Genomic DNA, 288,358 nt, shown 5'->3' with positions numbered 1-288,358 from the left:
CACAGTGTGCCCGTGGAGAAAACAAAAGTTATGTTCTTTAATACTTTTGCACTTTGGGACTCAAATAATGTTTGATTACGCAAAGTTTAATTACTCTCACACATGGTTAATCTCTGCAGAATAGCCATAGCCTATAGTTAATTGCCTGTCTCAAGCCATTTTATAACTTGACTCTGCCAGATTGCGGCACTTTAGTTTATGGTGTCGTCCACATGCAGTTAACAGTTTTGTATTGAGTTGTGCTTCATGAAATGTACTAATTCTCCAATCTGTTAATAAATTAATCAATCAATCAATCAACAATTCCCTGCCTGCTGCTCAACCAAGTTTACCTTAGTTTAGCATAGCACGCGTTTTTTAAACTTGCTCTTGAATTCTGCATGTCTGTTATAGTCTGCCTGTTTTTGGACCTCTGCCATACCTAAGTTATTCTCTGCCTAACGCCTTCTGTACTTCTGTATGTTTGGACAGAACCTTAACGAACATGGACCGGACCCACCGACACACGGCTTTGGACTCGACAATTTACCGACTGCCTCCCCGGAACCCTGACCCACGCTATCCTCTTCGACGACGTCTCTGCCTGGTCCCTTTGCTTGGGGGGAGGGGGGGGGGGGGGGGGTGAGGCCCCCCCCCCCTCCCCCCAAGCTTGTTAATAAACACTGTCAAAACCAGTTACCTGTCTGCCTGCTTTTGAGTCCAATCTGTAAATTAATTTGGTGTCTGACAAACTGTATTTCTTGAAGTTGTTCTGAAGGTATATCTAGGTTAAGGTTAATGGTGTCCGCTATCATCAATGTGTACTGCACTGTACAGTCCATATATTTGATCTTTATTAACCTATACTGAATGTCAGTCTCCAGGTTTTCTTCAGATTGTGTACACTGATTTACTAATTATTATGACACATGTAGGCCTATACTGCACATTATGAAATCCACTTATGTTGAGATTCCTCTCTGAGCAGCTTTAAGCTGCATGGCTGTTGGTTTGTTCGTTCCTACTAAGTAACGAATTTTGCTTATTCATACAGTACCCTCTACAAGCCAGCACATTTCAATGTTTTAAGTTAACATGCTGGAAAAAATAACAGATTTACAAGCTATCGACACATAGGCCTATATATGTACAGATTTGAATGTTAGCTTTTTTTTTTAGTATGCGCCGCCGCGCAAAGTTATGCCGTATAATGCATTGCAGAATGCAGCTACATTCACGTCTTGTGGTCTGCACCATGGGTGGATATATAAGCGTTGTTCAAAAACGTTTGTATGGTTGTCGACAAGTCCTGCAAAGGAGCGATGCACTTCACTATTCTACCACAGTGGGCTATGCAATAAGTCTCTCTCTAGTCATGGGCTTTAAAGCGAGCTGGGCAGTGCGTGTCTGTGATCTGTTAGAGTGAGAGAGAGTTCAACAAATCGTGTCCTCCTTTTTTCCATTAGAATCAGTCCTAAAAGAGAGACCGGGTTCGCACTCTGTGTGTGTGTGTGTGTGTGTGTGTGTGTGTGTGTGTGCATGTGTGTGTGTTTGGCAAAGTAATTTTCCATAGAAATAGCATATTCTGTCAGTATCGATCAATTTGTTCACATATATTTGGTTCAAAGTCCTGTGTGAACTAAACGGACCAAAATGCAACATATTTAAACATTTTGGTCTCTGTTCCGGACCTTCTAAGCAAACTTTTGGGTGTGGAAGATAGGCTTAAGGCTGCGCATTAGATACTACTCACAAGTAAGATAACATGAAAATATTATTGGATTAGTAGCCTATTCACAAGGAAGATTGAAAATAACAACAATAACAAGAATCATAGCCTAGGCCTATAGCCCTATATAACAACAACAACAACAACTAATAATACAAATAATAATAAGATGATGACAACAATGATGATGATGATGATGACAATGTTTAATGTTTATAATACAATATATGTGACAAGCATTATATTATTGCAATATTCCCACTGCAGGGCAACACGTAGGCCTACGTGACTGCTTTGAGGTTACGCAGCATGCAGGCTATATAATATCTTATCGATCATTGAAGAAGACTCGCTGTCCGGCAATCATACTCTGTCATCAGTATAATAATAATAATAATAATAATAACAATAATATAATAATAATAATAGAGATAGAGTCTGTCCGTCAGACAAACATCTCGACCGTACGGAAAAAAGGCCGCCTCCCCACGCACATGCACGGAGTGGGGTGGTGGGGGGGCTGGATTGATGTACGTATCGGAGGCGGGGGGGGTGGTCGGAGTGGCGGGGTCTTTCCCAAAGTGGAGAAACCCCGCCATTCCGATCAATAGGGTTCGGAATAGCGATGTGTTTAATCGTCGGAGTGGCGGGGTCTTAACCAAAGGGGAGAAACCCCGCCATTCCGATCAATAGAAGTCAATGATCGGAATGGCGATGCGTCGGAATGCCGGTGTGTAACCGGTTAGGATTTGGTGCTCTCACCGCCGCGGCCCGTGTTCGAATCCCGGTCAGGGAACACTGTTTTATGATGAATTCATGTTCTGTTCTTTAACTATTATAGAAGTGTCTATTTGTACGTCTCTAAATGTTTTGATGAATTGCACATTGTGGACCCTGTTGTAAACAAGTGTAATGCTTAATGGGGTCGTCCACTCACAGTTAACAGTCTTTGTATTGAGTTTGTGCTTGAAATGTACTGACTTGAGAGAAATGTACTGTTAAGGGCAGTACAGTCTTAAGAGTATGGACTGCCCTTTATTCTGAAAACTGTTAATAAATATTTCAATCAATCAATCAAAAAACTCCTTCTCCTTCTCACTGCCACTAGTGTGGCCTCGGCCGGGCGAACCCGGGTTCTCAATTCCAAAGGCACGTAGGTTAACCAGTCGACTAATGAGTCAAGACTCGATAGCTAAGTAGCAACGCAGCACCTTATAGCCTACAATAGAATGCGCCTTTCCCTTTGTGTCAACATCTTGTCACTCACGTGTCACTCTCACGCCTACTTTGCCAACCAAGAAATAGAGGACTACAGGCCTTTAAATACGCTTCCGTGTGCGTCCCCTCTTGGGACCGCCCAACGCCCCGGAAGGCATTAAACTGAGACCTGACGCGACGTCCAACTGACGCCTTCGCGCCTGCTAGTGTGCCCGCGGGGACAGACAGAAAAAAGGAGGGGACACGAGTTGAAAGAGAAACTCTCGCATGAAGTCTCATGCATCGCATGCTTTGTCATAACTTTGCGTGGCGGCGGCGCATGCTTAAAATAAACAGATCTACAAGCTTACATCGTGTACCATACCGTACACCATTCCGTGTTGATAATTATACATCTGTTATTTTTGCGCATGTGAACCTCGTACGCTGCCATTACATTTGCGCTGCGCCTCGACATGCGTCTACTATTAAAATAAAATCAGACTGTCAGCTGTCATATGATGATCCCCGTAAAAAATACATGCTTTTATAACTAATTATTAATGCAGCCTCACAACTGCCGAAGCCCGACAGCTATTTTGGCTATCGTACTGTATTTGGTCCTCTATAAAGTCTGAATGCATTCACACCAGTAACGAACCGCACCGTGGTTCGTTTGGAAGCGAACCGAGTCCGGCCTTTTATAGCGGACCACATGGTTCGTTTCTTTGATCCGCACCAGAGTTCGGATGCATGTTCACACCAACCGAACCAAAGGGGTAAGCGGACCATGGTTCGTTTTAAACGAACCAAACATGGAGAGGAGAGACCTCAGGTGGAGGGGAGGAGAGGGGCGGGGAAGAGAGGAGAGGGGCGGGTAGTAGAATTGGTAGGTAGGGAGCAGAGGAGAGGGGGCGGAGGTTTAGCGGTACATTACGTAGGCCTCCGTCGTCCAACCCACGAGTCATATTTGCATAATTATTCACAAAAGTCCAGACAGCAGAGAATACACTGAATGTTCAAATTTCGTTTTTTTGGTGAAATTGATGTCAAGAAAAGCCAAAAAACACAAAATATCTACAAAAATGTGTTTTAAATGTCACAATCCCTTTAAAACCGATACATAATTTGCCTCTTACTGTACTTTACTTTCTATTTTGACCCACAGATAATGGAGAGGTGCGCATGGTTTATTATAGCTCTAACATCAACAGTCTTTAAGGGAGGGTAATCAACTTCTCCTTTATCCCAGATAATAGATTTGTATCTCTGACTAGATGTAGTTTAATAATAGAAAACAGACTATTACTAACAAGGTTATCAGCTATATATACATAATATATATATATATTGCTGATAACCTTGTTAGTAATAGCCTAGTCTCAAGACAGACTGTTGCCTCGCGTCAACTTTCGAGGAACAACAGGGGAGGCGCTGTTTTCCCGAATATTTGACGATGGGATTCTCAGATTGGTAATAGTCTGACACGCCAAAAAAATGTGTTTTTTAAAAACCTTTAAATAACAGGATTAAAAATTATTTACTTTTGTTCCACACACTCATCTTTGTGGAAACATATTTTGTTTTTATATATTTTATTGGAATCAGAATGTATTCAGCATTTTGTTGTGCTATGGTGTGACATGACAATAATTGTTTATAAAATGAAAATGGAGTACACCTTTCTTAAGTTGCTCACTTTATCAAAGTGCTTTATCATAACTAAATTGTGAAAATTGTGAAAAAGTTTCCTGTAATATCATCTGTATTCCATGCTTTTTGCGTGTTGTGTGAGTCTGTGAGAGCTCCGTAGATTTCGAGTTATTCAGCTTTTTAGTCAGCCTGTATACAGGGAGGTGAACGGCAGCGAGGATGTGCGATCCGGTCTAGGATCACTAAAGAAGGAAAGGCCAAGCAATATATAATAATCAGCGATCCGGTTTGGTATCAATAATAAAGCTTATCAGACGGAACGTTACGCCAATAGCAGTTGCCGGTTCGATTCCAACTGGCGGAACGTTCCGTCACGAGCAGTTAATTGGTTAAAAATGTCTGCTTCTACATCTTGGTGGCACCTCGAGCCATGATGGACTTCTTAGTGTTTCTCTCAGGTTTCAAAATGATTATATAACACTTTGGTCCAAACAGCGCCAGCAAAATGCCCAAACTAGATGCTAAAATAGCAAACACCTCCACTACATCGGCATATTTGCCTGGAGAACTGATATATGCTGGTATGAAGGCTATCCACACGGCACAGAAGATCAACATGCTGAAAGTAATTAACTTGGCTTCATTGAAGTTGTCTGGAAGATTCCTTACCATGAATGCTAGGAGGAAACTGAGGAGTGCTAGTAAGCCAATATAACCTAGTAACACCGCAAAACCAACTGTTGATCCAACATTGCACTCATAGACTATCTTTTCAGAATAGTATTGTGTGTTTTTATGAGGAGTTGGTGAGGCAGACACAAGCCAGGCTGTGCAGATTATTGCCTGGATTGAAGTAAGAATCAGAACTGTTCCTCTCTGCTGCATAGGACCAAACCACTTCATGATGTCTGCACCACCAGGCTTGGAGGCCTTGAACACAGCCAGCACCACCATAGTCTTTACCAGGATGCAGGAGACACACAGCACAAAGCTGATCCCAAATGCTGCATGCCTCAGCTGACAAGTCCAGAGTCTGGGACGGCCAATGAACAGGAGTGTGCACAAGAAACATAGTTTGAGTGAAAGCAAGAGTTGGAAGCTGAGTTCTGAGTTGTTGGCGCGGACCATGGGCGTCTCTTTATGATAAACAAAGATCCCCAGGACAATAGCACAGACAAAAGTTCCTAGCAATGAGATGGTTGTTAAGGAGATTCCCAGGGCCTCATGGTAGGACAGGAACTCAATGCTCTTAGGGACACAGTGGTCACGCCGGGGACTGGACCAGAAGTCCTCTGGACAACTCGTGCACTCTGTAGAGTCTAACAAATAGGACAAGATTAAAGGGACAGACGCGTATCTTCTTATAACCTTCTGTACATATACTGTAGCTACATGATGTAACCCTACCTGTCTCATTGCTGAACTCTCCCTCAGAACAAGCAATGCAGTCAAAGCAGCAGACAGGTTCATCTTTCCTTCTGGCCACACGGGTTCCAGGAGAACAGCTCTCACTGCACACCGACCGAGGAGGCTACAGAGGAAAGTAAAAATGATCAGTTTAAGTATACATTTCATTCAAAAATTTTGAAAGCTGAAATTACTTTTGCGGATTGAAAGTTCCAGAAGATTCTGTCTTCATCGAGGGTGAATTCTTCATCTCCGGAGGCTGTGATCTTGAACACACCTACGTTGTGAATCTTTGTGCTTCCATCAGGGAGCCACGCCCAGTTCAATATATCGAAGATTGGTAAAGCATCACCATTCTCATCAAAGTATACAGGATCACCACCAGATGTGGTGAAGTTGACCTTTTCCAGGTAATAGAGAAGCTAGAAATGGTGAAGAGCAAGAGACTTTAAAAACATACTTGAGGATCGTATTATGTGCCCAAGTCACGCTACACACTATTTGGGGATTTAAGCATTGTGCAAGGGGTGTTCCTGTTGCTGAGTTGCTATCTTCCACCACCAGCCTCATTACTAAATCATGTGCTCTACCCCTTACATTATGCATTGCCTTTGAACAAAACCATATTCATAATGTCACCCACAAATTAGGAGTGAGGAAGACTTCTGCATCTTGTGTGATTATTGCATAATAAAGAGAGGCATGACCGCATTTCTAGACAAGAAGACACAGCGGTAAACGTGTATTTTATTTAAAATACCACCAGACAGAGAAGCGGAACGGATCTGTCATAATCCATCCACCTACTCCGGCAGCTGCCTGTCACGGCCCCTGCCAGTGTCCTGTGTGTGTCTATTTGTGATAGTGTGTCTATGTGTGAGCATGTGTGGGCGTAGGCTTGGTTCCTGGCTTTCCAGATTGGCACACCTGGCTCTGATCATCCAATCTCACTCACCTGCCTGCCATCTTCTCATCACCACCACTCCATAAAAGCCCTGGTTTCCTCGCCACACGCTGCCAGATCGTCCCACAGTTCTCCGTGCGGTAACGCTCTACTATTGCTTTGTTCCAGTGTTTTTTGGTTTTTCCTTCTGCCTCACTTGCCTGCCTGTTTGCCTGCCAGCCTACCTGCTAGGCAGCCCCTGCTAGCTTTCTGAAAAGTAGCCAATGTACAAGCTCATTCTGGACAGTTGCCTATCTACAAGCTCATCATTTTGTTTGAATAAACACCCTTGGACTTTGCCCTCCTTGTCGTGTCTGCATTTGGGTCTGCCAGTTTGGTTAAATGTGACACTGCCGGTCTAACTTTATAAACCCCACAGGGTTTTCTAAGTCTCACCTGCACAACCCAATAATAATGTTTTTTCAAATGTGTTTTTAAATGTGCAAATAAACTATAAATAAAAATAATCCTACAGGTTAACTGAATTAATATCCCACCTGCCATGGCTGTATTGTCTGCAAACTGGCACAGCTGTGCCCAGGGAAAGGCCCTCTTCCTGGCACACACTGCAACATGTCATGGAGGGCGTGGGCCAGAGCATACACAGCCTTGTACGCATTGTACTCTGCCCTGAGGTCAGACATATCCAACAGGGCAGTTTCTGCCATTACCAGGTCCTCTTGTCCAGTACACACCCTTCCACCAGCGTCCACCCACTCTGGTGGAAGGGGTGAAAATTTACACTGAAATGAGTGTTCCCAAAACTCCCTCACCTGAAAGAACACAATTAATTCATAAGAATACCTGTAAATACAATGAATTGATTAATGTATTGATTATTCACAGTTTGCAGATACTACAGTGGTACAATTATACAATGGTGCAAAAAGTACAACACAACATGTCCTAAGGGCGTGTGTCTGTTGTGGTCCTGTGTCCAAGAATACTTACTATGTTATCCTCATGGTCATTGTCAGGACGTATTTTTAACAAAAAGTCCTTGAGACCTGGTATCTCTCCACGACGGATGGCAAAACCCAGGGTGCCTCTGAGGTATGGTAGGTAGTGAGGAGACTGGAGATAACCGTCAGCCCACCAACCTGAAGTGGCAGGTAAGATCCATAGCAGACCTGTCACATTCTGCTTAACCACCTGTTCATCGTTTCGAAAGAAATGAAAGGCATGTCTTTCTTTCAATACATTCTCATTTTAGATTCTTCTAATTATGAATGCCTAAATTTACATCCTCCACAGATGTATCGTAACACAAACCTCATCCAAGACATTATGCATATAGGCCCCGTATCCAAACATAATGACCACACGAGCTGTGGACGTCTTCATCACAGAGACGATCCTCTGGAGTTTATCCAGGTCATTGTGGAAGGGCAGAGCCTCTGAATAAGCCACACAACCCAGACCAGACTGGTCCAGGCCAGACTGGAATAATCGGGCGACGTCATGGCCAGCATCATCATCACTGAACAACAGTCCTACCCAGGTCCACTCCAACCACCTCATAGTCTGGAGCATAGCTCGCACCTGAGTGGACGAACAATGGACGGAAATGTACTTAGGTTAGATCATAAAGTCCAGGGGCCACATGTGGTCCCCGTGTTCACTTATGTGGCCTGCAGGTTAATATTGGAATACTGTTATATTATTGATTTCAGCTGTTACAATTCCAAACATGCAAACATGACCTGCTTTAATTGTATCTATAATGGTCAATATTAGTAGCATAATTACAATTGTATTCCCCTGGAGTTAGTGTGGAAATACAGTGGCCCTCTGGAGTGAGTGTGGAAATATGGTGGCCCTCTGGACTGAGTGTAGAAATACAGTGGCCCTCTGTAGTGAGTGTAGAAATATAGTGGCCCTCTGGAGTGATTGTGGAAATAATAGTGGTTCTCTGTAGTGAGTGTAGAAATATAGTGACTGTTGTATTATAGTGTTCTGATACTTGGTGCTGTGTTCGGATACTCGGTACTGATACGTGCAATGTACTTATATGTATGGTGTACTGCCTGCCTGAATGGTAACACACTGTGGAGCTGTGTTAGAGCACGCTGAAGGCCGCTGCTGGCAGGCAGGGATTGTGATGTCTAGTCTGTGACGTCATTAGGACATGAAGTATCCAAGCTATATATGCTGCTGTAAGTGTAATAAACCTTGTGAACGATTTAATGTGACCATGTCTCCGTGTCATGTTAATCTCTTCTCCCGGGCCGGCCTGTCTGTCTGTCCGCCGCCGAACCATGGAAATGCCAACCGGGTCGTCACACACCAGAACCAGACGAGGGTCCAATACGTAGAATACAGTTAATCATAACAGTGACCTTCTGGAGTGAGTGTAGAAATACAGTGGCCCTCTGGAGTGAGTGTAGAAATATAGTGACCTTCTGGAGTGAGTGTAGAAATATAGTGACCTTCTGGAGTGAGTGTAGAAATATAGTGACCTTCTGGAGTGATTGTGGAAATAATTGTGGCCCTCTGGAATGAGTGTGGAAATAATTGTGGCCCTCTGGAGTGAGTGTGGAAATATAGTGGCCGTCTGGACTCTGGAGTGCGTGTAGAAATATAGTGGACCTCTGGAGTGACTGTAAAAATACAGTGGCCCTCTGGAGTGAGTGTAGAAATATAGTGGCCCTCTGGAGTGAGTGTAGAAATATAGTGGCCCTCTCCTACATCAAAGTTGCCCACCCCATGGGTTCGAGTATTCCAGTTTGTGAAACATGAACTATTAAATACCAACACATCTATTGTTATAGAAGTTCACCTGGAAGACAAAACTTGGCATTGTTCTGAAGAAGGATGGGAACTGAGTCCGGTCGCTCAGACAGGAACAACCTGCATAGTAACTTATCTGGAAAAACAGAATAAAAACAAATACAAAATATCTATTCTGTAATGTACTAGATCATAGGTATTCAACCTAGTCTGGTGCCCTCAGGGCAGTGCTAATCAACTCACGGCCCCTGCTTTATGTATCTGCGGCCAACAATGAAAATATAATATTATATATGTTATTTTCACAAGTTTTGAACAAGATTTTAGTTATTGTATTGTAAAAGGTTGTATGGCCTGATGTCAACTTAATATTAACCACTTACTTTATCACCTGTGATAATCTGTTCATTATTATAGTAGCTTCACTAAAAACGCAGAGGAAAACGCTCCACACGTCCCAAACTCTTCTGGCTCCAAAACTATGTAATGCACGTCCCATTACAATCAGAACTGCAGCCTCACTCACAATCTTACGCCGTGGTCTGAAAGCCCACCTCTTCAGACTCCATCATGACACTTAGCACTTTCCGTAGCATTTTTTACTATAGATAGCATTTTATTTATAGCATTTTTATGTAGACATAGCACTATAAAGCATACATGCATTGTTCCATTATATAGATATTCCACTGTTACGTTCTCAGCTTACGTATGATTCATGATAACTACTTTAATGTACGTAGGCCTAATGTTTTTTGTTCTTGCTTAATTTATCGCTCTGGATTAAGAGTGTCTGCTAAATGCCTAAATTGTAAATTGTTGTAACTTCATCACAATGCTTTTGTTCATTGAGGATTGGCTGGAAGTAGATGGAAATGTGGCTTTTTACTCTGTGTTTCCTTCATCTTTAGACTAGTCGTGACTTGTGTAGTATGTTCCAAAATACATTTGTAAATATTTCAAAATAATACTGACATTTTTAGCTTGCGGTCCTTGGACTTTTGGAGTGGCCCCTGAGCCATCTTAAGTTGAGTAGCCCTGCCCTAGGGGATCCTCAGGTTTAGGGTTTAGGGTTTAGCAGGTTTGTATACAGCAGCACGCTGATACAGCAGCAGCAAGAAACGAAGCAGGCAATGCAAACCTCCGGTTCAAGTAGCCGGTATGAAGATGGAGTGAGTGTGTGATTGGCTGAGGGAATCATGTGAATGAGAGCGTGATGCTGAGGCGGCACAATTAATGGCCGGCAGCAACTGCACTGAGGTTCCCTGACTGAACTTGCTCTGCGCAATTGCGCATGTCTACAACAGTCACAAATGCTCATTATATTTTACCCAATGTAAAATATTCCATAAAAAGATATCTCTCATCAAAATATATTGAAGTACAGCAATTCATGCATGGCAACTTGAGCTACTCTTCTTCAATATTTCATCATGACTTTTCACAAAATTAAAAAAAAAATGATTTCATGGGGCCTATCACTGAAAAATGATGTCATGATCATGGCCATAATTTGACGACACTTTCTATAGCTGCTTTTAACCCTCCACTGTGTGGATTCATGATGACCAGGTCATAAGCGTACATAAGGTGATTAATGATAGTTACCTACTGTATAAGACAGCCTGTATTGCACTTATTTAATTCACTAGATAGATCATCCATGTATATGCACAATGTGCTTAGATATGCCACAAGCAGCTTCTGAAACCGTACGAAGGTAGTGGAAATACTGTAGCTGCCTGGCAATCATTTAGAGAAGGAACCACTCGAAAACGCGTGATGTAATTCATTTCTGTGCGATGCGAACTACGCAAATTGGCGTGGTTCTGTTTTTTATTAATATGTTTAGATTAATTCGGTCCGGAGCTCTGTCTAAATGTTCCTGGGCTTAAATTTGGACTACAATACCCAGAAATCCTGTGTCTCGTGACACACGTGTATGTTTTGCTATGGAAGCTGCAGCATGACCTCACCCCCCAGTAAACAGTGGGAGCAGAGGGAGAGTCTTCATAGTTTTCTGTTTAGCCGGTTTGCCGTCCCTCCCGAGCGATTTGCTAGCAGTAACAAAACAAAATAAAATTGAAAGCAGTAATATTTATTTGGACAGGTTCTAATTGTACAGAGGTGATTGACTCTGTACCATGAACCAACAGACCTGTAAAACACAGGCCAAGGGCAGTTACTTACCACTTTCACTTAAAACAAAGGGGGGAAAAAGACAGAATAAGAAAGAAAAATAGCAGCCTACAAGCTCAGATCATGTCACACTGTGACCTTGTTGATCGGCTGTGTTTGATACTTTTGTCTAACACTAGCATAATTTAGAAATAGGGCATTAAAAAGCATTACAAGTTGAAATATCGAGACACAAGGTTTCTTCTCGACAGCAACGATTATGTTCTATGTCTTTCAAACGGCAAAAAGACCACATTTTATATTTATCATATTATAGATTTGCAAATAGCCAAGTAAGCAATATTAAATAAAATAGGCTATGGTGAAAGGGGATAGGAAACTTACCATGGGCACTCTGTATACACCTAATATTCTAGAGAGGGTAATAGAACTTTTTGAGCTACTAGGACCCACAATTCCAAGTACTGGAGGAGACCCAACACAGCTCTGATCCAGTGTAAACTGCTCCTCTCTCCCACTGATCAGTGACAACGCTGCAGGGACTGCAACTCCAACCGTTAAACAGGTGTCATAGATACTGTATCCCAGAGTCACATTGGGGAGCAGGCTGGGGTCTCTGTTGATCTCAGTGATGGCAAAAGCCATGATCTGTGCCCCAGTGAACACTGAAATGGAAAAACTAACACACACAATTACACTGTAGCCTTGAATATCATTGCTGTCGGGTAGAAACCTTGTATCTCAATATTTAAACGTTCTGTTTAATAACTTACTTACTTTGTCATACTACAGTGTGACAAAAAAATATTTAAGTGTAAGTGCTTGTGACTAAATAATAACTGCCCTAGATCCATCCAAACAACCTGAGAAGGTTTCCACCCGACAGAAACATACACATCAACTAATCATGTTTCTATACATCAAAACAAGGTTGGTGTTGTCTTGCTGGCTATTTGTGATACTCACCGAATGCAGGAGGGCTTCTGTTCCTTGGACTGTGTGAAAGTCAGCTCAGGGAACACAGAGAAGACGTGGAATGGAAACAAACCACCCAGAATCACATCTCCATCCTTGTACATTAATCTTCCAGGATTATACGGTGCCTGTAACTCACAAGAAGAGGACGAGGATGAAGACAAAGGAGAGAAGCAAGAGAACATCATCAAGTATGAAAACAGTTGTATGTCTAAAGAAGCCCTCATGACTGTCCTCCTCTGTCTAACAACCCCCCCACCATTGTCCAGTTGTTAGGTTTTATACACAGTGCAGTGCCGTCCCCTGTGCCAGATGATCTGGGCCTTTAGCCACACACAGAGGCAGGGCTTAACATACATCAGTGATGGAAATTTAAGTAACAAAGTAGATTTACTGAAGTACTGTTCAATTTTGAGGTATTTGTATTTTTACTTGAGCATTTGTTATTTCCAATGCTTTTACCTGTACTTCTACATCTCGAATCCCCAATATTGTACTTTTACTCCTCTCATTTGGAAACTTTTAGTTACTTTGTAGATTTTGATTATTATTACAAAACATACATTATAACCACTTCAGCCTTATATACATTTCGGCCATTTGAAAATAGCCGATTGCGACGCATTGTGAGCTTGTAGATCAGCTATTTAAAAAAATATTTTTTAGACATTTGAAATGGGCCATATTCTATATAATGAGTAGGCTACTTTTACTTTTGGTACATTAAGTACATTTTGATGCCATTACTTTTGTACGTTACGAGAGACAATGAGATCTGCAATAAACTTGCAAATCGGTTCGCAACATGCCGCCTTAGTCAGTGTCAGGTTGGTGGTCAGTGTTAGGTTGGTGGTCAGTGTCAGGTTGGTGGTCAGTGTTAGGTTGGTGGTCAGTGTCAGGTTGGTGGTCAGTGTTAGGTTGGTGGTCAGTGTCAGGTTGGTGGTCAGTGTTAGGTTGGTGGTCAGTGTCAGGTTGGTGGTCAGTGTTAGGTTGGTGGTCAGTGGCAGGTTGGTGGTCAGTGGCAGGTTGGTGGTCAGTGTTAGGTTGGTGGTCAGTGTCAGGTTGGTGGTCAGTGTTAGGTTGGTGGTCAGTGTCAGGTTGGTGGTCAGTGTTAGGTTGGTGGTCAGTGGCAGGTTGGTGGTCAGTGGTGGTCAGTGGTGGTCAGTGGCAGGTTGGTGGTCAGTGGCAGGTTGGTGGTCAGTGTCAAACCAAACTCAGCTTCTTCTACGCAACGGTAGAGTCTGTTCTCCTATACGGCAGTGAGTGCTGGACCCTGAAGCCAACTCTGCAGAAGTCTCTAGACTGGTGCTATACCAGAATACTGTGTGCAGTACAGTAAGAGCACACATGTTACCAACAAGAATCTGTATGATGGAATGCAAGGGTGAGCCAGAAAATAGCAGCCAGGAGAATGAGACTATAGCAGGACACTGCCAAAGGCATCAAGAGCTGCCAGCCAGTAAACTAGTGCTGTGAGAACCAACACACGGGCACCGGTCATGGCGACGTCCCACATTAACATGTGGATGTACTCAAGAACGACGCAGGAGCGCAAAGCACCAACGAGCTGGCCAGATGTGTGGAGAACCGGGATTACTGGAAGCGACGATGGAGGGCTCGTCTGAGAACGACCTAGAGAGAGAGGCAGGTTGCCGGTCATTGGCAGGTTGCCGGTCAGTGGCAGGTTGCCGGTCAGTGGCAGGTTGCCGGTCAGTGGCACCTGGAGAATTCGAGCACCATAAAACTGTTCAGCTCTGAAGTTGTTAATCAGAGCAGTGGTCAGTCCTCCCCACTTCTCAGGTGGCCACTCCTGATTACCACTGAAGTGTGAGGGGAAAACAAGAGCAAAGCCCAAGGCCTCTTCAACTCACCAGTTGTGTCCCAAATGACAGTCCCTTAGTTGAGTGATGTCATGCATGCAGGCACGCACGCAGGCAGGCACGCACGCACAAGGTTGAAACATTTCAATAACACCAATTAAATATCACATGGTTCAATGCCTTGGCAAGTTAGCTGATCTTATCGTTTATTGTTTATTTGACAAGACTGTCAATAGCGTAAGTTTAATGCCTTTTATCCTGATGTCCAGTTTCCCTGTCTACAATGATGTGACATGAAGAGTGTTTGTGTGGGTAGAGTGTGTTTGTGCAGTAACTAGGCTAGGTTTTGTGACCTGCATTGTGTGTGTGTGTGTGTGTGTGTGTGTGTGTGTGTGTGTGTGTGTGTGTGTGCGTGTGTGCGTGTGTGTGTGTGTGTGTGTGTGTGTGTGTGTGCGTGCGTGCGTGCATGCGTGCGTGTGTGCATTACATAAAATACACAGATGCATTGAAATATAAAATGCATTCACATAAACACAGCAACAGTGATCATCAACAGTGGGGAAAAGGTGAACTACCGGTATTTAAACATTTTCTTATTAAAAATGTCCACAGCAGTCTGCACAAACGAAGTTTTGTAACCTTTCTTTTTAGCAAATGTTGCCCTAAGCCCGATGGCAACAACTCAAATTCAGAGCGAAAAGGTTGGGTAGAATCATTGTAAATCTGAATAGCTTTTTTGGTCATGGTATGGAGCAGTTGTATATGTCCTGAAGTTGCAATGATTTGTCTCATATGATCTTACTTGCCTGGTTGACTACCTGGGTGGGTTTGTTTTTATCTCTAACTGAGAGATTCCCAAACCAGGACACGATGTTAAAAGTGAGAACACTCTCAGTAAGTAATCTATAGACCTATAGGTCAGGGTGTGTTTACTAGCATTAAAACTTCCCAGTTTCCTGAGAGGATTAAGCCGCTGCGTTGCCTTTTTGTAGATGTTATCTGCAGTCTGAAAGGTGAGTTGGCAACCAAGGCCATGTCATCAGCGTACTTTATGACGGAGAAGTCTTTGTTGTGGAAAATAACAGAGGGGATAAAACGCACTCCTGTGGAACGCCAGTATTTAGGACAAGGCAGTCAGACAGAGTGTTATTAATACAGACTCGTTGGGGTCTCTCTCTCTCTCTCTCTCCTTAATCCACAGAATGACATTACTACTGACGTTCAGGTCACACAGGGGTCAGTGACGTGACACGCCAAAAAAAGTGTTTTTTAAAAACCTTTAAATAACAGGAATAAAAATGAATTACTTTTGCTCCACTCACTCTCATCTTTTTTGTACTATGTACTACCAATGAAAATGGAGTACACCTTTCTTAAGTTGCTCACTTTATCAAAGTCCTTTATCATAACTAACATGTGATCCACTATAGTTTTGTGAAAACGTATTAAATCTGTATATTCTTTTAATAATCAACCCTCAATGTGAGGCCCATGTTGTCGGTCTTTCAATATATTTTGTATTTATTATGACAAAACTTTCTCTAAAATTACACAAATATTTGTGACTCTTCCTGATAATATTTGCTATATGTAATCCATAAACATTAATGGTTTCATCATTAATAAAGGTATGATTTTTTCACTATTTGGAACGTCACACGAAATGATTTAGTGTCACACCGTATGATCATATCTTCATTTTCCAAAGCAAACTGTGTTTTAACCTACCTATCAGGCACGTGCAGAGAGGGGGGGGGGGGGGGCTAGGGGGGCTTGAGCACCTGCCCTTTTGCAGAAATTGCCCTTTCTAAAAGAAAAAAAAATAGTTTTTTTTAGGGAAAGGGCAAAAAAGGGGGTGGTGTGGGGGACCAATACGAGCTTATGTGGGGGCCAAAAAGGGCTTGTGTGGGGGGCCAATAAGTGCCATTGGCCCTTCAAGACGGACATTTGAAAAGTAATGATAAATTCCACAATCATAATAAATTTTAATCTTTTAATCTGCCATCAGTCAGTTTTAGTTTCAGCCTAATGAGAACATATTGCTTATTGTACTGTCCAATGACATGAAATGGCACAAGGGAAGGACTCCACAAAAAGACCACCCCCAAAAATCGGTGCGCACGCAGACACATGTGCCCTTTTCTGGAGTTTGAGCCCCTGCCCCCCCAGTGCTCTCTGCACGGGCCTGCTACTTATTAGTGAGTACTGAACTTTACAGATAGATTAAACAATTACTCAGGAAAAACAGCAACAGGAAAATTGCTTTAACATTGAATAACATGGCAATGACTGAATAAAACAAAATGAAACACAATTTATTGTGGATAGTTGCATCTTTTAGGTGAAAATGTTTAAAACAAATGTTTAAATGGACAAAAGAAACATGGGACTTGTTATTTATTGTTATATCTGTAGGAAAATACAGTTTGTATCATATGGTGTGACAAAAAAGTCATATGGCGTGACAGGCAGACAGTCACACCATTATGATAAAGTGTCACACCATATTATGTTTTCTGCACTTCACATAACCTTGAGGCTACTAGCTACACATTAGCATGCTAACAACATGCTAGCTATAACAAAGCAACATAGATTTACATGTAATTATGACCAAAAAATCTAATACCTTTAAGTTTTATTCAAGTTCCTACTTTGAGAAACAAGACCGGGGCAGTCGCACCATAAGAGTTTTGCTGTGTTTGGTTGAAAATTCTGAAGAAATGAGGAAAGAAAGTATGTTAACTTCACATGAAGCATAATGTCCTGCACAATATTCCCACCCATATATCCAATACACATATTGGAATAAAATACACATAATGTGAATTTAACCCATCTACTTCCACCTGGTGGACGCAGAGGCAACCGCAAACTGCCAAATCGTTTGTAGTGTGACACACACTGGATTCACATCCTGTTTGGGCGGCCATCTTAGATGCTAAATAAATAGCGCCAATGCTAGCGAGCTAAAATGAAGCCATCCTTGCTATAGAAAGTGCCAATGTTCCCATCCAGATCACCGGGTAATCAGCAAAGACCTCCGAACATTGCGTGTTTTATCCAAACCATGGCAGTTTCCTGTAATATAATCTGTATTCCATGCTTTATGCGTGTTGTGTGAGAGCTCCGTAGATTTCGAGTTATTCAGCTTTTTAGTCAGCCTGTATAAAGGGAGGTGAACGGCAGCGAGGATGTGTGATCCGGTCTAGGATCAATAAAGAAGGAAAGGCCAAGCAAAACAAATAATAATAATCAGCGATCCGGTTTGGTATCAATAATAAAGCTTATCAGACGGAACGTTACGCCAATAGCAGTTGCCGGTTCGATTCCAACTGGCGGAACGTTCCGTCACGAGCAGTTAATTGGTTAAAAATGTCTGCTTCTACGTCTTGGTGGCACCTCGACCCATGATGGACTTCTTAGTGTTTCTCTCAGGTTTCAAAATTATTATATAACACTTTGGTCCAAACAGCGCCAGCAAAATGCCCAAACTAGATGCTAAAATAGCAAACACCTCCACTACATCGGCATATTTGCCTGGAGAACTGATATATGCTGGTATGAAGGCTATCCACACGGCACAGAAGATCAACATGCTGAAAGTAATTAACTTGGCTTCATTGAAGTTGTCTGGAAGATTCCTTACCATGAATGCTAGGAGGAAACTGAGGAGTGCTAGTAAGCCAATATAACCTAGTAACACCGCAAAACCAACTGTTGATCCAACATTGCACTCATGGACTATCTTTTCAGAATAGTATTGTGTGTTTTTATGAGGAGTTGGTGAGGCAGACACAAGCCAGGCTGTACAGATTATTGCCTGGATTGCAGTAAGAAAAAGAACTGTTCCTCTCTGCTGTATAGCACCAAAAAACTTCATAATGTCTGCACCACCAGGCTTGGAGGCCTTGAACACAGCCAGCACCACCATAGTCTTTACCAGGATGCAGGAGACACACAGCACAAAGCTGATCCCAAATGCTGCATGCCTCAGCTGACAAGTCCAGAGTCTGGGACGGCCAATGAACAGGAGTGAGCACAAGAAACATAGTTTGAGTGAAAGCAAGAGTTGGAAGCTGAGTTCAGAGTTGTTGGCGCGCACCATGGGCGTCTCTTTATGATAAACAAAGATCCCCAGGACAATAGCACAGAAAAATGTTCCTAGCAATGAGATGGTTGTTAAGGAGATTCCCAGGGCCTCATGGTAGGACAGGAACTCAATGCTCTTAGGGACACAGTGGTCATGCCGGGGACTGGACCAGAAGTCCTCTGGACACACGGTGCACTCTGTAGAGTCTAACAAATAGGACAAGATTCAAGGGACATCAATCAAGCAATCAATCAATCAATCAATTTATATAGCACATTTCAGACGAGTGCAGTTCAAAGTGCTTCACAGAAACATAACAAAGCAAAAACATAACGAGAGAGCATCAACTACAAGTTACTACATAGTAATAGTAATAGAAAAAACAAAAAAAGCAACTAAAACAGGAAACGGACTTGCAATGATCTAACTAAAAGCAATGCTAAAGAGCTGTGTCTATAAGAGTTTAAAGTTTAAAAGTAAAAACATGTCCACAGATTCAGAGAACCGTAGATCCCTTGGCAGGCTGTTCCACAGCACAGGGGCATAGTCGCTAAAGGCGGCTCCATATTTTTTATGTTAGGGGTCTCTGGAATCTCTAGGAGACCAGCACTATATATATATAAACACTCATTGGGCTAAAAACGGCCAATGCCGTCATCACAAATTGATGATGTCACATTTGGGCAAGTGGGCATGGCCGTTTTTTTTGCAAAACTAATGCTCGGAATGGATTCAGCATCATGAAAACCCCCTAGTTTGACATGTCACATGCTAGATAAATCATGATGAAATTTTGCCTTCTATAGGTTGATAATGGTATGGTCACATATTATGCCAATTCTGAAAATTGCTCAACATATGCAAGTTAGCATCCGGCAGTTTCTACATGCTGGGGATCCATACTCAACATTTCTAACATAAAACGTTGGTGTACTCAACATGTCCGGGTTAACTTTTTGGCTACTAGGCTACTAGAGGATCTAAGGGGTCTGCCGGGCACATATATAGGAAGCATTTCGTTTTTATTAAGCAATTTTTCATTTTCATTACAGATCCCCCATGCTTAGGAAGCATTTCTGAGAAATAGGCAGGTGCATTTCCATTCAATGTTTTAAAAACAAGTAAAATAATTCATATCGATATGGTAGTTAATATCCCCACTGATGATTGTCATGTCATAGTTTGTGTTAATGATAGAGCTCTGCAAATTCTGTTGGAAAAAGAGGGACATTTTTCTTTGGTGGTCTATAGAGCGTCGCAGTCCCGCCCCCTTTCATGACGACACCAGGCCCAGGAAATGAATCCCAATGCATTTCCCCCATAGACAAGCGTCGTACGAAGCCAACTCGAGTCGTGACAAATCATGACAACAAAAACAATATTTTGGACCAAACAAATCATACTATAATTAAGCCAATGTCTGTCTAAATGAATGTGTGTCTGTCTGTGTGTCAGAAACACTTCCGTAGCTTCTCACTGCCGGCACCAATCGCTCCCACTTTTCACACAGGCATTGTCTTAACGAAGCCCTTTTTCCAATTTAACAAATTATAAATTCATAATGAATTTATTAGTGAATTAAAAATGCGAAAACGCACCCAGGGCGCAGTACCCCCTGCGGCCACAAGACGGCAAGTATTTCACAATGGGTAAAGGCTAGTCATTACAAAGAAGAAAAACAAACAAAAAAAGTATTTTTCTCATTCTTTGTTTGGCCCAAAACATTGTGTTTATTGTCATGATTTGTCACGACAAGACTTGGCTTTGTCTGCGGCGTAAACGTCTTTAAATAAATACTTTCTGAAAAGCCTATGAGGAAAATTAACAGGGATTTATTTTCCGGGTCTCTCGAGGGGGCGGGACTGAGACACTCTATACGTAGGCTATAAAGTTAAGGTTGGTCCAAGCCCAATGGAAATGAGGCGGAACTATTGGAGCTGGGAACGTGTTGGGACTGGACAGTGTTGTTGTGGTCAAGTAGGGTGAGTTGTGATGGCGAAGGCTAACAGCTATGTTTGTAGCCAGTGCTTGACTTCTCCGTCTGCTCGGGTGTAAACCGTCTTTGTAGAAAAAAGGACGGTCCAAGAAAGGTTGACATTGTTAATGTAGTCGATATCATACGGGACAGACACGTATTATAACCTTCTGTACATATACCGTAGCTACATGATGTAACCCTACCTGTCTCATTGCTGAACTCTCCCTCAGAACAAGCAATGCAGTCAAAGCAGCAGACAGGTTCTCCTTTCCTTCTGGCCACACGGGTTCCAGGAGAACAGCTCTCACTGCACACCGACCGAGGAGGCTACAGAGGAAAGTAAAAATGATCAGTTTAAGTATAAATTTCATTCACATCATGAGCTCAATTAAAAAAAATTGAAAGCTGAAATGACTTTTGCGGATTGAAAGTTCCAGAAGATTCTGTCTTCATCGAGGGTGAGTTCTTCATCTCCGGAGGCTGTAATCTTGAACACACCTACGTTGTGAATCTTCGTGCTTCCATCAGGGAGCCATGCCCAGTTCAATATATCGAAGATTGGTAAAGCATCACCATTCTCATCAAAGTATACAGGATCACCACCAGATGTGGTGAAGTTGACCTTTTCCAGGTAATAGAGAAGCTAGAAATGGTGATAAGCAGAATCATGTAGAGCAAGAGACTTTAAAAACATAAGGGTCCTATTTTGTGCACAAGTCACACTACACACTATTTGGGGATTTAAGCATTGTTCAAGGGGTGTTCCTGCTGAGTTGCTATCTTCCGCCACCAGCCTCATTACTAAAACATGTGCTAAACCCCTTACATTATGCATTGCCTTTCAACAAAACCATATTCATACTGTCACCCACATTTGTTGAGAATTAGGAGTGAGGAAGACTTCTGCATTTTGTGTGACTATAGCATAATGAAGAGAGGCATGACCGCAAGAAGACACAGCGGTAAACGTGTATTTTATTTAAAATACCACATTCAGAAGAACATGTAATTACCACCTGCCCCCTATACTTCAGAAACGTCGCCTCTCAAGGCCTGCAGCACCTCCGGCGTCGCTTCCTAGGTCCTCGTCTCGTCTCGGCCTCCTGGCCGTCCATTAGACGGCATGCCTGTTCGTCTCGGACTCCAGGCCGTCCACTGAGGTCACCAGCTCTGCTTCAGTCCATCGTCCAGGCCGCCCTCCTGAGGGTCACCCCCGCCTCTGTCAATCATCCAAGCCGGCCCCCTGAAGTCGCCTGTTCTTCCCCCACCCAGCCTCCAGGCCGCCCACCTGAAGGCACCTGCACTGCCCCTGTCCAGTCTTCTGTCTCCCCATGTGGGGTCCGAGTTCCCCTTTGCTCTGGTCCATTGACTCGGTGTGTCCCCCACCGCCCACCCTGCTCGATGTTCTGGACTTTGTTCTGGGGATGTCTGGAAGCCATCCTTGAGGGGGAGGCACTATCTCGTTCCGTGACACTTTCTGTATTTAGTTAGTGCTTTACCTTACTATTTTCCTATGATTTTGTTATATTGTTTTCCTTGTATCTTAGTTCCAGACAGTTGGAGTTTCCTTTGCACTTGTGTACTCTTATTTTGTAGTACGTTTTGTCTCTTGGTTTCCTCTGTTACTTTTGTTGCCTGTACGTGTTGTCTCACCATGATTAGCCTAGTTTTTCCACCTTGTCCTGTTAGTTCCCCAGCCTATCCCAGTGTTGATTATTAGTTATGTTCACCTGTGCCCTGTTTTCCCTGTGTATTTATACTCTGTTTTTTCAGTTCTTTGTCAGATCATTTGGTCGGAGTAGAATGTGGTTCATTGATGTGCATTAGGATTCGAATGATGCTTCACACCTGCCAAACGAAGCGCACTTTCTGACAATGTGCAGCAGGATTTGTTTTATCGCAGTAAAGCTTTCTGGTGTGAATGTCACCTAAGTCTCACCTGTACAACCCAATAATATGTCGTTGTTTCAAATGTGGTGTTTTTAAAAGTGCAAATAAACAATAAATAAAAATAATCCTACAGGTTAACTGAATTAATATCCCACCTGCCATGGCTGTATTGTCTGCAAACTGGCACAGCTGTGCCCAGGGAAAGGCCCTCTTCCTGGCACACACTGCAACATGTCATGGAGGGCGTGGGCCAGAGCATACACAGCCTTGTACACATTGTACTCTGCCCTGAGGTCAGACATATCCAACAGGGCAGTTTCTGCCATTACCAGGTCCTCTTGTCCAGTACACACCCTTCCACCAGCGTCCACCCACTCTGGTGGAAGGGGTGAAAATTTACACTGAAACGAGTGTTCCCAAAACTGCCTCACCTGAAAGAACACAATTAATTCATAAGAATACCTGTAAATACAATGAATTGATTAATGTATTGATTATTCACAGTTTGCAGATACTACAGTGGTACAATTATACAATGGTTCAAAAAGTACAACACAACATGTCCTAAGGGCGTGTGTCTGTTGTGGTCCTGTGTCCAAGAATACTTACTATGTTATCCTCATGGTCATTGTCAGGACGTATTTTTAACAAAAAGTCCTTGAGACCTGGTATCTCTCCACGACGGATGGCAAAACCCAGGGTGCCTCTGAGGTATGGTAGGTAGTGAGGAGACTGGAGATAACCGTCAGCCCACCAACCTGAAGTGGCAGGTAAGATCCATAGCAGACCTGTCACATTCTGCTTAACCACCTGTTCATCGTTTCGAAAGAAATGAAAGGCATGTCTTTCTTTCAATACATTCTCATTTTAGATTCTTCTAATTATGAATGCCTAAATTTACATCCTCCACAGATGTATCGTAACACAAACCTCATCCAAGACATTATACATATAGGCCCCGTATCCAAACATAATGACCACACGAGCTGTGGAAGTCTTCATCACAGAGACGATCCTCTGGAGTTTATCCAGGTCATTGTGGAAGGGCAGAGCCTCTGAATAAGCCACACAACCCAGACCAGACTGGTCCAGGCCAGACTGGAATAATCGGGCGACGTCATGGCCAGCATCATCATCACTGAACAACAGTCCTACCCAGGTCCACTCCAACCACCTCATAGTCTGGAGCATAGCTCGCACCTGAGTGGACCAACAATGGACGGAAATGTACTTAGGTTAGATCATAAAGTCCAGGGGCCACATGTGGTCCCCGTGTTCACTTATGTGGCCTGCAGGTTAATATTGGAATACTGTTATATTATTGATTTCAGCTGTTACAATTCCAAACATGCAAACATGACCTGCTTTAATTGTATCTATAATGGTCAATATTAGTAGCATAATTATAATTGTATTCCCCTGGAGTTAGTGTGGAAATACAGTGGCCCTCTGGAGTGAGTGTGGAAATATGGTGGCCCTCTGGACTGAGTGTAGAAATACAGTGGCCCTCTGTAGTGAGTGTGGAAATATGGTGGCCCTCTGGACTGAGTGTAGAAATACAGTGGCCCTCTGTAGTGAGTGTAGAAATACAGTGGCCCTCTGTAGTGAGTGTAGAAATACAGTGGCCCTCTGTAGTGAGTGTAGAAATATAGTGGCCCTCTGGAGTGATTGTGGAAATAATAGTGGTTCTCTGTAGTGAGTGTAGAAATATAGTGACCTTCTGGAGTGAGTGTAGAAATACAGTGGCCCTCTGGAGTGAGTGTAGAAATATAGTGACCTTCTGGAGTGATTGTGGAAATAATTGTGGCCCTCTGGAGTGAGTGTGGAAATAATTGTGGCCCTCTGGAGTGAGTGTGGAAATATAGTGGCCGTCTGGACTCTGGAGTGCGTGTAGAAATATAGTGGACCTCTGGAGTGACTGTAAAAATATAGTGGCCCTCTGGAGTGAGTGTAGAAATATAGTGGCCCTCTCCTACATCAAAGTTGCCCACCCCATGGGTTCGAGTATTCCAGTTTGTGAAACATGAACTATTAAATACCAACACATCTATTGTTATAGAAGTTCACCTGGAAGACAAAACTTGGCATTGTTCTGAAGAAGGATGGGAACTGAGTCCGGTCGCTCAGACAGGAACAACCTGCATAGTAACTTATCTGGAAAAACAGAATAAAAACAAATACAAAATATCTATTCTGTAATGTACTAGATCATAGGTATTCAACAGTGCATCTGGTACCCTCAGGGCAGTGCTACTCAACCCGCGGCCCCTGCTTAATGTATCTGCGGCCAACAATGAAAATATAATATAATATATGTTATTTTCACAAGTTTTGAACAAGATTTTAGTTATTGTATTGTAAAAGGTTGTATGGCCTGATGTCAACTTAATATTAACCACTTACTTTATCACCTGTGATAATCTGTTATAGTAGCTTCACTAAAAACGCAGAGGAAAACGCTCCACACGTCCCAAACTCTTCTGGCTCCAAAACTATGTAATGCACGTCCCATTACAATCAGAACTGCAGCCTCACTCCCAATCTTACGCCGTGGTCTGAAAGCCCACCTCTTCAGACTCATCATGGCACTTAGCACTTTCCGTAGCCGCGACATTTTTTATGTAGACTATAGATAGCATTTTATTTATAGCATTTTTATGTAGACATAGCACTATAGAGCATATACATGCATTGTTCCATTATATAGATATTCCACTGTTACGTTCTCAGCTTACGTATGATTCATGATAACTACTTTAATGTATGTAGGGCTAATGTTTTTTGTTCTTGCTTAATTTATCGCTCTGGATTAAGAGTGTCTGCTAAATGCCTAAATTGTAAATTGTTGTAACTTCATCACAATGTCTTTGTTCATTGAGGATTGGCTGGAAGTAGATGGAAATGTAGATGAAAATGATTTCATGGGGCCTATCACTGAAAAATGATGTCATGATCATGGCCATAATTTGACGACACTTTCTATAGCTGCTTTTAACCCTCCACTGTGTGGATTCATGATGACCAGGTCATAAGCGTACATAAGGTGATTAATGATAGTTACCTACTGTATAAGACAGCCTGTATTGCACTTATTTAATTCACTAGATAGATCATCCATGTATATGCACAATGTGCTTAGATATGCCACAAGCAGCTTCTGAAACCGTACGAAGGTAGTGGAAATACTGTAGCTGCCTGGCAATCATTTCCTTAACCCTTAGAGAAGGAACCACTCGAAAACGCGTGATGTAATTCATTTCTGTGCGATGCGAACTACGCAAATTGGCGTGGTTCTGTTTTTTATTAATATGTTTAGATTAATTCGGTCCGGAGCTCTGTCTAAATGTTCCTGGGCTTAAATTTGGACTACAATACCCAGAAATCCCGTGTCTCGTGACACACGTGTATGTTTTGCTATGGAAGCTGCAGCATGACCTCACCCCCCAGTAAACAGTGGGAGCAGAGGGAGAGTCTTCATAGTTTTCTGTTTAGCCGGTTTGCCGTCCCTCCCGAGCGATTTGCTAGCAGTAACAAAACAAAATAAAATTGAAAGCAGTAATATTTATTTGGACAGGTTCTAATTGTACAGAGGTGATTGACTCTGTACCATGAACCAACAGACCTGTAAAACACAGGCCAAGGGCAGTTACTTACCACTTTCACTTAAAACAAAGGGGGGAAAAAGACAGAATAAGAAAGAAAAATAGCAGCCTACAAGCTCAGATCATGTCACACTGTGACCTTGTTGATCGGCTGTGTTTGATACTTTTGTCTAACACTAGCATAATTTAGAAATAGGGCATTAAAAAGCATTACAAGTTGAAATATCGAGACACAAGGTTTCTTCTCGACAGCAACGATTATGTTCTATGTCTTTCAAACGGCAAAAAGACCACATTTTATATTTATCATATTATAGATTTGCAAATAGCCAAGTAAGCAATATTAAATAAAATAGGCTATGGTGAAAGGGGATAGGAAACTTACCATGGGCACTCTGTATACACCTAATATTCTAGAGAGGGTAATAGAACTTTTTGAGGTACTAGGACCCACAATTCCAAGAACTGAAGGAGACCCAACACAGCTCTGATCCAGTGTAAACTGCTCCTCTCTCCCACTGATCAGTGACAACGCTGCAGGGACTGCAACTCCAACCGTTAAACAGGTGTCATAGATACTGTATCCCAGAGTCACATTGGGGAGCAGGCTGGGGTCTCTGTTGATCTCAGTGATGGCAAAAGCCATGATCTGTGCCCCAGTGAACACTGAAATGGAAAAACTAACACACACAATTACACTGTAGCCTTGAATATCATTGCTGTCGGGTAGAAACCTTGTATCTCAATATTTAAACGTTCTGTTTAATAACTTACTTACTTTGTCATACTACAGTGACAAAAAAAATATTTAAGTGTAAGTGCTTGTGACTAAATAATAACTGCCCTAGATCCATCCAAACAACCTGAGAAGGTTTCCACCCGACAGAAACATACACATCAACTAATCATGTTTCTATACATCAAAACAAGGTTGGTGTTGTCTTGCTGGCTATTTGTGATACTCACCGACTGCAGGTGGGACTGTGTTCCTTGGACTGTGTGAAAGTCAGCTCAGGGAACACAGAGGAGACGTGGAATGGAAACAAACCACCCAGAAGCACATCTCCACCCTTGTACATTCTGCCAGGATGATACGGTGCCTGTAACTCACAAGAAGAGGACGAGGATGAAGACAAAGGAGAGAAGCAAGAGAACATCATCAAGTATGAAAACAGTTGTATGTCTAAAGAAGCCCTCATGACTGTCCTCCTCTGTCTAACACAACCCCCCCACCATTGTCCAGTTGTTAGGTTTTATACACAGTGCAGTGCCGTCCCCTGTGCCAGATGATCTGGGCCTTTAGCCACACACAGAGGCAGGGCTTAACATACATCAGTGATGGAAATTTAAGTAACAAAGTAGATTTACTGAAGTACTGTTCAATTTTGAGGTATTTGTATTTTTACTTGAGCATTTGTTATTTCCAATGCTTTTACCTGTACTTCTACATCTCGAATCCCCAATATTGTACTTTTACTCCTCTCATTTGGAAACTTTTAGTTACTTTGTAGATTTTGATTATTATTACAAAACATACATTATAACCACTTCAGCCTTATATACATTTCGGCCATTTGAAAATAGCCGATTGCGACGCATTGTGAGCTTGTAGATCAGCTATTTAAAAGAATATTTTTTTTGAATGGGCCATATTCTATATAATGAGTAGGCTACTTTTACTTTTGGTACATTAAGTACATTTTGATGCCATTACTTTTGTACGTTACGAGAGACAATGAGATCTGCAATAAACTTGCAAATCGGTTCGCAACATGTCGCCTTAGTCAGTGTCAGGTTGGTGGTCAGTGTTAGGTTGGTGGTCAGTTTTAGGTTGGTGGTCAGTGTCAGGTTGGTGGTCAGTGTCAGGTTGGTGGTCAGTGTTAGGTTGGTGGTCAGTGGCAGGTTGGTGGTCAGTGTTAGGTTGGTGGTCAGTGGCAGGTTGGTGGTCAGTGGTGGTCAGTGGCAGGTTGGTGGTCAGTGGCAGGTTGGTGGTCAGTGTCAAACCAAACTCAGCTTCTTCTACGCAACGGTAGAGTCTGTTCTCCTATACGGCAGTGAGTGCTGGACCCTGAAGCCAACTCTGCAGAAGTCTCTAGACTGGTGCTATACCAGAATACTGTGTGCAGTACAGTAAGAGCACACATGTTACCAACAAGAATCTGTATGGCCAAGGGTGAGCCAGAAAATAGCAGCCAGGAGAATGAGACTATAGCAGGACACTGCCAAAGGCATCAAGAGCTGCCAGCCAGTAAACTAGTGCTGTGAGAACCAACACACGGGCACCGGTCATGGCGACGTCCCACATTAACATGTGGATGTACTCAAGAACGACGCAGGAGCGCAAAGCACCAACGAGCTGGCCAGATGTGTGGAGAACCGGGATTACTGGAAGCGACGGTGGAGGGCTCGTCTGAGGACTGTTATATTGGAGAATAACGTACTACTATAACCATGAACTGAAAAGGTACAACTTTACTGTAAGCTTGGGTGTGGACCGGCAACCACATTACAAACCGGTGTTCTGTGTGAGGAGCAGCATCAGGCAACAGAAACATAACAACACAGCCTTACGGCATCAGCCCTTTACGTTACTGTCGTAACCACATGGCGTGAAGTGCCATACATAACATTCCCCTCCCATAGTAAACCAGAAAACACAACCCCATCACCCAGCTATATACTAACACACTAATGCCTGTAACATAAATCTGTAACATAGTCCTTGAGGTAATCTGGCCGAGCTCGGTTTCGAGCTGGCCGTGCCCCGGGCACCACCGGGTGGACAGCTGGCCGTGCTCCGGGCACCACCGGGTGGACATCAGGTGCCGGAGGATGCCCCGGGGGAAAGTCCATATCTCCTGCCACAAAGTCAACGTCAGTGTTAGCCCACATACCTGCGGCCGCAAGCGGCATCATGGGTGCGGGAGCCTCTGGCTCCATAGCAGCAGGTGACGGCACTCGCCGAAGGCGACTGGCATGCTAGCGCGAGCAGTCGGACAGGCGGAAGGTGGCAGGCCCCAGCTGGTCGGTGACTTGCATAGGCGCGGACCAGAAGGACTGCAGCTTGTGGCCCCGGTGGGCGCGGCGGATGCGGACCCAGTCCAAGGCCGCGAAGGACGGGGCCTTCACTCTCCGTGTCTTGTCGAAGCGCTCCTTCATCCGACGTTGCTGTCTGCGGACTCTGTTGCGTCCTCGAGCCGGAGGAGACACCGGCCCAGAAGCCCTCAGTCGATGCAAAGGCAGCTGCAGCTCCCGTCCCAACATGAGGAATGCTGGGGAGCAACCGGTAGTGGAATGCTGCGATGCTCTGTAGTGCAGGAGTGTGCGGCGAAGAGCTGTAGAGAAGGGGAAGCCATCAGCCAGGTGTGCTCTGATGCCATTCTTCAGAGTCTGGTTGAGTCTCTCCAACCCCCCGTTCGCCTCGGGGTGGTAGAATGCTGTACGGATGTGCTTAATGCCCCTGTCCCCCAGGAAGGCAGCAAACTCTGCAGAGATGAACTGGGGCCCATTGTCCGTTGTAATGGCCGTAGGATGGCCCCACTGAGAGAAGAGCGAGTCCAGGAACTCGGTCACCACGCGGGTGGTCACCGTCCCAGTAGAGAACACCTCAGGCCACTTGGAATGAAGGTCGTACACCACCACCATAAAACGTTGGTGGTGGGGGACCGCATGGAGCTCCCCGCAGATGTCGAGCTGGAGGTGCTCCCAAGGCTTGGCTGGCCAGCGCAGCGGCGGCGGGGCGGGCGGGCCGGTCTTGCCACTCAGAAGACAAGCTGTACAGTCCCTCACTAAAACCTCGATGTCCCTGTCAATGCCAGGCCACCATACCAGGTCACGACAACGCTGCTTCACACGTACGATGCCCAGATGACCCTCGTGGGCCATGGCCAGGACACATGCTCGCAGGCCGTCCGGTATTACAGTGCAGAGCCCACGGGATACGCAGACGTCGTTCCAGCAGGATAACTCGTCCTTGACCCGGTGGAAGGGAACCAGCTCGTCCGACAGCTTCGCGGGCCACCCCGAGCGAATAAAGGTGCGGAGCTGGGAGAGCACCGGGTCCTGTTCAGAGGCTGTCTGGAGCTCTTGAAGCGACACCGTGGACTGGAGCGGAGAGTGGAGCATCTGGATGAGGCCCTGCTCAGCGGAGTCCGGACTAGGATCGGGCGAAGGGCCAGGGGTGGCCCGTGACAGCAGGTCTGCCACGACATTTTCTCGACCTGGAGTGAACTGCAGGGAGAAATTATATTGCTGGAGCCGCTCCGCCCAGCGATGGATCCTGAGTGGCCTATGTCCTGTGCCAGAAGTTGCGAGCAGAGCTGTGAGAGCCTGGTGATCCGTGCGCAATGTGAAGTGTCGGCCATACACATACATGTGCCAACGCTCGCTCGCCCAGATGCAAGCTAAGGCCTCCCATTCCCCCACCGAGTACTTCTGCTCCGCCGAGCTGAGAGCCCGAGAGGCAAAGGCGATGGGCCGCTCAACGCCGTCGTGGATCTGGGATAGCACAGCCCCCAGCGCCGTGTTGGAAGCGTCACAGGTGAGCAGCGTGGGGCTTGCGAGGTCAAAGTGGGCGAGCACTGGGGGAGAGGTCAGCTGGACTTTGAGCCGCCGGACGGCGTCCGAGCAGGCGGGGGTCCAAACCCATTCCGCGTCCTTTTTTAACCGCTCACGCAGGCTGAATACTGAGGCAGAAAACGCAAATAGTAGGCCGTCATTCCCAGGAACGAGGCTACTTGAGCTGGACAGGCAGGCTCAGGGAGGCGTAGCACAGCCTCCACATTAGACTGAAGTAGACGGAGGCCCTTGGCATTCAGGCGGAACCCCACAAATTCTATCTCAGGTACGGCGAAGACACATTTGTCGCCGTTCAGAGTGAGGTGATGGCTGGTGAGGACACGGAGGACTTGGCGAAGGCGCTCATCGTGGACTGCAGGCGTCGGGCCATGGATGACGAAATCATCCAAGTAAATGACTACTCCAGGAATGCGTGCTAGAATGGTGGCCATGATCTTCTGAAAACAGCTGGGGGCGGAGCTGAGTCCGAAAGGCATCCTTGTGAACTGAAACACCCCCATGTGTGTGACGAACGCAGTGAGGTTACGGCTATTGGGGTGTAGCGGAACCTGCATATAGCCCTGCCGGAGATCCAGCTTCGTGAAAATGGTGTTCAGAAGGGGCTGGTGGTTGAAGGCAGTTAGGCAGCCCAGTCCCGTGAACAGTCCAGGCCATTGTTGAGGCCACAGAGAATCGACGTGGTGGATAGTAAGCCCGCTGTAATCCATGAGCACAAACCGTAGGTCAGTGAACAGGTCCAGGCCCATGAGATTGGCGCCGTGGCTTGCGACCTGGAATGTGAATGAGTCCACAGTCTTAGTGCCATAACGCACCGTGGGGCTGAAGGTGCCCACGATATCAATCCTGGAATTACCGTAACCTTTTAGGGGTACCTTGAATGGTGCAGCCAGCTTGTGGTGTGGGAAAAACTGTGTGACTGTGGCTGCATTCAAGAGGGAGGCGTTCGCCCCGGTGTCGAGCAATAACGGCAGGCACACGCCATCCAGCTCCACCGTACACACTTTAAATGGCCGGCGAGCAGTACTCACAGAGTGTATGGTGGTTGTAGGTGAAGGGTCAGCAGCTGAGAAAGTCTGCCGTGAGGTGGCGGCTGGAGTAGAACGGCAAACTTTAGAAAAGTGGTTTTGTTTCCCACAACGTTGACAACGCTGCCCCCTGGCGGGACAATTCTTGGCTCTTGAATCATGCGATGACGAGCCGCAGTTACCGCAGCGCTGACCTGAGGGACGCTGTCGTCCCGCATAGTTTATGTGGGAAGCATCCAGGAGAGGGTCAGGGCTAGAAGAACGTGATGAAGACTCGACCTGCTGTGCTGTAAGTCCAGGCAGTGGAGATGAGGCACTAGCCAATTGTGTGGCAAAACCTGCAGCTGTCTCGATTTGAAAAGCTATTTCCACAGCCCTATTGAGCGTCAGATCATCTGGGGACATTATCAATTTCTCACGAACCTTTGGGTTATTTGTGTGCTCCGCCAGCTGGTCCCGGATCTGTTCGTCTTGTAATGCACCAAACTTGCATAGGCTGGCCAAGCCCCTCAGATCAGCCACATATTGGTGAGCCGTCTCACCCACACGTTGTCGGCGCTGGCGAAATGGTCGGACAGGAGTCATTATATCTCGCGGTAGTCCCGAGGGTGGCGAGGATCCGTTGTCCCTCTGCGCCGAGACAGTGAACCAGAATGGCTTTTAGCCGCGCGTCGCTCACGTCTGTTAGTCCCAAAGCCGCGATGTAGTTTTCAAACGAATCATGCCAGCGAGTCCAAGGTATAGGAGGCTCGGCTGGGAACGGCAAGAAGGCGGGAGGCGGTGAGAGCGTCAGCTCCATCCTCGTCGTCAATGTTATATTGGAGAATAACGTACTACTATAACCATGAACTGAAAAGGTACAACTTTACTGTAAGCTTGGGTGTGGACCGGCAACCACATTACAAACCGGTGTTCTGTGTGAAGAGCAGCATCAGGCAACAGAAACATAACAACACAGCCTTACGGCAGCAGCCCTTTACGTTACTGTCGTAACCACATGACGTGAAGTGCCATACATAACACTCCCCACTTCTCAGGTGGCCACTCCTGATTACCACTGAAGTGTGAGGGAAAACAAGAGCAAAGCCCAAGGCCTCTTCAACTCACCAGTTGTGTCCCAAATGACAGTCCCTTAGTTGAGTGATGTCATGCATGCAGGCACGCAAGCAGGCAGGCAGGCAGGCACGCACGCACGCACGCACGCACAAGGTTGAAACATTTCAATAACACCAATTAAATATCACATGGTTCAATGCCTTGGCAAGTTAGCTGATCTTATCGTTTATTGTTTATTTGACAAGACTGTCAATAGCGTAAGTTTAATGCCTTTTATCCTGATGTCCAGTTTCCCTGTCTACAATGATGTGACATGAAGAGTGTTTGTGTGGGTAGAGTGTGTTTGTGCAGTAACTAGGCTAGGTTTTGTGACCTGCATTGTGTGTGTGTGTGTGTGTGTGTGTGTGTGTGTGTGTGTGTGTGTGTGTGCGTGCGTGCGTGCGTGTGTGCATAACATAAAATACACAGATGCATTGAAATATAAAATTCATTCACATAAACACAGCAACAGTGATCATCAACAGTGGGGAAAAGGTGAACTACCGGTATTTAAACATTTTCTTATTAAAAATGTCCACAGCAGTCTGCACAAACGAAGTTTTGTAACATTTCTTTTTAGCAAATGTTGCCCTAAGCCCGATGGCAACAAGTCAAATTCAGAGCGAAGAGGTTGGGTAGAATCATTGTAAATCTGAATAGCTTTTTTGGTCATGGTATGGAGCAGTTGTATATGTCCTGAAGTTGCAATGGTTTGTCTCCAATGATCTTACTTGCCTGGTTGACTACCTGGGTGGGTTTGTTTTTATCTCTAACTGAGAGATTCCCAAACCAGGACACGATGTTAAAAGTGAGAACACTCTCAGTAAGTGATCTATAGACCTATAGGTCAGGGTGTGTTTACTAGCATTAAAACTTCCCAGTTTCCTGAGAGGATTAAGGCGCTGCGTTGCCTTTTTGTAGATGTTATCTGCAGTCTGAAAGGTGAGTTGGCAACCAAGGTCATGTCATCAGCGTACTTTATGACGGAGAAGTCTTTGTTGTGGAAAATAACAGAGGGGATAAAACGCACTCCTATGGAATGCCAGTATTTAGGACAAGCAGTCAGACAGAGTGTTATTAATACACACTCGTTGGGGTCTCTCTCTCTCTCTCCTTAATCCACAGAATGACATTACTACTGACGTTCAGGTCACACAGGGGTCAGTGACGTGACATGCCAAAAAAAGTGTTTTTTAAAAACCTTTAAATAACAGGAATAAAAATGATTTAATTTTGCTCCACTCACTCTCATCTTTATGGAAACATATTTAGTTTTTAGATATTTTATTGGAATCAGAATTTATTCAGCATTTTTTTGTACTTGTGCCTAAAATCGTCATATGGTGTGACATGACAATAATTGTTTATAAAATGAAAATGGAGTACACCTTTCTTAAGTTGCTCACTTTATCAAAAGTCCTTTATCATAACTAACATGTGATCCACTATAGTTTTGTGAAAATGTATTAAAACTGTATATTCTTTTAATAATCAACACTCAATGTGAGGCCCATGTTGTCGGTCTTTCAATATATTTTGTATTTATTATGACAAAACTTTCTCTAAAATTACACAAATATTTGTGACTCTTCCTGATAATATTTGCTATATGTAATCCATAAACGTTAATGGTTTCATCATTAATAAAGGTATGATTTTTTCACTATTTGGAACGTCACACGAAATGATTTAGTGTCACACCGTATGATCATATCATACCATGTGAGAGGACGCTGGCGCTTGTTGGACGCCGCTTCTCCATCTGAGTTTTTAGATTCGTTTTAGATCTAGTTTTCTACGTTATTTAGCAACTCTTTTTTGCTCTGTTTTAATCGTTCTCTTGTCTGCTATTTTTAAAACTTTTCAACTTGACTCATCCCCTTCTGGCTTCAGTCGGATTGTTTACTCACCTGCTGGCTTCAACGATTTGCTTTACGAACGTAGCTGCCTCACTGGGACTCTTTTGGGGCTCTCTCCTGGAACTACTCCTGGAAATTACCCGGACTTCTTCTATCGGTCCCGGTGCGGTTCTAGCCCTTGTTGGCTGGGACCAGTTTTCCCCGAGTCGACTGCATCGCTGGCGGCTTTAGGGCTGGCCGGCGTCAGTAACCAGTGCAGCTACAGTGTCAGTGGGCCAAGCATTCCGGATCATCCTCCTGGCTCCCCTGAGGCCTGAGCTCAATCCACCACAGCTACTGTCTGTGAGGTACTGCCCGGACTCTCCTTCAACGGTCCCGGCGCGATTAGTCTTTGGTTGACTGGATCGCAACGATTCCTCCAGTTAGCTCCGTGAGCTAACTTACCCTGTAGCTGCTCAGTGCTCAGGAAGCGGCTAGCCTTAGCCTAGCAACACACTGTCTGTCACACTCCGCTGTTTTATTTTATTTTTTGCCATGCTGTTGATCCTCCTGCTGTTTCTGTCGCCTCTCCACCACTGCCTTTGGTCAACAACTGTGCGATCATCGGCTAGCGACCGCAGGCTAAAATCCACCCCAGCTGGCATGTCACGAAAATATTCCGCATCACAACTTCTCCAACTCAACAACAACAACAACACAACTCCGCCTTGCATCACAGCGATTAAAAAGCTTAGATTAGACGGCCACGATACATCCACCGAAGTACCTGCAGAAAGTTCAATTACTCCCGATCTGACCACCACTCCATCGCTTCACTCTGGACACCCCAACGCACTGCCCCTGTGGACGTACTACGTCATCACCATCACAATAACAAACCACACGTGCGCTCTGCCTGTCTACAGCCACTGACCAAAGCGCCCCAACCCCCCCAATCTCAATCACGCCTCAAATTCTCTCTGTTTAACACCCGGTCATTTAACTTAAAATAACTCATTCTCTGTGAACATATAAAGGGAAATAACATTGACTTTATCTGTTTAACTGAAACTTGGCAAAAGCCCCTGGATTATTTCTCACTCAATAAAAACCACACCCCCTGGATACGCATACATGGACAAACCACGCCCTGAGGGATGGCGTGGTGGTGGAATAGCCTTAATACACAAACAACAAATCAAAATCAGTCCAATTAATATTCCTGTTCCCTCCTCATTTGAGCATCTCACCTTCAAACTGTCTGGTCCCAAACCCCTGGTCACAGCAGTCATATACCGCCCGCCCAAACCCAACCCTGCATTCCCCTCCCAATTCTCTGAATACCTCACACAGCTTACTGCCATCTCTCCATCCATTCTGCTGACTGGACATTTTCACGTGGACTCACCTGAATGCCAACGTGCCATTGAATTCCTGGACATTTTAAAAATGTTCAATTTCACCCAACATGTACATTTTCCCACCCACAAAAATGGACACACTTTGGATCTGATCTGCACCACTGGAATAACCACCAATAACCTCATCAGCACAGACCTTGGCTCCACCATCTCTGACCATCTGGCTCTTACTATGGACATTGATACCCCCACCCCCCTCATTAAGCAAAAACGCTCCATATCATTCCGGAACCTCAAATCAATTGATCCCTCCTCTCTCTCCTCCTTACTGTCTGACACCATATCAGACTCCACCTCCAACACCCCCCCAACTGAACTTGTCAACAACTACAACAATGCACTCTCCTCCTGCCTCAATGAACTTTCCCCCACAAAAACCAAACCTATTTCCTACACCCACTCTGCCCCCTGGTATAATGATCATCTCCACCAACTCAAAAAACAGGGCCGCCAACTGGAACGGCTCGTGAAGAAAACAGGTCTCACTGTTCACTCCCAGGCTTACATACTGCATCAGGAACAATACAAAAACGCCCTAAATAGTGCACGTACCTCCCACTATACTCATCCGTCATTCAATCGGCAGCAATAATCCAAAGTCACTATTCTCCACCATCAACAAACTCCTCAAGCCTATGGACACCACCACCACCTCATTCACTGCCACTAAATGTGAAACATTCCTGTCATATTTTCAGTCAAAGGTTGACGCCATACACACAGACCTGGCCGCCTCTCCCACCTCCACACCTGATTTTGAACCTGCCTCCCCTCTTTTCCCCAGCCACTCACTCACTTCCTTTACTGAAATAACTGCAGCCAACCTCTCCTCCATAACCTCCGGCATGAAAACCTCCACCTGCATTCTCGATCCTATCCCCTCCACCTTAGTTATTGCCTGTCTCCCTGTTCTCTCGCCACTCATCACCACCATAATAAACACCTCCCTGTCCACTGGTCACGTTCCCCCTGCTCTCAAACTTGCTGCCATCACCCCAATACTAAAAAAGCCTGGACTTGACCCCGACTCCCCCAGCAACTACCGGCCCATTTCTAACCTCCCCTTCCTCTCCAAAATCCTGGAACGCACTGTTGCAGCTCAGCTCAAATCACACATGGACTCCAATAACCTTTACGAATCATTTCAATCCGGTTTCCGTTCACTTCACAGTACTGAAACTGCACTCACAAAAGTCACCAACGACATCCTCCTGTCTGCCGACTCTGGTCACCTCTCCATCCTCATCCTCCTCGACCTCAGCGCTGCCTTTGACACCATCAGCCACTCCATCCTCATCACCCGTCTCCAGTTTTCCCTCGGTTTAACCGGCACTGCCCTTTCCTGGTTGGCATCCTACCTCTCCGATCGATAACAATTCATCTCCATCAATAACTGCAACTCTTCCACTGCCCCAGTTACCCACGGTGTCCCCCAGGGCTCAGTACTTGGTCCCCTCCTCTTCATCATATACATCCTCCCTCTAGGTCAGATCCTCCGTCACCATGGACTTCAGTTCCACTCCTACGCCGATGACACACAGCTGTACCTTTCCACCAAAGCCATCACCCCAACCACCCACTCCACTCTCACTGCCTGCCTCACAGATATTAAAACGTGGATGCAAAATAACATTCTCAAACTAAACTGCAATAAATCGGAAATCATCATCATCGGTCCCAACTCCCTCACCAATTCCACCCAAGGTTTTTCACTGAACATTGATGGATCCACTGTTACACCCTCCACCCGCATCCGCAACCTTGGTATAATTTTTGACCCCACCCTTTCATTCCTCCCCCATGTTAACCAAGTCACCAAAACCGCCTTCTTTCACCTAAAGAACATTGCCCGTCTCCGACCCTCTCTGTCATTTTCCGCAGCCGAAACACTCATCCATGCCTTCATCTCATCCCGCCTTGATTATTGCAACAGTATCCTCTACGGCACCACCTCCAAAGTCCTCAATAAACTGCAATATGTCCAGAATTCAGCTGCCCGCCTGCTCACCAGTACCCGTTCCAGAGACCATATTACACCTGTCCTCCGTGACCTTCACTGGCTACCGGTACAAAGAATCCACTTCAAAACACTCCTGACCACCTACAAAGCACTAAATAACCTGGCTCCCCCATACCTCTGTGACCTGCTCAAACGCCATGCCCCCTCTCGCTCCCTCAGGTCTGGTGATGCAAACCTCCTCGATGTCCCCAAAACCAAATGCCGTACGTGGGGTGACAGAGCTTTCGCCTTTGCTGCCCCAACCCTGTGGAATGCCCTCCCTAAGGCACTCAGAGATGCCCCCACCCTTCAAACCTTCAAATCCACCCTCAAAACCCACCTCTTCAAAATTGCCTTCCCTAGCTAACCCTTTTCACTGTCTTTTAATGTTCTTTAGCTTTTAGTGTTATTTTTCCTTTTTTTCTATTAAAGTTGTTTTTAATTTGTTGTTACCTCTGTAAAGCCCCCCCATGTAAAGCGTCTTTGGGTACTCAGAAAAGCGCTATATAAGTTTGAGATATTATTATTATTATTATATCTTCATTTTCCAAAGCAAACTGTGTTTTACCTATCAGGCACGTGCAGAGAGGGGGGGGGGGGGGGGCTAGGGGGGCTTGAGCACCTGCCCTTTTGCAGAAATTGCCCTTTCTAAAAGAAAAAAGGGAAAGGGAAAGGGCAAAAAAGGGGGTGGTGTGGGGGACCAATACGAGCTTATGTGGGGGCCAAAAAGGGCTTGTGTGGGGGGCCAATAAGTGCCATTGGCCCTTCAAGACGAACATTTGAAAAGTAATGATAAATTCCACTATCATAATGAATTATCTTTTAATCTGCCATCAGTCAGTTTTAGTTTCAGCCTAATGAGAACATATTGCTTATTTTACTGTCCAATGACATGAAATGGCACAAGGGAAGGACTCCACAAAAAGACCACCCCCAAAAATCGGTGCGCACGCAGACACATGTGCCCTTTTCTGGAGTTTGAGCCCCTGCCCCCCCAGTGCTCTCTGCACGGGCCTGCTACTTATTAGTGAGTACTGAACTTTACAGATAGATTAAACAATTACTCAGGAAAAACAGCAACAGGAAAATTGTTTAACATTGAATAACATGGCAATGACTGAATAAAACGAAATTAAACACAATTTATTGTGGATAGTTGCAGCTTTTAGGTGAAAATGTTTAAAACAAATGTTTAAATGGACAAAAGAAACATGGGACTTTGTTATTTATTGGGAAAATACAGTTTGTATCATATGGTGTGACAAAAAAGTCATATGGCGTGACAGGCAGACAGTCACACCATTATGATAAAGTGTCACACCATATTATGTTTTCTGCACTTAACATAACCTTGAGGCTACTAGCTACACATTAGCATGCTAACAACATGCTAGCTATAACAAAGCAACATAGATTTACATGTAATTATGACCAAAAAATCTAATACCTTTAAGTTTTATTCAAGTTCCTACTTTGAGAAACAAGACCGGGGCAGTCGCACCATATGAGTTTTGCTGTGTTTGGTTGACAATTCTGAAGAAATGAGGAAAGAAAGTATGTTAACTTCACATGAAGCATAATGTCCTGCACAATATTCCCACCCATATATCCAATACACATATTGGAATAAAATACACATAATGTGAATTTAACCCATCTACTTCCACCTGGTGGACGCAGAGGCAACCGCAAACTGCCGAATCGTTTGTAGTGTGACACACACTGGATTCACATCCTGTTTGGGCGGCCATCTTAGATGCTAAATAAATAGCGTCAATGCTAGCGAGCTAAAATGAAGCCATCCTTGCTATAGAAAGTGCCAATGTTCCCATCTAGATCACCGGGTAATCAGCAAAGACCTCCGAACATTGCGTGTTTTATCCAAACCATGGCAGTTTCCTGTAATATCATCTGTATTCCATGCTTTTTGCGTGTTGTGTGAGAGCTCCGTAGATTTTGAGTTATTCAGCTTTTTAGTCAGCCTGTATAAAGGGAGGTGAACGGCAGCGAGGATGTGTGATCCGGTCTAGGATCAATAAAGAAGGAAAGGCCAAGCAAAACAAATAATAATAATCAGCGATCCGGTTTGGTATCGGTTTGGTAAGCTTATCAGACGGAACGTTACGCCAATATCAGTTGCTGGTTCGATTCCAACTGGCGGAACGTTCCGTCACGAGCAGTTAATTGGTTAAAAATGTCTGCTTCTACGTCTTGGTGGCACCTCGACCCATGATGGACTTCTTAGTGTTTCTCTCAGGTTTCAAAATGATTATATAACACTTTGGTCCAAACAGCGTCACCAAAATGCCCAAACTAGATGCTAAAATAGCAAACACCTCCACTACATCGGCATATTTGCCTGGAGAACTGATATATGCTGGTATGAAGGCTATCCACACGGCACAGAAGATCAACATGCTGAAAGTAATTAACTTAGCTTCATTGAAGTTGTCTGGAAGATTCCTTACCATGAATGCTAGGAGGAAACTGAGGAGTGCTAGTAAGCCAATATAACCTAGTAACACCGCAAAACCAACTGTTGATCCAACATTGCACTCATAGACTATCTTTTCAGAATAGTATTGTGTGTTTTTATGAGGAGTTGGTGAGGCAGACACAAGCCAGGCTGTGCAGATTATTGCCTGGATTGAAGTAAGAATCAGAACTGTTCCTCTCTGCTGTATAGCACCAAAAAACTTCATAATGTCTGCACCACCAGGCTTGGAGGCCTTGAACACAGCCAGCACCACCATAGTCTTTACCAGGATGCAGGAGACACACAGCACAAAGCTGATCCCAAATGCTGCATGCCTCAGCTGACAAGTCCAGAGTCTGGGACGGCCAATGAACAGGAGTGTGCACAAGAAACATAGTTTGAGTGAAAGCAAGAGTTGGAAGCTGAGTTCAGAGTTGTTGGCGCGCACCATGGGCGTCTCTTTATAATAAACAAAGATCCCCAGGACAATAGCACAGAAAGATGTTCCTAGCAATGAGATGGTTGTTAAGGAGATTCCTCTGGACACACGGTGCACTCTGTAGAGTCTAATAAATAGGACAAGATTCAAGGGACATCAATGAAGCAATCAATCAATCAATCAATTTATATAGCACATTTCAGACGAGTGCAGTTCAAAGTGCTTCACAGAAACATAACAAAGAGCAAAAACATAACGAGAGAGCATCAACTACAAGTTACTACATAGTAATAGTAATAGCAAAAACAAAAGAAGCAACTAAAACAGGAAACGGACTTGCAATGATCTAACTAAAAGCAATGCTAAAGAGGTGTGTCTATAAGAGTTTAAAATTTAAAAATGTCCACAGATTCAGAGAACCGTATAGATCCCTTGGCAGGCTGTTCCACAGCACAGGGGCATAGTAGCTAAAGGCGGCTTCTCCATATGTTTTATGTTAGGGGTCTCTGGAATCTCTAGGAGACCAGCACAGCACTAAACACTCATTGGGCTAAAAACGGCCAATGCCGTCATCACAAATTGATGATGTCACATTTGGCAAGTGCAGGCATTTTAAGCCCAATGAGTGTGTTTTTTTGCAAAACTAATGCTTGGAATGGATTCAGCATCATGAAAACACATCACATGCTAGATAAATAATGATGAAATTTTGCCTTCTATAGGTTAATGGTATGGTCACATATTATTCTGAAAATTGCTCAACATATGCAAGTTAGCATCTGGCAGTTTCTACATGCTGGGGACCCATACTCAACATTTCTAACATAAAACGTTGGTGTACTCAACATGTCCGGGTTCACTTTTTGGCTACTAGGCTACTAGAGGATCTAATTCTAAGGGGTCTGCCGGGCACATATATAGGAAGCATTTCGTTTTTATTAAGCATTTTTTCATTTTCATTACAGATCCCCCATGCTTATAAGCATTTATGATAAATAGGCAGGTGCATTTCCATTCAATGTTTTAAAAACAAGTAAAATAATTCATATCGATATGGTAGTTAAAAACCCCACTGATGATTGTCATGTCATAGTTTGTGTTAATGATTCTGTTGGAAAAAGAGGGACATTTTTCTTTGGTGGTCTATAGAGCGTCGCAGTCCCGCCCCCTTTCATGACGACACCAGGCCCAGGAAATGAATCCCAATGCATTTCCCCCATAGACAAGCGTCGTACGAAGCCAACTCGAGTCGTGACAAATCATGACAACAAAAACAATATTTTGGACCAAACAAATCATACTATAATTAAGCCAATGTCTGTCTGAATTAATGTGTGTCTGTCTGTGTGTCAGAAACACTTCCGTAGCTTCTCACTGCCGGCACCAATCGCTCCCACTTTTCACACAGGCATTGTCTTAACGAAGCCCTTTTTCCAATTTAACAAATTATAAATTCACAATGAATTTATTAGTGAATTAAAAATGCGAAAACGCACCCAGGGCGCAGTACCCCCTGCGGCCACAAGACGGCAAGTATTTCACAATGGGTAAAGGCTAGTAATTACAAAGAAGAAAAACAAACGTATTGTAGTACGTAACCTGCCGTTTTCTTCTACTTTCTCATTCTTTGTTTGGCCCAAAACATTGTGTTTATTGTCATGATTTGTCACGACAAGACTTGGCTTTGTCCGCGGCGTAAACGTCTTTAAATAAATACTTTCTGAAAAGTCTACGAGGGAAATGAACGGGGATTTATTTTCCGGGTCTCTCAAGGGGGCGGGACTGAGACTCTATAGGCTATAAAGTTAAGGTTGGTCCAAGCCCAATGGAAATGAGGCGGAACTATTGGAGCTGGGAACGTGTTGGGACTGGACAGTGTTGTTGTGGTCAAGTAGGGTGAGTTGTGATGGCGAAGGCTAACAGCTATGTTTGTAGCCAGTGCTTGACTTCCCCGTCTGCACGGGTGTAAACCGTCTTTGTAGAAAAAAGGACGGTCCAAGAAAGGTTGAAATTGTCAATGTAGTCGATATCATACGGGACAGACACGTATTATAACCTTCTGTACATATACTGTAGCTACATGATGTAACCCTACCTGTCTCATTGCTGAACTCTCCCTCAGAACAAGCAATGCAGTCAAAGCAGCAGACAGGTTCTCCTTTCCTTCTGGCCACACGGGTTCCAGGAGAACAGTTCTCACTGCACACCGACCGAGGAGGCTACAGAGGAAAGTAAAAATGATCAGTTTAAGTATAAATTTCATTCACATCATGAGCTCAATTAAAACATTTAGAAAGCTGAAATTACTTTTGCGGATTGAAAGTTCCAGAAGATTCTGTCTTCATCGAGGGTGAGTTCTTCATCTCCGGAGGCTGTAATCTTGAACACACCTACGTTGTGAATCTGTGTGCTTCCATCAGGGAGCCATGCCCAGTTCAATATATCGAAGATTGGTAAAGCATCACCATTCTCATCAAAGTATACAGGATCACCACCAGATGTGGTGAAGTTGACCTTTTCCAGGTAATAGAGAAGCTAGAAAAGGTGATGAGCAGAATCATGAAGAGCAAGAGACTTTAAAAACATAAGGGTCCTATTTTGTGCACAAGTCACACTACACACTATTTGGGGATTTAAGCATTGTTCAAGGGGTGTTCCTGTTGCTGAGTTGCTATCTTCCGCCACCAGCCTCATTACTAAAACATGTGCTCTACCCCTTAAATTATGCATTGCCTTTCAACAAAACCATATTCATACTGTCACCCACATTTGTTGAGAATTAGGAGTGAGGAAGACTTCTGCATTTTGTGTGACTATAGCATAATGAAGAGAGGCATGACCGCAAGAAGACACAGCGGTAAACGTGTATTTTATTTAAAATTCCACATTCAGAAGAACATGTAATTACCACCTGCCCCCTATACTTCAGAAACGTCGCCTCTCAAGGCCTGCAGCACCTCCGGCGTCGCCTCCAGACTGACAGTAGCTCTGACCAATTGCGTCAAAGAGAAAATGTTTCAACCCGCCGCCCTGGAAATGAAATCCAAGCTGAGCCTCCCCAGACTAATATCCCGCGGTCCGTGCGATATTAGTCTGGTTTATTAACCAGTCTACCCCCACCCAGCCTCCAGGCCGCCCACCTGAAGGCACCTGCACTGCCCCTGTCCAGTGTTCTGGCTCCCCATGTGGGGTCCGGGTTCCCCTTTGCTCTGGTCCATTGACTCTGTGTCCCTCCTTCCAGACCCCCACCGCCCACTCTGCTCGATGTTCTGGACTTTGTTCTGGGGATGTCTGGAAGCCATCCTTGAGGGGGAGGCACTATCACGTTCCGTGACACTTTCTGTATTTAGTTAGTGCTTTACCTTACTATTTTCCTATGATTTTGTTATATTGTTTTCCTTGTATCTTAGTTCCAGACAGTTGGAGTTTCCTTTGCACTTGTGTACTCTTATTTTGTAGTACGTTTTGTCTATTGGTTTCCTCTGTTGCTTTTGTTGCCTGTACGTGTTGTCTCACCATGATTAGCCTAGTTTTTCCACCTTGTCCTGTTAGTTCCCCAGCCTATCCCAGTGTTGATTATTAGTTATGTTCACCTGTGCCCTGTTTTCCCTGTGTATTTATACTCCCCTGTTTTTTCAGTTCTTTGTCAGATCATTTGGTCGGAGTAGAATGTGGTTCATTGATGTGCATTAGGATTCGAATGATGCTTCACACCTGCCAAACGAAGCGCACTTTCTGACAATGTGCAGCAGGATTTGTTTTATCGCAGTAAAGCTTTCTGGTGTGAATGTCACCTAAGTCTCACCTGCACAACCCAATAATATGTTGTTGTTTCAAATGTGGTGTTTTTAAATGTGCAAATAAACAATAAATAAAAATAATCCTACAGGTTAACTGAATTAATATCCCACCTGCCATGGCTGTATTGTCTGCAAACTGGCACAGCTGTGCCCAGGGAAAGGCCCTCTTCCTGGCACACACTGCAACATGTCATGGAGGGCGTGGGCCAGAGCATACACAGCCTTGTACACATTGTACTCTGACCTGAGGTCAGACATATCCAACAGGGTAGTTTCTGCCGTTACCAGGTCCTCTTGTCCAGTACACACCCTTCCACCAGTGTCCACCCACTCTGGTGGAAGGGGTGAAAATTTACACTGAAATGTGTGTTCCCAAAACTGCCTCACCTGAAAGAACGTTAATTCATAAAAAATACCTGTAAGTACAATTAATTGATTAATGTATTGATTATTCACTTCATTCAGTTTGCAGATACTATAGTGCGGTACAATTATACAATGGTGCAAAAAGTACAACACATGCCCTAAGGGTGTGTTTCTGTTGTGGTCCTGTGTATTCAATTCATTGAGACATTTAAAGACATACAAATAAATAAATATACAATCAAATTAAACAAAAATACATACTATGTTATCCTCATGGTCATTGTCAGTACGTATTTTTAACAAAAAGTCCTTGAGACCTGGTATCTCTCCACGACGGATGGCAAAACCCAGGGTGCCTCTGAGGTATGGTAGGTAGTGAGGAGACTGGAGATAACCGTCACCCCACCAACCTGAAGTGGCAGGTAAGATCCATAGCAGACCTGTCACATTCTGCTTAACCACCTGTTCATCGTTTCGAAAGAAATGAAAGGCATGTCTTTCTTTCAATACATTCTCATTTTAGATTATTCTAATTATGAATGCCTAAATTAACATCCTCCACAGATGTATCGTTACAAACCTCATCCAAGACATTAAAGATATAGGGCCCGTATCCAAACATAATGACCACACGAGCTGTGGAAGTCTTCATCACAGAGACGATCCTCTGGAGTTTATCCAGGTCATTGTGGAAGGGCAGAGCCTCTGAATAAGCCACACAACCCAGACCAGACTGGTCCAAGCCAGACTGGAACAATCGGGCTGCGTCACGGCCAGCATCATCATCACTGAACAACAGTCCTACCCAGGTCCACTCCAACCACCTCATAGTCTGCAGCATAGCTCGCACCTGAGTGGACGAACAATGGACGGAAATGTACTTAGGTTAGATCATAAAGTCCAGGGGCCACATGTGTGTTCACTTATGTGGCCTGCAGGTTAATATTGGAATACTGTTATATTATTGATTTCAGCTGTTACAATTCCAAACATGCAAACATGACCCGCTTTAATTATATCTATAATGGTCAATATTAGTAGCATAATTACAATTGTATTCCCCTGGTGTTAGTCTGGAAATACAGTGGCCTTCTGGAGTGAGTGTGGATATATAGTGGCCCTTTGGAGTGAGTGTGGAAATATGGTGGCCCTCTGGAGTGAGTGTGGAAATACAGTGGCCCTCTGGAGTGAGTGTGGATATATAGTGGCCCTCTGGAGTGAGTGTAGAAATATAGTGGCCTTCTGGAGTGAGTGTGGATATATAGTGGCCCTCTGGAGTGAGTGTAGAAATATGGTGGCCCTCTGGAGTGAGTGTGGATATATAGTGGTTCTCTGTAGTGAGTGTAGAAATATAGTGGCCCTCTCCTACATCAAAGTTGCCCACCCCATGGGTTTGAGTATTCCAGTTTGTGAAACATGAACTATTAGATACCAACACATCTATTGTTATAGAAGTTCACCTGGAAGACAAAACTTGGCATTGTTCTGAAGAAGGATGGGAACTGAGTCCGGTCGCTCAGACAAGAACAACCTGCATAGTAACTTATCTGGAAAAACAGAATAAAAACAAATACAACATATCTATTCTGTAATGTACTAGATCATAGGTATTCAACAGTGCGTCTGGTACCCTCAGGGGAGTGCTACTCAACCCGCGGCCCCTGCTTTATGTATCTGCGGCCAAAAATGAAAATATAATATTAGTTATTTTCACAAGATTTTAGTTATTGTATTGTAAAAGGTTGTATGGCCTTATGTCAACTTAGTATAAATCACTTACTTTATCACCTGTGATAAACTGTTCATTATTATAGTAGCTTCACTAAAAACGCAGAGGAAAACGCTCCACACGTCCCAAACTCTTCTGGCTCCAAAACTATGTAATGCACGTCCCATTACAATCAGAACTGCAGCCTCACTCCCAATCTTACGCCGTGGTCTGAAAGCCCACCTCTTCAGACTCCATCATGGCACTTTCCGTAGCCGCAACATTTTTTATGTAGACTTATAGCATTTTTATGTAGACATAGCACTATAAAGCATACATGCATAGTTCCATTATATAGATATTCCACTGTTACGTTCTCAGCTTACGTATGTTTCATGATAACTACGTTTAATGTATGTGATGTATTGCGATGCTTTTTGTTCTTGCTTAATTTATCGCTCTGGATTAAGAGTGTCTGCTAAATGCCTAAATTGTAAATTGTTGTAACTTCATCACAATGTTTTTGTTCATTGAGGTTTGGCTGGAAGTAGATGGAAATGTGGCTTTTTACTCTGTGTTTCCTTCATCTTTAGACTAGTCGTGACTTGTGTAGTATGTTCCAAGGTCCTTGGACTTTTGGAGTGGCCCCTGAGCCATCTTAAGTTGAGTAGCCCTGCCCTAGGCGGGGATCCTCAGGTTTAATTTAGGGGGGCAAAAGTATTTTGGGGAGAAGCAAGCAGAGCCTGTGCTGTTTCTACCCTGCCATATGATCACAGTGCAGATTGAATACACCTATATGTCCTTAAGCACCATGGACATCAACACTGTCACGAAACATACATTTTAACTCCTAATGAACTACTAGGCTACACATGATTTTACTAGATACATGCGGATATTGGCTTTTTCATAGGACGGGCAATAACAACAAGCCATTCTAGGCAATCACCTGGTAGGCCTACTGCACCAGAAGAACTCTGTATAGATGGGAGTGCAGAATGCTTTAACCCTAGAACACTAAACATAAATTTGTTGTTACACCATCACTAAACACAGGTTCAGTCAGGACAACTCAAGGATGGATGTAATATATATTTATTGAATATAAGATGAGCAATACAGTATATTTATTATGGTTTGGCGATGTATTGGATCTGCTTTTTAGGTACTCAGATCAAGCGCATCAGTCCCGACCATAGGGCCTCCAAATCTCCTGTTACCTAAACCATAGATCCAAAATGACAGGTGGTAGCTGGGGGGGAGGTGGGTGAGCAGCAGGTTTGTATACAGCAGCACGCTGATGAGGCGGCCCAATTAATGGCCGGCAGCAACTGCACTGAGGTTCCCTGACTGAACTTGCTCTGCGCATGTCTACGACAGTCACAAATGTTCATTATATTTTACCCAATGTAAAATATTCCATAAAAAGATATCTCTCATCAAAATATATTGAAGTACAGCAATTCATGCATGGCAACTTGAGCTACTCTTCTTCAATATTTCATCATGACTTTTCAAAAAAAAATAAAAAAAAAAGATTTCATGGGGCCTATCACTGAAAAATGATGTCATGATCATGGCCAAGGGCAGTTACTTACCACTTTCACTTAAAACAAAGGGGGGAAAAGACAGAATAAGAAAGAGAAATAGCAGCCTACAAGCATAATTAAGAAATAGGGCATTAAAAAGCATTACAAGTTGAAATATGGAGACACAAGGTTTCTTCTCGACAGCAACGATTATGTTCTATGTCTTTCAAACGGCAAAAAGACCACATTTAATATTTATCATATTATAGATTTGCAAATAGCCAAGTAAGCAATATTAAAAAAAATAGGCTATGGTGAAAGGGGATAGGAAACTTACCATGGGCACTCTGTATACACCTAATATTCTAGAGAGGGTAATAGAACTTTTTGAGGTACTAGGACCCACAATTCCAAGTACTGGAGGAGACCCAACACAGCTCTGATCCAGTGTAAACTGCTCCTCTCTCCCACTGATCAGTGACAACGCTGCAGGGACTGCAACTCCAACCGTTAAACAGGTGTCATAGATACTGTATCCCAGAGTCACATTGGGGAGCAGGCTGGGGTCTCTGTTGATCTCAGTGATGGCAAAAGCCATGATCTGTGCCCATCTGAACGCTGCAATGAGAAAACTAACACACACAATTACACTGTAGCCTTGAATATCATTGCTGTCTGGCAGAAACCTTGTATCTCAATATTTAAACGTTCTGTTTAATAAATGACTTACTTTGTCATACTACAGTGTGACAAAAAAAATATTTAAGTGAAAGTGCTTGTGACTAAATAATAACTGCCCTAGATCCATCCAAACAACCTGAGAAGGTTTCTACCCGACAGAAACATACACATCAACTAATCATGTTTCTATACATCAAAACAAGGTTGGTGTTGTCTTGCTGGCTATTTGTGATACTCACCGACTGCAGGAGGGCTTCTGTTCCTTGGACTGTGTGAAAGTCAGCTCAGGGAACACAGAGGAGACGTGGAATGGAAACAAACCACCCAGAAGCACATCTCCACCCTTGTACATTCTGCCAGGATTATACGGTACCTGTAACTCACAAGAAGAGGACGAGGATGAAGACAAAGGAGCGAAGGAAGAGAACATCATCAAGTATGAAAACAGTTGTATGTCTAAAGAAGCCCTCATGACTGTCCTCCTCCTGTCTAACAACCCCCCCACCATTGTCCAGTTGTTAGGTTTTATACACAGTGCAGTGCCGTCCCCTGTGCCAGATGATCTGGGCCTTTAGGCACACACAGAGGCAGGGCTTAACATACATCAGTGGTGGAAATTTAAGTAACAAAGTAGATTTACTGAAGTACTGTACTGAAGTTCAATTTTGAGGTATTTGTATTTTTACTTGAGCATTTGTCATTTCCAATGCTTTTACCTGTACTTCTACATCTCAAATCCCCAATATTGTACTTTTACTCCTCATTTGAAAACTTTTAGTTACTTTGTAGATTTTGATTATTATTACAAAACATACATTATAACCACTTCAGCCTTATATACATTTCGGCCATTTTAAAATAGCCGGTTGCAACGCATTGTGAGCTTGTAGATCAGCTATTTAAAAAAATATTTTTTTGACATTTGAAATGGGCCATATTCTATATAATGAGTAGGCTACTTTTACTTTTGGTACATTAAGTACATTTTGATGCCATTACTTTTGTACGTTACGAGAGACAATGAGATCTGCAATAAACTTGCAAATCGGTTCGCAACATGCCCCCTTAGTCAGTGTCAGGTTGGTGGTCAGTGTTATGTTGGTGGTCAGTGTCAGGTTGGTGGTCAGTGTTAGGTTGGTGGTCAGTGGCAGGTTGGTGGTCAGTGGTGGTCAGTGGTGGTCAGTGGCAGGTTGGTGGTCAGTGGCAGGTATAGGGTTAGTGGCAGGTTGGTGGTCAGTGGCAGGTTGGTGGTCAGTGTCAAACCAAACTCAGCTTCTTCTACGCAACGGTAGAGTCTGTTCTCCTATACGGCAGTGAGTGCTGGACCCTGAAGCCAACTCTGCAGAAGTCTCTAGACTGGTGCTATACCAGAATACTGTGTGCAGTACAGTAAGAGCACACATGTTACCAACAAGAATCTGTATGATGGAAAACCAAGGGTGAGCCAGAAAATAGCAGCCAGGAGAATGAGACTATAGCAGGACACTGCCAAAGGCATCAAGAGCTGCCAGCCGGTAAACTAGTGCTGTGAGAACCAACACACGAGCACCGGTCATGGCGACGTCCCACATTAACATGCGGATGTACTCAAGAACGACGCAGGAGCGCAAAGCACCAACGAGCTGGCCAGATGTGTGGAGAACCGGGATTACTGGAAGCGACGATGGAGGGCTCGTCTGAGGACGACCTAGAGAGAGAGGCAGGTTGCCGGTCATTGGCAGGTTGCCGGTCAGTGGCAGGTTGCCGGTCAGTGGCACCTGGAGAATTCGAGCACCATAAAACTGTTCAGCTCTGAAGTTGTTAATCAGAGCAATGGTCAGTCCTCCCCACTTCTCAGGTGGCCACTCCTGATTACCACTGAAGTGTGAGGGAAAACAAGAGCAAAGCCCAAGGCCTCTTCAACTCACCAGTTGTGTCCCAAATGACAGTCCCTTAGTTGAGTGATGTCATGCATGCAGGCACGCACGCAGGCAGGCACGCACGCACAAGGTTGAAACATTTCAATAACACCAATTAAATATCACATGGTTCAATGCCTTGGCAAGTTAGCTGATCTTATCGTTTATTGTTTATTTGACAAGACTGTCAATTGCGTAAGTTTAATGCCTTTTATCCTGATGTCCAGTTTCCCTGTCTACAATGATGTGACATGAAGAGTGTTTGTGTGGGTAGAGTGTGTTTGTGCAGTAACTAGGCTAGGTTTTGTGACCTGCATTGTGTGTGTGTGTGTGTGTGTGTGTGTGTGTGTGTGCGTGCGTGCGTGTGTGCATTACATAAAATACACAGTTGCATTGAAATATAAAATGCATTCACATAAACACAGCAACAGTGATCATCAACAGTGGGGAAAAGGTGAACTACCGGTATTTAAACATTTTCTTATTAAAAATGTCCACAGCAGTCTGCACAAACGAAGTTTTGTAACCTTTCTTTTTAGCAAATGTTGCCCTAAGCCCGATGGCAACAAGTCAAATTCAGAGCGAAGAGGTTGGGTAGAATCATTGTAGAATCATTGTTTTTCTACTGTTTGTGTTTTTATCTGTGTGTTTTTATTGTCCTTTTTGCTGCTATGTTTTTTTTCACTGTTGACCCTGTGGAAATGGCTGCCTGCTGTTTTTATAGTTTTAATTTTGTACTATTGTAAAGCAGTCTTTGAGGCACCTAATATTAATATGGGAGTGGGGCTGTTGAGAAGTGTTAATCTACGTTTGGTGGATTTTTGAGGGTTTCAAGTTGGATGTTTAGTCCCTGTATTTTTTGGGAAAGGCCCCCCACTCGTGTTTTTTTGTCTGTCTTTTTTATTTTTTATTTGTCTTATAGCTCAGGACACACATGTTTGTTATTGGATATGAGTAAGGATAGAGTGCCTATAGGCCCTTCTAGGTCTATTCTGCCTAAGTATCATTTGATGTTCGATGACCATGGTTAATTCCGACAATTTCAAGCTTTGCTCTTGGAACATTCGGGGCCTTCAAAAGGCGGCCAAGAGGAAGGCAGTTTTGTCATTTTTGAAGAAGGAGAATGTTTCTGTTGCTTTTTTACAAGAGACCCATATGGAGGCTAAGGACAATGTTAGACTTCAAACCAATTGGGTAGGGCAGGTTTTTGCTACAGCTTACTCCTCATTTAGTAGGGGTGTGGCCATTTTGGTCAATAAGAATATTGCATTTAGGCCTCTTAAGTCTATTATAGACAACCAGGGCCGATATGTAATTGTTAAGGGGGTTCTTAAAGGTAAAGATGTGACATTCATGAATGTTTATTGTCCTCCTGGCTACTCCGCTGATTTTTTATGTAAGATTTTTGCTGACTTTTCTGAGCTAGCTTCTGAGGATGCCTTTGTGGGCGGAGATTTCAACTGTCACCTTACCCCGTCTTTAGACAAACACCCACCTAGTTTGGCCCCCCCCTCGAGGCAAGCCAGGATGCTCTCCTCTCTATGTTCAGATATTGGATTCTCTGATGTCTGGAGAGCCCTATGCCCCTCTGATTTAAAGTTTACTTTTTTCAGTGCCCCCCATAAATGTTACACTAGACTCGATTATTTCTTTATTCCTTCCTCTAAGTTATTTTTGGTCTCATCTTGTACCATGGGAAGTATTGTTTTGTCAGATCATGCCCCTGTATATCTGGTTTATTCACTTTCTGAGGAGAGGGCGCGATCAAGACGCTGGAGACTTAATTCATCCCTTCTCAAAGATGATAGATTTGTTTCGTACTTCACTTCAGAATTCAAAATGTTTTACTCAATTAACTCATCATCTACAGATGATCCTTCTCTCCTTTGGGAGACATGCAAAGCCTACTCCCGTGGACTGATTATGTCTTATGTTGCCTCCAAAAGGCGTAAAAAGGAAGAACAACGCAAACTCCTTGAATCCAAACTGGCTGACCTTGAAAGCAAACACATCCTGACCCCAGGCTCAGATCTGCTTAAGGAATTGACGGCTACTCGTGCTGCCTTGAATACTCTGTTGCTTCAAGACTCAGAGTACTCCCTTAAATTTGCTAGACAGAGAATGTATGAGTTTGGGGATAAGCCCGGCAGATGTCTAGCTAATCTGGCTAAGAAAAGAGCTAACTCTCAAGTTATAGCCTCAATTGTCGATTCCAATAATGTCAGATCTTTTGATACTAAAACTATTAACAAGGAGTTTGCCTCATTTTATTCTAATCTCTATAAAACAGAACAGCTGGATAGTAGTGCTCTCTCCGATATGTATTCTTTTCTTGAAGATTTGCATCTTCCTATGGTCACGGATGCTCAGAATGTACTACTAAATGCCCCAATCACAAAGGAGGAGGCATTTGAAGCCTTGAAATGTATGCCATCTGGGAAAGCTCCGGGGCCGGACGGGTTTGGTTGTGAATTTTATAAGGAGTTCAGTAGTATTCTATTAGATCCCTTTCTGGCAATGTTGAATCACGCTTCTGAGACCTGGATCTTGCCTCAGTCCTTGCGGGAGGCTAATATTTCACTTCTCCTCAAAAAAGGAAAATGTCCTGAAAAGTGCGCCTCCTACAGGCCTATAGCCTTACTTAATTCTGACCAAAAATTGCTTTCCAAAATTTTGGCCATGCGTCTGGAAAAGGTGCTCCCTTTCATCATTAAAGAAGAACAGACAGGTTTCATCAAAGGGCGAAACTCCTGTGACAATATGAGAAGGCTTCTAAATGTTATCCAATTGTCCCAGGGCGTCGACCACCCCGTTATGGTGCTGTCTCTCGACGCGGAGAAAGCATTCGACCGCGTGGAAAAGCCCTATCTGTTTGAAACGTTTGAGGAATTCGGCCTGGGTTGTAGATTTACCAAGTGGGTCAAAATTCTTTACGAATCCCGAACGGCAGCAGTCTTGACTAATGGACTTAGGTCCGACAATTTCCCTATTCAACGGGGTAATCCTCAAGGAGATCCGCTCAGCCCGTTGCTCTTCGCAATCGCTATTGAACCGCTTGCCGAGGCAATCAGACAATCTGCTCTGATCTCTGGTGTTCGAATTGGTGAAAGGGAGCACAAAATCACTCTTTATGCAGATGACGTGTTAATTTTTATTTCCAGACCTCATTCCTCTATTCCCTGTCTAACTCAAATGATCTCTAGGTTTGGCGCCTTTTCGGGTTACAAAATTAATTTCACTAAGTCTGAAGCCATGCCACTTGGTTCTCTCACATCCATACCAGACCTGTCCGAACCCTTCCCTTTTAAATGGTCACCTGCTGGTTTCGTTTATTTGGGAGTGACTATAACACCTGCTTATGATACACTGTTCAAGGCCAACTTCCCTCCTCTTTTAGATATTATAATGGCAGACTTAGATCGTTGGGCCCCCTTACCCCTCTCTTGGCTAGGTAGGATAGCTCTTATCAAAATGAATATTCTCCCCAGGATACTTTATCCATTGCAAATGATTCCTGTATTGTTGACAAACAAGGTTATCAAGGTACTAGAAGGATGGTTAAGTACTTTCATTTGGAATGGGAAGAAGCCCCGGCTAAAATTGGCCAAACTTCAAATGGATGGCGCAGATGGTGGCTTAGACCTGCCCAATATAAGGCATTACCAACTGGCCGCGCACCTTAGGGTGCTTACGAATTGGCTTAAATCGGATCCTAACTCGATTTGGCTTGATATTGAATCTTCACAGTCCAAATGCCCTCTTTGGAATCTATTATTCATAAAGGACCTTATATTAGGAAATTCTGTTCTAACCCCATCACTCTATGTTCAGTCAAAGCCTGGAGGTTTGTGCGTAATATTGAAGGCCGTGCTAAATTGACATCTCCCCTCACTCCAGTGGTAGGCAACCCTGACTTTAGGCCGGGACACTCAGGTGCAGGCTTTAGGACCTGGCATGAGAAGGGCATTACCAAACTTGGAGACCTTTTTGATGGCCAGACCTTGAGGCCTTTCACACAATTGCAGCAGCGTCATGGGTTGCCAAATTCTGAATTCTTCAGATATTTACAAATTAGACATTTTATTCCTGAGGATACTTCACTTTTAGCCAATAGTTCCGCTTCACAGGTAGAAATAGCCCTCTCTTTGAAATTATCTAAGAAACAAATTTCAATTTTCTGTGACGTATTGAATTCCCACTCATCTATATCCTCTCAAACCACTAAGCAGTCCTGGGGAAAAGATCTGGATGTCTCTATTCATGATGAGGGCTGGGCAAATATGTGGGCCTATGCGAAACAGATTTCAGTTTGTAACCGAACTAAATCCATCCAGTTCAGAATATTACATCGTATACATATAACTCCTGCTCTCAAGAACAAAATGGATGTCAGTGCGTCCCCATTTTGCTTTAAGTGCAAGACAGAGATTGGTAATTATGTTCACTGTCTTTGGTCCTGTGTGAAGCTTCAGAACTATTGGTATGACATTGTGTCAGAACTCTCTGTTATTTTTGGTGTCTCGATCGATTTAGATCCGTTGTGTCTTTTACTTGGTCTTCCGGATGATCATGTCATTGATGACAAACATAAGAGGTTGTTCAACTTATTAACGTTCGCTGCTAGAAAAAATATTCTTTTGTTTTGGATCAAGGATGTTGCTCCATCAAAGAAATCATGGCATAACATTATAATGGACTGTATTCCTTGTGAATACATTACTTGCATGCTGCATTCTAAATTGGACACTTTCTACAAAATTTGGGACCCTTATTTGAATCATATTGGAACCACACTGTCTGCCACGATACTTGGAGGTTTTCCGTACCAACCTTAGTTACTTTGTGCCTATGATAACTGTTGTCTGCCTTTTTAATATTTGTACTGTATTTCCTGAATTCAAAAGCCACTTGTCATTATGGTTCATTGTCCTTGTCATGTCTTTGTATATTCAATCTTTTTATTTATAATACTGTTGTGCCTGAGCTGTTTTTGTTTTTGTCTTTATTTTCTTTTATTTGTTATGTTCTTGTTGTATAATGTCTGTTTGTCTTAAAAAAAAAAAAAAACCCAATAAATATACTTTATAAAAAAAAATAAAAAAAAACAGTGGGGAAAAGGTGAACTACCGGTATTTAAACATTTTCTTATTAAAAATGTCCACAGCAGTCTGCACAAACGAAGTTTTGTAACCTTTCTTTTTAGCAAATGTTGCCCTAAGCCCGATGGCAACAAGTCAAATTCAGAGCGAAAAGGTTGGGTAGAATCATTGTAAATCTGAATAGCTTTTTTGGTCATGGTATGGAGCAGTTGTATATGTCCTGAAGTTGCAATGGTTTGTCTCATATGATCTTACTTGCCTGGTTGACTACCTGGGTGGGTTTGTTTTTATCTCTAACTGAGAGATTCCCAAACCAGGACACGATGTTAAAAGTGAGAACACTCTCAGTAAGTGATCTATAGACCTATAGGTCAGGGTGTGTTTACTAGCATTAAAACTTCCCAGTTTCCTGAGAGGATTAAGCCGCTGTGTTGCCTTTTTGTAGATGTTATCTGCAGTCTGAAAGGTGAGTTGGCAACTAAGGCCATGTCATCAGCGTACTTTATGACGGAGAAGTCTTTGTTGTGGAAAATAACAGAGGGGATAAAACGCACTCCTGTGGAACGCCAATATTTAGGACAAGGCAGTCAGACAGAGTGTTATTAATACAGACTCGTTGGGGTCTCTCTCTCTCTCTCCTTAATCCACAGAATGACATTACTACTGACGTTCAGGTCACACAGGGGTCAGTGACGTGACACGCCAAAAAAAGTGTTTTTTTAAAACCTTTAAATAACAGGAATAAAAATGATTTACTTTTGCTCCACTCACTCTCATCTTTATGGAAACATATTTAGTTTTTAGATATTTTATTGGAATCAGAATTTATTCAGCATTTTTTTGTACTTGTGCCTAAAATCGTCATATGGTGTGACATGACAATAATTGTTTATAAAATGAAAATGGAGTACACCTTTCTTAAGTTGCTCACTTTATCAAAGTCCTTTATCATAACTAACATGTGATCCACTATAGTTTTGTGAAAACGTATTAAATCTGTATATTCTTTTAATAATCAACACTCAATGTGAGGCCCATGTTGTCGGTCTTTCAATATATTTTGTATTTATTATGACAAAACTTTCTCTAAAATTACACAAATATTTGTGACTCTTCCTGATAATATTTGCTATATGTAATCCATAAACATTAATGGTTTCATCATTAATAAAGGTATGATTTTTTCACTATTTGGAACGTCACACGAAATGATTTAGTGTCACACCGTATGATCATATCTTCATTTTCCAAAGCAAACTGTGTTTTAACCTACCTATCAGGCACGTGCAGAGAGGGGGGGGGGGGGGCTAGGGGGGCTTGAGCACCTGCCCTTTTGCAGAAATTGCCCTTTCTAAAAGAAAAAAAAATAGTTTTTTTTTAGGGAAAGGGCAAAAAAGGGGGTGGTGTGGGGGACCAATACGAGCTTTTGTGGGGGCCAAAAAGGGCTTGTGTGGGGGGCCAATAAGTGCCATTGGCCCTTCAAGACGGACATTTGAAAAGTAATGATAAATTCCACTATCATAATAAATTATCTTTTAATCTGCCATCAGTCAGTTTTAGTTTCAGCCTAATGAGAACATATTGCTTATTTTACTGTCCAATGACATGAAATGGCACAAGGGAAGGACTCCACAAAAAGACCACCCCCAAAAATCGGTGCGCACGCAGACACATGTGCCCTTTTCTGGAGTTTGAGCCCCTGCCCCCCCAGTGCTCTCTGCACGGGCCTGCTACTTATTAGTGAGTACTGAACTTTACAGATAGATTAAACAATTACTCAGGAAAAACAGCAACAGGAAAATTGCTTTAACATTGAATAACATGGCAATGACTGAATAAAACTAAATGAAACACAATTTATTGTGGATAGTTGCATCTTTTAGGTGAAAATGTTTAAAACAAATGTTTAAATGGACAAAAGAAACATGGGACTTTGTTATTTATTGTTATATCTGTAGGAAAATACAGTTTGTATCATATGGTGTGACAAAAAAGTCATATGGCGTGACAGGCAGACAGTCACACCATTATGATAAAGTGTCACATTATGTTTTCTGCACTTAACATAACCTTGAGGCTACTAGCTACACATTAGCATGCTAACAACATGCTAGCTATAACAAAGCAACATAGATTTACATGTAATTATGACCAAAAAATCTAATACCTTTAAGTTTTATTCAAGTTCCTACTTTGAGAAACAAGACCGAGGCAGTCGCACCATATGAGTTTTGCTGTGTTTGGTTGAAAATTCTGAAGAAATGAGGAAAGAAAGTATGTTAACTTCACATGAAGCATAATGTCCTGCACAATATTCCCACCCATATATCCAATACACATATTGGAATAAAATACACATAATGTGAATTTAACCCATCTACTTCCAACTGGTGGACGCAGAGGCAACTGCCGAATCGTTTGTAGTGTGACACACACTGGATTCACATCCTGTTTGGGCGGCCATCTTAGATGCTAAATAAATAGCGTCAATGCTAGCGAGCTAAAATGAAGCCATCCTTGCTATAGAAAGTGCCAATGTTCCCATCTAGATCACCGGGTAATCAGCAAAGACCTCCGAACATTGCGTGTTTTATCCAAACCATGGCAGTTTCCTGTAATATCATCTGTATTCCATGCTTTTTGCGTGTTGTGTGAGAGCTCCGTAGATTTCGAGTTATTCAGCTTTTTAGTCAGCCTGTATAAAGGGAGGTGAACGGTAGCGAGGATGTGTGATCCGGTCTAGGATCAATAAAGAAGGAAAAGCCAAGCAAAACAAATAATAATAATCAGCGATCCGGTTTGGTATCAATAATAAAGCTTATCAGACGGAACGTTACGCCAATAGCAGTTGCCGGTTCGATTCCAACTGGCGGAACGTTCCGTCACGAGCAGTTAATTGGTTAAAAATGTCTGCTTCTACGTCTTGGTGGCACCTCGACCCATGATGGACTTCTTAGTGTTTCTCTCAGGTTTCAAAATTATTATATAACACTTTGGTCCAAACAGCGTCACCAAAATGCCCAAACTAGATGCTAAAATAGCAAACACCTCCACTACATCGGCATATTTGCCTGGAGAACTGATATATGCTGGTATGAAGGCTATCCACACGGCACAGAAGATCAACATGCTGAAAGTAATTAACTTAGCTTCATTGAAGTTGTCTGGAAGATTCCTTACCATGAATGCTAGGAGGAAACTGAGGAGTGCTAGTAAGCCAACATAACCTAGTAACACCGCAAAACCAACTGTTGATCCAACATTGCACTCATAGACTATCTTTTCAGAATAGTAGTGTGTGTTTTTATGAGGAGTTGGTGAGGCAGACACAAGCCAGGCTGTGCAGATTATTGCCTGGATTGAAGTAAGAATCAGAACTGTTCCTCTCTGCTGTATAGCACCAAAAAACTTCATAATGTCTGCACCACCAGGCTTGGAGGCCTTGAACACAGCCAGCACCACCATAGTCTTTACCAGGATGCAGGAGACACACAGCACAAAGCTGATCCCAAATGCTGCATGCCTCAGCTGACAAGTCCAGAGTCTGGGACGGCCAATGAACAGGAGTGTGCACAAGAAACATAGTTTGAGTGAAAGCAAGAGTTGGAAGCTGAGTTCAGAGTTGTTGGCGCGCACCATGGGCGTCTCTTTATAATAAACAAAGATCCCCAGGACAATAGCACAGAAAAATGTTCCTAGCAATGAGATGGTTGTTAAGGAGATTCCCAGGGCCTCATGGTAGGACAGGAACTCAATGCTCTTAAGGACACAGTGGTCACGCCGGGGACTGGACCAGAAGTCCTCTGGACACACGGTGCACTCTGTAGAGTCTAATAAATAGGACAAGATTCAAGGGACATCATTGAAGCAATCAATCAATCAATTTATATAGCACATTTCAGACGAGTGCAGTTCAAAGTGCTTCACAGAAACATAACAAAGAGCAAAAACATAACGAGAGAGCATCAACTACAAGTTACTACATAGTAATAGTAATAGCAAAAACAAAAGAAGCAACTAAAACAGGAAACGGACTTGCAATGATCTAAGTAAAAGCAATGCTAAAGAGCTGTGTCTATAAAAGTTTAAAAGTAAAAACATGTCCACAGATTCAGAGAACCGTAGATCCCTTGGCAGCAGGGCCGGCCCTCCCATCAGGCAAGTCAGGCAATAGCCTGGGGCATCAGGAGGGGACGGGGGCAGCAGAGCCCAGTCACAGATACTTTCGCTTTCAAACGCTGCGCGCAGCAAAACAGCTGAGCTGACGCTGTTGCTGTGGCTGTTCTGCTCTGCTGCCTGCCCCCCCACCCCTGCTACTAAATCCAGCCAGCCAGGGGTGGGGGGTGTGGCCGGTGGAATGCCCCCTCCCCCGCCCCCAGCCTAACTTACAGGCAAACGGCATGGTGCACTGATGGGGAAAATAAACAAATAAAGTACTGTGTTGTCCACTCGTCGTGGTGTTTTTTTTGTTGGTGTTGTGATGTCCAAGAGGCCAAACCAACCCTCTGGTCATCAGGGAAGAAAGAAAAAAATGGTATGAATGTATGAATGAAGGTATGAATGTGATTACTAAACAGTGAATCATGAATAAACTGTCTAGTTATTTGAGCTAAACAAGTAGCAACAAGCTAGCTGCTACTGCATGTTGTGTTGTCATTGTCACTTGTCAGACTTGCAGCTATTAGCTAGCTTATTTAGTTGAGAATGAGTAAATATATGGGCATATAATGTCAAATAAGTTAATTTGATAATTTCCCAAGAGCCCAACTTTATTTGTCCCCCTGAGGGCAAATGGTTTTGTTTACTTTTAGCCAGTAAGCAAAGCCAGCCCATTGTTTCAATTTCAATCTCAACAAATTGTACACTCAAAGTTAGTCACTTTGAATTTAAATTAGTCCTGTAAGGGTTCATTTGGTGGTTGGTTTAATTATTATATATATTTTTTACAGTGATTAAAATGATATGCTATGATACTGATATTATTTTTTTAGAATTGAGAGAGGATCACAATAGAGAACCATTTTGTGGAACACTCTCCTATTTAATACTACCACCAATTTATAATCTGTTCAGTACATATTACATTTGTATTATTTAAAAAAATACCCGTTTTTAATGGATAACAATATAGAAGCTTTAGTCTGTGTCTAATGTTGACTTGTCCATTGCATATGTCTGCTGTTACTATATAGAAGTGTATTTGTATGTCTCTAAATGTTTTGATGAATTGAACAAGGTGGACCCTGTTGTAAACAAGTTTAATGCTTATTTGGGTCGTCCACTCACAGTTAACAGTCTTTGTATTGAGTTTGTGCTTGAAATGTACTGTAATTCTGCAAACTGTTAATAAATATTTCAATCAATCAATCTGTCGGGAAGAGCCTAGTTGCCATCCCAACAGAAACAATATGTATTTTTAACATTACTCTACATGATCTTGCATTAAGGAGTCTCAGGTCAGGTCAACAAACTGGTAAGAATTTGAAGCGTCAAAATTTGAAGAGTGCATCATGGCACCATGGCGGCGGCGGCGGGGGGGGGGGGGGGGGGGGGCATCAGGAAATATCTAGCCTGGGGCAGTATTTTAGTCAGGGCCGGCCCTGCTTGGCAGGCTGTTCCACAGCACAGGGGCATAGTAGCTAAAGGCGGCTTCTCCATATTTTTTATGTTAGGGGTCTCTGGAATCTCTAGGAGACCAGCACTATATATATAAAAACACTCATTGGGCTAAAAACGGCCAATGCCGTCATCACAAATTGATGATGTCACATTTGGGCAAGTGGGCATGGCCGTTTTTTTGCAAAACTAATGCTCGGAATGGATTCAGCATCATGAAAACCCCCTAGTTTGACACGTCACATGCTAGATAAATCATGATGAAATTTTGCCTTCTATAGGTTGATAATGGTATGGTCACATATTATGCCAATTCTGAAAATTGCTCAACATATGCAAGTTAGCATCCGGCAGTTTCTACATGCTATGGGGATCCATACTCCATACTTTTCTAACATAAAACGTTGGTGTACTCAACATGTCCGGGTTAACTTTTTGGCTACTAGGCTACTAGAGGATCTAAGGGGTCTGCCGGGCACATATATAGGAAGCATTTCGTTTTTATTAAGCATTTTTCATTATCATTACAAATCCCCCATGCTTAGGAAGCATTTCTGAGAAATAGGCAGGTGCATTTCCATTCAATGTTTTAAAAACAAGTAAAATAATTCATATCGATATGGTAGTTAATATCCCCACTGATGATTGTCATGTCATAGTTTGTGTTAATGATAGATAGGAGCTCGGCAAATTCTGTTGGAAAAAGAGGGACATTTTTCTTTGGTGGTCTATAGAGCGTCACAGTCCCGCCCCCTTTCATGACGACACCAGGCCCAGGAAATGAATCCCAATGCATTTCCCCCATAGACAAGCGTCGTACGAAGCCAACTCGAGTCGTGACAAATCATGACAACAAAAACAATATTTTGGACCAAACAAATCATACTATAATTAAGCCAATGTCTGTCTAAATGAATGTGTGTCTGTCTGTGTGTCAGAAACACTTCCGTAGCTTCTCACTGCCGGCACCAATCGCTCCCACTTTTCACACAGGCATTGTCTTAACGAAGCCCTTTTTCCAATTTAACAAATTATAAATTCACAATTAATTTATTAGTGAATTAAAAATGCGAAAACTCACCCAGGGCGCAGTACCCCCTGCGGCCACAAGACGGCAAGTATTTCACAATGGGTAAAGGCTAGTAATTACAAAGAAGAAAAACAAACAAAAAAAGTATTGTAACCTGCCGTTTTTTTCTACTTTCTAATTCTTTGTTTGGCCCAAAACATTGTGTTTATTGTCATGATTTGTCACGACAAGACTTGGCTTTGTCCGCGGCGTAAACGTCTTTAAATAAATACTTTCTGAAAAGTCTATGAGGAAAATTAACGGGGATTTATTTTCCGGGTCTCTCGAGGGGGCGGGACTGAGACACTCTATATATAGGCTATAAAGTTAAGGTTGGTCCAAGCCCGATGGAAATGAGGCGGAACTATTGGAGCTGGGAACGTGTTGGGACTGGACAGTGTTGTTGTGGTCAAGTAGGGTGAGTTGTGACGGCGAGGGCTAACAGCTATGTTTGTAGCCAGTGCTTGACTTCCCCGTCTGCACGGGTGTAAACCGTCTTTGTAGAAAAAAGGACGGTCCAAGAAAGGTTGAAATTGTTAATGTAGTCGATATCATACGGGACAGACACGTATTATAACCTTCTGTACATATACTGTAGCTACATGATGTAACCCTACCTGTCTCATTGCTGAACTCTCCCTCAGAACAAGCAATGCAGTCAAAGCAGCAGACAGGTTCTCCTTTCCTTCTGGCCACACGGGTTCCAGGAGTACAGCTCTCACTGCACACCGACCGAGGAGGCTACAGAGGAAAGTAAAAATGATCAGTTTAAGTATAAATTTCATTCACATCATGAGCTCAATTAAAATAATTAGAAAGCTGAAATTACTTTTGCGGATTGAAAGTTCCAGAAGATTCTGTCTTCATCGAGGGTGAGTTCTTCATCTCCGGAGGCTGTAATCTTGAACACACCTACGTTGTGAATCTTTGTGCTTCCATCAGGGAGCCATGCCCAGTTCAATATATCGAAGATTGGTAAAGCATCACCATTCTCATCAAAGTATACAGGATCACCACCAGATGTGGTGAAGTTGACCTTTTCCAGGTAATAGAGAAGCTAGAAATGGTGATGAGCAGAATCATGAAGAGCAAGAGACTTTAAAAACATAAGGGTCCTATTTTGTGCACAAGTCACACTACACACTATTTGGGGATTTAAGCATTGTTCAAGGGGTGTTCCTGTTGCTGAGTTGCTATCTTCCGCCACCAGCCTCATTACTAAAACATGTGCTCTACCCCTTACATTATGCATTGCCTTTCAACAAAACCATATTCATACTGTCACCCACATTTGTTGAGAATTAGGAGTGAGGAAGACTTCTGCATTTTGTGTGACTATAGCATAATGAAGAGAGGCATGACCACAAGAAGACACAGCGGTAAACGTGTATTTTATTTTAAATACCACATTCAGAAGAACATGTAATTACCACCTGCCCCCTATACTTCAGAAACGTCGCCTCTCAAGGCCTGCAGCACCTCCGGCGTCGCCTCCAGACTGACTGAAGCCCACCACACACAGTCTGCGACCGTGTGCGGCGCGGCGCGTTGCTGCGCGGCGCCGCGTGGCGCCGCCTGGAAAATAGAACTGTGTTCTATCGGCGCGCCGGGCGGCGCGGCTCCGCGCGGCGGACGGAGCCGGTGTGCGTTAGGTTCATTGAAAATAATGGAGGCGGCTGTGCGCGCGGCGCCGCGCGGGGGACGCAGCCGGTGTGTGTCGGGCTTTAGTACTTACTTACTTACGCCTGACACCCCTACCGGGGTATAGGCCGTCGACAAGGATCCTCCAGAGTTCTCTGTCACTGGCATTCGTCTCTATCTGCGACCAGGTGCATCCCAGCCTCTTTGTGTCTGCCTGGAGATCCCGCCGCCAGCTGTTTTTGGGCCGGCCTCTGCTTCTCTTTCCCTGAGGGTTCCAAGTCAGCGCCTGTCTGGTGGTGTTTGACACTGGTTTGCGCAGTGTGTGCCCGATCCATCTCCATCTTCTTTGTCCAATTTCTTCTGTTGCAGGGAGTTGTTTAGTTTTCATCCAGAGATCTTTGTTGCTTATTTTGTCCGGCCAGTGAATTCTCAGGATTCTCCTCAGACATTTGTTTATGAAGGTTTGCACTTTGCTTATTGTGGTTTTTGTGATTCTCCATGTTTCTGCCCCATAGAGCAGGACGGATTTAACATTGGAGTTGAATATTCTGATTTTAGTTTTTTGTTGTATCTCCCTAGAGTGCCAGATGTTCTTTAGAAGTATAAAAGCTGTTCTTGCCTTGCCTATTCTTGCCTTTACATCGGCATCTGTACCACCCTGGTGGCTGATAGTACTTCCCAGGTAGGTGAAGGACTCTACCTCTCCTATTGTGGTGTCGCCTAGTGTGATTGGTTCTGTACTGGTCGTATTTATCCTCATGTTCTTGGTTTTTCCTTGATGGATGTTAAGCCCTACTTGTGCGGAAGTCTCTGCAAGTGTTTTGGTCTTGTCTTGCATCTGATGGTGGGTATGTGACAGTAGTGCCAGGTCGTCTGCAAAATCTAAGTCGTCCAGCTGTGTCCATAATGTCCACCTGATTCCATTCTTCCTGTTTTCTGTTGTTGTTCTCATAATCCAGTCAATGACTAGTAAAAACAGGAATGGGGATAAGAGACAACCCTGTCTGACCCCGGTCTTGATTTCAAACTGGTTTGTTAGCTGTCCGTCGTGTATTACTCTACAGGTCATTCCAGAATAACTGTTTTTAATGATGTTCACTATCTTAGTGGGCACTCCGTGGTGTCTCAGTAACTTCCAGGTGGTCTCTCTATCTACACTGTCAAATGCCTTTTCGTAGTCGACAAAGTTGACAGAGTGGGGAATTCCATTCTAATGACTGCTCTATGATAATGCGAAGAGTCGCAATCTGGTCGACACATGACCGATTCTTTCTGAAACCTGCTTGCTCGTCTCTTAGTTGCTGGTCGACTGCCTCCTTTATTCTCTCCAGGATAACTTTATATAGCACTTTCCCTGGCACAGAAAGTAGGGTGATCCCTCTATAGTTGTTGCAGTTTCCCAGGTCTCCTTTCTTTGGGAGCTTGGTAATAAGGCCCTCTTTCCAGTCTGCTGGTATTTCTTCTTCTTCCCAGATTCTTTTGAAGAGTGGATGCAGCAGGCTCACGGTGGTATCAACATCCGTCTTTAGGGCTTCTGCCGGGATGTTATCTGGCCCTGCTGTCTTTCCGCTCTTAAGATGTTGTACAGCTTTCCTGATCTCCTCTCTGCTGGGTATGTCGCAGCTGATGGGGAGGTCGGTCTGTGCTGGTTGGATATCTGGGGGGTTTGCTGGTGGGGGTCTATTTAGCAGTTCCTCAAAGTGTTCTGCCCATCTCTGTAGTTGGCCGTCCTTTGTTTTAATGCTGTTTCCATCTTTATCCCTAACCGGTCTTTGTGGTCTGCTGTATTTGCCCGACATCTTTCTGGTGGTGTCATATAGCTGTTTCATGTTTCCATTTCTTGCTGCTTCCTCTGCTTCTTCGGCTAAGTTGTCGATGAATTTCCGCTTGTCTGCCTTTATGCTCTTCTTCACCATTTTGTTGACGTCGGAATACTCTGCTTGTGCCTTTGCTTTCGATGCTCTTGTGCGGCTTTTTGACACTGCTGCTTTCTTCTCCTTCCTTGTTTGAATCCTGTGTTGGGTTTCTGTAGATATCCACTCCTTTTGTTGGAATTTCCTGTAGCCGACCACTTCTTGGCATGTGGATGTTAGTGACTCTTTGATATGTTGCCACTGACTGTCAATGCTGATCTCATCCTCGAGTATGTCCTGGAGAACTTCAAATTTGTTTGAAAGTTTCAGTCTGTACTCTTCTTGTTTTTCTGCGTCCCTCAATAGGCTCGTGTTGAATTTCTGTCGGTTTGTTGTCTCCGTCTTGTTCTTCTTTAGTTTCAGCTTCAGCCTAGCAGTTAACAAATGATGGTCTGATGCTACATCCGCTCCCCTGTTAACTCTCACGTCCTGTAATGTTCTTCTGAACTTTTTGCTTATGCAGATGTGATCTATTTGGTTCTCTGTTGTGTGGTCTGGTGATACCCATGTTGCTTTGTGAATCCTTTTATGGGGGAAGATGCTGCCTCCGATAACGAGCTTGTTCAGTGCGCAGAGATCCATGAACTTCTCTCCGTTTTCACTCATTTCTCCAAGTCCATGTGTCCCCATCACTTCTTCGTAGCCGATGTTTACTTCTCCTATTTTTGCATTAAAGTCTCCCATGAGGATGGTGGTATCTTTCTCTGGAAAAGTATCCACGATGTTCTGGAGTCTATCGTAGAACTCCTCTTTTTCTCCTTCTTCGCTGTTGTTCGTTGGTGCATAACATTGGATGACATTCATCTTTATCTTATCATTTGTTGTTCTGAACGATGCTGTGATGATCCTTGGTCCATGGGCCTCCCAGTCTATTAGTGCTCTCTGTGCGGGTCTTGATAGCATGAAGGCTACACCTTCTGTGTGTGGGGCACCGTCCTCCTCATGGCCTGAGTAAAGTAGCATCTCTCCACTCATCAATCTTTTCTGTCCTGATTGCGTCCATCTTGCCTCGCTGATTCCCAGTAGTGCCAGGTTGTAGTTTTTCATCTCTTGCGCTATCTGAAAGGTCTTCCCTGCTTGGTACATTGTTCTTACATTCCATGTTCCTATGGTGATGCTTTTCCTGGTTGAGAGAAGGGTGGTCGGTCCTGCGGCTTCCAGGGGCTCCTGGCTTTCACCACCTAACGTCATACGTCCTCGAGCTGAAGAACTTCTCTCTCCCAGTGCCGAATTCTCTTGTATCCTTGTCGTCGTTTCTGTAACGGAAAGTGTTTTACGGGGTGGGGTTGTTGGCCCCACGCCCAACCCCCAACCTGGAGGCTTTTTGTCTGACCTCTACTCTAAAACCTGCCCGGCATGGTTGAACCTGCTGAGGGTATGAACCCCCTCCGGTATAGCCTTCAGAGTCACGGAGGTACGCAAGCCTCCCCACCACGGCAAGGTAGCAGCACAGTGGGAAAGGTCGGGCTTTAGTAGCTCTGACCAATTGCGTCAAAGAGAAAATGTTTCAACCCGCCGCCCTGGAAATGAAATCCAAGCTGAGCCTCCCCAGACTTAATATCCCGCGGTCCGTGCGATATTAGTCTGGTTTATTAACCAGGCTACCCCCACCCAGCCTCCAGGCCGCCCACCTGAAGGCACCTGCACTGCCCCTGTCCAGTATTCTGGCTCCCCATGTGGGGTCCGGGTTCCCCTTTGCTCTGGTCCATTGACTCTGTGTCCCTCCTTCCAGACCCCCACCGCCCACCCTGCTCGATGTTCTGGACTTTGTTCTGGGGATGTCTGGAAGCCATCCTTGAGGGGGAGGCACTATCACGTTCCGTGACACTTTCTGTATTTAGTTAGTGCTTTACCTTACTATTTTCCTATGATTTTGTTATATTGTTTTCCTTGTATCTTAGTTCCAGACAGTTGGAGTTTCCTTTACTCTTATTTTGTAGTACGTTTTGTCTCTTGGTTTCCTCTGTTGCTTTTGTTGCCTGTACGTGTTGTCTCACCATGATTAGCCTAGTTTTTCCACCTTGTCCTGTTAGTTCCCCAGCCTATCCCAGTGTTGATTATTAGTTATGTTCACCTGTGCCCTGTTTTCCCTGTGTATTTATAATCTGTTTTTTCAGTTCTTTGTCAGATCATTTGGTCGGAGTAGAATGTGGTTCATTGATGTGCATTAGGATTCGAATGATGCTTCACACCTGCCAAACGAAGCGCACTTTCTGACAATGTGCAGCAGGATTTGTTTTATCGCAGTAATGCTTTCTGGTGTGAATGTCACCTAAGTCTCACCTGCACAACCCAATAATATGTTGTTGTTTCAAATGTGGTGTAAATGTGCAAATAAACAATAAATAAAAATAATCCTACAGGTTAACTGAATTAATATCCCACCTGCCATGGCTGTATTGTCTGCAAACTGGCACAGCTGTGCCCAGGGAAAGGCCCTCTTCCTGGCACACACTGCAACATGTCATGGAGGGCGTGGGCCAGAGCATACACAGCCTTGTACACATTGTACTCTGACCTGAGGTCAGACATATCCAACAGGGTAGTTTCTGCCGTTACCAGGTCCTCTTGTCCAGTACACACCCTTCCACCAGCGTCCACCCACTCTCGTGGAAGGGGTGAAAATTTACACTGAAATGTGTGTTCCCAAAACTGCCTCACCTGAAAGAACGTTAATTCATAAAAATACCTGTAAGTACAATTCATTGATTAATGTATTGATTTCACTTCATTCACAGTTTGCAGATACTATAGTGGTACAATTATACAATGGTGCAAAAAGTACAACACATGCCCTAAGGGTGTGTTTCTGTTGTGGTCCTGTGTATTCAATTCATTGAGACATTTAAAGACATACAAATAAATAAATATACAATCAAATTAAACAAAAATACATACTATGTTATTGTCATTGTCAGTACGTATTTTTAACAAAAAGTCCTTGAGACCTGGTATCTCTCCACGACGGATGGCAAAACCCAGGGTGCCTCTGAGGTATGGCAAGTAGTGAGGAGACTGGAGATAAGCGTCTCCCCACCAAGCTGAAGTGGCAGGTAAGATCCATAGCAGACCTGTCACATTCTGCTTAACCACCTGTTCATCGTTTCGAAAGAAATGAAAGGCATGTCTTTCTTTCAATACATTCTCATTTTAGATTCTTCTAATTACGAATGCCTAAATTAACATCCTCCACAGATGTATCGTAACACAAACCTCATCCAAGACATTATGGATATAGGGCCCGTATCCAAACATAATGACCACACGAGCTGTGGACATCTTCATCACAGTGACAATCCTTTGGAGTTTATCCAGGTCATTGTGGAAGGGCAGAGCCTCTGAATAAGCCACACAACCCAGACCAGACTGGTCCAAGCCAGACTGGAACAATCGGGCTGCGTCACGGCCAGCATCATCATCACTGAACAACAGTCCTACCCAGGTCCACTCCAACCACCTCATAGTCTGGAGCATAGCTCGCACCTGAGTGGACGAACAATGGACGGAAATGTACTTAGGTTAGATCATAAAGTCCAGGGGCCACATGTGTGTTCATTTATGTGGCCTGCAGGTTAATATTGGAATACTGTTATATTATTGATTTCAGCTGTTACAATTCCAGACATGCAAACATGACCCGCTTTAATTACTTGCGCAAGCAGAGCGCGCAAGTAATCATTTCGCTTGGTCTCTTCAAAGTGACAGCCAAGTTTTTTTCAACCGTAAGTCTGTGCCTGGTTTGCTGGGACCAGTTACATACGTATTCACACCATGTACTCTGGTCCCAGTTCTCAACGATGACGTAATGTGGTAACTGGTCCCAGCAAACCAGGCACAGACTTACGGTTGAAAAAAACTTGGCTGTCACTTTTTGAAACCAAGTAACCACAGTATACTGCTAATCAAATTACAACTACATACTCTGTATGTAGTTGTAATGTGATTTGTAATTTGTAAATCTGTGCCTGGTCTGCTGGGACCAGACTACACAGATGACCATATCTCTTACGTCATCACTGAGAGCTAGTCATACATATACACACCATGTACTCTGGTCCCAGCTCTCAACGATGACGAAATGTGGTAACTGGTCCCAGCAAACCAGGCACAGACTTACGGTTGAAAAAAACTTGGCTGTCACTTTTTGGAACCAAGTAACCACAGTATACTGCTAATCAAATTACAACTATACTCTGTATGTAGTTGTAATGTGATTTGTAATTTGTAAATCTGTGCCTGGTCTGCTGGGACCAGACTACACAGATGACCATATCTCTTACGTCATCACTGAGAGCTAGTCATACATATACACACCGTGTACTCTGGTCCCAGCTCTCAACGATGACGTAATGTGGTATCTGGTGGGACCAGATTACACAGATGACCATTTCTCTTACGTCATCACTGAGAGCTAGTCATACATATACACACCATGTACTCTGGTCCCAGCTCTCAACGATGACGTAATGTGGTAACTGGTCCCAGCAAACCAGGCACAGACTTACGGTTGAAAAAAACTTGGCTGTCACTTTTTGAACCAAGTAACCACAGTATACTGCTAATCAAATTACAATTATTATTAAATGAAAGTAGAACACGTATGTATACATGTAAAAAATAAAGATCTATATATCATTCTTATGTACAGATCACCTAAAACAAACCTTTCGGAATTAAACACATTTCTCAAAAAAATGGTAAAGTATCTATCATCTCCGACTTCCACAATTATGATAATAGGAGATTTCAATGAAGACCATTATACTGAAAAAGATATAAATATAAAGACCTTCATGTCAAGATTAGGCTTTAAACAATTAAATACAAATCCAACTACAGATTTCGGAAGTATTTTAGATCATGTATATTTCAACAAATTTGAAAGTATTATTACAGAAATTGAAGTTAGAGACACATATTACTCTGATCATGATTTAGTATTAATATCACTATAGTACAAAATGAAATACATTTAAAACAATTGACAATTTACAATAAGTAATAAAATAATTATACTGTATAATATATTTTAATTCAGTTTATATACCTTTTTTTTCATCACATATCAATGATTCATTTTTCTGTAAAAAAGTAGTTAGGTAGCAAATAGTTACACGTAATGATTATACATTTCAAACGTTCCTTCACAGAGATACTGAGATGTGATAGTTTCCAGCGGTCGAAAGTACTTGCGCGCTCTGCTTGCGCACTAGTAGGCCATTTATGGCCTACTAGTGTGCAACAAGCAAGTATGCACTCGGCAGAGTGCAGTTCTAGTTATATCTATAATGGTGAATATTAGTAGCATAATTACAATTGTATTCCCCTGGAGTTAGTGTGGAAATACAGTGGCCCTCTGGAGTGAGTGTGGATATATAGTGGCCCTTTGGAGTGAGTGTGGAAATATGGTGGCCCTCTGGAGTGAGTGTGGATATATAGTGGCCCTCTGGAGTGAGTGTAGAAATATAGTGGCCTTCTGGAGTGAGTGTGGATATATAGTGGCCCTCTGGAGTGAGTGTGGAAATATGGTGGCCCTCTGGAGTGAGTATGGAAATACAGTGGCCCTCTGGACTGAGTGTGGAAATACAGTGGCCCTCTGGAGTGAGTGTGGAAATATGGTGGCCCTCTGGAGTGAATGTGGAAATAATAGTGGTTCTCTGTAGTGAGTGTAGAAATATAGTGGCCCTCTGGAGTGAGTGTAGAAATATAGTGGCCCTCTCCTACATCAAAGTTGCCCACCCCATGGGTTTGAGTATTCCAGTTTGTGAAACATGAACTATTAGATACCAACACATCTATTGTTATAGAAGTTCACCTGGAAGACAAAACTTGGCATTGTTCTGAAGAAGGATGGGAACTGAGTCCGGTCGCTCAGACAGGAACAACCTGCATAGTAACTTATCTGGAAAAACAGAATAAAAACAAATACAAAATATCTATTCTGTAATGTACTCGATCATAGGTATTCAACAGTGCGTCTGGTACCCTCAGGGCAGTGCTACTCATGCTCTGAGTTCAGACATAGCACTATAAAGCATGTATGCATAGTTCCATTATATAGATATTCCACTGTTACGTTCTCAGCTTACGTATGATTCATGATAACTACGTTTAATGTATGTGATGTATTGCGATGCTTTTTGTTCTTGCTTAATTTATCGCTCTGGATTAAATGCCTAAATTGTAAATTGTTGTAACTTCATCACAATGTTTTTGTTCATTGAGGTTTGGCTGGAAGTAGATGGAAATGTGGCTTTTTACTCTGTGTTTCCTTCATCTTTAGACTAGTCGTGACTTGTGTAGTATGTTCCAAGGTCCTTGGACTTTTGGAGTGGCCCCTGAGCCATCTTAAGTTGATTAGCCTTGCCCTAGGCGGGGATCCTCAGGTTAATTTAGGGGGGCAAAAGTATTTTGGGGAGAAGCAAGCAGAGCCTGTGCTGTTTCTACCCTGCCATATGATCACAGTGCAGATTGAATACACCTATATGTCCTTAAGCACCATGGACATCAACACTGTCACGAAACATACATTTTAACTCCTAATGAACTACTAGGCTACACATGATTTTACTAGATACATGCGGATATTGGCTTTTTCATAGGACGGGCAATAACAACAAGCCATTCTAGGCAATCACCTGGTAGGCCTACTGCACCAGAAGAACTCTGTATAGATGGGAGTGCAGAATGCTTTAACCCTAGAACACTAAACATAAATTTGTTGTTACACCATCACTAAACACAGGTTCAGTCAGGACAACTCAAGGATGGATGTAATATATATTTATTGAATATAAGATGAGCAATACAGTATATTTATTATGGTTTGGCGATGTATTGGATCTGCTTTTTAGGTACTCAGATCAAGCGCATCAGTCCCGACCATAGGGCCTCCAAATCCCCCGTTACCTAAACAGTAGATCCAAAACGACAGGTGGTAGCTGGGGTGGAGGTGGGTGAGCAGCAGGTTTGTATACAGCAGCACGCTGATACAGCAGCAGCAAGAAAGGAAGCAGGCAATGCAAACCTCCGGTTAAAGTAGCCGGTATGAAGATGGAGTGAGTGTGTGATTGGCTGAGGGAATCATGTGAATGAGAGCGTGATGCTGAGGCGGCCCAATTAATGGCCGGCAGCAACTGCACTGAGGTTCCCTGACTGAACTTGCTCTGCGCATGTCTACTATTTTACCCAATGTAAAATATTCCATTAAAATATATCTCTCATCAAAATATATTGAAGTACAGCAATTCATGCATGGCAACTTGAGCTACTCTTCTTCAATATTTCATCATGACTTAAAAGAAAAAAAAAAAGAAAAAAAAAAGATTTCATGGGGCCTATCACTGAAAAATGATGTCATGATCATGGCCAAGGGCAGTTACTTACCACTTTCACTTAAAACAAAGGGGGAAAAAAGACAGAATAAGAAAGAAAAATAGCAGCCTACAAGCTCAGAACTTGTTGATCGGCTGTGTTTGATACTTTTGCTTAACACTAGCATAATTAAGAAATAGGGCATTAAAAAGCATTACAAGTTGAAATATGGAGACACAAGGTTTCTTCTCGACAGCAACGATTATGTTCTATGTCTTTCAAACGGCAAAAAGACCACATTTAATATTTATCATATTATAGATTTGCAAATAGCCAAGTAAGCAATATTAAATAAAATAGGCTATGGTGAAAGGGGATAGGAAACTTACCATGGGCACTCTGTATACACCTAATATTCTAGAGAGGGTAATAGAACTTTTTGAGGTACTAGGACCCACAATTCCAAGTACTGGAGGAGACCCAACACAGCTCTGATCCAGTGTAAACTGCTCCTCTCTCCCACTGATCAGTGACAACGCTGCAGGGACTGCAACTCCAACCGTTAAACAGGTGTCATAGATACTGTATCCCAGACTCACATTGGGGAGCAGGCTGGGGTCTCTGTTGATCTCAGTGATGGCAAAAGCCATAATCTGTGCCCATCTGAACGCTGGAATGAAAAAACTAACACACACAATTACACTGTAGCCTTGAATGTCATTGCTGTCGGGTAGAAACCTTGTATCTCAATATTTAAACGTTCTGTTTAATAACTACTTACTTTGTCATACTACAGTGTGACAAAAAAACTACCCTAGATCCATCCAAACACATGTTCTGAGAAGGTTTCCACCCGACAGAAACATACACATCAAATAATCATGTTTCTATACATCAAAACAAGGTTGGTGTTGTCTTGCTGGCTATTTGTGATACTCACCGACTGCAGGTGGGACTGTGTTCCTTGGACTGTGTGAAAGTCAGCTCAGGGAACACAGAGGAGACGTGGAATGGATACAAACCACCCAGAAGCACATCTCCACCCTTGTACATTCTTCCAGGATGATAAGGTGCCTGTAACTCACAAGAAGAAGAAGAGGATGAAGACAAAGGAGAGAAGCAAGAGAACATCATCAAGTATGAAAACAGTTGTATGTCTAAAGAAGCCCTCATGACTGTCCTCCTCTGTCTAACACAACCCCCCCACCATTGTCCAGTTGTTAGGTTTTATACACAGTGCAGTGCCGTCCCCTGTGCCAGATGATCTGGGCCTTTAGGCACACAGAGGCAGGGCTTAACATACATCAGTGGTGGAAATTTTAGTAACAAAGTCGATTTACTGAAGTACTGTACTGAAGTTCAATTTTGAGGTATTTGTATTTTTACTTGAGCATTTGTCATTTCCAATGCTTTTACCTGTACTTTTTTACTCGAATCCCCAATATTGTACTTTTACTCCTCTCATTTGGAAACTTTTAGTTACTTTGTAGATTTTGATTATTATTACAAAACATACATTATAACCACTTCAGCCTTATATACATTTCGGCCATTTGAAAATAGCCGATTGCGACGCATTGTGAGCTTGTAGATCAGCTATTTAAAAAAATATGTTTTTTAGACATTTGAAATTGGCCATATTCTATATAATGAGTAGGCTACTTTTCTTTTGTTACATTAAGTACATTTTGATGCCATTACTTTTGTACGTTACGAGAGACAATGAGATCTGCAATAAACTTGCAAATCGGTTCGCAACATGTCGCCTTAGTCAGTGGCAGGTTGGTGGTCAGTGTTAGTTTGGTGGTCAGTGGCAGGTTGGTGGTCAGTGTTAGGTTGGTGGTCAGTGTCAGGTTGGTGGTCAGTGTCAGGTTGGTGGTCAGTGGTGGTCAGTGTCAGGTTGGTGGTCAGTGTCTTGGTGGTCAGTGGCAGGTTGATGGTCAGTGGCAGGTTGGTGGTCAGTGGTGGTCAGTGGCAGGTTGGTGGTCAGTGTCTTGGTGGTCAGTTGCAGGTTGGTGGTCAGTGGCAGGTTGGTGGTCAGTGTCAAACCAAACTCAGCTTCTTCTACGCAACGGTAGAGTCTGTTCTCCTATACGGCAGTGAGTGCTGGACCCTGAAGCCTGAAGCCAACTCACGGGCACCGGTCATGACGACGTCCCACATTAACATGTGGATGTACTCAAGAACGACGCAGGAGCGCAAAGCACCAACGAGCTGGCCAGATGTGTGGAGAACCGGGATTACTGGAAGCGACGATGGAGGGCTCGTCTGAGGACGACCTTGGTTGCCGGTCAGTGGCAGGTTGCCGGTCAGTGGCACGTGAAGAATTTGAGCACCATAAAACTGTTCAGCTCTGAAGTTGTTAATCAGAGCAGTGGTCAGTCCTCCCCACTTCTCAGGTGGCCACTCCTGATTACGCTGAAGTGTGAGTGAAAACAAGAGCAAAACCCAAGGCATCTTCAACTCACCAGTTGTGTCCAAAATGACAGTCCCTTAGTGATGTCATGCATGCAGGCACGCAAGCAGGCACGCAAGCAGGCAGGCAGGCAGGCAGGCAGGCAGGCAGGCACGCACGCACGCACGCACACACACACACACACACACACACACACACACACACACACACACACACAATGATGTTATTTAATTAACCCTTAGAGGCCTTAGAGGCCTCTAAGGGTTAGGTTGAAACATTGATTGAAACATTGCAATAACACCAATTAAATATCACATGGTTCAATGCGTTGTGTTTGTGTGGGTGTTTGTGTGGGTGTGTGTGTTTGTGCAGTCAGTAGGTTAGGTTTTGTGACCTGCAGTGTGTGTGCGTGCGTGCGTGCGTGCATAAATTACACAGATGCATTAAAATACTATATAATAATAATAATAATAATAATAATAAAACTTTATTTGTATAGCACCTTCCATGACATGAAATGCAGCTCAAAGTGCTTTACAGAAAAATGGAGAATAAAAGAAAAGCATATAAAATGCATTCACATAAACACAGCAACAGTGATCATGAACAGTAGGGAAAAGGTGAACTATTTAAACATTTTCTTATTTAAAATGTCCACAGCAGTTGGCACAAACAAAGTTTTGTAACCCTTCTTTTTAGCTAATTTTGCCCTAAGCCTCCTTCCCGATGGCAACAAGTCAAATTCAGAGTGAAGAGGATGGGTAGAATCATTGTAAATCTGAATAGCTTTTTTGGTCATGGTATGGAGCAGTTGTATATGTCCTGAAGTTGAAATGGTTTGTCTCCAATGATCTTACTTGCCTGGTTGACTACCTGGGTGGGTTTGTTTTTATCTCTAACTGAGAGATTCCCAAACCAAGACACGATGTTACACTCTCAGTGAGTGATCTATAGACCATGGTCAGGGTGCGTTGCCTTTTTGTAGATGTTATCTGCATTGGTCTGAAAGGTGAGTTTATTGTCTATGGTCGTTCCCAGATATTTAAAGTCACTGACCTGCTCCACTTCCTCCCCACTCATAGTAACAGGCCTAAAGATGGACCCTGATTCCTGAACCCTCTGCTCTTGACCCCCCTCCACAGCTCCTTGGTCTTCCATTAAGGTCAAACCAGGTGGCAATACGGTCAATGTGCTGGGAGTAGGAGGGACTGGAAACGTCCTGCAGGCAGGCAACCAAGGCCATATCATCAGCGTACTTCATGAGAGAGAACGTTCTGTGTTGTTGTATTTCAACACATTTGTGTATAGGGAAATTAACAGAGGGGATAAAACGCACTCCTGTGGAACGCCAGTATTTAGGACAAGGCAGTCAGACAGAGTGTTATTAATACAGACTCGTTGGGGTCTCTCTCTCAGAAACTCCCTAATCCACAGAATGGATTAGGGACAGAGAACATGTGAGGGTACCTATACCCTAGGGGACACGAGGAGAACATGTGAGGGTACCTACCCTAAGGGGTCACGGGGAGAACATGTGAGGGTACCTACCCTAAGGGGTCACGGGGAGAACATGCATGTGAGGGTACCTACCCTAGGGGCCACGGGAAGAACTCCACACAGAAAGGCCCTTTCGCCAACCCCACCTAGAAGGTATGGGCACTGATGACGCAGAGGAGAGGACATTATTTTTTACCCTGACAACAATCGCACCAATCACAGGGCCTTTACTCACCCAGGATATCATCAATGGCCAATAAGGGAACACAGGTATTTTTACCTGAAAATACCAACGACTCAAATGTAATACATACAGGTGTGTTTTACGTGTAACCTCTATTAATCTAACTCTATTAAAGGGTAAGACCACTTTTTTGAGGTTTGGGTTGTGTAGTTACTTTGCCATGATGCAACTCTGTTGTGGACAAGAAATAAAAAAATACTGCTCCAGTGATTAGAAATTGACAATTCAAAATATGCTCCTCATTGACTTACATTGTAGCTCAAACAGCTCTCAAAGGCACTCTTTTAGTACGTATACAAACACAAACAAAGTTGATTCAAACAATATAGAGCATCACCAAAAGTCCAAAACTCATGTAGTTTTATTTTTTCATAAAAATGTTAGATTCCTGTTGATTTTACTATTTGAAGATCTGGATCCGGATCCACGGATCCAGTCCGGGTTTTCTTCCCAATAAAATGGACAAATCAACAGGAAGATAACATTTTTATGAAAAAATAAAACTACATGAGTTTTGGTGATGCTCTATATTGTCTGAATCAACATTGTTTGTGTTTGTTTACGTACTAAAAGAGTGACTTTGAGAGCTTTTTTAGCTACAATGTAAGTCAATGAGGAGCATATTTTGAATTATCAATTTCTAATCACTGGAGCAGTTATTTTATTTCTCATGGCAAAGTAACTACACAACCCAAACCTCAAAAAAAGTGGTCTTACCCTTTAAAGTCTAACTCATGTGGATTAGGTGATGTAATGATGATGTAAAACAAACGGTGACAAAACCAACATTAAATTATCTTTATTGTTAATGGCGTTTAATGTTTGTGTTAGGGACAAAACCAACATTAAATTATCTTTATTGTTAATGGCGTTTAATGTTTGTGTTAGGGACAAAACCAACATTAAATTATCTTTATTGTTAATGGTGTTTAATGTTTGTGTTAGGGAAAAAACAAACACTAAATTATTTTCATTGTCAACGTTTTTAAGACAAACATTGAACTAAAAACCTGTATATAGGAGGGCCCCTCCTATATACAAATACTCAGCTAAAGGTGCAGATACTCAATGAACAATATTATGTTTATAAACCGTTGTTGGATAACAGCTGGCAGTTACTACTTGAGTCCAGCAGAGGGCAGTGTTGCCTTTGAAACGGTTAAGTAAGTTGTGTCCATCTAGTGTGTGAATATAACTAATAATAAATAAAACGTTGTTTCAAACGTTGTTTCAAACGTTGTTACGTCCATAACTGTAACTTTATGTTTCTATAAGGAAACCATTGTTTTAATTAACATCACCCTGATGACCCCATGATTGTAATGACAAACATACACTAACACCGTCTATATTTAAGGTTATAAAAGCTAAATTAACTAAAGACCAAAGACAAGATAATAAACTAAACTGTCAAACCCACTAAATAAAAGTAAAATTTATTTAAATGATAAATGAATTCAAGACTATAAAATAAATAGCAGAAGTGTATAGTATATGTTCTACATGAACTATATATGTATAATGTATGTTCTACATGAACTATAGCTATATATACAATTATAATATGTATCTATAATGTATGTTCTACATTAACTAGCAAGCGGAACCGCAGCACCATGACCCTGCGGAACCATTGCCCACCACTCCTGAATGAACTGTCTGGTGCTGGGACTCTGGTGCAACGCACAGGTCCTCGCTCTACTCCTGGTGAGAGCAGGAGTGGACCTGGTGAGACGTAGGAGGGGCCCGGACAGGAGACAACCCACAGAGCCTAGTCCCTCCATGTGCCAGAAGTGTACCTCCCAGCCCTGGCAGAGTAGTTCTGGAATAGTTCCAACGGATTGTGTGCCCCTGGTTTTTCCCTAGTGGGACTGATTGAGGGTATAGCTACTGGGACGTAAGTCGGGACATGATCACTCTCGGCTGGGTCGCCTGAGTGAGGGGTATGATGTTGAGAGACCCGAAACCCCGTTGACCTCAGGATACATCACTGAGGATACGTCCCAGGTGCATCCATGCGATGTTTTTAAGTTATAGTTCTTCTATTTATAGTGACTCATAGGAATAGACTATGTGACAACCAGGTATAGTCTGGTGACCACCGGAGAGACGGGTGACAGCCGGAATGTTGACCGCACCCGGGTGAGCAGTATGGGTTAGCGCCCCAGCCTGTGTCCTCCGTGAGGAGGAAGCCCAACAACCCTCGGTGAGGCCTTTGGGAGGGCCATGCAAGGTTCAAGCAGCACCGCAGCACCATGAACCTGCGGAACCATTGCCCACCACTCCTGAATGAACTGTCTGGTGCTGGGACTCTGGTGCAACGCACAGGTCCTCGCTCTACTCCTGGTGAGAGCAGGAGTGGACCTGGTGAGACGTAGGAGGGGCCCGGCCAGGAGACAACCCACAGAGCCTAGTCCCTCCATGTGCCAGAAGTGTACCTCCCAGCCCTGGCAGAGTAGTTCTGGAGTAGTTCCAACGGATTGTGTGCCCCTGGAGGGACTGATTGAGGGTAGCTACTGGGACGTAAGTCGGGACTTGATCACTCCCGGCTGGGTCGCCTGAGTGAGGGGTATGATGTTGAGAGACCCGAAACCCTGTTGACCTCAGGATACATCACTGAGGAATACGTCCCAGGTGCATCCATGCGATGTTTTTTAGTTATATATATACATATGTCTGTATAATGTATGTTCTACATGAACTATATCTCCATTTCTACCAGCATGGCACCCAGGCTGTGTTGCCAGATTGTTTTAAGAGAAATAAGCAACACGTCTACGAAAACAAGCCTGGAAAGTGAATTTAATTTAATTACATTTAAACTATGATGAGCGCACGCACGCACGCAGGCAGGCAGGCATGCAGGCACGCACGCACGCACGCACGCACTCATGCACGCATGCACGCACATACCTAGGTGAAATGCTGTGTGTGACCTTTCAGAAGTGAAGCACGGAAGCGTTCATTGTAATTATGAATTGGTTGTTATAAAATGGATTAAATGTGTTCGGACCCCCAAATCAACATTTATGAGGCCACGGACCTGTAGGGTCCATTTGGTTCCATTTGTTACACTCTCAGAGTTACAGACCCATAAGGGTCCATTTGGTTCCTAACTATCTCTAATTGAGCTATGGTACCCCTATGGTACTCCCATACACATTGTAACGTCACAATGTTCCATGCAAAAAAATAATCCTTAACACACCCGATAAACGTAAGCTACGTTAATTCATTAGTCTCGGCCAAGCGCTAATAAACGTTACGCTAATTCAGTTTTATCAAATGTTCTAGTCGAAAGGCTCACGAGACGAGGCTGGCGTTCAACATAGCATACATACGGGACAAGGACAAGCTATGAGGAAGAGAGTGTTATGTCCATAACCCATTCTTGGTGTTTTAAGCAGTGTGTTATACTTTAGCCATATAGTGCCGCGCTACGAGCTTGTAGGTCTTTTAGGTCTGCTATTTTATTTTTATCGTGAAAATGTGTTGCAGATCTTTGAATATATTCTTTCAGAGCAAACCTTTTTAACTCAAAGCCTTGCTTCTTTACGGGGCACGGTGGCACATTCGGTAGTGCTGTCGCCTCACAGCTAGAAGGTCCTGGGTTCGATTCCAGCTGGGGACGCTGTGGGCGCTGGGGGTGTGTTCCCTCCTCCGCGTCATCAGTGCCCATACCCTATAGGTGGGGTTGGCGAAAGGGCCTTTCTGTGTGGAGTTTGCATGTTCTCCCCGTGTCCCCTATAGGGTAGGTAGGTACCCTCACAAAAACATGCAGTAATCCTGGTCTCTACTAACTACCTCCCCCTGGCCAGCCGGGGTGCCAGGAACTGGTCGGAATAACGCGTTCCTTCCATGCGCTATGTCCGGCCAGGGAAATAACCCCCTGGCAGGTGAAAAGAAGCAGCTTGGACTCCTCATGCATAGAAGGAGGCATGAGGTCAGTCCGCTGCCCCCTTCCCCCCCCCCCCCCCCCCATGTTGGCAAAGGAAGTGTAGCGCCCAGGATTACATTAGATAATTGGCACTGGGTGAAAAAACTGGGTTGCAAAATCATGGGATAAAAAATAAAAAATAAATAAATAAAATGCCTTGCTTCTCGGGGGGTCCCTCATGGAACTACATATTTTCAGATGGGGGTCGGCGGCCAATTACATACATTTTTGGGGGTCCTTGACATGAAAATGTTCGAGAACCACTGACATAGAAACATGAGGTTTTTCAGAAAACTGTCAGGATTTAGAAGACATTTCGTATAATCGTCCTCAGGTTATGGGTTAAAATCAGGGGACATTATGGACACAGAATAGAAAGATGATTTTGACAGTTACGAAGCAGCAGTATCTTAAACCTTATTCAAGGACCCAGCTGTTATACATGTAACTGACAGCTGTATCCTAACCCTTATTGAAGGACCCAGCTGCACTAATAGCAGTATCCTAACCCTTATTGAAGGAACCAGCTGTTATACATATATGACTAATGTCACACACTATGTGTCGTCTGACTTAGATTTACACATCCTATACCTGGGTCACGTTTTTGACCCCATTCTGAATTCCCATTTACTTTATACTTTATACAGTATTATATATATATATATATATTAGGGATGGGTGCATCAAAATTTGCAACCTCTTGATTTTTTCAATATATGGTGATTTACAGGTCCAACGGTCATCATCAAGGTGTTAACCAGCATTATTATGCATGTTTTTTTTATCTAATTTAATATTGGTGTCATCACCAACAGATGCCTAATGGGGCATAATGCACTCTAGCTTCCATTTCAACATGGAATGTTAACCTGGCACAAGCAAGGACAATGCTTGCTAGGTAATGAATCACATGCTGTGAGGCAAAACGACTCCACCATTGACCTGAAGAAAATGGAGGTAATCTACTCTTTATTCTTTGTGTCGGTGTACTGTTAAGGATCATTGCCATGAGATGTAGCTACTTTGGTATATTTATTGAGACCTTTTCTAACACTTTTTCTAACACAATTTTGAGCCAAGTGGTCGTCAGATCTTGCGGCGCATGCTGTACAACTGTGATGTGCAACTGCATGACAAGCGACATGCGGTTTCAATGCAGCCTTGTCACGGTTCATGGCAGCCAAGGTCGTCCTGGAGCAGGTGCGGTCATTTTACATCAAGGCCAATATCCCAATGATGTTACCGACAACAATAAGCTGCGTTGCATAACTTGCATTCCACAGGCCAGGCGCTCCAGTAAGGCTACAGCTCGGTAGATGGAATGGAGCGTAAGTTGGATGCCACATTCCCACTTTGGTCTCCAAACACGGCGGAGCAGATCCGCAATCCAAAGGACATTATTGCTTTCCTGGGCCAGCATGAAAGGAGACAGAGTGGCCCACATTTGGATCATTTGATGCCAAGCTGAAATCCAAGGTCAAGCGGCGGCAGAATGGTGATGCTGGGGGCTGCTGCCCACCAGGCACGCTTTACCAAGGAACAGCAGTGAAATGACAGTGACATCCAGCATGGCAATGTTGGAGAGTGCAATTGATGAGGATATAGCGATACAACAGAAATGCCCACTCTACCAGCTGAGGATCGACAGACACACCATCCAAAAGACTATGACACCACAGCCTTCATTCCATCCGACATCCTCAGCCCGGCCGAGTCTCGTCTCGTGTCACTGGCTATACACGGTTGAAGATCACACCAATGCAGCAGGCCATGCCTTCACGCGTGCCCTGATCACAGTCGTGTGGTAATTGTGAAAATATTTCAGCATCATACGCAACAGCAGATCGATCGCGCCGCAAAGTGTTATTGGAGGCTGTCAATATAGAACACCACAGGCAGTGGGCACCACCTCCCATGTGCACCCTGCACTGGGACGGCAAATTGACACCGAATTTGAAGTCGGTTCCCGAGTTACGTGGATTACAGCCGTAAACATGTCTACTGTACGTACAGAGACTTGGTGCATTTATACATAGATAGTTGCAGTAGTTAGGGTTGTCCCAGTTTTTTTTTCCCGGATCGGGTGATCGGAAATCGGCTCCGATCACATGATTTCCAAAAGATCGGAATCGGGGAGAAAAGATCGGATTTTTAATAATTGTCCAATGTAAATCTCAAAGAAAGATTTATAATAAGCAATGAGATTTTGTATAAACTCTTGTGTTTAAATGCTATAGTTGTTTTCCTTTGGTCCCAGTCAGAGATCATCAAACAAAGACTAGTCACACTCCGAGGTGTGAAAGACACCTATGATGAGAACAAATGAAATGCAACCCCCGCCATGCATGATGGCATAGGTGTCTGTAGTAGCCTACTCTCACTAAATGAGAGAGAAACTCTTTAAGAGTTTTAACTTGAAAAATAATCTGAGCGTTGCAACTCCCCTCCCCCCCTCTATCTCTCTCATTAGCAGGCAACAGCACTATCTCTCTCTCTCTGTTTCTGGCACCACAGCGCCCCTACTGGTACTCATAGGTACTGTGACGGCCCCCTGTATGTATTGTACTATATTAGGGTATATAGTATATTATGGTATGTGGTATCTTATATTAGGTGGTCTGGTGTAGCTTTATATATATTATAGTTATTATTCACTTTGGTTAGTTTCCTAATTCCCTTTCTCCTTGTGTTGCAGTGGATTGGGGAGCAGAGCTGTGATGACCAATCAGCCAAGGGTCGGCACCTGGGCCCAGGTGCCGACGCCCTATATAAGCCTGCCTCCCCAGTCCCTTCCTCAGCTCTGTTGTATTCAGTTCTCCTCTGCTCCTCTCCCACCATGCACCTTTTTCAGCATTTGGGTTGATACATACAACATGCACACACATCTCACTCATGCATACATGCACTACACTACTGATTTCCACACCTCATCTGTTCGATCTTGTTTTGCGTATGATTTGGTTTAATTCTTATTTTGATTACTAAATACATTTATATTTCATTTGAGTACTGTGTCTCCCCTGTATTTTTGTTGCATACTTGGCTCCCCTAGGCCAGGTATCTAACAGTACTTAAAGTCACATAGGTTAAAGTCACATAGGTTAACAAACACGGACATTGCTGTTCCTTGGAGTGGTTGCACCACTCAAAAAACACAATGACAAGAGTATAGTCACATTTTGCCTTTCAATAATTGAAAGGCAACACACTAGAGTGACATACATTAGGATATTTGCTATTGTGATATGGTATAAATGTTATATAAAAATATAATGGTCAGTATAATTGGTATCATGCACAGTGCACCTGATGGCCGGGTCGCTGCATGTTTTGAAACATTTAGTGGAACACGAGTCGTAATGCCAACAAAACAACATTTTTGTGAGATAGTCTGTCCAAATGTGTCTAGTGAGCAAATTGGAGGCAGACTCTGAAAAACATATACTTCATAGACAAGTTAAAATGAACTCTTACACAAGCCAGGCGTTGAGCTAATCCACTTTGACGCACACTTACCTTTTGTGTGCGAAGGTTTGGCTAAGATCCACAAACTAGTTATTTTAAACCAATGCAGACAATATCCGACAATATGACAAGATGCCCATATCCAGACTGAGATATACCTACTGTACGTAAACATTTGGGTACTATAGACAGTGGAGCTATGATAGTATTTTTGATTAACACCACAACCAAATACTGAGCAGGTACAGTAGGTGCTCTACAAATATCCCACAATATTCTGCATATCTCTCATAGTATCTGCTCTGACTGTACCAGAATGTTGTGAATTTGTTTTGAGTACAGACCATACAGGAAAAGATTAATTCTAAATAAATAAAAAATATTAAGATAGCATGAAATACCAGATCAAATGTGAAGCTCTTTGAACGCTACAATAACACTTTTGGGTCAATATATTGTACACGTTGAGTTAAATGAACACTTCAAACTGTATTGTGTAGAACTCCATTCGTGGCTCCACCAGCAGGGGAACAGAACACCTTCGTTCGGAGTCATTTGGACATTGGTCTCGCTCTCCCTGGCTTCTCTCCTGCTAAGAATATGTACGGCATTCACTGATGTCAGCAAGAAATACAATCTGCTATTGGCCAGCAGTCTCTGCTAGGACCCAGCAGGAGTTTTCCAACATTACCCAAGACAAATGTGAATGTATATTTAGCAGCAGTAATTACCCCCTGATCTTCTCTGAGCTGAATTAGTGTCTGAGGGAGACCTCACTAATGGCTGACCTCTGACCCTGGCATAGAGGAACTGGAGGGCAGTTGAACTTTGGCCCTCAGGATTGCACTTGAGTGTGCTGAAATTGTGAATGAGTTTTTCAGTGACATGCTGTAATGCTTTGCACATCGTGTATAGGAAAGGAACATGAATCATGTGTGGAAATGACTAATGTTTATATAGACAACTTTATTCTTATGCATATATCAAGTTTATCTTAAATTGTATTGAGCTGCATTTTGCATCCTGCTGCAATATTGTTGGATATTATAGTGCCACTGTACTTTTGCAGGCCCATCTGCAATGTAGTTTAAGCTCTTTTGAGTGGATAGATAAGTTTAATTAAAGGTGAGAGTAAAAGATTAACATAGGAACAGTCAGACTAGAAAATAGAGGAGCTCTCTCAAACAACACGCACGCACACGCACACGCACACACACACACACACACACACACACACACACACACACACACACACACACACACACACACACGCTTGCGATGCTGAGCCCACCTGTCATCCTGAACAGGGTGGCTTTGCGACAGTTGGCGGTGTGTCTGTTGGCGGTGTGCAGATGAGGAGGCATAGGCGTGGATGAAGAAGCCCGGCTTGGCGAAGGACTCTAGCGAGTCGAAGCCTGTGATCCACGTGTCCCTGTGGAGGATGAAGGTGGCGCCGTCCCAGAATGCCTTGCTCTCCTCCCACTTGGCCAACCTCAACTGCACCTCCAGAGTCGGAGGACAGGAAGTAGTTGGGTCTGCGGGCAGCCTCGAAGGAGACCAGTGAAATGTCTGGCGAGGATGGACACAAATGAACACATGAACGCCTAAAATGTCTCTTGAAACAGACTTTGTGGATAGCCTTCCCTATGCTCTGCATGGCATTTAAAAAAGGTAGACTGTGTGGTCTTGCTCAGGGACACTAAGACAAATAGTAGACGTATACAAGAGGGCAAACCGGGAACCTTCTGATTACCAGATCAGCCTACTCTACTAATCACTATTAAGCTACAGCCGCCCCAAGCGGGAGGCATACTATGGTCCGAAGGAGCATTGGTCCGAGGTGCGTTGGGGGTCGGGAGAGGGTTGGGGTTAGGTTCAGGTGTGCTGCCCCGGGGGAGGTTAGGGTTAGGGAGAGGGTTGGGGTTAGGTTTAGGTGTGCTGCCCCGGGGGAGGTTAGGGTTAGGGAGAGGGTTTGAGGGTTAGGTTTAGGTGTGCTGACCCGGGGGAGGTTAGGGTTAGGGTGAGGGTTTGAGGGTTAGGTTTAGGTGTGCTGCCCCGGGGGGAGGTTATAGGGTTAGGTTGAGGGTTTGAGGTAGGTTGTCGTTCGGACCAATGCTCTGTCGGACCAAACACATGAACCCGCCCCAAGCATAGACTGAAATATTATTTTTGTTAAGATAAGATCAGACATTTCTGCATCAACAAGATACAGTGGTACAGAGGAGACCGGCAGGGAGGAGAGAGTAGAGAGTTGGGAATTTTGACATGTTTTGGACCGTTTTTGATAATGGCATACTGTGATATTTCTGTGATATCACAATATGTTATTGTTAATATTCCATTTTCTTTCTTTTATCTCTCTGTTTTTATAAGCTAACTTGTACTCAATTCAGTATGTGTCCTATTCCTTTCTGCAGTGACATGGTCCAGTCTGCTGAGTTGCAAACAGGCTCCAACCTAGAGGAGTATATGGACTAGATGAAAGCTACTGTAATAATTAATTTAGTCCCAACTCCTTTGGGGTATTCTTTTTTTTGTTACTGTACATTTGCACATACTGTACATGAAATGCGTCCCTTTGTTTTTACCCATCCTCCTAACTATTAGGAGCAGTGGACACATGTGAAAGACAGGCCGGAGAATACTTTCCCTATAATGCTGAAACGGTTAAGCATGCGTATACAGGCCTTGGAGGCAACAGCCAGTCAAGTCCAATAACAATACTATTCTTAAAGTAAGCTTGCAATCTTGCCATGATAAGGAGCTGCTACTACAGCTCATAGCTCAGGTTGCTGTATTAGCATTCAGTAAACTGATCCCTGGGCCTGTATGCCACTGGAAGTCAACAGGACTCCATGTCTTCAGCATCAGTGTTTTCGTTGGGAAACAACTCATTCCAAACACTTTTCCATGGCAGGGGAAACAGTGGAAGAGGAGAACTCCGGCTGGCTCACGTTCAGTCAGCGTCTGCAGGCCAGGGCCAGAGGAAACCTCTGATTCACAGATTAGGTTGGAAAGGAATAGCTTGCTACCGGGGCAAGTGGGCAATGGGAGGGAACTACTGTGAATGATGTGAAGAGAATAACTGATAGATATGAGATGGAATACCTGGGACAGAAGAGTGCATGGTAATATTCAGGACAGAGGTCAGAGAGTGTGGATAAAAATCACTTAAAAAACATTTAACCACTTTCAAACTGCTGTAAGCAAACTTTGTCAAGAACCTGAGTTGTGATGTCATACCGTAGGTGAGCTATTAATGCTGCTTTTTGTTTTGTTTCTTCATTTTTTGAAAACATAAATAGGGATTTGTGGTGTCTAATGAAATGCTCATATCCTGTAGCATCTAAAAGGTTCCATTATGCAGTTCATAGGGAACCAATTGGTTCAATGACAAGGCTTCTTTCTAAGGAACCAGATAAAATGTGTGGGTGGGTGTATTTCCCAGCGTGTTCACCTCACCATGTGGGCGGGCTGTGCTGAGTGCCGGAGTCATCATAAAGTGGGACAGGGTGGAATCTGCAACGGTGTCTTCCCTCTGGAGAAGAACGGCCCCACTGGAGAGGTTCACTGACAGCAGCCTGGTGGGCTCTTCGTAGGCCAGCAGCCTGTAGGGCCCTTTCCCTAGAACTACAAACACCATTGTTCTGTAGTAGGTCAAAACCCCCAAAGAATAATATTTGAACTGGAGAACCCGCATACTTGACAAGCACTTGATATTGTAGGAGTTGAGGCACTAGGTAGCCCTGGAAAACCAGACAAATCTGCCAGTGCAACAAATAATTTGCTCACGAAATATGTTTTGCTCATGATGCCTTGCAATTGTAGATCAGCTATTTTCATGTTTGCCTCTTACTTATGTAACATTTGACCAAAAAAAAGTAATTCAATTGCGAGGACTTTGGAAATGTGCAGATACCCTGTACCCTGTTGAGTGAGAAAACATTAAACTAATCATCTGGGGACCCCAAAAAATAATTTGGGGACGACCCCAATAAATATTTATACCTACGTTTAACGTTTTAACGTATGTTCAATAAGGTAGGAGCTGCCTTCTCCAAACACCATGAAAAACACTGCTTGTATGATCAATTTATTATTACATTTTTATTTAGCATTTGGCAATCAATCTATGAATTTAATTGACTAATCAAATTTTATCAAATGTATTTTCATGCGTTTTCAAAATACGTATTTGTATCTCAAATACATTTATCAGAAGACTTTCTTTTTTCTTTTCTTTTTACCTTATTTGGAGCTAGCCTGGCTAGCCGGGCAATTATTTTTTGGCTGATTCGGTCTGGCTGATTCGGTCTGGCTTATTAGCCAGGCTAATTTGGAGCACCAACAGTACACAACATCGGTTCCCTGAGATATGCAAAGGACAGAGCTACACATAGAGATGTTGGGTAACTGTTTCCTGGAATGGTTTCAGGCATGCATGTCTTCTGACACCTCATCTTTCTAAGACCACACTGTGTGACTGAGAAGGCCACATAACGACCTGTGGCACGCAGGGCACAGGGTGACGCACCGCAGGCCCTCTGGCAGGACTGTCATTGTCATAATGGGCATAAAGGGGTGCCCCGCTCACTCATGTCATCATTAGATGCCAGTGTAAGCTTGTGCCAACCTCAAAGCGCCACTGAAACGTGATCCTGGGGCTCAGTGTGTTCCGTGAGGAAGTATAATTTTTTTTACGTGAACATGACAGTAGAAATAGAGTACAGTATGTGTCTGACAACTTAGCTTGACTTGATGAAAGTGAAGATGAAGTGAGATTCTGCCCTGACGTGAAAGCTTTCGTTACTTCAAGTGCCATTCGTGCAATAAATTATGAAACCTGCATGGCTAGATGATGTTGACATTCATACAGTATGTGGTCATTTAGATGTCAAAAATTTGAAAAGGCATTTCCTGCCACCAAACATTAAATGCTACAGTGTCAATCCAATAGTTGTTTCTGTAATAAACAAAGTATTAAAATGTTTTAGGTTTATCAAGTAGTAGTACAAACTATAAGATTAAGATAATAGCTAGATCTGTGTATGATAGGGTTGAAGACAATAGTTTGAGTTAGTGTAACAACTATACACAACTGACTCACTCACTGACTGATTAATGGAATACTTTATTAACACGAATCACAATTATTAACAGTACAGGTAGTCAAAGGTTATGCTAAAAGGACTTTGTTCTTAATTCATCAGTGATTGAATACATAGTGTACAATACAAATACAATGCAAAATATTGGAATAAAGCTCAGTAGAATCACAAGGTATCCTATATTTAAAGAGAACGAAGGGGTGGGGGCAGGGGGGGGGGAGAGGAGTCTACTATCAAGATATTAAAGGAGTTAAACTATGTTCACTTGTAGGCCTATAGTTGTATTTTGAGGACAGGAATTCTTTTAGGTTAGTTTTGAGTTTGGGTAGGGAGTCGAGAACCTTTAATGTCTGTAAATACTTTCCGTGTTCTGCATTGGTTTTGTTGTGAGGGTTGGGAGGGCAGGAATCATTTTTAAGTGAAACACAGAGGCTTACCTTCTTAATCCAGTCGCAACAGCTGCAGCCTCCACTTCTCTCCATACCAGCACACACCAATCCTGACTGAGTCCTTTACCCTCCACTTCTTCCCATACCAGCACACACCAAGCCTGACTGAGTCCTTTACCCTCATCTCTCGCTATGATATCCATCAACACTTTAACTTTAACTGCATGGCCTTCGTTTCAGACAATTCAAACTTTCAAAGTATTACCACTCGCACTTTGTCCTTTCAATCAGTGTATTTTCAAGTGGAACGCACGCACGCATGCACGCACGCACGCATGCACGCACGCACGCACGCACGCACGCACCCTATGATGAAAAATGTTCGTAGACTACCTTTTTTCACTGACAAAAAACTACATAAAAACTAAGCCATGATGACTAAAACTATGACTAAATATACTGTTGATTTTGTCAACAAATAAAAACTAAAATGTTAGGAAGGGACTATAGTGGACAAAGAGATCCAATATAAGTCATTTTACAATTGGTTGCATGCTGAAAATAGCCGATCTACAAGCTCAAACGCGTGTAAAGTGTAAAAACAGCCATTACGACGACATGCAAGGCCCGCCAAAATACATTTTAGTCGACTAAATCAACTGTAGATTTAGTCGACTAAAATGTGACTGAAACTAATGAAAACTATTCCAGAGACAATTGTATGACTAAAACTAAAATAGAAATTTGCTGCCAAGAACAACACCGGTGTCAGATCCACGCACGCACGCACGCACGCACGCACGCACGCACACACGCACGCACGCACGCACACGCGCACACACCCGCACACACCTGTGATTGAGGGAGGGAAGCCAGGCGAGGCGGGGAGGGTGATTTTTGTCACTGCACCAGGGACTCCAACAGGCGGGGGCGGTGTCTGTCAGTGGGGGGTCTTGGGCGGGAGGTGCTATGTCCTCCCAGTGGGGGCTTCTCACTGGCAGGTGAACCAGTAGGGTACAATACTGTCAGTGACGAACCTGTTCAACACAGGTGCCCATGTGTCACCTTGGGTTGCACAGGTGAAGAAAATACTGGATGACTGTGGTATGTCTTACATTTGGTTGGCCCAGAAATGTAATAGCATTGAAAGACCAGTTTCTGCAAAAGTGGCAAAGTGAACTCAATAGTATGACATCATGTGACATCTATGTTGAATAGAAACAAGAGTTCAAACTAGAAAAATACCTTCTATGTGAAAACCGTAAGTATAGACAGGCTATTTGCAACCTTAGGCTAAACAACACAAGAATCCCAAAGGTCATCGGTAGATATAAAGGATTGGAAAAAAGTCAGAGGATTTGTAACCTATGTAATGAAGCCAGAATTGGAGATGAGTATCATGTTTTGTTGGAATGTAAGAACACTGGCATTGTGAATTTCAGGCAAAAATACCTGCCAGTTTATTTTTTTACCCACCCTTCTATGTTTAAATTAATTGCATTACTAAAATCTGAAAAACAAAACGTAATCTATAAATTGGGTGTTTTTCTGAAAAATGTTCTTCCACTGTACAAATAGGGAAAGCCTTCCGATATGTCTATGTATATCGTGTAATCTGTAATGTATTGTATACTTTCGATTGTATACTTTTATGAATCTGTGCTCCAAACCATGTGATCATGGTCGTGAGTTAAATAAATTATGATGATGATGACAAAATAGGGTTGGTAAGATGACAAATGTAAAAACCTTTTAAAATCTTATATTAAAGGCAGGCTTGTTAAAATGTACATTTTATTGGCAGGCTTGTTAAAATGTAAATTTTATTTTGTACTATCTTTCTTATTCAAATATGTAATAATAATAATAATAATAATGATGTTGTTACATGTATAGCATATACTAATGAGCCACAGAGGTATCACCAGGTATCAGGGTTGCCATTTGAAGACATTTGCTCCATGATTGTTGCAATGGAAAAGAAAGTATTGAAGTTGTATCCACTTGAAGTGAATGAAAGTGTTCTCATTTAAAATGCTACTTTATTTTGCTTTTATTAGCATTGTCTTTAGATATATTCATTTGACAGTTTTTGTTACATTGAGCTGACATAATGCTGAGAAAACCTTTGTTTTCTAAATAATCTTTGGCCTGCCCTGATTAGTTTTTTCAGGGTCCAGGACCAGCAACAACATTTGCACGCACGCCACGCACACTTGCCCCATGTCAGTTAACAGGTGTAGCGGGTCTGTCTGTGGAGAAGGGGTGCATTGTGCTGACTATAGTGGTCACCAACTGTGATGTGATTTACAGCTTCCTATTGCTTGTCGTTCAGGTGTTGACCCCTGGATATGCTGTAATGGCCGTGACTAACAGAGGTAGGTAGTTAATTGTGATGGGCTGCATTTTAGTTTGTAGACAACCTGCTACTTAGACGTGAAAGTTATTATATACATACACTACAAACCATGTCTCCAAAAGGTCTGAATCAAGAAAATGAAATGAGTCCTTTTAATGTAAGCTGTACCCTCCAAAGAGGTATTCAGTAACCGTGAATCTTGAAAAGAGCCTCTGAGAAAAATTAAATTCTATGCTCCTATAATTATGAACAAAGTACCCAAGTGAGTTGCTTCTGTGTATCTGCATCCTGAGTCACCACTAGAGGGACATATATGAACCCTCCTATATCCAAATGGACCCTTATATTCTGTATTTTCTGTATTTATGGTGTCCATGCTCAATTGTTCTATGTCCACACTCATAATGTGGTACTGGAGTCTCAACTAGAGAGAAAAAATGTTTTTAAGTAATGTTTTTAATATGATGTATTCTATGTAAATGGTGTGTATTAAGTATATTTTGTATACTGTCACAATTCTGGCTCCTCAGGAGTAATGGGACTCAGCTGTGTTTTGTGGGGGTGGCACATAACGGGGGGAGGGACTCAATCTGAGGGAACTGGATAAAAGTGATGAAATGTTTGCATCTGTATACTGACCTGACGAAGATCTGTGAAGATCGAAACGTTGTCGATTCAATAAAGTAATTCTTTACCAAAAGAATGGTGTGCGGGCCCTACCTCCTTCCATAATTGCCTTATTAATATATTATATATATGCCATATATATATATTATAATTGCCTGCACCCACTGTCGAGGTGCGTGTAAATAGGTATGCTCTGAATTTTAGTTTGGGCACAGAGTAGACCGAGAGGCAACAACAATATGCTGTATCTGTTTATTTAGGTGGAATCTCCCCTTGAATTGAATCTCCCCTTTGAAAAAGAGGTAGAATGAGTTGTGTGCAAAACTGGTTTTAGTCACTCAGCTATAAGTGAAACTGTGCTTCTAGACTTTAATAACACATTACCGGATATTTGCTCTCACCATGCTAAATTTAGATGGAGCTGGTGGTGGTGTCATTGCATTCTTATCATTCACACTCAGCGCTGAGATTTCCAGGCCGGGACAGATGGATTACTACAGTAGGCCTCTATGGTATCAAGCTTTTTATAACCTGTCCAGGGAGGAGGGCACCCATGTGCTTAAATATCATCCATGTGTACACTCACTGTTGTGCTTTCTTGTTTGTATTTGTCAGTGGTGGAAAAGGTATAGCTACTCAATTGTTTTACTTAAGTAAAAGTACCAATACTGCAATTTAGAACTATACTCCGTTACAAGTAAAAGTACGTAATTGAAAATGTACTTGAGTAAAAGTGCAAGAGTATTCATATAGCAGAATGTCACATTGAAGTTCAAAATGTGTACAAAATCTATTGAAAATAGCATATTTTCAAATGGCCGAAATGTATAGGGTTGAAGTGTATATGTGTTCTAATCAAAATTAAAATCTTCAAAGTAACTACTAACTAAAGTGTTCAAATAATTGTAGTGGAGTAAAAGTACACATTTTGGAAGTAGAAGTGTAGAAGTAAAAGTTGAAGTAAAAGTGTTGGAAATACTCAAGTAAAGTACAAATACCTCAAAGTTGTACTTAAGTACAGTGCTTAAGTAAAAGTACTTAGTTACTTTACACCACTGCTATTTGTTATGGTGCTGTGGTTGTTATGATCATTAACGAATATTGATCAAAATATGGTATTTTCTGTATTTTAAATACAGAAAATACGGAAGACATCTAAAATACATAAGACGGAAGTACATGAATTTCAAATACTGCCCATCTCTGCATGGTTACGGTACTAGGGCAGGCCAATGCTCGTTGGAAACTTATTCTGACATAAGGTTTCTATATCTCTACAGGCTTTGAATCAGAATCATCTACATTTTGGTCAAGTGCTGGCATTGAACAAGCCATGACGCGTCCCCAGCAGTCACCACTCCAAGGTGATTTGGGGCACTCATTAGTGCCTTGTTGTTTTTTCTGTTTCATTCCCTCCTCCCCCTTTACCTAACAAGAGGAAGCCTTGAGAATAGATTAATGCCTGGCTTCTGTCCACACTCCCACACATCAAGCGCTCTCACAGCCCCCCCTGGAAGGGGGTGGGGGTGGGGGAGGGGTCTTAGGTTAAGTCAATTCTAATGGCTAAAACATAGAACCTGCTTTCCCTATTTGCTCCTGTCTGTAATAAAACCATTAGGACACTTCCTGACTGGGGGACAAATGTCATGTCTATTCTCTCTCTCTCTCTCTCTCTCTCTCTCTCTCTCTGTCTCTCTCTCGGACGCTCTCTCTCTCCCTCCCTCCCTCCAATTTTACATTTGCATTGCCAAAGCAAGTGTGAAGAATAACAGTAAAAAGTTAAGAAACCCCAGTACAATGAAAATGTACGCCTATATATAGAATAGATTAGTCGATCAGCTCGGCGCAGATAATGCATGGTGAATGATTGACAGCTTTATGGTGGTTGTATTCCATTGGACATCCTTTTCCTGTCACATGAGCAAGCCCACAAATCGTGCTGCTGTGATTTCACACTGCTGTCGGTCTACTTCACCCAGCAGATATCCTTGTCATATGTTCTTATAATATTTGTAGTCTATGGGGACGTACTGTATGTGCCTCTGATGTCTTGGTACAGTTGACATGTATAGGAAACTGTAGCTCAGTTTTGTGTGTATAGTGGTGGGTGCACACACTGCACAGTGACCCCCGTTCCCAATGGGAACCGGTTCAGTTCTTTTTGGTTCTTAGTCCGTGAGCCAGAGCTCCAAAATTGGTGGGAGAAACTAGACCTATATTAAATTGTTTATAGGATCAATACAAGTAAATTAATACATGATAACCCTTCCACAGTAGTAGCTTTTTCATATGTTCTATTATTTTGCATATTTTCCTACATAATGACTCATAACATTTGTAATATCAATAAATCATTGTCTTCGTGTATAAGTAATCAACTGGGGAAGTTTCATGGTGATAAGAATCTAATATAGGTATAGTTCTGCCCACTCGATTCATAATTAACGTTCCAATTTTGTAGCTCTGGCTCATGGACTAAGAACCAAAAAGAACTGAACCGGTTCCCATTGGGAACCAACCGGTGGAAAAGGGGCCAGTTTGTCTTCTCTTGGGACTCGCGTCGGTAACTATAGGTCTGCCCATGTGGCGGTATCCCTCACAGCATTCTAGCCACTGTGTACTCTCTGTTTAAGACCAAATAGAATTCTAACTTCCTCTGGTTTCTGGTTGATTCTTTCCAGTGTGTCAGGTCAGGTGGTTTTAATTTTAATACAAATGATAAGAAAACACGTTTTTGTTTTCTTATAATTTGGTGAAGTTTGTGGGGTTTCTTCCTGATGGCTAAGGTCTGCTTGTGTTAGTGAGCAGATTCCCAGAACCAGTAGGTGACAGTAACTGTAGGTGACGGCTTTTGTTATGGATCTTCCAATCACACTCATTCCCCAAATGGACCTTACCTGTCAATCTTTACACTCTCTGTGTTGTATTAACTTACAGAGTTGAATTAACACTCATGATTACAGAGTGCTAATGTACCTCAGAGAGTGTAAAATACGACTCGTGAGGACTTTAACACATTAAAGTAGGCCTGTTGTTGCTAGCTGTTGGTGCAAGTTTGATCTGAGGATGTTTTTCCGTAATTAGCCACGGGATGCCATATCCACAAAGCCCCGGTTCGAACAGACTGTAACAAAAGGAGAGGCCAAATGAAAGTAGCAGCAGCGTTGACATGTTTGATGAGAATGCCACCATGTCAGGAAGAAGGAGGCTTGGGAAAGAAGGGAAGAGGTGTTTCAGAAAGGTCAAGTCAAATGGAGAGAATGTAACAGGGGAATAATAACAAAATGACAGTCACCAACTTTCACCAACTACAATAAATATCCACATTCATTTGAATCTTGAGTCTTGTTGTTTTTGTGGATCCCCCCCCACCACACACACACACACACACACACACACACACACACACACACACACGCGCGTCTCACACACACACACACACACACACACACACACACACACACACACACACACACACACACACACACACACACACACAATGGAAATAAGCTCTTAAGCTTTATTGTGTCTAATCCCTTTCGACAATAAAATCATCAGTCAATTTAATCAGTCTCATGTCATCTTATCTTATGTTGTCTTGTTTCTTGTCAGGATAACATGTGTATAAGATAAGATGGCCGTGTTATGCGCATGCCTGACTCTCACCTCCCAAAAACAAGTCCTTTATTCCCAGCTTGTTAAAGGGAAATGGGCCCCTGCGGGCAAAAGATGAGGTACATGGATTTAGAGGACGATTATATAAAAGTCGTCTAAATCACGACAGTTTTCTGAAAAACCTATGTTTCTATGTCAGTCGTCTTCAAACATTTTCATGTCAAGGACCCCCAAGATTATTATGTAATTGGCCGCCGACCCAGATCTGAAAATATGTTGTTCCATGGGGACCCACCCTATAGAAGCAAAGATTTTAGTTAAAAAACGTTCGCTGTGAAAGAATATATATATTCAAAGATTTGCGCCAGATTTTCACGATTTTTCAAAAATAGCAGACCTATACATGCCAGTGCTATGAGCTTGTAGGGTCTGCTATTTTTAAATAGATAAAGTATAACATATAATGCTTGAAACACCAAAGGGGTGTTCCCCGCCCAGAATGGGTTAAAACAAAGCTAAAGAAGTGCCACAGAGACCTATAAAAGCTTGGGAAGACGTGGGAAAAGACGACTCGGAGAAACTCTGAGTTGCTCTGTCCAACGATGTCCTCCGACCTCCGCCATGCTGTGCACAAGACAAGCACAGGCTCAGAAAGCATGCCAACAAAATCTGAAGCGATTTCTCTGTCCTATAGACGGTCGGCGTTGCACCGCTCAGTTCACACGGGTGTGATTTTATATCTTTAGAACAGTCTGGGTGTGACTTGTGTCTTGGGCCTGTCTTCTGGCTGCATGGTAACCGCAAGGTTGCCAGCTCGAACCCTGTGGGCTCCACCCAGAGTTATAGTGTCGAAGTGTCCTTGAGCAAGACACTGAACCTCCTAATTGCTCCGGATGTGCTGGTTGGTGCCTTGCATGGTTTCCGCCGCCACCGGTGTGTGAATGTGTGTGTGTGAATGATGATGGGTGAATGTAATGCACAATCTCTGTAAAGCGCCTTGGATAAAGGCGCTATATAAATGCACCATTTACCATTTAACTGCCTACTACACTGTGTAGAGACTGTAGTGTAGACAGTCACCAGGCAGAGTCACCGCTCTCGCAGCAGCAAAATGACTGGAATCAACCCTGTGACATTTTGTTTTCAGCACACATGCCATCAAGCCAACCTCAAGCCATTCTAGCGTCAAGCCAAAGCAAGCCTCCTCAAGTTCTCACATATATACCGGCTGCATGGTCTGGACACTGGACAGCTGCCCTGCTTGCATGAGAGCATCGGCATCACACAAGACCACCATAATTCACTTTGCACATGCAGCACACACACAAACACATGTGCAGCACTTCACACATTCAGATCATAGAGATTATTTTGAGACATATTATGCTTAATTTATAGACCTTGTGTATATGGTGGCGTTGCGATTCGCGACATCCTGTGAGCTTGTAGATCAGGTATTTTCCGTGTGTGACTATCAGTATAAAAATAACAGCGCAGATATATACAACTGCATGCAAAGGAAAGTGCCTGTGTCAGTGCGCACGCACACTCGCACACACGTTAAATGTCCACATGCGTGGGCATGGGCATGTGCATTGGTCACACATGCAAGCACATGCACACTTTAATGTCCGTGCGTGCGCGTGTGTGCACACACACACACAAATACAGGGACACTGTCTCCGGTATGGCTGCAGCTGCTACTGGATTTCCAAAGTGACAGGGAGTCATTTTCCACTAGTGTCACCCGTGGGGGCCTCGGGTGACCTGTCCTCCACACAGTAAAAGCTTCAGCGCTCGTTTAACTCTCAGAGTGACATCCATCCTATTACTGTGACATCCAAGCCAGCCCAGTTGTCTTGGATTTGAGTGTATTTTGAGTGCTTGAACTTCGTATGTCATACTTGCACTTTTCAATCCCATCTAATATATTATAGGCCAGTGGTTCCCAAACTTTTTCATGTCAAGGGCCCCCCAAAATGATACATGCCCGCAGACCCCCCCCCCCCCCCCCCCCCCATTTGAAAATATATGCCAAGAGAAGATGTTTTATGGCTCTAGCAGCGATTCTCAACCAGTTTTGACCCCCAGGTTTGACCTGAATTACGGTCCCCCAATTAAATGGCATTTCTATCTCTGGGACCCCGAATGTATATATATATTGTATAAAATCAAAGTTAAGTGAACAGGTCCATTTGTATAGGCCTATACACTCTCTGAGTTACAGACTCATAAGGGTCCATTTGGTTCCTAATCACCATTTAGCTGGCGACCCCCTGGAACTCTCTCAAGGACCCCTAGAACTGAAGTAAACCCAATGGTTTGTAGTGTAACTGAGGTCTGTTTTTGGGGATTGAGCTCATCTCACTTCTGCAGCTGTTAGAGGGATGAACATTTTACTGAGAGAGTCAGACCATCTGCCTGGCAACCACACCACACCGCACACGCACGCACGCACGCACGCACGCACGCACGCACGCACGCACGCACGCACGCACGCACGCACACACACACACACACACACACACACACACACACACACACACACACACACACACATACACTCTCTCTCTCTCTCTCAATTCAATTCAATTCAATTCAATTCAATTCAATTCAATTCAATTCAATTCAATTCAATTCAATTCAATTCAATTCAATTCAATTCAATTGGGATTTTTTGGCATGAGAAAAGATATGTTTACATCTCTCTCTCTCTCTCTCTCTCTCTCTCTCTCTCTCTCTCTCTCTCTCTCTCTCTCTCTCTCTCTCTCTCTAAAGAGGGCCCAGGTTCATGCCACTCCTCCCTGCCTGGGGGAACTCACATGTAGGCACACACACACACACACACACACACACACACACACACACACACACACACACACACACACACACACACACACACACACACACACACACACACACACACACACACACACACACACACACATGCCGTACACTGTATATCCGTGAATATACATGAAAAAATCCCAGTAAATGTCTATTTAATGTATTTATTTCTGTAAAAGTACCGTGGCCTGTCTCTGGTATGCATTCTTCACACCATGTGGTGGAATCCATCTCATGCATGCATAATGTCCTCACTCCTCTCCTTGATCATCTCTCTCTCTCTCTCTCTCTCTCTCTCTCTCTCTCTCTCTCTCTCTCTCTGAAAGCTATCCTTCCTTTCTTTCAATCCACTGAAGCACATACGTTAAAGATCATCTCAAAAGAAAGAGAAATTAACATCTGAAAAAATGAATCATTTTGGCAAAAATAATGTCCATATCATGGCCTAAAAGAGAGAGAAACAAAAAACGATGGCTTTAATACTCAATGATTGATATTCTGATGTTGGTTTTAAACATTACATTTTATGTACTGTATGAGAACTGGTAAAGCTTTTATCATTATTGTTATCATTATTGAAAAGGGTAACAAGACAACTCACCCCTATTCCGTTTTCCTCCCAGAATGTTCCCCAGTGAGGGGTGGGAGAGGCTGGACAGCAGACGGCTGGACTTTGAATTTCTCTAACTATAAACTTTCATGACAGCAGACAGCCTATAAGTACAAATATAATTTATGAAAAGCTACTATACAGTGAAGTCTGTTCACAGAAGTTGTGGGGATTATCTGACGAGGTATACCATTTGAGTGTGCAAAACCTTACATTATACTAAATAATAACAATATACTAAATTGTTTATGGTCAATATAAGTAAAATAATATAGCCTTTCCACAGGAGTAACTTTTTATATTTTTCCAAAAATAATACAAACAGCCAATAGCATATTACAAAGTTATCGCCCTCACTGGGGAAAATTCCGGGAGGAAAAACGGGCAAGCACCGGGGTGAGTTGTCCAGTATTCATTGAAAATGGCAGGGAGGCATACACTCTTGGCTGCCCCCTTGTGGCCACATCGGAGTATTATGTCATCATTAACAACAACAACAATCAAAATTCCATTAGCTTCCAACCAGACTAGAATGAAATGCTATAGTGTGTGCAAACAAATCAGCCATCACATTACCACCAGGTAAATAAAAGTAGACTTTTTAGTAGGTTTTAAAACAGCTTACTTATTATAGAGAATCTGACATTATGCCTTGATAAGAGAGCTTAATACACATGAATTGAATATGCAGAACCTGAATGGGCTTATTTGGGTAATAATACAGCATTCAATCAATCAAAGAGGTCAGTATATAGGGCAAATGGTGTGCTGTGATGCTTCAAGAGAAATGTATAGTGAAATTCAACACAAGGCCCATATTATGTAACCTTGTAGTTGTATTAGGCCAACAAGACTGGGGAGTGTGTGTGTGTGTGTGTGTGTGTGTGTGTGTGTGTGTGTGTGTGTGCGTGTGTGTGTGTGTGTGTGTGTGTGTGCGTGCGTGCGTGCGTGCGTGCGTGCGTGCGTGCGCGCGTGCGTGTGCGTGACGTGGGCGGTTTCTCCACTGATATTTATCCAAAACTATCTGACATTATTATTGATGTTGACAGGCCGCTACCAACAGTGAAGCATGAGCCACAAATGCACTGTCTTGGTTTCTCTTTCGCTGTAGCCTACTAAAGGCTGATAATTCCTGTCACTGTGTCATAATAAAACCACTTCACGTCTCCCTTTGAGTTGGCACGTCACATTGTCCTTCTCGGATAACAGTGTGCCGGCCCACGACACGCCCCCTAACAGGCCCCTTTATAAAGACCCCAGCCTCAAAATGTGACCATGCAAAACAACAAGGGCACAGAGGTCTAACAGACATACAGGGTTTTTACACTAGCCTATATAGTCCCACAATTAGGGTGTTGCTAACTTTGCCATGCAAAATTAAGACACATTTTTAGATCAAATCGGTCATAATAAGTCTTGTATCAAGGCTATAGGCTACATTTTTACCGTTGTCTTCAGTGAGCCAGAAGTAGAAGATCGAACACCATGGAGTTGACAGATATTCCTTTCCCAATGTCCCCTGCCGCGGACGATTTAAACGACGACTTGTGTTTCAACATCGGTGACATGCAGTTTTTCGAGGACCTCGACCCGAGGTTGATGCACGTCGGACTGTTGAAGTCGACGGAGCAGGAGCACCAACACCACCACCACCACCACCACCACCAACATCGGCCCGCCAGCAGCGAGGACTCGGAGGACGGGCACATCAGGGCGCCCAGCGGACACCACCAGGCCGGGAGATGCCTGCTGTGGGCCTGCAAGGCCTGCAAGAGAAAGTCCACCAACGAGGACCGACGGAAGGCGGCCACCATGCGAGAGAGGAGACGCCTCTCCAAGGTGAACGACGCCTTCGAGAACCTGAAGAGGTGCACCTCCGCCAACCCCAACCAGAGGCTTCCCAAGGTGGACATTCTGCGCAACGCCATCGGCTACATCGAGTCTCTCCAGGCGCTGCTGCGAGGAGGCGGCGGACAGGAGGACAGCTACTACCCCGTTCTGGATCACTACAGTGGGGACTCGGACGCGTCCAGTCCGCGCTCCAACTGCTCTGATGGCATGGTATGTAATAGATTCCATAAGCTATTATTATTATTATTATTATTATTCAATTGTGATATAGCTATAGACTATAGTCCTGACTTGATTGTCCATTAATATATGTATAGGCTCCCTACGTTGACTTTGAGGAGACTATATGAGTCAATTAATGCGATATGGCCTGTTTGTTAATGTGTTTGTATTTATTTAAATGTTCTCCTCATTACAGATGGACTTCAGCGGGCTTCAGCGGTGTCCAGTCAAAAATGAAAACTACTATATGAACCAAACATCGAATGGTGAGTCACGTGAGTGTGTGTAAAATGCTTGGCTATATAGGCACAATTTCTATTGACTCGAGAGCTAAATGTCATTTAATTAACCTTATTTAATTATCATTATAAAGTGTGATTACTTTTGATTCTAATAGTGAATAGAACTCTGCACCCAAACGTACTATAAGCCCATAGGCCTATTTAGGCCTCAGTGGTGTAAGTAACTAAGTGCTTTTACTTAAGTAGGCCTACTGTACTTTTGAGGTATTTGTACTTTACTTGAGTATTTCCATTTTCCATTACTTTTACTTCTACTCCACTGCGTCTCAGAGGCAAAATGTGTACTTTTACTTCACTACAATTATTTGAAAACTTTATTTACTATAGTTACTTTAGCGATTTTAATTTTGATTAGAAAAGATACATTAACCACTTCAACCCTATATACATTTCGGCCTTTTGAAAATAGCAGCTCACACATAGCAGCTCACAATGCGTCGCATCTATTTTCAATAGATTCTGTACACATTTTGAACTCGTGAAATGGGACATTCTGCAATATGAGTACTTTTACTTTTAGTACTTTAAGTACATTTTGATGTCGATACTTTTGTTACTTTTATACTCAAGTACATTTTAAATTCCGTAACTTTTTACTTGTAACGAAGCATATAGTTCTAAATTGCAATATTGGTATACTTTTACTTTTTCCACCACTGCGGAGAAAATATTAACCAAATGTTCCCTGTCTTCCATGCAGATTCCAGAAGTAAAAACTCAGTGATTTCCAGCTTGGACTGCCTGTCCAGCATCGTGGAGCGCATCACCACAGACACCACCACGTCCTCCTCCTCCACCCAGGGCCCCGTGGTGCTGCTAGTGGACAGCTCAGAGGACAGCAGCAGCAGCAGCGCCGGCTCTTCTTGTCCTCCTTCGGAGTGCTCCTCCTCGACCTCGGGGGCCTCTCTGCCTCCCTCCCCGAGCAGCTGGACAGTGCCCACCCCCAGTGACCCCAAATTAACAGTCTATGAAGTGCTGTGAGTGAGCCCCTAGGAGCTATACGTATATAGAACCGTGCAGAATATATAGCCCTGACCACCAACAACACAGCGCGCTGTGGTTGGGGGTGGATGCGGACAGTGTTGGAAGGGGGACAAGGCCCAGGGTATAGACAACAGAACATACCGGTATGTTAGGCAGTGCTCGTGCAGTCATATATCCCATTCCCACGTGGCAAGACGTTGACCTAAACTGTATAGGCCGCAGTGGTTCCCAAACCTTTTCATGTCAAAGACCCCCATTTGTAAAATGTATGGCGGACCCCCCAGTATGGCGGACCCCCCCCCCCCCATTGTTACGGCTCTAGCAGTGATTCTCAACCATTTTCATTTCAAGGACCCTCGCGATTTGAAGTGAATTAGGCTATACGGATCCTTAAATGTCATTTATATCTCTGGGACCCCCAATTTATATTGTAAAATCACTGTTAATTTAACCCTGAGAGTGTACAAAGTGTACATTTGTTCCAGAGTTACAGACCCATAAGGGTCCATTTGGTTCTTAATTATCATTTAGCTGGGGAAACCCTGGAACTCCCTCCCCACTTTGGGAACCACAGCTATACACACAACCTGAAAAAAAGTAAGTTCAAGCCGAGGCCAATTTCCTAAATCCTTCGTTTCGAGCCTTGCCCTGCACGGCTGTTGATGAATGAATGACGTGAATGCAAGGCCTGCTGTTTCCTCCGTGGACATTACTGCCATTTATACTCTATCCAGTGGTTCCAAAACAGTTTTAAGACTCAAAAGAGAAATTAAGACGTTTGCCCGGAGATCTATATAAGCTCAGTCACACGACTTGTCCCTTCAAGGCTGCGTTGCTTGCGGATCTGCTATTTTCACTATAGGCCTATACTTCTTAAACTTAATTTTTTTTAAATTTTGTCTTGCTTATTTTATATAATTTATGGAAATTATTTGATTTCTTAATTTTATTTATGAAATTCTTTTGAAAACAATGTTGGGAATTGTTTTTAATTGATGAAACGTTGTGCTTTTTTTTTTTCTTCCGTTAAAACCTTTTTAGAATTCCTTTGAAATTTTTATATATATATGTATTTATGAAATGAAAATAGGGGATATTTACCCGTGACCCATTCAAATTGGTCAAGGGGTCCTGAGTCCTGACCCACTGTTTGGAAACAGCGTTCTATAAAGATATGCCATTATGATGCCGTTTGAGGGGGAAAACTTTTGTGATTCCTGTTTGGGCAGAAATGCTATAAAAATGAGGACCATTCTGTAGATTTGTACATACAAATTGCTGAAATTAACTATTTGGCCTACATGGCCGCTATATGGAAAAGGTTGTGTAAAATGTTTATTTATTCTTAAGACTGAGTGAATGTTATTTCAATAAAACATTATTTATAAAAAAAAATGGTGTGTCGGTGATGGTCTGTAATTGTGCACAGAGATTCCTAAAAATCTCGTTTACTAAAATCCTTTCAATATTGTTTGCTGATCTTGCAATAATCTTAATAGCGACACAAAAGATGAAAATCAGGAAAAAACGACATACTATAGTTCATGGTTTTTAACAAACATACTATAGTATGTCGTTTTTCATGATTTCCGACGATTAAAACATTATGAAAATCACGAAAAAAAACCCAACATACTCACCGAACCATATATAGAACATAGCACAACAGACATTTGGAAGAGGATTGTGGCAACTTCCATACTTTTTCGTGTCAAGGACCCCCAAATCAACATTTATTAGGCCACGGACTCCCCATTTGAGAACATGCCAGTAATCCGAATAAGGGAGGATTTTTACTGCTCTAGCAGTGATTCCGAAACAGGGACATTTCACGGAACCCCAGTTTTCACACGTTTCAACACATTATGCTACGGAACCCGATGGTATTTCTATCTGGTACCCCAAGTTATATTGTAAATCCACTGTTCATTTAACTCTGAGAGTGTACAAATGGAACCACATGGACCTGTCTCTAGCTAGGTACCCCCTGGAACTCCCTCAAGTACCCCTAGGGGGACCCAGACCCCACTTCACTTTGGGAACCCATGACTTATAGCCTTATATCAGATGCACACAGTGAATATCTTTAAATTTGGACCATCTGCTGCTTTTGTAATTCATAATAACTATTAACACGTTTAATTGATTGATTTTGTGGGCAATTATATAGACACGTCTTGACAACTAAATATTTATAGCCAGGTCTATTTCAACTGAGCAACACCCAGAGGAAATATAAGACCACATTTGTGATTTGCCAAAAAATAGTTTTAACAATGCTACTACTAAGGCCTACTAATTAAACGAATAGGTGTGCAGTGAACACAAAGTCTGCACAAATCTTCACAACAATAACCCCAGACCATTCAAACATAATTACAACACCATTTGGGCTGAATAGGGATTTTATTATGCTGCGGAGAGCAGAGTTGCACTAGTGCCAGAACGTCACATTGTATTTACAAAAAAAATAATGTAACAACGGTCCGGTGTTATAGGGGGACACACAAGAAATCCACCAATTTCCTTGCAATAGCCTAACATAAGAAATAACACTGTAAGACGTCCAAGTGGTTGGCAGGCTCTGTGGGTTGTTGGTTGGAAGCCATGGGGGCAAGGCACCTCTTCCTGGTGGTGATCGCCAGCACGGGGCCGGTCACTTCCTGCGACGGGTGTGAGCGCCCTTCTTGCTGCTGCAAAGTGTCAATAAGCACATGATGCCAGATTGTCAGTGGTGTTGAACCATTTTGGGGCCGGGAACCCATTTTCGTGTTGGCATCATGTCGCGCTTTAGCTATTGAAAAATAGCAGATCTACAAGCTCATAGCCATAGCGCGCCACCGAATGGCGCGCTACGAGGTTGTAGGTCTGCTATTTTTGAAAAATCGAAGAGCGACTGACATAGAAGACATTTTTAGAATCTGATCTCAGGTCAGAATGAAAACTGTCAGGATGTAGAAGACATTTTTAGAATCTGATTTCAGTCACTGTTCAGTCAGTGTCACACTAAAACTCAAGACAGACAAGACAGACAAGACAGACAAACAGACAGACAGACAGACAGACAGACAGACAGACAGACAGACAGACAGACAGACAGACAGACAAGACCAGACAGACAGACAGACAGACTTACTGCTTCAGTAGCTCGTCAATTCGGTTTCTGAGCGAGATGACCTGAGAACATACGAGACAGACAGACATTTGACCAGTGGTGGAGAGTACTGTAACTAAGTACGTTTACTTAGTAGGCTGTAGGCTACATTTTTTTGTATTTCCAATACTTTTACTTCTACTCCACTACATCTCAGATGCAAATATTGCACATTTACTCCACTACATGTATTTGGAAACTTTAGTTACTAGTTACTTTGTAGATTATATATAAAAACATACATTAAACCCTTCAGCCATATAATACATTTCAGCCATTTGAAAATTGCCGATCTACAAGCTCACAACGCGTCGCATTTGTGAACGTGTAGATCACATTTGAAAACTTGAAATGGGACATTCTACATAATGAGTACTTTTACTTTTGGTACTTTAAGTACATTCTGATATACCAATATACGTTTGTACTTTTACTCAAGTACATTTTAAATTCCGGACTTTTACTTGTAACGGAGTAGTTCTATATTGCAGTATTGGTGCTTTTACTTAAGTAAAACCAAGTGAGTACTTTTTCCACCACTGCTGGCATGCAGCATTTAGTTAGCTACTGACCTCATATCATTATATATTTTAGTTAGCTACTGACCTCATATCATTATATCATTTAGTTAGCTACTGACCTCATATCATTATATATTTTAGTTAGCTACTGACCTCATATCATTATATCATTTAGTTAGCTACTGACCTCATATCATTATATCATTTAGTTAGCTACTGACCTCATATCATTATATAATTTAGTTAGCTACTGACCTCATATCATTATATAATTTAGTTAGCTACTGACCTCATATCATTATATCATTTAGTTAGCTACTGACCTCATATCATTATATCATTTAGTTATAGCTACTGACCTCATATATCATTATCATATCATTTAGTTAGCTACTGACCTCATATTTCTGCCTGTTAAGTTTCTCAACGGTGTCAAATTTGTCTGCCTCTAAGTTGTGCATCCAGTTCCACAGTTCCTGGGCCTTCTCCCTGAGAATCAATGGCACATCAATCTTAATGTCAACAAATATATATATATATAACAATGCCACACCAGAAATTGTATTTTTTGTATTTTCCTTTTTGTCTTCATTAATTTGTTGTCAAATCCCTCCTGTGGGTCACCTAAGCTTGTCATCACTGAGACTGTCAACGTTGTCGATTGTTTTGCATCTCTCCAACAAGACCTTCCTCTTCTTCTCTCTCTCTGTCTGCTTCTTCCCTCTCTTCGCCTCCACCTTGAACAGAATAAAAAATCACAAACAACCAGGCTTGTTTGGTTTATGTCCAGGTAAAAAGGTGCATTTATTTTAAACCGGATGTGATGGAAAAAAATGCAGTTGAATTAAACAATGGCTGTTCCTCTGTTCGGTTTGGTGAAAATCGCTTGAATAGGAACAAACTCAACTTGGGCAATTTGCACCACTCTGGTCATATAGACGTGGAATATGTCAACATTGAGAGAAGCACAGGAAGAGCGTTTTCTTTTCTCCATCGTACCTTCTGCAGGCCACTGTAGCCACATCCCATGTTGGTTAGAGCGGACTTCTTCTTGGCATCATCCACAGCCTTCTTCCCCATGTCTGCTTCCTCCTTTCTCTGCCTCTCCGCCTGTCAAAGGACCAATCAAAATGTAAACAAATCATCCAAATGGCAATTCAGATTTAAAAAATGACTCTACACACCATCTTAACCCACCGTCATTCGATCGCTCATATTGCCATCAGCCATTACCGTTAGCAAAAAAGGGTTGCAAGACTTTGTTTGTTTAAATAGCTCTACCACCAAATCCACCATACAGCCCATGATCACTATGTTGCTGTGTTATGGGAATGCATTTTTATATAGTATTTTAAGGCATTTGTATTTATTCTATGAAATGTTTTTATTCTTGTATACTGACTGGCAGTGTGCCATTTTATGTTACATTTTATGGGCAATAACGTTTTCTTTATCTTTATCAAGCAGATATTTTTTGTATTATTCAATCCAGGTATTCAAACCACACAGGCGTAAAAAAAAGAAAAAGAAACATAGCATATCATGTACACTGTACATGATATGCTATGGACTTTACTGTACATTGTACAGTATATCTGCTGCTATGCTCATGCACTTTTATGTCTTACCTCTCAGTGACCTTGTGGTTAGAGTGTCCGCCCTGAGACTAGGAGGTCGGGGTTCGATCCCCGGCCGGGTCATACCAAAGACTCTAAAAATGGGACCCAATGCCTCCCTGCTTGACACTCAGTCAATGCACGGGTTGGATTGGGGGTAAGTCCCTCCGACATACTAGCGTCATGTCCAGGGGGTGTTACTTACATCAAGCTGCCTCACGCTACAGAAACAGGAGATAGGCTCCTGCCCTATGGGCCTCATGGCTCGGCAAGGCTTACTACTACTACTTACCTCTCAGGTAGGCCTACACCTTGAAGGCGCTGTATTTTGCGTGTCTTAAGTACCAGGTCTTATTCCCTAACTTGAGTAAACTAAAGACCTGGAGGTGTGGATCAATGCTCTTTGGACACTCAGAATAGCCAAATGGCATTGATCACGCCTCCAGGTCTTTAGTTTACTCAAGTTAGGGAATAAGACCTGGTACTTAAGACACGCAAAATAGAATGTCTTACCTCAAGTACTATGTGTATATATGTAGATAATTGGTTTGTTTCTTACTGATTGTCTGTCTGTCTGTCTGTCTGTCTGTCCGCCCTAATGAAGATGCATGTTTTGCGGGTATTTATGATTCATGAGATTTTATTCATTACTCTCATACTGTACATTTATGTATGTGCATTGAAATGTTGTATTAGAGTTGTGACCTCAATTTACTCCAAACAAAAACATTGAACGTTGTAACATGTACAATGAATGGAATCACCGAAAAACAGATGTTTATGAGTGCTGGAAAGACACATGAGCATTTGCGCCTGTCGTAGACATGCGCAGAGCAAGTTCAGTCAGGGAACCTCAGTCAGCGCGCCGGCCGTTAATTGGGCCACCACAGCATCATCCACATGATTCACTCAGCCAATCACAGCTCACCCCATCTCTCATACCGGCTACTTGAACCAGAGGTTTGCATTCCTCTGCCTTCTTGTTTGCCCACTGCTGCTGTATCAGCGTGCTGTTGTCATACAACTTGCGCTCATTCTGCTTGCTTACTTGCTAATGCTTTATTGTATACTGTGCGCTGCTGTATACAAGTGCGTGCTCACCCACCTCCACCCCAGCTACCACCTGTCGTTTTGGATCTACTGTTTTAGGTACGGGGGATTCGGAGTCCCTATGGTCGGGACTGATGCGCTTGACCCGTACCTAAAAAGCAGATCCAATACATCGCCAAACCATAATAAATATATTGCATTGATTATCTTATATTCAATAAATATATATATTACATCCTCCTTGAGTTGTCTGACTGAATTGCATATTTGAACTCTAATTCCCAATTACATACCTCACGTTTGGCCTCGCGTTCTTTGGCCTGTTCAGCACGAACCCTCTGAATTTCAGCACGCTCAGCCCTGCGCTTCTCCTAAACAAAGTACAGTAAGGTATTCTTTAATATTGCTTGGGGCTAAATATGAAGTACTGTACTGCATGCAAAAATGTCACTGTCACGGGGCAGCCCGTGCCCTATACACACACACACACACACACACACACACACACACACACACACACACACACACACACACACACTGATTAAGGACATTGCACGCACACACACACCACACAGACTGTGGGTAGCAGACAGGTCCTATCATATAATTTCAATACTGTTGATGTATGCATTTACAGGATGTACAAATGAAATGATACACACAGGGAAAACATTCCGTTTATTAACCTGTGTGTTTATTGTAACCTCAGTGTTTGTATATGGCCTCTCCAGTGCTGGCACTTTAAGAGGGGTGGAAGGTGCCAAGTACTGTTGAGGAGTAGGGGTGTTCCACAATGTCAATTATCAAAGTATGTCTATTATCTGGGGAAATGAATGTAACCCCATATGATGATTAATCTAAAATAGAACATCTAGGTATGGGGGTTACTTATTCAGGTACAGCTGATATCTGTAAGCTTGTAGATAAGCTGTGTATATTTAATTGCTTCTCTGTTGGTGGTAGGATCCTCTCCTATAAAGGGGAGACTGCAGGCAGAGCTATAGTCATTTATGCTCGGGCAGGCCTCATGCTGACAGCCCAGTGAGAGAGCTGCGAGGGCCCATGTCATGGGCATAGCCTAGTGTAGTTTGTTATTTTTCCTTTTTTCCTACATTGTGCGTTAAGTATTTTTGAGTTCTTTGTTTTGTATTATTTTTGTTGTTTGATTTTTCCGTTTTGGAGCAATAAAATCCACCAAAAAGCATCGCTGACAGTTTTTGGAGCCTTGGCCCTCTGGCAACTTTACAGTCACCAAAAACCACATTTTCTTTTTGCTTTAAAATGTGGTTAATTTTGGTTGATTTTAGATGTAATTTAGATACGAACATATGCCCTTCAGGAGAAATATCCTGGATAGTTTACAAAATCACACCTGTGTGAACTGAGCGGTGCAACTATGTGATTGTTATAACTGACAGTTGCGATTGCATCATTGTATAGCCTGTATGCTGCCTTCCAGTTATACCTTAAAGGGACACTTCACCCTTTTTGCAAAAAAATATATGTTAATGACGTTTAGAAGCTTTAGAACACATTCCTGGGGGTATTTATGTGTGTAATATGTGGTTTTAGATATTTAAGATTGTAGCAGTGAGCCTGTTGTCTCTGATGTCATGGACACTGGTCTCACTACCTTCCTGGACTACAATTCCCATAATTATTTGGTGCACTGCTCCTCCTTGTGGATGGGGGGGAGAGCTGTCTTACTGAGACAACATGTAGTCCAGGAAGGAAGTGAGCCCATTGTCCATGACATCAGAGACAAAACGCTCACTGCTACAATCTAAAATATCTAAAACCACATATTACACACATAAAGACCCCCAGGAAAGTGTTCTAAAGCTCCTAAACATCATTAACATATATTATTTTGCAAAAAGGGTGAAGTGTCCCTTTAAAGTAAAACATTGTTTAATCAAGCAAGCTGCTTTTGTATATTTTCTACTTGGCTGTGTATGCTGTTAAAAAAAAAGAAAAAAAAAAAAAGAAACACACACACACACACATGCACCCACACAGCTGCGTATACTGGAGCGGCTATAGGCATCGCTCAAAAACAGTTGGGAGCAGAATCTCATCTCACAATTCTGTCTTTGAGACTAATAAGTTCCTCCTCTTCCTTCTTCCTGCACTCAAAGTGACAGTCTATCAGCCCCTGCAGTTCATTCAGGTCCTTGTTCTGGCGTTTCTTCTGGATGTCCTGCGGGAAGCCAAAAGAAGAACGTATACATTATAGTCAGCCAGAGACAGTTCAAGTCAACGTCAGTGTTGTTTTTTTTGGCAGCAAATTTTGATTTTAGTTTTAGTCATTTAGTCTCTTGAATAGTTTTCATTTTTAGTTTCCGTCACATTTAAGCCACCTGCAATGTTTTGGTGTTAGTCTAGTTTTAGTCGACTACATCTACGGTTGATTTAGTCGACTGAAATGTATTTTGGTGGGCCTGATGTTGTCGTAATGACTGATTTTACACTTGCTGAAAATAGCCGATCTACAAGCCGCTCACAATTGTCAATACATTTAGTCTATGTTTAAGTCATCATAGCTTAGTTTTCATTTAGTTTCCAATTAGTTTTAGTCAGTCGACAAAAACAACACTGATTTCAACACTCTGATGCCTGATGGTGGTACATGGGTTAGCCAGGCATTTGGGAGTGCTAAATATGAACTGGGGGAAATAGCAGATCTACAAGATTAGCTATGTAGATTAATGATTTTTGGCAAATTATATTATACTAGAGAGGTGTCCGTGGTGCACTGGCCTACTTGGAATGATGCAAGTTGGAAATGAATGCCCCACTCAGATATGTCTGTGTCCCTTTTATGTCCGATGTCAGAATGATGTCATATTTCTGTATATACAGTATGTGTCTCTCTGTGTCCCTTTATTCCTATATATATGGAGTTCTGTGTCAGCCATGTCCAAATATGGAGTGTTGTGGCGGTTTTGGACAACCGCCACAAAACGTCCGACTGACGAAGTCGAATTTGAAGTCGGTGGGGCAAATGGTTTTCGAGTTACGTGGATTACAGACGTACACACAGAGCTTTGGTGCATTCATAGTTAGATTTGGTGTAGAGAGGGTTAGGTTTAGGGGTTAATTAACACAATGTTCAAATAAAGAGACTAACAACTGCATTCTAGCACCAAAGTCACTTGGAAGTTTCAGTTAGTCGATACTGAATATGAGCGCTGATTGTGCTGATTTGCATTGTGAAGCACTGGAAATTAATTGTTGGCAGTGTCACTGCACACACGCTGGATAGTAATCCCAAGTAGTGCAGACAAAATGGCTACGTTTACATGGGCAGTTAAATCCCCTTTTCATTCCGAATAGAAGTTAAATCCTATTAAACGTACTGTCATGTAAACACCTACAAAAACTTAAATCCGAATGAAAATGCTCGATGAGATTTAAAAACCATTCCGATTCCGTCACTGGCCGGATTATTCCGATGTTCAATGCGATTTAAAGAAAATTGGACTCATGTATACACTGCTTCGGATGTAAATGTATTTCTGGTCTTTCTGAGCATGCTCATTTCCAAGCTATAGGCGCTCCAACTCCAAGGCGCTCATATCCGAGGTGCGCCGAGGAGTTTGCACATAGAGCGGTTATTTCGTGCATTTTGCAGCTCCGAAAAAAATAAAAAAAATAAAAACGTGGAGCAGCAGCAGTGATGATGATCCCCCTGATCTGTTTGTTCAAAGATCCAACCGTCCCGAGTTGATGATCACTCTGATAATGTTCAAACATGTTTGATAGGTTATAGGCCTATAGCCAGCCTATATGTATCTGGATGCTTGATGCTATACCCTATAGGGCAGGGTTCCCCAATTAACGGCCCGCGGGCCATCTGCGCCCTTGTGGCCCAAAAAAAGGGGTTTTCTTTTATTTTTTTGTCTTTTTTTTGGGGGGGGGGGGGGGGGTCCCAGATATAAATGGCACTAAATTGGGGTCAGTAGCCTCTGCATGTCAAACTGGGGGTCCTTTTCAAATGGGGTCTTGCCCTGAACAATTTCATTTCAGGGCAAGACCTCGACCTCGCGCGTGCCGACTCGGCCCCCAGCCTGGTACGGTAGTCAAAATATGGCCCTTGAGGAAAATTAATTGGGGAACCCTGCCCTAGGGCAGGCTACAGTGCATCTGGGGACTCACAGAAAGACGGAGGAGCGAGAGACGAAATGCCGTCAGTCCGCTGTTCAGTAATCTCTCTCTCTCTCTCACACACACACACACACACACACACACACACACACACACACACACACACAGTCCCAAGAATACGCTATTATCGCTATAATCCTATCCCTTTAAACTTGTATAGGCTATATAGCCCTAGGCCTATTCCAAGTTGCAACCAAAACGTCATGAAACATAACAGCTTTGCAGTTTAATTGCATTGATGAGCAACTACAATCAATCTAGTATTAAACACCCAATTTATTCTCTGGTAGCCTACTATAATAGCTGTACCTAGAAGTACCTGAATGGGCCCCAGTCAGGGTCCTATAGCTGTACCTAGAAGCTACCAGGTATGAACGTGTGCCCTGGTATTGGTAAAGGTAAAGAAGAGTGCTTAAGAAGATGCTCGGTTAACTTACGTCAAAGTCGACTTTCTCACCATCAGGGATCTTAGGTGGTGCACTTGGTCTATAGAACAGTAAGAAAACAAAAATTGTTTAATTCTTAAGGTGAAGTGAACATTGTTTATTATTATTATTATTATTATTATTATTATTATTATTATTATTAATAATAATAATATGAAAAATGCAAGATATAGTTTAATGATATTGATTGTAAGGTGCTGTTTGTGTACAAATGCATTGTGCAGTGTGTGACAACCATAGAGTATTAAAAGGATAGAGACTGAACTGGCGCGAAGCTCCGCCCCCTCCGCTATTCATGTCAGTGTAAGTTGCTCAGTGGCGTTTTGAAGCCGCCGGAGGGACCGTCTATTTCCGCCTTTTTGGGCGCATTTCCGCATTTGACCTCCAAAATTTGGAGGTCAAATGCGGAAGTGCAACCGAGCACTCAATGTTAAAGCTCAGCTGCACGGGGTTTCCTCGTCATGAATCCACGGGTCCGCCTGCAGTCCTTCCTCTTACCACTAGGGCCCAGCGCTTCAACATTGGAGTGCCTAGCTGGCCCCTTGGCTACAACCCTCTAGCCTGGGTAAACCCCTTCTCCCTCGCCAGATTTGCATCCTGCCGAATTAAATGTCCAGCAGGGGGAGTGGTTTTACCAGGCTAACAACCCTCGGCCATGCCTATATTATATGACCTGCACTTTGCCTGATATTTCTCTCTGTTTCTTTAAGACAGGTGTACTATACGAGTTCATTGTCTGCAGGCAGCTGTGTACAGGCATTTAAGGCTATGGTCACACACGCGATGGCAGGGGAGTGGTCAACACATGGTGAGGTGACGTCAAACGAGTCAAAGTTCAACCAAGTTGAACTCCAAGTGAAGTGATGTTGCTATGTAGACAGAAGTTCCTGTTCTCTCATGCATTTGTGACCATACACTAAATAGGCCAAGGCTCTCTCTCTCTCTCTCTCTCTCTCTCTCTCTCTCTCTCTCTGCCCACTTTGTTTTAGTTTTGTTTGTTTTAGGCTACACCATATAATATTGACACGTATCCATTGGCTAATCAGAGAACACTCTTCCGCCTGTTTCAGTATCTTATATTTTTTTAGGAGTTATTTTCTCATTATCTACATTACTCATAGCATAAAAGTCATACAGTACAGGTAATGGGCTTGTGGTTATGTTGACTATAGTGTCAGTGTGGTGTGCTCTACTTCTATTGGCCAAATGGGAAAAGGGACCTTCATAAACGGAGGGGGGGAAACGTTTGTAAATGTGTGTTTGTGCGATTACCATAACCTGTTGTTATTGTAGCGTACTATCTAGTGGTCTCTTATATAATTGGGAAGCTTGTCCATTTACACTTATGTCCCATTTGTAATCATCCTGCATTTGTAGGATGAGCAGCACAGACAGCTGGTTATGTGAGCCGATCCCTAGTGTATTCCCCTGATGGTGCTGACTCCATTGGCTCCTGATTGGTTATAGCTTAACTTGCTTAAGTCCCTCTCGGAGAGAGTCATATGGGGTCCAGCCACTAGATGGCGCAGATGCACAGCACACGGACACATAAAACACAAGTGAGCCGTCTGGTAACTTGTGGTTGCCATTTTGGCAAATGTTTTTGTAGCGTTACCATTTGCCAAAATGGTAAATGGACCAAAATGGTTGGTACCAGAACTGAGCTCGTCCCATGTGGAGGCACAGCCACGTCTAGCTCCCCACCACCGGCAGCTCTCCTATACACTCCTTAAGCGGCCCCGCAGAGCTGAGATGGGCCCACAGCCCTCTGGACCTCCGCTCCACCCTGTGGGACCACAGGGAGGACTCGACCTACTACATACTACAGCCAGGCCCCACAGTCCAGACCGCCCATCTCTCTCTCTCCGCTCTCCTCTAGCAGCTCTCCGCTGACTATGACTGTCTGGGGGGACGTGATGGACAGAGAGCAGCCCCTGGACGACCTGGCCTTGTACCACGAGCCACCTGCAGACCACTACAGGGTATATTGGCAGCCTGGCAGCATTCTACCCACCTCTGTTCTCTTCGGTGGAACTGTCTCTGCCCTGTCAGGGCAGGGCTCTCATGAGACCTTTAGACATGAGTGATCAGCTCTTTGTCGCTTGGGGCCCCCAGTGGAAGGGGGAACCCATTTCACCCGTCTCATGCGGCGTATGAGATGGTTAACCATCAAGCCTTTCACGGAGCACCTAAGGCAGCAGAGCTGTCGGCTCCTTAGTTAGGGGTTAATTACTGGCTACCATGCTGATGGCCTGGTTAGCCGCCCCTCATGCTGGTCTCCCTTGCGGATGGGCACACACGCTATACGCCTGCACGGGTGTGTGCGTCTCCGGAGGAGGGGGATCGGGTTCTATCAGCCGATTTAAAAACGAAAGGTAATACAAACCACTGTTACTGTGGACGACACGACGACACCATCCACACAGAATGAGCACACACACTAGTGTAGATGAAATGTAATGCTATTGCATTATATATAGTCACTTGAAAGCGTTCATTATCATATATCTTATTTCATTAGAACATTTCTGAATTGCATTTTTTTATTTTAATATTGTCCACTAATTAGCAGGGCATTTAAAAATCAAATCAATTTTTTTAATTGTGTCATAGAATGAGCACATCACAGTTAAAACGGGGCGGCTGTGGCTCAGGAGTTAGAGCAGGTCGTCCAATGAACCCTGGGTCGGCGGCTCGAATCCCAGCTCCTCCTTTCCACATGTCGAAGTGTCCTTGGGCAAGACACTGAACCCTACATTGCCCTCCAAAAAGTCGTCGGTGTGAGCTTGCCACCATTGGTGTGTGAATGTGGAAGACTGTTTGCCGCTTCACCTCCCAATGAATGAACCATTGTAAAGCACTTTGAGCACTTGGAAAAGCGCTATAAAAATGCAATTCATTATTATTATTGTCACGGGGCAACCCGTGCCCTATATGCAAACACACATGAAACTGTTTCCTATAACATGCCAGGACTATGGTTTTAATTAACTTCATTGAGATTGTAATCACTGATTGGTTAGTTGTCTCTCCTGCACTGCTGGTGGCATTTCCCTTGATGAGGAAGGGGCCAAGTGCAATGCAGGAGAGGGGTTCCTCCTTATGCTTTGATTATTTGTCATTGAGTTCATGCTTATTTATACTTGTTTAATTGTAACACATTATTGAGAATGCTTAGGTTACTGTTTATTCAAGGTGTTGTTGATGGAAGTATTTATATTAGTGAAGTATGTGAGAAGAAATGTGCTAATTGAGTCTGTGCCCAGTGGTAGGATGCACTCCTATTTAAAGGAGGCTGCAGGGACAGGCTAGTTAGTTAGAAGTGGGCAATGACACAGGTAACATCCCTGAGGGAGAGCTACAGGGCCTTGTGTGATCAAGGTACAGCCTGAAGAGAGCTCTTATCCATTTGGGTTTTGTTCAGTAGTGTTTGCTCAAGTGTTTATTTCGTTTAATCATTTTTCAGTATTATTGTTATTCTCCTGTTGAACCTGTACTGGACTTTGGTGGAGGAGTTTTGGGGGAGAAATAAATACCCTGAAACGGCAATTTCTGACTGTTCTTGGAGCCTTGGCCGTCGGGCAACTTCACAATTATTATTATTAAATGTAAATGCTATTGTATTTTTGTCTCAAGAAATGCGTTAATGACCTGAAAATGAAAAAGCAATTGACTTTTTGTATTTGCCCTTTCATTAGAATTTTAGCAGCTTTATGCTTCCATATATATATCAACCATTATACAACTTTCACACTCTTCATTTCACTTGCACTACGATAGTGCAGATTGTCCATACGGTGTGTGTCCATGGCCAGAGATGCTTCTGTTCCATGATGTCATGCATGCATTGTAGGGACAACTATGTACTATTAAGAACTAAACACATTTCAACTCTGAAGGTCTGTTGGCGAGAGCTTGAGGAGAGTTTGGTTCATCCTGTTGAATTGAGAGATCTGATCTATTCAAACATAACGAATAGTCAATGCAAAGTTTGCTTTGGGCCAATAATTTCTCAGTTAGTAACAGTGTGGAGAGCGGCTGAAAAATTGTGCAAGATTGATTTGAAATGGAATTTTCCCCAGTGTTCAACAATGATGGTTTGCTTTTGGACAATCGTCCTATTCATTTTCCCAGATGGAGTTCCAAGGGGATTCATACTTTGGCTGATTTATTTGATGTTAATGGTTTACGTTCTTTCCAGAATTTATGTGATATTTTTAACTTACCTGGTGGTAACTCTTTTTTTTTTTCTATTTACAATTCAGAACTGCCATGAGGACATATGGGGTTCCATGGCAGACCCCCCTTTGCATAGACTTATCTGTGATATTAGATCAAGAGGTTTTGTTTCCATATTGTATGATTATTTATTAGAATCTAGTTATGGGACCTTGCCTGTCGATACTGTATGGAGGAATGACATTGGGATTGTTTGTTTGTTTTTGTGTTCCTTGCTTTTGCTGTTATGTGTTGTTTTTATATGTGTTTGGTTTTCTTTAGTCATTCATGGTGTTAACGTGTCTTATTGTGATTTATTGTCTTAAATAAAAAACATTTGATAACAAACAAAAAATAACTAAACACATTATCACATTTGGAACAACATACTCACTTGAACTTTGGCTTCTCCTCTGTTCATTTGGTCCCAACATATAACAACAGGGAGAAAAAAAGAGTTGGTTTCGTTAGAGAAACACATTTGTAAAGAGTAACCGGGTTTCAAAAGGCTAAATTGGGTGTTTTGTTTGCTTGGTTAATCGGGCAAACTGTACATGTGGTTACATACTGTGTAGACTGTATTTTCAGTTGTGTTATATTTTGTAACACTTCACAATGTGGCCATATTTCAGTCTCTTACCAATGAAAAATAATTGTAAATACACAATAGTAAAGAGTAAGAATTCCATGACAATCTCAGCAAATACAATAATCCAAAAAGAATTACAACTTTAATGCACTTTTGTAACCAATAGTGGTCTGGTCACCTCAAGTTGTACATTTTTATAACATGCACAACTTTAATTCCCCTACTACGTGCATGGAAGTGGAGAATACTCAGAATAGAGACTTAAGTGATTCTACCATAAAGCCATGTCATTTAAAGAGAGGGGAGCTTTCAAAGTTTATAACAAGGGGTTGTATTAGTCCGGCAGCCAACAGGTGTCTTTTGTTTAATGTACAAAATTTGGTATTGTCTTTTTTCATTGGCTTATACGTACATACATTCATGAATCCACTTGCTGAACGGCTGTCGGCATTCAGCAAATGTTTTTATAGGGGTTTACATGTGACCATACCATTAACATCCTATATAAGGCACACAAAACACTCCTTGGGCTAAAAACGGCCATAGCCGTCATGACAAATGTGATGAGGTCAGCACATTTTGGGCACATTTGGGCAAGTGGCTATGGCTGTGTTTAGCCCAAGGAGTGTTTTTTGTGCAAAACTAATGCTTGGAATGGATTCAGAATCATGAAAACCCCCTAGTTTGACATGCTATACTTGAAGCATAAGGAAGGTTTGACATTTTTGCCTTCTAAAGGATGTTAGGATCACATATAAACCCCTATAAAACAAATTGCTCAATACCAACAGCCAGTCAGCAAGTGGATTCATGAATGTATATAGACAATACTTTTGGCCAATACATTTATTTTCCCAGTCCACACCCCAACTGCCGGACTATATATTACATGAAATCAACCATGCCTTCTTTTTACAGTTTATTTGAATATCTTAGGGAGATTTTCATGAAGTTCTTAAAGAAGAATATTGTTGTGTACAAACCTTTTCCATGAATTGACTATCATGGGCTGTCTTCAGAAAATAGTTAATTTTGGTTTGAATTAGTGTGTAAATATGCTAATACTTGTTTAGAGCTTGGTGCTCTAAATATACTTCAACACACACTTACAAAAAAACCCACTACAACAGGATTGTCAGTTTGACTGTCCTACAATAGTTAATTGTATTGCTAATGAAAACTTCAAAATAGTTGTTATTTTTTCGAATTAGGAATTTTGGATTTGACTTGACGCTCACACTCAAATCAACAACAGGCAAGGCAAGAGCGAATCAGCAGGAAATACAAAGTACCATCTTGTTCTCCCTCTTCTGGCAGGGCATATGATCATGTCATGTCATGCAAAAGGAGAAAGAAGCAGAGCATAGATGAGCTGTGGGTCATTATAGCTTGGTGCCCTCGGCTCAGACATTACATTTTGATATTGTATCTTGAGGATTTGGAATACTAGAGTTTTTCCCAATGGCATTATAATTTAATTCTGTACTTCTGTTATGTCTATTTTGTTATTGCCATGTGTTTTGGATATATATATACATACTGTACATAGTATGTATTGTGTATATAAACACCCATGAACCTTTAGAACCTTTGATCAGTACTTTTGGATGACTAACTGGACTGCAGTGTCCAGTTACAGATTGTACAACACCTCCATGTCTGACTAATAATGGAAAGACCAACTTCAACCAGAGGCGTCATTTTAGAAAAAAAATAGTTCTGCAAGAAAGTGACCACTTAAGCCCTATATTTAAAACATAAATAGCCAGTCTATCGCATCGCATTGTGACGTGTGTAGGGCAGGCTAGATCAGCTATTTTAGCTTGCCTGTAATTACATTCTCAAAATAGGGCCATCAATTTGAAGGTGGCTTAATGAAAGTATGATGCCAGACAAGACACATGTCTGTGACATGTTAAACACGACAGGGGGGGCAATTACCATCGTCTGGGACCCCAAACGACGCCCCTGATTATAAAGCAATTTGTCCAGTCAGAAGATCAGATAGAAGAATGCAAGTGAACGTACCTTCCTCTTCATAGGCCTCTGCATGCAGCAAAGCGTCCAAAGCAAGAGCAGAATAAAACACCATTAGCCAACACTCCAGAGGCTTGCGGTGGCAGATTGCAGCTTTGTGTCTCTACAATGCAGAGCTTAAAAAGCGCATTTACCAAAATTGAGGTGTTCTTATATTCTTACATGTGTATTGTGTGTACAAACACAATTTGGAAATTAATAAACAATGCACATGAGCATTAGAGCAAATAGATATAAGATTCTGAATTTCATTGACTTACAACACCCCAATGTAAACGCTTCAGAGCAAATGGAGATAGCAGTGTCAAACAGCTTAAAACCACCACATTCGTCATTCAAGCACATAGATAAGAATGGACAGTACATGGACCAATGGGAGATGAAGAAATGGCCTTTTACATGAGAGCAGCGCCCACGCCCTCCATTCTGTTAGGGATGGTCATGTTTGCAAATTTCATATACTGTATGTCAATAGGTGGCCATCAATGGAGAGCAGCGTTAAGTCATGTAAAGAGCAGTTTGTTTTCTTTTAACTCCCCTTATACACAGAATACACGTTCAAAACACACGTGGGAAATGTGTCATGAAATAAATGTGATGGAAACAAGGCAAATCCTTTTTTTTTCCTTTTTGGATTACCTAATTGGACTAGCTAACGACAATGAGAATTGCAAGGATTTGTTTGCTATTGCTGGTGATGGATCCTATAGGATGAAAGTCTTTGTTGCCAGACAGATACTGATTTGTGAGTCTTAAAGCAGATGTGACTTATGTTCATTGGAATAATGAATTTAAGTCGCATCTGCCGTCATAGAATGATGACATTGGGTAGGGTGGTGGCTGGGTTTCTGTAGGGAACAGATAATTAAACAGATAATGGCTAGGTGCTAGCTTGATGCTGCTGGCACGCCATATTTTCCAATAGATGTGCATTGCACAGGTATAAGGAAGGGACTGAGACAAGGCCAATGCAGTGCTCAGTGTCTAGGATGTTGTCAGTGGAAAACTTTACATGCACACACACAAATACCTTGTACTGAACCCAATTAAGACTCTCACCATTCTGGTGTGTCACTTTAGCGTGATTATCTTAATCAGAATAAGAACAATAGGCATAAAAAATGGGAAGAGTACAGTATACTTAACTAGAAGATTCTAATAAAGAATGATACTGTTACTGTAGATTACTTGTGTTGAAAACTGTTGATGCCAAAGTACAAATTACAAAAGTATAGTTACTTTGAATATGGCTTTGAGTAACAGTTACTTACTGTAGTTACAGTACCTTCACTTTGAAAGGGCCAATTACATGTGGCATACTGATTTCACTAAATCAAGACGTTTATATAATCTCTAGGGGAAACGGTGCACCCTCAAACTATGGGAACACTTAACTTGAGCACCTCAACCTAATTAATCCCAATAATCACAGTATCGTGCGCATGTAAACCACTTGCCCTCCACCACGATCGATGCACATCTATTGCAGTCTTCATACTGGGCTTGTATGAAGGGGAGGCACGGTGTGGAAAGACTTGGATTGTTAATCTGAACTGAGGCTCAGTGCGCCAGGGACCCCCGTAAAAGATAATTGTTCTGTGATATTTACAGTATATGTTTTTGGTCTGTCTGTTTACAGTGGGAATGGAAATTCAAAATAAATAAATGTCCGTTGCTGGACTCCATAACAGTGACTTTTTAAACTGTCGGCATTTCGCTAAGGACGCCTTTTATAAACGACCCCCCTGGGGAACAGAAAAATAGGGGAGATATCTTCCGGTTCCAGAACCTTCTGTTCGCTGCTGTATATAGGTGTATATATATAATTGGTGGGGGGTTCTGATGAAGAGAGCCGCCCCCCCGAGATGCCACATACCTTCTACCTCACGAACCACCTCAGGCTCTACTGGCTCAGGCTCTGGCTCTGGCTCAGGCTCTGGCTCGGCCTCGGCCTCCGGGGCCACCTCTACCTCTACTATCTCCTCCTCCTGGGCTAGGTGGGGTTGGGGCAGCACGGGGCATGCAGTAAAGCCACCAGGTTCAGGGAAGATAGGTTCAAAAGAAGGGTGATAAATGAAGACCACATAGGATGAGACAGGGACATAGCAAATTACACACACAACACTTTAACCTCGGTCAGCCCCAGTGCCGGGGTGTGTGCGTGCGGGTGCATATTGCGCCCTGCAGTCAAATCCCGGAATGCTAATAATTTAAACTCTATAAGGTTGGAATAAAATCTCCAGATTTTGCTGTGTGTGTGTGTGTGTGTGTCCTGTATAACAACGTGCCTTGATTAAAAATAAATATATATGGATTCCTATTATGCGAGTAGAATTATTGCCCAAACGTGCCATTATACTTGCTTTCCGCACCAGCGTCGTACAGAATCTGTGATATTTGGTGTGCGACACAAGTATAAATCCCTTCTACAGCTTGGTCTTGGCACTGGGGCTGAGGTAAGCCTATAAAAAATGTATGTTTTGGCGAAAACGAGTCACGTGACAAAAAAAAAAAGTCATTTTTAACTGAAAATGTGCGTCAATTAAAATGAGTTGGTTCATTTGAAAAAAGAAAAAAAAAACTGTTTTCGCTGAAGCATAAATTAGGCTTTACACAGAGAAAAATAGTGAAGCTTGATTGATTGACTTGGTGGATGAGCATGAGATAGCAGCACTGCTGGAGAAAGGAACAGTGATGGGACAGGAATGGAATGGAGAGATGGGGTTGGGAACAGTTGATGGGAAAGAGATCAAGTTAACGCCGTTGTGCATTAAAAACAGAATGTGACATTAATAGGTTGATGAAATCATTTCCTATGGTGGGAGAACACGCCACACGCCACACAGAATGTGGAAAAAGCCCAGACAAAAGTCTCCTTCTTTTTTTGGCCACATTTTGTCATTCAAAACAAAAAAGGTCACTCAGTCAGAGATGTCACCCTTAATGTGGAAGTGTTTGACAGGTAGCAGTGTAAGCTTAGATCTTCAGAAACCGAAATCTGAAGGTAATATTAACACTATGTTTAGCCTAGTTGTAACTCTGTCTGTCTGTCTGTCTGTCTCTGTCTGTCTGTCTGTCTGTCTGTCTGTCTGTCTGTCTGTCTGTCTGTCTGTCTGTCTGTCTGTCTGTCTGTCTGTCTGTCCGTCTGCATCCGTCATGTTTATCTGTCCATCTGCCCAGGAGAATCAGTTGATGTTAAATCAGTAATTAAACAAGGGTTTTTACGAGTTGTATGTCAAAAAATAATAAAATCGATAGCAAATCATGAATACGGTAAACATCAGTGTCTGGTGAGTCATAAAGACGACTGGCTAAGCAGACACTGGGCATCGTCAAACACACGTCAGATTAAGAGTGTGGCGAGGGAACAGCTGGTCTCATTAGTGTACTGTATGGATGGAGAACATTTTTAAGTTGATTCAGTCAGGTTTACCTTCCTCGTCTTCACGTGGCAAAAAGAAGAGGTGAAAAGGGGGGGGAAAAAACAAGCAGAATAATTATTACATAATTATTTATACAGTTCTTTATTGGATTGTTGCTAAATATGCATAAGAACTGTTATGTTTAGATGTTCTAAAGTCAATGGTTCTCGTCTCCTATAAAGTCAACTGTTTCAATTTGTAAAAAAAAAAATGCTATGTTGATTAATTGAATGCATATGACCACAATGGAAACAAGCCATTTCAGGGTGTTTTTGTGATATCCTTTTACCCTTAATGTCTGACAGTACAGACACTGTATGCGCTGTTTATATTTCTGACTAATAAAGCATTCAATCGATCGATACATGTCATTACAGGTGAAGCCTTGGCCTTTTATGCCACTTTAATAAGCCTGACTTATGCGACATCATTGTTTACGGGTTAAATATTCAGACTACAGACAACCAATAATAGACACTACGGTTCAATGGGACCAGAGTTGTGAACCACTGAATAATTGTGTATTAATAATAATATTAAGTTATATACTATTACTAAGGGTGCTTTATAGTTAGTTGCGCGACAGTCAGTGTCACTTTCCGAAAATAGCCGATACACAAACAATGCATTGCAGGGCTTATACAGCTATTTCCGGTGTGTGCGCGGTATGGCACGCAGCCAAGTATGACTCAGGCTCCAAAAGGGGACAGAAATTGACTCTAACGAGGACAAAAGGGAGGACGAAAAGAGGAAGAGAAGAATAATGGTGGAGGACATTAGGATGGGACGAGAGGGAGGAGAAGGAAGGAGAGAGGAGAGAAGAAGAGAAGAGACGACAGGGACAGAGGACGGAAATGAGGATGAGGGGGCCAGTCGGAGAGGAGAAGAAATTAGTACATGAAGTAATGCATTAAGAAGACAGAAAAGACTAAAGATTACAACAGAATCAATTAACTTTATGAAAAACATCACACACAAAAGGCATCTGTAATAAACATTAAACACAAAACATTTCTTTCATCATTATCGTCATTATAATTTTTAACACTTACCCTCAACTTGATCCCTGAAAAACGGGAAAAGGATATTCTTTAGACATTTTGCAGAATGTCCTATACTTGAATGTCCTGCATTGTTTGAGGCAATCCACAGGCCTGATAAAAATTAGGCAAACTTTAACCATTTAGTTAAAGTTAACTAAACTTAAAGGACACATTTCACTACATTTCAAAGTATAAAAACTGCTATATATATATGTTTGATTGAGTGATTTAAAAACACTTACAATTCCTCAGTGTCAGACATGGTGACAACAATAGACTTCTATCACCTAACGGAGAAGAAGACATTATGGATGAGTTGCTGCATTTATAAGACCCTTCCTGCAACCAAAAAGGTTCAGGATCAACATCCCCTTTATTGCAACAGCGAGTGTGTTCATCATTAGAGAGGTGGCCTGGCTGACAAAATGACTGGTGGATCAAGGTACAATCCTAAAAAATAAATTACTCAGCGTTCATTTATCCATTTTTAGTTAACCTCTGATTTCTAATCAGACTCATGACTTGCACATGTGGCATGTCTTTCCTGTTATACGCTGTAGAGATTGTAACAAAACACCCGATGAAACATGCACTCAGTATAGATCACAGACCTACACGGATGCAGCTTTTCCATAATGTGTCCATAACGTGTTGCAGTGCCATGTAGGCCCACATCCCCCATGCGCGTACACGCACGCACGGACGCACGCACGCAGACACACACGCACACACACACACACGCACACACACACGCGCGCACACACACACACACACACACACACACACACACACACACACACACACACACACACACACACACACACACACACCATCTAATTCAGGGCTTATCAACCTTTTTGACTGGGGACCCCTGGAAATGCTTTGGGCAGCATGTCTCACAACCCCCCCCCCCCCCCCCCCAACCTTAATAACATAAAATACAGACATACAGTACAACATTATATAAATACTGAAACCAGACATAATCGTTAAGGAACAATTATGCATGTTCATATACATAGGCCTATGTAAACTCTATAGAACAAATACGAAAAATATCCTTTTTCTTTTTACATACAATAATCCCCCCCCCCCCCCCCCCCACCACCACCACCACCACCACACACGCAAATAATTTGGTTGGTTGGTTGGTCATTAAATGATGCTCAGTGAGTGCAGTGATTGGCTGTGTATGCAAACTGGACAAACTGGACATGAATGAAAGATCCAAGTTTCTGAAAAACATCAGTGTAGTCCAGTTTTAGGCCAACAATGCGTGAAACATAAAAATACCAAATTTTATGCTGTTTTTTCTTGTCGCTTCTTGCCAGGAATTTAACATGGTTTCAATGTATCACATCTACAGATGAACCCCAACCATCAACATTGCCACAGTGCTCTTGAGCATGCCATTGAACTGCTCCAAGGGTGTGGTACTACAGGTGACTGTCCTCTGTGAGGGATTATATTATAATATCCGTTTGCATGAATCTATATAACTGTGCCAAGTGTGTATGCGAAAACATTTTAGCCTACACTGAAAGAAGTTACCTTTCTTCAATCATTCTCCAGAATTTGGACATGTTGGTGATGTTAGGATAGGCAAGTTATCATTAAGTCTCTGGCGTTTTTAAAATGCAAATGTTGGTCATGGGTGGATGTATGGCCGACTTGCTGACAAATCCAAGGCCTATAACGTGAAAGCCTTTCATGAACATATTTACATTTCATGTATTTAGCTGACACTTTTATCCAGTACATGTGGAACCGTGGAATTTGAGTTTGCTAGCACTGTATCTATACTGTAGCACTACTATATACAGGTAACCAGTGAAAAGGAGCAGAAAGTGTTCAGCTAGTGTTCAGAGACACAATGCTCAGAGGTTACTCGTCTGCTCTGGAGCCTACAAAGGGTACATAGCATTTGTGATCCTTTTTGTTATATATAAAGTGTCTTTGGATGACTTTTTCACACTTCACTATCCAGCACAGCTGCAGAGGTCGCGAGGATTAGAATGGGATCATGTTTCAGACCATCAGCTCGGAGCCTTGTCCAAATAGCTTCACTAATCCCACTGGTCCATCCATTCCGGGCACCACTCATCATATCATGGACAGTACGGTTTACTGTCTGTAGGTCATTCCCCCAGTGAAAACACATTCAACAATCGGCACCATATCAAATGTTAAATACGGATGGGGTAGATACCAAGTAGGCTATGTATGAGTGACAGTGAATGAGTAACAGAGGGATCGAATGAGGATATCTGGGATGTGTGAAAAACCGATGAAAGGTTAGAGAGAGAATGTGGAAGCATGTCTCAGTAGGTCATAGGAAAGAATGATGGGAGCAAACCGTTCAAGGCTCAACCATTCGGACATTCATTATGAGAATATCACCAGCCTATCCCTATAGCTAAGCCATCATAATTTATCATTGGAAATGTTTGGTGCACTTCAGCAAACATTAGGCGTGTGGTAAGGTTTGTGGTCAAATGGGCAGAGCGTGGCATTAACGGCCAGTGTTAGCTGTTTAAATCCTGAAGGGGGGCTGCCCGTTCTAAAAACGAACACAGTGACTCAAGGTAACAGAAGGCACCGTGGATAAACGCGTCCCTCCAATGACATACAAATGGCAAATGTTACACATCCTTTGGCAATGAAGAAGACCGCCAAGCATCAAAAGAACCGCACCAAACCGCCCTGCTAAAGAATAATCTCCATCCTGCCCACATGCAATTCAACCTGTTACTTGTTACTAACAATCTTTTCATTGTTAAAAATAAAAAAAGATAATGTTAAAAGATTAACATTAACTCTAGATAGGAATTGTTTAACAAACAACATAGAGGCAGCTATGCACAAACATGTAATGAGACAAGCTATGCACAAACAATCCCCCACATACCTATCTATACTACGCAAACTTATCTCACACACAGGCAGCTGGCACTTTATATACAAAGACTACATGTAAACATACATGCACAAACAAACAAAGGCACACACACACACACACACACACACACACACACACACACACACACACACACACACACACACACACACACACACACACACACACGCACTCTCTCTCACACACACAGTGCTATGATGAATGTACAACCTTAGATATTTCTTTACCAGTGCACTGCTTTAGGTTGTTGTTTTTGTCATTTATTATTTGTTACTGTTGCGAAAATGTAGAGGTACTTGAATGTACTGAAAACAATTACGTTTACATGAGTGTAGGCTACTTTCATGAGACGTAACAAATTAAATCTTATATCTTGAAGCATTATACAATTACATTTATTAATTAAAAAGTTATTCTAATAATTATTTCGGAAATTATGCAAACCAAGCCCACAAAGCTCATCTCCCAAATACTGCTCTCTGCACTCCTGGGCATGAACATACATTTATGTTTAACATGTTTGGTAATTGTACACATACAGAAACATCCACCCAGTGTCTGCTATAGTGAGGGAACTGATTTTAATGAGCATTCAATTGATTCATGTCACATCTTCTCATACTGTAGGTTTCAAGTGGGAGAGACAACTTTGTCACAACTCTCCACTTCCCCCTCTATTCTATTCTATACAACAAGCAGAGGTTTGGCTTAAAATAATAATAATAATAAATAAAAAAACACACATATCACACAAACTACACCTGAAACAGGGTATTTGAGGAATCACCCTATTGCTGTATAGTATAGACCGTTCTAAATGCTAACGTCATGCTTTGGCTAAAAGTGTCCTCAACAAGTTGCTCAACAAGAACAATGCATTTTCAAAGCATCTAGGATTCAGGATATAGTGGCTTCTAACCTGTCCATCTTACCTCAGAGAAGGAGAAAGATGCAAGCTCCCCTGTTGGAGGAAGACGTACTGTCTGCGAGAAGTACCTGGGAGCTCCGCGCAGAGAATAAGGCCTTGTGATATAGTGATACTTGATATTCTGAGGTCTGTCATTGGCTGCATGAGGGTGTGAGGTATAGGAGGGGGGGGGGGGGCTTGTGGACATCTTAGTTCCCTGTCTCTGGATAAGGAGATAGATGGGATGTTGTAGATGAGAAAAGTGGGGCTCAGGTTTAACCCGTTTTGGCCTGACGTAAAAATAAAAAAAGGCTTCTAAATCCTGACAGTTTTCTGAAAAACCCCATGTTTCTATGTCAGTGGTTCTCAAACATATTCATGTCAAGCATTCCAAATATATATGACATTGGCCGCCGACCCCCTTCTGAAAATATGTTCAGATGTTCCATGCAGGGACCCTAGCTCCCAGTAGCAAAGACTTCACTCTGAAAGAATATATATTCAAAGATTTCAGGCACATTTTCACGAACTAAAAATATATATATCGGATCTGCAAGCTCGTATGAGCTTGTGGATCTGCTATCTTTCAACGGCTAAAGTACAACATAATTGCTTGAAACACCAAAAGGGGTTCCCGCTCAGAATGGATTAAAAGATACAGCAGCTGAGACATCTCTGTTGCTATATTTGCCACAATAAGGCTGCCAGGGAATTATCCTATACAGAAAGTAATCTAGGCAATGGAGGGTCGGAGGAGGGTCTTAGCTGACAACGGCTTGTTACACATCCGCTTGGCATGCAGACAATGTGCCTGCATTTGTCTCACAGCCAAGGCTGTGATCACACAGACAGTACCCCATCCATCATTCATGCGGTCTGTCAGCATGTTCAGTCAATTAGTTATAGGTCAGTTGGCACGTCAGCCAGACTATACTAGTTATATCCAGTATACTACTTGGTCAAAGTTATAGTGAGCCACTTGTCAGTCCATTTATTATAGCCAGCCTATCATTCAGTTGGTCAGACAGTTATTCCATGCAGTCAATAAATCATTCAGTCAGCTAAGTCTGTAAATGATTGCTATGAGTTAGATTTCATGACTTGGTGATAAATAACTTGTTACATTTAACTAGCCTCTTCTTCGCTACCAGGGATTGATTGATTGATTGATTGATTGTGTGTGTGTGTGTGTGTGTGTGTGTGTGTGTGTGTGTGTGTGTGTGTGTGTGTGTGTGTGTGTGTGTGTGTGTGTGTGTGTGTGCGTGCGTGCGCATGCGGGTGTCGGGGGGGGGGGGTTACATTTAAACATTCCCTGCTTCGTGTGTTCTGAAAATATATAGGCTACGCTATGGTATAAAAATAAAAATATAGTTTGAGTTCCTTATACCAGAACTAAATATTTTGTTTCTTAAGACTCCATTTAACCAATCAAATAATTGTATGTTGTATCTTGTTCTTGCATAGATTTATTGTCTTAAAACAACAAATGATCACTTATAGTGAAATACAATTATAATGCATTGCATTTCCAAAAGATCCACAGTGCCAAAGAATAATTACAGTACTTGACTTTCATACTGGAAATTATAAAAGGCGTAAAAGTGTTATGATTTCATTATATTGCAATCATAACACTTAAAGGCAAGCCTATTATAGTTTGTAATCATGCAGTTATAATTATGCATTCATACTATAGACCTTATAAGTCAGAATAAAATGCTTTGTTTTATGATTATTGTTATAAAGCATTATGAGTGCTGATGACTATAATTACTGTATACAGTCTTACATACGCAGATTATAATGCATTATAAATGTGTGTGTGTGTGTGTGTGTGTGTGTGTGTGTGTGTGTGTGTGTGTGTGTGTGTGTGTGTGTGTGTGTGTGTGTGTGTGTGTGTGTGTGTGTGTGTCCGCATGACTGTTGTGTGTGTGCAACTTCAATCCAAACATCTTAAAGATAGAAGGAATCTTTCCTTGGTTGGGGGAGATTTTGGTTTTGAGGCAGAGAGGCTCTTCCATTTTAAGATAACACAGCAGGAAACAAATAAAAGCATACAGCATAATGAGGTATGGATGAACTGTACTATTAGGCTCTGTGTCCACAGAAAGTGTGGAGAGCAAAGGAGCACTTTGGATATCATGTTCCAGAGTGCTCGCATGCAATGTTCGAACCTACCTGGAAGACTGTGGTTCAAGAGGTAGAGCAGGTCATCCAATGATCCAGGCGGTTCGAATCCCTGCTCCTCCTGTCTATACATGTCCAAGTGTCCTTGAACCCCAAATTGCTCCCGATGTGCTGGTTGGTACCTTGCATGGCTTCCGCCGCAATCGGTGTATGAATGTGTGTGTGAATGTAATGCACAATCTATGTAAAGCGCCATTTACCATTTTAAACTATCCCTCATGGAAGTGGTTTCTCAAATATTGTGAATCTACCCAAATAAATTTGAATCTATGCTGCTTAATGATAGATAGGTTTATCCTGCGTTTTGAATAGTTTGAGGATACATAGGCTATATATACAGTTTATTCTTTGTGCATCACAGTTCACCACATAGACTGAAGCTTAAGTGTTTTAGTACTGAGTCATCTGAGAACTCACCTAATCTGATGACTTCACTGGTGAACATTTGCTGTTCACTATAAAGTCATACCCTGTAGTATTCTGAACATCAGCCAGGCCGGGATTGTGCTGCACATTCTTCGCGAATGGCAACAGTACGATGTTGATCTATGTCCTCAGCAATCCCGGCAATCCCGGCTGGGATTAAGGCTGCAAATGTGACAGACAGGTATCCAGGCAGCAGTTTAGAAGGCTTACGTTTGTCTCTCGTTGGAAGCAGCATTTGGAATGTTATTTGCTTTGTGCAATTATAAGAAAACATTGTAATACAAAGCAAATTGTCCAAATGGCAGGCTTATGCATGGCCTACAGTGTATTCCACAGAACAAAAGGGACAATAGATATTTGGTTATCAAGCTCAAAAGAAAACATTGAGTATTGAGTATATTATGATATATTATACATTCCAATTATTTGGTCACATTTTCTACACTAAATCATCTTGCTGGGAGCTTCAAATGTTTTATTTTTTATTGGACATCACCTCTTGCCTGCGTGGTTAAGGAGCTATTAACAGGAGATATGTGTAGTCAAAATGCACCAACAGTATATTAACAGTATCTTAACAAGATACTCAACTCGGCACCGAGCACTGCAAGCAATGGCTCTGGCCTGACAGCGCACCGCATGTTCGAGTCCCGGCCGTTCATGTCGACCTTTGCTGCATTTTCCTCTCTCCCTCTTTCCTGTCTGTCTTCACTAACCCTTCACTAACCCTATCAATAAAGGCACAAAGCCAAAAACTAATATTAAAAAAAAACACCTGTATGATGACAAGAGCGCCCCTCATTTCACACATCAATTTATGTTAGCGGACATTTGACATTGCTACATAAGGTACATAAGGTGGTCCCTTATTAGCCAATGTGAGTGGTTAGCCGATTTGCTCGTTTACATATGACGTACATTTTCCCTTCAATGTCAAAGGCGTTTAATGGTTTAATTTAATTATTACTTGCGCAAGCAGAGCACGCAAGTAATAGTTTCCGTCCATGTCGCCGTTTGATGTGTATGCGCCGTGCCGGCGTATGACGTAATGACTACTTGTGCTTGATATGGCAGTGGTGTCAGATCACATACATGGTACATATTAGGGGCATTACCTTTAATCCTTCTGATTGGTTGTCAAGTAACACCTATATGGAAATGTATTTAGTGACATGTCAGCCTCTTCCTGAACTATGCCTGAGGAAGGTCAAAGGTCGCAAGACCCAAATGTTGCACTTTGACCATTAAATAAAAGTCTCTTCTCTTGAACCAGCAGGTGGCGGCAGTGTGCGGGTCTCCCTCCTACACATTGATTGAAAGAATCAATGTGTGTGTGTGTGTGTGTGTGTGTGTGTGTGTGTGTGTGTGTGTGTGTGTGCGCGTGCCAATTGGCCTTGGTGTGCTTGCATTTCTTCTCATTCACTTACAGTAAATAGGAATGGGCTTCCTACAGTATAGGTTCCTTGGGAATACACGATCGTCTACGACCCGTCGTTCCATCTAGTCGGCGGTAAAGACTCTTGCGGCAATGTCGTCCAGTAGCCAGTCCACTCCAGCTAAAAGACTGTGTCCCGTTACTGCACTGCAGCCAATGATACACCAGTGATGGCTCTTTATTGTGTCCAGGTCTAGCGCCTCTCGTATGGCCTCTTTGGACAGGGCCCCTGGCAGGTCCTGTTTGTTGGCAAACACCAGCAGAGTAGCCCCCGCTAACCTCTCCTCCATGAGCAGCGTGCCGAGCTCCTGCCTGCACATCTCCAGCCGGAGTCTGTCTGCACTGTCCACCACCCAGATCAGGCCATCCGTGCTCTCAAAGTAGTTCCGCCAGTAGGAGCGGAGTGACTTCTGGCCACCCACGTCCCATATGTTCAGCTTGAACCCTCTGTGCTCCAGCGTTTTTATGTTGAAACCAAGAGTCGGAGAGATGGTGCTGATGTCTTCCCCGTTGAATTTCTTCACGATTGTCGTCTTTCCGGCGTTGTCAAGACCCAGCATCAGAAGTCTCATCTCTCGTTCTTTGTACTTCATTTTCTTAAGAATTGTCAGCAAACCCATCTTGCCGAAAACAAGAGATGAAAGTCAGTCACGCGTTCAACTCGTTTTTACCAATTAATTAAATTGCGATTTACAAATATGGATCCAAAATTGTGGATGCAAAAAAGTGGATGCAAGTGGGAGTATCTCAGAGGACGCAGCCAACAATGTCCTGTATTCATACACATAGTGAGTGACATAGTCAGTGATGTCACTGAGTTGGGGGGGGACGTAATATTGTGTGGTTATCCACCTTCTTCCTCCCTCTCTGACATCACTCTCTCACACACACACACACACATGTGCACGCACGCACACACACGCAGCACACGCACACACGCGCGCTGATCAAGTTCTGGACTGACATCAACCATTGCCAACAATTTTATTGGTGGACGCTGACATCAGGTATGTCCATATATGGGCATATTTTCCAGACAGACTGCCTATACACTATAGCCAAAAGAAACCAAAAACATTCACAAAATGTAAAAAAAGATGTATTTACTATTGACTTGCTTCCCACATGCACGCACGCACGCAGGAGTAGATAAACATTGTTTGGGTTTAACTAGATAAAGTGCCCACAGGTCGCCACCAAGGCGCTATAATAGGCCAATGTGCAAAAAGGGTGCCATTTCTTCTTACGCCTAGTAGGAAAGTCAGTGAAGGCTTTCATGTAAATTGCACGCTGCGTTCATGATTTGAGGCTTTTTTTTTTTCAAAACGGGCCAATGAAATATCGGACAGATCCGTCTTGCACACATGACTATAGAGATAGTGTGTAACGATTTGAGGGATTGTTGGACAGAATCTGGAGGAGTAATATAAAAAAAATGTTTTTCCAAAGTCAGCCTCCTGGTGTTGCTATCACAGGCAATTTGGGGAATTCATCGTTGGCATCCACTATCCAGGGAGTGTATGTGGAAAATGTGGCACCGACCGGGTTAACACCCTTGTCTAGGACAGCCATGTACACCCATGTCTAGCCTAGTCCAGCCTAGGCTAGTGGGAGAATAGACTTGGAGAGGGGGGTATTTGTGGCTGTATTAGGCTATACTAGGCTGGATTGAGTTAGAATAGGGTGTACTAGGCTGTACTAGACTCTTGCCCAATGCATTCTCTATGGCAATAGCACAAACTTTGGCATGCTACTAGTCCTACATACGTAAACCTAGTACAACCCCATTCTAGCCTACTTAGGTTCATCTTACGGTGGACATGTAAGACCGTAAGATGAACCTAAGTAGGCTAGAATGGGGTTTCTAGGTGTAAGTATGTAGGACTATAGTAGCATGCCAAAGTTTGTGCTATTGCCATAGAGAATGCATTGGGCGTTTAAGTTAAATAACTCAGAAACTATAAAACATTTCAAAGTAAAAAGTTCCAGCATGTGTCTCCACAGTAAGCTGAATAATACAAAGTGTGAATGGAGTTTCTAGGTGAAAGTGATTTTTGACGTGCCAATGTCTGCCATTGAGCAGACATTGCCATTGCCATTGTCATTGCAATGCCATTGAGGTCTAGCGACCTTCCTCAGGCTGGAAGACCGAAACGTTGCTCAATAAAATGCCTTGAACAAGCAAGTGGCAGTGTGCGGATGTCCCTCCTTTCACTATCTGAAGGCTAACATACAAAAGGTCGCTTCAACAGTACAAAGAGGCAGATGTTACTGAGTGATGGTGCAGTAGGGGTTATTCAGCACAGAGAGTTCATGTTCAAATCCCACTCTTCCTAAAGTTTAATGCTAGTTATTGAGCTTCATTTACTGCTATTCTAGCAGTGGCTCACAGCCTCAGCCTGACTACCTCAAAACTCTAATTGTCGTAGTGGTTAAGATGTTGGCTTTCCACGTGGGAGACCAGGGTTCGATTCCCCGCTGTTACACTATCATACAAAAGAAGACCTCAACAGCGCTAAGAAACATCTGATTAATATTATGCTGTGTTATTTAAACTTTACTAACTGAAGGCTAACGAACAAAAGATAACTTCAAAATTACCAGGAGACTTTGCCTGAGAGTGTCTGACTGATGGTGCAGTCGTCTAATCATCAGGCTTTCAGTACAGACATTCCATGTTCAAGGCCTGTTCCTCCTACAGCTCAATGCTGCAGTAATTTGAACTTTTCAAGGCTTGAATAAAAAATAAAAACTCAAAAGCACCAGGAGACATCTGCTGAATGCCCAAAGGTGACTTGGCTCAATGGTGTGGAGCTCTTGACCCGTTGCCTCTGATACAGACAGTTGGCCGGTTCAAGTCCCATGTCATGACATCAAGGTGCTGGAGGACCATCGGGAGTTCCTCCTACAACTCAATGCTGCAGTAATTTGAACTTTTCAAGGCTTGAATAAAAAATAAAAACTCAAAAGCACCAGGAGACATCAGCTGAATGCCCAAAGGTGCCTTGGCTCAATGGTGTGGAGCGCTTGACCCGTTGCCTCTGCTACAGACAGTTGGCTGGTTCAAGTCCCATGTCATGACGTCAAGGTGCTGGAGGACCATCGGGAGACGGTGCTCTCTCCCCCTGTTTCCTGAGATGTAATATATCCTTAAAACACTGTCTTTAGATACAGAAAGCACACCAATATCCTTAAAACACTGTTTTTAGATACAGAAAGCACACCAATATCCTTAAAACACTGTTTTTAGATACAGAAAGCACACCAATATCCTTAAAACACTGTTTTTAGATACAGAAAGCACACCAATATCCTTAAAACACTGTTTTTAGATAAAGAAAGCACACCAATATCCTTAAAACACTGTTTTTAGATACAGAAAGCACACCAATATCCTTAAAACACTGTTTTTAGATACAGAAAGCACACCAATATCCTTAAAACACTGTTTTTAGATACAGAAAGCACACCAATATCCTTAAAACACTGTCTTTAGATACAGAAAACACACCAATATCCTTAAAACACTGTTTTTAGATACAGAAAGCACACCAATATCCTTAAAACACTGTTTTTAGATACAGAAAGCACACCAATATCCTTAAACACTGTCTTTAGATACAGAAAGCATACCAATATCCTTAAAACACTGTTTTTAGATACAGAAAGCACACCAATATCCTTAAAACACTGTTTTTAGATAAAGAAAGCACACCAATATCCTTAAAACACTGTTTTTAGATACAGAAAGCACACCAATATCCTTAAAACACTGTCTTTAGATACAGAAAGCACACCAATATCCTTAAAACACTGTTTATAGATACAGAAAGCACACCAATATCCTTAAAACACTGTTGTTAGATACAGAAAGCACACCAATATCCTTAAAACACTGTTTTTAGATACAGAAAGCACACCAATATCCTTAAAACACTGTTTTTAGATACAGAAAGCACACCAATATCCTTAAAACACTGTTTTTAGATACAGAAAGCACACCAATCCTTAAACATAAAACACACCAATATCCTTAAAACACTGTTTTTAGATACAGAAAGCATACCAATATCCTTAAAACACTGTCTTTAGATACAGAAAGCATACCAATATCCTTAAAACACTGTTTTTAGATACTGAAAGCACACCAATATCCTTAAAACACTGTTTTTAGATACAGAAAACACACCAATATCCTTAAAACACTGTTTTTAGATACAGAAAACACACCACCATCCTTAAAACACTGTTTTTAGATACAGAAAGCACACCAATATCCTTAAAACACTGTTTTTAGATACGGTCGGTGGGCAATTAAATATATTTTTGGGGGTTCTTGACATGAAAATGTTTGAGAACAACTGACATATAGAAACATGGGTTTCACAGAAAACTGTCAGGATTTAGAAGACATTTTGTAGAATCGTCCTCAGGTCAAAATGGGATAAAATCTCTCCATATATGCATGGAGCTGGCCTGTTCTGACATCAGAATGGTGCGGACGAGGTCGCATCATTGCCCACCGGGCACTGTTCTAGTATTAGAAATGATAGAAAATATGCCCGGTTATTGATGGCTATTATTGACAAACAAAATCACCATCCTTTGTACATGTTGGGTTTCAGTTTCAATCATTCAATACTAAAGCTATTATGAGTGCAAATGTATTATTGAACAGAAGAGGGCAGTAGAGACCGCATGTGCGCTATAGTCTCAACCCGCCATGCCCTAAGTTCTCTCACAGAGACAGACCCCTGACGGCACCGTCATCATCATCTTAATGAAGCTGATTAGCCATCGCATCGACTGGTGGAAAACTCATCACTGACTGTGTTGAATTAGCAGATGAGATTATTTTAATGTATTATGTATGAGTCTGGATATGTCTGATCGGGAGGAGATTGTTTCCAGTCACTCACATTATAGTGACAGTATAAACTATAATATATAAATTCTGAATTTTATTAATTTCAGTTTATGTGCGTGTTTATGTGTGTGTTGTTAACATTATTAATTAACAATTAACAATTAACATTAATTTCAAATTCAGAATAGAATTAGAAATAGAATGTGCCGCCATCTTGGAGTGATGCGATTTTTAAGATATTTTTATTTAGACAAACATGCCAAGTATTTTCTTTCTTTTCCATAATGATACAAAAAACAAAGGACAACAATAAAAAAAACATTCTACCCACCCACCCACACCCCAGGCTACAAACACACTTCTACACACACTTCTACTAAACTTGTGTACAGTAAACACTTGTCTCGCCATGTTTAGACTTAGTTCAATAGCATATTGTCCTTTAATCATTAGCACAAGATTATTCAGAGAATGCGGTGCTTAGGTAATAAACTGTAACACAAAAAGAAACACAAAACACATACTATTAATTCACAGATCTAGCGACTGCATAAGCGTATCATTTAACTGTACTGTACACATTATAAACGCTGTGTCTCCTGTTCATTTACATTGCGTCAGAATGAACTATAGAACCCACGTACATCCTGCATCGTGTCCTGTGAAAGCACGCCTCTGTCACCTGATACATATGTCTCATAGCACCAAGCATCTCCCATATAGTATAACACATTTTACCCCCCAATTAACTGTATTAATATCTACATCCCTGAGATACTGTAATTGGTTGATAAGAGGATTTCTGTTCTTATGTAACACAGAGTATTTACTGTATAGGCAGTGAACTTTCTTAATAGCACCAACATCAATACATAAACGACACAAACATGAAGTTACAAAATATAAGATGGGTCGGCACTTAAAATTATAATGAGCCCACCCACGGAATAAACGCGACAGGCATGCAACGTTCATAAATACAGTACCCACTACCGAAGAAGATCAAAGGGAGAACAGGAATGTCTATAACGCAACAATAAAGGCTAATAATATATAAAAACGTATTTGCTAAATAAACTAAAAAGCAAAGAGAACCAACATTTGCTAAACGTCAAAGCAGGAGCAATGTTTGGGATGATAATTCAAAAACGACAACCTTCTCTTTGTTGTATATGAAACTTTAGTTAGTTGAACGTGGTACAAAATAACAAACTGGCCACTGCCATTGATTCACAAAATAGACTGTCTGCCCGCGCATAGTGCAAAGCCCGCTGGGTAGTGGGAAGTAACATAGAACACACCAATAGAGTGACAGAACCGTGAGTACCATAATAGTGCAATGCAAAAACAGAATATTTACATGGGAAGTGTGCTCATGGCAATCCTTTTAAAGCTTACCAGAGGAATCACAGAAGCCAGTTTGAGTTAGCCTGGCTAATAAGCCAGACCGAATCAGCCGTACCACGACAGTGTGATAGTCTGGCTTATTAGCCAGGCTAAGTTTGAGTCTGGTCTGTAGGTCATTCCTAGACCGGGGTCCAAAAAAGCAAGGCTATTTTTCCCCAGACTCAGATTCTGTTGGGGGCACGACATAGCACAGCCTATAGCTCTAATGCGTTGCATTTAGATGCAACACATTAGGGGTGGGCAACTGGCGGCCCGGGGGCCACATGCGGCCCCCACCTTCACTTAATGTGGCCTTCAGATTAATTTTGGAATACTGATATGTTATTGATTTCAGCTGTTACAATTCCAAACATGCAAACATGACCCGCTTTAATTACTTCTTAGTCTAAATGAGTAGCTTGCCGAGTAGTATTACAACAAATCTCATTGTCTTTTTTATGTCCAATATATTTGTATTTAGTTCAAATTACTTTTCAGGATCTCAATAAAAAAATAGCAAAAGATATTATTCAGGATTTCAATTAAAATATAGCAAAAATAGCCGATCTACAAGTTCAAAACGTTTTGAACTTGTAGATTGGATATTTTTGGTACAACATGCATGCAATGTGGCCCCTCTGGAGTGAGTATGGAAATATAATGGCCCTCTCCATCGTCAAAGTTGCCCACCCCTTAGAGCTATGGACCAGAGCTAAGCACAGCCCAGCATTTGATCTGAGGTTGAGAGAGTTTTGGACAAGTTCAAATTTAGAACAAATGTAAAGTGGGAGTTTTACCAAGAATGGCTTTATAAGTAAGAATATACCAATGTAGCAACCTGTGAGACAGAACTTCAGTTGAACAGAACAGCAGAGACCACTGGTGCTACCAGGAGCAGTAAGAGGCTAACGGCGGCGCTGGTAGCGCTGTTGCACAAGTCACCCTCACAGCAGCTTACTTCAACCATCGCACCTGAAACGTTGTAAGGGTGAGCGTGGATGTGAGCGTGAGTGTCCAATGAAACACATAGGCTCTTTGAGATGCAGCCCTTGTTGTTCATCGCCTTGCCTTTGACCTCCACTGTGAACAGACATAAAACATGTTATTGTCCGTATAAATATCCCTTTTAATTGACCGTTCTTCTGAGCTGAAGAATGTGACATATTTGGGTAAAGGAGAGGCTGTGGTCTGAAGCCATATAGACTTGTTACCTCGACTTGTGACGCATCGATCCTCGTCACCGGCACAATACAGGATGTCTGAACAGTCTTTGCCGTTGCAGGTGTAGCACTTATTACCGTTGGGAAAGTCTGAAGGTTTGGCAGGAGCTGTAGGTTTTACATTTTTAAATGGTCATATTATATTGGTGATTTATTCAACCCTGAACCTCATGTACAACAAAATAACATTCACATGATTATTTGCATAGCCGCAATTTGCAATACTAGAGTTTTTATAATGGGTTGAATCTAGAGTTGCAACACCCTCCATTGACAGCCCATGATCCAAATAGAAAAGTCTGATCTGCTTGTATTAATTATAAACAACGTTAAACTCACTAACAAGCTGCTGTAAGGCAAGATTGAATTATCCTCTTTCAATCTGCAAAGTGTTTGTTTTTATAAAAGTCCATCATAAAAACTTTCTGTCAAGAAATTCCGTGCGGGTGATTGTTGAGTGTTGGAGTTCGGAAGCGCTCGTTTTCATGAACACATCGCGCTGCTGCTTACTGCAGTATATGCAAATTCTAAACGGGTGGTACGCAGGACGTTGAGTGACTTCCGACGAGCCAAATGGACCCTAACAGGTCCATTTGGTTCCATTTGTACACTCTCAGAGTAAAATTAACAGTGGTTTTACAATATAAATTGGGGTACCAGAGATAGAAATGCCATTAAATAGGGGGTCCGTAGCCTAAAGGCTCATACATAGTCTGGATTTTCGGTGGTGAGGTGACCACTGAACTACAACATGACGTCACTGAGCCGCGGTGAAGAGCAAACCACCGCCACCGCTCCAGCCCTTCTCTCTGTTTTTACTCACCACCGCTCAACGTTATTTCACCTCCGGTGGTCAGCTCACCACCAGAGCGGTGGTCACCTCACCACCGAAAATCCAGACTATGAATAGGCCTTAACGCGTGTGAAACTGGGGGTCCAATGAAATGAATGTTTCGGAATGAGCCGTAAGAATCCTCCATTATCGAGATCACTGGCATAATGTTTTCAACTGGGGGGTCCGTGGCCTAATAATACATGTTGATTTGGGGGGTCCTTGACAGCAGGAAGTTTGGGAACCACTTGTTTAATACAAGCAGATCGGAAATTTCTATTTTGATCAATGGGCTGTCAATGGAGGCTGTGGCAACTCTAGATTCAATAAAAACATCTAGTGTTGCAAATTGTGGCTAATATTCGCATAAACAAGTTAAACCACACGTTTATTTACAGTTGGCCTCTGGCACAAATGCAACTCTCAATGCTCCTCATAAGCATTTGGCACTACACACGCACGCATGCATGTGCGCACACACACACACACACACACACACACACACACACACACACATGCTATAGGTACTTACGTGTGAGATATTGGACATTGCAGAGGTCAGTGGAGCAGCACTTGCTGCTAATAACTGACCTGCTGATTCCTAAGTTCAGTGAGCCACTGTTGCCGCACCCAGCAGATAGCAGGCAAGCCTTCTTATTAACATCCACCGTAATCTCACCTAAAAACAAAGATATTTCCCACTGTCAAACAATGTCTTAAATACCTAACCCATTTTGACCTGAGATCAGATTCTAAAAATGTCTTCTACATCCTGACAGTTTTCTGAAAAAGCTATGTTTCTATGTCAGTCGTTCTTTGATTTTTCAAAAATAGCAGACCTACAAGCTCGTAGCGCGACACTCGGTGGCGCGCTATGTACTGCATTTCCAATTTCCAATACTTTTATTCTACTCCACTATATCTCTGATCCAAATATACTTTTACTCCACGTCATTTATTTGAAAACTTTATAGTTACTAGTTACTTATTATTATTATTATTATTAATATTAGAAAACATACATTACCCATACAGTATCAGCCCTATATACATTTGGACCATTTGAAAATAGCAGAAGCTTGTGAGCTTGTAGATCTGCTATTTTCAAAAGATTATTATACATTTGAGAATTTGAAATGGGACATTCTGCATAAAGAGTACTTTTAATTTTGGTATTTTAAGTACATTTTGATGCCAATACTTTTGTACTTTTATACTTAAGCAAAACATTGAATTCCGGCCATTTACTTAACAGAGTATTTATACATTGCAGTATTCAATACTTGTGAGTAAAAATGTCAGTACTGTTCCCAGCACAGCTTGTCACATACCCACAGATGTCCTGGTGGTTACAACACCACAGGAAGCAGAACAGAGCTCTTGGTTACTGCAGGTTCCTGTTCCCGCCGTCACGGCTCCAACCTCAGTGCACTGGTAACATTTCAAGGCAGAGAGATCTAAGACAAGAGGCGATACAGAGGTTATGATGTATATTTTGTGCCAAATGACCCTTGTCTTGTAGCGGCGATGGTTGAATGAGTGGGAAGAAAACCGGAGGCAGGCAACAGGTTCTAGTCTTACGAATCCGATCAATCAGCTTTATTGAACAGAATTCACTCCGTACAACAAGGCAGTAGGCACGGGCAGAAGGCCCCGTGCCCCCAGGAGTCACATCGTAGGCCAATCTCATTGTGAACACACAACAGTGGTCCCAAACGTTGCAGTATATTAACTTCAAAGTCCCTGTTAGGTATTTTCTGTGGTTTTGTGGGTGATGGTCATGAGTCCTTTGCCCTTTTAATCTTATGACCCGGTGTCTCCTATGGTCTTGCCAAATTATGGATTATGCATTGCCCTGTGACTGACATTTGATGTCACGCTGTCCCACTGACTGTAAAATAGTATGGTTCTGGCCCCGCCAGAGTTTAGATAGTAACACTGCTCTCCTAGCTAGCGTTGGTAGATAAGAATTGTTTTGTTTCCATTTGCCATAACACCCAGCCTCTGTGTTTTTGCCCTTGAAGTTAGTATTCGCTCTAACAGACTGCAAACTGCACTCAATGACGTTATGCCCTGTCCCCCGGTTCCACTAACTGATATTGCATGTCCGGACTATCTCTGCCCCGTGAGATAGTTCCTGTATGCAATATTCGTGACGTCTTGCATTATCTGTCCATTTGTAAACAAATATGTTTATTGACCTTGTTGTTCAACACATTTTCCGGTGTATTGATTACGGTATGCTATATTAACCATGTTCAATTTGGACATGGTCAGAGATCCTTGTGGAAACGCTGTCCGGATTACATGCCTTCTTCTCTCCCGATACAATGGTGAATATGAATATATCTGATTGAACCCCCTCCTAGCTCTGCTTGTCTGAAATTGTCTTCCTTGTGTCTGTCAAATTCATTCTAAGGTATTTTGGTTAACTCTGTAATACTCTGACTTTTACTCATTATAGTTCAAAAGGTTTTTATAACCATTTCTGTAAAGTTACCAGCCTTCTGCTTCTATTCCAGTGAAGAGTATTTATTGTAATTAGATTACTTCCAAAAGTATTTATACAGTTCCGGTGTTCCCGGAGCTCCAAGCTCTCTGCTATTGAAGCCTTTCCTTATTTATCATAGTCTTTATTTTAATACAGTCCTTTCATATTTTAATGGAGTTTTATCTCCATCAAATTTGGTCCAATCTTGCCGTCCTTTAACGAGTATAAAGCCTAATTTATTTGATTAAGCTTATACTCCTCCTAAAGGCAAAGAATCAGTTCCCTTATATTAGCTGCTCTGAAAAAGAAAACAAAACTCAGTCCTGTAGATTCACTCCCTAAAACTCCCTCAAATTCACTTGACACACACAAGGAAGAGATCAGACAAGCAATTTTTTTGAGCATGGGGTTTCCTTTTGATCAGTGTTCGCCATTGTATCGGAATGCATGTCATCAGATTTCGACGGACAAGCGATTTTTTATTTTGGGGTCCATGAACGGCTCACGTCTCAACAGTAGTGAACACTTCATGGACCTCTCCACGGATCTGTGGACGAGCGATCGACCCATGGGGCTTGACAAGCTCGGCTTGTCCATGGTCGGATGGTCCTCCACAGACCCAAACCTGCTCCAACCCCGGCTGTCTCTCTGCTGCTGGGTCCTTCTTCCTACGGACAATGATTGTCTGCTCCGGTTTCTATACAAGTTAAGTAAATCAATGCTTGATGTCTTTCTCAGTCTACCTTTAGCTTAAATAGATTATACTGTCATTATAATTCTTCCCCTGATACCACCTCGAGCAGCGAGGCATTCATTTTTAGTTGTTTATCAACTTCAGACAAAGTAGCGGAATTATTTTGAGTTCTTTCTGTCTAATGTCATAAATTGTTTTTAGAATTGTCAGTTTGTGGACCATAACTACATATATAGACTTCCAGCACTCGGTTTAGAACGATCGCTTCATTGTGTGCGGGAAGTGTATATATGTATTATTCTATTTATTCTTGCTTTCTACTCTGAGTCGACACGGAGCGAGCGAAGCAAGGGTGAATTTTCTACCTTATAACGGTCCATAAACTGACTGGCGTTCATTCACACGCTTTTCCCAGTGCTTAGCACTAATTAATTCATTCAATTTTTAACATCCCAAAACAATATAAGTTATTAATGATGCCATTATTCAATTTGACTATTTGATTCCCATTTTTAAAGATACATTTTGACTTTTTATCTGCTATTCACATTCACTTGGTCTAAGACACTCTCTATTTTAGAGGGGGCTCTTCTTATCAGTGGTATTTGTGTGGGAGAGACTCTGTCTCCTCTCCTCTGTGTGAGCGTGTACACGCTATGCGGCCTTGTCTCATAAGAGTTTTCCCTCTCACTCTCTGTCCTGCTCCTGTTCGTCTATGTCTGGTCCTGTCTCATACGAGCTTTCCCTACTGAACACCAACAGGGATTTTTAACTTATCATGATACGACCGTTGACCATTCAATACTTTCATCCTATAATAATTAGGTTCAAATTATTTCTCATATCATTGACGCTGAGACGTTCTATTTCTTTCCCAGATAAACTTTTTAGAATACAGTTCAAAACATTTCTCCATCAAATGTTTGTGTGTGCATGTGCGTGCGTGCTTACTTTGTTATGTATCCCAGATACAGTCTTAGTGTGCGTGCGTGTGTGTGCACGTGTGTGTGTGTGAATCCACCCCTGCTGTATGTTTTGATTTACGAATCTCCCATTTCACTCCCGGTAGTGTTAAGGTGTGTGCGTGTGTGTGAGAGGAATCCTCTCACTCTGTCTGTGAGCCTGGCTCATACGAGCTTTCCTTCGTGACTGTGTGCAACGCCATCTTGTTTCATAACTTTAGAAGTGTTTTAGGTAAAGCCAATCTAATATCCTGACTTTTAGTCAGGGAGCCAAAGAGTACATTTTTCATATTTCCAAATGATAGTCAGGGAGCCTAAACGCAAATTTAAATTTTGGTATTTATACAGTTTTTACTGCATTTCATACATTTTTAATGGCCTTAGTACAAATTTCACTTTATCCTATTTCAACAGAGAGCCCCTCCATCTCCTTCATGTATGTTTGTGTCTGTATGGGCCTGTTTTGGGTCTCTCTCTCTCTCTGTGTTTGCATGTGTGCGTGTGCGTGAGTGAGGAACATTTCACTTTACATTTGGTTACAACTCTCCACTAATTTCTACATTTAATATTACATTATTAAGAAATATAGGATCGTGACGACAATTACTGTCAGACTCCGATTCCACCATTTCTCAAGTATAGCCTCCATTCTACCAAAATACAACTAAATAACATTTAATATTTCATTTTTAAGTTAGGTTAACTTCCCAGTATTATTAATTTATTTATTTAAATTAATTTTAATTTTAATTTTAATTTTTTCAATTTTAATTTTTAAGTTGAATTTTGAATTTGAATTTTGAATTTTATCTTAATTTTTCAATTTTAATTTTCATTTTAATTTCATTTGGAATTTGAATTTTGAATTTATTTATTTTTCTTTATGTTGACAATTCAGGTGCTATAGTCCATAGTACTAACACTATTACTAATACTTATCACCTAGAACAAAAAAAGCAGATGTCACAGTTAGTCTTGATATCTCACTCAATTAGTTAAAACAAGTTCCCTATTATAATAGTGATTATTATTCTATTTTTTTTTTGTACTTTACTCTCTTATCCTTGGTCGTTCGGAGATGTGCTCTCCCTCCCTATAAACTGTGTATATGCATACATGTGTCTCTTCATATGTATCCTCCCTCCATATAAAGGTGATATGCGCACGGTTGAAGAACGGTTACGAGAAGTACAAATATAAATATTATTATTCTATTATTTTATGTAAAATAAAAATAAAATAAAAAAGGAGAAGAAAAACCATATCCTGTTTTAAGTACCAATACTTCCATTTCGCGAGCTGGTGGACTGTTGACTTCCTGTAGCGCTACTCGATGTCACAGATAAACCGGTTTTCATTTTCTCTGTGGTTCTCACTTTTCTCTCTTTTGGCAATTTCTGTGACTGTGCGACTAGTCTCTCAGTTGATTAGCGGCAAGTAGCTAAGCCGATGTGCACGCAGAAAAGTACGGCATTACTCATGGGGTGAAGATCTCAGTTTCTTCACATCCATCTTTCACTATATCTCAGTTTATTTTGAAAGCCATACCAGTATTGTTTACTAAGCCCAGTATTGTCTTATTCAATACAACGCACCATTAATTTCTCAGTTGATTAAGGTGCCAATTACATCAGTAAGATCTAAGTTTCAGAATATCTCAGTTTATTCTGAAAGCAATATCAGTAAATACAGTTCTCTCTCTAATTTCTCAGTTGATTAGGGTACCAATTACATCAGTTATTCTGTATTAAATGCGGTCTTAACGCTCAGAAGTCACAACTAGTTTCTCAGTTGATTAGTGTGACATTTGGAAGACATAATTTAAGGCAAAACATGTGTCGTTCGGATTCAAACGGTCAGCAGTAAGATTGGAGAAATATACATACTTTCTCCCTAGACCTAAAGAAAAGTAGAAGAGTAACTTTTTTGAACCCACAAGACTTGAAGGGGAAGGACAGACTCACTGTTGCTGGGTAAAATAGATCTTCCCGATAAGGGGAGTCTACCGTCGATATAGTCTCTCTCGATCCTTCTCTCTTTGTGTACTATAGAAAAACATCTCTCTCTAACTGTCTTGTACCATGTGTTCATTATCAGTCGTCCACATGTCTGTTGAAGTTGAATCTGATATACACATACTTTCGATCTCTCTTTCTCTCAGGATATGGTATTATTCTCCTTGGTAGTTCTGCAATGTGCTATAAACTGTGATATGCGTAGATTGGGGGAACATCTGTTTCTCTAAAATACCCTCCCTCCATAAAAAAGCATGTTTGAGGAACGCGTAGGAGAAATATAAATATGTATATAAGTATTTAAGTATTTATTATTTTGATAAGACCCAGTTTGTTTATTATTTCATTGTTCTTATTTCTCCTTCGTCGATCTCCCTACGCCCTCCCTCCATCTTAGTAATGTACAAATGCGATGGGAAGAGCGCTCAGGAGAAATAAATAATATTTATTTTTAAGATACCTTTCTCTTTCTGCCTTTCACCTGCCCAGTGTATATGCGCAGGTGTATGAACCAGTTTGATAATGGGTTGTCAGAATTATTGTTTCATTTCATTCACCAGTTTGTTCTTTGTTTTTATGTTTTATCTTTAGATACGGATCTCTGTGCGTGGTCGTGGTCAAGGGACAAACCACGGAATTTCGACTTCCACAAAATACGAGGGAGATTGCTCTGCTGGTCTGACTGGTCTTCATTTGTGGTTGTGGACGTCGACATTCCTTCAAGGTTTGCCACTTGATCCCGAACCAACTCAGAACCGTCTGAATTCACTATGGTTAGGCCCAACCCCCAGAACAGTCTGCCCTAATCAGTTGCCCATAGATTTCCATATGGAACAAAGTTATTCCACTCACGTTTCACCAGACATTTGTTGTATGTGGTTTATTAAATGTTTTTCTTTTCTGTTTGCTAATTTCTGCTTCCCAAGCCATGTTCCCCTAATATTTACCTCTCTCTACCTAATAGTAGAATAATATTAGATTAATCATCCCTTCTCCCCTCTATTGAATAAAATATTAGTTGAAATATTCCATTCTCCCCACAATTAAATAAATATTAGGTCATTTTGATTTGATTTGATTTAATATGTACTGATTTTATTTTGACTGACAAACATAGACCATGTTCCTCTACTACCAGTAGACAGATATGACCAACTATTCCCTCAGCATTGACAGCAGGAAACTGATAGTTACCGGACATTGACTGATTGCTCGCTTATCCTGACGGGTAGACAGGTGACATTTGACTTAATTGACTTTTTGTATTACTTTTAATAAAAAGGTTTTTAGCCATTCCATTCTATTTCATAATAAGATCTGAAAGCCCATTACATAAATTGTGTAAACTGAATTATCCCATTTTTGGACAATCGATATTTGGACAATCTAAATTTCATTCCATTATGATTCATTATCCCACCTCATCATATTTTGATTATTTAAAATTTCATATTTGATTCATATTTCCCCTGAATTGGAATATCCCTCCCTTAAAACAGTTCACCCCTTTGACCTTAAATTGTTTAATATAGGAACATCTCCTTCTCCATTTTATTATTTTGGTTTTTATCATCATGATTTTGATTGAACTAGGCATTAATCTCCCCAAGAATCCACTTGATTCTATAATTGACCTTTATATGGTACTAAGGGACTCCCAAAGACATTGTTGCGACATCGCGCAGGAGCGCCCCACCATCACAGTACCCCATTACCCCCTCTCCAAGAACTATGATAGGACACCCAGCCAGTTTTCTCCCGTTTGCTGCAGAGATCAAGCATATCTGTACATTGAGAAACTAAGTTCATGTCGGGTCACCTATACAGGGGGGGGAGGGGGCGAAGAATGGGCTCCGACAACGAGCCAAGAAGAACTAAAGCAGGCAGTCCGCTCTGACCATGAGCTGATTGACTGTCCGAAGAACTCTCGCAGCAGTTCCGACCACGAGCTGATTGTGAGAATGAACATTTGTTGCTGGGTCCCGAGGGGACCCCGAAGACGAGCTCTAACGAACACTGCTGCCGGCCTGGAGGCTGCACCAGTTGCTGGGTATCGAACCCCGAAGACATCATCGCGAGAGAAAAACCATTCTCTCTCTCTCCCACAGTACCATCTAAATAAGGATTATATGCCTAGTACAGTCAATTATTATGTTTTTTTTTATTTTTCATTGTTCCTGTTTCGTTCCAGGTTTTGCCATTCTGTTCCATTTTGATTCATAGTAAAAAGTAAGTTTTCCCCCTGAGGATATGATATTGTCAAAGGTCACATGACCCTTCGCCCACAAATGCGATGGATCTTGTTAGGTATTTTCTGTGGTTTTGTGGGTGATGGTCATGAGTCCTTTGCCCTTTTAATCTTATGACCCGGTGTCTCCTATGGTCTTGCCAAATTATGGATTATGCATTGCCCTGTGACTGACATTTGATGTCACGCTGTCCCACTGACTGTAAAATAGTATGGTTCTGGCCCCGCCAGAGTTTAGATAGTAACACTGCTCTCCTAGCTAGCGTTGGTAGATAAGAATTGTTTTGTTTCCATTTGCCATAACACCCAGCCTCTGTGTTTTTGCCCTTGAAGTTAGTATTCGCTCTAACAGACTGCAAACTGCACTCAATGACGTTATGCCCTGTCCCCCGGTTCCACTAACTGATATTGCATGTCCGGACTATCTCTGCCCCGTGAGATAGTTCCTGTATGCAATATTCGTGACGTCTTGCATTATCTGTCCATTTGTAAACAAATATGTTTATTGACCTTGTTGTTCAACACATTTTCCGGTGTATTGATTACGGTATGCTATATTAACCATGTTCAATTTGGACATGGTCAGAGATCCTTGTGGAAACGCTGTCCGGATTACATGCCTTCTTCTCTCCCGATACAATGGTGAATATGAATATATCTGATTGAACCCCCTCCTAGCTCTGCTTGTCTGAAATTGTCTTCCTTGTGTCTGTCAAATTCATTCTAAGGTATTTTGGTTAACTCTGTAATACTCTGACTTTTACTCATTATAGTTCAAAAGGTTTTTATAACCATTTCTGTAAAGTTACCAGCCTTCTGCTTCTATTCCAGTGAAGAGTATTTATTGTAATTAGATTACTTCCAAAAGTATTTATACAGTTCCGGTGTTCCCGGAGCTCCAAGCTCTCTGCTATTGAAGCCTTTCCTTATTTATCATAGTCTTTATTTTAATACAGTCCTTTCATATTTTAATGGAGTTTTATCTCCATCAGTCCCTCCTTCCGGAAACAAACAGGCTACCTCCGTTTTATGGGAGCCAAATCAGATTGTTGCTCTCACCGGATCTTCCTGTGAGTAGGAGGGACACATTGCATGTAGCTTCAGGCACAGTGGCACACTTAACTATACGGTTTATATTGTGAAACTCTTTCAGCCTTTTTGTCTCTAGTAGTTTTAATCAGTTAAATGTGGAGTGTTAAAATACACCACAATATCAATAGGACTAATTCATTATCTATACTATATATGAAGTATGCAGAACCTTATTTAACCCCTAATGTCACTGTTGTGTCTCAGATACCGGTCAGGGATGCCACCCGTCGAGGGAAATGATGTAGTCAGAGCCGCAGGTTGTAGAAGAGGTTATAACAAGGAGTATATTTATTTCCATCAAAAAAGGGTTAACATGATGTTCAAAAAAGGAGGGAGGAAAACCGAGACTTGAGTACTTTACGACCGGGGAAAAAGAAGCACTCCAGTTCTTTGTCCTAGGCATTATTTATACTTTAAAGTTATGTCCACAAGTTGGGCTCCAGCCAATAAGATTTGCCGTTCAGGATCTCATGTCAACTGAACTATGATCTAATATTCGGACTTTCCCAAAACATGTTTTTGGAACATGGGTCTTGTGTGCAGTACAATTACACAAGTGACCTGGCATGTGGTGCCCACTATGGGCCTGATTCATTAAAAAGAAATACGCCACCGTTACACTGTGGCGGAAACAGATATCGTATTTATCCGTCCGATCAAGCTACGTTGAGATGACGGGTTATTCAGAGAGCGGTGTGTACCACAGGTGCGCTGGCGTATCGCAGGTGTATGTCATACTGAATGCAGTGGGTGCAAAGTGATCGGAAAAGCACCCGACAACTTCATTTGCATTGATCCACGCCCCATATCGCACCATAAAAGTCTTCAAGCATGACTCAGCAGACAGCAGTTTGGTCTGTCAAAAAAAGAAAAAAGGCTTTGCAGCCGCAGACATATATGCGGCTTCACAGCCGCGGTCACTGCATGAATATAGCCCGCAATCTATTAATGTAATAATTCTACACATGTAGGAGCAGGACAGTTAGGGCTTTTATGTTATGTCGTTTTTGCAAATTTGCACCATTGTATATTACCACTGTAGGGCTACTATACAGGGGCGGAGCTACCGGGGGGGTGAGGGGGGTGGTCACACCCCGGCCCGGACCTCCGGGGGGCCCGGGCTGTCAGATGATCGATTGACGATTTTTTTACACAGTCACTCACGACTGATAAAACCAGCGGGCCCCCACGAATCCCGCAATTAACCAGATACAGAGCTTATATAGCCTATAATAGCCTACACAGCAAAATATCATGTCTGATGAGAATGTACTGCGCTGGACTGTACAAGCACCGTGGAGTCTGTCTCACACTCTCTCCAACAGACATCCCAGCCACGCTCCAAAAGTGCAAGTCTCTCTCTGACGCCCTGTGGAAGTCCCTTCCGCAGCCCTCTGGTGATATTCTCACTCCCGTGCGCGGGTTTTCAAATCCCAGCAAATAAACAAAACCACGTAACTACTCACCAACACAAAGCCTGCTAGACCTTGTTAAAAGTCTATTTTCGTATCTGGGAAGCGTCTCAGGTCCCCAGCTTCTCTAAAATACACTTTGTGCCATCTTAATAACGCAATGTACCCTGCATTTTACCGGGCAGTCATTTCTTCTACTATGGCATTTTCGGGTTTTGCCTGCGCCGATCTGGTTGGATTAATTTTATTTAATGATTAAAATAGTGCATTTTATAGAGAAGCTGGGGACCTGAGACGCTTCCCAGCTACGATAATAGACTTTTACCAAGGTCTAGCGGTCCAGGGCTACAAAAGTGGCAGCACCTGTCACATTAGTAGGCTAATCACTCTGTGATAATTTAGGAGTGCATATGTTTGGACTTCCTTTTCTCCACAACGGACTGTTTCGATTCTAAATCTAAACCCCTTCTTGTTGCTTTTCCCTGTGTGCGATCACTCAGCAATAAGGTGAAACAGAACACAAAGATGAGTAGTAGCCTATTTATTTTTTTAACACACAGCACCTCTCTCTCTCTCTCTCTACGTCTCTCTCTCTCTCTCTCTCTCTCTCTCTCTCTCTCTCGTGTGTGCATTGCTGCGCAATGTCACAGACACAGACGCGATCAACCAAATATAACACTTTCCCTCTATATATGTGACTGTGATCAGCTCCTCACACACTATCTACGTCTCTCTCTCGTGTGTGCATTGCATTGACGCGATCAACCAAATATAACACTTTCCCGGCCTCTATCTGTGACTGTGATCAGCTCAGCAGCAACTGTTAACGTCATTATTTTTTCTTCCGTTCGGGGGGGGGGGGGGGGGGGGGGTGCTGTTGGGAGTCTGGTTCGGTGAGGCCCGGTCGTGCTGTCTCACCCCCCGGCCCGGCCCAATGTTGTTCCGCCACTGCTACTATATATGTACAAACTGACATCAGTCCATCAAAGGACACCAAAGGAAATTATAATTATTGCTTCAGCGGAGCATGCACCACAACGGTGCGTGCTCTGCTGCTGAAGCAATATAATTATAATTTATTGAATTAAGTTCGGGACCAAGGCAGGTGCTGCACTCACACCTTTGCAGTCAGAGGTAAAACATAGGCTATCCGATATTTAAAATATCGGATATATGTCAATGCAAAAGTCGTCTTTTGAGAGAGAGAGAGAGAGAGATAGAGAGAGAGGGAGAGAGGGAGGGGGGCATTGCGCGATAAAGAACAGTATAGCCTATATACATTCATAAGTGAATAATTGGGATCCTCTTGTCTGAAGAATTTAAGAAATTATAATCCAGTGAGTTTATCCAGTGAGTTAAACTATTGTGTGTGTGGCATCCATGCATGTGATCAATATCAATACATGATTAATATTATAAAGTCTGTCCTTCATATTTGCAAGCACGGGAGCAGCGCACGTCGGACCATCGCTTTTTCGCATCGCAGCGAATGTGGAGCTGCGGAGCGGACCGTTGCCCCGTCGGCTAGAATGCTGTCGGAAAAAAGGCCGCCTCCCAGGCTAATGTGGTCTTCTATTTTTTATATAGGGCTATATATATAGCCCATTCATTTTCCAATGTGAATCGGATCGGCAGCACGCTGCTGTCTGCCCACCCCACAAACACACACACACACACACACACACACACACACACCCTGCACACACACACACACACACACACACACACACACACACACACACACACCGACCGACAGTCAACTGACTCAAGGAGCTCCGTAACAAAACAATTTCAATAGGCCTGCCGCCTACTGCAGGCATTACTACACTAAACAATGTTGGATTCGTAGTGCAGAATGCAGATAAGCCTATGTTCTTATTATAATTGTGAGTTTGTTTTTTAACATGCGCGAGAGCCGATCTACAAGCTCACAACGCGTTGCACTGCGAGTAGAAAGCTGTCAAGTGAGAAGCGCAATCGCGCATGCTATAGTAATATACTAATAAATAAATAAAAAGGTCTCGGGCTTGCAGGGGCAGTTTCTGTATGGGAAATGCATGCATTTAGGCATACAAGTGCACTCAGCTTTTATTATATAGGCTATCATTTATTTTGTGCTGATCGACCAATATGTCATGGGGACACATGCCTACATATTTTATCTGAGATTTGGGAACAATCTGATGATTCAGCATGAAGACTAAAGCCTTCTGAATAAATCTATATGCACGTGTATGCTTCCGCAAATGTCTCCGCCACCTAAAGACGTCCCGTGGGATTTGACGGAGTTTCCGACCAACGTACGTGAGCGTCAAGTTCACGGCCATTTCCATGAATTCCAAATGAATGTGGGAAATCCACGTAAATGCCTTTTCGCTAGCTTCACGTCATGTTATCATCGTAAACGCCGTTGTGAATCAGGCCCTATATGTGTATGTGGTTTTAGCTGTCAGGTGTGTGTGGCACACAGTTCACTAACCCTATGGCCTGGCTTTCAGTGTACATTAGGGCCTCTTTGGCTGAAACCCATGATCTTACAATATCAGCTCTTTCCTAGAAACCTTCTGGTAAGGGTAACAATAATGTGAAGTACAGGACATTGATCAACACTTTGTGAAATACGTGTGTGTGTGTGTGTGTGTGTGTGTGTGTGTGTGTGTGTGTGTGTGTGTGTGTGTGTGTGTGAGAGAGTGTGTGTGTGTGTGTGTGACTGGGTGTGTGTTAGAGTATGTGTGTATGCATGTGTGTGCATGTGAGTGTGTGTGTGTGCGTGTGTGCATGTGAGTGTGTGTGTGTGCGTGTGTGTGAGTATGTGTGTGTATTTAGTGATAAAGGTAGAATGTATTATTAACAGTCTAACCCATATTAGCCCATATCCCCACCCAACACAATAGTGGTCCCCAGGTTGATTCTAAGTCAGGGTGTTGGACCCCGATCGTTCACAATCAGTTGAAAACCCCTGGTCTAACTGATTATTAGCACAAATACATTATATACTAGAGCAGAGAGCAGGAGAAGCTCCCTGAACACACAACTGTTGGATTGCAGTATGATATATTTCACCAAGATTAGAACTGTCCCGTGACCCCGGGACACAGTTTGCATGTCCCAACAGCCCGTGTACCAGTGACCATTATTCATCAGTTACAACTGAACACTAATGTAAACTTTACAGTCCACCATGCATATGTAGGCCTATTGGATTTGGAAGACTTTCTGAACAATCGATCATAATCTTAAAAAAAAAAAAAACCCACCCCAAAAAGTGATTGATTCAATGCCAATCCAAATAGTTTAGCAACTGTTGTTATAAGGATGGCGAGCTTTCGTCACCTCGCCTCATAGATGCAGTGCGGCGATAGGAGCATGACGCACTGTCGTTAAAGTTTCGGTACTGTTTTATGTATCTGTACAGACTGTACTAGCCCTGAAACATGACTGCCATGATGATTATCATGAATACGAGAGTCATGAACCATGGCTAGTGTAGCTGTAACATTTCCTCGCATTTCTAGTTTATTTAAATAATGTCATGCACATTGTTTCCTGCAGTGCATGGCCTGCAGGACTCGTTGACTACATTTAGAAGACATTTTTAATCTCTTGCTACTGCAATTATCGATTATTTATTATGGAGAAATCCAATCATTGCATTAAACCCATGTTTATCATTTAAAAAAGACTTACCTTTTGGAAGAAGCAGAACCCCAAGGATTACTATGACTAGATGCATCTTGTTGTCCGTCCAACAGCTCCAAATGGAAAACTGAAACCGTAGGCTACAGCTAGATAACTGTCTACAAATGGGGTGGGCCGGTGGCGTCTCCGTCTAGATGGGGGTAGCCTTGTTTGGCAATGTTTTTTTTTTTGGCAAATCCAAGCTAGCAAATATAAAACGATCTCTTCAAAATAAGAGTATGAGTATTAGGAAAAAATATTAATTTGCACATTAAAACTACAAATTAAGCATTTAAACGACGCTATAAGACACACATTATGTCAAAAAAATCTAAATGGATAAATGCTATTCACTGGAGTGCATGGACTTTATAAAGTGGACGCTGGAGTCTGGACAAAATCCCTTCTACGTATCGACTAGTCACTATACTCTACAACACCGTCCACACCCTCCGCTAAGCAGCAGAGGTTTGTCACGAGGTCAGAGTCCAGACTAAAGTGCGCTGGACAAATGTCCCTTCATCGAATGGGACGTTTTTTGACCTCTGACCTCTACACCTCTGCTTAGCGGAGGGTGTGGTGTTGTAGAGTAGGTCTCCCCGGACTCGTGCGTATGTCACACTATAGTCGATACATAGAAGGGATTTTTGTCCAGCGTCCACTTTATAAAGTCCATGCACTCCAGTGAATAGCATTTATCCATTTAGATAACTTTTTTACGTTATTGAATTACTTATTTTTACACAGAAACATAATGTGTGTCTTTACAATAACTGTAATGTAATAATAATACTAAAATAATGTAATGTAATAATTATTTAATTAACGACACTTTTATTCTGATGTGATGCCTTCTATGTGGCGGCCCCTGCCCTTTGGAACTCTCTCCCCTTGGAGATCCGCCAGACTGCTACATTGGACATTTGGACACTTTCAAGTCTGCACTGACACATTTGTTTACTCTGGCTTTTGGCAACGGTAACAAGACAACTCACCCTTTTTGCCTCTCCAAGTGAGTTGTCTGGACATCTCACCCCGAAAGTCCGGACAACTCACCAGACACCTCACCCCGGTGAGATGTCTTCACTTTCGGGGGTGAGCTGTCTTCACTTTCGGGGTGAGTTGTCTTCACTTTCGGGGTGAGTTGTCTGACTGAATATGTAGGCTATACCCTTTGAGTTATTTTATATACTTTACTGAATATTTACCATTTATCCTCAATATAATCTAGATTCATTCAACCTTCCTGAATTACAGCATAGATCCACTGTTCTTGATTTTTCTCTCTATCTGTGTGCGTGCGTGTGTGTGTGTGTGTGTGTGTGTGTGTGTGTGTGTGTGTGTGTGTGTGTGTGTGTGTGTGTGTGTGTGTGTGTGTGAGAAACTTCTGAAGAAATGTGTAAAACTGTGTTGGCAATTTGGCCATAGATGTTAATATTACCTGGACCCCTCCTAATTTGTTTACTCAAGATGGCTGAATGGTTATATAAGGTAGCCATCCTCATCATCATCGTTGTTGGGCGGAGGGGTGTCAATAGCTTTGCTATTCAGATGTATTCAGTCAATAAGTATAGGCCTATTAGAACTGTGTTCGTTGGGAGTGCAGTCTAATTAGCAACGTGCAGCTGTGAGACTCTGCCTTTGAAGCGCAAACATTATCCCCAAACGATCTACCCACCCCCCTTCAATGCTGCATAGAGAGAGTGAGAGAGAGTATTCCTTACTTACAACAGTGTTTCACCGGATTTTACTGTTAAAATAAATAAAACAATTAGCGTGTGACTATGCACGTCTGTAGGAACCGATAGTTGGATCCGAAATTGAATTACTGTAATGGGTGCCACGGACAACTCACCCCGCAATGTCATCCCTTTACAATCTCGCCCAACTTGCCCCAGCGGAAAGTACAGACAACTCACCCCGCCATGTCAGAAAGTGAAGACAACTCACCGGGGTGAGTTGTCCACTATTCTTGGCAACTAGTTTGTTGGTTTTTTTGTTTATAGTAACAACTGCATTTACTGCAATCTGCGTCATCTATTCTAGCCTGTAGGTCACTTATACCTGTACAGATATGGTGGTTCAAATGGCAGAGCCTAAATGTGCTGCTTACTAGTGTATCTTGTATAAGAATATTCTGTTTTGTAAAAACACACCAATAACTGAAAATAAGCACAAGCTTACAGACGGGCAGGCATTGCATTCTTTTATTCTCAGAAACTATTTGTTTATTTTGTTATATCGACCACAAACATCATGTCCACTGCAAGGTTATCGTTTTGAATTTCATTTTCACTTCATGTTAGCTTTAATTAGTTTTTGTGCTGGTTTAGTTTGTATTTTGTAATAATGCTTTGTTTTAGTATAGTTCAGAACTTCAGATTAAACCTTTATTCTGGTCATGGCCATGGACCGTACAGTCTTAAATCCTTAAATGTATTCTTAAATCCTCATTGATTATTGATTATGGTAATATACAGACAGTAGCTTCTCCTCCCCTGATTATATGTTCCTACCACATGGTGAAAGAATGTTAAACACTGGATATAGAAGAAGGTAACATTGACAAATATTCGTGAAAATAAGTAACTATACTGATGTGACGAAAGTTCACAATGCGTCACATCACTAGTTGTGAGCTTGTACATCTGCTTTTTGAAGATTTTTAAAGTGACTGACTATAGTTGCAGACCTTTGTTTAAGGAAATGGAAGTGTTTTTTTAAGCATTGCAGAATCATTGGTGCCTGGCCTATTGTGTAAACTGTAAAGGCATGTCCTAATAGGTTTCCACTGTGAATAGCCTATAGATTTAATACAATATTTACATACACAGATTCTAAATAAATGTACTATGGAATTCAATAAACAACATTTAGCGTGTTTAATGCATAGGATAAGTTTTACTTTACCTGTAATGGCAATCCTTCCCTTCAGATTTTGTTGCCCATTACTTCACAGGTGGTGGAGGTGATCGTACGCAGCAGTGCACACAGAAACATGAATGATGGATGTCCAGTCGTAGAGCTCAGTTTTGCTGTATTTATTGAAGAGTTGTGCAGTTGAGATGAACATACCAATATGTAGTGATTCTCCTGTTATTGTTGTCTGCTTCTGGCTGCTGGCTGCATGGTAAGAACGGTGTGGGCCTGGGCCTGTGTCTAGTTCCTCCCTAGTGCCCCTGTGTGTCACCTTTATAAGCGGTCACCTTCTACAAGCTGTGCCCCTCAAGCCCGCCACCAGGTGGTCAAAAATAATACTGGTAGCCTAATAATAATACAAATAATGCCTCTCTTCTAATGGCTCCTACATTACCATTACAGTACATACATCAATAATTAAGCACCTCTATGTTTTGCAGAATCGCTAATTCATTCATTGTTTTTTTTATTTTATATTATGTTAAGGATTTTCAAAAGTAAATGGCATTTTTTTCCACCCATAACTTTTTAAAATATCATCAAATACAATTATTACTTTGCTGTATCCTCACGGCCCACAAGTTGAAAATCACTGGTCTAAAAGTAGTTTTGAAAAAGTGTTTAAAGGAATAGTTACCCCCCCCCCCCCCCCAAATGTAAACTTTTCTATGAACTACACTCCACATGAAGCCTTGAATTCATGGTGTTTTTCTATGAACTACACTCCCCATGAAGCCTTGAATTCATGGTGTTTTTTGTCACATTCCTGAGCCAATACTTTGATGACGGCGTGGCTGGACAGTATGCGAGATTCAACTGAGAATTGAGTCTCTTCTGGTCATCACATTATTGGCTCAGGAATGCAAGAAACAAATCTGAATTCAAGGCTTCATGGGGTGTGTAATTGATGTAAAATAAGTCAATTTTTTGGGTGAACTTACTGAAAACTGTCTAAACCACAGGATGTTTTGTCAGTCAAGACAGTGCATTTAAAGTCCAGCTGAAACCAGTTTCCGTGAAGTTGGCTTGGTAGTGTTGTGGAATCTTTCGGAGAGCAATTATAATGCAGTTAAACAACATAATGAGACACAATTCAGAGTTTCAGAGTATTAGAATCTTGTATTCGAATACGGAGCCAATGAAGCGTTGCAATGGAACATACAGACTGGGTCTTAACACATTCCACAATGGGAAGACCCCCCAGACCATACAAGTCACAGGTCAAATGTCAGTAAAGACAGAAAACAGCTTAGTTTCCCATGAGTGATTTGATCTCCTTAAATGTATAACTTAGGTATTCCACATTTCCTCGACAGTAGTTTTATGGTCCTGTAAAATGCAGGTTGCAGAGCAGTTTTTCTTTTTTTTTTTAAACATTGGGCATAGCTCAGGCTATGTTCTCTATTACTGGCAGTGACAACATAGTGAATACAGAAGTACGTCGTACGTACGTTGTGTGATGTATACAGTACACAAGATGTAAACGTTTCCTCTGGAAACAACCTAAAGATGTATATTACATATAGGGATGTGCCGATGAGACATTTTGGCCGATATCGATATCCGATATATTTAATTGCTGTTATGGCCGATATTACAGATGTCGATATGATCTCATTCTGTATTGAAAAATTATAATAATTTTGTCCATTCTGAACAGGGTGTCTATAAGCATGCAGTGCAGAAGCATGCAGTGCAGGGTGTCTGCACTGCATGCTTAGGCATGTCAGATTTAAATTTAATACCTTTATATTTAATATTGTGAGCTTGTAGATCTGTTCAAGCTGTTACTTTGGGCTTGTTTATCTGTAAAGACAGACCGATTAATTAATCGGTCTGATTGATTAATCGAACCGATGCCGATTCATCTAAAAACAACTCAAATCTGTGTTTGCGATTAATCTCCCACCACTAATTGCATACATAGATTACAAGGAAATTATGAAATTCAATAAACTAAATATATGCTAATGTAAGTGTACAAGTAATTCATTCTACAAATGCCTTCTGACCACTCTAAAGGGACAGTTTTCATATTTTGCTGCTGCTATACGTTTATGCTCTTCCTGTTGGATTTAACCTGCATGATTGTGTGTATTGTTATTTTGACTGAAAGGTAAAATAAAGTGGTTTGGAGTAATACTGTGCCTTTGCATAAAAGAGAGAGGGTGGCGTAGAAGCGGCTTAATATAGTTCCGGCACACACAGAATGACTTATAAAACAGCAATAACAATAAAAACAACAATCCAATCCAATAACACAACCACTGGTAACACACTGAGGAAGATTCTAGACCACACATGGGCAACATGCGACCGGAGAATCCCCATGTACCAGCATGTAGATACAATCTCAATTAAATTCCAAATAATAATGATTTTTTATGATTGATTTATGAAGTGGTGATTGATTAATTGTACTTTATTGGTAGAAATGCAGACAGTACATTCAAACACACGTCCAAAGCGATCACCGAAAAAAGTCCTTGCGGTCTTGTTTCCATTCAGGGCAACATATAGGCCTAATTTATTAGGCTCATTTAAAGCATTTATAAATATGCTCAATACTATAATTATTTACTCGTTTTATCATATTTATGAATGGATCAAAGTAGAAAAATTGAAATTAATTCAGAATTTCACGGTGCATGTTTGTGCCGTCACATTAACATTAACTCAGAATAGCAGTGATGGATATAAAAATAGGATCCATCTTTTAATCATGATAGCTTTGAAAGGACTGTATAATTCAGAAAACATATTGTAAATCTATAACTTCAATAACTCAGCAGGGAGACCAATTAAATACCGTGCTGTATTTACCTTAAAATGAGTGAATAGCCCTTTAAATGACCATCACTGTACCAAAAATAGAAACATACCTTAAAAAATGATTTGGAGGCAGATGAAATAAAGATCGGAGAGAGTTTAAGGTTTAACCATTATTTTAGTAGGTATAAAGTCAATTTACATAGAGAATGTGCTACATGGTTCAGATAATAGTATTTAAATCAATATAATTTAGAATAATCAATTGTTGATTCCAAAAGAACCCGAAGCTGAACTGCCGAACTGAACTCCTCTTCACAGTATTTGTTCCAGGCTAAATACTGCAGATCACGTCAGATTTGTTGATATAATGTTCATTGGCTGTAGATGTTTCATGTCCGCCATGTCAGATGACAAGACCAGTATTGGCGCTCTTTCATTAGTGCAACGCCTAGATGATGAGGATGGCGTAGCGACGCAGAGTTCATCGTCCTTGGTTCAGTCATTATTGATGCCCATTGAGGCCTGGAGAGCGCCTATAGGCAGGCGTTGCCAGGCAACCTGTAGATAACTTTCCCTGCACTGAACTTTTGGCAGAGAAAGAACGCTCCCTGACTCAGTGAGCAGCTATCTCACTCGGCCAAGGTCATATACATGTAGACTCAAACCATAATAGACACTTCATTATTGCACGTTTGTGGCTGGTGGCAGACAACATGGAGATGAAAACATATTTTGGCCATAAACATGAATGACATGCACATTTAGGATGATAAGGAACAACGCTGTATAAACAGGCAGTAGGCCAAGAGTAAAATGATGATATGGAGCATAAGGTGACAATATGAATGATCCGGCCTGGGTCAAAGTTCAGTAGAATATGGGACATGGACCACTGGACATTAGTTTGTAAACAGATAAGACCCATTTTATCTATCAACTCCGCCCTTTTACAAACAATGTCAAGTTGGCAACCAAAATAAACCTAATTAAAATGGGAAATGGTGAATTTAGGATGTCCAAAATGTGGAAATAAAACAATTAAAACCTTTTTTTATATGAAAAATAATAAAAATGGAAGCATAAGCTAGCAACTAGCAACACAAATCATATAATTCTGTAAATGTACCTAATTAATTGAACAAGGTGTTGTAATGTATAGAAAACCTCAAATGACTTTCCCTATACCACAACAATAGAACTGATTATTGATTGAATGGTGGATCTGAAAAATTAGAATGATTAAGAAAATATAGGAAAGATGTAGAGGGGTATAGAAAGAGATGTATGAGATCACAGCTAAAAATATAAAAATATATCTAAATATCTACATTGAGGTAAGGGGCATTGAAGTTTAAGGTAAACAGAGAATACCATGTCATATGTTCCACCCAAAAAATGGGTCTTTATAAAATTAATGACCAAAACACCCTAAAATTTGGAGCAAAAGGTCAAATGGACCACAGGACCACCACTGGGCTTTGTCAGCCAGGTGCACCAATCACATTCGTTCAGATCACTCAGTGAGTCACATTCCAGGGCTCTCAAATAGCAGTAATAACAGTAAACTTAAGAGAGGCTATCCGTATGACAGGAGAAGTTAGTGAGAAGTCAAGATTTTCATTCTGGGTCCCGTGGAAACCTTAGCTTCCTATATTATCACCCACAAAGTTGGGTTCTCATAGCCATCCGGCCTGGATACAAGTCCATAGGAATCTATGTACATGTATCCTCCAAAATAATTTAGACAAAAATGAGATGGTATTCCTCATTCCCTCAATTCAATACTTCCTGAGTCCTCATCGGTCCTAATGGGCAGGCATACACCAGTTCCTGGAGAATGGATGAACAGAGAATGAAAGGGAAAGAAATTAAAACATGTTTTGGAGATATGAACTGGGAGATATGTGGAATAATTATTGAATTCAGAATGGTAACTTAACTATGTGATAATGGCAATGGAATGCCTGCAGCAGATGTGGGGTTCTGACTTCTTTGACTACTGACCTGTGATATAAATATCAGAGGAGAAAAATAGAAAGGAGAAAGAAATACTTTGGCCAAGGCCCAATATTAATATCAAATCAATAACAGTAATAACAAATTACTTTAACAGTGGAGGAGACAGTGGATGTCCAAGGTAACAAATGGAAAAACACCCTAAAACTGAGAGTGTCAAAAATGGTATAAACTTAACCTTGAGTGTCATGAATGGACTCAATTTTAACCTTGAAGTTGGGCAGGCTGCGTCCCCGAATGGAATGCAGAATAGTGATAAGATAGCTGTTTCTATAACAAAGAAGCAAGTGTTCTCAAAACATCAAAACAAAAGAAAATCAGAAAATGAAAGGACAATGGGTGAGGGGACACAAAACAACTGAACGAGTATGAGTGTGGTTGGTGCCAAAAAGATAATATTAATCAGTGAATCAGGGTAATTCAATAAAAATTTAAATAACCATAAAGGTTTCCAGTACTCACTATCACAGGGAAATAGTTAAGGCTGAGGCTCAGAGAGAACAAAGCAGAGCACGGTATTTAATTGGTCTCCCTGCTGAGTTATTGAAGTTATAGATTTACAATATGTTTTCTGAATTATACAGTCCTTTCAAAGCTATCATGATTAAAAGATGGATATTTTTATATCCATCAAGCAGTATGAGCATGTGCCGCCATCTTGGAGTGATGCGCCACTAAGGAGTTTCGTCTCTTGCTATAGAATCTCTTTGATCAAACTGAAGCAGCGAAACCTTCAGTTGAACAGAGCAGCAGAGACCACTGGTACTGCCAGGAGCAATAAGACGCTAACAGCGGTGCTGGTAGCGCTGTTGCACAAGTCACCCTCACAGCAGGTAACGGTTGCATGAACTGTGGTGAGAGCGTTAGCCACAGCCTCCCCCACGACGCACAAGCTCTTTGACGTGCAGCCCTTCTCTATGACAACAGCTCCTTTTCCGGTCGCTGTGAACAGACGTAAAACATGTTGTTGTGTCTGCATATAGTTAACTCTCCATGTCTAGAGTAATAATTATACAACGGGTCGTTTTGAGGAAGCAATCTGATTGGTTGAAATTATTAAATAGCATCTCGCCGTGCTTCAAACGAGCATGATGGAACGCCTAATCAAAACATAAAAATCAGCTGTGCTGATCTCCCAGAGCGGAGCCAACTGGGTTGCTATGCTAGAGATTTCCTTGGAACATTTTGGTCTAGTGGCTACATCTGTCATTAAAAATATATATGTTTTTTTTTAGCAAATAATCTTGGTTATAATGAAATTGAGTTGACTTGTGTTTTGTTTAAGGGTAATTGTTGTATAATCGCAATATTACACTGTGTAAAGGAGAGGCTGTGGTCTGAACTCTGAAGCCATAATATTTGGGTAAAGGAGAGGCTGTGGTCTGAAGCCATAATATTTGTGTAAAGGAGAGGCTGTGGATTGAAGCCATAGACTTGTTACCTCCAGGCCCTAGGGTTAGGGTTGTGAAGCATCGATCCTCTGCACCACGAGCACATGACATGATGTTGGTGCAGGTGATGATGTCTTTGCAGGTGTAGCACAAAAGGCTGGCAGGAGCTGTAGAAATTTTGAATTGGTCATATATATTGGTGATTTATTCAACCCTGCATGAACCTCATGTAACATTCACATATTTGCATAATAATAATAATATTTGCAATACTAGATTTTTTATAATCTAGAGTTGCAACACCCTCCATTGACATCCCATGATCCAAATAGAAAAGTCTGATCTGCTTGTATTAAACAACGTTAAACTCACCAACATTGCAGCTGTAAAGTGTAAGGCAAGCTTGAATTATCCTCTTTCAATCTGCAAAGCGTTTGTTTCAATAATTCAAGCTTGCCTTACAGCTGCAATGTTGATGAGTTTAACATATAAGCAGATCGGAAATTTCTATTTGGATCAATGGGCTGTCAATGGAGGGTGTTGCAACTCTAGATTCAATAGAAAATCTAGTGTTGCAAATTGCGGCTAATATTTGCATAAACTATTTATTAAACACACGTTTATTACAGTTGGCCTATGGCACAAATGCAACCCTCAACGCTCCTCATAAGCATTTCATATACTAGTATATACACACTCAAAAGTGCTAGGTACTTACGTTTGGGACGTTCGTATTCGTATTCGTATTCACGTACAGCGGTGCTGTTAGCGCTGTTGCACAAGTCACCCTCACAGCAGGTTCCATCAACTGTGGTGAGAGTGTTAACCAGAGCCTCCCCCATGTCGCACTCGATCTTTGACGAGCAGCCCTTCCGCATGACAGCGACTCCGTGTCCGGTCTCTGTGAACAGACGTAAAACATGTTGTTGTGTCTGCATATAGTTAACTCTCCATGTCTAGAGTAATAATTATACAACGGGTCGTTTTGAGGAAGCAATCTGATTGGTTGAAATGATTAAATAGCATCTCGCCGTGCTTCAAACGAGCATGATGGAACACCTAATCAAAACGTAAAAATCAGCTGTGCTGATCTCCCAGAGCGGAGTTACCTGCAGTTGTGTAGCATCGATCCTGACCACGAGCACATGACAGGATGTTTTTGCAGTTGTTGTCTTTGCAGGTGTAGCACTTGAGAGCTGTAGAGATTTTTAAATGGTCATATATATTGGTGATTTATTCAACCCTGCATGAACCTCATGTAACATTCATGTCAAAAATGTCAAATTTTCCTTTTGCTTTAAGTAGCATGTGACATGACCATTCCAAGCATTAGTTTTGCACACTCCTTGAGCTAAAAGCAGCCATAGCCACATGCCCAAATGTGCCCAAAATATGCTGACCTCATCACATTTGTCATGATGACTATGGTCGTTTTTAGCCCAAGGAGTGTATTCTGTGGAAAACTAATGCTTGGAATGGATTCAGAATCATGAAAACCCCCTAGTTTGTCACATGCTACTTAAAGCATAAGGAAAGTTTGACATTTTTGCCTGCCATAGGATGTTAATGGTAGGGTCACAAGAAACCCCTATAAAAATTGCCCAATACTTTCAGCCGGTCAGCAAGTGGATTCATGAATGTATGTATATACAGACATGTATATTGCAGACAATATATTAGGCCAATAAAAAAGACTATATACCAAATTTCCCACCCGTCCACCTCGGCAGCCGGACTAACCCAGCTAAAAATAATAATACTATTAACTAATACCAATAATACTAATCACCATAGGCGTAGTTTTAGGGCCGATTCATACTCCTATTTTAGAGCTGAATAAAAGTCGGTTCGGCGCTGTAGAGCCTACAATGTGACGTCATTTGAGGTTCGGGGGGGGGGGGGGGGGGGTACCGTCCTAAAGTCGTCTCTTCGGTGCTACTGAAATTTTCTGACGAGCCAAAATCATTTCGGCACTACAGCGCCGAAACAGCGGTAAAATAGGAGTATCCTTAATAACTCTATATATGGTCAAGAAGCGGAAAGAAAGCGACTTTATAGTCCCTTCCTGGTTTTTAAACAGCTGGTGGATGGAAATGATGGTCGCGCACGGCTGAAAATGTGGCGCGTCGGCAAAGCATTTCCGTCCTTGACGCATCATTTCCATAAACCAGGAAGTGATGCCTCCCCTATAGGCGCTTTTTCGGCGCCTCTTGACGCTGCGTATATGTTTGGGTGTACCCTTACCGTGCATTACATGAAAACTCCTGTCGGAGCAGTCGTTAAAGTTAAGTTGGATACCGTTTTCTATCTCTAACAGTTCCTCACATTTCTAGTTTTTAAGTGTATATATTTGTACGAGCACGTCTCTAAATGTTCTAATGAATTGGAAATGGTGGACCCTGTTCTATAAATAAGTGTAATGCTTTATCATATTGTCGTCCACACAGTAACAGTTTTTGTTTGAAAGGTATATATAAACATTCAGCTTACTGTGAAATAATAATGTCTACAAATGGGGTGTGGCGTCCAGAAACGTACTACTTTTTACTACTTATCAGAGGAAATTATGTAATTTAATTTTATTAAAATACTAAAATAATAAATTAATAATTTACATTCGGGGGATATCTTTCACAATAATACATAAAACTAGAATCTAGACATTCTAATTATCACAAACGTATATATATATTACAGGCCTTTTAATTACTTTTATCAGGGTTAAAGGTCAAAGGTCAGATATTGAGACAATTATATTGAGAAAACCACATGCAATATAATAATAATATTAATATAATGTGCACTGTGTGCAGGTTGCAGAGCCTCGCTACAAATGCAGATAGCTGTGGTTATTTTTCAGGGAACCTGCATATAGAGATTTCTGATGATAAAATGTTTCAAACATATTCCGAATATTTCATATACATTTCAGGATTTCTACTTAATTTTCTAGGGTGTATTTTCAATGCTATATAGTATATAGCCTACTGTATTAAGCCCAAACCACACCCGTTACCCATGGGTAAGGATCATTTAATGATCATTTCATGTTAATTTTTCACATGCATATTAATGTGTGTGTGTGTGTGTGTGTGTGTGTGTGTGTGTGTGGGCTACTTACGACAGTCCTGTTCGTCCGAGTCGTCCCTACAGTCGTTGGCTCCGTCACAAACCCAGGAGCGTCGGATGCAGTTCCCGTTGTCACAGTGGAAGTCCAGCGGTGGGCAGGTGGGAAGCGCTGAAGGGTCAAAACAAGACCAGAGGTCAGTCAACAATATCAGAGAACTGATCAGAGGAATTCAGACGACCGGGAGAGAGGAGAACATCATTGCATAACATGTAGTAAACATGCGTATATGTTTGGGTGTACCCTTACCGTGCATTACATGAAAACTCCTGTCGGAGCAGTCGTTAAAGTTAAGTTGGATACCGTTTTCTATCTCTAACAGTTCCTCACATTTCTAGTTTTTAAGTGTATATATTTGTACGAGCACGTCTCTAAATGTTCTAATGAATTGGAAATGGTGGACCCTGTTCTATAAATAAGTGTAATGCTTTATCATATTGTCGTCCACACAGTAACAGTTTTTGTTTGAAAGGTATATATAAACATTCAGCTTACTGTGAAACTGTACTGTCTACAAATGGGGTGTGGCGTCCAGAAACGTACTACTTTTTACTACTTATCAGAGGAAATTATGTAATTTTATTTTATTAAAAATACTAAAATAATAAATTAATAATTTACATTCGGGGGATATCTTTCACAATAATACATAAAACTAGAATCTAGACATTCTAATTATCACAAACGTATATATATATTACAGGCCTTTTAATTACTTTTATCAGGGTTAAAGGTCAAAGGTCAGATATTGAGACAATTATATTGAGAAAATCACATGCAATATAATAATAATATTAATATAATGTGCACTGTGTGCAGGTTGCAGAGCCTCGCTACAAATGCAGATAGCTGTGGTTATTTTTCAGGGAACCTGCATATAGAGATTTCTGATGATAAAATGTTTCAAACATATTCCGAATATTTCATATACATTTCAGGATTTCTACTTAATTTTCTAGGGTGTATTTTCAATGCTATATAGTATATAGCCTACTGTATTAAGCCCAAACCACACCCGTTACCCATGGGTAAGGATCATTTAATGATCATTTCATGTTAATTTTTCACATGCATATTAATGTGTGTGTGTGTGTGTGTGTGTGTGTGTGTGTGTGTGGGCTACTTACGACAGTCCTGTTCGTCCGAGTCGTCCCTACAGTCGTTGGCTCCGTCACAAACCCAGGAGCGTCGGATGCAGTTCCCGTTGTCACAGTGGAAGTCCAGCGGTGGGCAGGTGGGAAGCGCTGAAGGGTCAAAACAAGACCAGAGGTCAGTCAACAATATCAGAGAACTGATCAGAGGAATTCAGACGACCGGGAGAGAGGAGAACATCATTGCATAACATGTAGTAAACATGCGTATATGTTTGGGTGTACCCTTACCGTGCATTACATGAAAACTCCTGTCGGAGCAGTCGTTAAAGTTAAGTTGGATACCGTTTTCTATCTCTAACAGTTCCTCACATTTCTAGTTTTTAAGTGTATATATTTGTACGAGCACGTCTCTAAATGTTCTAATGAATTGGAAATGGTGGACCCTGTTCTATAAATAAGTGTAATGCTTTATCATATTGTCGTCCACACAGTAACAGTTTTTGTTTGAAAGGTATATATAAACATTCAGCTTACTGTGAAACTGTACTGTCTACAAATGGGGTGTGGCGTCCAGAAACGTACTACTTTTTACTACTTATCAGAGGAAATTATGTAATTTTATTTTATTAAAAATACTAAAATAATAAATTAATAATTTACATTCGGGGGATATCTTTCACAATAATACATAAAACTAGAATCTAGACATTCTAATTATCACAAACGTATATATATATTACAGGCCTTTTAATTACTTTTATCAGGGTTAAAGGTCAAAGGTCAGATATTGAGACAATTATATTGAGAAAATCACATGCAATATAATAATAATATTAATATAATGTGCACTGTGTGCAGGTTGCAGAGCCTCGCTATACAAATGCAGATAGCTGTGGTTATTTTTCAGGGAACCTGCATATAGAGATTTCTGATGATAAAATGTTTCAAACATATTCCGAATTTTTTCATACATTTCAGGATTTCTACTTAATTTTCTAGGGTGTATTTTCAATGCTATATAGTATATAGCCTACTGTATTAAGCCACAAACCACACCCGTTACCCATGGGTAAGGATCATTTAATGATCATTTCATGTTAATTTTTCACATGCATATTAATGTGTGTGTGTGTGTGTGTGTGTGTGTGTGGGCTACTTACGACAGTTCTGTTCGTCCGAGCCCGAGTCGTCCCTACAGTCGTTGGCTCCGTCACAAACCCAGGAGCGTTGGATGCACCTCCCGTTGTCACAGTGGAATTCCAGCGGTGAGCAGGTGGGAAGCGCTGAAGGGTCAAAACAAGACCAGAGGTCAGTCAACAATATCAGAGAACTGATCAGAGGAATTCAGACGACCGGGAGAGAGGAGAACATCATTGCATAACATGTAGTAAACATCATAATTCATACTGTTATACGCAATGATGTAGTCTCTAATACATATTAACCTTTAAACTTGACACCCTTTCTTGCGGTATAGGCTTTTAACCCATTTAGACCTGAGTTAAAAACATTCACTTTGAAAGAATATATGTTCAATGATTTGTGCCACATTTTTACGATTTTCAAAAATAGCAGACCTACAAGCTCGTGAGCTTGTAGATCTGCTATTTTTCAATAGCTAAATTATAACATGATGTTTAAAACACCAAAAGGGGTTCCCGCCCAAAATGGGTTAAAAGGTGAAACAGACAATCCTGGACCAGTAAAAATGATGTAAAACCCACACCCACAGCATTAACAAAGAAGAGGATACCTGTAAAAAGGAACATGCGGAAAACTACCAGCACAAAAAAACAGAGTTACAAAAGGCCGTGACGAACATGAGGAGAGCTATAAATCAGTCAATGAACTGAACACATCGCATCAGAGCATTTAAAAGACCACTGCAATAAAGCTAAGCAGTCGTCTTCACTCATCAGATGGAACTTTCAAGCCAACATGGTTCTAAATAGGCACAGTGACTCCCTCAGTGACATGAGCTTTGGAGGAGCAAACCTAGTTGGAAAACATTCCTGACAAATTACGTCAGTAAATTATAATCTTATCAAGCCATGTTGGGCGGCCAATGAAATGGCTGGCAGAAACCACAGACGGACGGACTGCCATCTTGGTGCGTCAGCCATGCAGTTATTGTGTGACGCATGGATGTCGTATGGCGCTTGTAGAAACCTGCTTAGTGGTTAAGCATGAACCTCATGTAACATTCACATATTTGCATAATAATAATAATATTTGCAATACTAGATTTTTTATAATTCAGAGTTGCAACACCCTCCATTGACACCCATGATCCAAATAGAAAAGTCTGATCTGCTTGTATTAAACAACGTTAAACTCACCAACATTGCAGCTGTAAGGTGTAAGGCAAGCTTGAATTATCCTCTTTCAATCTGCAAAGCGTTTGTTTCAATAATTCAAGCTTGCCTTACAGCTGCAATGTTGAAGAGTTTAACATACAAGCAGATCGGAAATTTCTATTTGGATCAATGGGCTGTCAATGGAGGGTGTTGCAACTCTAGATTCAATAGAAAATCTAGTGTTGCAAATTGCGGCTAATATTTGCATAAACTATTTATTAAACACACGTTTATTACAGTTGGCCTATGGCACAAATGCAACCCTCAACGCTCCTCATAAGCATTTCATATACTAGTATATACACACTCAAAAGTGCTAGGTACTTACGTTTGGGACGTTCGTATTCACGTACAGCGGTGCTGTTAGCGCTGTTGCACAAGTCACCCTCACAGCAGGTTCCATCAACTGTGGTGAGAGTGTTAACCAGAGCCTTCCCCATGTCGCACTCGATCTTTGACGAGCAGCCCTTCCGCATGACAGCGACTCCGTGTCCGGTCTCTGTGAACAGACGTAAAACATGTTGTTGTGTCTGCATATAGTTAACTCTCCATGTCTAGAGTAATAATTATACAACGGGTCGTTTTGAGGAAGCAATCTGATTGGTTGAAATGATTAAATAGCATCTCGCCGTGCTTCAAACGAGCATGATGGAACACCTAATCAAAACGTAAAAATCAGCTGTGCTGATCTCCCAGAGCGGAGTTACCTGCAGTTGTGTAGCATCGATCCTGACCACGAGCACATGACAGGATGTTTTTGCAGTTGTTGTCTTTGCAGGTGTAGCACTTGAGAGCTGTAGAGATTTTTAAATGGTCATATATATTGGTGATTTATTCAACCCTGCATGAACCTCATGTAACATTCATGTCAAAAATGTCAAATTTTCCTTTTGCTTTAAGTAGCATGTGACATGACCATTCCAAGCATTAGTTTTGCACACTCCTTGAGCTAAAAGCAGCCATAGCCACATGCCCAAATGTGCCCAAAATATGCTGACCTCATCACATTTGTCATGATGACTATGGTCGTTTTTAGCCCAAGGAGTGTATTCTGTGGAAAACTAATGCTTGGAATGGATTCAGAATCATGAAAACCCCCTAGTTTGTCACATGCTACTTAAAGCATAAGGAAAGTTTGACATTTTTGCCTGCCATATAGGATGTTAATGGTAGGGTCACAAGAAACCCCTATAAAAAATGCCCAATACTTTCAGCCGGTCAGCAAGTGGATTCATGAATGTATGTATATACAGACATGTATATTGTAGACAATATATTAGGCCAATAAAAAAGACTATATACCAAATTTCCCACCCGTCCACCTCGGCAGCCGGACTAACCCAGCTAAAAATAATAATACTATTAACTAATACCAATAATACTAATCACCATAGGCGTAGTTTTAGGGCCTGAATAAAAGTCGGTTCGGCGCTGTAGAGCCTACAATGTGACGTCATTTGAGGTTCGGGGGGGGGGGGGGGGGGGGGGGGGGGGGGTACCGTCCTAAAGTCGTCTCTTCGGTGCTACTGAAATTTTCTGACGAGCCAAAATCATTTCGGCACTACAGCGCCGAAACAGCGGTAAAATAGGAGTATCCTTAATAACTCTATATATGGTCAAGAAGCGGAAAGAAAGCGTCTTTATAGTCCCTTCCTGGTTTTTAAACAGCTGGTGGATGGAAATGATGGTCGCGCACGGCTGAAAATGTGGCGCGTCGGCAAAGCATTTCCGTCCTTGACGCATCATTTCCATAAACCAGGAAGTGATGCCTCCCCTATAGGCGCTTTTTCGGCGCCTCTTGACGCTGCGTATATGTTTGGGTGTACCCTTACCGTGCATTACATGAAAACTCCTGTCGGAGCAGTCGTTAAAGTTAAGTTCAGTCAGACAACTCACGAATAGATTAAACAATATTTATTGCAGCATGAGTAATGAGTGTGCATATGATATTTGACTTGGCGTTCGGCTCTGCTGGAATTCTCCCTGCTTGGCATGATTAGCAACAACATAAAACATAAGAGCAGGGAGATAGATATACAATAACCCCCCCATGGGGAGCATAGATAGCAGAGCCCACCGGTGGTGCTGGGGTGGTGGTGGGAGAAAACATCACATACAACCGGGAACCATGAGCAGAGGAAGGCAGGAAGAGCAAGGAGTCTAGTGAGCTTAAGTAGCCTGCCCAATTAGTCAGCTGACTGCCGCATCGGCGAATGACGTGTGAGACTTGTACACACGTATACTCCCACATAGTAATGCAGAATGTTAACCCCTTGAGCATAGTAAGGGCATTTGAGCATGGCAAGACCTCCCTTGAGGTTGACTGACTGAACTGACTCCGCGAGCTGCGTTTGATTTGGATACCGTTTTCTATCTCTAACAGTTCCTCACATTTCTAGTTTTTAAGTGTATATATTTGTACGAGCACGTCTCTAAATGTTCTAATGAATTGGAAATGGTGGACCCTGTTCTATAAATAAGTGTAATGCTTTATCATATTGTCGTCCACACAGTAACAGTTTTTGTTTGAAAGGTATATATAAACATTCAGCTTACTGTGAAATAATAATGTCTACAAATGGGGTGTGGCGTCCAGAAACGTACTACTTTTTACTACTTATCAGAGGAAATTATGTAATTTTATTTTATTAAAATACTAAAATAATAAATTAATAATTTACATTCGGGGGATATCTTTCACAATAATACATAAAACTAGAATCTAGACATTCTAATTATCACAAACGTATATATATTACAGGCCTTTTAATTACTTTTATCAGGGTTAAAGGTCAAAGGTCAGATATTGAGACAATTATATTGAGAAAATCACATGCAATATAATAATAATATTAATATAATGTGCACTGTGTGCAGGTTGCAGAGCCTCGCTATACAAATGCAGATAGCTGTGGTTATTTTTCAGGGAACCTGCATATAGAGATTTCTGATGATAAAATGTTTCAAACATATTCCGAATATTTCATACATTTCAGGATTTCTACTTAATTTTCTAGGGTGTATTTTCAATGCTATATAGTATATAGCCTACTGTATTAAGCCACAAACCACACCCGTTACCCATGGGTAAGGATCATTTAATGATCATTTCATGTTAATTTTTCACATGCATATTAATGTGTGTGTGTGTGTGTGTGTGTGTGTGTGTGTGTGTGTGTGTGTGTGTGTGTGTGTGTGTGTGTGTGGGCTACTTACGACAGTTCTGTTCGTCCGAGCCGTCCCCACAGTCGTTGGCTCCGTCACAAACCCAGGAGCGTCGGATGCAGTTCCCGTTGTCACAGTGGAAGTCCAGCGGTGGGCAGGTGGGAACTGGAAGCGCTGGTGGGTCAAAACAAGACCAGAGGTCAGTCAACAATATCAGAGAACTGATCAGAGGAATTCAGACGACCGGGAGAGAGGAGAACATCATTGCATAACATGTAGTAAACATCATAATTCATACTGTTATACGCAATGATGTAGTCATTGCGTATATGGGGGGGGGGGGGGTACCGTCCTAAAGTCGTCTCTTCGGTGCTACTGAAATTTTCTGACGAGCCAAAATCATTTCGGCACTACAGCGCCGAAACAGCGGTAAAATAGGAGTATCCTTAATAACTCTATATATGGTCAAGAAGCGGAAAGAAAGCGTCTTTATAGTCCCTTCCTGGTTTTTAAACAGCTGGTGGATGGAAATGATGGTCGCGCACGGCTGAAAATGTGGCGCGTCGGCAAAGCATTTCCGTCCTTGACGCATCATTTCCATAAACCAGGAAGTGATGCCTCCCCTATAGGCGCTTTTTCGGCGCCTCTTGACGCTGCGTATATGTTTGGGTGTACCCTTACCGTGCATTACATGAAAACTCCTGTCGGAGCAGTCGTTAAAGTTAAGTTGGATACCGTTTTCTATCTCTAACAGTTCCTCACATTTCTAGTTTTTAAGTGTATATATTTGTACGAGCACGTCTCTAAATGTTCTAATGAATTGGAAATGGTGGACCCTGTTCTATAAATAAGTGTAATGCTTTATCATATTGTCGTCCACACAGTAACAGTTTTTGTTTGAAAGGTATATATAAACATTCAGCTTACTGTGAAATAATAATGTCTACAAATGGGGTGTGGCGTCCAGAAACGTACTACTTTTTACTACTTATCAGAGGAAATTATGTAATTTAATTTTATTAAAATACTAAAATAATAAATTAATAATTTACATTCGGGGGATATCTTTCACAATAATACATAAAACTAGAATCTAGACATTCTAATTATCACAAACGTATATATATTACAGGCCTTTTAATTACTTTTATCAGGGTTAAAGGTCAAAGGTCAGATATTGAGACAATTATATTGAGAAAATCACATGCAATATAATAATAATATTAATATAATGTGCACTGTGTGCAGGTTGCAGAGCCTCGCTACAAATGCAGATAGCTGTGGTTATTTTTCAGGGAACCTGCATATAGAGATTTCTGATGATAAAATGTTTCAAACATGTTCCGAATATTTCACACATTTCAGGATTTCTACTTAATTTTCTAGGGTGTATTTTCAATGCTATATAGTATATAGCCTACTGTATTAAGCCCAAACCACACCCGTTACCCATGGGTAAGGATCATTTAATGATCATTTCATGTTAATTTTTCACATGCATATTAATGTGTGTGTGTGTGTGTGTGTGTGTGTGTGTGTGTGTGTGTGTGTGGGCTACTTACGACATACGACTACTTACGACTTACGACAATCATTTGTATCAGCATCAACTAAGATGCTGAACGAGGCTCTGAAACAGCGGTAACTACGTGAGGCCTGATAATCCACATAATGTGTGCAATTGTGTAATGTTGTGTCTTCCTCTGTAATGTATTTTTGTTGTCTTTGATGTTTTATGTGTGGCTGCAGCTGGGGTGAAAGCCCAAGACAAATTTCCCTTGTGGACAATAAAGTTTACCTTGACCTTGACCTTGACCTTGACAGTTCTGTTCGTCCGAGCCGTCCCCACAGTCGCTGTCTCCGTCACAAACCCAGGAGCGTCGGATGCACTTCCCGTTGTCACAGTGGAAGTCCAGCGGTGGGCAGGTGGGAAGCGCTGGTGGGTCAAAACAAGACCAGAGGTCAGTCAACAATATCAGAGAACTGATCAGAGGAATTCAGACGACCGGGAGAGAGGAGAACATCATTGCATAACATGTAGTAAACATCATAATTCATACTGTTATACGCAATGATGTAGTCTCTAATACATATTAACCTTTAAACTTGACACCCTTTCTTGCGGTATAGGCTTTTAACCCATTTAGACCTGAGTTAAAAACATTCACTTTGAAAGAATATATGTTCAATGATTTGTGCCACATTTTTACGATTTTCAAAAATAGCAGACCTACAAGCTCGTGAGCTTGTAGATCTGCTATTTTTCAATAGCTAAATTATAACATGATGTTTAAAACACCAAAAGGGGTTCCCGCCCAAAATGGGTTAAAAGGTGAAACAGACAATCCTGGACCAGTAAAAATGATGTAAAACCCACACCCACAGCATTAACAAAGAAGAGGATACCTGTAAAAAGGAACATGCGGAAAACTACCAGCACAAAAAAACAGAGTTACAAAAGGCCGTGACGAACATGAGGAGAGCTATAAATCAGTCAATGAACTGAACACATCGCATCAGAGCATTTAAAAGACCACTGCAATAAAGCTAAGCAGTCGTCTTCACTCATCAGATGGAACTTTCAAGCCAACATGGTTCTAAATAGGCACAGTGACTCCCTCAGTGACATGAGCTTTGGAGGAGCAAACCTAGTTGGAAAACATTCCTGACAAATTACGTCAGTAAATTATAATCTTATCAAGCCATGTTGGGCGGCCAATGAAATGGCTGGCAGAAACCACAGACGGACGGACTGCCATCTTGGTGCGTCAGCCATGCAGTTATTGTGTGACGCATGGATGTCGTATGGCGCTTGTAGAAACCTGCTTAGTGGTTAAGCATGAACCTCATGTAACATTCACATATTTGCATAATAATAATAATATTTGCAATACTAGATTTTTTATAATTCAGAGTTGCAACACCCTCCATTGACACCCATGATCCAAATAGAAAAGTCTGATCTGCTTGTATTAAACAACGTTAAACTCACCAACATTGCAGCTGTAAGGTGTAAGGCAAGCTTGAATTATCCTCTTTCAATCTGCAAAGCGTTTGTTTCAATAATTCAAGCTTGCCTTACAGCTGCAATGTTGATGAGTTTAACATATAAGCAGATCGGAAATTTCTATTTGGATCAATGGGCTGTCAATGGAGGGTGTTGCAACTCTAGATTCAATAGAAAATCTAGTGTTGCAAATTGCGGCTAATATTTGCATAAACTATTTATTAAACACACGTTTATTACAGTTGGCCTATGGCACAAATGCAACCCTCAACGCTCCTCATAAGCATTTCATATACTAGTATATAGGCCTACACACTCAAAAGTTCTAGGTACTTACGTGTGGCATAGTCAAAATAATAACTGAGTCCACAGGAGAAGAAGCTGCTCACTGAAAATAAAAACATATAATACAAAACGAATGAATTGATGAGACAATAATACACTTTGCATAAATATCTGCATTTTAATTATCCCTAAAAATTAAAAATAAAAAACCACCATCAGACCGCTGACTGAAATTAAATTAGAACAAATTAACAAAATGGGGTTTTTGACTGTAAAACACTCCTGGGGCAATTCTAACATCTACCCTGGCTTTTGTGTTCACCACAGACAGTTTTTAAGTTGCTTGATTCAACCAAATATCTACATTTATTTGATATCCATTGTTGTCTGTTGGTTTGTATTAAGTTCTGTAAAAGTGGTGGTATTAGGGCTTGTTTGTTAGCAGTTAGTATACCGCCCGCTCCGTCGCTGGTTGTGGTGGGCTGGTCTGGGCCAAATTTCCGTGAAAATGACCGGGCCAAATTTTTGTCCCAGTCCAGCCCTGTCCGAGGCTACACATTAATGTATAGTTTGATGTATTGGAGAAGAACGTATATGTCATTTTATGATGGTGTCTCTGTACTGTATATAGTTGCATCATCACTGCTGTCTGTGCGTTGGCCTGTTTAGCTTTTTATTGCTAATAGTCAATACAAATATTGTTGAAATTGTAAATATACGGCAAGGTGAAAACATTGGTCATGATCCTAAATAAAATAAAAACACTGTGTCACTATGTCATTTTGTTTTTATTAATTACATTTTAATTAATTAATTTTAATTAAAAATGTAACTATTAATATAACATTATAACTCATAAAAGGTTGTATTATGTCTCCCTGCCCTTCTATCTACATACATTTAGATCGTGTCAAAGGTCATGTCTCACCTAGACACAGGATCTGACCTGGCAGGCTCTATTCATTACATAACAAATAAAAACTCAGAAAACGGGTTCAAATCCGGGGTAGAAGAGTAAATTTACAGATTTAATGAATTCAAACTCATAATCTTAATAATAGTAGTACAACTATAAATAATTACTCACAGAGGAGAACGCAGGCCACGGTGAGTAGTTTCATCTTCTCTTGAACGGCTCCGAAAAACCTTCTACTTCGTGTTCATAGTGAACTAATATAGTTACAGAGAGAGAGAGAGAGAGAGAGAGAGAGAGAGAGAGAGAGAGATAGGTGCAGGGCGGGGGGGGGGGGGCGGGGGGTTAGGTTACGGTTAGTTCACGTCATGCCGTGAGCTCAGCATGGTTTTTAAAACTTCTTCTTTAGTAAACTGCTCTAATTTCCTCTTTTTCGGAAGAGAGGCTGAGAAAACGAAGTGAGGTCATTCCTTGCAGGTCCTTTTCTTATTCGAAGTAGAAATCAAGTACGTTGCATTAAAATGACAAATTCCATGATTGGACAGAGGGTCACTGTATATGCTCATTCATAAAGTATCATTCTTGTTACAGCAGGTCTCTCCATTCCAGAGATAATACTGATTATGTCATTTTGACCATGCCCTTAGACCTTTTGAGGTCTGTTCTGGATGTTGGTCTTAAAGGGATAATTTAAGTTGTATGAAATACTTGCCATTAATATAGTGGTTGTTGTAACTGTATTAATTGATTGCTAGAGTCCCGTGGTGGGCGTTCTGCTCTGGTTTTGGTCCGGTCATTTTGTGGGGGGCACTCCATGGGGCCACGCATTAAAAGTTAATTAATCCACAACACTAACGTAATTTCTATCGGTGACCTATTTCTAAAATATTAGTGCAACTTTCGTAAATGTTTTACCCCTCTATCACACAGAACTATGTTTTTTGTGTCCATATCACTACGCCCAAAAAATAGTTCCATGTGATAGAGGGGTCAAAATTGAACGAAAGTTGCACGAATATTTTAGAAATAAGTAAACAATACAAATGACGTTAGTTTTGTTGATTAAGGTTCCATCATGGAGTAAAATCTTTCCGGTGATAAAATGGCCAAACCAAAGAACAAGATTCCTATACAGGAACTCCTCACTGGTCAACAAAAACACCTTGAAACCCTAACAGGAGCCCTCGTACAAGGTTTCTTCGACTATGCATGCACCTCCCGGTACCACAGCACCTCAAAGGCCCTTAAAACAAGGCTCCAGACTTCCCAAAACAAACTGGTCAGGCTCCTACTTGGCCTCACTCCCCTAACCCACCTCGCCCCTGCCCACTTTGACTGGCTGGAATGGCTTAGGGTTGACAACAGAAGTCTTGTGGACCAGACCCATCTTGCAATGGGTCTGGTCCACAAGATTCGCTACACCACCAAGATACCCATGTACCTGTCTAGATACTTCCTTAATGTCAACGAAGTCCACACCCACAACACCAGAGGGAGATCAACAAACCATGTGCAACCCAGATTCGGCACAAACAAGGGTCTAAATTCATTCCGCTCCTATGCCTACAAAATGTGGAACTCCCTACAAACAGTCATTAAGACATGCAAATCCAGCTTGACTCCTTCAAAACTGCTCTCAAAGGGCACCTACGGACGGCTGCAATTCGAAACTGGCCCCTGTAAAATCTGAATCCCCCACCCACCCCTTTCCCCCCCTCACTGTATATGTTTCTTTTCCCTTTTTACCTCCTCTATGATGATTGGCTGTTGACTATAGTTGTGTATATTCGTACATCTCTTAATGTTTTGATGAATTGAAAATGGTGGACCCTATTGTAAACAAGTGTAATGCTTTATGGTGTTGTCCACTCACAGTTAACAGTTTTTTGTATTGAGTTGTACTTGAAATGTAGGCTACTGTAATTCTGCAAATCTGTGAAGTTGCCCGAATGGCCAAGGCTCCAAGAACAGTCAGAAATGCCGTTTCAGGGTATTTATTTCTCCCCCAAAACTCCTCCACCAAAGTCCAGTACAGGTTCAACAGGACAATAACAATAATACTGAAAAATGACAAAACAAACTAAACACTTGAGCAAACACTACTGAAGAAAACCCAACTGGATAAGAGCTCTCTTCAGGCTGTACCTTGATCACACAAGGCCCTGTAGCTCTCCCTCAGGGATGTTACCTGTGTCATTGCCCACTTCTAACTAACTAGCCTGTCCCTGCACTCCTCCTTTAAATAGGAGTGCATCCTACCACTGGGCACAGACTCAATTAGCACATTTCTTCTCACATACTTCACTAATATAAATACTTCCATCAACAACACCTTGAATAAACAGTAACCTAAACATTCTCAATAATGTGTTACAATTAAAGAAGTATAAATAAGCATGAACTCAATGACAAATACTCAAAGCATAAGGAGGAACGTTCCCTCTCGCATTGCACTTGGCCCCTTCCTCATCAAGGGAAATGCCACCAGCAGTGCAGGTCAGGAGAGACAACTAACCAATCAGTGATTACAATCTCAATAAAGTTTAAAACCATAGTCCTGGCATGTTATAGGAAACCGTTTCATGTGTGTTTGTATATAGGGCACGGGTTGCCCCGTGACAAAATCAATCAATCAAACTGTGACACTTACTGTAATGTTTGGTTCTTCAACTTCTTCTGTTCAAGGTTCAAGGTTGTGATCTTATACAAACAATGTTAGTCCCCATGCGGCACAGAAAACATACACCAATATAGTTTAGGCCAGTGGTTCCCAAACGCTTTCATATCAAGGACCCCCAAATTGACACTAATTTGCCCACGGACCCCCATTAGAAAATATATGACAGCGACCCCCATAAGAGAAGATTTTCACGCAGTGATTCTCAACCCATTTAATTTCAAGTACCAGTTTGACATGCATACGGACCCCCATTTAATGGCATTTCTATATATGGGACCCCCAATTCATATTGTAAAATCAATGTTAATTTAACTCCAACTAACAACTTTGGTTCCATTTGTACACTCTCAGAGTTACAGACCCATAAGGGTCCATTTGGTTACAAACTATCATTTAGCTGGGGACCCCCTGGAACTCCCTCAAGGACCCCTGGGGGTCCCAGGACCCCACTTTGGGAACCACTGGTTTAGGCTACTTTAGGTACTTTGTGCCTCCCGCTAGAACAATTGTGCTGACTTTAATATTTCCTGTGTTTTGTTTTGTTCATTATTGTTAAATTCAGTGTTGACGTGTAGGTACAGTAGCTAGTTAGGAAAATAAGGAACAAACTGCGTCTGACGCATCATTTAATTCTCAAATAAGGGATGATTCTGTATTTTAAGGGACAGGTGGCAACCCTATGTGTGTGTGTGTGTGTGTGTGTGTGTGTGTGTGTGTGTGTGTGTCCTCAGTGAGAATGTACTACAAACATATCCCTGTGTGTTTCATCTCTGTGATAAGCCAGCCATCTTTAGATCTTTGACAGCTAATACACCACTAGTTGTTGTGGACGGTTGATGAAGAGTCTGACAACTAATATTCATACACATATGGTGGAGGAAACCATGCAAGGCATGCACCAACCTGCTCATCGGGAGCAATTAGGGGTTCAGAGTCTTGCTCAAGTACACTTCAACACTAACTCATGGGGGAGCCCATAGGGATCGAACTGGGAATCTCACGGTTCCGATCCTTAATGGAGTATTATACTCCAAGTTCCCATCCGGCTGTTTCGCCGGCCGCAAGCTTTTTATTCCTAGGATAGCTCAGGAAAGGAGATCGGTGATCTGAGCCATGAAACAGCCCCCCCCACCCAGCAGTTGTCGGCCGAGAACGGCGACCTAGTTGGCGATTGAAGACGTGACGAAGATGGACGACGGTATATCCTTCCCATCTGTTCAGTGGTGAGAACCATATATGGTCGCATCACAGTTTTACAAGTAAAATGATGCGGTCGGGCAGAAAACTGATATTTTTCTCTTTGCTCTATTTCCTGTGCGTAAAATAAACTTTGTGAACCTTTAACGTGATACTGTCTCGTGTTCTCCCGGGCCCGCCGCTGCTGTCGCCGTACCAAAGGTATAGCCTATACTTCAACCGGATTGTCACACACCACCCAGCCGCGCGCACACACTACCTGTCTGTCAAACCAGGCGAGGGTCCAGTACAGTTTACAATAGTATATATGTATATGTAATTTGTAAGTTGATGAGTAGTATACTGTGGTTACTTGGGTTGTTTCGTATGCCGTGGCTGCATGATTTGAGAGTGACGTAATGAAGATATTATGTACCGATGCCAGGGTATAACTGGCTCTCGATGGTGACGTGCAGGGCCGCTTTTAGGGTAGTGCGAATGGTGCCGCCGCACAGGCCTCGCGCTAGGCAGCGTTATTTTTTTATTTTATTTTTTTTAGAAACACTTTCCATCTCAGAGTCAGAGCTAAAATAGGCAGGGGCGGTTATTAGCGCTAAGCACGGCGGCTAGAGGCCCTGAGCGTTGCCCCTGAAAAATGTCGCATCGCAGATCGCAGCCCGTTCCGTCGCAGTTGATTTTTCACCCATTTAAGCTGCGGTCGGTTTGTTTCTTTTGAGCAATGGAGAAAACTCAGATGGTGACGTAATAAAGGTAGGTTTCAGATTACATACATGTATACATAGAGGCATTACCTTTCATCCAAAACTGAATGCCTATATATGAACGCTTATATATGTATATGTAATTCGTAAGTTGATGAGTATAGTATACTGTGGTTACTTGGGTTGTTTTATGCGTATGCCGTAGCTGCATGATTTGCTTTACAGAGCAATGGAGAAAACTCAGATTGGAGAGTGACGCTCTGTACATGATGATCCCGGGTCCCGAGGCTCCCAGTGTTACGGCAATTATGTTGATCTGACCTCATCAAACCCTGTACACTCAAGACACACTCCATATATGGCAAGTACAGAATTCATTCCATGTTGAACTGACCCCCGAAGCCAAAGCACCAGTGCTCGCCCAGCAGTCTGCCGTCAACGAGGCGGATGCTTGCACGCAACCTTGCTCTTTAGGGCGAGGTCGGATCTTGCAAAGATGTGTCATTGATGTGTGTCACAAAAAGGAGGAACAAAGTGTGTCAATTCAGTTCAATATGGGACATTTGTGCTTTTTGTTTACAAATTAGGGATGATTCCGTATTTCGAGGGATGGTAATTGTCAACCCGAGTGTGAACAGCAACTACAGTATAGTTAGAAGAGAAATATCACGCTTTCACTCAAGTCTGTTTGAATTGAACCGTTTACTGTTGTCTGTTTACAGTTTCAGTTGTAAAATCAATCCTATAAAAAGATGTATTCACTGTATGTCAATATAGTCACCACATATTAAAACTGCAAATCAATGATGCATTAGGGGAAATAACCACGCCAGTTTCAGTATTCAGCCATGTGACTGAGCCATCCTGGATATGGATGAGACATTGCACATTATAACTTTGTTTCACTATTAGCCAACATTTTCTCCCCTTAGGGGAAACACTGGTCAATGTAACAACTGAACAGATCAAATTGAGTGGTTTAACCCTCCAAGTAACAGACATTTCCCAGTGTCATGTCCAGAGCACATGACGATACAGACAGTAGCATTATAGGTCCAAACATCTCATTTAAAGGAGACATCAGCTTGGAGAGGCAACAGGTATGGTAGCAGGCAGATGAGGACATGGACAGGCTAAATACATTAACACATGACACGTGTAGGCAGGCAGACAGACAGACAGACATACACATAAATAAGTGATTAAACAAAGATGGACAGGATATGGTGTGGAAAGGCAGCAAGTGTTTCCAAATTGAAGGCCAGAGAGGAGTGAAGAGGTAGAATGGACAGACAGACAGCCTATATTTGTGTGTACCCAGTGTTCAGTAGGGTTTGGCGTGTGTGCACATACTGTATGTGTGTAGATGCATTAATACACAGAATAATGAGTGTACAAGGTGAGGTAGGCTGACTGCAGGAAATCAGGAAATAAAACCATTCTCCAAAAACAATATTGAGTATTAAGTAAACAGGCATTACAGTTTCAATTCGACTATACATCAACTGTGTCTATGTGCCCAACACATGTTCCGATAATTGTTCATGGCCCACATGAAAACATCCGACTATAGGTAGTGCATTATTCTAAAGCCACGTACATTCCATTGTACTTCCGCTGTCATTTGAAGTGTTACAATAACAGAATTGTGAGGATTGTCCGGTACTGAAAGTGTCTACACGGAAGTACAGGAATTATCACCCACAGAAGTTACGTTGATGCTGTGGAGATCTGCATGTTTACAGGCCTGGTTGACCAGAACTTAAAAAAAAGACAGCTATACCAGGGGGAAATGGAAGTCCCGCCCTATATAGACACTTTCTGACATAGTTCTGTGTACCAGTCTTTTCTGAGGTCCCATGTTTGAACAGAACTCATGGCATGCATGTCTCCCCTTGATTTACTGTCTCTCCACTCTCAACACAGAGCACAAAAAGACTAATTGCGGTCCCCTTCAAATTCCCTCCTGGGACCCACGCTGCTTTCGTGTCATTGGTGACATCGGCTGGGATGGAGGACTAAACGGTAACGTGTTGATATGAACGGGCCATTACGATGGCCCGTTCATATCATTCTCCTTGGGAGGTGGAAAATCCCCAACCCAACCTGTCACCTGTGGTGTCCCCCAAGGTGGAAGGTTCTGTACTCGGCCCCACCCTATTCACTTTGAATATGCAGCATATGCGCCCCCTCGGCCATGTCATCAGCGGGTATATGGAATATCTTTCCGTTGCTAATGCTGACGACGCACATACAAACATAAACTTAACCCAACGCCTCCCCGCTCTGCTGCCCCACACGGTCATCCCCGTCACCATCTTCATCACCTTCATCCACACTCCCCATCTGCCTGGAGGAGATAAAGGCGTGGATGCATGATGAAACACACCTTTTTTTGCAATTAAACTGCTCCAGAACAGACGCCGTTCTCATCAGAACCCCACATGACCGCAGGTTCAATCATGACAGTCATGCAGCGCAACGTCAGCCTGTTTTGGGACTGCTATACATTTACAGAGCAAACGTATGAATAAACGTTCAGATTTCAAATATAAAGTGCTCACCCGAGTGCCACGGATGTTAGAATTCTGCCGGTCGAATGAACGGCACCAGCTGTGCATTCCGCGTTGTTTAATATAAAAGCATTTTTATACGAGCACTCCGGCTATTTTTCTCAAACGGGGCAAATATGGAACACGTCCAGTGTATCAGAGTGCAACACACCTCCCAAACAATAGTTGAAAGCCTGGTGAAAAAAAAAACAGCTTGGATAAAAATGCATTTTATTAAACAACGCGGAATGCATGGTTGTTAATGGCCGATCGAGGAAATTTAGATTATCCGTGGTGAGCAATTTATATTGATATATATATATATATTATATATATATTTATATATGAAATCTGAACGTTTATGTATGTTTTACTCTGTAAATGTAGCAGTTCCCAAAAAGTGTCTAGAAAAGATGACAAAGAATGACCAGCATGACGTTTAAAATCTATTATGGCATACCTGTATTTAGGATTAATCATTGGCCACTGATCCAGTGCTCATTCTGTGAATTATTTCTTATTTCGTAATATACTGTAAAGCCTGGTCACAACTTTTTCCCTTTTAAATATTTGGACGGTAAACCATAGAAAAAAAATAGTTCCACAAAAGCATTGTGGGCAGAGAAAACCTTTGACCGCAGAGAAAACATCTTGTGCAACATTTTGGTCCTAATACCTTGTTGTGGACAGTTTGACTATATATTACATGATCTAAGTATTATGTAGAAATGATACAATGAGAATCAGTCTTTTGTTTCCCCGCCTGCATCTGCTCTCAGACCTTCTCTGGTGGGAGAGGCAGGTCTACATGTTTGCCCATATAAGGGAAGTGTACGGTTTGTGAGCACACTGTCACTAGTGACACTAGTCATCATCATAATATGTGACCGGATTTGACTGAGAGCCTGCCATCGCACAAATTCCAGCTTTTCACCAGAGAAAAACTTTTCTTCCCCAAATTGAGTTAATAGCACAGGCAGACTCTTCACATACTAGAGCATGTCTGAAATAAGTGTAAGAGTCATGTAAATATGAAAACAAATGCTTAAACATGTAGCACCGTGTAATGTTAGAGACCACAAAAGTGAACCTTTTTTTCAAGCCTGTTTTCTCAACTCGCTGTTTCTCTGCAAGACATTACTCTATAAGCCATATCTCTCATAACTGGTGGGTCAAACTGAACAACCAATATGTCAATTTGAAACTAAAACGGAAATTAAAAATCCAATGGCAGGTCCTCAGTCAAATTTGGTTACATGGTATAGTCTATCATATTATAACCATTGTAATAACTACTTGTAAATTAGATCACAACCCTTCCCAACCCCTTATGAAAATACTCCTTACATTCACAGGGCTTCAAGCTCTCCCTCCATTATCCCTTGTTTGTGCACTAGGGGGAGAAGGGCAGTTTAAAACTTTATAAGTACCTTGAGAAGAGTACATCTACACGCACACGCACACGCGCACACGCACACACACACACACACACACACACACACACACACACACACACACACACACACACACACACACACACACACACACACACACACACACACACACACACACACACACACACACACACAGTGCAGCTTTCAGCAGCAGACAATGGAAATCTTCACAGTATAAAAATAACTCACAAAGCCATTAAGAAGTAAGTTACATAATTAGGCCTGTAGTGGTCCATCCATAGTGGTTCATAGTTGTTCATAGTGGACAGACAGTTGTGTCTGAGCTAAGAGAGAGAGACTATAAAGGTCAAACAAAAAAAATGTTAAGTGTTATTTAGGACCAAAGAGCAAAGAAGGAGGTGTAATAACAGTTCACAACAAACATGATCCTGGACAGCATTTCCAGTATTTCTGCATGTCCTTAATTCCTGGGAGCAAAAACCCTACACAATAGCAAGTCTGGTCAAGATATTTTGTGAAGCCACTAAGGAAATCGGGACTTCCTGAAAGTTCATATAATGGCCTGTTGTGGCGCTGTCATTGGGCCCAAAAAAACCCCCATATCTCCATAGAGGTCCATGTATTTGGGCCCGACTTCACCTAGACTGTATTACCTTAATAAACCTAGTCATGAATACTTTCTGCTTCCAGTCACTAGTTGAAAGTCTCATTTCTGATGTCATAATATTCTTTTTGGAAAATTATGGTCCCATTTATTTAAAAAAAATGACCATAAAGTCGAGTATGTTCTGAGGGGCGTGGCTACCGTTACAGTCTATGATCGGGAGCCACCCCCCGTTCGAGTCAAAATAAAAACCAACAAAGTAGAAGGGGGGAAGTCCCGCCTCATTGTCTGGGCCAGCCAATGGGCCAGCTGGGCCCAAACGGATCTAGAAAGATGGCGATTTACAATTCAAGGACTGACGGGCTTCATCTTACGTCCATATCAGACCCGGAGAACGCTTTGTCCATATTCTTTTACAGTCTATGGTCCAGACCAAATTCAGAGTAAATTCACAGCCGTGTTTCATGTGGTTCCACATAGTAGTGCCAGAGATGAAGATGAGCTCCAGTGTCCAGAGATAGTCCAACACCTCCTGTACAGTATGGAGCTGGTATCAAAACCTGTACAGTCCACAGAGTCTCCATGGAGCAAAGGCAACCTTTCGTTTCTTGTGTCTGTTTCAAGACCAAAGTTGGCTCCAGCTTTGTTGTTTGTGTCAGCCAATCAGCATTCTGCCCCGCTGGGCATGATTATCTACTTGGGATGTTGACCGACATATTTCACTCAGCAGATAATTCCACCTGGCAAGACCGTTGGTTCAGGCTTGACATGAACCAAACCAGCGTTCGGCTTTCCATTAGCCAATAGCCACACTAGAAGATACCACAGGAAGTTACAATTACAATGGAGTTCAACGACGCTTCCTGAAAAAGGTAATAACATCGTGTGAGGGGATAACGACAAGCTGCCCGTCGACCTCCTGTGTGTCCTCTCAGGCACTGGTACCGTCGTCCCTGGCAACCTGGCCGTCGCTGCAGGCCGTCGTGCCGTGGGTGATGAGAGGAGGCTGGGCTTCGGACACGTCTCGCTGGCTGCCGCGCCCCGATTGGCTGTCCAGCCGATGGAGGCTGCTGTGAGTGGACAGCGGGTGGTCGAGGCAGGGCATGCTGCCGTGAAAACTACGCTGCTCGGCAACGTGTTGGCCTGCAGCGTCAAACCTGTGTGCCCACGAGAGAAGTAGTGGTGCGACATTTTATTCCACTGTTGAAAATGTAATGTAATGTAAAATAAACAATTAATAATCAGTAACCTATTTTGGGCATGTCAGTATATAGGTAACAATTTCAAATAATTTAAAGACATTATTAAAAGAGCAAAGATAGTTAATCTACAAGTTTTCGAACGAGACGAGAGGCAGGTCAGAAGTCAGAAATGAAGAGCTTGGTATGTCCATCTGATCAAAACCACGGAGAGCGCCCTGGATTAGGAGATACGAGGGATTCTTTCTGCAGCGGTAAACAGGGAAACAGTGACCGGGACCGCGGACGAATGAGGAGCGAAGAGTATGGTGGCCTTGGAGGCCAAAAAATGATAATATTCAGAATATTCTTCTCTCGTTTGATATCATTGAAAATGTGCCCACACGTCGTATGCGTACGGTCTGAACCAGTTAACCAATTTAGGCCTGACGTCGAAATAAAACCAAAATGTTTTCAAAATCCAGAAAGACTATTGCATTACTGCTCTTGTTTTTTTTAATGTTTATGCCTTGCTTTTCTTTTCTTTTTTTCTCCATTGCTCTGTAAAGCACTTTGAGCTGCATTTCATGTCATGAAAGGTGCTATACAAATAAAGTTTTATTATTATTATTATTATTAAATCCTGACAGTTTTCTGAAAAACCTTATGTTTCTGTATCAGTGGTGCTCTAATATTTCATGTCAAGGACCCCAAAAATTATATGTAAATATGTCTCCGCGGCTCCGACCCCCATCTGAAAATATGTTGTTCCAGGGACCTCCCCAGAAGAGAAGCAACGATTTGAGTTCAAATGTTCACTCTGTAATAATGTATATTTGAAGATTTGAGGCAAAAATTTTGAGGCAAAAATAGCAGACCTACAAGCTCATAGCGCGGCACCGAGTGCCGCGCTATGAGCTTGTAGGTCTGCTATTTTTGCCTCAAAATTTTCAATAGCTAAAGTCATGGATTCATGGATGATAAAAAACCTACGCAGTCTATTTCCCGCCCCCCTACCTGTTGTCACGGGAACGCTGCAGGCTGCCATGGTAACTGGCCTTGCTGTGGACGCTGCTGGGTTTGCTCCTGGTGGCGGGAGGGTCGTCCAGGATAGCCAGCTGGGTGGAGGAGGCGTGGGTGGAGGTGCCCTGGATGGATGGAGGTGCAACAATTAAAGTAAACTGATCAATTTGAAAAAGAAATCGATAATCGGTTTGCATATAAATGATAGATTCTTTTATTTTGGGGGGGGATTTAAATAATTAAATAGTGAAAATAGCCCATCTACTATTGCTCACATGTCACATATCAGCTATTTTTGGGTGCCACAATAGTACCTCAAAAACATTAAGTGGTTAATCAGACTAAACGATTTAGTGAATTATAAAAATGTCGATCCTTTGATATATAAATTGAAGTGCTTGTACATTATTCTATTAATCGTGTGTGTGTGTATGTGTGTGTGTGTGTGTTACCTGTGTTGATGTTCCTCTGGACTTCCTGATGATGGGGGTCTGTGGGTCACGCAGCAGGGACTGGACAAAGTCGGGCTGATCCTGGATCTGCCGAGACTCATTGACCCCGCTGCTGTAGAGAGGGGATGAGCGGAGGAGGAGGGGTGAGAGAGAGAGATGAGAAGAGATGAAAGGAGAGGTAGACAAGAGGGAGAACCTTTGACTTATGGCTCGTACACTACACACTGCACGATATTTGCTCCGATTATGCTGCCGGGGACCATTTTTGGCGCTCGCCGACAAAACTCCCGATCTGACGCAAGATCGTGGCTTTGATCAGCCCAGGTTTTGCTCGCTGTGTGTGAAAGGCTCTGCGAGAAGATCCAGCGCCAATAAAAGTGCTCGCCGACGCAGGTTTAAGCAGGTTTGATAATTTGGCTCTGTCAGCCGACTGGACATCGTACAGTATGAAATGGGGTTGCGATCGCGTCCAGAGAAGTCCTGTATTACAGCCAATGAGAGCAGAGGACAGCTGTCTGTCTGTCTGTCTGTGGACTGTATCGATAGATGATCAGATGATAATATATACATATAACCTTTATTCCTTGGGTAAATCCCTGTCCTGTGTCGTACATGCAAGCTATATTAGCCCAATGTTGCTGTTAAATAGTCGCATTTCACTTGAGTAATGTTGATAAAAGCGCATCGGAATCAACAGTGAAGAGCAAACTTTTGGACCTTGTGCGCTGTGTGTGTGTGTGTGTGTGTGTGTGTGTGCGCACATACGGAGAGACATACGGATATTTAATGAAAATCAGGATTTAATGTCCGACAAACATTTCACCCTGTGTAGCCTCACTAGCCTGCCTATTCATGTGTGTGTGGCGTGCACGCAGAGAGAGAGTGAGAGAGAGAGAGAGAGAGAGAGAGAGAGAGAGAGATGCGTCCAGCGTCCTGTGTCGGTCTCGCGCTTGTATCACGGTATCCTGCACGTGTGTGAGATGTCAAAATGAATTGGAATAAAAAAACAAATGATGTAGCCTATTACTATGTATCGGGTCTGGATCGCATCTCGGTGAACTCTTGCAGTGTGTGATGCCTAGTCGGCGAACAATCGTTTAGTGTGAAAGCCACACCGATATAATGACAGCCGATTAAAAAAAAAAAAAAAAGACTCCTGCAGTGTGAAATACATAACGATCTGATGACTCGCCGATGAATAAATAAATAACTTTGATGAACGATAACCTGAAAGAACAGCAAAGAACTTGATGCCACAGTTATGATTATGATTAGGATATGGTGTCCTTACTTCTTGCGTCTGCGTCCGTGCAGGAAGCCGGCCCACTCGAAGCAGGTCTTCTTGCTGCCCACCCAGAACACGGAGGGAATGCCCACCACCAGCATCATCAGATACTTCAACAGGAACAACACCAGGAGGGGTCGACTGGTCTGCTCAACCTGACCAACGTACAAAATGGTGTTGTTATTATTAACACGTTGACCCATTTCGACCTGAGGACGATTCTACGAATGCCTAATGAATCCTGACAGTTTTCTGAAAAACCCATGTTTCTATGTCAGTGGTTCTCAAACTATTTCACATCAAGGACCCCCAGAATTATCTGTATTTGGCCACGGAACCCCACCTGAAAATATGTTGTTCCAGGGACCTCCCCCCCCAGAAGCAAAGATTTGAGTTAAAAACGTTCACTGTGAAAGAATATTTATTCAAAGACTTGTGCCACATTTTCACGAGTTTTCAAAAATAGCAGACCGCGGCTACAACAAGCTTGTAGATCTGCTATTTTCCAATAGCTAAAGTATAACATAAATAATGCTAGAAACACCAAAAGGGGTTCCCGCCCCAAAATGTGTTAACACCATGATGGATCTGACTGGAACACATGACCCTCCAGCAGAGAAAAGTGGTCGACTACACGATTACATTACATTGTGTGTGTCTAAATACAGACGGCGCCTTTAACATATTTAGACCTAATTTTAACAACAACTTTGAAATCCAAACACACACACACACACACACACACACACACACACACACACACACACACACACACACACACACACACACACACACACACACACACACACACACACAAAGGTACATGTAACGAAACTATGAGTATGGAATCTGGATCCCACCGGTCTCACAGAGCAAATTGTCAAATGTAATTTACAATCACACAATACATATACGTAGATGGTGATACAACACTCTAGACATGTTAAAGCATATACTGTATACCATGTCAATTTAGATTTTTTGCGTTGGCTATTCAAAAAGAGCAGATCTACAAGCTCATATCACGTCACTTCGTGCCACACTGCGAGCTCGTACATAATTATGCTATTTTTGAAAAAATCGTAGCGTGAGAGCGAAAAGTGTGAGAACCAGGCATTTGTGGAATCCGTCTCAGGCCTCAAATGGGTTAAGGCTTAATGGCTTAAGGTAAGAACACACATGGGGTAGTTTCTTTATGCGATTAATTCACCCGGAAATATATTTGGGAACTATTGTTTGTGTCGTCGGTATGCAGCAATCCCCTTTTAATTTTCACCCCCTTTCATCCCCTTTTAATAATTCACCCGGAAATATATTTGGGAACTATTGTTTGTGTCGTGGGTATGCAGCAATCCCCTTTTAATTTTACACTCCGTGTTATGGAACTCAGGAGCGGGTGGAAGATCCAAATGCAGCCACAACACTTGGCACCTCCTCCTCATGCTGGTCATGCACCAACCTGGCATCCCATTCCCATTCCATTTCCTTTCTTTATTTTTTGAAAAATCACACAGGCTGACTAAATATAGCCTAGCGTCCAATCCAAAGACCCGGACATCCAGACACATCGAAGGAGGCCGTCCTAGGGGTTCTGTATCAACTTACTTCCTACTATTATGTTATAATTATTATTAGTTGTACTTTATTATTATTATTATTATTATTATTATTATTAATTATTATTATTATTATTATTATTATCCTTATACCTGTTTAGAATGTGCTTTCCCACCGTCCCTATACTGTCCTCCTCATGTCGCCCTAGACACTACCTCTCCAGTCACAGAGATCTCTCAAATCTCATCTATCCAGCTCGTTCACCCAGTCACCACATTGTGGTGGATGGAGGCCTATGGAACTGCCACGCAGCTACCAAAAAGAATATGCCTGAATTCATTTCAGGCCACGCCTCCCTCAAGTCTCTGCATTTCCTTGCTCTGACTGAAACCTGGATCACCCCAGATAACACTGCAACTCCCGCCGCCCTCTCTGTTTCACACAAGTTCACCCACACCCCTCGCCAAACAGGTACAGGGGGTGGTACAGGGCTACTAACATCCCCCAAATGGAATTTCCGTGTCTTAAATCTCTCTCACCTTTCTCTGTCCACATGTGAATTTCATGCTATCTCAATATCACAGCCAGTCCCCCTCATCCTCATTGTGCTCTACCGCCCTCCAGGAACTCTCGGGAACTTCCTGGAAGAACTAGACTCTCTGATGAGCTCGTTTCCGGAAGATGGCACCCCTCTGATTCTACTGGGTGACTTCAACCTTCCTACCGCAGAGAAGTATCTTCCCGTTACATCCCTTCTGGCCTCATTTGAGCTCTCCCTATCTCCCTCCCCTCCCACTCACAAGGCTGGTAATGTTTTGGACCTTGTGTTCTCCAGAGCCTGCTCTCCCTCCACACTCTCTGTTACCCCCTTAATTAGGTCTGACCACCACTTCATAACCTTCTCCCTCTCTCTCTCCACCCTCCCGCCTAAACCTGTTAACCCTCCGAACGTCACCTCCCGACGCAATCTCAAGTCCCTAAACCCCTCCTCCCTCTCATCCTCTATTCTCTCCTCTCTACCCTCCCTGGAGTCCTTCCTCTCCCTCTCACCTGACACTGCAACCTCATCCTTCCTCTCCTCTATCTCATCTGCATTCGACCAACACTGCCCGCTCTCATCCAGGCCAGCTCGCTCATGTCCACCGGCTCCCTGGCTATCTGAAACTCTCAGATCTGAACGAACACCTCTAAGGGCAGCCGAAAGAAAGTGGCACAAGACAAAGCTACCAGATGACCTTTCCCACTTTCACTCACTCCTCTCTGCCTTCGCCCTCTCACTAACCACTGCTAAAACCTCTTTCTACCACACCAAAATCCAATCCTGTACTTCTAACCCCAGGAAGCTCTTCTCCACTTTCTCCTCCCTCCTTAAACCCCCTCCCCCCACTCAACCTGCATCCCTCACTGCTGAGGTTTTTGTCAACTACTTCGAGAAGAAGGTTGATGATATCAGCAGCTCCTTTCCTCCCCTCCCACATAAAGTGGCATCTGACTCAACCAACACTAACCCCAACATACCATGCATGTCCTCCTTCTCTCCTCTTTCCCCAGACGAGGTTCTACAACTAGTGACATCCTCTAGACCTACCACCTGTCCTCTTGACCCTGTCCCGTCTCCAATCTTCCAGACCATCGCACCTGATCTGCTCCCCTTCATCACCTCCATCATCAACACCTCAGTAACCTCAGGCTGTGTCCCATCTGCCCTCAAGTCAGCCAGAGTAACACCACTCCTCAAGAAACCAACTCTTGACCCCTCAGATGTCAAGAACTACAGACCGGTATCACTCCTTTCATTTATTTCTAAAACCATTGAACGTGTTGTCTCCAACCAGCTCTCTCTCCATCTCTCACAGCACAACCTGCTGGATCCCAACCAGTCCGGATTTAAGAAGGCCCACTCCACAGAAACTGCCCTGCTGGCAGTCACAGAAGCACTACATGCTGCCCAAGCTGCTTCCCACTCTGCAGTACTGATCCTCCTAGACCTATCGGCAGCATTTGACACAGTGAACCACCAGCTGCTCCTAGACACCCTAGCGGATCTAGGCATCGGTGGAACGGCACTAAAGTGGTTCTCTTCCTACCTCACCGACCGGACCTACCAGGTTTCCTGGAAAGGTCTGTTATCATCCCCCCGAACCCTCCAAACTGGGGTCCCACAGGGATCGGTTCTTGGTCCCCTCCTTTTCTCACTGTACACTAAATCCCTTGGCACTATCATCTCTGCTCACAATATATCCTATCACTGCTACGCCGATGACACACAACTGTTTCTATCCTTCCCCCCCTCTGCCACTCAGGTGGAAGAGCGCATCACCGCATGCCTGGCTGACATCTCACAGTGGATGTCCTCCAACCACCTCAAACTGAACCCAGACAAGACTGAGCTTCTCTTCTTCCCAGCTAAGTCCTGCCCTATGCGGGAGCTAACTATCTCCATAGACAACGCCCTGGTAACGTCTGTCCCAACAGCCAGGAATCTTGGTGTTGTCCTGGACAGTCAGCTCTCGTTCAAAACTCACATCACAGCTGTCACTCGATCCTGTAGGTTCACACTCTATAACATACGACGAATTAGACCGTTCCTCACCCAGGAATCAGCCCAGCTCCTAATCCAGACAACAGTCTTGTCAAAACTTGACTATTGTAACTCCCTCCTTACTGGCCTACCAGCATGTGCACTTAAGCCTCTCCAGCTGATCCAAAATGCTGCAGCTCGCTTGGTCTTCAACCAGCCAAAATTCTCACATGTCTCCCCCCTGCTCCGCTCCCTCCACTGGCTCCCGGTCGCTGCCCGCACAGAATACAAAACCCTGATGCTGGCATTCAAAGCAACCAAAGGTATGGCTCCCCCATATCTTGCAAGTATGATCGAACCCTACAAACCCTCCCGCTCACTCAGATCAGCCAACGCAGGGAAGCTGGAAGTACCCTCACTAAAAACGCCGGGACAACACTCCACACGTCCCAAACTCTTCTCCCTTCTGGCTCCAAAACTGTGGAATGCACTTCCCATTGCAGTCAGAACTGCAGCATCACTCCCAATCTTCCGCCGTAGTCTGAAAACCCACCTTTTCAGACTCCATCATGGCCCATAGCACTTACCCCACCCCCTTAGATAGCAATTCTAGTAGTCATAGCACGTCATAGTACATATGTGTAGCATAGTAGTATAGATGTATAGCTTATATGTATAGTTTCATTATAGATATTCCACTGTTACTTTCTTAGCTACGCATGTTTCATGATAAATGTCTTTATGTGATGTATTCCCATGCTTTTGTTCTTGCTTAATGTAAGTCGCTCTGGATTAAGAGCGTCTGCTAAATGCCTAAATTGTAAATTGTAAATTGTAATTCAGTATTTTAGCCGTGACGTGAGCGCCCCCCAAGGGGCCAGCTATGCACTCCAATGTTGAAGCGCTGGGCCCTAGTGGTAAGAGGAAGGACTGCAGGCGGACCCGTGGATTCTTGACGAGGAAACCCCGTGCAACCGAGCGCCCAATGTAAAGCCCAGGTGCACTCTGGGTGCACTTCCGCATTTGGACACCAAAATTTGGTGTCCAAATGCGGAAGTGAAATGCTGAATCAGCGAAATAGACGGTACTTCCGGCAGCCTTCCGGGTGCTTCAAAACGCCACTGAGCAACTTCCACTGACATGAATAGCGGAGGGGGCGGAGCTTCGCGCTAGTTTAGTCTCTATCCTTTTAATACTCTATGGCGCCCCCCTCCAGAGAAACTTCCGGGTCCTACTTTTGTGTCCCCATAGAGTTATACTGTGACTCTCCGTCAGACTAAATCTGAGACGAAAACAACCACGAAAGTCTCATTTTACCGCTTTCCTCGCAACAACAAAGCTGCTGCTCTCCCGAATCTGGCTGCGACAGGCCGTCTGGCCCCACACTGGACACTATCGCCATTTTATTTCATTGTGTCAACTAAATCCTCATTAATTGCAAACTAGATTCAACATACTCAAGCCTGCACACATTCTAAATATGCCCCCGAAATATTGTACTGAGCAAATGGACTGTTATAACCTTCAAAAATAATGATAATAATAGTCTTTATTGTCTCCACATCATATATTTTCTTTGTCATGGACAAAGCATTAATAATTCTACTTTAGTTGGAATTATTAAGACCCATTTTAACCCTCAATGGCTTCCTTTCTGAAAAATAACGTCATTGTAAAAAGCCGTCTATTATTCACCTTCACCTCAGTATTTCTGGTACGTGCGAAGAACGCTGTAACTCAACAAATGATGACAAGTTCTGTCTTGCCTCTGAGAGAGATACTGCCCCACACCGCACCGCACCGCACCGCGCACCGCACCGCACCGCACCACACCGCACCGCACCGCGCCGCGCACCGCACCGCGCCGCGCACCGCACCGCACCACACCACACCACGCACCGCACCGCACCACACCACACCACGCACCGCACCGCACCGCACCACACCACGCACCGCACCGCACCGCACCGCACCACGCACCGCACCGCACCGCACCGCACCGCACCACACCACGCGCCGCGCCGCACCGCACCGCACCGCACCGCACCACACCACACCACGCACCGCACCGCACCGCACCACACCACGCGCCGCGCCGCACCGCACATTGTTTGGAGGCGCTACGCACACGCTTAGCTGTGCTGCTCATTCCACGAACGCCCGATCCTTACAAGCTATAACTCGTTGTAAAGGTTACTAATCAACGGTTAAAATAATATAAAACACAATAATTGGTATTAATAAAGTGGAGAGATAATGGACAAAAGTTAAGATTCCGAACTTTTGTTTTGCCGAGTTTATATGAATGTTGTTGTTTTTTAATGTGAAATAATCGCCTGTGATCTTCTTATTTTAGCCAGTAAAAACTACACTGCACATGCAGGCACAAGTAGACCTCAGTGATGTAAACAATGCACAGCACAGCACAGTCCACACACACACACACACACACACACACACACACACACACACACACACACACACACACACACACACAGGAAAAGCTTCCATTCAGTCCATAACATAACCCTGACCTTTACCTACAAGCCGTGACCCTATAACCAACTCCTTTTACGACTGCATAAGAGTTTCATTTTGACATGCAATCTTTTAGATGTGATGGATCAAGAGTTTTCACCACCTCTTCATGTGTGTGCGCACAGCTGCGCGCAGACAGACAGGCAGACAGACCTGCACATTAGCATGCTTATTAATTTAGTGATTGACTTTACAAAGCCCCCTGCCTGCCTTGCACCCCCACCGTCATTATGCCACTACAAAGAGCTGAAACTGCACAGACAGCAGAGCATGAAGGAGCACGCTAGAGCACGCTACAACCAGTGGTTCCCAAAGTGGGGTCCGGGGACCCCCAGGGGTACTTGAGGGAGTTCCAGGGGGGAAACCCGGCTAAATGATCATTTGGAACCAAATGGACCATTTGTACGCTCTCAGGAGTTAAATTAGCATTGATATTACAATACAAATTGGGGATCCCAGAGATAGAAATGCTATTAAATGGGGGTCCGTAGACTAATGCATGTCAAACTGGGGGTTCCTGGAAATTAAACAGGTTGAAAATACCTGCTATAGAGCCGTACAAATCTTCTCTTATTGGGTTCGCTGGATATCTTTTCAAATGGGGGTCCGCGGGCTATTTAGTGTCAATTTGGGGGTCCTTGACATGACAAAGTTTGGGAACCACTGCGCTACACAGAGAACACAAAGAGTTCCCAAACGGTTTAGCCCGTGACCCAAAAGGAAAAAAAAAGATTCTGACTTTTGCTCAGACCCCCGTGAAAATAGCAGATCTACAAACTTCGCACCACGTTGTGAGCTTGTAGACCGGCTATTTTCTATAATTTGTTTGTTTATGGAATATCTTTCATTTTTCTTCATGAAATAACTGAAACAAATTATTGAAATTGTTTTTAATTCATGAAATGTATTGCTTTTCTTAAAAAGTTTTTAGAAATGTTTTGAAATAATAGAACATGTAGGAAACAAAACAATAAAGGGACCCATGAAAAAAGTGTTTAGGAAACAGTGGTTAGAGAAGGGAATGGAACCAGATTATTTTGAAAAATCTAGTTTGGAAAAATAGCAGATCTACAAGCTCACAAGTTTGGGTGAGCTTGTAGATCTGCTATTTTCAAACAGGCGATGTACCTAGGGGGTCAAAGTGGTTTTTTATTCTTTATTGGACCCTCTGGAATCCCCCTCAACGACCCCAGGGAGTTAACAAACTCCACTTGGAGAACAACTGGCATGCACACATACAGTGTTGTTTTTGGCAGCAAATTTCTATTTTAGTTTTAGTCATAGTTTTCACTTAGTCTCAGTCACATTTTTGTCACCTGGAATGTATTAGTCTAGTTTTAGTCGACTAAATGTCATAAGATTTTAGTCGACTAAATCTACAGGTGATTTAGTCGACTAAAATGTATTTTTGCGAGCCTTGTTGCCGTCATATTGACTTATTTTACACTTGCTGAAAATAGCCGATCTACAAGCACACAACGCGATCTGCTATTTTCAGCATGCAACCAAGTGTAAAATGACTAATACTGGATCTGTTGTCCAGCTAGTCCCTTCCTAACATTTTACGTCTAGTTTTTATTTGTTGACGAAATTGTCAGTATATTTAGTCTTAGTTTTAGTCACCATAGCATAGTTTTAATTTAGTTTCCATTCAGTTTTCTTCAGTGGAAAAAGGTAGTCGACGAACATTTTTCGTCTTAGTTTTAGTCGACGAAAACAACACTGCACACATACAGGACAGATAGCAGAGAGAGAGAGAGAGAGAGAGAGAGAGAGAGAGAGAGAGAGAGAGAGAGAGCGATGTGTGAGAGGAGTTCAGTGTCTCTCTAACCTTGTACGGACAGGGGATGTGGTATCGTTTGCAGTTCTCTTGGATCCAGGTGGTCTCCCAGTGGCCCCGGAAGCTGTGCTCGTAGAGGTAGCAGCCGATGACGGTCAGCAGGGGCACCAGGTAGAGCACGGAGAACACGGCGATGCGGATCATGAACTTGACCAGCTTGGTCTGGTTCTCCTTCTCCAGGGGGATCTCCATGCGAACGCGGTTCAGAGCCACGATCCCCACCAGCAACAGGGACACGCCCACCTGAGGAAGAGGAGGAAGAGGAGGAGGAGGAGATTAACCCATTTTGACCTCGGGAACGATTTAGCAAATGTCTTCTAAATCCTGACTGTTTTCTTGAAAAAGCGATGTTTTTCTATGTCAGTCGTTCTCAAACACTTTCATGTCACTTTTCACGATTCTATCAAAAATAGCAGACCTATACAAGCTCGTAGCGCGCCACTCGGTGGCACGCTATGAGCTTGTAGATCTGCTATTTTTCAATAGCTAAAGCATAACGTAATGCTAACACCAAAATGGGTTAGCAGGCCTAGATTAGCCCATCCAGGCCTAGATTAGCCCATCTATAGGCCTGACATCAAAATAAGAAAAAAACGTTCGCTCTGAAAGAATATATATCCAAAGATTTGTTGCCGCATTTTTTTACGATTTTTCAAAAATAGCAGACCTATACAACTCGGTGGTACATGAGCTTGTAGATCTGCTATTTTTCAATAGCTAAAGTATAACCAACGCCAAAAGGGGTTATAAGAGACTCACAGCCACGTTGAGGCAGAGTGGAGCCAGGACGAACCACCGCAGGGCGTCCATGTCGTACAGTCCCACGAAGCACACGCCGCTGATGCCGTCGCCCTCCGTCTTGTTGAGGGCCAGCAGGGTGACGGTGAGGGCCCCCGGGAGGCCCCAGGCGCAGGCGTGGAACAGCAGGGCCTTCTTCTCGATGGCCTCGCTGCCCCACTTGGGCACGGCGGCCAGGAACCAGGTGATGGTGAGGATGACCCACCACACGCTGCCGGCCATGGTGAAGAAGTACAGCACCATGAAGAACAGGGTGCAGAACTGAAGGAGACACACACACACACACACACACAAACGGAAAGAAAGAAAGAAAGTTACTATGTTTACCCAGGGTAACTGGACTAAGCTCAAGAACTTGTTTACAGCCAGGCCCTGCTCATAGAACATTTCATGGTAGAGGTTCAATGCCTTGTCCAAGGGCACTTCAGCGGTGGTAATTGTAACGTGCCGGTCCGGGGATACGAACTATAGCGACCTTCCGATATCAAGACCGCTCCGCAAACCGTTCGGCCACCGCTGCCCCCACGGAAGGAAAATTATCATTACAAAACCCATTTAGAACCTGAGGACGGTTCTACAAATGCCTTCTAAAATGTTTTCTTGAAAAATCCCATGTTTCTGTGTCAGTCGTTCTCATACATTTTCATGTCAAGGACCCCCAAAAATATACTTAATTGGCCGACCCCCATCTGAAAATATGTTTGTTCCAGGGACCCCCAGAAACAAAGATGAGTTAAAAACGTTCGCTCTGAAAGAATATATATTCAAAGATTTGCACTACATTTTCACAATAGCAGACCTACAAGCTCATAAACTCGCTATGAGCTTGTAGATCTGCTATTTTTCAATATCTAAAGTATAACATAATGCTTAAAACACCAAAAGGGGTTAAATATTTATAAAACCCAGAGACCCTGGCTCCATGCAGGCTCTGCATCGCTAGCCACGCAAAATAAAAATATATATTCTAGCGACAATGGAGTGAAATGAAATGAAAAGGCTACAAAGACATTTATTTTCACTTAAAAAGAAGAAAATAAATCTCAATAGCAAAAATGGCAGATCTACAAGCGTACAATGTCAAAGTAGTGCATTCATTTATGCGACAAAAAGGTTGAAATATGGAGACGGTATCAAAATGTAAAAACTCTTCCTCGTATAATTGCACAGATTATTCCCGTGAAAGCTTTCCTGTTGGGAGGACAGGAAGTGAGCTCACCTTGTTGTGAGAACCCTGTGTTATGGTAGAAGACCTGAAGTGGGCGGGGCTTGCTGCGTTGCACGCCACCCTGTCCTCCAATAGGAAGCCCAGGAAGAACACCAGCGAGACCATGACGTAGCACACGGCGTAGAAGATGATTGGTCGTTCAGGGTAGCGAAACCTGAAGGCGATACATCAAATAATATATAGAAATATATTAAAATAAACCAAAATGTACATTTGGATTATAAACTGGTGTTGGTTGGTCGTGATTGGGGACTGGGAAGGAGGGAGTCCATTTTCATGTTCGCAAAACACACGACTTTGTGATTGTTTGCGAAAAGTTAGAATCAGAATGATCTTTTACCCACTACTCCTGTAAACCTGTGATGTGACAAATCACAGGTTTACAGGAGGTGGGTAAATATTTTTTGCACATTCTCATGAGAGAGAGAGAGAGAGAGAGAGGATGGCGGTTGAGTGAGAGCAAATAAAGATAGGCCTATATACTGTACATATAGAGATAGTGTACAGTATGTAATAGCAGGCATGTTAGAGCATTAGCATTATTATGCAGGTGTGCACATGCATGATCAGTTGATTTAATAAATTACACAAATAGAGCTTGTCATTGATTATAAAAGCCTTCTCATACGCAACTAGTCGATTATTCAACTAGTCGACCTTGTTGGTACTATAGTTTAGTTGAAAAAAGGCGTTTTTGAAGTCCTCAAGATCAGCTAGAATGCTAGATTATAGTCACCAATACAAAAAATACAACAAAAAGAAAAGGTAGTTAAACAACTAGACTAGTCGACTAGTAAACTAGGCAACTAGTCAACTAGTAAAAATCACTAGAAGTGAAAGCCATCATAACACCGTACATTGTTATCGAGTCGATATACAGACCCCCCCAGAGAGGAGGAGGATGAAACGCGACCCCCGTCCTGACCTGGTGACGTCGATGAGGAACGTGAGGAAGGTGAAGAGCGTCGCCGACAGGCAGACGATGGACACCACGCCGATGACGTAGCGGGCGAGCGTCAGCTCCTGCCGGCTGAAGAACATGGAGGGGCAGGGGGCCGAGCAGTCCTTCCTGCCCAGGAAGGTGTAGCCCAGCTCGGGGTCCACCTTCAGCTCCCGGGGGCACCAGAAGCCGTAGTCCCGCTGGACGGTCAGGGACGACTGGTCCGTGGGGTCCGAGGCGGACAGCATGTCCTCCACGCGGGGATAGGCCTCGTCACAGTCTGGGAACCTGCAGGAGTCAAGAGAGATACACATTAACGGTGTTGTTTTTGGCAGCACATTTTGATTTGAGTTTTAGTCATATATATAGGGCTAGATTAAGCGAGTCCAATAATATTATAGTTTTAAGAGGTGGAGGTCGTGGGCAATGTCATAATACAATTATGGACATGGTAAGAAGCAAAACGCAAAACGGCCTTGAATTAGTCATGGGAGTGTTTAAGGAGGGTTTGAGACGTACCCCATCAACATGTCCGTACTATTCTCTTTACCAGTCAGCTGATACGTCACATACGGAATGTGCTCTTTCCTGCTGGTGCGGTATTACATTTCTGCAGGCTGGCACCATAGACATGACATGACGTTGTCACATTTGGGTTAATTATTCCTATTGCACTGCAAAAGAACAGACCCACCTAGACCTTTCAGATCAGAATGGAACTGCGAGTAGATACCATAATGACTGGCAAATTGGCAATCCATGCGTAATGTTCCCAGAATCGCCTAACCCCCGGACATACAAGTTCGTTTTGACATTGTTTAATTCGATAACAATAGAACCATGTACCATACAGTGAATGAAAGCAAGATTCCTAAGGAATAATGGAGATTTTTACATGAGAGAACCACGAGTGTTTATAGGCTAATATCAACGTTTTTTTAATGAAAGACAAACGGGCTGTGAAGAGCTCACCATCCCGACACGGAGGAAATATAGCCTAGTGCATGCACGTATACATGTACTGTTGCACACACGCTCTTTATTTGTTTCTATTTTGGGAGATAAATCTCCTCCGAAGTAGTTATGCATGATCACAGGGGTGACGTGACATTGTAATTGGCTGGGAAAATGAGTGGGAGGGGCCTATTGACTGCGGCAACCACACATTGCATTTCTTAAAATACTTATAATAATTCTACTAGTTTATATTCATATTTGAATAGAAAAGAGAGGTCGCAACACAATGCATCGCGACGCATCGTGAGCTTGTAGATCAGCTATTTTCAAATGGTCGAAATGTATATAGGGTTGAAGTGGTTACAGTAATCTATGTTTTTCTAGTCAAAATGTAAATGTCCAAAGTAACTAGTAACTAAAGTTTTCAAATAATTGTAGTGGAGTAAAAGTACAAATGTTGGCTCTGAGATGTACTGGAGTAGATGTAAATGTATTGGAAATTTGAATAAAGTCAAGTAAAGTACAAATACCTAAAAATTGTACTTAAGTACAGTATTTGAGTAAATGTACTTATTTACTTTCCACCACTGGGTTAACGGCAGGAGGATGAGTTAACAAAACGTCAACAAAGAGAGAAGTATATGACCAAGCAAACAAAGATTACAAAAGAAAGGAGAGAGAAGTATATGACTAAGACACAGAAGTGGTCAATGTTATCCTCAACTTCATATTGACATCTGTTGTCCAGATCATATCTCACAGCAGGGCTGCAGGGCTGAATCATTCAGGCCGCGGTAGTCAAGTCATGAACCCAGCCAGCCCACCCTATCCCTATTCCCACACACTAGTACGTTTGGATGCCAGAGTATAGACAGAGTTGCGACGTTGAGGGGGCAGAAAACAGCCCGGTCACGTGGTCATGTACTCACGCGAGCCCTATCGACTACAATTCATTCCGTAAACGTCCGTATTTCAAATCTCTGTATTTATGCCAAATATTGCGATATCGATACGATATACGATATTACCGTTAAAATGTCATATTCTACATTTTAAGTGTTGCAACACGCACACGTGTGGGGGATTGAAAAACCATAAAACCTGGGTGATCTATTCTACTGTAATATGCTATCAAATTGTATGTTTATTCATGCAGCATAGTACTGTAGTATATTGGTGTTATAAGATGTATGTTATACTTTAGCTATTGAAAAATATCAGATCTACAAGCTCATAACGAGGCACCGAGTGCCACGCTACGAGCTTGTAGGTCTGCTATTTTTGAAAAATCGTGAAAATGTGGTGCAAATCTTTGAATATATATATTCTGTCAGAGCGATCGTTTTTAACTCAATCTTTGCTTCATGGGGGGTCCCTGGAACAACATATTTTCAATTACATATATTTTTTGGGGTCCTTGACATGAAAAACTTTAAGAATGACTGACATAGAAACATATAGGCTTTTCAGAAAACTGACATTTGCAGAAATGTCTTCAGGTCTAAATGGGACCGGACCGCATCTCCATGCATGATATGATCTACTGCACCACGGATATGTCAACATGAAGTCGAAATGAGTCATAGTTCTCTCTTTTTGTATCTTTTTGTCATCAGTTTCCTCCTTTAAGTGAAAGAAAAGTAGTGTCAAAATATCTTTTGTATATTAGTAAGTTTTAGTAAGTACAAATGTTGGCTCTGAGATGTAGTGGAGTAGATGTAAATGTATTGGAAATTTGAATAAAGTCAAGTAAAGTAAAAATACCTCAAAATTGTACTTAAGTACAGTATTTGAGTAAATGTACTTATTTACTTTCCACCACTGGGTTAACGGCAGGAGGATGAGTTAACAAAACGTCAACAAAGAGAGAAGTATATGACCAAGCAAACAAAGATTACAAAAGAAAGGAGAGAAGTGGTCAATGTTATCCTCAACTTCATATTGACATCTGTTGTCCAGATCATATCTCACAGCAGGGCTGCAGGGCTGAATCATTCAGGCCGCGGTAGTCAAGTCATGAACCCAGCCAGCCCACCCTATCCCTATTCCCACACACTAGTACGTTTGGATGCCAGAGTATAGACAGAGTTGCGACGTTGAGGGGGCAGAAAACAGCCCGGTCACGTGGTCATGTACTCACGCGAGCCCTATCGACTACAATACATTCCGTAAACTTCCGTAATTCAAATCTCTGTATTTATGCCAAATATTGCGATATCGATACGATATTACCGTTAAAATGTCATATTCTACATTTTAAGTGTTGCAACACGCACACGTGTGGGGGATTGAAAAACCATAAAACCTGGGTGATCTATTCTACTGTAATATGCTATCAAATTGTATGTTTATTCATGCAGCATAGTACTGTAGTATATTGGTGTTATAAGATGTATGTTATACTTTAGCTATTGAAAAATAGCAGATCTACAAGCTCATAACGAGGCACCGAGTGCCACGCTACGAGCTTGTAGGTCTGCTATTTTTGAAAAATCGTGAAAATGTGGTGCAAATCTTTGAATATATATATATTCTGTCAGAGCGATCGTTTTTAACTCAATCTTTGCTTCATGGGGGGTCCCTGGAACAACATATTTTCAATTACATATATTTTTGGGGTCCTTGACATGAAAAACTTTAAGAATGACTGACATAGAAACATATAGGCTTTTCAGAAAACTGACATTTGCAGAAATGTCTTCAGGTCTAAATGGGACCGGACCGCATCTCCATGCATGATATGATCTACTGCACCACGGATATGTCAACATGAAGTCGAAATGAGTCATAGTTCTCTCTTTTTGTATATTTTTGTCATCAGTTTCCTCCTTTAAGTGAAAGAAAAGTAGTGTCAAAATATCTTTTGTATATTAGTAAGTTTTAGTAAGTACAAATGTTGGCTCTGAGATGTAGTGGAGTAGATGTAAATGTATTGGAAATTTGAATAAAGTCAAGTAAAGTACAAATACCTCAAAATTGTACTTAAGTACAGTATTTGAGTAAATGTACTTATTTACTTTCCACCACTGGGTTAACGGCAGGAGGATGAGTTAACAAAACGTCAAAAAAAAAGAGAAGTATATGACCAAGCTGGATATGCACCACGGATATGTCAACACGAAGTCGAAATGAGTCATAGTTCTCTCTTTTTGTATCTTTTTGCCAGTCAGTTTCCTCCTTTAAGTGAAAGAAAAGTAGTGTCAAAATATATTTTGTATATTCGGCTTCAAAACAGGCCGTATAGTAGCTTTTCGTGCTGGGGCCCTTTACCGTTTGTCGCAAAAACATGAATTTTGGGGGTTAAATCCCCTCCGAATTACTTACACATGATCTAACGTGTGACTTGAAATTGTAATTGGCTGGCAATATTAGTGGGAGGGGCATATGTAAGACACTGCGGCAACCACACTCTTTTAAATTGCAAATTTTCTAGTTTTCATTTTGTTTCCATTTAGTTTTCGTCAGTGACGGACATTTTTCGTCGTAGTTTTAGTCGACAAAACAACACTGGATACACATACATAAAGTCTCGTCGTTGTTGGGGCGGAAACCCTGCATGTTTAAAACCATTAATTACTTTACAGGAAAATGGAACAAAAAAAAAAGTTCACAAATAGTGAAAATAGTTGTGTTTGGATCAGCAAAAAAAAAAAAAAAACATCTCGATACCCTTGTATGACGGAATGATGGCATCAAGTGACCAAAGAAAACACGAAAAGTAGAAAGATTGTAGATACAAGGTTTCTGCCCGAGAGCGAGGATAATTACTTTATATCTGATCTTAGATTGCTGAGCACATTAAGGCCCCAGAGGGGTATAAAGATAAAGAGTCCAAGTGTCAGAGATGAGAAAAGATAGGAGGCAGGGAGGGAGGGAGGGAGGAAGAAGTGGTGGAAAAATACACAATACAGTACAAAAGGTATACTCGAGTAAATGTACACCATTGGAAGGAATGAGGGAAGAGGAGAAGGGGGGGGGGGGTGAATTTAAAAGAGAAGGGGGGGGGGGGGGGTTGTGAGGGAGTGCGAGACGGAGGAGATGCTGTGGATCTGGCGTGGGTCCAACACAAGCAGTATACGGGATAGAAACAGATCCCTTTGAACAGACCCACTCAACACTATACCACTACAGTGGATCGGAATTATTCAACACGTTTAAGCCATTTTAGACCTGAGGCCAATTTGGGGGGGGGGGGGGGAAAGGCTTCTAAATTCTAAACAGTTTTCTGAAAAACCCACGTTTCTATGTCAGTGGTTCTCAACCTTTCCATGTCAAGGACCCCCGGAATTATTTGTATTTGGTATAGCGGACCCCCATCTGAAGCAAAGATTTGAGTTAAAAATGCTCTGAAAGAATATAAATGTAAAGATTTGCACCACATTTTCACGATAAAAAAAGAATATATAGCAGATCTACAAGCTTGTAGCGCTGCACTAAAAGGGTTCCTCGTTCAGAATGGGTTAAGCCATTAGAAGTGCAAAACATCAACAGTTTGAAAAGTAGTTACATGGTGAGATTAAGTATCGAGGATTAGGATTATGCTTTTGAATGTTGCAGCAATTTTGGTGTTTTAACTATAAGCATTACGTTATAATTTAGCTATTGAAAAATAGCAGATCTACAAGCTCACGACCTCGTGTAGGTCTGCTATTTTTGAAGAAATCGTAAAAATGCGGCACAGATCTTTGAATATATATTCTTTCAGAGCGAACGTTTTTTCAGGCCTAGATGTGTTTTAAAAACGCCAAAGAGCCCGCTCACACCTTGCACCGCCGTTGCACCGCCGATCCGACCCATTACGATATACGTCCGAGACTCTGAGTCATCATAGCATAATGGAGAACTCTTCTGGTCAAAGCAGACCAGAGGTAGAAAACTGTCGTTCCCTGATGTCATCGCTATAGGGACACACTTATGCATCAGTTAAGCAGGAACTGCAGGGGATGGTAATGAAGGACCGGGAAGTCTGGCGTGGCATTGTGAAATACATGATCTCGACCGCAGTCGAAAAATGATGATGATGACATTCATTCATACATTGGGATGCACTAGTATGTACCTCTGTTGCGCGCGCGCGCAACACACACACACACACACACACACACACACACACACACACACACACACACACACACACCTGTTGCACTCTATCTCGTCCGGCCAGGTGACGCCAAACATCTCCATCAGTGAGTAACAGTCCTCTTTGGCTCTTCTGCAGAGTGCCCGGCAGGGCAGAGACACGCGGCCATACTCGGTGCACACGGGCGCATACAGCGCACACAGGAACATCCTCACGTCTGGACTGCACACCAGGTTCACCATGGGATGGAACGGCTGGAAACACAAAGAAGAAGAAGAAGACAGGGTCAGACCTTGTGTGGAGTGTGGGGGGAGCGTTACAGTCCAAACCCCCTTCCGATACATCATCGTGTTTTCGAGTGGGCCTTAAAGGGACACTTCACCCTTTTTGCAAAAAGATATATGTTAATGACGTTTAGAAGTTTTAGAACACTTTCCTGGTGGTCTTTATGTGTTTAATATGTGGTTTTAGATATTTTAGATTGTAGCAGTGAGCCCGGTGTCTCTGATGTCATGGACACTGGGATCACTTCCTTCCTGGACCACATGTTGTCTCAGTAAGACAGCCCTTCCCCCTATCCACAAGGAGGAGCAGTGCACCAAAGCATTATGGGAATTGTAGTCCAGGAAAGTAGTGAGACCAGTGTCCATGACATCAGACACTGTGCTTACTGCTACAATCAATCTAAAATATCTAAAACCACATATTACACACATGAAGACCCCCAGGAAAGTGTTCTAAAGCTCCTAAATGTCATTAACATATATTTTTTAGCAAAAAGGGTGACGTGTCCCTTTAACACAAATGTATATAAAATATCTATATACACAGAACAGTACAATACGAATGCAAGCCACACAAACAGACAAAAGCTCTCCCAAACCTATAGCCTGCACAACGCATGATCACCCCCAAAATACAATACAATACTTCTACTCTTAAGAAGTATACAAGTAAAGACTTCATGACTGAAATGAAGGAGGGAGAAAGCCTATAGGTGTGGAAAGAAAGGAATTAAGGGAGAGGCAATAGAACTTGTATTTAGTCTCTCCCTGCTCTCCTACCGAGACACTTAGATTGTGTCAAAGGTCATGTCTCCCAATGGTAAACATTTTAGCACTTGCGCAGGAAACCAGGTTCCAATACGGTGTAGAATAGGAACGTTGCATACAGTGCAGCTAGCAATACCACTTTTACTTGTAAAAGTCCTGTATTTAAAATGTGTAAAAGTACAAAAGTAAATATATTAAACATGTATTTATAGATGCCAAAGCAAGTACAACAAAAATGAAACTTTCTGATCTATAAACTACAAACTCACAACAACGCATCGCAATGCAACGCTTAGTCTGAAGTATAACATTATGGTTTAAGTGGATAATGCATGTTAAAGGGATATTTCACCACGGGAAGAAACTGCAGTCACTCAATGTTAATAGTATTTGTATAGTAGATAACAGTAGCACAATTTGAAATTTGCACCCTATATGGCCAGAAAAATTCTGTGTGTTTGACTGGATTGCTTGAATTCCTACAATTTAGTGCACTGTGGAGGTGTGACTTGTAGTTCAGGAAGGAAGTGAGACCACATTTTCATGACAAATTGTGGTCATGAACATTGCGCCTTGACTAAAATATACAAAAAACACATATTGTACACATAGAAAGTCCCTTTAATAATCTAAATCTGCAAGGTAACTACTAACTAAAGCCGTCAGCCTCTGAGTCTCTATACTATGCAATGTGGTGAGTAGTACAAGTTTAAAGTATCACAAAAAGGCAAACACTCAAGTAAAGTCAATGCACCACTACTTGAGTAGGAGGTTGAGAGACTAGTGAAGAAGAGAGGGGAGATGAGAGTAAGGTGAGATAGAAGAGTAAAAACTCTGTCTCTGTCTCTCTCTCCCTCTCTCTCCCCCCCCACACGCACACACACACATGTATACTCTCTCATGCTGGATCTTGATGTTAGTGGAACCAGTTTGACAAGAACATGATGACAGCTGTCATGTGCACTAGTCACACGCACAGGCACACGCACACGCACACACACACACACACACACACACACACACACACACACACACACACACACACACACACACACACACACACACACACACACACACACAATGCTCAATGGCGTGTTAATTACAATGAGCAGCATGCATGTACTGTAAAGGATCATATTTCAACTGAAATAGTCATCAAAGAGAGAGAGAGAGAGAGAGAGAGAGAGAGAGAGAGAGAGGTGCTTCTCATCCAGTACCATATCAATATTTAGCAGCTTATGAAATATGCAGAGCAGATGTGATATTACCTAAACATCCCTTTGAAGTACAGTGTAGGAGACAGAGAAAGACATGATCTAACAGCTGAACCACAGCCAGGTAGGAGTCAGTGTACGCACACGCACGTGCGTACTGTACACGCGCGCACATGCACACAGCTTTATTCCAACCTCAGCCAAGCTCAAATGAAATATGCTTCATCACTGTAAGTATTAGAATGCCATTGATATTATAAATCACATTTCCATGGTAACACAATGTGTCCATCATACATTTATCTGCAAGACAATTTAGGCATTTTAGTATACAGTATGCTTTGATCCAGAGTGACTTACAAAAGTGCAAGATCAGAGTAAGAGGCATGAACGTATAGCTAACAAACCTTGCCATCTGCCTAAAGTTTTAAACAACACGCAATCTACGTATAGACTAGCATTTGTGGCCCCATAGGGGGTTAGCTCAACTGTCTGGGCACCTAGGCTGCCGAGCCAGCCTGACGGCGTGCCGTGGGTTTGACTACCGATCCCAACGGCTGCCATGTGTTCCCCCCCACCCCCCCCCCCCCCATATCTCTCCCCATTTCCTGTTAATTACTTTCAACCTATCAATAAAGGCAGAAAAAGCCAAAAAGCGCCAGCAGACATGTCGTTGTTTTAATCTTTAAAGAGTAAATAAAACTCCAAACTTTGTTTTTTGAAGCTGTGAACATATTACGCTTTATACTCTCATACGCTTTAGCTTCATACATGGTAAAATATCACAAAACTGAAATTAAAGGCATAAAGTGTTGATATTGCTGCCATCTACTGGTTCTCTTTCAAATCTCTTGTATCCAGCCCTGTGTGTAGAAGGTGGGGACAGGATGAATGTGTATACATTCGTTTTAAGGTTAGCTTAGGTTAGTTAGTGCACATTTAAGACTGGTGCACAGCTCATTAAACTGGGTTTCTTCCCATAGAGCGCCGCAGGCCTGATGTCACTCGCTCATCCCCTGGTTCTGCCTGGTTCACGGAAGTAATTTCTCTATGGAGAATAACATGGGGGGTCCTCTTAAAATCGTTTCATATAAGCACTGTGGTCCAAAAATAAACTAGCTGTCTTATAGTTATTGTCAGGGAGGTGTCTCTGTATCGTTTGCGACAGTCCGTCACTCATATATGATACAGTCTACTAATTCAGCAGCAGTAACAATAGCGTTTTCTCTCAGTCAGTTGATTCTTCATATCCATATTCAGTGAAACGGCCGGGCGGGATGATATGTTTATTTTTCAAACACAATCCTTATATGAGGCGATCTAAAACCCAAATGCAAATAAAAGGTACAAAAAGACGTCAGACTTCGGTGCTCTATAGCTACCAGAATAATTCAAACTAAATCACAATCACAGGAGACGTTCACAGGGCAGGTTTTAGTCCCAGAGTAAAAGGAAGCCGACTGAACTGTCTGCGTGAGGTCACTAAGGGTAGACAGACAGGCCAGCAGCAGAGCAGCAGAGATGGAGAGAGGAGACTAGAGCAGGAGAGGAGCATTAGTAAGAGAATAAGTGAACATTAACGTGACAGCTAGCCAGTATGGGAAAGAAAAGTCCCACTGAGTGGTTCCTTGCACGCATCAGTTCATCTGTCCCCCGAGGGACTGAAATCACAGTACGTCGAGGCATATCCCACTCGCTTTCCGTCTCTGTAACATATATGACTTTGCACTGTGGTTCAGGGGGTATTACATGATTACACGCGTGGGCGTATATGGTTGTGTGTCGAGACATGCACGGACACGATGACTTTTATTTCGTTTTTTAATAGGAGGGCCTTGAGGTGTTTCCTCGTCTTTTTATTTTTTTAAGAGGCTTCACTCTGAATGTCTCTGTCGGCTGTGTGCGGGAGCGATGAGGCCATGGGTGTCTCCATGACTCGCCAAGTGAAAGAAGAAAAGAAAAAAAGAAAACGGGGCAATTAAAACACTGTGGTAGAGGAGGTGGAAGGAGACACAATTGAAAGATATTTCTGGAGGTTGAGGTTTAACCATGAAACCAGCATTTAATACAAGGCAGAGAAGTTATAGGAGTTAAATGAAAGTCTTACAGAGCTACACACACACGGTCAAGTATTTTGACAGGGTAGAAATGAAGAACATAAATAAGGTTTATGTTCTATAGGATCTCTAGGGGAATAAAACTCAACATGGTCCGGATTAATTACAATGTGAGGCTCAGGCTATAGAGATATGCCAGTGAGACGAGGGCGAGGTTGGGTGCACTCATCCGCCTGGGTGACGGCAGACTGCTGAGCGAGCGCTGGCCCTTTGGCATGGGGGGGTCAGATCAACATGTCAGAACGGGTCAGCTCCATATCTAAGGGTGATACTGATAGCGGGGGCAGTGTCTTGAGTGTACAGGGTTTGATGAGGGCCCTGCAGGTAGGGCCGGGACTTAATTTCCCGGCGTGTTGAGAACTCTAGTTTTCTTTGTTGTACACTTGTGTTCAATGACAAAATAATATCATCCATCCATCCATCCATGAACTGCCTATAACAACACGGTACTAGTGGGTATAGAAAGAACAGGGGTTCTCAACGTTTTTGGGCTGGAGACCCCCGGAATGCGATTACCTCCTGTTGACGTGCTGACAGGTGAGTTTTCAGGCCCGTTTTAAAGTAAGCCAGTGATTTTCTTTTTTTGGACGGAAGGGGGTCAGGCCCGGACTCAGGGCATTCCACACCTGGAGTGGCAGTGCTGTGGAAGGTGAATTTGCCCATATTTGTAACTATAAAAGTGGGTGCCCCCGGATCATTGTTCACGCTCCCTCTAGTGTTGCGGTTGTAGCTCACTTTTTTTTTTATGGGTAATTAGTCAAGTGAAGTACAGTAAGTGCATGGGTACTGTAGACATGGAGGGCAGAGCTGCACTTACAATTTTGAACGTCAGTCCCATTTTCATACGCTTGACTCTGTCTTCTACACCCGGAGCCAAATATGCTATCAAAATGCATTGCACAAAAGGTGGGCCTGATGGGCCTATAATACTAGTGGTACAGTAACAGAACTGCGTTACAATAACCATACTAGTAGTTTCATGAGGAGGAAGAAGCCAGGAAATTAGAGACAACTCAAGTCCTAAAACGGATAAAAAACACTCTTTGCGGAAACAGGAAAAGAGTATAAACGTTGTTAGCGTGTTAATGACGTGCATTATATTGATCCCGAGCTAATGTGTTGAAACTAGAGCATCCTTTCAGAGAATGAGTACACGGATATGAAAGAAGCTCTCTCTGTGTGTGTGTGTGTGTGTGTGTGTGTGTGTGTGTGTGTGTGTGTGTGTGTGTGTGTGTGTGTGCGTGTGTGTGTGTGTGTGTGTGTGTGTGTGTGTGTGTGCGTGCATGCGGGTGGGTGGGTGGGTAGGTGCATGCATGCATGCGTGCAAAGGAAGGCATAAAACACTTCACTTAGTTTGTCTGCCCACTACACGGTTTTCTGCTTGTGTGCACACACACACACACACACACAAACACCAGTGTGTGTGTGTGTGTGTGTGTGTGTGTGTGTGTGTGTGTGTGTTTGAATGTGGTCCTTTGAGTGTGTTTTGATCGTCTCAATTGGTGCGTTTCAGATCCGTGCAAACGAGCACTCTTTAGCTAGTGGAGATGCAGGTGTGTACGACAGGATTTCTAAACAAATTTGTTCAGCGCAAAATACATGTGTTCACGTTCAGGAGACTTCGGGGAAAAAAGCAATTCTCATGAACGCTGCCTTCCGGCATGGCATGGAAAGGAGTGGCATTTGCATTTCTTTCACCGTGTAGTAAACGCTGCATTCGTGGTCTGGAAAGGGGCGGCAGTTTTACAGACGGGTAAAAGGGCAGGGGCTCGAGCCCCCTTTGATTTATATGTGTGCACGTCCCTGACTGTACTATAGTATAGAACCAGCACAGTACCAGCACAGTACCAGGGTAGCAGCAGTGTAGTACTAGTAACTGGCTCCAGTACCACTGCAGATCATGTTTGATTCAATAAAGCAGAGCAGAGCAGCTGCTGTACCACACAAAGGAACATCTTTTGTTATTAGATTCAGAGAAAATAGTTTAGACTGCATTAACAACGACGTGCCTGTTTAAAAGTCTAGACAAAATGTCCCACCTTCTAAGTATTTTTTTAAACAATATCTTTATGGTATTCATTGTCAGACATTATCAGTCCGGAGAGCCATGTGAAATATCAGAGGCTCATACTGTATGACTGTAATACCTCTTTCTTACACGCACGCCCCACATGCTTTTGCACTATTACAGCATGCAGGGGCCTGGGGGCCACACTTAAAAACAGCGTTGGTTGCATGAGTGCATTTCACTGTGGTTCTTCTCTTGATGAGTGTAGATGCACTCACACCAGTGCAAAAAAGTTGACCTGCATTTGTTGTTTTCAGCACCCTCTGGTGGGCAAATTCACATGCAGCTACCTGACAACTGTTTCATAACGGTATAGCTTTGCAGCATGCTCAACTAAACCGTTTCTATCGTGTCTGTCCTTCAAGTTGTAGCTATCCATGTAAAGATAGAACACAAGATAATAGTTTTAGGTGGTGATGAAGAGCTGGAGAGTTGAATAAAGTATATGCCTGAGGCTCCATCCACTTAGACAGAATGATGAAGGCAAAGAGAGGAGAAGAGGGGGAGAAAAATGAGAAGAGGAGGGACCAGGTTGGAGACAGAATGGAGCCACAAGCTGCAAGTTCACTCAAATACAGACACAGATACACACACACACACACACACACACACACACACACACACACACACACACACACACACAGCACCCTACAAACAGACCACACGTTATATATTTCTATCCCACACACAGGCAGCTGTCCTTTTATGATTATAATTGTGTGTATGTGCGTACGCATGAGCATTACACGCACACACACACACACACACACACACACACACTAGACACTACTAAACAGCATAGAAACAGTAGATATCGGTACGTACATTTCGATTTGTCTCAATGGGGACACAGAAGTGGGTCTGCTAATTGAATGATTAAAGACATGGATTTTATAAGAAGCTAAATACAATTAACTAAACGGGAAGTATAGGAAGAAAGCCATCTGTTAGTGTGGGAGGAGGACACAGTTGGAGGGAGATGCCTGTGTGTGTGTGTGTGTGGTAATGGATTTGATTTGAATCGTGTGATTGGTGTGTGTGTGGGCGTGCGTGCGTGTGAATTAGTATGCGTGTAAATGTGTGATTTGGGTGGGTAGGTGTGTGTGTGTGTGTGTGTGCACGCGTGTGTGTGTGTGTGTGTGTGCACACGCGCGCGTGAATTAGTTTGTGTGTAAATGTGTGATTTGGGTGGGTAGGTGTGTGTGTGTGTGTGTGAATTAGTTTGTGTGTAAATGTGTGATTTGGGTGGGTAGGTGTGTGTGTGTGTGTGTGTGTGTGTGTGTGTGTGTGTGTGTGTGTGTGTGTGTGTGTGTGTGTGTGTGTGTGTGGGGGGGGGGATTTGGCACCGAGTAAAATACAAGTGGACTCTGAGCAGAGGGAGCTCCTGATTCAATAGAAAGATTAAGTTTCTTTCTGTCCTCTCAGAGAAGTAAAGGCTCCCCCCCCCCCCCCCCCCCCCCCTCCCCAACCCCCACGGGGGCTGAGAGGGGAGGAAGGTGAAGAGAAAAGAAAAGGCTAAGAATAAGAATAAACAGGAGATGGTCAGGAGGAAGCGCCTTTTCTTTCATTAGCATAATGAAGGAAAACATTTCAGAAGAAAGAAAGAACGCTAGTACCGTCATTCGAAGAGAAGGTTAGATCCTGGTGTGTGTGTGTGTGTGTGTGTGTGTGTGTGTGTGTGTGTGTGTGTGTGTGTGTGTGTGTGTGTAAGCTTTTGTGTGTATTTGCCGGCAGAATTAGTAATTTAAACACACACTCTTCTCTTCTGTCCTCCTGTGTGTCACTGCTGTGTCAATCATGTTCCTCTGCGTTCACATCACTGAGGAACCCATCTGGGACGAGTAAAAAAAAAAAAAGGCACGGCAATGCCCCTTCTAATTAACGCCAATTCATACTCCAGGTGATACACGCAACTCACCGCTCACCCAAAAACACATCTCTCTGTTTTTGAGTGGTGCAGCAACCACTCCAAGGAACAGCAATGTCCGTGTTCACCTATGTGTTGGTTCACCTATATGTGACGTTAATGAGCACCAGTACGAGTACCAGTAGGGGGCGCTGTTGTGCCAGAAACAGAGAGAGAGAGAGAGAGAGAGACAGTGCTGCACTGTTGCCTGCTAATGAGAGAGAGAGAGAGAGAGAGAGAGAGAGGAGAGTTGCACCACTCGGTTCACACGGGTGTGCTTTTTACCAACCAAACGGTGGTCACCTTATCACCGCAAGCGGTTTAGAAGAAGGCCCACAAGATCTTATGGACCTTCTTGGATGCGTCACTGCCCCGCCGGGAAGTGGGAATTAACGGCATTGTCCGACCTCAACCACAACAAAGCACTGCAGAGGGTGGTATACTGTATGTTGGGAGCTTCCCTTCATCCAGGACATAATATTACACTGGAGGACAATGTGTCCATGAAGCCCATAGTCACACGTTGCAGCTTCTTGGCGACCAGTAACACGTCAGCCACAAGGTCCAGGACAGCTTTCTTCAACCAGACAACCCATGCTTAATATGAACAATAGACGCACACACTCAGAGGCAGCTGTGCACAGACTGCACGCACGCACGCACGCACGCACGCACACACACACACACACACACACACACACCCTTTTATAATTATATGTGTGTGTGCATGTTACTGTACTTAGTATAGTTACTTCGGACAGTCCTGTCTCATAGTCTGTCAAGTCATCCTTTCATTTATCTCCATCATCGATCTATTCTAACCTATCTCTCTATCGATTTGAACAATAATTCTCCTGTTCATTTTTCGATTCGCATCATGATCCGTCTAATTCGTCCCTCTCCACCCGCCCGCCCACCGCTCTGTCATCCATCCAAGATCCAGCCTTTTCTACCACCACTCGTCCGTCGGTCCGTTCATCCACCCACAGACGAGCGCACACACACACACACACACACACATGCGCACTCGCGCACACGCTCTCTCTGGCTGTGATAAAGACATGAATAGATTAATGAGACAGACGACGTTCCTCTGCTCCTTTCGTCTGCTCTCTGAAAAGAGAAGAAAGGAACAGCCTCCTCGCTCCCCCGATCTTTTCATTTGTCTGTTTATTCATCCGTCCTGCGCTTAATGGAGTTCCTCTCCTCTTTATCACCATCATTCATCCATCCCTCTTCTTTCTCCTGACTCACTCACTCCTGTCCTTCTGTCTGTCTGTCATAATCAGCGTACCCCCTGCTTTCACCCTTCACTCTTCTTCTAAGGATAAACAATCACAATGTAATAATCTGAATGAAATATAGGATCATTTACAGCGTACTGAAACATTGAATTAACATGAAAAATAATAAAATCCACAACATTAATAATCCAGATAATTGAGTGTTTAATCGCCGGAATCGTTGGTATTCTCTTGTCCTCTCCGCTCGTCTCCGTTCTAATTCACATATCAGAGTTTGATCATTCAGACACTGTCCCCTATAGTCACATGTTCTTATCACCCCCTTTCTCTCGCTTTCTCTCACTGCATCAGCCATTCCTTTCGCTTCCTCTCAAGCTATTTAACTACCATGGCAACAGGTGATGTGGACTCATGAGGCTTCTCATTGGCCCTTGTATCAACAAGGTCAAAAGGGCAACACACACACACACACACACACACATAGATGAATGTGGATTTACATAAAAAAGGCGCACGCACGCATACACGCACACACACTCTTCAGTATATGTCCCACCACAAGTGAGAGAAACAGAGAAACAAGAGCGGTCGAAAGAGAGAGATGGAGAGAAAGACATTGGAGAGAGACAAGAAATAGAGATATGGACAGAGACAGGTGTGAATCTTAGGGTATATATTAAACACTATCAGTGCCGGAAGTGCTTCAAAATAGGGGCTCTGGGTGGCCGGGGTTGTCTCAGCACTTTTACTCTGAAAGCCATGACCCGGAAACAATCTACTAAAAAAAAGTTGACTTTACATTGCTAGCTTACGTTGCGATCATTTTAATTCATACGATATATGATCCAAAAAGCGTTCATATTTTTGCGGAAGAGACGGATGAGGAGCAGAATGATCCGTTCATAACCACGGAGAGCGCCCTGGATTAGGAGACACGAGTCATTCTTTCCGCCGCGCTAACATGTAAATCAACGGTAAGCTAATATGAGCCCAGAGCGTAGCACAGTGCATTCTGGGATGGATTGGGTCCAAACACATGAACGCGCTGTGCCGTTGCCTTATATCATTGCACGCGTTCACGCATGAAACAGCGCTCAACACGTGTCATCAATGAACGTGCGCAATGATAGTCAACGGACCAGCTCTGGCCCAGCGCTGCAATACCAAATTTGGCCACTATGTCCATTTCGCCTCAGGGTTTCCTCCGGGCGCCGTCTCTATTCATATATACTCTAAGGTGTGAATAGAGAGACAAGTGATAGAGATATGCACAAAGATGGAGCGACAGCTACGGAATGTGGGATTGGTCACACCTAACTTCCAGGCAGAGATGATCCCACACCATGCTGCACCCAAACACACAAACACACACACACACACACACACACACACTAGTCTTACTTCTAACTTCTTCTTCCGTTTAGGGTTATATTAAATTGTTACACAAATAATTGTGATTTAACGATATGAAAAATAATCTACTTAAAAAAAAACCCATTAATATCAGTGGAAATAGAACCGTGGTGAAACATACTGTGATCTCCACAATTTTTCTAAATGTTTGAAAATAATATGAACATTTTCAACACGGAAACGATTATCTCCAATAATTGCGAAATCTTGCGATAAGATTGCGTAACAATTGTGACAGGCATACAAAATGTCCACTTCATTTATGTTAATGCTCAGTGTTTTTATGGTCTTATATACAGACTGATATGAGGAGCGGTGTTATGCTCACAGCGCCCACACACCTGCACCCACGCAGGGAGCAAGCCATCCACCCATCTGCTACTCTCCAGAAATGCACACGCATAAAGAAATACTGCTCACATTTTTTTCCTTTCATGCATATTATGTTATGTTTGTCTAACTATAACTCTATACGCTATAACCATAACTGAGTTATAATACGACTCATCTATAACCATGATAAATATGACTAAACTATAAAACAGAGATTATTTCTGAAACAATGTGAAGGATGTCATTTACCGATCTAACAATGTGAATGAGTATAGAGAATATGTGTGTGTGTGTGTGTGTGTGTGTGTGTGTGTGTGTGTGTGTGTGTGTGTGTGTGTGTGTGTGTGTATATATATGGCTAGTACTAGGGGAATATACTGTGTCCATGTTCCATTTCAGGTATAATAATAAACGTTATGGCCCCAAAGGATATCTTCCCGGTCGTCTTCAACATGTCTGTTCAAAACAACCCCAATAAAAATATATAAAACAGCACAGAAGAAAAAAAAACATGTCACCAAGACGATACACAAATAAACACGAGGTCCCCACTGTTATAGTATATGAGTTGCCCATGTACATCTTAGTCTGTGTACTTGAGATACAGTGTACTTGATATGTGTTGTGCACTGCCTGTACTGTATATAGCATACTTTATGGATAGGCTATACGAGAGACATCTCAGCGCCAGCAACGTCAGCCCTGCTGCATTATCAGTCATTATCAGTGTCACGTTTCTATGTCTCATATCTTGTTATCACGTCATTGTGATCCAGCACTATATATGTTCCCTGTTTGTGTAATAAACTTGGTGAACCTTTAGCGTGATACTGTCTCGTGTCGCGTTATTGTTCTCCCGGGCCCGCCGCCGCGGGCCGCAAGTCACCGTACCGAAGGAATACTTCAAACCGGATTATCACACACCACCCATGGCCTGCACACACTAATAATAATAATAATAATAAATTTTATTTATAACGCACTTTATATTTGAAGCAAATCTCAAAGTGCTACAGATTAAAAAAAAAAAAAAAACACTACACTACCCGTCTGTCAGAACCAGACGAGGGTCCAGTTTAGAGATTACAACGCCCACTGTGCACAGAACCATCCCATCGACGTGGGCAGTTTGTTTAATGCCGCGATGATGGCTGAGGGGACAAAACTCCTACTAAAGCGGACCTTAATTTTTCCTTATTGTTCATATCAGAGAGTGTGTGGGTGGGTGTAGGAACAAGTCGGATGATCTTTGAAGCAAATACGGAATGCTGTGTGTAAATCAGAGTAATGTTTCACGGACAGAGCCAATACACATACAACACTTGACTGTACAATAATATTAAAAATTGATAAAACATTGCAGAGTGGTCCTGTAAGCTCCTACAGCTGGTGGTGCTTCAGGGACAACCTGGTCAATCAATAAGTTAGAAATGAACAACGCATTTTTTCTTCTGACACACACGCACGTACGCACCCACGCACTTTACAATTAAGCATTTAGCAAACACGGAGCCCGCCAGAAACGAGGGACACGCAGGGTTAAATTAGTACCCTAGCCCGCCAAACACGAGACTCTCGTTTTCTCTCGTATTCTTTAACCCATGTTTTAAACCGATCGTATCGTTATCCACCGTTTGCTAACGCAACAACACAAAGCCGTGGCCATTTTGAAGATCCACTTCCATTCTATAAGCCATGCATTCAAAGCCCTGTATCTCAGAGACGACATTGAGGGGGCCGTTTCACCGACCGAGACAACAACAACGACTGGTCAAGACACCACACACAGCACGCAGTTTGTCACTGTATAACATGCGATTACGGATATTTGGCTCTTCAAAGTAAGTGTTAGGCGCAATAAAACCCTGGCAGTACGCTATTAATTAATGGTGGTGGATTAAGAGTTAAACCACGACGATTTACAGTAAGCCACACAACAGCTAGAAGGTCCTGGGTTCGATTCCCGCTCGGGGCACTGTGGGTGCTGGCGGCGTGTTTCCTCCTCCGCGTCATCAGTGCCCGTACCCGAAGGCGGGGTTGGCGAAAGGGCCTTTCTGTGTGGAGTTTGCATGTTCTCCCCGTGTCCCCTAGGGTAGGTACCCTCACAAAAACATGCAGTAATCCTGGTCTCTAAACTGCCTCCCCCTGGCCAGCCGGGGGGGAAAGGAACTGGTTGGAATAACGTGTTCCTTCCACGCGCTACGTCCAACCAGGGAAAGTCCCCCCTGTCAGGTGTAAAGGAGCAACTTGGACACTCAAGCATGAAGGAAGCATGAGTTAAGTCCGTTGCTCTCCCCAGGTTGGCGGAGGGTGTGTAGAGCCCAGGATCACAGTAGATGATTGACACAGGGGTGAAAAATGGGTTACAAAATCGTGGGATAAAAAATATATATTTAAAAAGCCACACACGCGCGCGCGCACACGCACACGCACACACACACACACACACACACACACACACACACACACACACACACACACACACACACACACACACACACACACACACACACACACACACACACACACACACACACACACACACACACACACACAGTTGTGGACGGTGGACCTGCTGGCCTGTTGAGCGACAGGGCCTCATGCTGAGAGGAACACAAACACATTTGCAGACCTGTCACTCTGCCTTTACTGGCTTGCTCCTTTTTCTGTCCTCCCAGCCTCCCTTTCTGCCACCCCTCTTTCTTCCTTTCTTTCTTTCTTTCCTTCTTTTCCTGTCACTTTCACCCCCCTTCTCTCTCTCTCTCTCTCTCTCTCTCTCTCTCTCGTTCCGACTCTCTCACACATATAAACAATAAAGCCACTTCCTAAACCCCTCCGGTTGGTCCTCAGCGTAGCTCAGCCGGCTGAGGCACATTAAGGTGCTTCTGACATCGTGGGATCAAGTCTGGACCCGTCCTGAACCTTTGTTGTACGTCCACCTCCTCTCCATCCTCATGTAACATCTGATTAAATATGATCAAACGCAACAACTACTTTACTCTATCCCCCCCCCCCCCCCTCCCCCCCCTCCCATCAATGAATTTGAAAGTAGAGGATGTGTGGGAGCTCTAATTGGGGTCAATTTTAAAGGTTTAATTTGAGTTCAGTTCATCCCCAGGCAAATCCTTTTCATGTTCCGTCAGTGAGAAAGTTTAACCCATTTAGGCGGCCTAAGGCCGATTCTAAAAAAAAACGCCTTCTAAAGCCTGACCCAAGTTCTCTGAAAAACTTCAAATATTTATATAGCAGCATCAACTCTTTGTACTTTTTTGAAATACTGTACAGAACCCAAAAATGGGTTCCCGGGCCTGAGGGGGTATAAAACACCAAAAGGGTTTCCCGCCCAGAATGGGTTTTAAAAAAAACTCTCCTTTTTTTTAGTTTTTACAAGGAAAATAATCAAATGAAACGAAATGTGTTTGGTTCTCTCTAATGTCTCGCCTGTCCCAGAGCACAAGGCCAGACAAGGCATGAATACCTGAAAAGGGCTGCAAGGGGGGGGGGGGCAACTTCACCGGTTCCATCCTGCTACGATATAGGCGGTAACGTGAAGCTATAGTGCCAGTGAAATGCCCGACATAAACACAGAAGAAGAGTCCCCATCCGGCCGACCCGGGAATTTGGGCATTTGGACTCCAGGCTCATTCACGGCCATATGATCTGCCGCCCGGGACTATTATATTTCATATAGAGCGACCTCGAATTAATACTTCATCAAGCTCTAAACAACATGGTCCTTTATCTCAATCTGAGCCCTAAAATGCTTTAGATCGCATGCACGTGCACGTGCACGAGGAGATTTTGGATATTTGATGACTTCACACCACGGGTGGCTAACGGGGGCTGCAAAAAAATGGTAAATAAATACTATTAATTCCGGATTAAATTACATTAAACAAACCGAGAGATCTCGTTTTGGCAAAGGTGGTTGCGAGCACGAATCCTGAGACGTTGCGTGTGTGGAAAATATTGTGTTAACTTTTTTTAATTATTTATTTACCCAGGGAAGTAGCTGAGCACAGGTGCTCATTTTCAGCAACACACACACACACACACACACACACACACACACACACACACACACACACACACACACACACACACACACACACACACACACACACACACACACAGTGCCTCGCTCAAGGGCACTTCAGCAGTGTTGGGTGAGTGGTAACAATCACTTCCCCACCCAGATCTTTCCTCCGGGGAATCGAACCGGCAACCTTTCGGCAACAAGGGCGCTCCTCTAACCCTTAGGCCACCGCTAACTTGAGTCGCAGTGTTAAACCCTGTTTTAAGGCAAACATCTCATTATGATCAAATTAGCCTACTTAATTAAACCTCCTTCCTATTCATAGACTCTTAAAAAGACCAGTCCTTTCACATAAGAAATAAAAAAAGGCCTGCACAAAAAAAAGGAATAGGAGATGATCGAATATTTTGAATTAATTTTCATATTTATTATATTAATGAACAAACAAAATCATTGAATTGGTTTTGAAATCATGAAAAAAAAATGCTTTTTTGGGAATGTTTTTTTGAAAATGTTTTGAAATAAATTAAAAACTAAATGTAGGAAACGGAAAAAAAAATAAGGGATCCATAAAAATGTGTCCTCGGCCCACAAATGGGTCCCGAGCCAGCGTTTGGGAACCAGAGACATACTGTAGGCGTCGACAGCCTATAGCCTTAGCACACAAAGTAAGGAGGTGTGATTGACAGCTCCAGGATTTCCTCATGTGAAGGTAGGCTTGGCTATAGCTGTTTGCTTTACACACAGACTGCTCTATTGAAGACTTACGCCTCGTTTTCCACTGAGCTCTGTGTGATGTCCTTAATTCCGCTTAGTACATTCATTCCTATGGGAACCTATACGAGATCTACGACGTGCATGCGAATTGCGAAACTCCACCTTCCATCCCTCCCCTCGTACGGAATGTGCCCATGAGTCCAAATAAAAGCCTTTTTTTAACGGATTTTGGAGAGACCGTATATGCATTAGCACACAGTCAATTTAGTTGCTTAGAGACTGTGCTCTTTTCTGTGCAGTGATTTGCACATTATATTAAAATTGTAAATTTGATGCGATATTAAACTTTCTTTTTGAGAGCATTAATATTATAGGCAAAAAGAAAGAAACAAAACAGATGTCCGTTGAGTTTATCAAAGCAGTCAAACGTAACCTAACTAAAGATTTGCTAAACAGAAATGCCAGAATTTGCACTCTTAGATTAATTGTATATACATTGCATTTTGTATAACTTGCATAAGTCCCGACTCACACATGCTGTCTCGAAGGCAAAACTGTAGCTGGTTTCGAAAAGGAAGTGCTTGTTGTCTATGATATTTTCTTCTGTGTTTTGTTGCTGAATATAGAATCGTTTTATTATTTAATTGATTTGTTTTCAGGAGTGTGTATATGGACATTATCTGTGCCCCTTCTGGTGCTACCGTATAATAGAGCTACTAACCAATCATCACTCGGAATCAGGTGGTATGTGCACACGCACGCAAACTTTCAAACACACAGCTGTAAAAGGGTGTGTTTTATGATTGTTAATGGGTGCATCAGCATGTAACTTCACTATCCAGCACCAAAGAAATGGGTAGTCTCAGACAGTATGTATCGCCTGTCACATTGTATTTAGCCGATAGGAATAATTCTAATAATAATAATAATTATTATAATTATTCTGCCTGTTTTTGACTTGCTTTTTACTCCATCCTCAGTGTGCCTGCCTGCATGTATCTGTTCAGTGTTTGGATTGTGTGAAATCAGAATACACAAAGAGAGAACTGTTCTAATCTGAAAATTACTTGAATTACGTTTTAAACAGACACGTACACACACACACACACACACACACACACACACACACACACACACACACACACACACACACACACACACACACACACACACACACACACACACACACACACACACACACACACACACACACACACACACACACACACACACACACACACACGACCTTGACCTAGACTGCATACAAACTCACACTAGTCTAGGATTCAAATAAACATGCACTGGTTATTTCTCGCACATGCACGCACGCACACACACACACGCGCACACACACACACACAGTAAAGTAATGTAATAACCTGTACCCTCGGGGGGAACCATATGGAGAAAACACACATACATACACTGCAAGAGGAGGGGATGCATTATGAGCTGTGCCTGTATTGTGTGGTCCATTGTTTCTAAAGGACTCATTTCAGCGACCACACACACGCCCGCGAGCACACGAGAAAGACCTATTGCCCGCGTGCGCGCGCGCACACACACACACACACACACACACACACACACACACACACAGTCACACAGTCACACACACACACACAAGCCACTTCGCCTGTTTTTTTTTTGCCCCCCTCTTCATTCCGTTCCACTTCCATCCATTCCATTCTTTCTTTCTCTCTCTCACTCTCTCAGGTTTAATTGAGTAGTGTTGTGCAGCGACAGAGAATAGCAGCTCTGTCAGAATCAATGTCTCCATTGTGGAGTGGAGGGAAAGATTAGCGGCTAGTTAGCACTGGTGAGAGATGACAGCTGGCACCATTAGCGTCTACTGTCAATCACACACACGCATACACATACGCGCGCGCACAAACACAGACACACACAGTTAGCCATTGGCCCAGGCCATCAACTACACACACTCACACAAGAGAAATCTTAGCGTGTAGTAGCCTTCGCAATTATCATAACCTGTGTCACTCAAAATCATAGGAAATCTAACCTCATCTGCCAATCATCCTCACTCACAATACAGTGGTCAAATTAGATGCTAGCAGCAAGAGGAGAAAGTGATGGCAGTGACCCACACACACACACAGCATAATGTAATAATATTACATTATACATAATACATAGTTTTATTTTTGTTGCCCAGCCGTAGCTTATATTATAAAACTAAAACTATTTATTTAAAACCAATAACAGACTTCAACAGCACTGCCACCCAAGCGTGGAATGCCCTAAATGATTATTTTGTTGTGCTATCCCATTTAGACTGACGGCCAAGCTACACCAGGCAATTTTGCGCACGTGCGTATGCGTTTACTGCGCGCGTACAGTGCGTTTGGATAGGACCAATATATGTCAATGATACCAGCTACACCAGACGCACGGATACCGCGGGCCATCCTTACGCGTGCTCTAAAAATAGGATCGGTTCTAATTTATTTACGTGCGTATGCCCCCATGCGCGCATATCTACCGGTATATATCCTCCCGGAAGGTCCCGCACAAATCTGCGGCAAAAAAATAGGCAATCCACAGGCTCACAAAGCATTGCATTGTGACGCATTGTGAGTTTGCAGATCGGCTATTTTCACAATTGTTCATTAATCGTCAATTGAGACAAATGTTTTAGATAATCAAGTTATCGATTTGAAGTCATATCACCCAGCCCTAATTTAAGCACATAAACTTCAGGAGATCTCCAAACAAACCAAAACGCCACACCAGGAGAACAGTCATGATGAAACACCTGAGAAAGATTTTAAATTCATCACTCCACCTCACTGAACAACACAGCAGCTTCTGCTTTACAACACAGCGACCAGGAAATAAATAGAACCATGGCCAGAGACACACAGAACAAAACCTGTAACATAAGTTGACAAATATTATTGCTACATTTTTATCAGTCAGTCAGTCATGCGTAGTCATTATGTTCAGAGAACTTTGCCTATACTTCGTCTGTCTGGGGAAATCTAAATTCATAAGTATTTGGTTTGGACGCTGGAGAAAACCAGCAGTAACAAACTTACGCCCATTGCTTTGAAAAACAATATTGATACCGTACCATGAAGCAACCAACGTCCTAAAGTCTCTGCACATGGTTCTGTGAAGCCGTTACTCTTAAAATGACTAAATTCGTTCCACCCACCCAGCGTTATGGACTGAATTCACGTGTCACCAGACATAGAACTCCGATCGTTTGGCTATACGCAAGACTACTGAACAATAGATGACACCGTCACGTGACTTGTCTGAGGTGGTCGGCATTGGCTCAGGAGGTGGAGGTCAGGGTTTCTGATTCAATCCCCAGCTCCTCCTGGCATCTGGTCAAAATGTCCTTGAGCAAGACAATGAACATAACCCAATAGGACCCGGCCGGCACCTTGAATGGTAGTCTCCACCATCGCTGTGTGAACACACATTTAAAGCGCTTTATTGGGTAAAAGGAAATGCAGATAATTTCTTTCCTTTTGTGTGAGAGCAACGCACCAAGTATGTGAACATGCCTGGCCAATAAACAGATTCTGATTAGGCATGATGAGTGAAGTCAATGACCTATACCTACCATCCAAACTTAAGGCACTGAAATGTAGCTACTTTTAAAATAAATATAGTCAATATTTCTGTTGACGTTAAACTACGGTTGATGAAACGTCAATTTGTATTTGGATAGATAATATGCTGATGCTCCCCCAACGGGTTTACGTAAGTGCAGAATGTCAACACTAGATCACCATTTTTTTGGGGAGTCAGAACATCCAGCTGTTAGTCCAGTTGCCTTCCTGCTCAGTTGCTCTGGGAGCAGTGATTATGTGAGGGTTCATTTAACATGGGCTACAAGAACAGGTGACAAAATAGTTTTACTCTGCCGTGTCCTTATGTGCATCATTACCACAGGATGCTATACCGGAAACAATAAGTCACTGAAAAATGGATGAGATTCAAGCCTAAATGCTGGTCCAGTTCCAGTAGTCTCTGTTACATGTCAGGTTATGTGCAGTCAGGGCTGGTATGGTAGACCAACATGAACACTTTCGAAATACAATGAAGGATATGACAATGGATTAAAAGATTATTTACGCAAAAGATTAGTCAGAAAACATTATTGTTATTAGGGCTGTAACTACCGATAATTTTCTTAGTGACACATCTGTTGATTACTTTTTCAGTACTGAATAATAATGATTGATCATGATATAATAATAATAATAATAATAATAACTGTATCGAGAAAAAAAATTGCATAAATATCCGATCGACAATCTGAGGCTCACAACACATTCACAACACATCCCATAACGTTGCGAGGTTGAGGATCTGCTATTTTCGCTATTCTAGAAAATAAATGATTTTTTTTATAATCAATTAAATCGATTAGTTCCATTATCTGTCGCACCTTAGTCCGAATCCTAATTATTATGTTTTATAACTATCTCCACATCTACCACACATGCACCCAAAAGCTATAGCCTTATATATATATACACTGTGAAGCTGGTATCCCATGAGAGATATTATTCCATTTCCTGTCTCCCACTGAGCCAGGCCAGGTCAGAGCAGACAACAGACGCTGGTCTTCTTATCTACTGCCAGGGTGTCGGTTACGAGCGTCCATGTTTCCCCCGGGGTCGAAACAAGTTCAATAACTAGACTCTTCTGGATCCGGACGAGGCGTGTCTTGACACGACGCCGGGGGAATCTAAGCTGATCTGAAAGTCGACTGTCTTTCATCAGCTTTGCCGAGCTGAGCTCGTACAGTATACAGCATGACTCCGACAGCCTCGGAGCCCGTTCAGAACCGCGCTGTGCAAAATCTAAAACTGCATGCTTGTCATTTTATTTCTCGGTTCCTGTGCGTTTTTGGAGATGAAAGGTTTTTTTCTCTCTCTCTCTCTCTCTCTCTCTGTTTGACAGCAGGTGAAATTATTCTCTCTCTCATCAAGGCTGCATGTTTTAACAGGAGACATCAAATCCCTCTTATGGCTAAACACAACAGAGGGCCATTACGGCCGTTAGTCACATTCATGTGGTTTTCACATGAGCTCAGAGCACATAAAACATGCTCTGTGATTAAAACGAGCAGAATGTATAGCCACACAGTAGGCCTGCGCCTTGCGCGCGTACACACACACACACCACACCACACCACACTTGTCATGTACATAAAGTGATGTATTGCCATGCTTTTTTGTTCTTGCTTAATGTAAGACGCTCTGGGTTAAGAGCATCTGCTAAATGCCTAAATTGTAATTGTAAATTGTACAGTAAAATCCTTAGTGTTAATGTATCCATTTGTAACTCTGAGAGTTGTGTGTACAGTGTGACATTACAGTCAGGGAGTAGGCCTCATACACACATATCAAACGAACATTCAACAAACATACAATAAGGTCAGACTAAAGAGGTCCTTTGTCCACTAGTCGACTTTGAGGCTAAATCAGGAGTTGTAGTAGCCACGGGGTAATCTAGGCGGCGGATATTGCTCTTGTCTTCATGTATGTAAATTGTCTTGTTCTTTGTGTTATGTCAAATGTGTGTATATGTTCTGCATACTACATCATTCTGTGTTCCGTCTGTGTTTCATGGCCGCCGCAATGCTTTTCCAAAGTAAGTCACGTGGTTAGACCAAACACTTGTGTTGGGGGGGAGGGAGGCAATCAAACGGTTACACTCTTAAGCCTCATACACATTACGTGCACGTATCAAACACCATTGAACCATAGCACCACCACCACCATTAGCCTTTTCATGTCGTGCACGCCCTAGAAGGTCCTCGCGCACCACAAGGGGTGCGCGCACCACAGTTTGGGAACCACTGCGCTAACCCATTGGCCTCGTCCAAGTTCATCTGGTATTGAACAGCCATCGACAGCTGTGCATAGAATGTATCCCACAATGATAAGCTTACTGCTGTACTGCAGGCACAACATGAGTTAAGCCACCGCTATAATATGCATTCAACATCCAGACTTTCTGATGCCAATGTCAACTTAATGTAGGCCTGAGCGCGTGCACGCACGCACGCACGCACACACCGCACCACACCCACACAACCTTCCTCTCTATGTCTCTCTTTATCTGTCCCTCTCTTTCTCTATCTGCCTTTCCTTGTGCCTGTCTCTCAATGTGTGTTAATCTTTCAATTACTATAAATAGCTATGTACTGTACTATTACTACTATATTTGTTATTATTACACTATCGTTTTAACTTATTTATTCATTCATTTTTGAGTGGCGCTAGCCCCTCCTAGGCTATATACAGGTTTAATGTTTGTGTTTAGTTTGTTTGTTTTAAAAATGCCATTGACAATGAAGAGAAATTGTTTGTTTTCAGTTCAATGTTTGTTTTAAAAATGCCATTGACAATGAAGAGAAATTGTTTGTTTTTAGTTCAATGTTTGTTTTAAAAATGCCATTGACAATGAAGAGAAATTGTTTGTTTTTAGTTCAATGTTTGTTTTAAAAATGCCATTGACAATGAAGAGAAATTGTTTGTTTTTAGTTCAATGTTTGTTTTAAAAACGGCATTGACGAATGAAGGGAAAATTTACATCATCTTGTCCCTGATACAAACATAAAATTTTAATTTTAACAATAAAGATAATTTAATGTTTGTTTTGACACCGTTTCACATCATCGTTACATCACCTAATCACCTCCTCGATGGTGTAAGATGATAAGAGCGCCCCTCACTTTTTTTATTTGATTAATCCACAATGTTGAGGTAGCTCAAAGTACAAGGATGACCCTTTATGTTGCAACAGTTGCATTGTAAACAAGTCAGTTTAAAAACCTTGAAACCTCGACAGGAATGCCAAGAGGCTGGTCAACAGCACCACCCATACACCCCCCACCCAGTCCCCACCCCACCCCACACACCCATCTACCACAAATACACCTCCCACCCATCTGTCGGCGGGTTTGGCCTGGAACCACGTTATCTCATTAAAAAATGAACCTAAGTGTTAAAAAAAAAAAACACATCAAATAGTAAAACGGTAGCCTCTGTGACGTTGCTATACTAGCATCATTGTACTGCTCCGGTTACCAAGCAACGCCCTTCTCTACCCAACATGAGTCCTTGTGCCTCTCGCTCCCTTCTTCACAAAGAAGGTGGAGAGCAGAAACGTGAGAAGGATGGCTAGTGTGTGTGTGTGTGTGTGTGTGTGTGTGTGTGTGTGTGTGTGTGTGTGTGTGTGTGTGTGTGTGCGTGTGCGTGCATGTGTGCGTGTGTGTGTGTAACATAGCACCTTATTATTCACTACCTGGAAAACCAATGTTCTCTATAGTGCTGAGAAACATGTGTAGCTCTTAGCCAATCACAGAACACCTTATTGTGGCGTTTGTCTGAACCACTCAGAGAGCACCTTGGTTCAGTGACCCACTCACGCCCTCATGTAGTTTATGCTTCACTACAGTAAACAACAGATTGACAGACCAAAAAAGAAACATGAGCGAGATAGAGATTAACAGATGAGATTAAACTAAAGGCCATGAACCATTGAACCGGTCTCAAAATTATGACAACAAGAGTACACAGCTGGTGCCTTATTCTGCTAATTCGTCCAAATACATGCGACTGGCAGTTGGAGAACCAGGTGAATAGAGAACAGCCTCGACTATTCACAGAAGAATAGCTCGTCTCCACCAAGCTGAAGGCAATCAGAGAGAGTGTGGTAACATTTTGCATGCACACTCCCTACAGGCCAAGGACAAACCTTTGACCTGCATTGTTCACCTCTGCCTTTTAGAGCGCCACCAGGAGGCTGACTTTTGTAAAACACATTTTTTTATATTACTCCTCCAGATTTTGTCCAAAGATCCTGCAAATCGTTACACACTATCTCTATAGTCATGCGCTCAAGATGGATCTGTCCGATATTTCATATTCCATCCTAATTGGCTAACATTGGCTTTCGAAGTTTGCAGGATTGGCCCGTTTTGAACAAAAAGTCTCAAATGATGAACGCAGTGTGCAATTTAGAGTGAAATATTTCACGCACTTTCCTACTAGGCTGAGGAATATATCCCACGCTTTTCACATTGGCCTGTTATATAGCGCCACCAACAGGTGGACTTTTTGCAAAACACATTTTTAGAACAAAATGCCTCAAATCATCCCATTGCCATCAAAGGTGTAAGAACAAATGACACCCTTTTCACATTGGCCCATTATAGCGCCAACATGAGGCCACAACCTGACCTGGCCTGGTGGAGACCTGTGCCCCGAGAGGCACTTTTGCTTATTTTACCACGAGAACACTCAGCCAGGACCCTGAGTCTTGCTGTGATGTCATGTGATGCATAAGCCTTCAGTACAAATATTTAAATGTTTTTCTGTATCCGTCTGTGCCTAGATCTTTCCATTGGCAGTGATGTAACTAGGTTTTCAATGCAATGAGTCCCAGGATGCAGGGATGGTCTTTTAGATGAGTCCCAGGGACATTTTATGAGTCCCACTTCAATGATGTTATAGGAGTCATATTTTGCCATTTTTACAAATTTCAGCTCCCATTTCATATTATATGGTTATAATGTGGTTATATTCATGTAGAAAACAAAGAAGAAATCGTTATTATAACTAAAGCTGCCAAAATAAACTAGAATAACAAACAGTACAGTATAGTACAGTAGTGCATCCTGTGGATGCAGAGGTCGTTGTTTTATTGCTTTATTTATTATTTATTGCTTTATTGCGTGAGTTTTGGGGTGCAAAATGCACCCTATTTTATAATATAAGATGTACATAGATAAGAGTGGGTTTTGCATTGTTCAATGCATTGGACATGGCCCTGTTGTGAGAGCATTATGTGTCAGACTCAGTAGTTAGTTGCATTACAATTTAAGCATTTAGCAGACACTCTTAATCCAGAGCGATTTACAGTAAGCAAGAACAAAAAACAAGTTTCAAAACATAAAAAATAGTCATCATGAATCATACGTAAGCTAAGAACCTGACAGTGGAATATATATCTAAGGAAACTATACTGTATGTGTATACACTATAGAGTGCCATGTCTACGTAAAGTGCTCTTTAAAGGGACACTTCACCCTTTTTGCAAAAAAATATATGTTAATGACGTTTAGAAGCGTTAGAACACTTTCCTGGGGGTCTTTATGTGTGTAATATGTGGTTTTAGATATTTTAGATTGTAGCAGTGAGCCTGTTGTCTCTGATGTCATGGACACTGGGCTCACTTCCTTCCTGGACTACATGTTGTCTCAGTAAGACAGCTCTCCCCCTATCCACAAGGAGGAGCAGTGCACCAAAGAATTATGGGAATTGTAGTCCAGGAAGGTAGTGAGAACAGTGTCCATGACATCAGAGACAACAGGCTCACTGCTACAATCTAAAATATCTAAAACCACATATTACACACATAAATACCCCCAGGAAAGTGATCTAAAGCTTCTAAACGTCATTAACATATATTTTTTTGCAAAAAGGGTGAAGTGTCCCTTTAAGTTACATAAGTTACATGCAGTACGCCTGAGGTCGAGGCTATAGGGCAAGTACTACGGCAAGTGCTATTGGGCTAAGATGGAGTCTGAAGAGGTGCGTTTTCAGACTGCGGCGGAAGACTGGGAGTGAATCTGCAGTTCTGATTGCAATGGGAAGTGCATTCCATAGTTTTGGAGCCAGACGAGAGAAGAGTTTGGGACACGTGGAGCGTTGTCCCGGCGTTTTTTTAGGGAAGGTATTCCAAGGGGCGCACATCTGAAAGCTTACAACGGGTGCAGGATAAAACATAAACAAAGTGAATGACAAGTGAACAAGTGAATGAATGAATTGATTTGTTTTAAGCATTGTTATACTTTATCTATTGAAAAGAAAGCAGATCTACAAGCTCATAGCACGGCACCGAGTGCCTCACTACGAGCTTGTAGGTCTGCAATTTTTTTAACTGATGGGGGTCGGCGGCCAAATATATTTTTGGGGGTCCTTGACATTAAAAAAAACAACTGACATAGAAACATAGGGTTTTTCAGAAAACTGTCAGGATTTAGAAGACATTTGTAGAATCGTCCTCAGGTCTAAATGGGTAAAGGGTTCTGATCTCTCTGCAGTCTGTACATTTATGAGATTTGGTCTTGCATGTTAAAACATGCTGGGAGCAAATAAAATTGTGTGCAGACATCCTCTTAAGTCTTTTCTCATGTATAGATTCCCTGCACCAATACCTACTAGACCAATTCCTGCATATTAAATAATGATCAGTATTGATGATTGGGCTACTCCCAGCCAGGCTACTTAAGTTGTCTTTTTTAATTTGAAATTAAATTAATGTTTCTTCGGCTCCAAGAAAATCATTAAACTGGACTGGAGCACTTAGTCCCTTTGGGGTGATTCATTCAAAAATGTACCGGCTCAAGATGTTGAAAACTATATGGTCTGTAGCCGTTTTTGGAAACAATTGAAGACAGAAATCAAGACATGGCACTGGCTTCAAACATTAAAGTTTTAAAACAAATGTTTTAAGGTGGATTTAAAAGGACATGAGCTATGGCCTTAAGCTCAACCTTCATGTCAGATGCTGTCGGACACCCCGAGTCCAAAGGCTCAATCAAACATGGTCACCATGCTTGGCACAACTAGCAGGACCCATACTTTGGGTCTTAAATCTAGTTCAGGCAGAGACCAAAGTATTTTTTAAGCCCAATGGATAATTGATATTCGCATCTGCTATTTTTTCACCACATAACGCCATCATACAGAGTCCGAGAGCATAAATTAAGCATTAGAAATAAATAAATTTGTAGTGGTCTGAATTTATAGGCCTGACCTCAAAATGTAAAGAAAATCTTCTAAAAGTTTTCTGAAATAAATATTTTCACGATTTAAAGAAAATAGCAGACCTACAAGCTCGTAGCGCGCCACTCCGTGGCACGCTATGAGCTTGTAGATCTGCTTTTTTTCAATAGCTAAATTATAACAATGTTTAAAACACCAAAACGGGTTCCCGCCCAAAATGGGTTTTAAAGTACACAATAAGTTAAGTGGTAATCAATAATATCCTTCAGAGCCACGCCATGCAATGCCTAAAACGTTATTATTGTAACGTCAGTATAGTTTTAAGCTGATACATAGAACTAATTTAAAAACAATGTAGGGCAACCAGCACAGGGGTGATATGACTCCCAGAACCAATAATAATCTTAGCAGACACATTTTTGAAGTACCAGAGTGAAGAGCGCTGAAAGTCCAAGTGAGGGAATACAAAATGTACAACTCTCGTCAAAAGATCAAAATTTACTTTAATTATCTTTCTGAGTTGGAAAAATAATTCTGAACCCCTCACTTGGTCTTCAAAGAAGGAGGTCTGCATCAAAATGCACACCTTCCTCCCTTTCTTGCAGCCTGCTTACTCATAGGTTTGTCAACAAACAGGCTGGTAGAATTTGGTGGACCAAATAGGATAATTATCATCATTACATGTGTATTGAGAGAATTTGGGGACATCCAGTATTTGATCAACAAGCATTCATCATGGATGGTATTATTAAATACTTTGCAAATAAATATTTCAGATTTGAGATTAGTAAAAACAAAACTCAGCTCGACAATAATTCTGTAACTGTATATTTGGCATGAGGATATAATGTCACATGCCTGTATGCATTTGTGATTAAAACAAAAACATCCGCGCTAACTACAGTGCAATTTACGATCAATTTACAATGTAGGCTCTTATCCAGAGCTGACAATGTGCAAAGACAGTATATGCACATTTATAAACCAACAACAGGGAACTGTTCCAGGATTTAGAGTGGGAAGAGAACAAGTATTATGCTATAAAGTAACTGGGATAACCAGACAAGTTTGTAGTGATTATGAGATTTTTAGGATCACAGTAAAAACATACAATACTTGTGGTTTGTGACTGGCGGGCCCACTGCCTTTCCTAGAAGTAATAATCTACTAACATTATGTTACCCCATCATCTACTCTACTCTATCTAAACTAACATACTGGTACAGTAGGTAGCATCTGTCTAAAAAGTCAATGAGCAGCCAGTACAAATGTGGGAATAATAAAGACAAGTCAGTGTCAGAAAGGGTGGAGGGACGGCACAGTATAGAACAGTATGCAATACTGTAGAATGTGTACATGAAGTGCATGCTGCAGCCTTGTTGCTGTAACATGATTAGCCTGTCTCATCCGACGTAGCAAAGCGTGAACTTTCAGTTGAACTGCAGTGACCTCTCAGTAACGTTAGAACTATCTGGTTGGTCTCCCCTATTTTGCTAATGTGCAGAAAACAGCCCAGCTGCTGCAAGTTCAATAAATCGAGCACATACATTTAGGACACTGTTAAGAGGACACAGGCACGCACGCGCACACACACACACACACACACACACACACACACACACACACACACACACACACACACACACACACACACACACACACACACACACACACACACACACACACACACACACACACACACACACACACACACACACACACACACACACACACACACACACACACACACAGCCTACCTCCATCGCCAGTGCGGCCGTCTGCTGGTCATAATGGTTGAGCAGGTTGGGCATGAAGGTGGTGTTGTAGGTCAGGTCCTGGCACATCCTGAGTCTGATGGGCTCGCACGTGAACTCACTGTGGCTCTCCGCCGCCGTCTCCACGTGGATGGACAGAGCGGGAGAAGCGGCCGACGAGAGGAGAAGAACGAGGGAGAGGACGAGGAAGGAGGAGGAGCGGAGCGGTGGCGACACACGTCTTCTGTGGATCTCCGAGCGTGACGTGGACGACCCGTCCCTCGGATCCGCTCTTCCAAAGCACGACGCAGCAGGCATCCTCCTCACTTCAGACATTTGTCGAATACAGAAAGATAAACTGCAGGTTTACAGCAGTCGCATATCTCCATCCAGGCAGCCTTTGTTCAGCTCAGAGCTCTTTGGATGGCATCGGTTGGTGACTGCAGTATGTCCTAGTGGAGCTGATGATGGAGTCCATGTTTGCTGCAGCGACGGGCGGAGGAGACAGACAGTGCATATATATACCAACATCCAGGACAAATCTAATCACACTGTATTTCCACAGTGACGTTACCCTCTGTGGATCTTGAAAACCAAAAAAAAGTTGTTACCCATTTTAAAATGAGACTTTAGTTTCTCTCCACAGACACAAGCTGGTACTTTTCTCATCCGATGGGTAGTCCTATGGGTTCCACATCCCCCACACAGATAAAAGCTTACGGGTTCAAGGTTCAATGTCTCTATCCAGAGGTCCTCTGTGTTGCTATTATGTTCCTCTGTCGTCTCCCATTCTCTCACCGTGTCCGTGGAAGTTTTCAAGGATCATTCACTGAAAACTTAAATGTGCACTGCTACTGCTTTGCCTCCACCCAGTCCCTTTTCCAGTGAAGTTTACAGTACATGGATCAAGTGCTGCCTTTCCAGCTGCTGAGTAGAAAGTCCTGTTTTTTGTATACTGTAAGAAGCCTCTGAAAGCAGGTCCTGCAGGTTTAAAAAAACACACAAAGGGGGGGTGAATGAAAGTATGGTCAAACAAACGGAATGAGCTTGTTCACGGCAAAGTATTGTATCTGGCTGAGTGTTTCGTTGTAGTGTCTGTGATCAGCCACACCCACGTTTCTATGACATCCAAGGAAGGATCAACAGGAGATATCAGTATCAGCAAACAGACTGTAAACAAGAGCCCATGAGACACTGTGTGGAATACTTCTGCCAGAACAATGTGAAATTTACCCCTCTATATTTTAAACGTTGTCAGTGAAACCTAAAACCAAAATGGATGGGACAACAGCTTAAGCAATTATAAGGTTATTACAAAAGAAAGAATACTGGTATCTAAGTTATTATATATCACAAAAAAAAGTACAATACCAATACCCACAAGAACATCAAGATATGCTACAAAAGAAGGCTGTAGTGTTTAAAGGTTACTTTTAACTATGGTAACAGTCAAGGGATGTAAAAGATAATTCTGTAAAACCCTGCAGTAGCCTACTACACTACACTACGGTAACAGTTCCACCTGCAGCCTGCAGACCCTTCTCCAGTGACATGTCTGTGTGAGGTTGACGGGCAACTAGTCGCGTTTCCATGCGATGTTTCACACTCTGCGGCACCGGGGGCTGGCTGTCCATTTTGATTGACCTGGTGGTCAACCCAAGAACACTAACCATTGAATCCTCATGGAAATACAGTAGACTGTCCATATAGAGCCCCATGATACGCTCCCGGGCCGGTTCGTCTGCAGATACTCTCCACAACTGCCAAGATAAGAATTAAACACCGCGCACTGTTGTCTAGTGCTAACGAAACCACCTAGGTTTATACTTTCAGAAAACAAACCCCGGCACACCACCATCGATCTCATTTCAGTTCGGTACGTTTACATTAAGGAGCCAAAAGGACAGTCCCTCGCGGTTCAGGCGGCATATCATAATTATGTATTGTAAACTGATAGATTAACCCCCCGCCTGCCCCACCATAACTCTGGCTGTGTTGTTTATCACCGCAGACGCAGAGTGCAGACAGACAGACAGGATCTGCAGAGCAGCAGCGACGCCGATGACAGCCAGGCGCTCTTCTTCACGCCGTGTGGACAACCGAGCAGGAGGCGCGCCGCGCACGCCACAAATCATCGGCACACTTCAGTTTACAACAGTATTACTAGTATTCAATCTGCTAAATGCGTTGCAGTTGGTCCCCGGGATAAAGCACCGCGGGTCCCGTTTGGTTCCTCTTTACAAATACAAGCATTACCCCTTTCGTGCAGAAGTCATGCAGTCCAGCAGTGAAGCGTTGGTTCTTCCCCCGTGCATGCAGACTGCTGCTCTAGTCACCTCACCGCAGTGCTCCGCTCCTCCGTTCCTTCCTTCGTTGTTCTGTTCTGTTCTCTAGTCTGCAGCTGCTGGCCTGCCCGCAGCATGCAGCCCTGCTGGATCAGCGTGACCGCGCATTGGCCGTGCGTGAACGCGCGGCGAAATGAGGGGAAAATGTAGCTATAATCAAATGATTCACCGACCGACGCGTCCGGTATGAACTGGGCGTGATTTGTGCTTCGCCGTAACGTAAGCATGCAGGTGTCGCACGTAGTACAGTCTAAATTAAAATGTACAGTATGGCGTATGCATATAGGCCTACCTGCTATGGCTGTGGGCGGCCCGGGACTCAGCTGCATGGGCTGAATAAATGCAGTGTTACATTTTATATAAGGTTTCTTAATTCAGTTAATATTCAGACGTTGTTTTGACTAAAATACAGAACTTAGAACTTAGATAGGTATTTATTTTTTTAGCTTTTTAGCTCTTTTTTTTACATTAAGCTAATATAGATGCAGGATTAATTTATGGACACACATTGAAGAGACTTTGGATGTATAGTGGTTAATTGGAGTAGTCAGCTGTGGGGTGGGGGTGATGACAGTGGAGTCAAGGCCCAGTGGCCAGAGATGGGCAGTAGCATAGCCTATTTGAAATACATGCATTTTTACATTGTATAGGCAAATTGTAGTTTCTGTCATTTTAAATACAGAAGATGCGTATTTTCTTAAAATAGTATTTTTAAATACAGAAATATGTATTTCAAGTAGCCTAGATACATGTAGGCCTATTTAAAAAAAGCTACTGCCCATCTGTGCCAATGGCAGAACAAAGTTGGTTAACAAGAATCACAAACACATTTGAATGGGGTCTGTGATACTGATATACTACCAATATGATCTCATCTGCGGGTGGGAGGCCTACTTTGCCAGGAAAGTCCTCCTTGCACGCACGCACTCTACAAAATATAGGTTCAGTTGAGACCGTTAGGAATCTATAATAACTGGCTATGCAATACATGCCACCAACCAACATTCAACCCACCACTCAAATGGCCTCTTAGCTATCAGATTGTTTTGATTGCATCAGTCAGTCACTAATATCAATGTGTGTGTGTGTGTGTGTGTGTGTGTGTGTGTGTGTGCGTGCGTTCAGATAGACGGACATTGTATTTTTCAGTTTTTAGCTGCATTCTGATTTACAAATGTGATAACACTACATACACAGGCAACCAGCAGAGCAGTCTCTGTAAAAAAAAAAAAAAAAAGGAAAGTCCTCCTTGCACGCACGCACACACACTACAAAATATAGATGAGTTCAGTTGAGACTGTTAGGACGCTATAATAACAATAACTGGCTATATGCAATACATGCCACCAACATTCAACCAACCACTCAAATGGCCTCTGAGCTATCAGATGTTTGTTTTGATTGCATCAGTCAGTCACTAATATCAATATTTACACACACACACACACACACAAGGGATTAGCATCGCGTGCGAAGATTCCTTTCCGCTCGATTAAACTATAATCGCTATAGATTAACCGTTTCATGGAGTGATCTGGTGGTCTTATACTGTATCAGATGAGACTGTCACTGCAGCCCACTGGCCTAGATACTGGTTTAACCACTTGACCCCACTTGACATTCTCTCGCTCTCTCTCTACATCTCTCTGACACGCACGCACGCACAGTCGCGCGCACACACACACACACACACACACACACACACACACACACACACACACACACACTTTATATCGGTTCATTCGGTTGTGTTCCCTCACTTCGATGATAACTCCATGACAGGCCTATATGTATGTCTTCACATCAATGGAAAGATCAAAGTGAATATTAAGTAAGTATGAAGTCAATGTATCATGCAGAGGGAATATTGGAAACTCGTATAATATCAATAATAAACTTTATTTATATAGCATCTTTCATACATAAATGCAGCTCAAACATAAAAATAGCAATAAAACACAAGCAAGCAGTTAAGAGTAAAACAATGGCAAAGTATACAACATTTTTCTTTTAACGGCATCAGTGTTTACACTTCAGGGTGTACACTTCAGTTGGGTTTATTTTCAGGACTGGTCAGGGTTTATTTTTTAACTGACTGTATCAAGATCAATGCCCGGTTTGGATTTCTTTACCCTATGATTGATGCGTGACTCTCTCTGCAAGCCTATACAGCCTATATACATCCCTTGTTATTGTATACATTTTCTCATGGTAAAATCTGACTTTGCATGTACAAATATTGAATAGGTTGCTACGGGGAAAACAGCTATTTATTGAATGTGCTTTTGCGAAAGCACATTCAATTTGACCAAATTATAGTCTCTGTAAAATACTATAGGTCTGCACCTTAAATTTCATCCACCAGATGTTCTGGCTCTTTGGTGCTTTCATCTAAACCAATGGTTCTCATATCTTCTTGTTCTAAATTCATTATGCTTCAGCATGTGACGTGTTTTGCACGAAAAACACTCCATGGGCTAAAACCAGCCATTGCCGTCGTCACAAACGTGATGAGGTCAGCACATTTGGGCTAAAAAGTGGCTAAAAACGAATGCTTGGAATGGGTTCAGAATCATGAAAACCTCTTAGTTTGACACGCCATGTGCTACTTAAAGTATAATGAAATTTAGAACATTTTGTATATTGGTTGTTGATGACCAAAATCCCTTTAGGGTGGTTGAATAGAAACCAATGTGGGATATGTTGTTGGTAGACGGACGCCCTTACAAACACATCGGTGAAGAAGATTCTCGCTAAGAAATGTATTCCCAGATTGTATTAATATATAAACTATCAGGTACTGTATAAGCCCTGTAAATAACTTCATCATCCACGACGACGCCCCTGAATGACATTGTTAGTTTTTAGAACTATATAGATCTTATGTCATATAATAACGCTATACGCAAATATGTGAATCTTTGCCTCTAAAGATGCAGTATGTCACGAGAGGAAAACCTGAGAGAATATCTGTTTCCAGATTAGACAAATTGAAAATAACTATTACTTGCCATTTAACCACTTGAACCCCAGCGTCTCAATATCTGGGGGGGGGGGGGGACTTTCGCCCCAAAATAGCCGATCTACAAGCTTGTAGAACTGTTATTTGTGGGGAAGACACTTGTGTATTGAAAAAGAACACACCAAGAACAATGTAACTCCGATTCCTGTACCATATCCCTCTGAAATAAAGGGACGGTACATTTATTAGCATACTGTACCTTGCTGAACTTTAGAGAAATATTGAACTTATGTTACATGGCCATGTAGCATCACAAGCCCCACTGTAAGGTCATTACAGTGGGTTTTCAAATGTTAGAAACTAAGACTATACTAACTAACATAATTATGTTAGAGGTATAGCAATTCTTCAATATTAAGTATATTACATATTTAATGGCATCCACTGCTCCTAATACTTACAGTATCTATAGCTAGCCTTCTGCAAAGGCACGCTGTAAACAGGACTTCATGTGGCCATGTGGCAGTTGTCTATGACGTTTCTATGACGTATGACAGTGATTTCAAAACTTTTTCGTGTCTAGGACCCCCAAATTGACACTATAACTAGCCCTGCGGAACCCCATTTGAAAATAATATGCCAGAGAGACCCCCTTAAGAGAATATTTTGACGGCTCTATCAGTGATTCTCGACCCGTTTGATTTCAAGGATCCACAGTTTGACGTGCATGAGTCTACGGACCCCCATTTAATGGTATTTCTATCTCTGGGACCCCCAATTTATATTGTAAAATCAATGTTAATTGTACAAATGGAACCAGGTTCCATTTGTACAGACTCATAATGGTCCATTTGGTTCCGAACTATCATTTAGCTGGGGACCCCCTGGAACTCCCTCAAGAACCCCTGGGGGTCTCCGGGGCCCACTTTGGGAACCACTGTATGACACTGGCACAGATCTGGCACAGATCAGACTCGGAAATCTGGCACAGATATGGCTCCAATAGAGCCACACCGTATACAAACCTCTTCCAAGGTACTCACATAAATCTATATACCACAATATTCTTGTAACATGCAATTTATTCTTCAGACTAATATCAGCTGGTTTGGTTACCACGGTAACCAAATCAGGGTAGCACCAAGAGGACATCTCGGTCTCCACTGTGACAGAGTCTGGATGTCAACCAGAACAATGGGATGTTGGATTGGATATATCTACCAGAACTACATCCTTTGGTTCTACTGATGCAAACAGTCAGGCGTCTACAGGGACTAAACCAGACAAGGACTAAACCAACATCCATCAGAAATCAAAACCACAAAGTGACTGGCCCTTGATAACACCCATAATGTTGCCAATATCAGTCTCTGCAGAGCTGTTTACCATTATGCTGATTATCATCTCTGCCAGGCCGAAAGGCTGGGAGGTAGAGATTACGTCCATCTGTGTCTGTAGGCCCGTCCGTCCGTCCGTCTCTGTCCTTAGGCCCATCCGTCCATCCGTCTATGTAGACAGCTAATCTCGGATACGGGACAAAACTTAGCACGCACAGTACACATAGGAAGAACCAAGGTTCTTCCTATATGCCTCACGTTTTGGCCTATCATTCTTGAACCATAGGTTGTACAATCGAACATCGTTTTCCTCTGGATTCCTTGAATCACCCCAACTTTTCCGCCATTTTGCTGATCAACATGTATCCGATTTCTCCTATATTCCATTTTGACTCGCTATGCGGGAGGGTCCTGTATTTTTTTTATTTACAAAAAGGCCACAAATCATTAACTCAACTACAGCGTCAGATCAAATGTTGATTTCACTTCCACCCACAGGGGGCACTACAAATGCTATGTCACTGTTTTGCAGGAATGTCATATCTTTCACCAAATGTGGAAACCATGAGTCAAGTGGCAATGACCGTCAAACAGGGGTTCGATACTTCACAAGATCTCGGGGTGAGATTGTAGAGCAGCACATTCAGGAAAGCAGCCATAGGTCACCAAAGAAGCTAAGGGCAGCCTGGGCAGGTTGCTGGGGAGACGGAGGTAATTGCAACAGCAGTTGTGAAAGATGTTGAACTCATAGGGTAGATACTGGTGTTGAGGTAGCAGAGAGGCAGCTGTTGATCTTTAGGCCCAGAACAACTATAGTGTCTCAAGTAAAGTGTTAACAGTGGTATCGCAAACTCCCAGGAATGGGGAGAGTGTATAGTGTCAACAGGGATCCGGAACCAGGGAAGCACCACCAATAAACGCTTGTCTTAAGCTTTAATTCTGGTTACTGGTATGTTCCATTTGTCCCAGAATATGCAATGAATCATGTAGAGAAAGAAGCAGGGGGGGGGGACAAGTCGGACGTCCCGTTAGTCAGACCTGTGTGACCGGTTAAGACTCAGCCATGCTGCGGGTAAAAAATCACCCGTGGCTCCCGACATTTGTGGCGGGTTACAACTAATCCATGCTGCTGGGTTAAGAATCACCCGTGGGCCGTGGCTTCCTGTGGGGTTAGGTTAGAGTTTGGGACAGTGTTAGTAAGGTGTAATTGAGTGGGCCTCTTCTAATAAAAAGGTTTGGGGTTAAATGAAGAAAATGAACTACAAGACTTCTCATGAAGTTGTAAATAGAATGGATACAATTGAATTAAAATAAGAAAAAGTGTGATAGAAAACAAAGGAAACGCAAGGGAAAAAATAAGCAAAAGGAAAAAACCTTAGCTAAAAGAAAAGAAAGCCTTTAGTTGAAGGTATTGTTTGTGTAGCATGACAAGTCCAGGACAAGTTACTAGGTAAGTCTAGTGTGTTGTCTTTTTTCTTTTGTTTATGGGGGAGGGGGGCTATGGAGGACGGGTTGGGACACTGAACCTTTCCCCCCCCCTTTTGTTCCTTGGAATTTAAGTGCATGTTCTAAGTTTTGTCTCCATCCCTAAAGACATAACGAGAACCAAAATGATGGAATGTTGGGAGACGGACAAGGAAGGTGACACCGCCAAGGGTGCAGAACGACTGGGGACAAGCCACACTATGGGAACCAGCTAAAAGCCACTTATATTCTCTGTCGGTATGTCGGCCGATACACTAACAGCCGAGTGCAGTAGCCAAAACGCCTAGACAATACTGATAAAGCAGATAATATCACATGTTATTTAGCCGTGACAGAACATGTTCCATTGCAAAAGGTTTGCAACAAAAAAACTGGATGCAGTGTCATATACCTTACTGCAGAACTGTTTCGCTGTACCTACCCACCCCTTGCCTTTCCCTTTGCTTTTCTCACCCGACGCCTCCGAGGTAGTGGAGGGTGAGAGGTCAATGTGATTTTTCAGTTATCACAGGGTTCTTTTCACCTCCTCTCCTGTTCACGGGAGGTGTGTGTGTGTGTGTGTGTTGTGTCCAATCAGTGGGGTGAAGGATTGGGATCCTTGGGACTGGGATCATGCCGATGGGCTGACGTTGGGCTGGTGGGTGGTGCCGTCTCCTCCTGGTCCTGGAGTGGTGAGGTGTTCTCCACAGGGCTGATCTGACTGGACAGCTGGCTGAGCTGATCCGTGTTGGCCAGGGACTTGAGCATTGTGTTTTCAGTCTCCAGCACAGAGTTCCTCTCCTGTTGGTCCTTGATCTGTTCCTTCAACACCTCCATTTGCTCTTGAACGGCATACATGAGATGACTCTTCACCAGGTCCATCGCCTTGCCAATTTTCTTATAGATGGCAATGACGCTGGCACTGGACACACTGTCCTCATCCCCATCTATGTCAATGGGGGGGCCAAACTGGCTGTCAACAGGAAGACCCACCGGGGAACCTCCACAAGCTCCCTGGGCGAGTCCTCCTGCGCTGGGAGCTTGGCTCAGCATGGCTGGAGGGATGTTGGTGGTGCTGGGCACTGTGGTGGTCACACTTTGGACACTGCTGTGTGTGGTGTTGGTGGAAGGGGTGACAGCGGACGCTGGAGGGACCCCTGGTTGCACTGCCTCCCCAGTCCCACCCTGACTCTCCATGCCTAAGCCCTGAGCTCCAGGACCTGTAGTAGGGGTGATGACAGGCGAGGGCCCCTGGCTAGCTGGAGGCCTAGCAGAGAGGGATGACAGCTGGCTGAGCTGGTCCGTGTTGAGCAGGGACTTGAGCAAGTTGTTCTCATGCTCCAGCACAGAGTTCCTCTCGTGCTGCTCCTTGATCTGCTCCTTCAAAACCTCCACTTCCTCCTGCACGGCATTCATGAGGTGACTCTTCACCAGGTCCAACGCCTGTTCAATCTTGTTATCAATGGCCACGACTCTGGCATGGGACTCACTGCCCTCTTCTATAGGGATGTTAAACAAGCTATCGTCAGTGGGAGTGGGCGGGCCGACGCTGTCTAACATAAAAGGCCTCATGCCATCTTTCTCCATCAGGGAGTCGTCGGTGCTGGGTCGATGTAGGAAGTCAGACGTCGTCTGCCCGCTGAATCCATCAGGGAGAACCACTGGAGCCCCTCCCTGGGCAAGTCCTCCCGTGCTTTGCGTCTGGCTCAGGACGCCTGGAGGGGGGTTGGTGGTGCTAGGCACTGTGCCAGTCGCATTCTGGACATTGATGTGTGTGGTGGTGGTGGCAGGAGGGATGCCTGGTTGCACAGAGTCCATTGATGCCCCACTGTCCACCTGGACGCTCTGGGTTGAAGCTGCGTCCCTACCCTGAGCCACCATGTCCAACCCCTCGGAGACCACAGCGGTTAGCCCCTGGCTACCCGTAGAACACACAGAGAGGCCTTTGAGCAACGTGTTCTCGTACTCCAGCACGGTGTTCTTCTCATACTGCTCCTTGATCTTCTCCTTCAGCACCTCTACCTCCTCCCGCACGGCATACGTAAGGTGATTCTTCACCAGGTCCAACGCCTGTTCAATCTTGTTATCAATGGCGACGACACCGGCATCGGATGTGCTCTCGTCTTCCCCGTCTAAGTCAGCGGGGATGTGAGACTTGCTTTCGACAGTGGGAGTGTGTGGGCAGAGGCTTTCGGAAATAAAAGGCTTCGTCGTGCCATCTTTCTCCGACCGGGCATCAGCTCTGGGTTGAGGTAGAAAGTCATACGTCTGCCTGCTGTCTTCTGCCTGGCTGCTGAGGGCCACAGAAAGCCCCAACGGGGACCCTCCATAGGCTCCCTGATCCTGGATGAGTCCTCCTGCACTGGGTGTTTGGCCCAGCATGTCTGGAGGTGTGTGTGTGGTGCCGCTTGGCATTGTCGCATGCTGGACACTGCCGTGCATCGTGGGGGGGGTGGTTGCAGGGGTGACTGGAGGGACTGGTGGCACCGAGCCCATTGAGGCCTCACTGCCCACGTGGACTGAGGCCGCTTCCCCGCCCTGAGCCACCATGCTCAGCCCCTGACGTCCGGGGCCCACAGGGGGGGTAACGGGTGAGGGCCCCTGGCTAGCTGGAGGCCCCACAGAGAAGGATGCCATGGGTAGGTTCTGAGTGTTCGAGCCCTGTGGCTGGAGTGTGGAGAAGTGCTGCTGTTGGTAGTCCAGTGGACTACCCGACGTGCCTCCGTCACGTTGAACAAGGGGGACGCTGTCGGGAGCAGAAGGGTGGTCGTAGAGCTGCTGGGGCCTCTGCCAGCTGATCTGATTTGACAGCTGGCTGAGCTGATCCGTGTTGGCCCGGGACTTGAGCAATGCATTCTCGAGTTCCAGCGCAGAGTTCCTCTTGTACAGCTCTTTGATTTGCTCCTTCAGCAACTCCTCCCGGAAGGCGTACATGAGGTTACTCTTCACCATGTGCAGCGCCTGGTCAATCTTGTTGCAAATATCGGGTCCAAACAGGACGTCTGGCAGGCGGAAGCTGTCTCTGAGTAAAGAGTTCATGTCAGCTTTCTCTGACAGGATGCCGGTACTGGACTGAGGTAGGAGGACAGACTTCCGTCTACTGTCTTCTGACTGGCTGCTACAGCTGACAGGAAGACCCGCTCCAGGGGATCCCTCCCCACCCTGAGCCATCATGCCCAGCCCCTGGGCTCCGGGGACCAGTGGGGTTATGACAGACGAGGGCTCCTGGCTAGCTGGAGGCCCCACGGAGGGGGATGCCATGGGGAGGTTCTGAGTATTTGAGCCCTGTGGCTGGAGAGGGGCAAAGTGCTGCTGTTGGTGGTCAGGATGGCCACCATGAGATAAGTAGGCGAACTGAGATTTCTGCAGCATGGCGCTATAGGATGCACCATCATCATTGAGGCTGCTTGGGTGGTGGTGGTGGTGGTGGTGTTGAGAGGGGTGGGGCACCGCAGTTGGATATCCAGTGGGCTGGAGGGCATTTGCCACACTCCCAAACTGGGAGGCTATGCCATAGCTTTGCTGCAAGGTGTGGTGGGCAGCCAATTGGCCACCGTCAGCGGAGACAGCACTAGGGATGACCACAGAGCCATCAGTGACAACTAGACGACTATTATCCCTGTACACGTTGTGTTCCAGGGTCACAGCATGCTTTATATCAGTCCTGCTACAGGATACCCCTGAATCCCGCCCGTAGAACTCTGTGCACGTCCACCTGCCCCGCGGGAAGGGAATTGTAATGACCCTGAAACGAGAGTTAGAGGTGGTGGTGGTTGACATGGTGCCGGTGGCTACAGGATTTGATTGAGCCACACTAGCAGGGACGGTCCCACCATGGACCAAGTTGACCATTGTTGTCGGAGTCGAGCTCGAAATAGAAGGCCGACTTGCAGGTGGCATGGGCACACCTCCTCCGCCACTTTCACCCGAGACCCCCCCGTTGACAGGACCCATTGATGCCGGTTGGCCCTCCTGGTGTTCCCCCGCGTCGTTCGACGTTCCCTCGGACGAGCTCTGGTTACACACACCTAGGTCGGCTCGGGAAATGTCGGCGTCCTCCGTCTGAGACTCATCCGGGTCGTCATGGCTTTCGGTGTCATCCGTGGTGCTACTGGCCGCCTCCTGAACATTTGTGATCTGGAAGCAGCTCCTTCTATTAGGCATGTTGGGAGTGTGCGCGCTGGTCGTCTATCTCCAGATAGCGAAAACGTGTTCTGTATAAATTCAAGGGGAACCAATTCACGGGTGGTAGTAAACTCCACCTCTGTCTCGCTCTCATAACTGCGTGGCTTCTTTGTGGAACTCAAACGTCACGTGGCGAGTCTAAGATGTAGGTCATGTATGATGTATCCATGACGTACGATTCCATATTTGGCGGTGTCTATTATCTTACGTACAGCAAATAGTGCAGGGCCTGCATGTCCAGAGATATGAGGCTATTGAAAATGCTCAGATTTACAGTACGATGGAACTTATCTAGAGCCCTATAAGCAATTAGCGTATTTCCATTAGGGCCACCCCACCATCCTCCAAAAAATAATAGTTCAACATACATTTTCACACAGATTGAGTGTGAATCCAGCCCCTATATTCAATATTGCATTGATGAGAGCAATGGTCAGTGGTCACAGTTATGGTCATTTGAAGTGTTGAAACACTGCATGTGTATGTGTGCAATCTCTTTTTTTGTTTGGGGGGGGGGGGACTATTCGCATGGCAGACTCCTGAACAGTGTTCATGCCAAGTTTGGTGGGGATTGAAGCAACGGTGTGCCAGGGGCCCCTGCTGTGACTATATTGTCTTGAGTTGGCAGGCCCCTGGACAGCGTTTTTGGCAAGTACGGTGAGGTTTGGAGCAAGCAGCATTGATTCAGTATGTCAAAAGCGTGCTGCGACAAGGCCAGCTTGAACTACTGGAATCAAGTAAACCTCCCCATCCAAGAAAATATCCAAGTGTGTGAGTTTGTGGATGTTACTTTTGAAACGTTTTACGGATCTGTGTGTGCGGTTGGGTCAGGTGGCTGGCTGCCTGGGTATATGAGCACGAAAACAGCATGGTTGTTTTTCACCACCTGTGCACAACCTAACACACACACACACACACACACACACACGCACACACACACACACACACACACACACACACACACACACACACACACACACAAACAAACACACACGCACATATTAACTGTACAGTATATGATGATTTCGGGTGTGCCAGTACAGTACAGAACAGTAGAGGGTACAGTAGAGGGACCGGCACACGTTAACTGTCATTTCTCAACCGTTTCGGACGTGGGGTGGCACACCGGAACTGGCCCGGCCCCCTGGGCATGTTTGTGGGGGTATGGAACTGGAGCTCGTGGACGCCATCTTGAAAATGATGCCTTTCCAGAAGTTATTTTCCCCAAAAAAATGTTGTATGTCATTTAGCATACCCAATACTAATTTCCATTGGAAAAGCTCTTTTATCAATTATTTTGGTTTTTAACCATATACTTTCATTTTAGATTCATTGCAAACAGACCACTAGGGGGCCCAACTCGTTTGCGAAGGTTTTTTGAAAACCTTATAACCATACCCAACACCATGCCAAAAATCTAAAACTTGTCACCAAGTGCACGATCTTGTTGATTTTGGACAAATGGGACCCAGATATTTTATACTTTTGTGGGACGCTTATTTTAAATATGAACATAATAATTATGATAAACCAAATATATATGTTCATATATTTAATTTCCATGTGGGGGGGGGGGGGGGGGGGCTGGTGTTGGGGAAATGAAATAGGGACTAGATACCCATGTACCTGTCAAAGTACTTCATTAATGTCAACACCAGAGCAAGTTCCCCCAAACACGTTAAAACAAGGGGTTAAATTAATTTCGCTCTTATGCCACTAAAATGTGGAACGCCCTACCAACAGCCATTAAGAAATGTGAATCCTTCAAAACTGCTCTGAAAGAGCACCGACGGGCGTCTGCAATTCGAAATGGGCTCCTGTAAACACTGTACACGTTTTCCCTGTTTTTTGAGGGGCGCTAGCCCCTCCTATGTCCAGCTTTTGGTGTGTGTGCACAAACATTAAAATGCCATTAACAAGGGACTATTTTGAGTGTTTGTGTAAACACAAACATTGATGACGAACGAGAGGACGCAAATTGCGATTGGCCAGAATGAGATGAGGGACAATATGACGTAAATTTTCCCTTCATTGTCAATGGCATTTTTAAAACAAACATTGAACTAAAAACAAACATTAAACCTGTAGGGCCTAGTGCCCCTCAAAAATATGATAAGAGCGCCCCTCACTTCACACGGGTGTGATTTTTTATTACTGTATATTTTTTAGGGGAAATAGCCCCTCCTATATCCAGCTTTTGGTGTGTGTAACCCAAATTTTGTTCTAACACAAACATTAAATGTCAATGACAATGGACAATTTGGAGTGTTTGTGTTAACACAAACACTGACGACGAAGGTGAGGACGCAAATTGTGATTGGCCGGAATGAGATAATGTATGATGATGAGTGCCACTCACTTCACATGGGTGTTATTGTTTTGCATAGAATTTGTATGTCTTTAAATCTTCTGATGAATTGAAAATGGATGACCCTGATATAAGTCTTAGTGCCTTTTCTGGTTTTATCATCGTAGCAGATTTTGTATTGACCTGTACTTTCGCTGAACTGTACCCATTCTACAAACCGTTAATGAAATATTCAATCAATCAGCAATGACATGTTCTCTCTCAACCAATTATGTAAGGCTACAGTGGACGACGATAAAGGTTGTTTACTTTAAAAAGCCATTTTTAATTTTCTTTTAAATGACACATTTCACACATAATTCATGTGTTTGGAGGATATAAAATACCTGAATATTATACATACAACTTATTATGTGCAGGAATGTACCATTATAAAATCAAGGGAATAACTAAACGAACCCCTCATGTACATCATTATCGTTATCATCATCCAATCACAAGACAAAACAATATAAAAACATGTTTGCTTATGTTAGCGTACAGTGATATGTTAGTGTACAGTGCAATCTATTTTTAAACCACAGTCTGATCTCACAGTCTGATCTCAGAACTGTACCAGTACAGTAGGACATTTACACAGTAGGATACAGTACATATAAAAATGAATACAAAATAATGACAAATATCTTTGGCTGAAATGATAGACCATTATACACTTATACCGTAAGTTACATAATAACTTTCATACAGGTAAAGTCAACTCGCCCTCCTTCATAAACCCAATTTACAGTACTTTAATACGGATTGGGAGTCAGGGGACAGCAAGATTATGATTTTGCCTTTTGAGCGACACTACACACCGTTAAGTGCGCACACGCATGCACATACATGCACACAGTGTAAAAACAGATTCTTATGGCTTATGACTGAAACGTATATACAGTGCAGAATCGTCAGTGTTCATTTCAACCGTCATATAGTTACGTTAACACACACAGTCACACACACACATCGATCTGTGTTCCCGTGTGTCTCCAGCGGTATAGGCATGCGTTAGTCCGACATACGTGGCCGGGGTTGAGACTCACCCGTGGGCTTCCGCAGTTCCATGTTGTGCGTTCATGGTTAGAAATGTTGGATTTAATATGGGCCGTGGCTCAGTGGCTCAGCGGTCCAGGCACCTGACTGGTATGTAAAATCCAGCGCCACAGTGTGTTGTGGGTTCGAGTCCCGATCCCAACGACCTTTACTGTATGTCTCCCCCCCCCCCCGCCCATCACTCTACCCCTTTCCTGTCTACCTACTGTCTCCTATCAATAAAAGGAAGAAAATAAAACGGCAAAAGAAATCTTAAAAAAAAAAAAAACACGCACCTGCCTCCAGCACAGTACTGTCCGTTACCCTAGAGAATATGAACAAAGACAATTTGGTAAACTACAGTAAGACTCCCAAACTTTGACCATTTTCCTGTATCTGTGCGATGTGGGTGCCCACCCCTTTAGGAGACCAGTCCAGAAGCACACGTTCACCCCGAATGGGGTGGGGAGATGAGGGGACGGGTACAGTGAGAGGCGACCACGCTCACTTACTGTAGAAGAACATTTTGTGCACTATTTTTTAGGGGCGAGGCGTGGGATTGGCTATCTTGGTCATATTAATGATCTTTGGTGTGAATATGGTTACAGGGAATGGGATGTAGTCTGTGGGCGTACTGGTTGTAGTGATGGTAGTTTATCAGTGTACTGGGATGAATGAAGTGGTGGTAATCTGTGCTTCCTGCATTTACTGTATACAGTACCAATTAGGCATCGGCGGTGTAGCGCTGGCCAATCAGACTTCGGCCCTGGGTGGGGAACTCAGTGTCTGCTGAGCTCCTATTGGCCAAACTCTCTTCCTCCAACTGGGGAGAGAGAGAAAAGAGAGATGGAGAATAGAGGCATGAGAAATGGAGAAGAGTGCGAGAAGTTAACACGGCACAAAAACTGAGATCACACAGACACATGCACACACACACACACACACACACACACACACCTGCTCTTTGATGTAGCTGTGACCACAGGGTCCCAGCCCTCTGAGAATCAAACCCACATGGAAACACCACACGGACACGACAGCTTCAACTCCTGCAAGCAACGCACTGGGAATCCACAACGCAAGGGTGGTGTCCTGAGAGAAACAGGAGAGGGAGGGAGGCGTTATTATGGATATAGAGGAGAGAGAAAGCGATGGATAGAGAATAAAGAGTAGAGAATGAAGAGTATCACAATGAAATGACGAGACTACAAATGGTGTAGTCTTGTGTGGCCAGACGATGAGATCTCTGCCTGCCTGCTGATATTTATTCATTTACCGGTAAATTCAACGTAAGGGCTAAAACTGGGTGCAAACAATTCTGTAATTAAAAAAAATACGGTAAGAGACATTATTCCTGTAAAAGTGAAATCTGAGTTGCTGCCGGTGGCAGAAGGCATTGCAGCATGTATGCCATTGTCTGTCTAGCTAGTAGCTACAGTGCAGAGTAAAATAAAACAATATTTATATCGTGAATATACTGTAGCAGACCTACAAGCTCATAACGCAACGTGTTGAGAGCTTGGGGGCATTTTCGATGACGTCCCAACCGGAAATGACATCGAATGTTGCCCAACAGACTGCTCCCAGCCTGTAGAGCGATGCGATCGGTTTTGATATCAATAAATCTCCGTCCTCGGCTTTTATTAATTTCGGTCCCGAGTGCTGGGCATTACTATTTGATAGGACGGAGAACTCTGTTTATGCCGCTCGGGGTGTTAATCAGACAAATCGATTATAAATAATCTTATAAACTTTGTTCTTGATTAATCGATTAACCTACATGACATCTCTGTCCAAAACGGTTACTTTTCACGATTAAAATTCAAAAACATCGAAGATAGCAGATCGGAGCAGCGTTTCAAGCTTGCTTGTATGATCAAGTAGAGTGTTATAAATCTATAAAAAAAAATATGTTGGTTTCTCCCCGACAGCAACCATGAGAAAGATTTAAGTCGGTTATTGGTTCTAAATGTCGGTTTCAATATATTCTGGGTTAATTGCCCAGCCCTATACTGGCGCCTGGCGTGTCTTCTCAGATCATTGACAGGAGAGATGGGGAGGACTCACAGAGATCATTGACAAGACAGGAGAGATGTAACCCCGACTCCGCCAGATTGCGGCAGTATTGAGTTCACTCAAGTTCCCCTCCTCCTACCTGGATCTGGTCTCTCTCAAGCAGAAACGATAAAACCGGAAGCAGCGGGACAAGAATGACGATATCTCCATAATAATGTCGAGTCGTATAGTCCTGTTGTGGTTGCGTTTATACATTTGCGCCGTGGCAGCGCTTCAATACGTCACCAGTCTCGCGTCGATCCCGCCTCTAGCCTCCCGCATATCTCTCTCCGGTCAGAAATGGCTCGGAGTGCATCGTCTCTGGCCCGAGAGCAGTGTTGTTTTTGGCAGCAAATTTCTATTTTAGTTTTAGTCAAAGTCTTTGGACTGAAACTTAGTTTTAGTCACATTTTAGTCACCTGGAATGTCTTAAGTCTAGTTTTAGTCGACTAAATGTCATAAGGTTTTAGTCGACTAAATCTACAGTTGATTTAGTCGACTAAAATGTATTTTGGCGGGTCTTGATGCCGTCGTAATGAGTGTTTTTTACACTTGCTGAAAATAGCCGATCTACAAGCTCACAACGCGTCGCAACAGCATGCAACTAAGTGTAAAATGACTTATGCTGTATCTCTTGTCCACTAGTCCCTTCCTAACATTTTAGTCTACCGGTAGTTTTTATTTGTCGACGAAATTGTCAGTATATTTAGTCTTAATGTGGTTTTAGTCATCGTAGCTTAGTTTTAATTTAGTTTCCATTTGTTTTTGTCAGTGAAAATAGGTAGTCGACGAACATTTTTCGTCTTAGTTTTAGTCAACGAAAACAACACAGGCCGAGAGAGACCAGATGGGACTCACTGCTGCCACCAGCTGGCGGAGTCAGGTTAGGACAGTTGGGGATCAGTTGACAGACAGGAGAGATGGGGACTCACAGAGATCTCAGATCATTGACAGACAGGAGAGACGGTGGACTCACATAGATCCTGGTGCTGTCGAAGGGACACTGGGCCTGGAGGGGAGAGCGGGCGTCCACGGCCAGCTCCGCCGTGTCATTGCAGCCCTGCATCAGGACCCGCCCGTCACTGGCCACTGTGAGACTGATGGCCAATAGGACGCCGATGCTGCACGCCGCCGACAGCAGTGCATTGAAGAATGAACTGACCAGGAGTCCTATGTGCTACAGAGAGAGAGAGAGAGAGAGAGAGTGAGATAGGGTGTGTGACAAACTTTTAGGCTGTCACGTTTTGGGATATTAAAAGTGTGTGCGTGTGTGTGTGTGTGTGTGTCCAGGATTCCGTGTTATTCTTTTAGTCTAAGGGCTATATCTTGCGCCACCCCAGTAAACCCTTATCCCTAAAATAATTTGCAATTTTTTTACTATTTAAAAAGATCTACAAGCTCACAATGTCTTGATGTAGATCGGCTAGTTGAGCTATTTTTCAATAGTAAAAAAAATGGCAAATACGTTTAGGGATAAGGGATAAAGGGTTGATTGATTGATTGATTGAAATATTTATTAACAGTTTGTAGAATTACAGTACGTTTCAAGCACAAACTCAATACAGAGACTGTTAACTGTGAGTGGACGACCCAATTAAGCATTACACTTGTTTACAACAGGGTCCACATTGTTCAATTCATCAAAACGCAAGATGGAGCCCTCTATGTCTGACTGCACCTCGGGCTGTTTACATTTCTGTCTAATAAAGTATTCAATAAAATCAAATGGGTGTCATCCACGAGTAGAATTTGAGAAATAAGACATCGCGAGGACATTATTCCTGGTCCTCACAAGTGAAATGTTATATCATGGTTAAACTAGATTTTTAGGCTTTAGAATTAAGCATTGAATAACTTCTCTAGAACCTGGGACCCTTTTCTTTTACATATTAATTATTTAACTGCAATTGATTAATTTCCCTGTCTTCCTTAGCTTCTTTTATATGGTCATCTCTTGCCTACAAGTTTCTTTCCCAATCTTTTTTTTTATAAGTATTGTTTATTATCGTAATCTTTTCTATAAGTCTGTTCTCCCCTCAGGGCTAGCGGGTGGGTGGGTGGGTGGGTATGTGTTATTGTCAGTTTTGTTTTGTCTTGGATGGTGTTGTTTTTGTTTTATTTTGTTCTGTTTTGTTTTTGTTGTTCCTTGTATGTCTTGTATTTAAAAAAAATGAAAAAAATATATATATGTATATGTATATATATATATATATATATAAAAAAAGAAAAATAAAGCATTTAAAAAAAGAAAACACAAACACAAATAACATAATAGATATAGACATAGAGATAGGAAATGTATGCAGTTAGAATACAGTATCTAAACAGTGAGATGTTTTGCAAATGCGCTGGCGCACGGTGCGTCATCTTACCAGCTTCCATACTGGGAGGTTTCTTGAGACCATGATGGCGATGATACCCGTGGCAATGCTCTGAAATATTCACATAACAAAACAAATGTGATATGGTGCAGCAGTCAGAACCCTCTTTTACATGGCCCGTTCCAAGGAGGAAATGTTGAGCCGTAATTCCCCCCCCCTCGCTGTTCTGTATAAAAGTACACGTAATGGGGGCTTTGCTGCTCAGCTGATGTCTATGCGAAAGGGAAAGCTGGCAGGGCAGGACGGGTGTGATATCAAAGGTCCACACACACACACCTTTCGGCCTCAAACCGCTCCCTTTCTCTCAGTGTTGCACATGACACCGTGGCTCCTCCGAGAGCCATCTAGAACAGAGTCCCTGTTGGTTAGTTAGTTAGACCCTGACGAAGACCTTTATCGATCGAAACGCATAGGCCTTTTATTATTTGCCTTGCTCGTCATCAATAAACCAGATATATTTTGTGTCAGGTGAAACCTATAGTGAAACCTGACTGACATCCAGGTGTGTAATGTACGCGACCAGTCACGACCTATAGTCGACTTGCCAAGTCTGCTTATTTCCAGCAAAACTTGGATTGTTTTTTTCCCCCACAGTTGCTTGCCTGGTTTTTGGAGGTTGTTTAGCCATTAGGCTACTCTATGGCTCTGGTCTCAGCCCCAGCTGTAGATAATTTGACATTCAGTTTTTTTTCGTTTTTTTTTGTTGGGAATGTTGCCACTACTGTTGGAGCAGCCATAAACCACACAGGTTCATCCCGATGTTCTGGGCATCTTTGTTAGTGTTAGTAAAAGGGAAAGACACGTTTGCAATGTTCAAACGTCACTGGATATAACTTCAAACCAAACGCGGCTGCATACATGTTACTAAAATAGTAATCATACTAATATGGGCGGGGGGGGGGGGAAACACAACGGAGACACGAAGCGCGATATTGAGACATCCAAACATACACGTTACTACAAGAATATTTTCATCAGCCACAATTTGTGAACAACATTTTAGGCTAGAGTTTTATATTCCGATAGAATCTATCGATGACTGCAAGTGATCTACGCCTACGCATAGAGCCAAGGGCCGGCCACACCAAGCACTATAACTATAAACTAGATACATTGAAATGTTCACATGGATGGCAGAGTAACTAACACAACTATAATGACGATTCTATGATTCATTTGAAGTAAAAAAAAAGGTGCGGTGCAAAGATTTGACTCACTGCCAGAATTTGACTCCCCTTTGCCCACTCATGGGTGGGTAGACTAGATTGGCTTAATGCTGTAGTTTTTCCCACTCCCTGAAATAATCCTACTCCCCGTCACACGCATGTACTTCCCTGGAGGGTTTCCCACTGGAGGAGTGTGGCAGGACTAGGGCTGGGTCGAGCGTGTGCTGTCGTAGAGACTACTAGAGCAGCGGCTTCCCAAACCTCCTCCCCCCCACACACTCACATGGAAATATAAATTGCATAAGCTATATAGACACATACATTCACATTCAGAGCGCACGTTTTTTTCTTCTTTTCTCGACGTCAGGCCTAAATGGGTTAAACCCATGCAGATTCTGTGTGCTGTAGTGGAGGTCAGTGTGGAGCAGGACTTCAGTAGGGAAAGGGAGCACCATAGGCAGGAAGACAGGGGTTGTGAACGGGGAGACGGATACGAGAAAAGGAGTGAAAAAGTCGCCATAGATACTCACTCACAGGATGTTGTTCTCAACATCCTGTAACCAAGAATAGGAGGCTATAATTAATTCATTTTAATCCCTGTTGTGGGACGTACATTTCAAGTTCAGACGCAAATATTCACTTTACCTACTATTACCTACTACCTGTTGTGTATACATTCTGTCATCCTCTTTTGATGTGTCCTTTGATTTGAAGATCAATTTCAGATATATCCGTCGTCAAATTACCACCATCATCAACAACTGACAACGATAATCCACTATTACAAAGTAATGGAGCCTGCCTGGGGCGACAGACAGTAACTGCCTTTCAGAATATATACACTTGGCTACGTCATGTCGGACCAGTTGTGTCTTGCAACAGCAGTGCTGGGATGTACTAAATCAAAGTTACTTCACTGGTGGTCTCTATGCCCACAGTTTACAATGCACTAGGACCTAGTGCATTTTAAGCATTTTAAGGTCATTAATTAACTGGGTATTATCATAATGCATGAACAGGAGGGCTGATTCAAGATCATGTATGTAAGTCATGTATGTTTCATACAGTCGCGCTTCCTTGAGCACCGATCCCAGATCAGTACAGCCTCTCTCATACGATGGTTGAGATTACGAGAATAAATCCTTGGTCAAAACAAGGGATTGGGTTTTAACATAATGAATCTGTCAGAAGTGACAGAGATTAAGCTGGCAGCAGGGGAGTCAGCAGTGGTAAGCAAACAGTCCATCTACCTACAAACTGGGAGATTATTAACCCATTTTGAACTGAGATCAGATTCTAAAAATGTCTTCTACATCCTGACAGTTTTCCATTCTGACCTGAGATCAGATTCTAAAAATGTCTTCTACGTCAGTCGTTCTTCGATTTTTCAAAAATAGCAGACCTACAAGCTCGTAGCGCGCCGCTCGTAGCGCGCCACTCGGTGGCGCACTATGAGCTTGTAGATCTGCTATTTTTCGATAGCTAAAGCACAACGTAATGCTAACACCAAAATGGGTTCCCGACCCAAAATGGGTTAAGGAAGGATGGATCTATGAACAAAGTAGCCTAAATTGGTGAGTTGCCTATAAAACAAGTAGGCCTATAGAATATCAGAGGAACTCATTTTACTTAAAAAGAGCAAAACCTTTAACGAAATGTCCCCTTCTTAAATGTTTTGAAGGAAGACATTTTCTTTTTAAACCCTTGGAGGGTGGGGTTGGGGTTGTTAATACAAATCACTATAATATCTAGTAGAAATCATTGCATTTTGTTTTTTTTGGTCAATATGTCATAGCCCCATTGCAGTAACTCACCAATAGTCCAGAGGAAACAGAGATTATGTTGGCTGCAGTGTATTCAGTTGTAATTTGGTGCTTGGGTTTGGAAATATGACGGAGGATGTTGCCATGGACAATAGCTCCCAGGATGAAGTTAATATGGCCGACCAGGATGAGAGCAAGACCCATTCTCATCAGCCTCGCTGGTCCCTTGTCCTTATCTGGAAGACACAAACAAAACCTTATTGTAGGCTAATAATGTCATTTCTGATCCAACCGATTGGTCATGCAACAACTCATTGTAGGAATACACATTGTGGCTTTCACATGAAATAAATTAAAACTTGACATAACAATGGCATTACTTACAGTTACAACATGCTTCCCCATCCAAGCCCCAACACATCCTCAATTCAAAAAACTTCACAAATAACAATAGTTTAAACAGAATTTTCCCTTTTCACCTCCTCTATGATGATTTCCTGCTTTTGGCTAATATAGAAACTGCATGTGTAGCCTACGTCTCTAAATGTTATGATGAATTGGACACGGTGGACCCTCTTGTAAACAAGTGTAATGCTCCAAACTGTTAACACATACTTCAATCAATCAACGTACAGTAGGGTGAAAGCCCAGCGGACCAGTGGTATTAAAGTTCCTCCACGCCGCCGAGTAAATAAATATGTTTAAAGGTTAATATAGGGCGGCTTCGGCCGGCCTGTCCCCATCTGTTTCGCATAGCAAACACAGACTACAGTTACACACTACACCTGTCCTGGCTCAGTGTTTCATTCTAAAGCAATGCATCAGTTGAAAAGCTCAACGATAGGCCTACCGTATTCCACTGTAGGCTACGCAAAAGTCAGGTTTGCACGTACACTGCATGCGCCTATAAGTTATGACTGACTTGACTATTAATTGTATTTTACCATAACTCACGTACATGATCAGCACTGATGCTTGCTAAACTATTTAGGCCTATTTAAAAGTTGAATTGGAGGATGAGATGTATCTTCTCGTTTTCAAGGGGTCCTATACATTATACATTAAAGAATCCCCTAAAAACAAACAAAGGACGTCGTAGCCTGTCATAGAAATGTAATGCCTGTGATGATGAAAGGCTATCCTTCACCTCCTGTAGGCTACGTCCCGTACCAACCATGCAGAACCCGCCTCAATAATAAACTATATAGCTAGTATCCGCCATTCAATGCATAACGAAAATAAACTTTCATCACACTGCACTACCACACGGTCCACTCCACACCACGCATTTAATTTACAAATCATACCTGGAGTTCGAAAAAGGAGTCAATCACTCACCAAAGGTACACATCTCTGTAGGTCTGAATACGTCCTCCGTGTAATGCTTCTATTATGAAGTACGATTTAGTAACGTAGATTTTTTTTTGCAGCAACGTCCAGCAAACAAATCAACACACACACACACACACACACACTGCTCTCATGCACTTCCTTTATCGTGACGTCACCGACCGGACTCACCTGCATGTCGCTCGGAGCTGTGCACTTCCGAGGCTAGACAAGTTACTCATTAAGTTTCAATGTTAGAACGTTATCAGCTGTAACTGGATCCGTTCATAACCAAGATCTCGCAGTTTACATTCCTGGGTCGCCTATAGGCCAATGGGTCCCCCCTTCCCAGTTTGCATTATGCTCACAGTGACCAGAGTCACTCAGAACCCCCATTTGATATAAAATGTGCCGTGTGCCCGTGTTCATTTAATTAAACAGTTACAGAGTCCATTTGGTTCCTATAAATAAACAACAATAGCATATAGGGGGGGGGGGGGGGGGGGGAGATAAAAATAAAAAGACATGGCATAATGTAATGTAATACTTAGCTCTGATGAATAAACAGCTCGTAGCAAAAGTGCATTGTTTAACATTGTTTATTTGAAAGAATACCCAAAGTACATACCGATAGGGCCTAATCTCATGGTTTTCACTCTCTCCAGCTACATTACAGTCTGTCAGAAAGCAGACGCATGCGCGCAAAGTGTCATACATGTATCAATTGTGTCAGAACAAACACAGGTAAAGTGCAATCAATGGATCACATCTATAACACCCCAATGACCAATTCATATCAATTGTTCCAACACCACTTTGGGTAGAAAAAGATTTTGTCTGAAGATAAAAATACAGTGAACATGAGAGAGCATCATTATAAGGCTTCATTGATGGTCATATTGGTTTAACATGTACAGGAGACAGATAAACACACCCCTGACTTGCCTTAGAGCAGCATCTCTTTGGATTATACAATCTGACCGTTTCAAAAATAGAAATGTAGATAAGAGAATAAAATAAGGTTAAATCAATGTGATCAGATGAGCTACAGTATAGCAAGAATGCAGACCAGTGCACAATAGCTGAATATGTTAAAGTAATTACATCAGGAGGAGACCTCAATTCATCTGATCTCAACAAAAAATCTGCTCAAGAGAAGCACAACTAAAGTTAACATATTTCATACCATATAAAAGTCCATACAGGCCCTGGTCTGCAAGGATGACAGTATAACAATGTAACCATCACATATATTCATCCTTAAAGAGAGTGATAAGGTGATCTACAGAGAGAGAGAGAGAGGGTTTGACATCTATAGTTTCCATCCATCGGAAGCTAGCCAAGTGTAGTTAGCCAAATGTTTATGTCTGTGGTCGTTTCGAAGTAAACCTTCTTAGCAGAAACTCTGCCCCGAAAGGTCACAGTATAGTTTAGTATAGTATAGTTACTCGTCACCATTTTATGAACAGTGAATCTCTATGTGGTCTTTGTTATTCTAGGAGCTTGTTGTGGACATAACTCCTGATTTATACTCGGTTGTCATGTTGCCATGTGTCTCACCCTAGAAACAGCAGAGCTGCTTGCAGATTGGCTATCGTCGGGGTGCGACACCCACGACACAAGTGATGACCGAAACATCAACACAAGGTCAAATATTCTGCAAGATAAGCCACTGACGTCTCCCCTAATCGTAAATCAAGGCACTGACTCGACATCTAGGATATAAACACATGGACGACCAAACCCTCTCCATTAAAGGACTCGTGATTCAAGATCAAACGTGTCTTCAAAACTGACCAGACGCATAAACATGGCAAAGCTTCTGATTTGACCTCATCCAACATATCAAACCACAGCTTTGCGGTGGACCCTTAGTTCATATTATGTCATGGGGCCAAATTCTACTATATAATTATTATTAAAATTCAAAAGAACATCTCTCTGATGTAAAGTCACTCCAAGGGTCTCAGTGTAAGCAACCCTTGGGAGTAGGGGTCTCTTAAATGGATGTCAGTAGACTCACTGACATCAAGCCAGGCCGGCTGCCACTTTTGCACGCTATGGTCAGTTATCAACACAACAAAGAAGAAGGAACAGTAACAGTACAGTATTGTATTGGCTCAGTCTCCAGACAGTGTGGTCTCACACCACAGTAAACCCTTTGTTTAAAAAAAAAAGAAGAAAAGAACAAAAGAAAAAAAAAAAGACACATTTATAACATAAATAAAACTCCTGACATCTTCCATGAATTGTAAGCGAGAAGAAGGCTGGCTTCTCTTTCCACAGTATGGCAGCTAGGTTCAGGACACGTGCACAGTCTAAACACTGTGTGGCCAAACCGAGGGGACGAGCGTCAACTCAAGGCAGAGTAGCATGTGTGCACGTGTACACCCGCTGAGCAGCAAACACATAAAATAACATACAAATGTGACCTAAACAGAGCCGAGAGAGAGAACCTTAAGGCGTGTCTGTGTGCACAGACATCTACAAGGCAAACCGTACAGAAACGTAAAAAAGCGAAATAACACAATAGGCCTACATTGAAAACCACCAACACTGACTTGTGTGTCACAGTAACCATGTCACATCTCAACTCGACGGAAGAACAGCCAGGAGTCATAAACGTGGACTGAACTGCTACGATGCATTTTGATCAATAGTTTTGGGTCAAGTTATGTTTACCGGTACATTCTTCTAACGTGGAATTTAGAAAAGTAGAAACCATGCCTTCTCATTCTGACCCGTTAACCTTAACGTCTATATGTTTGGTAGTGATGGGGCTGGAGGTGTAGATCAGACCAGAGGAGTATAGAACTGATCTAATGAGGAGATTCAGTCAGCTAGGGGGAGGGGTTTGAAATGCATCGGCCTGTGATACAAGTTAGAAATACATTCTGTCACCCTGAGAAGACAGACTCAGTTAGACAAACCACTCATCATAACCATCACCTACAGCATCCACGACTCTATGCAACCAATTGCCACTGCTTTACAGGTTGTGGGCGTTAACGTAAAGCATGGTTATGTTTGACAACTAGTACTAACCCACTCACATACTCCTGAAGTACTAATGAGACCGTTAACTATATTAATGAGGTAACTTTCAGCTCGTCTTCAAATAAATAGCAGATCCCGCCATCAGGTAAAATGATACACTGCGTACAAATTCATCGCGTATGGCTTTCTGAAAGAGCTTGAACGTTTCTTTTGACACCTCCATGTTTTCTCATTAACGGCATCATCTCAGCCTTAGCGGGGGAAAAAACCGACAACAGGAAAATTCAGAAGTAGAACAGGGTCGATAGAGTCATTATTATGACGAGTCCATATTGAAGATGATTAACAGCATTGACACATCATGAAGAAAGAGTAACAGCGATGATCCGTACGAAGAGCCTGTAACCGCACAGACCCCTATGAAGACACCGTGACGGGATTTAGGGAACCGTTCCTGTTGAAGAACTTTGTGAAGGCCTCCTCTAGCACAGACGCTAATCTGCTTTGGTCCATCTAGTGACACAAAACACATTCAGTCAGGTTATATTTTGAGTCGGATACGTAGATTAGATATACTGTATACAAAAAACTATGGTTAAGATCCAACAAACAATTCCAAATACTGTGTATGTACACACATCCAGACTCAGATAATGTCAGCGTCTACAGACTATAATTAAAGTCTGTAGGGAAAAGCCAGATGTTAAAGCCAGTATGTTTTATAAGAATAAAGAATAAATGTTGAAATATCCCATCTCACAGAGCTGGAGTGGACACAACTGTCGGTGGGTGTATGTCATAGAATTTGCATGACTCATGTACTGTACATTACTGCTGGTGTGGGCACGGCTGCGTAGGTAAAGAGACCATTGAGCAATGAGGGGACAGTGGGTCACCACCCTTTTCAAAAACACTTTAGGATAAATATATCAAGCTCAATTACCCCCTCACTCTTACCTCACTGATGAAGCCCAGTTGTACCAGCTCACCAGCCAGCTCTTGAACATTCTCATCTGAAACACAGAACACATACAGCAAGGCACTTAGAATGTGTGACCACACACAAGCCTCAACGCATACACACACACACCCTTCCAGCGTAATAGACAGGAGGGACCAGAGGAGTTACCACCTCCCCTCACGTCCTCAGGTCATTTCGGTCAACGTTTTTCTTTTTAAACTTATGTTTCTATATCAGTGGTTCTCAAAGTTTTTCATGTCAAGGACCCCAAAAAATATTTTTCCATCTGAAAATATGTTGTTCCAGGGACCCCTCCCACAAGAAGCAAAGATATGAGTTAAAAAACGTTCGCTCTGAAAGAATATATATTATTCAAAGATTTGCGCCACATTCTCACGTTTTTCCAAAAAATAGCAGATCATCATGTTATGCTTTAGCTATTGAAAAATAGCAGATCTACAAGCTCATAGCGCGCCACTCGTAGGTCTGCTATTTTTTTTTAAACCGAAGAACGACTGACATTTTTAGAATCTGATCTCAGGTCAGAATGGGTTAATCAGACCAGTGTGTGTCCAGTGGAAACCTCGTATGAATCTGATCTCAGGTCAGAATGGGTTAACCGACTTAATTCACAGGCTCACAAAACCATTCCAGTTTAACCTTGGCTTTAACCAAACTGGACAGATTCCCCAGCCCTGGTACTATATCTAGACCCTGCCAGAGAGCAGCTTTCATGGTCGGCTGGCTTTTAATAAACTAGCTGCACTCGGAATAAGAGAAAGGAAGAAAAAAAAAAGGGGCTAGGGCCGGGTGATAGTCTGGGAACACACTGGAGGTGGACACCTCAAAAGTTGTCGATGTGCCTTTCAGACATACAACAATCTACTGTGTATATGACGTTCAAGTTCAAAAGTTTGCGTTTTCACGCAAGTTGTTCCGATAGTTACCGATACTGGTATTACGAGTACTAAACATTACTATACTTGTACTCGTACTCGGTCTGACAAAAATGGTATCGCGACAACTCTACTTATTTGACCATTCTACACTCACTTTTGAGCAACATAGTCCCATTTCTTATGGAATAAGAAGACATTTCTTTTCTGCAGAGATCCTGTAAATTTCCCCGGTAGTTTTGTTTACGACTACTGTAGTCTCGTCTTCCTTTGCACATTATTAGCTGGTGATGTCAGTGGCAAACATACTGTATTATTGAGGCGTACGAAAGCACCCTGCTTTATTCGTATATGTGTATTGCAGCAAAAGTTCAAAAGTGCAGCTCTGACAGTCAGAATGCAGCTGGTGGACCGGGGAGAAGAGAAAGAGAATACACTAAAAAAAACAGTGTGCCCATGTGTCTGTCTGTGTATGCAATGTGTGCGTTACATGTGCGTACAAGTGAGAGTGGGATTCCAATGAGAGGCGGTTATACTTCCCTCGTTCAGGTCGGTGTGGTGTGGTTCGAATAATAATAATAATAAATAATTACATAATTAGGGCGAACAACTGGCCTCGTCAACACCTATCTGTCAGGGCCTTTAGAAAGAAGGAGACCCGAGGTAGGGGTGAGGGACTGGGGTTAGGGGAGGATACTGGAGTCAACTTGTGGCTCAGTGCACTGCTACGTTGGACTTTGCCATCAAGCTACATTGATAAGAAAAGTATAAAAGAAAACCCTCTGATAGCAGGAGAGCAGCAGGAGAAAGATGAAAGGGTGTGTGTGTGTGTGTGTGAGAAAGAGAGAGTCCCTCTCTAGTGGAGGGATGGTCAACTCCTACCCCAATAAAGAGACAGCTGTCAGTAGCAGCCTCTACACATGCTAAACATTCTCTACACGCCTGCAACACTACACATGCCTGTCATACTAGTGTGTGTGTGTGTGTGTGTGTGTAATCATACTTCCCATACACATATTTTAACCAACAATTGTGTTGCGTGTCCCATTTCCCCTTTCAGTAAGACGGAAAAAGACATTGTTCTTATAGCAAAATATTTCAAAAAAACCTGTGTCAAAGACACCAGGGTGAAACCCATTGAAATATTAAGAACAAAACAAACAAGCAAGCAAGCAAACAAACAAACAGATGTCTAACTTTGCATCTGTCCATAACAATCTCAAAGTGCCAACACCTCTCACTGGAATCCCACTTTCACTTTCACACGCATGCAACAGTGCGTTGCATGCGTGGCACCGCACGCAACAGAGTGTGTGTGCATAAAGGGCCACACAGGCACCACAAGACCACATGCAAACAGAGTGCACATTTGGAGACACGCAGGCACCACATTCTGTGGCAAAATCTGAGACGTGACAGTGACCCGGGCTAAAATGTACGTCATGTGTGTAAAAATATCACAGTGTCTCAGAGTACAGTTATTTTCTTTAATTTGTTTCAGCAAGATCTGTGACAGAAAGCCAGCACCATGCTGTGTTTACATACAGCCTAGTCTGGTGTGTGACTGCTGCCTCCCACAATGTTCGAATGCGTCCGGTCAGTCATAATGGTCTAGAGCATCTGATCAAGCGACAACGCTTTAAAATACATGTTCGTGGAACGGAAATGCCAGCTTCCGTGTTTGGATTTCGGGAGGTGTAGTTCCTTTCAGACTCAATATAGCATTCAGATATTGTGGAATAGTTGTCTGGCTACGCAATATTACATACAGCATGACAGATTTGTGTCCCGTGTGTGTGTGTGTGTGTGTCTTACTTGGTAACAGGTCACAGCTTAGATGTCTGTTGAGCTTGTCTTCCAGTTTCAACAGTAACGTCAGCTGTCAGAAGGATACATCAATTCAGCTTGTTGTTGTAATCACCACACTGCTGGTCTACTGTTAGCTTACCGAGCTAGCTTTATTACATGGCTCGGTTGAATGCTTGGTCAATATCTGAATTCAGCAGGTGAGTTATGTCTTGATAATGACCGCTCCGCTCTATAACAGACCTCTGCCTAATCAAACCCTCTGAGCACCAGCTGTGCGGTGCGCCCCGCTTGATTTACTGCGGTTTCCAACATGACAGCCATGTAAACACACACACTAGTGACACACAATGTCATTTACATTTAAACATTGCTCTCAAAAGTGTTTTTGAAAACATTTGAGCGAGAAATGGACGAAGCAATAGTAATACCCGAAAATGGATTCTATTTGATCAACTCACACCCTTGTTTTCCAGCCCTGCAGCTGGCTAGACGCAGCCAGCGCGAACTTATGGAATACTTTTTTTGTAATAAGCGGGATAATATCTGGCTATGTCAACTCCCTTCAGGGAGTATGACCACCTAGCCAGATATTATCCCTTACATAATGTACAGTAGTTACTAGTTAGTTGTACTACATTATGAAAGGAAACAATAACCCGGGATAAATTACATTGTGGACTTCAGTCAGGGCTTTGGTTTGTGACCTTGTCAATGAACTGTAAAAGGAGACTTACATGATGTTTGGCACCTTCCTCCACAGGCTCAATGTTACACTGCATATGAACCACCTACAGAAAACAGACAGGGTAAGGTACAGGAAAAAAATCACACCCGTGTGAAGTGAGGGGCGCTCTTATCATCATACTTGATCTCCAGCGGTGTCATGGTGTTTTTTTTACTGGTACCACAGCGTTTTAATGACGCCACGTGCACGCTTGTGCATGTGCGCATCGCAGAACACAACACACACAACACAGCTGATATAGGCTATTGTTAAATAGTGCATGAGAGTTTTAGACACAAACACAAAGGTAGATTTAAAATAGTCAGACAAACATCTCTACTGCACACTAGCAAAACGAAAAAAGTTTGGACGAATGAATCTGTTCCGGGAGGAGGCATTCTTCTTGTGTGCAGAACACCACACAACAGCAGTACGCCTACTGGAGCCATAGCCTACTGCTGTAAGTGTGCATGCGTGCTTACCGTGCGCTCGGGTATAAACGGTTAAAGCTGTCCTGTTGTTAAGCAAAGTGGTATCCATTTGATTCGTCACGTACGGTACTGGACGCGGCGTGAGAATAGGGGCGGGCGCCAGTAAACCTAGACCACTGGGTACTCTGTGCGTCTCGGAAAGTCTGGTGACACGAGGTTGATTAGGTGAATCTTCTCTTGAATCTAGGGGGAACGCGTGTTCTAGCGTGCACGCACACGCACCGTTTCGTTCCGTGCACGTCATAGACTGGTGCACGTGCACGTCAAAAAAAATGACCGGTACCAAGGCGTGGTACTGCGTTCTACGAGGATGACACCACTGTTCATCTCACGCCGGCACAATTTGCGTCCTTACTTTTCCGTCTTCACTTTTCCGTCCTCACTTTTTGATATAAGTTCTTTGTCCCCCACACATCTCAATATTTATTATTTGCCACCGACAATGAAAGGAGACGACGACAAGAGCGCCCCTCACTTCACACGGGTGCGTGTGATTTTTATCCTCAATACGTACTTCGCTCAGCCAATCAAATGGTGGTTTGATTTTTTAAGTGGTTGCACCACAGAAAAACAATTATCATTAGCATATCTGCAGTGGTGGTAGGAGTTGGTCTCCCTACTCTTCCATTGAGAAATGTAGACCCTGGTTTCAGGTAGGAGACACACACACACACACACACACACCTTGCGTGTCTCCTGTTCTGCAGGTTCAGGTGTGGGCGATTTGACTGAGGGAGTGACAATAGGAGATTGGACCATTTCCTGTTGAGGCTGCTGAGGGCGCGCCACGCCAAACGCCGTCAGGGGATAGATACCGTTCCTAAACGGAGAGGAAAAGGAAATGAGATGTGATGTGGTGAGACGGAGGATAAAAAACTGTATATATTATTATGTTGAACCATTCTGGAAACAGGTGAAGTAAAGAAAAGTAGAAACTAGTCCTGTGGTGCCCCCGTGTGGCTTAGATAGTATACTGCAGAACTTTATAGCATCTCACCTCACGTCCTCCAGGAATTTATCCAGCTCCAATGCAGGGAACTGAGAGAGTCTGAGGAGACGAGAAACACAGAACTACATTACGGATCGTATGGGTGGGGGCAACTTTGACCATGTGGAGAGGCCCACTGTATTTCCACACTCCACCCCCAGAGAGCCGCCACATTGCATATTACTGTCGTAGCAAAAAATAGCCGATCTACAAGCTCAAAACGTGTGTAGATCAGCATTTTTTATTTTTTTATCCTGAATAATTCTTTGCTATTTTTTTAATTGGAATCCTGTAAAAAAAAAATCCTAATTTCAAATGCATTTAGTTATGGTTATGTTAACTTGTTGTGAACTAAATACAAATACATTGGACATACAAAAAAAAAGACAATAACATTGTAATACTAGTAATTAGCTGAAATCAATAATATATCAGTATTCTGATATTAACCTGCGGGCCGCATTAAGTAAACCCCTGGGCCGCCAGTTGCCCATGTATGAGAATGAGATGGATGATGTCTGATTCTGAATATAGTTTCTGATCAAGATTATGAACTGTAGTAGATGGATATGAGCAACGCTGGTGTGAGATAATATAAATAAAAGAAAAAATCACACCTGTGTGAACCAAGTGGTGCAACTCCCCTCTCTCTCTCTCTCATTAGAGACACAGCACTACCCCTCTCTCTGTTTCTGGCGCCCCCTACTGGTATAAATGAGTAACATACTCGTGCTCATACAGGTACAGGATGCCACAGTGCAAGTACAACAGATATAAACACTCTTTCATTCCTCTCTCTATAAAAATGTTGAATGGGTAATTGGTACCTTAATAGGGTGTACGCACCAGGGGTGTATTTGTTTTGTTTTGTTGTAATGTCTCTGTCTATGTGATTATATGTATGCAGCTGTGGTCCTGTCTCCAAGACAAATTTCTCCCAAGGGAGACGAAATAAAGACAACCTTGAACCTTGAACCTCATAGACACAGGTACACAGGTACACGGACAAAGCTGGATGTAGAAGTGGTTGCACCACTTAATAAAAAACATCCAGCCAGACATTAGTAAAAAATGGTTTACTTGAGCTGCACTGCATCTTTGATCTCAGCAATGATGAGGTTAGGGTCCATGTTCTTTGTGATTTCCTCCAAGGCATTCTCAGGAATCATGTCTGGAGAAACAAATGTGACCAGATTTGACTGAGAGCCTGCCATCGCGCAAATTCCAGCTTTTCAACAGAGATAAACCTCTATTTTTTTTCCAAAAATGAGTTAATAGCACAGGCAGACTCTTCACATACTAACTATAGCATGTCTGAAATAAGTGTCAGAGCTGAAATCGACATGTCAATATGAAATAAATGTAGCTGGGTGTAATGTTAGAGACCACAGAAGTGAACCTTTTCAAGCCCGTTTTCTCAACTCGCCGTTTCTCTGCAAGACATTATACTCTATAAGCCATATCTCCAAAACTGGTGGGTCAAACTGAACAACCAATATGTCAATTTGAAGCTACGATTCCCTGCTTTCATTATGACATGAAAAAGTCTGTATGCAGTCCCTCAGTCGAATTTGGTCACAAATACTAAGCATCAACACAGCATGACGACCATAAATTAGAGTTCCCAACAGGCCTAAAAATGAAGGCCTGCTCTAACTGGGCCGGCCCCGACTATGTTACGCCCGGGGGAAAAAAAGAGGAATAAAATAATAAATAATTTATATAGCATATATTTTCCACCCGGCCTGGCCCGAAAACTCTACCATCAATAGCAACCACAACATACTGACTATAACAACATAGTGAACATAAACGTACATACCGGTACTTGTTTATACTAGAGTCACGCACTGGAAATAGGCGATTTACACAAGTTCACAGCGTGTCGCGTGCCTGACTATAAACAATACATCGTCATACTGTGTTGTCTTACGTTGGTGGCTGACAGTGCAGTGTGCAGCCAGTAGTTTGAGTTGAGGAACTTCAAACAGAGCCTGGTTGAACAGCAGTTCTCTGGCGGTAGGCCTCCTGGTAGGATCACACTTCAGACATTCCTGGATGAAGTCCTGGAGAGAGAGAGAGAGAGAGAGAGAGAGAGAGAAAGAGAGAGAGCGAGAGACACCCCCACACACAGAGAGAACAAGGGATGTCATTTATCTTACACACACACACGTGAGATGTGAATATCTCATAAATGATGCCAAGCCAATGCCACACACACCTGTCAATATATATTATAATAATATACACTTTGTGTAACCGTATTCTTTTCTTTACCCTCTGCAGGGGGTCCTCCAGGGACTGAATGGCGTTGTTGATGGCCTCCTGGGAAACGTACGAGGACTCTCCATTACCCTGGATCTCCAGGACCGCCATCTACAAGAACGCACGTGCTACAGGTTAGTACGGTAGCTTGTTTTGGGAAGCTACTATGACTGATAATGACGTGTGTTTTTATAGAGTTGTGCTTCACCTCTAAGGCACACATGCCAAAGGAGTAGATGTCCACAGCTGTGGTCACATCAGCAACCGCTACAGAGAGAGAGAGTGGAACAGAGAATTCAAGACAACACAGTAACCCATCAACTACGAAAGAACGGTCAGCAGAGTCTGCATTTTAGGCATCAATGTATGAGCAAGATAGCTGGGGTAATGAATGAGACCCGGGTACTTAGGAAGGGGAAAGCTATTGCTATGGATCATACAACTCACCCACTATAGAGACTATACCATCTTTTACCATCAGGACGACGGTACACAGTACCAAGATACATTTTGTCCCCACAAGTATAGGACTTCTGAACTTTGCTGCTTGGTACAAAACGCATTTCCGCAAGGACAATAACGTCACTTTCTGATCAGGCCAAAATATAAAATGTCTTAAGTTAACAGTTTGTCTTGCAGCTTCACACAGTTACATAACGGGTCTCAAGAGTTAATGTGGGGAAACATTTATGTGACTTAATAGATAAGGGAACATTCTTCCACTATACCTCCATATTCTGGAGCAAAGAAGTGCAGGTTCTTCTGTTCTTCGCGACACGTTTTCACGTGGTTGTTAATTGTGTCTGGAGCAACTGGAGACGTAGAGAAGAGCAAGAAGAATAGCAAAAGAGACGAGAAGGAAAGACGGAAGAGGAGAAACAAAGGTAGAAGTGAAGACCAAAAATCAAAGAGGAGGGAGAGATAGAAGGCAAGGGAATCCTTTGTACCGGTGTCGACTAAAATGCTGAGCAATGCTCTGAAACGGTGTTTGCGAGAGGTTAGATTAATCATACTATTTGTAATGTTGTGTCCCCACTCTGTTATAGTATTTCTATTCGATTTTTGGCACTGATGTGTTTTGTGTGGCTGCAGCAGGGGCAGTGGCGTGCACAGATAGACACTAGGGGGTGCTAGAGCACCCCCTGCCCTTTTGGCAATGTGCTATTAAAAAAAAAAAAAAAAACGTTTTCTTTTTTTTCTTAATTTGTAGTGTGTGGACCATGGTTGGTGACATTGATCAATTCTTGATAAAAACACTTCTACTATATTATTTAGGCCCCCACAATCTAAAGCTATATTTCTATGTCAGTGGCTCTGGATTAAGAGCGTCTGCTAAATGCATAAATTGTAAAGTGTGGTTCTGCTCGTAGCGCCCTCTAAATGTCTGTGCACGCCACTGAGCAGGGGTGAAAGCCCAAGCGAAATGTCCCTTTGTGGACAATAAAGTTTACCTTCACCTTGAAGGAGGAGAGAAAGTGACGGACATAATATTACTTTTTAGAGAAGATACGTTAGGCTATGAGAGGTAGTTCAGTGGTAGACATTTTTTGACTTTTTTCACAGACAAAAACCAAATTAAAACTAAGCTATGATGACTATAAACTAAGACTAAAAAATAAATATATCGACAATTCCGCCACGAAATATAAACTAGACTAAAATGTTAGATAGGTACTAGTGGACCAATATAGAGATCCAATATAAGAGATCCAATATAAGAAATCCAATATAAGTCATTTTTCTCTACATGAGCTTGTAGATCTGCTATTTTCAGTAATAATGAATTCTCATTATGACGGCATCAAGGCAACTAAAACGGCATTTTAGTCAACTAAAACTAGACCAACACTAAAGCTTTCCAGGTGACTAAAACTACATGAAAACTATTCCAAAGCCAATGACTAAAACTAAAATCAAATTTAGCTGGAGAAGAACTTTGGTCGGGGTAATTCGCAAAATGACAAAAATTGGGAGAAAAAGGGGAGAAATAAACAATGTACCGCCAGCTTCATAACCGGCTGCCATTTGACTGTTCCATACCTGAGCCGATCTTAATGAGGCCATTGTGTTGGATGAAGATGGTGTCACAGGTCAGGTTACCATGGATGATAGGAGGGTCACAGGAGTGGAGGTAACTACACAGGACACACACACACACACACACACACACACACACACACATTAACCAACATTATAGAAACAATATACCACATTAATATAATGTAATGTAGCGTAGCTGTACACTGACCTGAGAGCAGAGAGGATCTGGTTACACCATCTCTTCCAGGCCTGCAAAAAAAAAAAAAAAAAAAACACAATACGATTGAAAATTCTATAATTACACATAGTGATACATTTGGTTCCGTTTCTACACTCTGTCTGAGGATTTCACCGTCTACGAGGCTATACTGACATCAGCGACATGACACAACATACATGTGGCGGCCGTCTGAAGTTTGTACCGATGTTAGGACGTTTACCTTTTCATTCATCGTCTTGTGATTCTTCTTTGTCTTCTTCAGAAACTGCTTCAAACTTCCCGATGACATGTACTCTGTGATGAAGATCACCTGTGGATGAGGTCACGCGAAACGCATGAGGAACCAGACCAGGCAGTAACTAAGTATGTAAACGAGAGTGAACACAGCAGAGTATATAGATCCTCAGCCGAGGCCCAACAATATCCCCAGTTTGTTCATTTGGCACAGGAGCAATGGTCCTGGGCCCTGGGGTCACCAGAACTACTAGGCGTCTAACATCTCGGGGGGCATGAATGAGGAGCGTGCACAGCAAATGTTGAGATATATGTTGAATTCCTGTTCTGTTCTTTAACTATATAGAAGTGTCTATAGAGCGTAGCAATCCCTCCCCCTTTCAGAACAACGAGTGGCCCAGGAAATGAATCGCAATGCATTTGTCCCCGACGAAACAAATAATTACAAAGAAGAAAAACAACAAACTGCTGTTTTTTTTCTACTTTCTAATTCTTTGTTTTGGCCCGAAATATTGTGTGTGTTGTCATGATTTGTCACGACAAGAGTTGGCTTCGTACGACGCTTAAAGGAGAATTCCATGCTAGAATGCTTTCTTATCTTTCTTACCTTTCTTTGTAGTCCCCACCAAAGAGGTCCAGGTGTTTTTTTGTGCAAAAACTCCTTATTGGCTATTTTCCCTACCATAAGCCCTCAATGAATTACATTGCATTGAATGGGAATTTAATGGGGCTATGGGGTGTTATTCTAGTTCGCTTATTTCCATCGAAAGAAGTAGTAAAGTGTGCCGCTTGGGATATTATTTACATTATGAAGAGAGGATATATACAAAGAAATTATAATTTTGAGCGATGGAAATAAGCGAATTAGCACAACACCCCATAGCCCCATTCAATTCCCATTCAATTCAATGCAATTAATTTAGGGCTTATGGTAGGGGAAACAGCCAATAAGGAGCTTTTGCACAAAATAACACCTAGACCTCTTTGGTGGGGACGTAACAACTACAAAGAAAGGTAAGAAAGCCTTTTAGTATGGAATTCTCCTTTAAAAGGTCTTTAAATAAATAAAGCACGAAATGCCTATGGGACAAATGCATTGGGATTCATTTCCTGGGCCACTCGTTGTTCTGAAAGGGGGAGGGACTCTTATTTGTACGTCACTAAATGTTTTGATGAATTGAACAAGGTGGACCCTGTTGTAAACAAGTGTAATGCTTAATTGGGTCGTCCACTCACAGTTAACAGTCTTTGTATTGAGTTTGTGCTTGAAATGTACTGTAATTCTGCAAACTGTTAATACATATTTCAATCAATCAATCAATCAATCAAATGCTAAACGGGGGCAGACTAAAACCAAGACGAAAAATGTTCGTCGACTACCTATTTTCACTGAGGAAACCTAAATGGAAACTAAATGAAAACTAAGCTATGATGACTAAAACTATGACTAATTATACTGACAATTGTGTCAACAAATGAAAACTAGACTAAAATGTTAGGAGGGGACTAGTGGACAAGAGATCCAGTATAAATCATTTCACAATTAGTTGCATGCTGAAAATAGCCGATCTTCAGGCCCACAATGTGTCGCGCTGCGACGCGTTGTGAGCTTGTAGATCGGCTGTTTTCAGCAAGTGTCAAATCAGCCACTACGACGGCATCAAGGCCCGCCACCTGTAGATACAGTAGACTCAAATCTTATGATATTTAGTCGACTGAAAGTAGACTCACACTAAAACATTCCAGGTGACTAAAATGTGACTAAAACTAAATTAAAACTATTCAAGAGACTATGACTAAAACTAAAATGCCCTGCCAAAAACAAGACAAACAACAATAAGCCTCTGTCAGTGGATCTGTATCAGACTGTCAGTGGATCTGGTCAGTGGATCTGTATCAGACTGTCAGTGGATCTGTATCAGACTGTCAGTGGATCTGTATCAGACTTACCCGAGCTCGGGTATCCTTGATGTCGGCCCAGTATTTGTGGAACTTGACGATGTTCAGATGTTCCAGCTGGATCAGGTTGTCAAACACTGCCCTCACTTTGTCCTGTTACACACACACACACACACGCACACACACACACACACACAATCTGGATCAGTATATGGACAGGAGTTTTTTTTTTTTTTTTTTTTTTTTTTAATTTTTATCCCACGATTTTGTAACCCAGTTTTCTTTTCACCCAGTGCCAATTATCTAATGTAATCCTGGGCGCTACACTTCCTCTGCCAACCTGGGGGGGCAGCGGACTGACCTCATGCCTCCTTCTATGCATGAGGAGTCCAAGCTGCTTCTTTTCACCCGACAGTGGGGAATTTCCCCGGCCGGACGTAGCGCGTGGAAGGAACACGTTATTCCGACCAGTTCCTTTCCCCTCCATCAGGCGCCCCGGCTGGCCAGGGGGAGGTAGTTTTAGAGACCGGGATTACGGCATGTTTTTGTGAGGGTACCTACCCTAGGGGACACGGGGAGACCATGTCAGGGTACCTACCCTAGGGGACACGGGGAGAACATGCAAACTCCACACAGAAAGGCCCTTTCGCCAACCTCCGCCTCGGGTATGGGCACTGATGACACGGAGGAGGGAACACGGCGCCAGTGCCCACAGCGTCCCCAGCGGGAATCGAACCCAGGACCTTCTAGCTGTGAGGCGACAGCACTACCAACTGTGCCACCGTGCCACAGACATCATTGTCAAATCCAAAGATTTAAAACTTGCATTCCATCCTCGAAACTTCTGACAGCTAATTGTCATCATCCTCTGCCTCTGCCACCAAGTGGTTAGATAGATTTCCAGGGTGGCGATAAAGGATGGTCTTGCTTTCATAGCCTGTGTTGAACATAATACACAAAATGTACGTTTCGTTCGGATTAAAGCACAAGCACTGCGGAGAAACTGTGTTCGTTTACCTAACAACGTGGACTCTATAGCGTGAGCGTCCCTATTCTGGGGTGAACATTCTCATTTTACATCAAAAGAAGAACCAACCAACCAACTCAGCCATAAGCCTGAGAGAATAGGTGTCTTTCAAGGGTAGTACAGTACATAGTTACTATGCATTTACTTAAATGATTGGCTGTGGTAATAACTCAAAGAATAAGAATAACTCAATGACACCTTACAGAGTACATTCAATTGGCTTTGAATTTTCCAAACCAGTCTAGCTAGAAATTAGAATAAAGCAGACACAGAGAGGAGGAGGGGGGGCAGAGAGAGATACGACCAGAGAGTTACCGTTTTCTGTTAGTTACGGCATCTCAGGGCCCTCATGTATACATGAAGCCAACCAGCTTCTCTGACAACGCCCCTTAGGCAACAGTTCAGCAGTTCATTTCCACCACAATGACTCCACACTGGTTTTTCCACATTGTATATATACAGTGTATAATTGTATATACAGCTGTATGCATACTGTAACTGTGTACACAGAGCCAGAAATGTAGAGCAATGCTTATTGCTTAATCAGCTACAAATGCTATCTTACAGTTGGGCAAACATCAGTGTGTACAAACTGGTTCATTATTTAGGCCAGGAATGATCTTATAGACTAACGTGAAAGTGGGATTTATCAAGCGATTCTACACAGCCTATCCTAGCGTACATTTGATCTTAGCTTTGATAAATCTCACGGTTGAAACCGACCATCATTTAAATAACACGCCCTTAAATATTCTCGAAGCGCCCGGATTTCACGACATGAAGAAGCGGAGCCCAACTGTGGAAAACGGCAGTCTTTGTCAGTGGGATGATCTGGGATGATCCATGATGGAAGTATAGCCTACAATCTTTGTCAAATAACCTACATGAATGACACCATTTCACATCGTCGTAATTAGCACACAATAATTTAACCAATTACGACGAGCAGTAAGTGTGTCAGAAGACTGGTGAAGAAAAAATTAAATAAAACAATATGCATTTTTCTTTTTAATTCTAGCCATGGGTAAAGATGTATAACAATTTCATATGACAAATTGTTGATGTATGCCTTTACATTTATTAGTTTTATAGCTATACATTCTTGGAGTGGATAGTTGGATACATAATCATGTTTTAGATGCCTGTCAGATGGTCAGACAATGCTGCTCTGCATGTCTACGATGGAGCAAACAGGTGCAGCCAAAGCCTACTGTAGACCTGACGTGAGCTTTGACATGCCGTATGACGTCAAAAGCCAAAGTCACGATGGAATGATAAATGCAGACAATTGCATAATTTACATTAGGTCTACACCAGTGGTTTTCAACCAGTGGTGCGGGGACCACCAGTGGTCCTTGAGGGGGTTTCCAGGTGGTCCCCAGCTAAACGATGGAGAGTTGGTAACCATGGACAGTTGATCACTATGGGCTCCATTTTCGTCCATGCTAAACCCCTTATCCCTAAACTACTTTGCCTTTTTTTTTTTTTTTCTATTTTGAAAAACATTTTTGAATAGTTAAAATAGCCAATATACATTGACAAGTTGTGAGCTTGTAGATTGGCTATTTTAACTATTCAAACATGTTTTTTCAAAATAGTAAAAAAAAAAAAGGCAAAGTAGTTTAGGGATAAGGGGTTTAAAATATCCAGTATCCAAAGACAACATATTGAGGCTAAATGTCATCAAATGGTAGCCTGTCTCCAGCCCTGAATCGCTACCATTTAAAAAAAAAAAAAGTTGGAGTGGGCTGATGGAAGAACTTGGTGACACATTGCAGGCAAGTGACTCCCTTCCTAAATGTAGGTTAGTCACTATGTAAATGTTTAGCAAGATGCAAACAAAGCCCAAAACATGCTCAAACTAGTAGGGTTATACTGTAGTATATGACGGTGCAGCATATACTGTACAAAAAAAAAGACCAGATCTACAAGCCTACAGCCTACAGTGGTTAGTGTCCGCCCTGAGACTGGAAGGTTGGATCAGGTTTGGTCATAGTTACCAAAGACTCTGAAAAAATGGGACCCAGTGCCTCCCTGCGTGGCACTCATCAAGGGTTGGAAGTCCCTGCGACATACTAGCGCCATGTCCAGGGGGTGTACTTGTACATCAAGCTGCCTCACGCTACAGAAACAGGAGAGAGGCTCCTGCCCTATGTACAGTACAGTACACCAAATGACACGGTGTAAGCTTGTATACATCTATTGATAGCGTGTCGACTGTGTCGATATACCGTTTCACTATCTGTTCTTTTTGGAAAGTGACACACCTGCATGATGGATTATAAATTTGATTATGCTTTAGGGAAACTATAGTGCATTTATGAAGAAAATGGTGGAAAGAAACGCTGCACAGTTGGGTCAGCATGACCCAATGACATGTGTTCTGCAAACACGCACGTGACGTATATTACATTATATAGACGGTCAATTTTACATTAGGCCACTGAAGTAGAATCTTGTTTGCCGACCCCCGACATATCTAAGGGATACCAGGTCATGTACAGTGGTATAAGTCTACAATGACACATAAGCTAGCGACGCGTGCCGTAATATACCAAGGTAATGTATAAGTGATATAGTGAACCAGATAGAATCCTCTCCCTTTCTTGTTCCTCGACTCATATTTACCTCCTGTAGTTTGAAGTTCTTTCTCTCCGAGAACATGACTTCATTCCACACCACCTCCACGCCTTCTTCTGTGTCCATGGCCAGATAGGCTGCGTCTATACCTGGGACATTACGCTGATTCACCTGCAGCAGAAATGCATGGGAAAACAAATTATTAGGTGACTTGTCTGTGAACACCAACAGAGAACAGCATCAGGTCAACTGAAAATACTCAGGAATCCTGGGTTGTGTGACTGTCCAACTGCATTAACCCGTTTAGACCTGAGGACGATTCTACAAATGTCTTCTAAATCCTGACAGTTTTCTGAAAAATGTCAGTGGTTCTCAAACTATATCATGTCAAGCAGCCCCAGAATTATCTGTATTTTTCAAAAAATAGCAGACCTACAAGCTCATAGCGCGGCACAGAGAGCTTGTAGATCTGCTCTGGATGGATTAAACTAAATAACTGATTACAGCAAGATATCCATTATCCAATTTATCCCCGTTAACTCATCGACGCTGGGCGGCAGTGGATAAAGGGTAGAGTGGCCTGTAGAGCAGCCGATGTGAACCGCAAGGTTCCCCAGAGTCAGTGTCCTTGAGCAAGACTCTGAACCCCTAATTGCTCCTGATGTGCTGGTCGGTGCCTTGCATGGTTTCCTCTGCCATCGGTGTATGAATGTGTGCGAATGGGTGAATGTAATGCACAATCATTGGATAAAGGCACTCATATATATATATATATATATATATATATATATATATATATATATATATATATATACACACCGGTATGCACGATTTACCACTTCACGCTCCTTCCTACCTCAAAGAACTAGTCTCCCCACAAAACCAAACTTCTCCAGCCCCTTCTGCTCGACCTACCCTTTAAAAAAAAAAAAAAGCTGCACTGGTTTTACCTGCTTAGATTTTTTATAGCGGTGTGATGGTTATTAATTAATTAATTAATTCAAGTCAGGCCTAAATGGAAGCACCTTGGACAGCAACACACGACAATCAAGGTTTAACCCCTTTAATTATTTAGTAGCTACGGTTTTCACTGAGGCATTTTGAGACGGCAATCAATTCTCTCTCTCTCTCTCTCTCTCTCCAGCATGGCTCTGGGCGAGAAACCGTGAGAATGAACTCTGAACCGACTACTGTATGCCTACTGTAGAATTCCGGTTGGGGATGCATTGTTGCCCCACATGAATGCCCAACTGAGAAGTCTGGTCTCGCCAGTCGTGCTACAAGTTGTAATAAAACATGCATATACCATACAAACTAATCCAAGAAGTACTTGGAAGAAATTATTAATTTAAGGGGGGAATAATTTTGGAGCAAGTTTTATACCCAGCTTTGTGTGTACCCCATAGCGATGATTTGATTGGCCGAGCACCCCATAGCGATGATTTGATTGGCTGAGCAAATTACGTATTGAGAAAGGGAAAAAAACAATCACACCCGTGTGAAGAGAATAGATTTCAAAACACTACTCATAGTCTACAAAGCACTAAATAACCAAGGCCCTGCATACATAACAGACTTTTTACTATCACCATACACTCCATCCAGAACACTAAGATCCTCCACAGCAGGTTTACTTGTTGACACAAAAAGGAAAAAGAAACCACTAAAGAAAACAGGAGAGGCCGCGTTCGCCTTCTATGCACCAAAACGATGGAATACAATTCCTCAGGAAATCAGAGAGGGCAACTCCATCAACATCTTTAAACACACCTCTTTAGATTGGCCTTCTCAATCCTCCTATAGCACTTTATTATAGAAGGTTCCCCGGTACCTTGCTTATTCTCTCGAATGCCTTAGCTTAGACCTTAGCTAAGGCATGTTGTGGGAAATATGAAGACTCAAATCTATATAGTATATGGTTCCATGCTAGTCTGTCTGGTCGTGTCTGTGAGCAACGACACCTTGGCCTGAAAGCCTGTCTCAATCCAATCAAGTTGTATGTAAAAGGCTATGTCACACCTATTGTTTGTTATGAGACCCTGCTGGGCCTGAATAGGTATCACTAGGTAGTTCCTGTCTCAGGAGGAGGGGCGATAGCCAAGACAGCCATTGTATTGTACCTTTGTGATGGTCATGTTTATCTGTGGACCTGCTATTGGGGTATAAGAGAGGACCTAGGGAGAAGCTGAAAGGACTGGTGGGAGGGAGACCACGAGAGAGAGATGGAACTGAGAGAGAATGTTGAGGGATCCAGGGCTCCAGGCTAGGCCTGCGAGACTGAGAGACGTTGTTTGCTTGTTGCTGTTCTTCTGAATAAACTTCTAAGACATACATTCACCCGGATGGACATATATTGATTTCCATAACAGGCACTTAAGACTATTTTCATGATCTTATATGTATGTATTTTTTAACTCTGACCTTTTATTCCCCTCTTATGTTGATGATTATTTGCATACGATGTAGATTGTGTCTGATATGTTATGACCTAACTGTAAAGTAAAGACAAGTATCCGATTTCTGTCCTGCCTGTGAAGCACTTTGAACTGCAACTCTGTATGAAAGGTGCTATATAAATAAAGTTTAATATTATTATTATTATTATTAAGTGAGGGGCGCTAATATATTAAAGTCTAACTCATGTTGATTAGGTGATGTAATGGTAATGTAAAACAAACGGTGCCGACACAAACATTAAACACCATTAACAATAAAGAGACAATATGACGTAATGATCCCAATATGATGTATCAATGGCATTTTTAAAACAAACATTGAACTAAAAACAAACATTAAACCTGCATGATGATAAGAGCTCACTTCACACGGGTGTGATTTTCGGTTTCTGCCCACCAAATGACTTTTGGTGTTAGCACTATGTTATGCTTTTAGCTATTGAAAAAATTGCAGATCTACAAGCTCATAGCGCGCCACCGAGTGGCGTGCTACGAGCTTGTAGGTCTGCTATTTTCAAAAAAAAAAAAAAAAAAGAACGACTGACATAGAAACATAGCTTTTTCAGAAAACTGTCAGGATGTAGAAGACATTTTTAGAATCTGATATCAGGTAAAAATGGGTTAATGGCATTTCTATCTCTGGGACCCCCAATTTATATTGTAAAATCAATGTTATTTTAAGTGTACAACTCAGAGTGTACATGTGTACACTCTCTGAGTTACAGACCTAGAATGGTCCATTTGGTTCCAAACTATCATTTAGCTGGGGACCCCCTGGAACTCCCTCAGGTACCCCTGGGGGGGGTCCCCGGAGTCCGGACCCCACTTTGAGGAACCACTGTTCTATACATCATAATTATGTGATCTCTCTTTCACCTCCTCTCTGCGTTTCTGCCAGCGGCCACAGGGACTCTCCTCCAGGATGTCGGACTCATCCTCGCTCTCGTCCTCATCCTCCGTTGCCGTGGTAGCAGGAGGCGGTGGCGGCGCCACGGACACGGGTGGAGAGACAGACGTGCCCCCTGCCCCCCCCGGCTGGGCGTTGACAACGCCGTTCCCGGTTACAGGTCCAGCGGTCCCCTCTGCCTTGGTCCCCTCCACACCTGGAGGTGACTTGGCCTCTCCCTCTGACATGACTTGTGTGTGTGGCGTCCCTTTGTGTTGGTTGCTCTCAGGGGATATCTCTCGCTCTCCGTTGGTCCTAACTCCCCTCTTCTCTTCCTTCAGAGTGACCTGGGACCCAGGCTGAGGAACTGGAAGCAAATGCAAACATACTGTTTTAGTTCATTCTCCCCCCTTCAGACTTCTTTGTTGACTTCTAATTTCACCTCCAAATACTCCACAGACAATAGGAAAAAGCTTGTATACATTTCAAATCATCTTATTGAAAATGGCACAAACAAAAAGCAACTTCCTGGAAGTGAACTTGAGAATGCTTATGTTTTGTCAAGTTTGAGGAGGCCTATAGATACAAAGTTTTACATAACCAACGTTTACTATCAATATGTAGTCTTAGTACTATTGAACAATACTAATGTTGAGAACACTAGGCCAACTATAACTCAGATTAGCTATCCAGCTACAGCACCTGAACAACCATGTCATAGATAGTTAACTAATCTGTAATTCGGCATAATTTGTTAGCAGTGAATTCACCAGTCAGCTATGTTCTTAGCCAGCTAAAAAGAGACGAACTGTTAGCTTTTAGCTAAACTCAACTTCAGCCCTCTTTCTTCTTGCTAACTTTCCTGGCTAACAAGCTAACGTTATCTAACTAACCAACAACCACAGACTGTCAACCGCCAATAATGGGACAAAAAGGCTACCACGCAACACACAACCACTGTTACGTTATTTATCTTTGGATAACTTACTGGAGGAAGAGCTATTCCGCGCGGACACACAGTCAGAGCATATTGTTCATTTCGTCAAGAATGTTGCTGCTGTTGAATTGTTGGAGTGGAGTGGGAGGGGCCGCCGACCCGTGGAGTGCTGGAGGAGGCTGGCTGCGCAACCAAAACGCAGCCTTAAACCTAGAAGAAGAATAAAATACATCGATGTAAATAATAATAATAATAACAACAACAACAACAACAATAATGATAATATTATTAATAAGGGTAGTAATAATAATAATAACAACAACAATAATAATATTAATAAGGGCAATAATACTACTACTAATAATAATAATCATAATCATAATAATAATAGGTACCACCGCCACCAGTTAAATATATGTCAGGTTGTGCAAAACAATCCTAGATCATCAGACATTTAACCTTCCATGTAAATAATCACTGGTTGATTATAATATTAGGTAGTAGTTGTAGAGACCTGAGGCTGGAGGGTTGCTCTGGGCGGTGTTTGTGATATGTCGCCTTACTCGCCTGGCTGGATCATAGGGCTGGTCTAGAAGAGCATGGTTTGGGGCGAGTCACCTCGCTCACAGACGGAAATCGAGCGTACCCGATCTGTGTCGCCGTTACGCCGTAGTAATATGCGTAGTATTCATAAATGTAATGACGTGCTCGACTCGGGGAGAGGCAGCCTTCTCGCCTGAGCAGCGGTTGCCAAAATGCTGCGCAAGATGTGATCCACGATAAGGAAAAGTCCACGCTCGCTCGCTCGCTCACCAGATCATCGCAGCAGGGAAAATAAAGGAGTACTGTGTCTCTGTTGGATGTCTTGGAGGAGAACAGGACCCCCCTGTCTCTGTCTCCTCGCCCACTATGCGGAGGAGGAGGCCATCTGCATGAGGCGCATGTTTACAGCGGATATTTGCTGGCCGCTGAGAGGACAGGACAGCCAGGGCAGCCTTCATGGGAGACAGGCGACAGGGCAGGGGACATCATCTTAACTGGGCATGAGCAGGGAGGGACGTATACAGTAGACAACATCGCTTATTCACAGTATAAAGAGCTGGATGGAAGCCTTGTGCATTTGCATTTCCAGTAAACATGGCAACGAATGGTAACCATTTAGCGTCTGGGATGGGAGAGATTATCCAGCTAAACGTCG

At 42.6% G+C, this 288,358-nt stretch overlaps 12 protein-coding genes and 1 long non-coding RNA gene across 15 annotated transcripts in view; 2 read left to right on the top strand and 11 right to left on the bottom strand.

Annotated features, from left to right (window-relative positions):
• Positions 1-4,963: 4,963 nt before the first annotated feature.
• LOC308321028 (extracellular calcium-sensing receptor-like) lies at positions 4,964-29,048 on the bottom strand (the record flags this gene model as incomplete). Its single annotated transcript, XM_080771808.1, has 13 exons — positions 4,964-5,877; positions 5,966-6,089; positions 6,160-6,387; positions 7,406-7,681; positions 7,860-8,008; positions 8,234-8,450; positions 12,333-12,442; positions 14,406-14,572; positions 21,809-22,083; positions 22,689-22,909; positions 23,517-23,733; positions 26,692-26,801; positions 29,030-29,048. The coding sequence occupies 13 exons, from the start codon at positions 29,046-29,048 to the stop codon at positions 4,964-4,966; spliced, it is 3,027 nt and encodes a 1,008-aa protein (XP_080627934.1).
• Positions 29,049-40,295: 11,247 nt separating this feature from the next.
• LOC308321023 (extracellular calcium-sensing receptor-like) lies at positions 40,296-49,442 on the bottom strand (the record flags this gene model as incomplete). Its single annotated transcript, XM_080771797.1, has 7 exons — positions 40,296-41,104; positions 43,102-43,225; positions 43,314-43,541; positions 44,918-45,138; positions 45,806-46,022; positions 48,918-49,020; positions 49,330-49,442. 7 exons carry the CDS (start codon positions 49,440-49,442, stop codon positions 40,296-40,298), a joined length of 1,815 nt encoding a protein of 604 aa, XP_080627923.1.
• Positions 49,443-59,003: 9,561 nt separating this feature from the next.
• Positions 59,004-74,693, bottom strand: LOC308321013 (extracellular calcium-sensing receptor-like; the record flags this gene model as incomplete). Its single annotated transcript, XM_080771779.1, has 7 exons — positions 59,004-59,917; positions 63,390-63,513; positions 63,602-63,829; positions 68,712-68,930; positions 69,540-69,809; positions 74,240-74,303; positions 74,581-74,693. 7 exons carry the CDS (start codon positions 74,691-74,693, stop codon positions 59,004-59,006), a joined length of 1,932 nt encoding a protein of 643 aa, XP_080627905.1.
• Positions 74,694-102,052: 27,359 nt separating this feature from the next.
• On the top strand, positions 102,053-105,503 carry LOC308313105 (myoblast determination protein 1 homolog 1-like). The gene is made up of 4 exons (XM_080760020.1): positions 102,053-102,818; positions 103,027-103,096; positions 103,833-104,325; positions 104,715-105,503. Exons 1-3 carry the CDS (start codon positions 102,243-102,245, stop codon positions 104,111-104,113), a joined length of 927 nt encoding a protein of 308 aa, XP_080616146.1. The 5' UTR covers positions 102,053-102,242; the 3' UTR covers positions 104,114-104,325; positions 104,715-105,503.
• Positions 105,504-106,503: 1,000 nt separating this feature from the next.
• On the bottom strand, positions 106,504-124,025 carry LOC308321002 (troponin T, fast skeletal muscle-like; the record flags this gene model as incomplete). The annotated part of the gene is made up of 12 exons (XM_080771768.1): positions 106,504-106,809; positions 107,253-107,293; positions 108,190-108,280; positions 108,416-108,528; positions 108,791-108,901; positions 110,751-110,828; positions 112,541-112,657; positions 115,062-115,110; positions 119,683-119,701; positions 121,170-121,187; positions 121,906-121,923; positions 123,791-124,025. Coding segments are annotated over 12 exons (927 nt in total), but the record flags the coding sequence as incomplete, so codon positions are not given.
• Positions 124,026-125,364: 1,339 nt separating this feature from the next.
• LOC308315906 lies at positions 125,365-130,373 on the bottom strand. Its single transcript, XR_013964094.1, has 3 exons — positions 130,229-130,373; positions 126,622-126,666; positions 125,365-126,402 (listed from the first exon to the last, which is right to left on the bottom strand). It is a non-coding gene; the product is annotated as an uncharacterized lncRNA (long non-coding RNA).
• Positions 130,374-134,316: 3,943 nt separating this feature from the next.
• LOC308316880 (ADP-ribosylation factor-like protein 2) lies at positions 134,317-134,871 on the bottom strand (the record flags this gene model as incomplete). Its single annotated transcript, XM_080765666.1, has 1 exon — positions 134,317-134,871. The coding sequence occupies one exon, from the start codon at positions 134,869-134,871 to the stop codon at positions 134,317-134,319; it is 555 nt and encodes a 184-aa protein (XP_080621792.1).
• Positions 134,872-140,081: 5,210 nt separating this feature from the next.
• Positions 140,082-157,291, bottom strand: LOC308317232 (uncharacterized protein). The gene is made up of 5 exons (XM_080766088.1): positions 157,158-157,291; positions 143,888-144,013; positions 143,089-143,235; positions 141,716-141,832; positions 140,082-141,584 (listed from the first exon to the last, which is right to left on the bottom strand). The coding sequence occupies exons 1-5, from the start codon at positions 157,201-157,203 to the stop codon at positions 141,358-141,360; spliced, it is 663 nt and encodes a 220-aa protein (XP_080622214.1). The 5' UTR covers positions 157,204-157,291; the 3' UTR covers positions 140,082-141,357.
• A 5,709-nt stretch (positions 157,292-163,000) lies between these two features.
• Positions 163,001-180,450, bottom strand: LOC308334015 (urokinase plasminogen activator surface receptor-like). 3 transcript variants are annotated; one of them, XM_080790581.1, is made up of 13 exons: positions 180,369-180,450; positions 179,334-179,384; positions 177,788-177,925; positions 176,041-176,163; positions 173,532-173,618; positions 173,153-173,323; positions 171,628-171,750; positions 170,501-170,617; positions 169,368-169,484; positions 167,356-167,442; positions 166,965-167,147; positions 166,297-166,413; positions 163,001-165,797 (listed from the first exon to the last, which is right to left on the bottom strand). In XM_080790581.1, the coding sequence occupies exons 1-13, from the start codon at positions 180,400-180,402 to the stop codon at positions 165,589-165,591; spliced, it is 1,557 nt and encodes a 518-aa protein (XP_080646707.1). In that variant the 5' UTR covers positions 180,403-180,450; the 3' UTR covers positions 163,001-165,588. The 3 variants fall into 3 exon arrangements, with proteins under 3 accessions (XP_080646707.1, XP_080646708.1, XP_080646709.1); XM_080790582.1 differs by lacking the exon at positions 167,356-167,442; XM_080790583.1 differs by lacking the exons at positions 169,368-169,484; positions 170,501-170,617.
• Positions 180,451-190,063: 9,613 nt separating this feature from the next.
• Positions 190,064-239,459, bottom strand: fzd3b (frizzled class receptor 3b). Its single transcript, XM_080763725.1, has 10 exons — positions 239,382-239,459; positions 210,798-210,994; positions 204,689-204,991; positions 203,755-203,917; positions 202,497-202,796; positions 201,729-201,980; positions 193,288-193,436; positions 191,997-192,108; positions 191,539-191,669; positions 190,064-190,500 (listed from the first exon to the last, which is right to left on the bottom strand). The coding sequence occupies exons 1-10, from the start codon at positions 239,433-239,435 to the stop codon at positions 190,275-190,277; spliced, it is 1,887 nt and encodes a 628-aa protein (XP_080619851.1). The 5' UTR covers positions 239,436-239,459; the 3' UTR covers positions 190,064-190,274.
• A 15,987-nt stretch (positions 239,460-255,446) lies between these two features.
• krtcap3 (keratinocyte associated protein 3) lies at positions 255,447-263,835 on the bottom strand. The gene is made up of 6 exons (XM_080787334.1): positions 263,760-263,835; positions 262,473-262,657; positions 259,484-259,543; positions 258,088-258,288; positions 256,014-256,148; positions 255,447-255,879 (listed from the first exon to the last, which is right to left on the bottom strand). The coding sequence occupies exons 1-6, from the start codon at positions 263,770-263,772 to the stop codon at positions 255,781-255,783; spliced, it is 693 nt and encodes a 230-aa protein (XP_080643460.1). The 5' UTR covers positions 263,773-263,835; the 3' UTR covers positions 255,447-255,780.
• Positions 263,836-264,339: 504 nt separating this feature from the next.
• LOC308317280 (nuclear receptor-binding protein-like) lies at positions 264,340-287,368 on the bottom strand. The gene is made up of 18 exons (XM_080766156.1): positions 287,212-287,368; positions 286,214-286,590; positions 282,930-283,052; positions 279,326-279,427; positions 277,362-277,451; positions 277,130-277,170; positions 276,922-277,016; positions 275,610-275,693; positions 275,090-275,148; positions 274,894-274,992; positions 274,550-274,682; positions 273,697-273,787; positions 272,626-272,676; positions 272,313-272,448; positions 271,148-271,201; positions 270,420-270,483; positions 267,705-267,760; positions 264,340-267,260 (listed from the first exon to the last, which is right to left on the bottom strand). The coding sequence occupies exons 2-18, from the start codon at positions 286,469-286,471 to the stop codon at positions 267,165-267,167; spliced, it is 1,632 nt and encodes a 543-aa protein (XP_080622282.1). The 5' UTR covers positions 286,472-286,590; positions 287,212-287,368; the 3' UTR covers positions 264,340-267,164.
• A 568-nt stretch (positions 287,369-287,936) lies between these two features.
• kctd3 (potassium channel tetramerization domain containing 3) overlaps positions 287,937-288,358 on the top strand; it is a 22,902-nt gene continuing 22,480 nt past the window's right edge. Inside the window, exon 1 of the mRNA XM_080767129.1 lies at positions 287,937-288,358. This exon is cut by the window's right edge and continues 10 nt beyond it. Coding sequence (XP_080623255.1) covers positions 288,298-288,358 — 61 coding nt within the window. The 5' untranslated portion in view covers positions 287,937-288,297.

Source organism: Protomyctophum bolini (genome assembly GCF_963924005.1).
Source record: "Protomyctophum bolini genome assembly, chromosome: 1".
Taxonomy (NCBI): domain Eukaryota; kingdom Metazoa; phylum Chordata; class Actinopteri; order Myctophiformes; family Myctophidae; genus Protomyctophum; species Protomyctophum bolini.
This window is presented reverse-complemented; position numbering and strand designations above follow the sequence as displayed.

Coding starts and splice junctions, on each gene's coding strand:
- LOC308317232 (XM_080766088.1), bottom strand. CDS start 157,203: ATGCATCTAGTCATAGTAATCCTTGGGGTTCTGCTTCTTCCAAAAG. Junction 143,236..143,887: donor AACCACCAGGACATCTGTGG/GTATGTGACAAG, acceptor CTTTGTTTTTAG/GTGAGATTACGGTGGATGTT. Junction 141,585..141,715: donor TCGATGCGTCACAAGTCGAG/GTAACAAGTCTA, acceptor GTCTGTTCACAG/TGGAGGTCAAAGGCAAGGCG.
- fzd3b (XM_080763725.1), bottom strand. CDS start 239,435: ATGCCCAACCTGCTCAACCATTATGACCAGCAGACGGCCGCACTGGCG. Junction 202,797..203,754: donor CACAGGGTTCTCACAACAAG/GTGAGCTCACTT, acceptor TGTCTCCTTCAG/TTCTGCACCCTGTTCTTCAT. Junction 201,981..202,496: donor CACTCTGCCTCAACGTGGCT/GTGAGTCTCTTA, acceptor CCTCTTCCTCAG/GTGGGCGTGTCCCTGTTGCT.
- krtcap3 (XM_080787334.1), bottom strand. Junction 258,289..259,483: donor ACCTCCCAGTATGGAAGCTG/GTAAGATGACGC, acceptor CTCTCTCTGTAG/CACATAGGACTCCTGGTCAG. Junction 255,880..256,013: donor ACAGCTACATCAAAGAGCAG/GTGTGTGTGTGT, acceptor CTCTCTCCCCAG/TTGGAGGAAGAGAGTTTGGC.
- LOC308334015 (XM_080790581.1), bottom strand. CDS start 180,402: ATGAAACTACTCACCGTGGCCTGCGTTCTCCTCT. Junction 173,324..173,531: donor TCGATGCTACACAACTGCAG/GTAACTCCGCTC, acceptor GTCTGTTCACAG/AGACCGGACACGGAGTCGCT. Junction 165,798..166,296: donor CCTAACCCTAGGGCCTGGAG/GTAACAAGTCTA, acceptor GTCTGTTCACAG/CGACCGGAAAAGGAGCTGTT.
- LOC308313105 (XM_080760020.1), top strand. CDS start 102,243: ATGGAGTTGACAGATATTCCTTTCCCAATGTCCCCTGCCGCGGACGAT. Junction 102,819..103,026: donor CCAACTGCTCTGATGGCATG/GTATGTAATAGA, acceptor TCCTCATTACAG/ATGGACTTCAGCGGGCTTCA. Junction 103,097..103,832: donor TATGAACCAAACATCGAATG/GTGAGTCACGTG, acceptor TCTTCCATGCAG/ATTCCAGAAGTAAAAACTCA.
- LOC308317280 (XM_080766156.1), bottom strand. CDS start 286,471: ATGTCAGAGGGAGAGGCCAAGTCACCTCCAGGTGTGGAGGGGACCAAG. Junction 273,788..274,549: donor CTGCACTGTCAGCCACCAAC/GTAAGACAACAC, acceptor TTGTTTCTCCAG/ACATGATTCCTGAGAATGCC. Junction 272,449..272,625: donor AAATTCCTGGAGGACGTGAG/GTGAGATGCTAT, acceptor CTCTCCGTTTAG/GAACGGTATCTATCCCCTGA.